This window comes from Dermochelys coriacea, chromosome 5 (assembly GCF_009764565.3).
Source record: "Dermochelys coriacea isolate rDerCor1 chromosome 5, rDerCor1.pri.v4, whole genome shotgun sequence".
In the NCBI taxonomy this organism is placed as follows: Eukaryota; Metazoa; Chordata; order Testudines; family Dermochelyidae; genus Dermochelys; species Dermochelys coriacea.
Window position 1 is genome coordinate 90,216,510 of NC_050072.1, and position 243,793 is coordinate 90,460,302.

The following is a 243,793-nucleotide window of genomic DNA, read 5'->3' on the forward strand; positions in this document are numbered from 1 at the left end:
CTCACTCCCTCATCACACAAACATATTAACATGTAAAAGCTTATGAAAAGAAATAAAATGTAATAAAGAATGAGGTCACTTGTTGACAGTCTCACTTGGAATTGAATATGCTTGAAGATCTTTTCCACCTCATTGAAGTTAATGGGAGTCAATTGGCCAATCCAAGTCATTTCCAGGGTTTCAGAGGGAGTCTTGCCTGAGTAAGAAATTTCAGGATCAGTCCGCACATTTACATGACAAATCATATTCCTAATGCTATTTTGAATTTACATATTCAGGATGCGTATTCTAAATAGCATATCTACATTGGCAGAGAAAATGAATTATCTAGAAAAGTGTTAGCAAAGAGTGCTTCCTTGTGGATTTTGTAGTAGTTGTGTTTGGTCTGATATTAGAAACAGATTCTGTCTTCATGTTTTATTAGGAACCCAGTCTACTGTCTAGATGTATGTCTCCTTGTAAATCAGTCAATTTTCGAAGGAACTATAGACCCTATGCCTCTTCCATCAAGATATCTTAGACCTTTTTTTTTTATTTAATATATTTTAAAACACTATGATCTCTTCATTGAGCTAGTAGTATGTTTTCCTTCCTCCTATCATCTTGAAATTTATTTTTAACCACGTTTTCATGCTTTATGAGTTAGAGTCCCTGAAATCAATATACAGAATAGTGTCTCCATGAGCACCTACTGCATTGTCGACATCATGTTTCAGCACATTCATGGACTAAGTATTAGGACTACAAGTGGAAACTTCCTGTCATATAAATATAGTTAATCTCTATTTTACACAGTGTAAAAACAAACAAAACCAACCAAACAAAAACAGTATGGTTTAAGCTTTTAAGTCTCATGAAAAACTATTTGGCTAGCTCCAGCTCTTTGTTGGAAGTTAATCATGAAGGCTGTTCTGTTTGATAAGCATGTTTTTGGTATTTGACTTCTAATTTATTTTATTCCAATGTACTAGATGTTGATGTCAAATACGATTTGTCTACTAAGTCACATAGCTGGATGACTGATCAATAATTTTATTTTAGCCTCTTGATGTGGCCTTTGTTTTGAGTGGTGGATGCTACGGACTGTCAAAAAAGTACATGCACTGGCAGGAGGAGTTGATTGTAGGTGGAACAATCAAGAATGGTACTGGAAAACTTGTCAGGTAAACACACACAGTTTTAAAGTAAATTCTTGAGCTTTACACTGTTAGGGTTTTTTTTAAAAAAACATAGTACAAAACCAATTGCCTCCTAAAATCAGTGAATTTGTGTTTTAGTTCCAGATTCAGGAAAATACCTTTAATAAGGACAGCATTTAAGCATGTGTTTAAATAGGCACTTAGATGCTGTCTTGAATCAGGATGACTCAGGCACATGTTCAGCTGCTTTCCTGAATTGGGACCTTAATATTTACTCGCATTTAAAAAATATTGAACAGTATGTGCAACTTGCACATGTTTTCAAAATAAAAAACTGACATTTTTATGGTGACATTTTTAGAGTTGCAAAACTGTCATACAAAAGAGAGAAGCAAACTGCATGCTAAGGTCACTGCTGCCTGCTTCTGACCAAACAGACATATTCATATTCCTCGGAGTGATGCTAAGTGTTGCAATGCCTAACTTTTAGGTACCTAAAAAATTCTACTCTGTATGGCAATATATCTTGAATAAACATTGTGATGGATGCAACAAAAACCTGGAATGTGGAATGTATCTCAAAAGAATTCTTGGGACCCCAGCACATCATATGAAGAAACAGGACTGTCCTTGGAAATAATGGACCATATGGTCATTTTACATATACGTAGAGTAACAGAAGTTTAAGATGCAGGTTATATATTAAAATTAAATTAAATGGATGTGTTTATGCTGAGACACAACACAAGTATCATTGAGAAGTTAAAAAATGTGTGCAGAATTTTATTAGAAATTTTTATAAAGATTTTGAAGTTTTTACTCTTGAGTATTAAGGGGCTTTTATTTTATTTTAATGAATTTAATAAATTCTGAAAAGGAGAACTGAAGTATAGTTTAAGAAGTAGCCAAAAATATACCTAAAGTGAAATGCATACTGTCTTTCCTTGGATGTCTGTGTGTGCTAGATACAATTATATAATGTTGAATGGAGACCAAAATTTGCTGATGAACAGTGATCACCCTTTCTGTAATTCTTGTTGCTTGTCAAGAGTTCAGTCTGGCATTTCTCCCCAAGGAAAGCAAAAACCCAAAACCCCTGGATGAAGAATTATTGACAACTTGCTACATTATTCCTCGCTATTCCTCCGCCCTCCCTAGTTCATATATTAGAAATTAGATAGTAAATTGACTATTAATTTAATTTTTTTCTTTGTCCAAAAACAGATTTGTAAGGTTACATCCTTTAGGCCTGAAACTGAAGTTCTATTGAAGTTCATGGCAAAGCTTCCATTGTCTTAAGTGGAATCAGAATCTGGCCCTAAATACTGTATATATCAATACATCTGTACCAGTAACTAAAAAGAATAATTACTCTGGTTCAATTTTAATGTGCCTTATAAAAGAAAAACATTCTTGCAAGTTGCTCTAAAGCTCTCATTCAAGACATTATGCAATGAAAATCACTTCCTGAAAATGTTTGTTTTATACCTTTTCCTCCTTTTCCCTCTCCCTGTTTCAGTGCTCAGGCTTTACAGACCATGTTTCAGTTAATGACTCCTAAGCAAATGTACGAACACTTCAAGGGGTATGAGTATGTTTCACACATCAACTGGAATGAAGACAAGGCAGCTGCAATTCTGGAAGCCTGGCAGAGGATGTATGTTGAGGTAAAATACAAAGTCACCTGGAAATCATGCTTTGAAATATTATATATTACAGTAGTCCAATAAGGAAGATGCTTAATGTGTGGGTGTGTCCTGATTCTAAAGTAATAATGTATTCACTGCAACAGGATATTTTAAAATACTGCTTTTCTTTCTTCTTTTTAATATAACAACTATTTGGCTGTTCACATATGAGTAGCACTAAGAAAAGATACTCTTTATTTTTTGTTCCTGTTATTTAGAACATTTTTCTGATTTGCTGAGACGGAAAATGAACTGAAGATGTTAGTGCTTGACTGAATTTAGAAGCACTTGGTCAGTGTGATTACTGGAGAAAGGTGTCTGGAAAACATTAGCTAGCCATAGAATCTGCTCACAGCTGCAGTCCCATTGGTGAAGTCATGTGACATTATCTGGCCTTTGTTTCCCAGGCATTGACCTCTGCCGAGCTGCTTGTGACCTCCCTAAAGTGGCCGTCCAATGAAGAAAGAGAAGAGTGCCCTTAAGAATTTGTTGTTTTGGATTAGAGGCAAAACTGATATAACAAGTCAATTGTAGAGTTAGAGAGAAAAGGAGGAGAGCAGAAAAGCCTTCTTAAATTTCAATATTGAAAATTTTTCTGAATGAAATGTGATTGCAACTGTCTTCCCAACAAAACACACATTCTAATTTGATCATCAGTAACTTGCAATGAATAAGTACCAAATGAATTAGTGATTTCAAGTAGGATCAACAAAATCTCCTCTTAAGGGTGTACATTTTAATGCTAATGATTAAGACAAAAGTTGGCTCCAATTTATAGAGCAGAATGCTCATAATGTATCCCCTTTGTTTAGTAATGCTTATTGTTAAATATCTGTTCACAGGTTGTTCATCAAAGTGTTGCACAAAACTCTACTCAGAAGGTGCTTTCCTTTACTACAACTACTCTGGATGACATCCTAAAATCATTTTCTGACGTCAGTGTTATCAGAGTTGCTAGCGGCTACTTATTAATGGTAAAATAAATGTGATCTTGTTTATTTAATTATTTCTGGTATTCTAACAGCTTTTAACATACATGTGCATTATTGGCTCCAGCCATGATATATACAATTTTCATAATGCCTAGGATGAAATTGTCAGTTTGCAATTTGTGCGTCTTTGACTTATGACTATCACCCGTTTATGTAACATCTCTAATGTGTGTACTCTTTTAAAAATGTATTTTGTATGCAAGCTTTTGGTTGGGGGGGAACATTAGAATATGACACATTCTAATGTTTTGCTTTTTCCCCCCCCTTCCCCCCTCAATTGTTCTGCTTTCAGCTTGCCTATGCCTGTTTAACCATGCTGCGGTGGGATTGTGCCAAGTCCCAGGGTGCCGTGGGGCTGGCAGGAGTCTTGTTGGTTGCACTCTCAGTGGCTGCAGGATTGGGCCTGTGCTCATTGATTGGAATTTCCTTTAATGCTGCCACCACTCAGGTATTAAGGAGCTATTTAGTCTGCTGTTAGATTACAAGTGCTCTGTTAATAAACAAACCCATCAGAATCAGTCTTTGAAAAAATTAAATAAAAATACTGAGCTAAGATTTTAGTTCTGTACTTGTGCCTGTTTCCTCCAGCAGCTCACATTTCATCTGTCCCACTGTGAGAAATTGCAAAAATAGTGCTCCTGATGGGTGTTAAAGAGAGAGGCCCCAATCCTGCAACTTATTTTATGCAGGCAGACCCCTGTTCACTGATTTCTTCAGGGGTGCAGAATAGGGGACCAGACATTTTGCTCACACATCTGAAAGTATCAGGTTGCCTAAGTTGTAACAAAATTACACTTGGGATCTAATCTGGTATTCCTTGTCTACCCAAATCTCTCATTGACTTCAGTGGGAGTTTTGCATGCATAAGGAATGCAGCATCAGTCCCTTGGCACTATTTCAGAAAGAACGTTACTAGCCTTACTTTATCCTTTAGTTTTTTGTTCCTGCCCATAGATTCCTGTTTAAAGTGTGCTGGGAAATATTGTTTAATTAGCCACTTAAAATCTGGCTACAAGATAGGTCATAAGTGCGATATAACAGCTTCCTTGGGTTTTTTTCCCCACAGGTTTTGCCTTTTCTTGCTCTTGGAGTTGGAGTAGATGATGTTTTCCTTTTGGCACATGCATTTAGTGAAACGGGGCAGAATAAGAGAATTCCATTTGAGGTAATGATAAAATGGGGAGTTGGGGCAAATAAAGGAAAAGCTTCAGAAACACAGAATGTGACTAGGTTTAATGGTCTTTTTTTAGGGGTGAGGGGAGAAAACTGCTTAGATTATTTTATCTTAGAAGTTTAATATTTAAATATTAAATGCAAGAGATAATTTAGGAAGCAATCCTACCTCTTCTGCACACCCATCACTCCAAGTAAATGTATGTTTTGGAGGTGAAAGGAATACAGGATTGTGACCTTCAAATGCCAAAATATTTTTGCATCAATTGTTTAAAGGGTTAAGGCACAAAGGAGCAAGAGGGAGTGTGTTTGAAACACAAACACCCATTTTAATTGTTACATAGGAAAAAAATTGAGGTGAGGTTTTTTTGGTTCGTTTTGAATTATGCATGTTCCACAATTCCTCTTTATTTATAAATTATTTATAAATGAGTGATAATTGAAAATACCATATAATCATTAACATATGAGCATTATGAAATCCCAAATTCTCTCATTTTTACAGCATTCTCCCTCCAAACCGGGGTTTTGTTTTCAGTTTGGAGTTTCGTATCTGTGTAAAAAAGCAACATGTATTTGCTTATTTTTTATTTTATACAAACTGTGTCTTCCACATGCTCTTTTGTCATCTGTCTTAGTACACAAGCACCACAGACTCCTTTACCTGTAGCCACCCTGTGCTTTTAAACCAACAGCAAACAACCCTGTAGGTTGGCAAACAATCCTTTCTCAATTTTTTTTTAACAAAATACGAAGCTTTGTGTGGTCCGGGTTTATTGCTACATGCTTCCCGAGACATGTAGATACATAGTTTAGCCAGGAGTTTAATGCATGCTTATTTTGTCTGAAAAATATTTAAAACAAAAAAGTGACTGAACTGATACAAACATAACCTTGTTAATAAAAGAAATATTTGCTAGCTGATCTCAGCATCACTTTTTCTTTGAATTTTGAAGCCATGCTAAGCCTTCTTTTCCCCCTAAAGAATTGTTAGTGCTTTATGTGGCACCTACTATATTGTCAGATATGTTAAGTTGGTGCTTTTATTTCAGTATGGGCTTGTTATAAATTGACATTGTCATCATGTTACATCCACAGTATGATCTCTCGCTGCTACCTCACAGCTCCATTTGCAGGCTCTAATCCTTAAACACCCAATGCTATATACTCTTTAATTCATTGGACTCTTAAGATATGTCATATGTTTTTCAGGATAGAACAGGTGAATGTTTGAAGCGAACAGGAGCAAGCGTCGCCCTTACATCTATCAGCAATGTTACTGCCTTCTTTATGGCTGCCTTAATTCCCATTCCTGCTTTACGGGCATTTTCACTCCAAGTAAGTTGATATCATGTTTTGCTGGCTTTTATGATTGTGCTTATATCATGGTAGGGCCAGGATAGTAACTCTCAGTGATAGTACCATGGTCAATACCTGGTACTTCTCCATTCCACTGCATTGACTTCTGGTCCCTAGTCTACCACTCATATAGAAGAAGGTGACACCACACATTCTTTCCACCCTTTTACTCTGCTCCTCCCAGTTATTGCACGTGCGTCCTGACCCTTTGGTGTCCTGCAGGAAAGTGAAAGAGCACCCTCACCCATCCATATGGTGTTCCAGCACAAAAGAGAAAAGTAGAAAACTAAGCAGGATTTAACACACACACACACTTCCACGGCTAAAAGCAGCAGGCTATACACTAGCCAACAAAACCAGATTGCTGACTGGGAGTATAATTCCTTGTGCAAGGACAGCAACAAGGAGCGTTGCTACCAATTAACTATTAACACAGCAGTAGGTACTTCCCTTATTCCCAATGTCTTTTTAATAGAGTATTGGAACAAGGCATATCGATAATTTCTAACTACTTTGAGAGAATGTGTGAATGTTATGAATGGAAGCGTGCTTTCTCTCTCTGTCTCTTCTGTTTATGTTTGTAATAAAATATTTTCAGAGAGATGAAATATTGAGAGATACTGAAGGAAGCTCCTCTTAAAAGCTAAAGGGCTCTTTGAAGAGAGCTCTGGGAAGTTCTCCTCTGACACTGCTATAACACATAGGCAATTTATAGCACGGTCTGACCTTAATACAGAGCAGAAAACTGTACTTTTTCAGTAGTCATTTTTCTTCTATTGTAGTCTGGCTCTCTAATCGTTTTTCATTCTGCTTGACCCTTGACCTACCCAGCGGAAGTGAGGGCTGCAATTTTTCTTAATACCTGTGGCAGTTATTGCAGTTTTCAGAGGCTCAGGCATGTCTGCATTAAGCTGTGAAACGATAAGCAGTTACTGATTACAGCTGCATGAAGACCACTGAACATTAATAATTTGTTTACTATTTTTCTTCTCAATGGGCATTTTGATAGTGAATAATAGAGAACATACAGGAAAACACAGGCATCATTGTTTTGCATTGTGTGTCTTCAAATGATATCTAAAATTAGGGATGCAAGTCTTTAGCAGTGATTCATTTGTTGTGGGTGGGGAGGGAGCAGGGCAGTAATACAGTTAATCCTGAAAGTCACTTTCATCTCTTATGGGGGATATTGACAAAGGAATTACTTAATATCTTATGGCAAAGGTCAACGGTTGTAGACTTTGTTCAGGATTCACACCTATTCGTATACACAATGATTAACATAGATTTCAGCACTCACTGTTAGAGCATATGCAATGTGTTAAAAGTAACCTTTTTCTTTTTAAACACTCTCTTGGAATGAAATAATTTATTATGATCTCTTCTACTCCATGGCCCAACTCCAAGGATCCAGCACCTAGTCCAACTAGTAGAAAGGGCTTTGGATATCTCCACTGGGAGTCCTTGGGAACTTGTGTTCCCCCTTCCTTAAATATACTACACAGTGGCTGCTGAATGTCTCCTTGGAGGCTACCTCAGCCCAATATATTGATCACAGGAAGAAGAATTGGAGGATCCACACAGAGAGAGATTCCGTGGCCCCAGTCACTCAACTCTTGTGTTTTGGGGGCCTTCACATATGTGGACTCCATGCTGTTAAGGGGCGCTCAAGCCCTGGGGAGTCTGCCTCAAATATACACCAATTCCACTGCCAGTGAGACATCCACAGAGAGAGCAGTTGTATTACTCCATGTGTGTATATATATATATATATGTATATATATAAAACTTTTTCTCTCTTCTGTTTGACAGATATATTATGTGACCTATAGTTTTGCTGTCAATTCAATCAGTAGTTCACAGTAGCAGGCACATGTTGTCAGATGTACCATGCTTTCAAAAAACAGATGTCTGATGCTCCAAATGAGGTTTTAGCACATCCAAGTGTGTCCAGTATGGTTTTCATGTTCAAATTAATCAGACTGATAAACATCAGAATTAAGGTCTCTTATAAAGTAGCAGTTATCTTAGAATCTTTCTGTAGGAACTTCTATTTAATCCTTCCAGTATCTAAAACAGTACTTAACTTGCCCAGTCTTTTCATGTATGTTGCTATAACCTCTCTCTGCTCATATGTAGTAGCAGATTTTATACATGTGACAGATGGAATAATGTGCAAAATATGCACTCTATGACCTGCACTGAGGATCTGCTGGTAACTAAACAATTTGTGAACACAAATGAAAAATACAAAAATGAAGCCTTTTCTTGTTAGAAATGGGGGCATCTATTACTTGTTCTGTATTGCTTCACCAGGTGTAATCAGAATCAGGTGATGCATTTAATCACAGCATTCAGAATCAGTCAGCCATGTAAGATTCTAGTGGGTGGTCTGTTTTTACATGTGGATTTCTTTATTTACAATTTTCTTCCTCCTTCTCCCTCTCATTCATGTTTGTTTAAATAAGAACTCCTTGCTGACTTTGACATTTTCCTAGCAGAGCTTAGAAAGCATTGAAATACAGCAGGTTTTTTTTTTCCATAGATGCTGATTTCTATTAATCTAGATAGCAAACTTTTAGCAGATGGGCTTAAAAAGAGGGTTGCTTTTGACCTTATTTCTTCATTATGATCTTCATTCACCTTCCTCAATACATTGCAAGATAGTTGTCAAAGCTTCCATGGCTTTTGAGGCCCAGAATCTGTAAAATAATCCAACTGCTGAGGGAGAATAAATGGTTTCCTGACTAGTACCTATAAATGGGAACACAACTTTCAGCCTAGCATATCAACACTTTCTTCTTTCTGAACTTCTGCTATGGGAGCTAATGTAGCTCATCCATACTTCTGAATTGTTCAGTTACTTTAAGAAATTCAAAGGCCTCAAAAGGAGGCTGCTGTCTCAAGAGTTCACTAATGTTTTTCTTTTAAATTCAAATTTTTTCTGTATCTTTTACAGATCTTACATAAGGTATTAGCCTTTATAGAATATAAAGAAATGAAAATCACCAATCTTAAAGTGAGCTTCTACAACATATTTGAGGGGGTTTGTTTTGCTTTACTGCTTTTACTATGTGATTTTTGTTTGCTTGTTTGTTTGTTACTTGTTGCTTTCATAAATCATTTAACTCAGGGGCATAGAATTTGAGATGCTGAATGCTTTATGAGCAACCCCCAACTCACATTGATTCACCTCCAAGAGGGCTGTCAAGATTGGGTCCTAAATTTGAAGATCTGTATAATATTCTTAAAATTAGTGTAGGCAATCAAAGAAATCTGTGAATTGTTTTGACCAAATCTGCTGTAAGAACATCTTCAAAAACAGCTCTTTATTTTATTTCTAAGTGGGGGAGGAGGTGGAAGAATATAAAAACTGAATCAAATTCTGCCCTAACTATGCAACCCTATTGAATTCATGGGACAAATACAACCCTGGCAGAAGAGGGCACAACTCCATGAAAATCAATAGAACTTAGCCCCCTTACACCAGGGCTGAATTTGGCCTTGTATATGTAGTGGGATTACTTGGATGTTCTAATAATCAAGCATAGAATTTAGCCCAATAAATTGTAGCAACAAAAATTTTCCTCAATGCAAGAATGATGAACTTTTTCCTAAATATTAAAGTAGGTTGCCATGTGTGGGAATTTTTTCATAATACACAACATACTATGTAGCTGAAAGAGATACCCATGCTTTATTGAGAGAGAGAATGTAAGTTGTTAAATACATTCATTATCTTACTCTGTGGAGTAATACTGAAAAGGCTTTCCCCCTCCTCTTTTCCAGCTCCTTAAACTTTCTCTGCTCCTGTCATGAGGATTTAAGGAGCAAAAGTAAAGCCGGGGTGGGAGGGGAGGGAGAGAATCCAAGTCATGTATGCTATCAGAAGGGAGTTGCAGATAGGCAGCAATAAGGTGGAAGTCTTTGCGAGAGGCCTCCTCGTCTGCTCATCACCTCTAGCTGTGCAGCACATCCACTCTCCTTGGGTGGTCTGCCAGGAATGGCAAAGACTAGCACATACACCTTGGGCAGGGCCCCAACCTACCAGCCTTGCTAGCTTCTCCCTCAGTGACTCCAGCACAGACTTCCATTCTCTTATTTCAGTTAACAGATGCAGCAGCAGCCACCAGATTTTAAAGCAGCAGATTACTAAAATGTTTAAGTTTGGTTCAGAGAAAGCAGCCAAATTCTTGGAGTGTGTTTGATGCTCACCCTTTAGAGAGCCCCTTTATCCCACATCCCCCAACGAGGCCTCACCTACTTCTCTCTCTAGGACTCTCTAATCCCAGAACTTTTGTTGAGTTTTCAAGAGGGAAGCATGAGGCTCTTCCCATTCCCAGCTCCTTCCGCTGGGTCTTGTGGCTGCTGGTTTCGGATTCCCTGTAGTCTGGGACTATATTCCCACACTACAGACTTAGAGTTAAGGTGCAGTTCCTATTGATATAATCACTACAAATCAAGGAAATTGTCAGTGAAGGCACAAGTTCGTTCACATGCCTCAATACCCAAACATCACTCAACCCAGACACCAAACCTCCATAACAAACAGTAGCACTGAGAGGAGCCTTTGAGGTCCTGATACATCGGCACATAGAAACTCTGCTCTTCCTCAATCTCCACTCCTCTCACTGCAGACCCCACCCACTAACCCTGATTCTCATCCTACTCAAGCCCCCTCCCCACAAGTCTCCTGCTCTTTCTGCTTCCCTGGTCCCCAGAGGCAGGGATATATGTTAGGAGCTGATCTGGGGATTCAGGGAGGTAGGCTGTATCAGTTCCGTTGGCTTCTCTTTGATGAGATGATGAGTTAAGATTGATAAGGAGAACAACTCTTGATGTATTTCATTTTAAACATTAAAAAGCTATCCTATACCTGAGATGTCATTCTGTCTGTGTGAGTGGGTGAGTAAGTCTGGAGTTTGTAAGGACTGAGATCCTTCAGCTAGAGGAGTCCATAAAACTATGAGACTGAAGGAAATTTCACAAAAGGATTGTTTTAAAAATGTTTTCTTTGGCAAAGTCAATATATCTGTGACCAAAATTGTGTTATGGAGAATTCAGTAGTCCTAGGAAGAGTAGTTATGTTTAATGTGGAGTCTAAATTTACCCACTAGAGTATGAAGTAGAATGCTTTAATCCTGTTTAAGTACAAATCCCAGTGCAATTTTAACTATAGAGCCCCAAGGGTTGTTGGTACCCACAAAGGAATCCAGTAAGGTAAGGGCTGTGTCTGGAAGGGTTGGGGAGGGTGGTGTCTATGAAGCTGTGGGGCCCAGTTAGAAGGTTTTGTGGATGCTGGAAAAATTAGGGACTGTATTGGGAAATTGGGAGCAAGGCTTGACTGATCTACCAAAATCTCAAAAAGTTTGGAGGAAGGTTGACAGAGGCTCTTACTTTAACTGAACTAATTACTCATGCTTTATAGATACTTCAAATATGATTGACTTAGCAGAATAATAATAATTTAAAAAAAAACTCTTGCAAAATAGGCTCAGAAATACCTCCCCTGCTAAAGCAGCAGCTTGTTTTCCTGACAGATTCAATCCATTCTAGAAAGGATCAAAAGGAAATCAATTAATTTTTCAGTTCTGGCTATGACCTTACATACCTTTGTGTGTGTGGGTATTTATAAATCATGGAATGGTCCTCGATCTTTTCCCTGAAAGATTCAAGTGTTGGTTAAATGCTAACTAGCCTTTTTAATGCTAAAGAAACTCTATCAATAGTAATATCTTCAGTCAGATCAGTGGTATGAAAATCTTCCTTTAATCAGGTTAATGATCTTAATATAAAAAGGAGTAGAAGCATAAACGGCTTTAAAGTACAGTATATTTACAATTTTAGAATTAATATAACCAGAAAATGTTTACACTAGTGGTTCTGTCATTCTCAGAAAGTTGTAATAATAAATTTGTGGTTTACAGCTTCCGAGTACTGTGCAAGCACTAACTAATCCTCATAAAACCATTGGGAGGTTTATTACTCTGATTTTGCAGAGGAGGCACAGAAAAAGTCAAAATTACCTTGTCCAAGGGTACATGATACAGGCTACATTTTCAAAACTGGATATTAATTTTGGATGCCACAGATTCTGGGTTACTAGTTTTGAGACACATGGAGTGTGATTTTCAGACTTGCTGAGCACCTGAAGCACCCATTGACTTCTTTTGGAGTATTAAGTCCTCACCCTTCTGAAAATCATCAGGCCAAATGTGTAGCAATTTGGGCACTCAAAACCCGAGAAATTCAATTAGTGACCGATTTTGAAAATTTGGGCCAAAATTGCATATAACTCAGAAGTTACATGGGGGGGAAGGCAGACAAGAACATGTCATCTGTTTATGCCATTTCCTTAGATTGAGCCACACACACTGAGCCACGGTAGAGTAACATGCTTCGTATATGTCGGTAACTTAGATCATACCCAAAGAGTTAAACGTAGTTTCTTGTTGATTTTTGTTTTTTTTTTCCCCCAAAATAATTTTGAACATTTTGCTCATTTGAGTTTGAAATTAGGTTTTGTTTTCTGGGTAAATTTCTTCTTTCTCTACACACTATTCTTCCATCCTCACCCCCAGACCTTCCATTATTCATGGTATGTTTTGTGGTCATTCATAATATTTAATATGTGTTTTAGAGAATGATTTTGGATGTGTATTTTAATTTACTCTTTACCCTCTAATCGGGCAAAGGAATCCCATTGTTCGTGTCACTTATTTCATGATTGTAGATTGTCAGCTCTGTGGGGCAGGGTCCAACTTTTTGTTCTCTGTTGGACAGCATCTAATACAGTTGGGTTCTGGTCCATGGCAGATCTCCTGAACACTACTACAGAACAAATAAACAACAATAATATGTGCTGCACCCTCTGTGTTTATATATAATGCATAGGGGAACAGTTGAGATTTGAATTTAATTTTCACTTTAAAGTTAATATTTAATATACTTGTTCCATTTTAAATAGTTATTTTAATAAAGTTGGCTCATTAATCAAACTCTATTAAACTTGAGTGGGGGAGTTCTATAAATAATCCTGAAATATTACTCTGGTTTTTATAGCTGGAATTTAGCTAATTGCATCAAATGTGTAGTACATTAATGAAAATGCTATATGTAGTAAAGTTTAAAGTTTCATTAAAGCTCATTAGAGCTTTTTCCATTATTGATTTAACACTATTCTGTAATGTTATAGTGGTAGCTAAATGACTTCATAATCTTCACATTGATAGCTACAGTTTTAACCCAGGGGTGGTTTTTTTTCCTTTCTGCATTATTAAAACTGCAATAATACAAATTCTCTCACAAAAATATAATGTATTGTATTTATTTTTTTCAGTTTTAAAAATATGTCCATCACCATGTCTTGGTGGATGTACAATGAGAACAATATAAAATTTAATATTATAGACTTTAATTAAATACAGTTGACTCACCGCAATGAAATAGGAATGTAAAAATACCTCTTTCAGCCCCCCAGGCTAAAGTCAGAATGTACTCATGAGCTGACATGACAAATAGATAGACATGTTGGAATTGAAAGGAGTTTGTAAGCTTTTTAAAGCCTGTGTCCTAAAAGCATGAAGCTTAGTGATGACATCTCTTTACCTCCGCTTGGTTTCTAGGCTGCTGTTGTTGTGGTATTCAACTTTGCCATGGTTCTGCTAATTTTTCCTGCTATTCTAAGCATGGACCTTTACCGTCGGGAGGACAGGAGATTGGATATATTCTGCTGCTTTACAAGGTGAGGCTGTCTGGGAGGGTTACTTTGTATCAAACAGTCTCCTTGTGATGAACACTTGGGGCTCTGACAGCAGCCCTTCTGTGTGAATAGTTCCCATTGCAGTGAGCAGGAGTTCTGCATGCTTCAGGACTGCAGGATCAGGCCCATAGTAGCATGTTGTCAGCATGGTTTTATTGCTAACAGGTGAAGCATGTTTGCTATCTTGGTTTTCTGCCTGAGTAGATGTAAAACAATAAACAGTGCTCTCTCTGTACCATATATACTGTACCAGACACACTCATTTTACTCTTTGGAGCATAACTTTCCAGAATTTTGTAGCGGACCCATGCTTTGAGAATATCCACAAGTGTTTAGTTCGTTGTTTTTATTATTTTTGTAGGATCCCAAAGAAGGGGGCGGGAGGAAGAAGAGTTAATTCAACTTTGGGTGTTTCTCTCAGGGACAGTCCAAAATGTGAGGGCCCCCATCACTTGTACTTTAAGTTATCGTCAGTTCTATATAATTATTACAGTTATACATGCAAACCTTTCAACATTACAGAAAAAAAATCTTCCAAAGTTTAGAATTGGGAAATGACTTAAGGGTACAGCTCTTTATAGGGCTGGGAGAGGTGCTAAGAGGGCCATGCCAGAGCAGCACAGATTTGGACAGAATTAGGCCTGGTCTACACATAAAACTTAGGTTTCAGAGTAGCAGCCGTGTTAGTCTGTATTCGCAAAAAGAAAAGGAGTACTTGTGGCACCTTAGAGACTAACAAATTTATTAGAGCATAAGCTTTCCTGTAGCTCACGAAAGCTTATGCTCTAATAAATTTGTTAGTCTCTAAGGTGCCACAAGTACTCCTTTTCTTTTTACATAAAACTTAGGGTGATGTAGCTATGGCGCTCGTGGGTCATGCTCGTGCCAAATCCATATCCCTGAGCACCACAGCTGAGCTGACCTAAAACACTGTGGTTGGCTTGGTAGGGTCAACGGAAGCATTCTTCCTAGCATCAACCTAGCTTCTGCCACTCAGGGAGGTGGAGTTACTACAGCAATGGAAGAATCCCTTCTATTGCTGCAGTGAGGGTTAACACTATGAGGTGACAGAGGCACAGCTGCAGCACCATAGTTATGCTGCTGTAACTCTCATAGTGTAAACAAGGCCTCAGTGATGGGGCTGTAGCATCAGCTCCACCATCCAGGAAATGGGTTCGGCATGAACTCTGTCCCCCTCCATACCCCCCGCACGCTTTGTGGCAAATGCTTATGAAGCAGAACCCATGGAAAGGCTAGAGTCGTTGTCAGGGGCGCTGGAACTGGTGGGTTCTTGCAGTACATCAGCACCCCTGGCTTGAAGTAATAATAGCAACTGAATGCACAACCTCCATCATTTTCAAGGTATACATTTTTGTTCAATGGCTTTCAGTGCCCCTGGTCACTGGGGGAGCTAGTCTGAAGCACTGACTACAGTTCCCCACCCGTTGCAGTTGGTTTGTGCACAGAGGAGAAGCATCCTCTCCCCTTTGCACACCCACTAAGGACCAGACACAATTTAACCTTTTTATAAAAGGGAGAACATGCTATGTCATCTCTAGCTTTGTTTTCAAGGTACAGGGAGTGGTTGAAGCAAGGGATTGTGAACCCAGAGCTTAGGTTCTATTCCTGGCTTTGCCATAGATTTAGTATGTGATGTTGGGGAAGTTTTCACTAACTTTGGGTCCTCCATTTTTGGGTTTGATTTTCAGAGATTCCAAGCATCCACAGTTGCTATTTACTATCCCATCTGAGTGGCACAAAACATAGATCAGAATCTGGGCCTATGCAATTTTGCTTTGTTTTGGCAGGCAGCATTCTGAAAATCTTTTTTGTAGCATTTATGTAACTTCAATGAAAAGTTTCTGATACTGTTGTTCTATTATCAATGCTTCATACTATGTTTATTTTCTCCCCACACTTAAAGAAAAAAAAAAGTTTGTCTTTGATTATGTGAGGTCCATCTTTGTCCTTGTAAACTAGATAGCTGCCATGTTTTGTATAGGATACTCTAAAACTGAGTGCTCGAAAAGAGTACTTCTGCAATTTTGTTTTATGTTGCCCTTCCATCCTGGAAGTTAATCTTCACTTATGCTTACTTCATTTTTTACAACATGCAGTCAGCATATGGCAGGTATTTTTAAACCGTCTCCAATGACAAGGCCCAAATGTTTAACAGCTGATTGATTTGAAATTATAACCTTGAATAGTTCTAAAAAGAGAACTCAGTTCATTGTGTATTTACGTTTTACTCTTCTGAATAGTTTAATCTTTACTATGGTTACAACAGCTGCAAACCCAAATCCATGTTGGTGTATGCAAATTGTGGAACTACATGCCTAGCTACCTGATTTGCATGTGTAATTAACTGGCTTGTGTGAACAAATGCTAGTTTCTTCACACAAACGTTGGTATCTTGTTTTTGTTTTATGTAGGCACAAGAGATACACATGTATTTATGTAGGCACCTTCTTTTCACCCATGTTTAGCAAAATGTTTCCTTAAAGTGCAAAACAAAACCATCAAAAAATTATATATAACTAAAGTATAAAAAACTATTAGTTGTACATGCATAAAGACTACCCTGTCTAGTCTAATTAAAATGAAAATGTATGTGAGTGTAAATGGATGTTTGTCTCTTTTCTTTCAGTCCATGTACTAGCAGAGTGATTCAGATTGAGCCTCAAGCATATGCAGAAAATGATAACACTCGCTACAGCCCTCCACCACCCTACAGCAGTCACAGTTTTGCACACGAAACTCAGATTACAATGCAATCTACAGTGCAGCTGCGCACAGAATATGACCCTCATACCCAGGTGTACTACACCACAGCAGAGCCTCGCTCAGAAATATCTGTCCAACCGGTCACAGTGACACAGGATAACCTCAGCTGCCAGAGCCCAGAAAGCACAAGCTCAACAAGGGATTTGCTTTCCCAGTTTTCAGACTCGAACATGCATTGTCTTGAGCCACCATGTACTAAATGGACACTCTCATCTTTTGCTGAAAAGCATTACGCTCCATTCCTGCTAAAACTAAAAGCCAAGGTAACCTGCAAAATGCACATCCATTTCACAAAAATACATATTCCTCCCTTGCCCAAGAGGAAAGGACTTTTGTACTTTGGAGAAATGCGAGTTACCTCATTAGAGCTTGGTAAATTACACTACCAACAGGAGAGATTCCTTTTAAAATATTTATTCTTAAATGAGCTCCAAAATCTTAGCGCTAATTTCAGACTTGAAGACTTTCAGTTTACTAATGTGTCGAGTGACAGTATTTTTATTGCAGAGATTTTGAGTAAAGGGTGACACTGGCATCTGTAATATAAGTTTGTAAACAGTGAAAATAAGTTAAAAGTAGATTTCTAACCTTTGTTCCCTTTAAAATGTATAGAACATGGTCCAACTCCCATTGACTATAGTAGGAATTAGAAGGGGTGCTTCATGTGTAGGGGTTAAAAGCATGATACTAAAAAAGTAAATTTCAAAGTAATTCCTCTAATGTGCCTTAAGCAGCGTGTTTTCTTTAGAAACGTAAGACTTACTGCATTTCCATTTTCTATTGCAGGTTGTGGTTATTTTCCTTTTCCTGGGTTTACTTGGTGTCAGTCTTTACGGTACTACCCGGGTGAGAGATGGACTGGATCTCACAGACATTGTACCACGGGAAACCCGAGAATATGACTTTATTGCTGCACAATTCAAGTACTTCTCCTTCTACAACATGTATATAGTGACACAGAAAGCAGACTACCCCAACATCCAGCACTTACTTTATGACCTTCACAAAAGTTTCAGCAATGTGACATATGTTTTGATGGAGGAAAATAAGCAGCTTCCCAAAATGTGGTTGCACTACTTTCGAGACTGGCTGCAAGGTAAGAAAATTGCTGAATGGCTAATAGAGGGGTTTGATATCTTTTTGTGCCTGTGTCTTTAACACAGACCTAACTTCAAGTACATGAGCCATCCTGTTGGCTTCAGTTGGGACTATTCACATGCTTAAAGTTAAGCATGTTACTTAAGTGCTTTGTTGGATCGGGGCCAAGTGCGTAATATTATTATACTAATTCATTCTGAAACCATTTATTCTTTGGTATTGAAAACAAACAGTAACATTTCAGAAAATTGAACATTTCTTAGTTATGGGTCATTAAATTCTGCCTTGAAATGCATCTCTCCCTCTCCCATCTTTATGTTGGAAGGACTTTTAGGAAGTATTAGTCAATTGAAAAACTGAAAAGATCTGAAAACTGAAAAATTGTGCTGACCTATGGAGACAGTCTAAATTTTCCCATAACTGTTTACAGACTCCTAATGTAGTCAGTAATTCCTAGGAAACATGTGCGTAAAATTGCCAGTATTTTTGTTTTTTGTTTTTTTTTTTCCTTCTGAGGATATGTTGGGCAGCATGATGAATATGTTAGGTGGCCTGCAGTCCAAAAATGATCAAGCTCCCTGTTGTATTTAATATATAGGGAGGCTGAGAGGAGCTTTAGTTTTGTTTTATTTTTTAAGTTTGGGATTCATTCATCAGTCTTCTGGTACATTCATTTATTGAAAGTTTTGCTTGGAATACTTTGCTCAGAAGCGCATTTAGTTGCAGGAGAAGAAACGGCAATAGTTTTTAAATTTGCTTTTCCAAATACACTTATTATATGCTGGTATTCAACTGAGATTTGTTTCTGCTACTCTGTTTTTACATAAAGCAATTTTCAGGTAACAACAGAAAGAAATACAGGCAGCTGTGGGGTGTTCCCTTTTTTGCATGTTTCGCAATGATACAGATATGCAGATAGTTTCCTGTATACAAAATAAAGAGATGTGGCATGAGTAGTTAGCTTGAGGGGAGGGTGTTTATTGTAGAAATTATTTCGGTGTCTTCAAGTTTGTGCTGATGCTCAGCATGCAATGCTAGTGGTAAGTTTGGAATGAGGGCATGATTGCTGCTGGCAGTGTTGTGTGGTAAACACTAGGTCTGAAGAACAGCTGTGTGTAGCTTGAAAGTTTGTCTCTTTCACCAAGAGGAGTTGGTCCAATAAAATATATTACCTAACCCAGCTTGTTTTTCAGTGACACAGTAAGGTAATCAGTCATCATACCCATTACAGGTACCTGATTCTTTCAGAGACAAATCTGTCTCTCCACATTTATTTACACCAGAACACCACACACTCCATATCCCAATGCTTAAAGATTCCACTATGTGCTTATTGTGAATCTGACATCTATATGACAAATGAATCTTACAGTAATCACAGCTGCATCCCACAGGGACTCAGAGTTTCTCGAAGACTGCACACCAGCACCAATAACTGCTCTGGTTCCATGTTCAAGAATGGTTTCATTTTGCTCCATTTTTTCACTCTGCTGCTGGGAGGATAATACTGAGCAAGGGATTTGGCCCAAGCCACACCTCCTTTTTGCAAAGCCACTACCTTTACAGCTCACCCCCAAACTGAGCAAGCCCTGCACACCACATTATCCACGCTTCCCTTGCTCCTTTGCAATCATATGGTAGCTTTTTATAGGCGGTGGATTTATGTGTAACTCACACACTTTTGAGATAATAGATGTAACTTGCATGACACATTTAACGAAAAAATAAAACAAAAAAAACACTAGGGTGGAATAAGCAGTTTCCCCAAACCTGTGATTTGACAAAAACCTCAACCATGATGAACTCTTGTTCTTTTTGGGTCATAAATGTGACTAATCACTTGACATTTAGAAAAAAGAAAAGGAGTACTTGTGGCACCTTAGAGACTAACAAATTTATTAGAGCATAAGCTTTCGTGAGCTACAGCTCACTTCATCGGATGCATGTAGCTCACGAAAGCTTATGCTCTAATAAATTTGTTAGTCTCTAAGGTGCCACAAGTACTCCTTTTCTTTTTGCGAATACAGACTAACACGGCTGCTACTCTGAAACTTGACATTTAGAAGGAAGAACTGTACAACTAATATAAAACAACTATATTGTGTAGATTAAAATAGAAGGAGAAAAACATTAAGGAGTGTAGGCAAAGGAGAGGAGATGTTTTAAGATTATGGAGTGTTGATGAAGGAGAAGGATCTAAGACCTATACTAGAGAAAGCTCTCACACTTGTAGTAATGCAATTATGTGAAGGAGCAGATAGTAATAATAATAGTAATAATAATAATACTTAATTCTTATATTGTGCTTGCTAAATCCAAGATTAAGTGAGTGGAATGGAAAGGAAGTAAAAAGAGAGCAAAGGCCAGTGAAAATGGCTGGAACAGGTCACTTTTAAACTGGATCCTGGAATGAATGGAGAGCTGGTGGAATTGTATGAGAATGAAGTGATTGGATGTTAGAGAACATGATATGATGATCTTTCTAATGGCAAACTAAGGTCATTTCATGTGCTTGAACTACAGCGATAATTCCCATTGATTTCACTAGGAAGTCAATGCACAGATTGCAGGCTGAATATGGCCCTCAGGCACCTAAATATTTGCATGGTGGATTTGGTAGGTAACAATAGTATGTGAACAGCAGCATTTTTTATCAAAGTATTATGCTTGGCGCTAGCCATACAAGACTCCCACTGATTTATTTTCAGTGGAGTTATATGGCTTCAGTCTTCCACAAAATCTTTTAAAATGTTGTCTTGCTCCTTGATTTTCAATAATGCAAGCATTTTCTCTTTTACCTGAAAATATCAAGGAAAGAATTAACATTTTAATAATTTCATTTAGAACTGGAAATGTGAACTTTGTGTATATAAGTAACTGGATGTAAATGAGGTAATTTATATTCCCCGATTGACTTATAATTACACTTGTTTTCCAAAGGGTAATCATACCCTGTGCTTCACAGTGCCTGCTGTTCACATGGGTCAGGAAGGAATACATTCCCTCATCCCCAACATCTCATGTACAGTATGGCAAAATTGGCCAGATGCACTCTGGAGGGAGGGGGTTCACCTTCCTTGTGTGAAACATCAAGCATAGGTCACTGCTTCATGTGACAAATTTTATGTTCCTATGTTCCTGCATATACCATTTTAAAAAATTCCTTCATTTGTATAGCTTTGCCAAAGAAAGGCACCACCATGTTGCTTTATCTTTCTGTTCCAAAAGATTTTGCTGATCACAATTATTTTTAAAACATACTTATTTTTTGGTTGTACTTGTAATGTGTAGCTTAAATGTTGGTGTGACCTGCTCATACTGAAGACATTTTCCTTTGAATTCACAACTTTTATTTATTTAAAAGTGTCGTGGTATTTTTGGTGGTCTGTAAATTGAAGCGATTTTGAAATCATTAAGAAGTTATACACACCTAAAGGGGATTGCTTAGATACTCTGACATCTCTAGATCTCAGCAATGTACCAGTTCAATAATAAGAAACTGGTGCTGGCACTTGTGCTTATTCCAGTAACAACATAAAGGGAAGAAGCCATCTAAGTCATAAAATATTCAAAATGGATTTGGAGTTTGTGGCAAAGATCCATTTTTTTTAAGTATAAAAGGAGGCAAAAAAGACTAGATTTTCACACAGGTTAGTTATGTAAAATCCATGCACAGTTGTATACTGAATTTGCAAGCACAAGTTGAGTAATTTTGAATGCATTTGGCTAATTCTGGTTATTTGTGTATCTAGTTGTCCCCTTTGTATGAAGCATATATTAGTCTGAAAACTCTGGTCCCAAACATTGTCTGTTTAGTATAGCATCTTGTGCTCACTTTACCAAGGAAAGTCATGTTTATCGTAACTTACGAGTCAGTCTTTTCTTCCGTGGTCTCTCCTCCTCTCCCATGTTCTTCTTGAATAGTTCTCCTTTAACTCCCAATGTGCTCTTTTACATTACTATTCTGATAACACAACTGGTGCTTATAACCATTTCACAGAAGGTTTTAATGGAAAATCCTGTGTTCAGGAAGGAGAGATTTGTATTTTTCCACTTCCTAAGTTATGTCTTGCCCACTCCGAGTGCCCAACAAGCAGAGCTTTCATATTGCGTGTTTTGGAGTCACTTAGATGATGTTAGAGTATTTGGTGTTAAATGTTCTGGGCAAGGGGCTGGAGTACGGTCTGAGCTGGGTTTAGAAGGTTTGCTTTATTACTTTGTTCTGAACCTGTTGGCTTTAGTGAGGGAAGGGGGGAGTATGATTATGCAGGTCTGCATGGGAGGCAACTTTCCAGGGGAGGGGTAAGCATCTGTAAAGGTGAATGAGCACTCAGGCCCTAAGGCTGTGTGTCATTTAGGTCATGTTTTCTCTTCCAACACTCTTATCTCTTTACAGCTGTAGCTAACCTATCAGTTCTGTAATGATGGTTTTGATTACAGCCTCTCAGGGCAGCTGTGAGGTGGGTCGGTGCTTTTTTTTTCCACCCTCTGCTTTTCCTTCCCTTCCCAGGACATGCGGTTTGTCATCTGTTCTCAAAGAGCCTCCTTGCACTGGACTGTGGCTTCCTGTTCTAAATCTGATCCAAATTTGTGCTGTGAGCTATTCCCCCACCCCACCCTGAAAGGGTGGCAAAGAGGAAAATAACAGTTGAGAGTGAATAGGTGTTGGCTGTGATCTTTACACATGCTGGCAGCAGATCCCACGACTTGTATTAGCTACACAAGTTGAACAGATGGAACAAATTGACAAAACCATGTTCACTCATGCTGTGCTCAAGAAGCAGCTGAGTTGTTGTTTGAAGTTGAAAGTTTGAGTGTGGTTTTATTTTCCCCCTTGCAGTGGAATTTCTGGTTTTATCATAGAACCTATTGCTTTAACGCTCTGCAGTAGCACAAGACAGTTAATGAAAGAGCTAATGTGCTTGGCCAGCCTCTCATGAAGGTGGAGGGCGAGGGAGCGGGGGCAGGAGCAGTATGGGGAATGTTTCTTTTTAGATAATGGATTAAATTCCTCCCTGATTTAACTCCATGGTAGTCAATGGAGTTTCTGTTTTGGCCCCATGCAGCATAGGGTGAAATTTCAGTAACGTGTGGGGGCAGGGGATTGCATAGCGTGGAGATACACATTTTAAAAAAAATTAGCATTGCACAACTGTAGTTTATTAATAAAGACCTCTGTGAATCCTCTTCTTTTGGTTTACAAACTGAGTGCTAGGACCTAACTCCTAGCCCTGTGAATGGAACAATGTTTAGCTATGTCACCAGGTGAAGGAATTGTGACTGGAAGTCATAATGCCTTCCCAGCTCCCCACTCACTCCTGGGGGCAGTGGGTTACTACAGCTCTTTTCTGTGTGCAGGTTACTTACCCACTCTCACGAGCTCAGCTTTGCTGGCCAGCTCCAAAAACCAAGGCTCCTCCTTCTTGCCACCCCCTTCACAGAGGGGGAGGGATCGTAGCAGACTCTACCTAGCTTGCACTCTGTGCATCTGCACTCCAGCCACAATGTGGGGAGAGTCCTAACACAGCCACGCAGTGAGCATGAGGCTGGGGTGGGTTTACATCATCCTGCAGCTTCATTAGGGAGGCTACAGGCTGGCCCAAAATAGGTATATATGTAAAAAGAGTAATTACTTTTGTTTCTCCCAACTGTAATTTGTTTAAAGAGTGGTTTCTTACTCTGCACGTTTAATCTTTCCACCCCTTTCCCAACTCACCGTAGGTCTTCAAGATGCATTTGACAGCGACTGGGAAACTGGGAAAATCACATACAACAATTACAAAAATGGATCTGATGATGCTGTTCTGGCCTACAAACTTCTGGTGCAAACAGGCAACCGCGATAAACCTATCGACATCAGTCAGGTACTGTCCCGTACGTCACTGTGACCATACCTGTTTATCTGGAAATGCACAAACTAGTGGGAGGTATAGAAGAAATGGGGATTACTTAGTTATTTTTTTCAGTATCTGTTGAGTTTACGAAGCCGATCCTGCAGTTCTCACACACACATGAGTAGCATCACTTGCTTCAGTGGGATTATTCATGGGAGTAATGCTGCAGGATTGAGCCTGCATTCTGTAATATTCAGAAGCAACCATCACAAATGCCTATCTTTATGAAATACTAGGTGGTGCATACTTAATATTTTTGAGTCCAGTTCTGCTCTTAAATGCATGAGCTCAGTTCCCATTGAACACAATAGGAGCTGCATCCTTGTATACGAAGGCAGGCTTGAGTTTTACATGTCCTGATTCTTCTCCAATTTTACATCAGTTTGAACGCCATTGACTTTGGTGTAAATCAGGTGCAACTCCACTCAAGTATGTGAAGAATCAGTAATATAAGGTCGTCCTCTGTCTATTTTATTTTTTTCACTGTGGAATAGAAATCTTAAAATGTAGATTCCCAACTACTCAATTTGCTCCCAACAATTTGAATGGAAAGGCACATTTTTAAGAGAGATTTTTTAGGAAGGGTGTTGGAGCCATCATATACTATAGTGAGGGCTGCCAGCCCTCCAGGATTGTCCTGGAGTCTCCAGGAATTAAAGAGTAATCTTTAATTAAAGATTATGTCATGTGATAAAATCTCCAAGAATACATCCAACCAAAATTGGCAACCCCAACTATACTACTCCTGCACTATCATGAGTTAAGGGTACATCGACATTTGAGCTGGGAAGTGGGATTACCCGCTCACATAGACATAGCCACGCTAGCTGTACTCAAGCCAGCATGCTAAAAATAGAAGATAGCATGGGCAGGGGCCTGGGCTAGTCGCCCAAGTATGTACCACTCTGACTCCCTGGGTACATACTTGGGTGGCTAGCCCAAGCTGCTGTCTGTACTACCTTGGATACACTGCTATTTTTAGTGCACTAGCTTGAGCAGAGATAGCATGAGTATGTCTAAGTGAGCTGGGAATTACACCTCGTTAAGCAACCTGAACTCAGAGCTATCCTTTTTATATAGTACATAATAGCATACAGTTATATTTGAAGATTTTTATTATGATCCCATTTGGAAGACAAAGCCTGGTGTTTTTGACTGTTTATATTAAAATTATACTTTTAAAAGGTGGTTCAGAAAAAAATGCAGTAGTAGCCTAGGTTCTCTTCTCTCAGAACTATAGCTGACTTTCTGTACTTTCAGGCAGAAAATAGTCACTCTAATGATCTTCCCGGCAGCTCTGTTTATTGTCTTCCTTTTTTTGTTGGCGTTAAAGGTGACAGATTTACGGAGTACATTGTTCAAAGTTACTATGGTGTATAAAACACAGTGCTTTACAGCAGCATGCTGTCAAGTCGAACAGGCGTTTGAGTTAGGAATTAAGCAAAAGAAGGGAGCTGAAGAGGAAACTTAAGTGAGATGTCCAAGTAGTTTTGTTTGGTAGTAGGTACCAGGTACATCATGGAACAAATGCGATTGGACCATAGCTTCTGATATAATTTCCTGTGCCTGGGAGGGAGAAAAGTGTGGTGCGCCCACAGGGGCTGGGAGCTGTACTGTGCAATTCCAAAGACAGCTTGAAGACATATAGTTGTTGCATATCCTGTGGATTAATTGAATCCAGATCTTTGGAATCCAGCTTTTTTTTTTTTTAAACTGCTGTCACTGTTGTTTTTCATTTCATTAAAAAGACCTGAAACTGGAGTCAGTCCAGAATTTAAAATAAACTAAACAAAACAAAACAAAAATCATAATGTTTTTCATCCAAGACATCCTCTGGCTGGGTAGTATTTGGCTACAAAACCCTGGAAATACACCACTGCTGTTTACCCCACAAAAACATTTGCCCACAATGACCCAAGCCGCACAGTGCACTCGTCTACTTTCTTGGCGCTTGGCATTTTCTGAATACATAGGTCATAGGAGGCAAGTGTTAGCAAAATTTATACAGATGTTGTTTTATTTTTATAGCTCTCCTCCATTTACTGGGTGGCATTTCCTTCAGTGTTAACAACAGAGGTTAACTGCACACAGACGTTTATAGGGACTCTTGCCAGATTTTTTTTTTCCCCCTCCTTTTAAATAAGTTTCTCCAACTTGGTCATTTTTCCCCCTTGGCTGTAGACAGTCTCTTAGAATTCAGATTTAATTGGTTCAGTCTATTCTGGAACCATCTGCTGATTTAATGTTTATAATAAATATTATATGCTTTTCACAAAACAAAACAAAACACTTTTCTAAAATTCAATACAGATATTTAGATATTTGCTCACTCTCAAACAATAGTCTGTTTAGTCACTTAATGTGAAGTCACACACACAAAAAATGAGTCTGTATGTGTGTTGCATATTCCAGTTTTTTTGTTTAAAGCTTTGCAGCAAGAGCTCTGAAAGCAAAACTCCTTTCTGAAAGACTTCTAATCTTTCCATTTTGCAGTTGACTAAACAGCGTCTGGTGGATGCAGATGGAATCATTAACCCAAATGCTTTCTACATCTACCTGACAGCCTGGGTTAGCAATGACCCCGTGGCCTACGCTGCCTCTCAAGCCAACATCCGGCCTCACCGTCCAGAATGGGTCCATGACAAAGCAGACTATATGCCAGAAACAAGGCTGAGAAGTAAGTAACGTTTAATCTTAATGTCTTATAGTTTATATAAGTGCCTCACCCCTTCCTTAAAGGCCCAGTAACTCTCTAGTTACTTGACACTGTACAGGTCTCAGAAGCATAAATAGAACAATATACTGTGTTACTTTAAAATCTCGGAAGATAGATGCAGTTGTGTAATATAGTATAATGTGGTACCACTGCAGGACTTTATCATGTTGAATAATTAGTTGTATAATAGTTTATATATAAGCTTTAAAACTTGCGTTAGACATTCCTTTTTAACACTGCTTGTTAATTTTGTATGCAAGGGAAACCTTCAAAGTGCATAACATTCTGCCTTTGCCATTCTAGAGTTTCATCATTGAAAACGATATCATGTTTATCCTAAATTTGTCATCCTAGCGTGAAAGAAATTTTTTGCAAGTTAGGTCATTCATATAAGTCACCCATACCTGTATTGTGCTAGAGCTGCATGGGTAGGGGAGAAGTCAGTGTAAGAGAGTGTCATCCTTCCTTTCCACCTGCCCCTATTCACCTTTTTACTTTATGAATGGTAATCCCGAGTTGATTTTCTTAGCTTTTACACTAGATTTATTGGGTGGATTGCTAGTTGGTTACTGAGGGGTAGAAGGGGAAGGAGAGGATTGATTCTCTTGGAAATGTGATTGGATAACAAGCAAGTTGTGCTTCACTGTATCCGAACCCTAGAGCTTTGTGGCAGTCAGCCAAGTCTTGTCTTAATGAAAATTTATAGTTGAGATTATAATAGGGCAAATCATGTTTAGCAAGTCAACTGAATGACCCTGCAGGGTCTGGAACACACAGCAGCAGTAACTAAATGCTTGTTGTGTGGAAGGCTTTTTTTTCTTTTGGTATTACAGTAGACTTAGCATTACATTCAAAAAGAAGCATGGAAAATTTAAGTTTGTCAGATCATTAAAGGATAAAATGTTATGTATTTCCTCAATAATCCACTACTGTTAGGGGTTTTTTACTTTTTTTTTTTTTTGAATGGATAGTGGCTTTTAAAATAAACAGCTGAAGTATTACAATATAGAAAGGCCTGATTCACCACTGCATAAATATAGTTTAGAAACAGTTTAATTCCACTGATTTTAGATAAATATATGTTGACTTCACAGGAGTTACACCAGCATAAAACTGGAGTAACACAGTTTTATTTGAAACTTTTTTTTTTCAAACAAAATATTCAAAATATAGGGAGAAGTGTTTGAGAAGGTTGCTCTTTTATTTATTTTACATTACATACAGTGTACTGTGGACAGACAATAAAATGATACATGCCACAGTAATTCATATATATAATATTAGATACCCATTTACATTAAATAATATCATCAAGCTGGTCTTGAGTATGATGTACAGTGCAATCATTGAATTACACTGCAAGGTGTGAAATATAGTCACCTGTTTTAAAGTTGCCACAGAAGTTCTGGAGTTTCAACAAAGTAATTAATTTGTGACTCAAATGTAATACTTTTCCATAGAAAACAAAGTGCTTTAATCATATTTATTTCTCTGCATATTGTTTTTTCTTCCTCTACAATCCATATTTAAACATTATCGTCTTTCTCCTAGTTCCAGCAGCTGAGCCCATTGAATATGCTCAGTTTCCTTTCTACCTCAATGGATTGCGTGAAACTGCTGACTTTGTGGAAGCTATTGAAAAAGTGAGAGCTATCTGTAACAACTACACCAGTCTTGGCGTCCCCAGCTACCCAAATGGATACCCATTTCTTTTTTGGGAACAGTACATTGGGCTTCGTCACTGGCTTCTCTTGTCTATTAGTGTGGTTCTGGCTTGCACATTTCTGGTGTGTGCCCTCTTTCTCCTGAACCCCTGGACAGCTGGGATCATTGTAAGTTTATTATAAGGGTCTTTGTTAAAAGCAAATTCCTTTCAGCCTAGCTCTTGCTGCAGTCAGAAAGGTTTTGTTTATGTCTGGGCCTCTGGTGGAGTATGTATATTGCATCATTCATGATATATTTATTCAATTTGAGGGGGTAGGGTTCATGGTAAAAGTATAACCCTTAATAACCTTAATCTTTTGACCACACTCTAGTAGCTTTAAAGCTTTCTTATAAACATAACTAAACGTTTGCCCCTGTTCAGATACTCATGAACGTTTTCCCCTGCTCAGATACTCATGAGAAATGAAGCACAGAGGAAAATTGGAATTTTTAAGTAGCTATTAAAAAATTCTACATTCCCCACACTCCCAAGTTTGTTTGTTTTTTTAAATGAAACAAAATTATTTTTCATGGCAGTTTCTTATTTCTACATCTTGCCTATAAACAGTAAATTGCTGTACTAACTTCTGGATGTGAATCTTAGAAGGATAAGAAGGATGTATGGCTAGGTGAACAGTTGTGCAATACACACTGAGAAAGGAGTGTAAGTATGTCTTTAAGGAGAAAGAACAGTAAAATTATAAATGATACAAAATACTCCTTCATGAATTCCTTGCAATAAACATTCATGTTAAATTGAAAGATGATGTTCCTGTGTTTAAATTCCATAAACTATTGTATAGCTTATAAAATGCCAGAAGTAGAAAAGCACAGAGCAGTCACTAGTTTTTGTACTGTACATTTGTGCAACAGGTATGTTAAAAGGTAAATGTTTAGTCTAGAATATTTTTCATAGCACTCAATCTAACAATTTATGTTATCATTCGGGATTCATTAGCTTATAAAATCATTTATTGTAGCACTTACATTTTTTCTTGGAAAAGGGGGTTTATTTTAAAGAGTCCGCCATCTCTTTTAAAAATGTGTATTTTTGGCTCCAGAAACTTCTAAGTCTACTGCACAGATTTCCCCCCACCTCTCTCCATTTTTTTTACAAGATAGATGAAAGAAAATAAAAGCTTTTCCTTAGATTTAACTCTTTGCTTTGTCCAGGCCAATCCCCCCAAGTTTCTTCAAAGCTAAGAGACACTCTGTAACCTGACACTCATCAGCTGATTATGGCCTTCACTTTCTTCCGAGCTTTAAACCTGCCCTTGAGTCATATTCACTTACTCCATGAATTCTGCAGAAAGAACCCAAACCAGCTGTTTAAAAGATGCTTTTCTACTTTTGCCTTCCTTTAATTTTTGAGAATATTGTTGGAGAAATGGGTTAAAAAGCAGAAAAGTTATATTCTGATAGATGGGAATAGGGAGGAATAATAAATTATGTTTTAGATAGTATTGACAAGAGGTAACCAATAGAAAATTAATGGTTGCTGTGCCCACTGGATCCTGGAGGAATAATTTAAACTGACTCTTTTCATGTAATTGCAATTGAATTCAATGAAATAAGGAAAAATAGCTTGCCTTTGGAAGGTGAGAGAAAGAGTGCTGTGAGGGTTGCATTTGCTATCCCCACATTGTTTTAAAAGTCCTTTCCTTCATTTATATAGAGCATAAGAAGTTACTAACAGCTGTTTGAAATCATTTAGGTGGTGGTGCTGGCTCTGATGACCGTGGAGCTGTTTGGCATGATGGGTCTAATTGGAATAAAGCTGAGTGCAGTGCCTGTGGTCATCCTGATTGCTTCTGTTGGCATAGGAGTGGAATTCACTGTTCATGTTGCTTTGGTATGTAAAATTAGACAGCATTTTTAAAGTATTTTGAAAATCTCTCCAAGATTTTTTAAAACGGGAGCCTGAAGTTAGGCTCCTAAATCCATAGTTAGGTATCCAAATGAGTGATCTGATTCTCAAAAGACAACCAAGCTCAAACACCGCACAAGGGTTAGTGTGCCAGTTAGATTGTTGCTTGATAGACCATAATTGATTTGAAAGAATAGTTACCATCTGTTAAGTCAGTGATGCATGAAATAAGATTGGATTCAACAATGCACTTTTAAGTGCTTTTAAATATGGCTTTACGAGTCTCCAGTTAATATGTGGTAGGTATTTCTATGATCCCTATCAATATGTGTACTCAGCAGAACTGTTAAGGTCTATTAAGACCTTCACACTCTAAGGTCTGGTCTACACTAGGGGCGGGGATCGATCTAAGATATGCAACTTCAGCTATGTGAACAACGTATCTGAAGTCGACATACGAAGATCTACTCACTGCGGTGTCTTCACTGCGCTGAGTTGACAGCTGACACTCACCCATTGACTCCGCCTGCACCTCTTACTCTGGTGGACGCAATAAATCAACCCCCATTGGTTCGATCGCTGCCCATCAACCTAGCCGGTAATGTAGACAAGCATTCCGATACTACCACTATCTTGGTCCTTTCTTTTGTCTCTAAGTGCTGCAGAGGACCTTATAACAGTACATAACTATGCACTCCCTGTTGAATACTTTGGAGGAGATTTTCGTAGGCTCAAATGGCAGTTAGATAAATATTCAATGGTAGTTGGGTGCTTGCCTTTGAAAACCTCCCATTAGGTGTCTTTCTTTCAGAACATATTAGTTGTTAGTAATGGTCCCAGTCCTGCAGTCCATAGGTAAGCAGAACTCCTACTAATTGACTGAAGAGTAATGCAGAAGAAACAGAGAGAGAGAGAGAGAGAGAAAATGTATAAACACAGTTGGAAACATTTTCAAATTGGGTTCCTAAATTTAGGCACATAAACTAGTGGCCTGATGTTCTGAAGTGCTAAGCAACTGCATTTCCTGTTTAAGTCAGTGAGAGCTGGCAACATTGAAATTCAGGCCATTTATTTAGTTATCTAAATATGGAATAAAGTGCCTAATTTTTGGTGTTCAAGTTTGAAAATTTTAGTTTGTTATGGAAATGTTGATATTTCTATTGTTAGAGTTGCATGTAGACTTCCATCGTAAGCCTTATTTTCTGAACACACACCCCTAACTTTTGATTAAACAACTTGTTTGCAAATTGAAATGCTGAAAATAGCATATGAGATTTTTTTTCTTAGAATTTGGAAAATACGGGATTTCAAAAGTTTATATGCTACTTAATCCAAAATTACACGTGATTTAAATTAATTCCCAGTGTCTGATGATCTCCCCCACCCTCATCCAACATGTTCTCAATAGTGGTTGGTTTTCACAACTCCCAATGTTACATACAGAGAGGGCTCTTCATACACTCAGCATGGGGTCAGTCCCATACATTTTTCAGGAGAAGATTATTTAAGAATCACTATCCATATGGAGTGAAACAATACTATAGAGAATAGAAAGGGATCAGCCTGGACAGGCCAATTTAATTATTGTAGGAAGGGTTATAACTATACATTAATATTTTTGTTTTTTTCAAAAGTACCATCAGAATCCAGTAGGCTCAAAGAATGAGAGGGGGAAGAGAAGTGGACTGGAGAGAATGGAGGTGGGGATTAGTTGTGATCCACGACTACAGAAGAGAACCTCGGGTTGAGGAGATGCGAACTGCTGAGGGGATTGCTGGGGGACTGAGAAGGCAGCAAGGATTAGAGGGAAATTTTGAGGATTAGAAACTCAGAAGCATGGTAGGAGTGCAGCAGGCTGAGGTGCACAATGGCAATGAACTGTGAGATGCCCTCAGTTTTAAGTGGCGAGGGGTGGAGGGAGTAGATTTAAGAGGGCCTTGTGGATGAGGGTTAATATGAGGAGAAAGGGACAGGCAGCTGGAAGCATATTTAGGCTTGTTGAGATAAAGCAGCCTGCTAAGGCTTGTGGTGGGATGGTGGGTGTTTCAGAGACCTGGTGCATGTTATAGGGAAACAAATCACAAATTTTAAATAAATAAATAAATAAGAATTGGAACACAAAATTATAAAACGCTTGGCTCTCAGTTCTAAGTGGAGAGAAAAAACAAACTAATTTATGTCACATTTTTACCTAAATAAAATCACATGTGGGTAAAGTTTCAGGCCACAGCAAACTTAAAGCCACTTTTTTCCCCACACTGACATTGGAAATAAAACCCTTCAAAAATGTGTTTTACAATGAAAGCACCTAATAGATGTTAAACTATAGCAGCACTGCTGGCCAATGCATTCATAGAACTAACCGAATATAAATAACCCCATCAGTGTTGTATAAACAAAATATGCAATGCTTATAGTGTTGATACAGGATTTAATTGTACTTGTTTAAGACAAATTCACAATCCACTTGTGGCTCAATTTTTCTCTGCCAATTGTGAGCTGTGACCTCATTTTTTTTAAAATTCCTCCAAATAAATTCTGCATCAACACTGCACTCATTGTATTATGAATCCTTTAAATACACACCTATCCATGTGCAGAGCATATATTTTGTTACTATGTTATGGGTCTGATCCCACAGCCCTGACTCATGTGAGTTATCCAGTACACATCAGCTCATATCCTGTGCTATATATGGAAATCCATTTGTTATCCATAGCTGAGCATGTATATATAAAATGTACTAATCCTGGATACCTTAGTTTTCCATGGTTCACTGTTATTCTTATAAATCTTGAGTACTGAAGTATGTTATATGCTGTGAGTTGCTTACTCTGGAGTCATGCGGAGGAGGATAGATTCTCTATAAATTACATCAGTGCTCAGATCACTATAGTGATGAGTGGCAGGATAAACCCCTGAAACAGATGTATAGTTGTTTGGTTTTGAAGTAGTAAAAATTGTAAATATATTTGCATAGGATGGAACGTAGCTATAAAGAATAAGAAGAGCATAGTCCTGTAGTGCTTGTTTATATGAGAAGACCCACTGAATACTTTGGGTCAAATCATGCTTATCTCATTCAGTTACGGGCTGATTGTGCATAAAGATCTGCTAGCATGGGGTCCTGTGCCCACATGGAGAAATCCACTGACATCAGTGGAGAATTCTGCTTTAAAAGTGTCAGAAAGATACAGCCTATTAATAGGATGCTGAACTCAGTGTGACTATGCATGTGAGTAAAGGTTGCAGGATCATGTCCAAGTCCGCAACAAATAATAATTCAAGTCATGTGGTCCCTGCTACCACAGAATTCTCATGATATCAATGGGAGTTTTGCCCAGGTAAGAACTGCAAGAGTAGTCTTATAATTTTTACAGGAGAAGTTCTTTCCAAATTAAATGAATCCTTTGTGGGTGGGAACAGGCAAACAGAGCAACAAATGAAAATCCTTATGAGGTGGGGCGGGGGTTGTTTCAGAAAATTATTGCTGTAGCCCTGACCCTGCAATCAATCCTCACTCCACTTCCATGACTTCAGTAGCAGCTGTATACAATGACTGCAGAATCAGACCTTGTCTTGAACTCTAGGCAGCCACAAAGATATTTTAATAAACTGTAAATTGGAGTATTAGCTGGGGCAAGGGGAGGAAACCTGCATGCTTTGCGAGAGGATGAGAGTTTTGAAAGACTGTGTACAAAGAAATGATCACATGGAGTTTATTTTTTATAGGCATTTTTAACCGCCATAGGAGACAAGAACCACAGGGCTGTCCTTGCATTGGAGCACATGTTTGCACCAGTGTTGGATGGAGCTGTATCTACTCTGCTTGGAGTGTTAATGCTTGCAGGGTCCGAGTTTGATTTTATTGTCAGGTAAAACATCTCTTGACTTTTTTTATTTTATTTTTTTTAATGTGTTGATGTTTGATGTTTGGTCATTTCAGTGTATCTGCTGTTTTACTACTGTGCATGCCTACATGATGGTCCTGCTTTACTTCTGCTTTATTAACTTCTTGTAACATGCTAGTTGCAATAATACTTCCTTTGCTGACATTGGATTAAGTTCCAGGAAAATTAGACTCCAGGCCTAAAATGAAACAAAAGGGGTCCTCTATTGCCTCGTTTGCTCAGTTCTGAAATAAGTTATCTCCAAATATCTAATATTGTCCACTGGTTAGCTGGATTTGACCTTTAACCCAGACTTTTCATATGTACAGCATTTTGTGTGGAAGGGATAGGAGGAACTATAAACATCCTGAAACCGACACTCTCTTCCCCTCCCCGTCCCCTGTTATCCCTGTATGAAGTTTGCAGCAGGTTTTAACTGACAAAAAAACTGAAGCCCTGTTTGGGATGTAGGAAACCATAAGCGTGAACACAGAAGTTTGTATTAAAATTTGTAAAGCAAAGCCTGAGGACCTGTTTACAGCTAAAGGCAGGCTGTTCCTTGTGGATTTAATTAAGAATGTGAATTTGTCAAGTATGAGAGGAGAGCAAGTTTTTCTGTTGAACGGAATTTGAGAAGTGCAATGAAATGGATCCTATTCTACTCCAAACAACCTGTGGGGCTCTACAAAATGGCTAATCTTAGGAGTAACACTGGTTCTTTGTGGCAGACTATTGCCCCCCTCCCCCCCCAAAAAAAAGCAGGACTGGGGTAGTGCTGGACCAAACATTCATGGTCTGATAGATGACTGGACAGTTCAGACTGAAGTGAGCTAGCTAAATAGATGTAAACTAAATCAGGTCATCTAACAAAAAAAAATGTCAAGGCTATGACTGAGAGACTAACTATTAAGTTTTAGCTATGTGCACGTGTGCGTGTATGTAAGAGAGAGAGATTTGGAGATGGCAGGGAAAGGAAGGTTATTTCCTTGCCTTACAAGAATTGCATGGATCATAGCTTCATGGTCTTCATAACTACACACTGTGTACCCTTAAATGCAACTTCCACCAAGTCTTCTGTGTGTCTCAGTTTTTGTTGCTGGTGAGGGAATGAGGCAGAACTATTCAGTTAGGGCCTGCTCCTATAACATGCTGAGCACTTTGCAGGATTGGGTTTTTCCTGCAGATTGAATGAAATTTACAGTAGCATGTTTGTTGTAATACTCTACATATTGCACACATAAGCAGATAGTGTGCACATTTTCATGACATAGTAAATGGCAGCATGTAGTCTTGTTTGATTCCAAATTTGGATTTGATATTTGTTTAACAAATAAAACAAGCCTTTCACATTTTAAACTTTTGTTGTTTAAATTTGTCTTTGCCCATCAGTTTCTGTTTCTCTAGCACAATCTGGCTTCAGTTCCCCTGTTTTTCTCTAAGACAGATGTAAAATAAACGAGCAAATCTGAAGCACTGTTACAGTGAGTGAAGAAGACTTCAAACTTCCGGAAAGGGATAGTTTAGCCCATCAATGTGTTTAGGAAGATTAAGTAAATTAACAGACATTGTATATGCTTAGTGGCCAGACTTGTAATCAGCCTGTTTATTCTAGTGTTAGATGGATGAGATGCAAATGTGTTTTAATGCCTGTTGTTGATACATGTCCCAGCATGAAGTTCTGGTAGTTTATATTAGTGAAGGAGATTGGTTCCTTGGTTTTGGTAATGCAGATCAAAAATTCCAAAATGTTTACAATAGCAGGATATTTGTAGTTTTACAGGAATCTAATATATTTGATCAGATGTGGAAACATAGGCAATAAAGTTTGTCGCCTGCTAAACAATGTAAGCAGCAGCGGCACTATTATTAGGAAACTTGCCCCCTACTTTTCGTCTTGCACCCTGACCATCCAAAAATTTGTCCAAGACTGAGCCCTTGAAATCATTAGTTGCAATGCAGCCTTGAGTTTAGTCTGAACTCCAGCTGTGCCGAATACCAACTAGTAAGGCTTCCCTTTTACTGACAGGTTTACCTTGGTATTCATGAAGGATCCCAGACCTTAGCCCTCAATGGTGGGAAAGGACAACCACTTGTGCACTTTCCTCGTCCTCCATAGTACTTCAGCCTTTATGTTTGAATTGGCTGACGCAAAACAAGAGTATTCAGAGATGCTAAATTGTTCAACAAAAGATTAGCCTGCAATGCAGCTCTGCCATTGTGGAGTGCTCTTACTCAGTACAATGCTGAAGCTTACTACAGAATGGGCAGCATTTTCTTGGCAGAAAGCTGGTTCCTGTGTTCTAAAAAGGTTGCAATTTGAGCTATTTGGTAAAACTGGAACTCACAGAATTCTAGGCGGAAAGTTGTGATTAATGAACAGCGAGGGAAAGCCTTACCTGATACACTAGAGATTTAATTAGAGATTCCACTGTTAGATGCAGAAGCATTTCACAGTGGATTAGCTGCTGGGTGAAGTGGGCTTCTTTTCCTTCTTGGCTAAATTGTTTAAATTCTACACCCTTCACTTCATTTGTTTGCTTCTGCTGGGTTTTCGCTAATGGGGGCCCCTTTTCATTGTATTTGTGCTTTCAATCCATTCAGCCATTCAGTTCACATTCCATATTTTTGTGTTTGTGTAACACATTTATAAATAACATTACATGCCACAAGATTTTGGTAAATTAACAAACTCATTTTTTTTCTTTCCTTTATCAACTAACACTTTGGGTTGTGGAATGTAGCTTCTCTAATCCAAAAGGTAACAAATAAATACAGTTATTAATTAAAAGTCATGATTTTGTACAATATTTTTAACGTTTCTGAGACTTGTATTAGCATATTTTTCTTTTTAAAAGTTACATTATTTTTGGGAATAGTATGCAATCTTCTGTATGTCTAATGGTATTCATGGCCCTTTTCTCCCTGTTTTAAACAATATTTCAGGTATTTCTTTGCTGTTTTGGCAATTTTAACTATTCTGGGAGTTCTAAATGGATTGGTGCTGCTTCCAGTTCTTCTTTCATTCTTTGGACCATATCCTGAGGTCAGTAGTTACATTTATGAGCAGAAGAAATGAATGTGTCCTTCTTTTCTTTCTTTCCTAGAAACCTATTATTCTCTTTGTAATTTTGATTTTTATTTAAGTTTCTTGCTCTTTTTATTTGTTTTATTTAAAAAAATATATTAAATATGGTTTCTTTTCTTAATTTGATATTCTTGATTAGTAATCAGAAGGTGTCTTGTATAATAATCAGTGGGTTGGAAGTTGTCTCTTTGATTTAGATACAAATGCATGATTTAATTAGCTTTATTTTTAAGCAGAATTTCATGTATTAACTATGCCCTAGGAGCAGGGATTTCCTCAACTTCTTCATTCTACAGGCCATTTTGTGAAAGAGCTCCTTTTGTAGACCTATGTTTCTTCCTAACACTCTGGCCCTCCATTGCTTCATTCTCAAAATATTTAACTCAGCAGACCACCAGGAAGGGCTCCACACACCAATGGTGGTCCACAGACCACAGCTGGAGAACTCTGGAGAACCACTGCCTTAGGCCACAAGTCTGCAAAAGGATCCTCCCTTATCCACAAGTACACTCTTGTGGTATCCTGTTGGCTTAAGTGAGATCCTGGTCCATGCGGTCGATTCCTTTGCAGGATCAGGGCCTTAAACTGTCCAGTGCAAATCCAGCAAGAGAGCATTCATAGCCTTCAAACTTCCACTTGATAGCTCATTGGGTATATCACAGTTACCCCTCTAAGGCATGATCATTGAGTTTTCTCTAGTGTTATTAAAAGAGAGTAACTTTATGGCTGTCTGTATAGTGTGTGTGGAGATACAGATATGGGGGAGTGTGTGTGTGTGTATGTATATATATATATGTGTAATATATATATATATATATATAAACTCTCACACACACACACACACACACACACACACAGGGCCGGTGTAACCAGTAGGTGAACTAGGCGGTCGCCTAGGGTGCCAAGTGGTCGGGGGCACAAAAGCGTGCTCCGGGGAGGCGATGGAGTGGAGGTGAAATGGGGCAGGGGGGCGCAGGAGGGCCACCTGCAGCAAGAAATGGAGGGGCAGCGCACAGGGGAACCGCTCCCCACCCCAGCTCACCTCTGCTCCGCCTCCTCCCCTGAACACCGCCCTGCTCTGCTTCTCTCCCTCCCAGGCTTGCAGCGCCAAACAGCTGATTGGCGCCACAAGCCTGGGAGGCGGGAGAAGTGGAGTAGCGGCAGCATGCTCAGGGAGGAGGCGGAGCAGGAGTGACCTAGGGCGGGGAGCTGCCGCACGGCCCCCCCAGGCTGAGGGGGCGGTGGGGAGTTGTCCCACGGCTCCCCTGCTGAGGTGGAGGGAGGGGGCGGCGGGGAGCTGTCGCACGGCTCCCCCGGCCAAGGGGAGGGTGACGGAGGCGGCGGCTGGGAGCAGCTGCAGGGGGGGCACCTCAGGGCGGAGGAGGGCGCAGGGAGCTGCTGTAGGGCTCCCGCGGGGGGGGGAGGCAGGCGCAAGGTGGAAATTTTGCCTAGGGCGCAAAACATCCTTGCACCGGCTCTGCACACACACACAGTACTTGCTATTATGTGTGTATACATCTGTCTATGTACAGACACAGAACCATATTTTCTAATAGATACACACTATACACAGCCATGGAATTACCCTTTTAATGACATACCAAGAAATATATGTAATATACACACTTACACATCCAGACATTGACAGGAATATATATAATTATGTTCACATCCACAGACAGCGATCGTGACTCTTTCTTTTTGGTATAGTACTGTGCATCATAACAGAGAATGTAGCAAATAAATAATAAAATGGTTTTGGTGACAAGAGTAGATGTAGTTTGATGAGGAACATTTTTGTGGAATGTTAGTAATTATAAGGGGTTTCAATTGTCATTATTAGGTTTCTCCAGCTAACGGACGGAACAGATTGCCTACTCCATCTCCTGAGCCTGCCCCTAGCATTGTGAGGTTTGCACTGCCACCTGGACACACAAATAATGGATCAGATTCATCTGATTCCGAGTACAGTTCTCAGACCACAGTGTCAGGAATCAGTGAGGAACTCCATCAGTACGAGGCCACTCAGAGCTCTGGTGCACCAGTCCACCAAGTAATAGTGGAAGCAACTGAGAATCCTGTCTTTGCCAGATCTACTGTAAGTAGCCCACATGTTGGTTTGGGAGACAAAAGGGAGGAAGTTACTTCGTTTTGGCTTTTTGGAAGAATTTGTTTCTTTCAGTTTGTATAGCAATGTTTATATTTCTGACTTCTTTTTTTTTTCCCATTGTACTTCTGGCTGCAACTGGCCCAAACTTAAGAGCACTTCCAGATAATGGGTGCTCAGGCTTTTTCACCCCTTCATTTAGGAAGGAAATTTAGATAAAATGGTGGTATCAAAGCACAGCGCATTTTCATCAGTAAATGGCTTTGCAGTATACTGGTTTGAGCTGGAAATGCAAGACTTGTAGGTCCTTTTGACAACTGCTCCAGATGACCTCTGTGAAAGAGAAGGGAAGGGACTCTGGAATTAATGTGTCTCCACCAAGAGCCATGTAAACCAGAGACACCCAGAGCCACATGGGCTATCTTCATACTATATTTCTCTTCCAGTAATGCATTTTAGAGGATAAGGGTTCCAGACCAGGGAAAGACCAGGGAAAGAGTGTCTCACGGTTTCTCCAAACCTTGGGTCTGCTGTGTGTCAGCACAGTGCCCAAGCCCTAAGCCACTGGGCCAGCATAACTTTCCTTTCAAAGATAAACTAAAAAGCTCCGTCTCCTACCCCCCAGGATGCTGCATGCTGAGCTGCAATGTGGATCTGTTTTTGTTCAGCAGAGGCCTAAAAATAGGTACAAGCAGAGCCACATTTGAAGTTGGTCACGGTTTATTGACTGATGTGGCCGCTGTGCTTCACGCTTTTTACAGAGATGCAGAAACCAGATTTCTGCAATCTATACAACTATCCCACTAACATCCTGTGTATGTACCCCAGCTGGAAGAGAGTCTTTGCCAAAGCCCAGCAATTTTGGTTATTGAACCACTTAAGTTGTAGTGCTGGCTATCTATCCCCTTTCAAAAGACTGAGCAGTATGTGGGAGGTATACATAATGCTTTCAATGACAGTTCTGTGTTTATCTGCAAAGTTATACTTCCCAGCGGCTTGTAACAATTTTGGGAGAGAACTGTCTTTGAAAAAGGCACAAATAAGACTCCAGAATGCTTCACTTCTAGAGTTAGTCCAGGACCGTACACTTCAGAGTTGTGAATTACCAGGGAAAATATTTCCATAGCATGTGTAACTTTTGTTTACTTTTGTTTGTTTTGTTTATGCTTTAGGGCATAGATTTAACCGCGTATCTCATTTCATTTCCAGGTGGTTCAGCCAGAGACAAGGTGTCATCAGCCAAGTCCAAAATTACAGTCTAAGCCAGAAGCCGGGTCCCAGCAGACATGGCATCATAACAGACAACCTAGACGAGAACTGAGGGAAGGAGTACGACCGCCCCCTTACAGGCCGCGCAGGGACGCTTTTGAAATTTCTACTGAAGGGCATTCTGGACCTAGCAATAGGGACCGCTCGGGCCATAGGGCTCGCTCTCATAACATTAGAAGCCCAGCATTCACTGCCATGGGTACTTCAGTGCCAGCATACTGCCAGCCTATCACTACTGTGACTGCCTCCGCTTCAGTTACTGTTGCTGTACACCCTGCTGTGCACAGCCATAGCTCTCATGGAGGAGGCTTTCCATCTTATGAAGGATACCATGAAACTGACCATGGAACATTTGAGGACCCCCATGTGCCTTTTAATGTACGTTGTGAGAGGAGAAACTCTAAAGTAGAAGTAATAGAACTGCAAGATGTTGAATGTGAAGAAAGGACAAATGGCAACAGCTCAGATTAAGGTACATTTCTGTCCTTCCCAGACAATGGTGTGGGGCAGGGGAAAGGAAAAAGACAAGAATTTCTAAGGTATCTTTCCTCCCAGCTGCTTTATCCTCTGGGCAACAATGACTGGGATTTCCCACCCATAAATATCGGTGCATTTTGCATTAAAAATTAGCTTGGGTGAAACAATAATACTTAGCCCTTGACCTCTTCAGAGTTCTGTACAAGTATTAAAGTAAATAATACTCTCCCAATTTTTCAGGTGGGGAAACTGAAGCAGAAAAATTGGATATATCCATGGTGCAATCAGGAAGTGTAATTGCAGTACATGCAAGCATACCTGAGCAGCTTTGATCAAATTAGCTTACTAAAAATAGCACTGTAGCCACAGTGTCAGAGGCAGCACCATGAGCTAGCCATCTAAGTACAGTCCCGCCCAGGATGCTGGTTAGGTACTCATGGGGGCTAGCCTGTGCCACTGCAGCTACACTGCTATTTCTTATGAGCTGGTTAGCTCAAAACTAGCTTGCTTATGCCAACACGCACTGCAATTCACCTCTCAGTTGCAGCATAGAATACCCGTTGTTTGACTTGTCCAAGGCCATGGAACAGGAGTCAGAACCTGGATTTCCTGGTACCCAGGTATGCTCAGATCATTCAAACAGGCTGCCTCCTAAAATCTCACACATAACAACATTTGTTGGGAAGGAGTAAAACCACCAGTTACTTACATTCAAAAGAAAGTGACCCTTGAATATAATGTAGTAAAAAGAATATAAACTACTTAGTCAAATCCTCTGGCGCATCAGAACTTCTGTGGTTCTGCTGCACAGTGCAAGGCAGACTGAAGGAAGTATTTGTACCCACAATCCTGCACAGTGCTGCTTTAAGTGGGCTTGGTCCAAGCTCTCATGAAGTAGAGTTCTGTGTATGTGGGCATGTCCAGTGGGTTCCTGAACAGGAACTGAACAAGTCGCCCTGTATGGGTGGAGTGGAGCTGCGGTAACCATCATTGAATTGCTCTGTGAATGCTCCTTAGGTTTGTCAGAGATAATTCCTGACCCATAAAATGAAAATGAAGGTAAACTCTTCCCCCTCCTCCATCCCCCAGTGGCTTTGAGGTGATAAAAAAAAGATGTAAAAATTAGAGGTGTGTGTTTCAGAAAACATTTTTGAAAGAAATGAATATGTTTCAATTCATTCAAAATTTTCTATAATTTTGTGTTATAATTTCTATAACACACCCTCCCCCCCCAAAATAGTTTCGGAGGAGGTCACTTTCTCACTGTTACTTTTTTCCCGTCTGAAAAAGTATGTGTGTTTTTGCCCACAGAAACAAAATGAAATTTTTTGAAAAGTTTCAAAGTGTTTCATCACCACACAAAAAACGTTGAGCAAAATGAAAATTTTCATTTTGGATTAAAAGACATTTTCCATCAAAAATTTCCAAAGGGAATATTTGACCAGTTCTAATTAAAATACTTCACACTTCTAAAGCTTCTATCCAAAGATTTCCAAAGTATTTTTATAGTTCTGTACGAATATATCCTCACAGCTCGCCTGGGACGATGGCAAGTAGTGGAATCCCAAGGAAGTGGATTCTGAGGCAAAGAGAAGGCCAGGTTCAAATTTTCCAAAAGTGGACACTAATTTGGATACCTCAGTTGGTGTCCAATTTGAGATGCCTAAGACCTCATTCTCCTGCAGCTTCCATTGACTTTAATTGGAGTCAGGTACGCAGAAATGGAGGCACTCAAAACTAGTGAACATTTAGAACATGACATCTGTGACAGAGATGGGAATAGATTCCTGATTTCCTAACTCTTGGTCCTGTACCTTAACCACAAGAATCATTGCATGCATTTTGGGTTGGTTTGGTTTGGTTTATTTATTTTTCTTAAGCTTTAAGTGAACAGTTGTGTTTTCTCCCTTTTGTAAAGGGTAACAACGGAAGCAAAGAAGAGGCCAAAGATGGGGAAACCTCCTCTTTCCAGAACTGCTTGAAGAGTACTGCTTGAAGTTATGGAAAAGGACATGCTGCATCAAGATAACAGTTCACTGTTACTGTAACCTATTGTATTATGTTGTTAAATATTTCTATAAATATTTAAAAGGTGTACACATATGTAATATACAAAGGAACAATGTAAAGTAGTATAATCTGGAGTTAACTCTTGTTAATAGAGTGGGACAATATTGTTTGTGTTCTGTACTTATTGTACATTGATCTCTGTGCCACAACTAAGATTAATCTAGTCTTAAATTTCAGCATATGTTGCTGCTGCTTAAATATTGTATAATTTACTTGTATAATTCTATGCAAATATTGCTTATGTAATAGGATTTTTTGTAAAGGTATGTGTTTAAAATATTTTAAAATTTGCATTTCACAACCCTGTGGTAGTATGAAATGTTACTGTTAACTTTCAAACACGCTATGCGTGATAATTTTTTTTTAAATGAGCAGATATGAAGAAAAGCACGTTAATCTTGGTGGTTTAATTAGGTTTAGCTATGTGCAGGTTTTATTTTGCTGTGTGCATGTGTCTGTATGTATGTTCCCAGTGTACGGTAATGTAGGTTTTTTACTGTATGGTAACCCTTAGTGGGCTCATTAACTGACTGATGCAGTCAGAGTCAGGATTTCCCTATTGTTAAGTGCTAGTGAAAAATGCCTCGGCACTTAACAGAATCTCCAGACTGCTATTGTCAAATGGATGATTAAAATATTAGAGAGGACAGGAGGTCAGGGCATATGGATTCTATTACTAAATCTTCCACTGACTTGCTGTGTGTGACTTTGGGTAAGTCACTTAACCTCCCCATGCCTCAGTTTCTGCATCTGTAAAATGGGTATAATAATACTTACCTACCTCCTAGGGGTGTTGTGAGGCTTAATTACTGTTTGGAAAGTGCTTTGATATCCTTTGTGAAAGGTGCCATGTAAGTGCAAAACATAATCATTTCCCTTAACTGCAAAGGATGTTGGATATTGAAAGTTGCTAAAATCCAGTTAGCATATGCCTTTGTATGTACTGATGCCATATTTTGATATCGATATTGTAAAATAGAGTGGTACTGGAATAATATGGTTGTTTATTACAGTAATGGCACAGTTCAAAGCAATCTGGCATCCCTCATCACTTTATTTATATGGCAGAAAGCAAGTTAATATAAAGTGACAAAAATTAGAACTTTTTTTATTATTATTTTCTTCATCTATTTTCACTTCTTATTTTACTGATCTGCTTGATCCAGGACCATAATGATTGACACCTAAGGCCTGGGGTGATTTTCCACCCACCCCGCTAAGGTGACTCTTACTGCAATAGTACTTGTAATTAAAATAGCTAATAGCTGAACTGGGAGCCCTTCATGAATCTAATTTAGCTTCTTTTCTTTTTTAAAGTTAAAATTGAATTTTTATTTATTTATATATATATAAAACAAATATTCAGTTTAGAAAAAACACAAGATCTGTGTTTCTAAATACAATTGGCCACTCCAGGCCAGGCATTGTTTGATTGGAATTTATACTTCTCCAGTAGCTGAAAGGCTCTTTTCCTGCAGGCCTTCCCAGCAAAGTGGAGGACTATGACTATCATGCACAAATTGTCATGCCTTTTTTTCTCCCTTGAAAACACTTTGACATGAGGCACTTGTTTACAGGTATCCAATGTGAACACTAAAAGAACAGCTGATGAGCCTGGCATTGTCCCATTGGTACATAAACTACTGTTTAGATGCACACTAAGGGTTAATCCCATAACTGCCTACTGGTCCAGCTCACTGTCTAACATGAAAACTCTTAATGACAAAAAGACAACAGGCCCCAATTTAGCACTAGCAGTGTAGTGACCTCAGATCATAAAAACTCTGCAACAAAACTGTATGATACTAATTGGAAGCCACCTTCAACTGCCAAGTGTACGTGTTACTGTGTCAGAGGTCACTATGGCTTCCCACTGATATTGCTCTAGTATCAGTCAGTCACTCCCCCACCCCTACTTTTTTTCTTTACAGATGGTGGGAGGGAGGGAGCAAGGAAGAGTTTTAATGTCTCATCTCTTCTCCCCCCAATTCCTTATTCTGTGTGTTTGTGTGTGGGTGAGCTGTCTGCTTTCTGCACAATGTAGACCTTTTCTCCTATAGTCACATTGGCAAAGGGAGAACTCAGTGGCTGGCAACTTTGTTTTATGGTTTGTTTTTTAACTTTTTTTAATCGTGGGTGATATTTATATTTTTGTATCATAAGAATGTTTTCTTACAGTATTTGTCATGCCAGTTTATAACAAACAAAATGCAGGGATTTTATTTCTATTGGAAACACTATTACAGCTATGTTTTTACTTTTAATGGAATTTTTATTTGTATAGAGTGCTTACTAATGTTAAATAGGAAAGAGTATATAACATTTACATTAAGGACTCATCGTAGGTTTTAGTGTAAGGAGTAAAAAGGACAAAAATATTCAAACTGGGTCTCATTGCCTGCCTATTTTGGCAGGAGTGGGTTTGTGTCATTTCAGTTACAAAGATAAAAGTATGCCATATAATTTATTTATATGAAAATTTATTTTTGTAGTGTACATAATAGTCATCAAGTCTTTTGACAGAAGTATATTTTTAAAGAGTTTATATGTAATGATGATACCATTATGTTTTGGAACATTGCTGAGACATGATTACAGTGCACACTTTTCATTTTAAAACCCATTGCGGAAAAAGAAAATGTTTAACAGTGTTGAGAAAGAAAGAGAGTGTGAATATTCATACAATTCTGAATTGTGTTTTAGTTACCATTTGTGACCTAGTGTGGTTCTCATTTTAAACCTGGAGTGGCAATTGTACAAACTCTCTAAATATTAATGTTCAAACACTGATAGAAATTCTAACATGAATAAAAAATATTATAACTTATTGATTACGTATTTGGTTGTTTGTAGAATGTTTTTTAAAGTATCCATAAGCTATGTAACAGAAAAGTAGCAATCATTCTTGGAAGTGTAAGCCATATGATTGATCCAATTTACTAGATTCTACAGTCAAAGGCTTCAGAATTAATGCACCAGTTCTTACTTTTTATTACCAGAGTTGGGCCTGAGCCAAACCTTAAAAACTGAATCCTGCTTCTGAATTTCAGATCTCTGTAACTGGCCAAACCAAACCCAAGATCTCGAATCTCCCAAACTTGGGGTTTGAAACTGGGATCCTCCAGTGTTCAAAATATTTGGAATCTTGTGTTCAGATTTGGCCCCTTCTGGAGGTAGATCCAAGCTGTAAACTCCAATCAAACTACAGATGCCAGGTTTTGGTTTGGCTTCCTGTCTGTTTACTCCTACCTCCCTTTGTATATGTAATATTAGGCAAAACTAGTCTATCACCTATGACACTGTGGATTATTAATTGCATATTTTTCAACCAGAACATGATTTTGCATAAACATTTAAAATATTGGAGTCAAATAATCTTCAACCCAGGTTATTTTTGCATAGGAAACTAGAAATTATATATTTGGCCTCTGTATATTTGGTTGTTTGCCAAGGTATAGGGAAAAGAGAGAGGACAGATTTTGTCCACTGCAGAATAGTCAAAGGAGTTTGATTCGTGAAACTGGACTTGCACAAGAGGTCAGGGTCTCTTCAACTTCCTGGCATCTGTGCCAGTACTAATAGTTTTACAGGAGCTTTGCCAATGCCTGCCTTCCAGAATGCTGCTTCCCAAATCACCCTATCTATTGTTTAGGAAGGGAAGAGTATTGTTACGCATTTAGGAAGGGAAGAGTATTGTTATGCATTGGAGAAAACTAGTATAGATGGTGACCAGGTCAGCATTCACTCACACCAGCAATCCCTGTGTGATTTGTAGCATGCAAAGATGCTATCTAATCAAAGTGCCACAGGGCCAACAATCCCCCAATTCCACTCCATATTTACAAGCTGCTTATAATACATCCACCGTTTGATTCTCCACTCACAGTAGTGGAAGACATGATCAGGGTCTTGGTTTATTCATATTCAGTCTTTCAGTTCCAAATACCTATTTTCCTTTTTTTATCCAAGGTGATATTTATAAACTGTCTGGAAGATGAATTGTAAATTATTAATTTGGTTATAATTTAAGGACTTGGATGGCAAACCCTTACTCACATGTACTGTCATTACTCACATAAATAGTTCCATTGCAGTCCATAAGACTAATTGTACGAGCAAGGAGTCAGAAAAGGTTTGCTTGGCTAGGCCTTATATGTATTCTAACCAGAGCTAGAAGAAATTTTGTGTTCAAATAGTTTTGTTCACTGAAAAATGCAGATTTAGGTTAACCAAAACTATTTGTTAATTCAGGTCAAATTTGGTGAATATTTTTGGCCAATGTTTTAACTTTTCATTTAAAAGAATACATTTTGTTTCAGAATTTTCCCAAATTTAATTTAAAATACATTTTAAAAAGTTGTTCTAAAAAAGATGTAAAACAGAAAAAATCATGGTGGGTTAAACAAAATATTTTTCTTCAACAAAAATAGAAATTATTTCATTAAGAAAAATAAAAAAAAGTTCATTTGCATTTGATCCAAAGTGAATTTTTTAAAAAATTTTCAGTTCAACCACTGAAACCAAAAAAATCAGTTATTCTTCCAGCCCTAATTACAACCCATAATATGGTCAATGGTAAGTAAAATCCTGACCAGTTGGTAATGCTAACAAGGCTTTTCCCGTCCCAGTAATTCATGAGAATCATTCAGTCCATCGAACTGGAAAAATATTAATATACTGACAGCCAGTCAGAATGGAGAATTTTTCTTTTAAAATCCCATTTTGCATTAAAAAAATAGCCATTTACCTTGTATTACTCTTCATGGTTATATTTCTTATAAATGGCACATTTTCTTACTTTGCGTCTTATTAACCTCAGGTAAAACTTTACTTAGATTTTTGTCAGAAATCAGCCATATTTATTCAAGGCTTAAGTAAATATGTGGCTGAATTTTTGTTGGCATAACGCATATATTTAACAGCTCCAGGAATGTTGCATGCTGCTAAACTGCAGCAGCATTGATATATAAACAGGTGTTTCATTTTTGGTAACTTACCTCCCTAATGAGAATCTGAGACACCAGCTGCTTATATCTGAAAATCACCTTTGCCATATTTTAATTACTTTTAAAAACTGACACAAGTAATGAGAACAATTACTAGTTCCTTAATCCATTTAATTATTCCTATCCTATTTGTTGCAGTCATGGTGGACCCCATTACTGGCCAAGGATGCATGCCAGGAAACAAGTAAGTGGCTTAAAAATACTTTCCCATTCTATCTTTACATCATCAATTTTAGCTAATAAAAATTAAAGAAGAGGGAGTGTGCACTCTCAGTTTCTTAAGCTAGAAAGCTGAAGGGATACTATCATGTTTGGACAGATCAAAGTGAAAATGCAGTCAACCTGTGCGGGCATAGCACAAGTTAAGGAAGCTTGCCCCTCACACTTTGGCTCTATTAACAGTTGAATTCAAATCAAGGCGCAATCTATAGTAACTGCTTTGGGGAAATCTCACATCATTTCACTACCACCACTGCAGCTTCATCAGTGGGAACATAAGTATAGACAGAGCACTGGCATTTTTATCATTGTACCAGCTAAACCTGCTCTGCTTAGATTTAGTTGATACATGCTAAAAATCCTTGGGCCCTAGGCACACTAGCACTTCCATCACTGTCTCCGCTGGTGCAGCTCTACTGGTCATAGTGAGACAGTAGTAGATTCCCCAGAAAGGCTAATGTAGACACGGCACATGCTAATTCAGAACTATTTTTTAAAGAAGGGTTTTGCTCAAAAGATGCTACTGACTCACTGGCTCATTCAGTCTGTTGCCTCTGTAGCAACACTGGCCCCAATCCTCCAAGGTATTTAGGCATCTAATTCCCATTATTATGTGCTTAAATTCCTTTGATGATCTGGCCCAGTGTCAACAAAGGAGGCTAACTGAAGGGCAATTACAATAGATAACAGACACCCTAACAGGTTCATGAAGAAAGTGCCGCCAGACACCAATGTGCAAATAAAGTCACTTTTTATTACTGCAACAAATAGCATTAAGAGACAGAGCTCAAGGCATAGGGTAAAAGCAAAATAAGATGACAAAATGTAGCACACAGACAATCACTCTTCACTTCAGCACCCAGCCTCTTGTGAGGAGACAGTTTCCCAGAATTCCATACTGCCTATTTCCCATGCTTTAGCAGTCAGCTTAGGAACTCATTTCCCAGGATACCCTTCAGCTGAGCCTCCACAACCCTGTATAAAGCAGCTTTTAAACCAGGCCAAAAGAAGGAATCTCCACAAGCAACAGGTGAGTAGATTTACCCATCAGGTAAAACAACATATTTAAATTGTGTTTTAAAACGTGGGTGTAAAGAAAAGGTTTTTAACTCAAGGAATTGTTCAAATGACCAATCCTGGCATTTTCCTCTCAAACTCTGGGTTTTAGAAGCACCAGACTTGTAAAGAAAAGGTATCTGGGTAGCCCTCTAAGAAAAGAGAAGACAAAAACAGGAAACCAAACGTTTATTACTCAATATGCATGAAGGAATAGAAAAATGGAGGTTGTTATAGTACTCTTTTTCAACCCAGGCATATGTTACCACTGGAAACCTCTTCCCCTTGTGTCATGAGTGTATGTTCTTAGCTTATTGTACAAAGGAATCGAAAAATTCTGGGGTGGGTTGGAAGCTAGGGTCTCATTGCCTGAATGAGCTTTGGATCAGGTCTCTAGTCTCCCACTTAGGAGGCTCCATTACCTCACAGATACTTGTACAGCAATTATTATTTACTGAGTACATCAATTAATTTTTCACGGGTCACCAAATATATGTCAGATGACAAACGACCTTTAGTTACCACCAAGCTGAGCTGGCTTCAATAATCGAGAGGTGAAATTATCCAATTATCCTTATCCAGTTACCAAGCCCCTAGGACATTCATAATTTTAAATACATAATTTACCTCTGTGAGCCAAACAGTTTGCTCTATCAAATAATGTGAGACATAGATTGCTTATTAGTTGTTAAGGCCTGAAGCTGAGCTCCTTATTTCAGTAGAACTAATGGTGTGAATAACAGTTAGCCAATGTGAATAAGGGCCTCACAATCTGACCCTAAATAATAAATAAATGGGATACAAAAATCCAGTCAGGCCCCCATTTCACGGAGGAAAGTGACAATGAATTAATGTCTGTTTCCTAGTAAAAGACATCATATTAATAGACACCTACATTTTAGTTTAGAATATTTGCTTCTGTGATAGTTTTTGAGACCTGCCTGTAAAATAATAGAAGATTCTAATTTAACAGAATAAACAACCAATATTTTATATTTAAATAACCAGATAAGCATAACATACTTACCTGGTCACACACGTTGAAGTGTTGTCTTTATGTTTAGTTATAAAGGTGGGAACTAAACGGTGGTAACAATTTTTATTTTGAATAAGTATTATAAAGCTTTCTGATCAGGCAAATAGCAAATTAATTTTTGTTCTGGTTAGGCTCTGTTAACCTGTGAAAGTCACATAGTAAAAACTGAAAAATTCTGGTGGTACAGAAATTGAGTGAACGAGTCAAATTTATCCTTTATATAATCCTAGTAAAGTCAGTGCAGTTATAGCTGGGATGAATCTAGCCATTTTATTGAATGAAGAGATTGTGCTAGAGACCTACTAAAAATTATTCAGACCTTTTGAAGTTTCAGGAATGGGAAACCAATTAAGAGTAATGGTTTCTGACTTTTTCTTTAAAAATAAGTAACTTTAACATTGTTCTATTTTGTCAATTTAATTTTTTCAAACTGTGTCTCCATACTATAGCCAAGCACTTCAGCGTAACTTGGGGAAAAATATGTGTGTAGAAGTGTGAGGGTATTTTTTTACATACACAAAAAAAAAACCACATTTGTCTGTGAAAATGTTAATCTGTTTTAGAAAACAAATTCCAACTTAATTTTAGCACACAGATTTAAGACAGCTTCTGAGAATGTTCTCTAGCATTAAGGTTTTAATGCTCCAAAGTATTCATTAGAGTCCATTGAAGCAGTAGTCCACAAACTAAGGAGGATTTACATGTTAGTTACTTATGGTTCCTTAGGAACTATTAAGGAATTTTTAAAAAAAAATTCTTTATTGAAATGAGCGTACCAGGAGTATCATCAAGATTCTTGCTTTATGTAATGGGACCTAGATTGTAAGGCTCTGATTTCTTGAAGTGTTGAAGCGCATGCCTAACTTTAAAAAAGTGAGTACTCCTATTGACTTCAGTAGGACTGCTCATATGAGTAAAGTTATTCACGTGCATGATTCAACCCATTGAGTATAATGAAACAGTCTTTTTTACACCATTGTGTCCAGCTAAAGATTTCAATTTTTTTCTCAGTAGTCTTATCCTGTAAACCTTATAAGTATTTCTAATCCTATAAACTAGTTTTTCATTGGTGATACTCTGGGAAACTTCTCAAACTCAGTCATGTACTACTGGGGGCCTTTCTGATTTCCATTGTCATGCAAGACATAAATCTGCAAAAAGAAAACCAATATGCCGAAATGTCTGCTTCTGAGAAGAAGCCACATCACCTTCAGGTGGGGTGTCCAAGAGAACCATTCTTGTATCCAATTGGGAATTTTCATTCTATGCCAACAATTCATAATTTGTTTAATATTTTCTCAGTATTATATAGTATCACATAATTTCACCACATGTGTATTAAAACAGAATTTTCTGTATTACATTTCCAACATTGGTCTATCTCTGTTTCCATTTCTTTGAAGTCTTATAAAGCCCACAATTCAAGAAAAATATTGTACTTTTATGACTCAGATCCTGCCATCTAGGCCTACACAGGAAAGGGACCCTCTGCATAGCTATCTCCCCTTTTCTGCACAGAAGTGAGACTCCGCTACCTCTTCAACATTGTTCTCCCCACATCTTTTTCCCAGCCACTGTGGAGACTTCTTCATGTGGTCTGGGCTCTGTGGAGATTGGGAGGACTGAGAGAAAGTGTAGCTGGGAGGGGATCAGGATGGATGTACATTGTCCCCACCATTGGCCATACAGAGATTAGTCAAAAAAAGAGAATTCATCTGTAGGATTATCTAAACCTTATTCTTCTATAGTGACTCTGGTCCTGAAGGCAGCTGCTGCCAAGAGACTTCCATGGCACCTATCTCCAATGGTGCTGTACTGACAAGGACACAATAGTCAGAACTACTGTAGAAACACAAGGCCTCCTGCACACCCCTGGAAATGCCAAGTCTCGGGAGTGTGCAGCAGGGCCGGCTCCAGGCACCAGCGAACCAAGCAGGTTCCTGGGGCGGCAAATGTAAAGGGGCAGCAGGACGTCGGGCTCTGGGGCAGCAATCCACCCTCGGCAGCAGCGGGAATTCGGCGGCCACTCTGCACCGGGACAGGACTCTTCTTCGGTCACCAGCAGCAATTCGGCAGCCGCACCATAACTCCGCCTCCATGTTCGGCGGGCAGGATTCCGCCACTCCATTCAGCCACAAGTTTTTTGTTGTGTGGGGTTTTTTTGGGTTTTGGTTTTGGTTTTGGTTTTGGTTTTTTTTGCTGCTTGAGGCGGCAAAAATGCTGGAGCTGGCCCTGGTGTGCAGCAAGGACCCTCTCGGGAGGGTTCCATGGGAGGGGATGATCTGGGCCTGTATACTTTATTACGTTTTGTGTTAATGCTCACAGATTCTCCCAATGTGATTGGAGTCCCTGAATATATTCCCCATACAATTTTGTGGTTCCAGTTTTGCATGAGTTATATTAATAATTATATTTCAAGCATAAACAACCATGTTAGTTAATCACATACATTTAACATAAAATGTTCTCTCCCGTTAAGTAACAGTGGTGAATTTAGATGTCCAGGACAGGAAATGATTTAGACCCCAATCCTACAAACACTTACACATATGCTTAACTTTACTGCTGTGAGTGGGACTATTCTCATTAGCAGAGTTAATCATATGTGTAAGTGTTTGCATAATGGGCAAACTTAGTGTTGTAAGTATTAATTAAAAAATGAATAAGAAAGAAAATCCAAGGCCTCTATCTGAACTGCATTGAGCTAAATTCAGTGCATTTTGGGAGAGGAGATAACAGAATATGCAGTACTATATATACATACTATATAGCACGTGTGTGGGCTCCTTGCTTGTGGAGGCAGCCATGCACCATTCCACCACAGAGATTGATATAATTTATGTTTGCCTGCAACAGCCCAATGCAATAGCCTAGAACAGCCAGAGGGCAGTGTACTCTGATCACTCATTCCTTCCACCATCATGCATATCTATGGAGTTGAGGGCAGGTAGGGACATTCATTGGAAGCCTTATGCATTATGGGAATTCCCATGGAGGCTGGTTCTGCCAACTTTATAGGCCATTTTTGTCAACAGGGCTGACATAAAGGGGCTATGGCATAACTGAGAATCTGGGTGTGAGTCTTGAGCTGCTAAAAAGATTTTAAATACTTTGATTCAAAAAGATCAGAGCTTACCTATCAAGTTAACATTGCTTGCCTTACATTTCTTGAATTCTGAATTGCCATTACAAAATGGTATTACAGGATTGTAGTGCAGGAGTTTTTAGGAAACCATTTTGGCAGGCCCCGAGCATTCTTATGTTTTACAAGTAGTTAGTGTCTCAGTAGGTGCAGGATACTCTGGTATCTTTGAAATCTAGACACCACTAGAAAGCAGCACAGGTTGTACAAACAATCCAGAGGTGGACTGGGGCCGCATGATCCATGTCATTCCCCGCTTACTTAGAGACTTCTCTATTGAACCATTGTTGTATGTTGTTCCCTAGAGGTGTCTGAAGTTTTCTAAATGGATATTTTTTTAAAACACCAGATTGACTTGTTTCAGAACTGAACTTTTTGTGAAAAATGTTTTATTTTTAAAAAATATTCTATTTTTTTCAGCAAAATACAAATTTAAAAATTGTCAGTTTTTGTTTTTTCAGTTTTTTTAATTTTTCACACTTAACTTCTCTATTCCCTTCTTCAGTGGAAAAATGGAAAAAAGGTAAAATGAGTAAAGGATGACAGAAGGAGCAAAGTATAAACCAAAACACTTAAAAATCTCAAAATAATTTACATAACTTTCAGAATAAAATTATTTGGAAAAAAAAATCTACCATTTTTCGACCAGCTGTACTGAAAACTATGAACTGAACCCAACATTGGCATCTGGACTTCACTTCACCTACTCCAGAAAGTTGTTGGTGGGCTGAAGATTTCCACCCACCCCTCTCCCTCCCCCTACACACACACACACACACACACATATATGCTTTTAAATAGGAGTCAGATTCACTGCAGAGTTTTAACAGCATCATCTTATTGTCCCTCCCCAAAATCCTGAAGCCAGACCTAAGTAAAGGAAGGATACACACTAGAAGCATCTGGGATATAGAGAGAATGGAATGAATAGATCCAGAATGGGTGAAGAGAGACTTGGAAAGATCAAAAAAGGGGTGATAGAGTGACAGTCTGCACCCCTATGTTCACCCCTTTTACAAGATTGATACATTTTGTACAAAGTATGCCTTGTGAGGTATCATTTGAAAACTCATAATTTGCTGATCATTATTATCCTAGTAAAATATGTGTGGCAATATTGTATATTGAAATTATAAAATTCTACTGTATGATATTACTAATACATGTTCCAAGTCTGGGGAGCAGTCACAAACCAGTTTCCCAGAGACAAAAGACTAGCTGATGCCTCAGCCAGAGTCGTCAAAATCAAATGGACATCACCTAGTTATGTGGCCATTCTTTGGCAGGAAAAATGGTGTGGGAGAAAAATCTACATCTTGATAAAGAAACAGCTTGGGGTTCTCATCCATACAGCCTTTCTATCTCCTGAACTTCAGCTGGAGATGATGCTCGAAGAAGAGAAAGAAGGAAGAGTAGATGCCCCAAATTTATCTCTTCCTTTCTCTCTACCCACTGCATCAACAACACCTGAAGAATAAGGAAGCAGCATTAGTGGAAATTAGTTGGGGAGGGATCCTGGCTGAAAGAAATTCAGCCAGTAAGAATGCTGAAACATGGTGAGAGAGACCTTTGCTTTGAATGCACTTAGTTAAGTTAGGCATTAGTTGTATTTTATTTTTATTTTCTTGTGACCAATTCTGACTCTTATGCCTCATTACTTGTAGTCACTTAAAACCTATCTTTCTGTAGTTAATAAACTTGTTTTACTGTTTTATCTAAATCAGTGTGTTTGGATTGAAGTGTTTGGTGAAATTCCATTTGGGATAACAGGATTTGTGCATATCATTTTCTGTTAATAAAATGACAAACTTTATATGAGCTTGTATTGTCCACGAGAGAGCTGGGCAGTACAAGACATACATTTCTGGGGAAAGTCTGAGACTGGGAGTTTGCTGTTGTTGCTCTGCAGTATAATTCATGAGTGGCTGGCTATAGCACTCGTACAATATAACTGGGAGTAACTTGCATGTTGTGTGAGAGCAGGCCAAGAGTGGTAGCTCTCACAGCAAAACAGTGTAAGAGGCATCACATGTTGGAGAACTGACAGGACATAGCTGTTCATTGGTCCAGATTGTAATGTCACAGAAGGAGACTAGAAAAGACCCCCCCCCCAAAAAAAAGTGGGAAAAGCCACCAGCAGGTGATTAGGTAGAAAGAGGCAAAGTGTAAGAGAAGGAGCAGGGAGAGAGTCGGGGAAAGAGTTGCAAAGCAAGGGAATCAAGAGCACGACAAAGAGTGGGAGATTTAGAAGGGAATATTGAAAAAGGAAAGTGAAGAGTGCGATCCAGCTCCCATTCAAGTCCATGGGAACTGGATCAGACCTTAAGTGCAGGTAAAACAGACACTGAAAAAGAGATGTAAAAGAGTTGTTGTAACTGTGTTGGTACAAGGATGTGAGACCCCCAACATGGGTGAGGTAATATCTTCTATTGGACCAACTTCTGTTGATGAGAAAGACAAGCTTTCGAGCTCCACCTGAAGAAGTGCTCTGTGGAGCTTGTCCCTTGGACAGAAGTTGGTCCAATAAAAAATATTACCTCACTCACCTGGGCTCTCTGAGGTAAAAAGTGACAGGCAGGTAAGCAGTAGAAAGAGGAGGAGGGAAGTAAAGCAGAAAGAGAAATAACAGAAAATGAGGAAGACAAATTAAAAAGAAAGTGTTTAATGCCAAAACATTACTGAAAATATTCATTTGAGTTTCTATATAAAATATCATTGGGCACATGATCCTGTAGGACAAAGAGGCTTGGAAGACTTGGCTGTGAATGGGTGGTGAGCATAAGAGCCCTGTGCTCCAATATATAGGGGAGGCGATAACCTGCTTTAGGGGATTTTTTTTATAATGTTGATACTGGCTTTTTGAATGTTTTTCTATGCAGTGTGTATGTACGGATGATGGGAAACGTGAGTGTGTAGAAGGAACTATGGTTGCAGTGTATGGAATTTGCTACTGGCAAGTTATTCTAGCACAGAATCCAAGATAAATACCAGGTAGGCTTATTTTTTTGCATACACTTTTTGTTCTAAAATGCAGGAAGGTGCACCTGGTGTTTCAGAATTTTCTTATGCCCCTCATTTAACATTTTGTTTCCTTGCCACTTTTGTTTGGCTAGCTGTAGACTTGGTGAAAGAAAACTAAGGAGAAGCACCTACAAAAAGATGGCATTGTTGCTGGCTTTGGGGCTGTCCTTTCACCACCTGTTGGGGAGAATCTGTTCCCCTGGACACTCCTAGGGGCTTCCACAGCCTATGGATCACTTCTCCTACGCCTCAGTTATTTAGATATTATTGCACTCTTGGGGAGAGTACCAGGCAAATTTGAAGAGGTTTGACTTATTTGAAAGAATATGGCATAGTTTTCATTTTCTGAGATCTATTTAATGCAAATGTAATGGGGGAGGAGTCTTTAGTCTGGGGGGACACATGTGAGGTGTCAGAATAATTCACTCATCTTTTCCTGGAATCACCCTTTCCTTTTTGATAGTGAGGACCAAGGATCTTCACCCCTGTCTGACCATTTGACTGTCTATTGTCTTACACTCATCAAAATCTCAAGCAACAACACACTATTAAGAGGAGTCACCATCCTAAAGAGTTTTCTTTCAAAATTCTCCAGATCTCATAAAGAGTTGCTGAGAGGAAGAGCAAGTATTAAAGGGACTGTACAGTAGTCACTACAAGGAGATTAGTTTTTAAATTTCATATTCCCAGTTGCAATTTTTATTATAAGTATAAGCTTAAACACAGGACTTTCTCATTGGCTGTCAGTAATATCATGCCCCTGCCAAGAATACCTAGTAAATGAAGAAATCTGTTTAATTTTAGAAGGTGCATTTTTGAAAATGCACATCTACCATCTACTAAAATGAAGCCTTCAGTCACCAAGTTATCATCTTCAAGGTTTCATTCTTGAAGCTTTAGAAAAACAAAAGTGGTCTTGCATACCTAGAAAACAAACAATCTGGGTAATAACCCAACCCTGTGGCAAAGAGGTTTGGAACTCTGCCTTCTCAAAAGCCTTTTGCGTCTTCTGTGTCTCAGCTTTTATCAAGTCGATCTGTTTTTTAACAGTTTTCTATTCCTTTGCTGCGAGAATGATTGGGCCTTAAGTATGCAACCCTGCCTCATTATTCCTCCCTCTATACTTGTGTGAGACTGAGTTTACTGGCTGCAAGACAAGGAAAGCCTTTGCACCCTGTTACACTTCATCTGCTCTTTAATACATTTAGCTGTTATTGTGGCGAGCCATTCGATATCACTTACAATTTGTCCATGCTTCAATACTTTGCTTCTTCTCCACTTTCTTAGAACGTGCCCAGGTTTCTATTCTATATATTATGGTTGGCAGTACAAAAAACTAATAATATTCAAGTTTCTAGGATTGAGCATGTTAGTGAACTAGACTTTCACCTCTGGAGGTCATGGTAAAACTTCTGTTTTGGTTACAAGCAAAATGGATTAGAATTCTGTGTAATCCATGAAATAGACCCTCCTTCGCTTTAAATTTTGCCTCAACATTTTTGGCTAAAAATTTCAACCATAGGAACTTAAAGTTATCAAAAATCCATATTTAGGCACCTAAGCAGGTGGCCTAATTTTCAAAAATGCTGAACATTTAGCTCCCATATTGGTTCTTTTTGTTCCATTGGATGCTGGCTCTTTTATTCCATCCTCATATGTAAGCAATAACTGTCAAAGCATATTCTTCACTGTAATTTGCTCCAAAGGAAGTGGGTTCTGGAAATAAATCCACAATGGTAAATCATGGGTTAAATGGGGTACTTGTTCAGCATTTTAACTATTACCCTATACTTATCACCCCCTGCTAGTTTTATTGAAGAACATAGATGAATGTATTGATACCCATAAGAAAGAAAAATAAATTGACCTTCCAACTACATATTACCAAAAGCTGGGTAGTAGTCCTTTGTGTATAATGCTGATATTTCAAGATTGTTCTTTATACCAACATTTTAAACTTGTAAAAATGTCTGTCTCTTGCAATGTGTGTGCTATTATTGTCTGTCCATCTTCTATGTTCAGAACTTGCATTGCTAAAACCAATGCCTGCCTTACATCATTGTTTGTTTCTCTATCCCAGTGGCCATCTGACTCTATCCAAAATGATTTCCTTGAAGAATACTGTATGGACACCTATTGTACTTATCAATCTTTAATGGTTTCAGACTACCCAATTGTAACAATAGAGTGCTACTTATGACAGTTCAGATATGATGTGTTTTACAATGCCATTAAAACAGGTTTCAGAGTAGCAGCCGTGTTAGTCTCTATTCACAAAAAAAGAAAAGGAGTACTTGTGGCACCTTAGAGACTAACAAATTTATTTGAGCATAAGCTTTCGTGAGCTACAGCTCACTTCATCGGATGCATCGGATGTAGCTCACGAAAGCTTATGCTCAAATAAATTTGTTAGTCTTTAAGGTGCCACAAGTACTCCTTTTCTACAATGCCATTAGTTTGCCTTTTCCAGTGTTCAGGCCTCACAAATGGCAGGACAAAATGACAGCTTAGTCTAGTTGTAAGTGTATTATTGTTGCCCCTTTTAACTAGGTGTTATCAGACTTTAGTGGCCTTTGCAGCAGGTCATTTTCCCATTGGAAGAAAAATTGGAGGGACTGAGTCAAGATATTTTCTAATGTAATTTGTTCATTTACAGAATGAACACAGTCCTCTTTCCATTAACAGAAATGGTCACAAATTGCATGGTAATTCTTTTTCGTAAACCTCAGCTAAGCCACTCCCTTGTCACCTAGAATCATCTCTCTCCTGGACTCTCCCACTTAACATACTCTTCCCTTATTCCAATTTGAAATCTTTCAGATTATTTGTTTTGCAAACATTTTGTTCCAATTAGAACATAGAGTAATTTTAAAATTACTTAATTCAAGCAGGAGGGAGTTTTCTCCCCTCCTGGTTAACTGGTAATGTAATGCAAGACTTAATTGTCTAGCCTTGCTTCATCCCAAGACTATCAATGCAAAACTATCAGAGACTATTGCAAACAATTAAACCACTCAGAGGTAAAGACAAGAAATGGTAGTTTAAAGTAAAACTGGTAAACTGTTGCTACATTGTTTTTTTGGGGGGTAGAGGATCTAGGATTTCTGTAAGTAGCCAGTGTCAGGCTGGATATCATAGAGGAACGATTCAAGGAGACTCTGGTGTACCTATTGTTAACCTGCAAGGGAGAGATAGGCTGGCATAGCCCAAAGCATGGGCTTTGAGTGATTGAGTGGCTGAAAAGTGGTGGTGCTAGGGAGCTAACACCCTCTTACCACAAGCAAGATTCCCTCACACCAAAGGCAAGGGGTAATAAGGTGACTCTCAGTCCTGGGTACTCCAAGAACCATCACAGGAGAAATCAGGCATGAAGGGAAATGAATTAAAGGCTAGGTCTGGGAAAGATCCTGAGGCTGAAATCGGCTGACTTGGAGCCTCATCCTGTAAAATGATGCATGTTTCCTATGATGTGCTGCATGCTCCCTATTCCCATTGACTTCAGGAGAAGCTGAGGGTGCACAGCACCTTCACCAAATTGGGCTCTAATATATCTACTGAATTGGTTGTTGTTATTCACAGTAGTACTGTGGTAGCACCTAGGAGCCCCATTCACACACCAGGATAGATGCACACCTTAATCTATAAAGTAAATTATCATGGTTGTGTGAAACCTACCAATTCCAATTCATTTGATTTCAAAAGTGACTCTGTTGGCTTGCTAGGATTCATGATCTCTGAGTTTCCACAGTGGTTGCACCTCTTTTGACATATGGAACCTGAAACCACTTCAGCATTTAATTGTGGGACTCTCAAACTCTTTGTAAGGGGATGTCTTTTGTGCAGAGTAATCTCAGGCTCTTATTCAGATGTTGATCCTAGCTCCCTTCCCATCCATACTCAAATCCTTTTACCCTAGTTTAGCACTACTTTAAGTCTGGGCTAACTGAGCAATAGACTCGGGTATCGCTTTCACTTGGACTGGTAACCCACCCACTTTGCAGTGAGAATGCAAACTAAACCACTTGAGCGCTGACAGTCCTCCTATGCCTTTCCACAATTTCCCCTGTGCACCCAGTCCTCCTTTGCTCCCACAATTCCCTGGGAAAGAATCAGAGTGGCTCAACCATAGCAGATGCCCCAGCAACACACAGGTGAGTAAGTGAGCACCTGTGAGGACACTAAGTCATGTATGGCTTTGAAGTGTGGCTGCTCACACCCAGGCTCAGCTAACCCTGGTGTTGATCACCCAGGCTAACTCTGCAGTGAAGACATACCAGGGCCGGATTAAGGCATAACATAACTAAAATACAGCTTAGGGCCTCGCACTATGGGGGGGCCTCTGAAGAAGAAGAAGAAAATGACTCCATTTCAAATTTTATCAAAATAGGTTGATAAATAAAGGAGATATGGGAAAAAAGATTTTTAAATATAGACATTTTCATTCAAATATGAAAAAATATACACATATGGCTACACAAATACCCTTACCATGCCCTAACCCCTCACTAATTGTTTGTTTATTATTGACAGGCGGGAGGCCAGGGCTGAGAAAAAAGATAATTTACTCATAGAAATATAATTTTACAAGTGCAGTCTGCTATCAGTTGCCTAAGGCAGTGTTTTGTTGGCCAGCTGCTACTGGTAAAATTCTGACTGTGCTTTGATAATTTATTTAAATAAATCTCACTTTTGATAAAATTTTGAAAAATGTGAGGTCAGAGATGGCAGTGTCGTGAAGCAATCCTGCCGTGCTCATATTTGTATGAAACTCATCCTAGGAGTGATGTCATGTACATTACCTTGGCTGGTAATAGCTGGAAGGCCGCCATATTTTGTTTACGGTCCAGCAGACTCAGTTGTATAGTGCCTTCACTCCTGTTTTTCTTAGTTTTCTTAAGTGTTAGTTTGGGGTTTTTTTGGCACCTTAGAAACTAACAAATTTATTTGAGCATAAGCGTTCGTGAGCTACAGCTCACTTCCTCGGATGCATTTGGTGAAAAATACAGAGGAGAGATTGATATACACACACACAGAAAACATGAAACAATGGGTTTTATCATACACACTATAAGGAGAGTGATCACTTAAGATGAGCCATCACCAGCAGCAAGGGGGGGGAAAGGAGGAAAACCTTTCATGGTGAGAAGCAAGGTAGGCTATTTCCAGCAGTTAACAAGAGCATCTGAGGAACAGTGGGGGATAGGGTGGGGGGGAGAAATAACATGGGGAAATAGTTTTAACTTTGTGTAATGACTCATCCATTCCCAGTCTCTATTCAAGCCTAAGTTAATTGTATACAGTTTGCAAATTAATTCCAATTCAGCAGTCTCTCGTTGGAGTCCGTTTCTGAAGTTTTTTTGTTAAAGAATAGCCACCCTCAGGTCTGTAATCGAGTGACCGGAGAGATTGAAATGTTCTCCAACTGGTTTTTGAATGTTATAATTCTTGACGTCTGATTTGTGTCCATTTATTCTTTTACGTAGAGACTGTCCAGTTTGACCAATGTACATGGCAGAGGGGCATTGCTGGCACATGATGGCATATATCACATTGGTAGATGCGCAGGTGAACGAGCCTCTGATAGTGTGGCGGATGTGATTGGGCCCTATGATGGTGTCCCCTGAATAGATATGTGGACAGAGTTGGCAAGGGGCTTTGTTGCAAGGATAGGTTCCTCGGTTAGTGGTTCTGTTGTGTGGTGTGTGGTTGCTGGTGAGTATTTGCTTCAGATAGGAGGGCTGTCTGTAAGCAAGGACTGGCCTGTCTCCCAAGATCTGTGAGAGTGATCTTCACTCCTTCAGGCTAGGTTGTAGATCCTTGATGATGCGTTGGAGAGGTTTTAGTTGGGGGCTGAAGGTGATGGCTAGTGGCGTTCTGTTATTTTCTTTGTTGGGCCTGTCCTGTAGTAGGTGACTTCTGGGTACTCTTCTGGCTCTGTCAATCTGTTTCTTCACTTCAGCAGGTGGGTATTGTAGTTGTAGGAATGCATGATAGAGATCTTGTAGGTGTTTGTCTCTGTCTGAGGGGTTGGAGCAAATGCGGTTATATCGTAGAGCTTGGCTGTAGACAATGGATCGTGTGGTATGATCTGGATGAAAGCTAGAGGCATGTAGATAGGAATAGCAGTCAGTAGGTTTCCGATATAGCGTGTTTATATGACCATCGCTTATTAGCACCGTAGTGTCCAGGAAGTGGATCTCTTGTGTGGACTGGTCCAGACTGAGGTTGATGGTGGGATGGAAATTGTTGAAATCATAGTGGAATTCCTCAAGGGCTTCTTTTCCATGGGTCCAGATGACGAAGATGTCATCAATGTAGCGCAAGTAGAGTAGGGGCATTAGGAGACGAGAGCTGAGGAAGCGTTGTTCTAAGTCAGCCATAAAAATGTTGGCATACTGTGGGGCCATGCGGGTACCCATTGCAGTGCTGCTGATTTGAAGGTATACATTGTCCCCAAATGTGAAATAGTTATGGGTGAGGACGAAGTCAAAGTTCAGCCACCAGGTTAGCCGTGACATTATCAGGGATACTGTTCCTGACGGCTTGTAGTCCATCTTTGTGTGGAATGTTGGTGTAGAGGGCTTCTACATCCATAGTGGCTAGGATGGTGTTTTTAGGAAGATCACCAATGGATTGTAGTTTCCTCAGGAAGTCAGTGGTGTCTTGAAGATAGCTGGGAGTGCTGGTAACGTAATCAGAGGGTAATGGCTTGTAGAAAGTGGTGTTGGAGAGCTGCCTAATAGCCTCTTGTTCATATTCCGACCTATTCATGATGACGACAGCACCTCCTTTGTCAGACTTTTTGATTATGATGTCAGAGTTGTTTCTGCTGCTTTTCCACAATTTCAGCTCGTGCACGTCGGCATGAAACAATGGGAAAAAGCAGCATCACTTCCCCCATAACCTCAGCCGTGCAGAACACAATGCCATCCACAGCCTCGGAAACAACTCTGACATCATAATCATAATTGTGTTCTGCACGGCTGAGGTTATGGGGGAAGTGATGCTGCTTTTTCGTCATCATGAATAGGTCGGAGTATGAACAAGAGGCTACTAGGCATCTCTCCAACACCACTTTCTACAAGCCATTACCCTCTGATCCCACTGAGAGTTACCAAAAGAAACAGCAGGATTGTCTGGCTATGTAGACTCCCTCGTCAGGCCCTACGTTACCAGCACTCCCAGCTATCTTCGAGACACCACTGACTTCCTGAGGAAACTACAGTCCATTGGTGATCTTCCTAGAAACACCATCCTAGCCACTATGGATGTAGAAGCCCTCTACACCAACATTCCACACAAAGATGGACTACAAGCCGTCAGGAACAGTATCCCTGATAATGTCACGGCTAACCCGGTGGCTGAACTTTGACTTTGTCCTCACCCATAACTATTTCACATTTGGGGACAATGTATACCTTCAAATCAGCGGCACTACAATGGGTACCCGCATGGCCCCACAGTATGCCAACATTTTTATGGCTGACTTAGAACAACGCTTCCTCAGCTCTCGTCTCCTAATGCCCCTACTCTACTTGCGCTACATTGATGACATCTTCGTCATCTGGACCCATGGAAAAGAAGCCCTTGAGGAATTCCACTATGATTTCAACAATTTCCATCCCACCATCAACCTCAGTCTGGACCAGTCCACACAAGAGATCCACTTCCTGGACACTACGGTGCTAATAAGCGATGGTCATATAAACACGCTATATCGGAAACCTACTGACTGCTATTCCTATCTACATGCCTCTAGCTTTCATCCAGATCATACCACACGATCCATTGTCTACAGCCAAGCTCTACGATATAACCGCATTTGCTCCAACCCCTCAGACAGAGACAAACACCTACAAGATCTCTATCATGCATTCCTACAACTACAATACCCACCTGCTGAAGTGAAGAAACAGATTGACAGAGCCAGAAGAGTACCCAGAAGTCACCTACTACAGGACAGGCCCAACAAAGAAAATAACAGAATGCCACTAGCCATCACCTTCAGCCCCCAACTAAAACCTCTCCAACGCATCATCAAGGATCTACAACCTAGCCTGAAGGAGTGAAGATCACTCTCACAGATCTTGGGAGACAGGCCAGTCCTTGCTTACAGACAGCCCCCCAATCTGAAGCAAATACTCACCAGCAACCACACACCACACAACAGAACCACTAACCCAGGAACCTATCCTTGCAACAAAGCCCGTTGCCAACTTTGTCCACACATCTATTCAGGGGACACCATCATAGGGCCCAATCACATCCGCCACACTATCAGAGGCTCGTTCACCTGCGCATCTACCAATGTGATATATGCCATCATGTGCCAGTAATGCCCCTCTGCCATGTACATTGGTCAAACTGGACAGTCTCTACGTAAAAGAATAAATGGATACAAATCAGACGTCAGGAATTATAACATTCAAAAACCAGTTGGAGAACATTTCAAGCTCTCCGGTCACTCGATTACAGATCTGAGGGTGGCTATTCTTCAACAAAAAAACTTCAAAAACAGACTCCAACGAGAGACTGCTGAATTGGAATTAATTTGCAAACTGTATACAATTAACTTAGTTTTAACTTTGTGTAATGACTCATCCATTCCCAGTCTCTATTCAAGCCTATTTCCCCATGTTATTTCTCCCCCCCACCCTATCCCCCACTGTTCCTCAGATGCTCTTGTTAACTGCTGGAAATAGCCTACCTTGCTTCTCACCATGAAAGGTTTTCCTCCTTTCCCCCCCCCTTGCTGCTGGTGATGGCTCATCTTAAGTGATCACTCTCCTTATAGTGTGTATGATAAAACCCATTGTTTCATGTTTTCTGTGTGTGTGTATATCACTCTCCTCTGTATTTTCCACCAAATGCATCCGAGGAAGTGAGCTGTAGCTCACGAACGCTTATGCTCAAATAAATTTGTTAGTCTCTAAGGTGCCACAAATACTCTTTTCTTTTTGCAAATACAGACTAACATGGCTGCTACTCTGAAACTTGTTTGTTTTTTTTCTTCTTTTGATCTGTATATATGTACAATTGTGTATTTTAGTGCTCACGCCACTTTCTGCTTCATGCACTATCCATGTTTCACATGATTGAGTTTGCAAGTGATCATCTGATGGACTTGGGTCAAGTGGATCTTGAGGACGATAAATTTGTGCTGGCTTCCCTCTGTCAGTTTTGGGAACCTTCACAGTAAATATCAGAGAGTGCTGACGAAAGGATAAATAGAGGGTTTTGAAAGAAGTGAAGGAAGATATACATATATATCGAAAGGAATTCTCTCTCTCTCTCTCTCTCTCTCTCTCTCTCTCTCTCTCTCTTTCATGCAAAAAGCTTGTCACTCTGTGTGTCCGACATGTTTACTCAAGATTAATTAGTGGTCGTGGGGGAGACAGAGGATAGAGAAGTGAATGCGAAGAGAGATCTCTGCCTAGAAAATGCTGCAAGAAAAGCTATCTGCCCTAAGCATTCTGTGCATCTAAAGTGACAAACTCTGTAGCTTATCATTTGAAGACATCATCAATGACTTTGCTCTCCAAAAATTACAAAGAAAATGTTTTAAACTTCAGTGTTAAAATTAATGTTATGTGCAAACAGACATACTGTTGGCTGTACTGCTTCCATTAAGTAAGCTGGTCTGTGTAACTAACTGCTTTTGTGTTGCTGTAGATATAAAATTTTCATATCTATTAATTAAGAAATCAGATGAAAACACATTAATTTGAAACTATTTTATAATGCAAATAGGCATATTGCAAGACATGTTTTAGTTTATTATTCTATTTTTATAACTTTGCCTTTGTATATATGCAAATATAAAGCTTTCATGATTATATATTCAATGTCCTTTCTGTGAAAATAATTAATTTTTTTATGGTATTGGGCCTCTTACACTTGACATAGTTTAGGGCCTCAGAACGTCATAATCCGTCTGAGACCTACCCATGTGGTGTTAGAGTCTCCATGTAGCAAGGTACTTTTTTTACCTTAATACAGTTCTTGGAATTTGGCAGCACACTCAGGTCATGGAAGAAGTGCCTAGGTTAGTTCTCTAGTGCCTTCTATAGCCAACTTGGGAGCAGTGCTGACAAGATGTGGAGGGAGTGACATCCAGCTATCCTCAGCAGGAAAGAACAGTCAGCGCACAACATGATTAATATGGAGAAAATGTTTCAGTACTTGGCAGACCCCCAAGGGAAACACAATAATTTTCTACATTTTCTTCAAGATTGGCCACAGTCAGATAGGACTGTTTGAAACCTGGAGATATTTTATGATTTTGCCAATACATCATACTCTATTTTTCAATGTAGCCTAAGGTGTTTATAATGGCATCCCCCTGAAATTATCCATTTGGTTACAAAGCAATATGCTGCATGCTAGACAATCAGGTACTGCTAAGATAGCTTTATCACTGCAATTTTGGACAGTGGTTTTATTAATTGTCTTGTTGAGAGACTTGAACCAGTTGTTGCTCAGAAAAATTGGAATCCTTTAAAGTAAATAGTTTTGTCTTGGCATCCTTTCACTCTAACTGCTGCAACTTGTCCTGTTAATGTTCTACGGGTGGATGTTTTACCTTGAAAGATCTTAGAGAAGAATATAATTGGGTCCCATATACTTGGTCTTTTATACTAAAAGCACTGAATTACTGTATTAAAAAACACTGTGTTTAAAGCCAATAACTCACACTGCCACAGGCAGCACTTGGAACCAATGGAGCCTAAAAACTGACAGGGTATCCTTATTTGTCAAGGGGACTATAGCGGGGCAATGACTCAGTGGCATGGCACCTCCTGCTGGTTGTCCTGAGAATTAGCTCTTCCAGCCCAGAGCACCTTCTGCAGGCCAATATCCCTCCTGGACCCCGGTACCCCTTACCTCAGGGTATGCCCTCTGCAGTACCCCCCCCAGTCTCTGGATCACCCCTCCCCAGGGAACACCCAACTCTCTATCCCCACCTTGCCTCAGTGACTACTGCCAGTCATTATCCAGCCCCCTTTCCCTGGGGCAGACTGCAGTCTGTAACAGCCACTTATCACTGGCAAGGGGGTAGAATCTGCTGCCTTTGCCTATCCCTGGGCAGCCCAGTATCTTTCTGGGCCTTTGCCAAGGCCTGCAGCCTGGGGGGTTTGCCAGGCTGGAGCTCCCCAGCACTGTTCCACTTCAGGTACTTTGCTCCCAGGCAGCTAACCCTTCCCCCTCCAGAGGTAGAGTGAGACTCCTCAGTTTCTGGCTCACAGTCCTCTTATAAGGGCCAGCTGGGCCCTAACTGAGCTGGCCACAGCTGTGGCTGCTTCCCCACAGCTTCCCCCAGCTGTTCTCACTCCATTTCCCAGTTGCAGCCCTCTGCAGGGCTGCTTTTAACCCCCTTTCTGCAGGAATGGGGCAGTTCCCCCACTACAGGGAGAGGTCAGTCTGCTTGGGCTACCCTGCTGGTTAGAGCTTTCTTCCTTTTTGGGCTGCTGCTGGCTCAAGTTCCCTCTTTGGACTGCTATTGCTGCTGCTGCTGCTGCTGCTGAGTGAGGGGGGGGTATTGTTGACCTGCTTTCCCCCCCCCCCCCGCCAGAGGGCGAAGCCAGGACCTCACCACCACCGTCTATGGGTCCCGCCTGGCTGATTACAGCTTGCTGCTGCTGCGTTGGAACTGCTGCTGCTGACGAGGAAGAGAAGGACTCCTGCAGAGGGACATTGTGGAGGGGTTTTATTCAAAAACTGAGTGATTTTTGATGTCTCTGCTCCTGGGGTGGTGGTGACTTTTATTGCTGCTTTGGGGAGCAAGGGGGAGAGGTGTGGAGCCCTTGTCCATCTGCTTCCCCCACTGCCGCCACCCCCTCCAGCACTCCACATACCAACTGGACCTCCTCTTTGCCCCTTGATGTGGCTGATTATTTTCCCCCCTTTCACCACCTGGGACTGTTTGCAGCAGTGAGCGGCAATAGACTGAGTTACACAAGCACAAGTGGGCCCATATGTCTCCTTACCTTGGACTTTCCCTCCCCCCAGCTGCATTTGGCTGGTCAGGCCCTCTCCCTGCTGTGCTCCCCAGCCCCCCTGTGTTTGGTATGCCCCCCTTGCTCCCGGAGCCTGCCCTGCCCACCACTTGCTTTGACCTTCTGGAGTTTCCCTTTTTGTTTGCTTGCCCCACCCTAGTCCTTCAGTGTTTATCTGCCTTGCCCCAAACTTTGTGATTTGGTTTGGTTGCCTGTCCTGCCCTTAGACCTGAAGCTTCCTCCTGTGCTTTGCCTGGCCCCCTTTCTCCCTTGTCCTCCTTTGCCCCCTACAAGCTCAGCCCCTCTTACCAGAGCGCCCATGCCCCCTCTGTAACCACTTGTGCACCCTTTCAGTTGCGCCCTCCACCACTGTTCACAGAGTCCCCAATGACTTTGTAGTTCCTTCCCCTCCCAGTGCAGCCAGAGGAGCCATATCCCTACCCAGTACCTGTGCCCCCTTTTTGCCCCTACATCCCCCACTGCTAACGTCCTCCTCCCCGCCTGCAGCCTAGTGGGGAGGAGTCATCACTTTCCCCCCCACACACACACCCACCCGGGGCGCCCTCCTTCCCTGCATCCAGCTTATCAGGGAGGAGTGGTTAGCCCCTTTCCCCCCCAATCCTCCTCTCCCTCCCACTAGACCCTGCACATTGCTTAGCGGGGAGGAGCGGCTGACCATCATGCCCCTACCCCCGTATTAGGGCTTCCTTCTGCTTCTCACCATCATGGAGGAGGACCCTGTTCCTGCCCCAACTCCTGCCCCTGCTGACCCTGTGGTCCCCCCTTCGCCACCGTCCCTGCCGACCCTTGCGGCTGAACTTTTGGCCACCATTGGTCCAGACTCTGCTGCTGCCATGAGTCCCTTTCCACCAGTAAAAAAAGCCAGGGGAATGAAAAGGGCAAAGGCCCCATCTGGAAAACAAAATGTCCCGCCGATGGTGCCACTCCCACTGCCGTGTCCCCAACACCTGCCCCACCCCCTCTTTCCCCGGCCGTTCCCTACACCAGCTCTGGGGGTGCTCCATCCCTAGCCCCTAAAGCGTACGCCCAGGAGGCCATCACCCCCCCATGCACCACCATGCCATCTGCCCCGACTGCCACCTTTGGTACCATCCCTGGCGCCCGGGGTCCCTTCCCCTCACTGACCAGAGGCACGGCATCCACTGCCTCCTGGTGCCTGCCTTGCCCAACGTTGAAACGTACATGCAGATGCTGGTGACGGTGGTGGGGCCCACAGCCGTCGTGGCGGCCTCCAAGATGTATGGTAAAGTTGTGTTATTCCTGGTGTCAGAGGCTGCCCCTCAGGAGGCGGTAGAGAAGGGTCTGGTGGGGGGGGGGCGTGTTCATCCCCTAGAACCCTGGAGGACTTGGGCGTACGGGTGGTATTGACCTTCATCCCGCCCTTCCTGCCCAACGCTGCCCTGTTGCCTGCCCTCTCCACGCTGGGGAAGCCCATTTCCATCATCAGTCCTCTCCTGCTGGGCTGCAAGGACCCTGCCCTCTGCCACATTCTGTCCTTCCGCTGGCAGGTGCAGACGCAAGTGCCGCCAGTTATGTGTGGCGGGGTGGCACTTGAGGGGTCCTTCCTTGTGGTCTATCAGGGGGCCCATTACCAGGCCCATTATTCAACGGGAGAGGCCCGGTGTTTCCTCTGCCGGGCCACGGGGCATGTCCGGAGGGACTGCCCTGTGGCCCGGCACAGAGAGATGCCCAGGATCCCCAAGACCCGTGGAGGAGAGGGTGGCAAGACCCTTGCCAGCTGAGCTAGAGGGCCCATGCTAGGGGGAGGTTTCCCTTCCCTCCGCTGTCCCGCCTTTGCCGCCCCGTGCTCCAGCACCCTTTCCCCTGGCCCTGCCCCTGCTGACCAGCCCTCCACCACCACCTCGGAGGGCTGGGTGCTCGTCCGGGGGAAATGCAGCGTCCACAAATCACGGGCTTGATCCCTCCCCTCTGATGAGGAGGCCCCCCGAAAGATGCTGTGGGGGGCTGATGTGTTGTTGCTGCATCTTCCACCGCACCCCCGGAAGGAGCCCAGCAGGAGGCACTAGCCATGGGAGCCATGGTAGTGGACGGAACCGCCACTGCCCCCCTTGTTGAGTCCCCCCCAAGGAGGCCTCTGTGGAAGTTCCCACAGCCCCTATACCACCTGTGCCCCCTGCCGCCGTCGATACCAGGACAACTGTTGCCCATGACTGGCAGGGAGGTCACTGGGGCCGAGGGCACTGAACTCACCTCAATATTTGATGAGATTGAGGCCCTGGCTCTGACCCCGGTCACCCAGGGGGAGGACGACTTCTACCAGCAAGCCTCAATCTGGGCAGCAGCTTACTCCCACCACCCCCTCGTCCCCCCTGCCCCTCACCCCCAACTTTTGTCCTCGCTCTGGTCCTTGGGGTGCTCCTGGCCCTTCCTTTCTACCCGGCTGCAGATGACACCTTGTCCGAGGCCACTGAGCCCCTCGGGGAGACAGCTGAGGCTGAGCAGCCAGACCTGTGGGCACGTCCTTCACCACCCAGACAGAGCGGTTGGCCTCCCATTCGGAGGGGGCCCCACTGTAGATTCCATCGTGCCTGGCGCTATGGTTGCAGGTAACGTGCTTGTCGTGACGCCTATGCCCGGCAACGGGGAAGGCCCCACTTTTGCCCCTGACCCTTTGGTCCACAACCCCTGCTGAGAGAAGCTGCACCCCGGCAGCTTGGCAGCCGGGGATCATGATGCTACCCCGTCCCCATTCCTGTCCCTGTTCCTGCCCTGGGTCAAGTTCCTGCCCCCTCTCCCATCCCAGCTCCCATATCAGTCCCTGCCCCTGCCCCTGCTACTGCTCCTTATCCTGACCCAGTCTCTACTGCTGCCCCGATCCTGTTTTTTCCCCCTCTCCTGTCCCAGGCTCAGCCCCTGCTCCTGCTCCCGCCCCTTCTCCTGCCCTAGTTAATGCTCCTGCCCCCACCCCTGATTCTGATCCCAGCCCTGCTCCTGTCCCCTCAGCATCGCCTGCCCCTCTCCCCTCCACCTCCCATGCTATTGCTACCCCCGAGGTTATCTCATTTCCATTGCCCACGGACAACCCTCAGGGGGCAGTTTTCGTGTCCCCTCTTCCCAATGCTATGGGGGCTGCACTTTCCCTCCACCCACTCCTCCCGCGCTGGGGCTCGGCCCCTTGTTTGCCCATCTCCGCGGTCTGCGAGGACTTCTCAGGGACTCCACCAGAGGATGGCAGTGGATTGGCTTCCACGTCCCCCTCTGCGCTGAGGGATGAGCTGTGCCACTTCCTGAAGGACACCCGTGGCTCACAGGGCAAGGTGCAGCTCACCCTCCAGTGCTGGGGGGACTTCCATCACGTCCTCTGGGCTGTGAGGGTCCTTTTGCAGGACAGGAGAGGGACCGGGAGGCAGGACATCATGGCCTACTGGAGGGTCTGCAAATTCCACGACGCCCTGTTGACCTTTGGGGTTGAACATGGGTTGTTGCAGGGCCTGCTGGAGGCTGTTGATCAGCCTGCCTGTGAGGATTCGCCCCAGACTTCCCTATGAAAGACACCTCTTTACCACATTAAACACACAGGGCTGTAGGGTGGGTTTCTGCAGAAGCTAGGTGCTCTCCTTCCTTTGGGAGTGGGGGTACTCTGTGGTCTTCCTGCAGGAGACTCACATGGCTCCAGCCTTCGAGGCTAGCGGGTGGCTGGAGTGGGAGGACGGGGTTTATTTTAGCCACCTCAGCGGCCACTCAGCTGGGGTGGCCACCCTGTTCTCCCCTGAGCTACAGCCCGAGGTGCTGGGGGATCGCCGAGGTCGTGCCGGGCTGCCTGCTGCACGTCCGGGTCTGTGTGGAGGGGCTGACATTAAACCTGGTCAACATTTCGCCCCAAACACAGGCCCGGAATAAGTGCATTTCTATCAGCAGGTGTCAGCTTTCCTCGGCACTCTGGATCCTCACGAGTGCCTGGTCCTGGGCGGGAACTTCAACACCTCCCTCGAAGACCGGGACCACTCGGGAGTCGAGACATCCCAGGCAGCTGCGGGCATCCTCAGGGAGATTGTGGACCATCACTCCCGTCTGGCACGACCACCACCCGGATGATGATACCACCTTCACCTATGTCTGGGAGGAGGACGATCGGTTACGCCACTCCCGGTTGGACCGCATTTATTTCTCACATTTCCATCTGGCACGGGCCCATGCCTCCAGCATCCGGCCGGCCCCATTCTCGGATCACCACTTGGTGATCGTGATGGCCTCTCTGAGTTCGGAGAGGCCGGGGCCGGCTTATTGGCATTTTAACAACAGCTTGCTGGAGGACGCGGGCTTCATGGCATCCTTCCGGGAGTTCTGGCTGGCCTGGCAGGGGCAGCGGCATGCCATTACCTTGGCAAGGCAGTGGTGGGATGTGGGGAAAATGTGCTCACAGCTCTTCCGCCACGACTACTCCTGAGGCACCAGCCGGTGGAGAGATGCAGTGATAGGGCAGTTGGAGCAGGAGGTCTTAGAGTGAGAGAGGCATCTGGCCTCCAGCCCCAAGGATCCACCCCTCTATGCAGCGTACCAGGAGAAGCGGGAGGAGCTCCAGGCCCTGGAGGACCCTCGGGTCTGGGGTGCCTTCGTTTCATCCCTCATCCGTCTCCTTCGGGAGATGGATCATGGCTCCCACTTCTTCTACGCCCTGGAGAAAAAGAGGGGGGCCAAAAAGCATGTCACCTGCCTCCTGGGGGAGGACAGCACCCCCCTCACAAATCCAGAGGAGATGCGTGGAAGGGCCAGGGTCTTCTATGCCAGCCTTTTCTCCCCAGATCCAACCGATGCCGAAGCCTGCAGGGTGCTCTGGACCGAACTCCCGATGGTCAGCGCAGGAGATTGAAACCAGCTGGAGCTGCCTCTCTCTCTGGCCGAGCTCCCGGAAGCCCTCCATCTCATGCCCACCAACAAATCCCCGGGCATGGACGAGCTGACCCTGGAGTTCTACCATGTGTTCTGGGACATCCTCGGCCCAGACCTCATCATTGTCTGGGGCCAAGTCCTTGCAAAGCGGGGTCCTCCCTCTCTTGTCCAGGCGAGCCGTGCTCACCTTATTGCCAAAGAAGGAGGACCTCTATGACCTACAGAATTGGCGTCCTGTCTTGCTCCTCAGCACGGACTATAAGTTCATAGCGAAGACCATCTCACTGCAGCTGGGGTCCATGCTGGCAGACGTGGTCCATCCCAACCAGACCTACACTGTCCCAGGCCAGACCATATTCAATAGCTTGTATTTGGTCCGGGACCTCTTGGAGTTGGGGCATAGGGATGGTCTGTCGTTCACCCTCCTGTCCCTGGACCAGGAGAAGGCATTGGACAGGATCGACCACTGGTATCTCCTGGGCACGCTTTGGGCCCCAGTTCGTGGGCTTTCTCCAGGAGCTGTACACCGACACGGAGAGCCTGGTCAGGCTCAACTGGACCCTGACTGAGCCAGTCAGCTTCAGGCAGGGAATACGTCGGGATGCCCCCTCTTGGGCCAGCTGTACGCTCTGCTGATCGAGCCCTTCCTCTGTCTCCTCTGCTGCAGGTTGACAGGGTTGGTGCTTCGGAAGCCGGAGCTGCGGCTGGTCCTGTTGGCGTACACTGATGACATGCTCCTCGCAGTCCAGGACACAGGCAACCTGATGCAGGTGGAGGCCGGCCAGGCCGTTAACTCAGCAGCCTCCTTCGCCTGGGTCAACTGATTCAAGAGCTCTGGCCTGGTGGTCGGGGACGGGTGGCAGGCGAGCTCCCTCCCACCCGCGCTTCAAGCCATCCGGTGGAGCGTGGGTCCACTGTTCTATCTTGGCGTTTATCTATCCACCACGCATCCTTCTCTGCCAGAGAACTGGCAGGATTTGGAGGTTAGGGTGGGCGAGTGGCTGCGGAGATAGACAGGACTGTTCCGGTGTCTCTCCCTGCAAGGGAGGGCACTGGTGCTGAATCAGCTAGTCCTGTCCATGCTCTAACACCGACACAACACCCTGAGCCTGGCCCCAGGGATCCTGGCCAGGCTCCAGAGGATGGCCCTGGAGTTCTTCTGGCCGGGGCTGCACTGGGTCTCTGCAGGGGTTTTGACCTTTGCAGCCAGGTACGTTTTCTGCCTCCAGGCCCTGCAGAGACTCTTTTACAGTGCAGGTAGCCGGCGTGGAGCATGTTGGCGCACTCTTTCCTCTGCTGCCTCCACCTCCAAGGGCTCCGATATGACCGGCAGCTCTTCTTTCTCCATCTGAGGGGCCTTCTGCCGGTCTTCTACCAGAACCTCCTCTGGACCTGGAAGCTCTTTTCAGTGACCAGGTCCTTTGTGGCCACTGAGGGGGCTGATCTCCTCGCGGAGCCCCTGCTAAACAACCCCAATCTACGTATGCAGGTGGCGGAGTCTCCCTCAGTGTGCCGGAGGTTGGTCCTGGCAGAAACTACCAGGGTCGGAGACCTCCTGGACTATGACAGCAGGGACTGGGTGGATCCTCATGTGCTCAGTTGGTGCATGGGGCTCTCCACCCTTCCGACCCCCCCCGCCCCGCACATACTCCAGGAGGGGGAGGCTGACTTGTCACCCGTTTTTCTTTTCTTGTCTTGTCTGTACTGGGGGCCCAAAACTGGATTCAATACTCCAGATGCCTCACCAGTGCCGAATAGAGGGAAATAATCATTTCCCTTGTTCCGCTGGCAATGCTCTTACTAATGCAGCCCAATATGCCGTTACTCTTCTTGGTAACAAGGGCATACTGTTGATTCATATCCAGCTTCTCATCCACTGTAATCCCCAGGTCCTTTTCTGTAGAACTGCTGCTTAGCCAGTCAGTCCCCAGTGAGCTGTAGCTCACGAAAGCTTATGCTCAAATAACTTTGTTAGTCTCTAAGGTGCCACAAGTACTCCTTTTCTTTTTGCGAATACAGACTAACACGTCTGCTACTCTGAAACCAAAAATTATACAGATATGAATATAACTTTAAAACAAGATGAAAACTGTCAGTATATACAAAGGTAAGGCAAGCAGAATAGTTATGTGAACATGTTTTGGAGAAGGATAAGGAGAAAAGTATAAGGATTTTTCACATAAGAAGACGTGTTGACCAAAATATTTGGATTATCCCCTGCTCTTTAAGGATGAAATTCACCCCAGAGAGGAGGGCTTATGCAAGATCCTATGTACCTATTTAAGGTCCCACATAAATTCTGTGTTAAGAACTTGAAGTGATATGTAGGACCTTGGGCAGGGCCTCTGCATATCCTAAGAAGAAAACAGATGTCATAGCTGGAGCGTGGTTCTGATCAAGCAAGACAGCCAATTTTAAAAATACCTCAATTTACAGATGGTTATGGTAAAAAAAACTATGTTGATAGTTCTCTTCATCATAGCGAAGACTAGTCAGGATGAGTTCTGAAGACCAGTCAGTTCTGTCATCAGGTGATCACCTGAGCTGTGAAATTCAATTGTGGAAAAAAGTTTAATTAAATAAAATCTGAATTTTTAAAAAGTGGTATTACTTTGGGGGCTGTGTTCTTACCATTACTAGCTGACCAACATCAAAAGTTTCAGATGAGCAGTCTACATTTTGATCTGGAAATCAGCTGGGAATTTTGCAAGATAATTATTATTATTATTTAATACTATATTGCAGCAGTCTTTGGAGGCCTTATCCAAGTCAGGGCTCCATTCTGCTAGGCACTATAAAATAATATAGTATATGACAGTCAAAGATAAAACTTTCTTGTGGGTTTTGCAGAACTTCCTTGATTTCAGCAGTAACAGAAATACGACAAGGACAATCTTTTTTGCAATATGTTGGTGCCATTCTAATTTTGGCTGGAACCAAAATATTGCAAAAATGAAAAGATATGTGTTGATGTTTTGAAAGTTAACCAACCTTTTGTAAATCTCAGCTTCATATTTATTTGGGAGTTTGGGTTGAACATTTGAATCAGTTTTTAGTTTATCTGAACCAGTTCCCATCCCTACTTATGATACTGACTGAGATTATCATGAGGAGAAACACTTCTGCTGACTGAAAGTAGTGTAACCTATTCAGTTCCACCAAAATCCATTCCAAATGGATTTTTGTGAGTTCTGCTTCCATTGCCCAGCTGTAGCCCCTAAAAGACATTTTACGTTTAATTATTAACTGTTTTTATAGGCTTTTCTAACTTATTATAACCTATATAAATCTTGCCCAAGTTAAATTTCCATTTGGCTAACTGACTAGCTGATGTACTGTGAAAGATCATGCCTTTGGGTATACATAATAAATAATGAGGAGGATTTGAAGTACTTTCTGATGCACATACATACAGGGCTAAATTCTCAATTGCATTCTCAATCTGCTGAACGAAGCTCAAAGGGGAGCTCAGCTGGTTGCAACTCCTTGATTCTGGGGCCAGTTTTAACCTTTGTCATGAAGGAAGCTGGATCTTCATGAGAGAACCTGGTCCATAAAGATTTATCTTCTTTCAGGGAAATTTCTCTGCAGCATTGTTTTGTTTGGTAGAAGGCAGAAGACATCCTGTATCTGCCAAAAAGTCTGAAATTATGATCAGGTATGTTGGTTAGAGAAACATAAGAGTGATTTGCTTCCATTTTTCACAATACATTTAACTAAAACTATATAAGGAATGGAATGTTGAGAGGTGACTCCAGCAATTGAACTGGCTAATACTAAAAGAGTGTAAATTCTCCTGTGCATACCAAATGAAAATACACCCTCAAGAAAAAAAAATGTGCCTACATTTGTTATAAGGGTAATAATGACCTTGGCACAAGGCATTTCCTAAGAATTTTTAATGACAATGGAGTTAATGGCCTTTAGCTGGAGCTTGTCCCTTAAACTCCTCTCAGACAGTCATTAATCCCCAAGAAATGCTCTGCCCCTTGATTCTTATTGATTAACTTAAAGATAAAGTAGAATGTAACTAGCCCTTTGCATAGTAAATATGATTATTGTTAATTTTGTAAAGTGCCTTTCCTCCTAAAGGATCCCAAAGAGATTTACACAGTACTGGTCCTATTCCAAAAGAGCAAGAAAAGTTGTGTTTTGCTCAGGTGAACGTGGGCTATAACACAGCAGGCTGGGCTCAAAGAAGGAGCCCTCATGCCCAGCAGGACTGGGACATGCATTGGCTGTCCCACTACCAGCTACTGGTTGTTGCTGGTTATAAGGAGTAGAGCACATAACCAACCACCCTCTTCTGACACTGGGTTTTACCCACGAGGATCCAAATTTGTGGAGACCTAATGACTGTTTGTGGGAGACCTGTCAAGTCTCTGCAGAGACAGGCAGCTGAGTGCAACAGCAGAGGTTTTGTGCAACTTTGTTTCCACTGTGTAGCTGAAGTAGATCCATATAAACAGAAGTATATGTCCATATAAGTGGCCTCAGAATATAGTCCTACATAGATAAAACACCACTGCAAGATAACTACCCTTGGAATGAGACTTATGCACAGCACACTGCAGAATACTGAGGGAAGGGATTCATATTACCTAGGAGCAAGTGTTTGCTTTGCTCTCTTATAACATGACAAGGTCTTACATTTAAAGTCTCATCTGAAACGTCCCTCAGAAACATTAAACTCAGGTTACTAACACCAAAAGGATGAAGATCTGAACTGACCCTGCCAGTGTTAAACCAGTGTTTTCAGGGAGCCTCTGGCCTTCTCCACTCCCTTTGTCTTGCTTGTGTGGCACAAAGGAAGTTCAAACCTGCCATAATTTGCAGCTCAGTCCTACAAGATGCTGAATAGTCTAGCAAAGCACCTAAACATGTGTTTATCTTCATGATAGGAATAATCCCATTGAAGTCAATTGGATTACTCAAATGCTTAAAGTGAACCACATGTTTTGTTTGTTGCTGGATCAGGGCTTCACTGTTCAGCACCTTGCAGGATTGAACTCCTTCAGTCTGATTCTGCACCAATTGATGTCAGTTTTAAAACTCTCAATTATTTAAATTGTGCAGGATCATGCATTTTATGCTCAGACCACTAAATTCTGAAGCTATACCATGATCTTCAGCATATTTTGGTTAAGAAGTTTTTATTATTACAATGAATGAATGAGAAGCTATGTGGAAAGAGCACAGTAAAGATTTATGAAATTTCAGTGTACAGTATGTGTAATTCCTGCAATATGACCATTTTCTAGCTTCAAATATATTTAATAATTATAGTGATACTAACAATTAAATTTTAGATCACATGTTAAATACACCAGATGGCCTACAAACATTTTCTACAAAACAGAGATTACAAACATTTTAAAATCTTACATAGCTGAGGCTGTATCACCAAAAAGAAACCAAAAAAAAAAACAACTGTTGGTCCTTGTAGAAATTACACACAATTTTTGTAGCAGTTTCTTTTTAAGAATTTTCTCTAACTAGAGATAGCAAAGCTTACTAGACCAATTGAATTACAAGGTCTCTGAACAAGAAATAATAGGTTTTACTATGATTTTAAGTGGTGTGCTGCTAAAGCTAGCTAAATGACATTTTAAAATCTCTTTTCAGTGATGGCAGATTTTGTTAAAAGAACAGGCCTCTTGTATTTTCCCCTGGCAGTTTCTTAATTAGGTTCTTTATTACATCACAAACACTAATCATAACATTACCCAGTTACAGATCAGACTTAATGTGTCTTTCACATCTACATTAATGTACTGGCAGAGCTAAGAGCACCATTTATTAGAATTCCATTTATAATTTCTTTCTATGGCACAGAACATCCATTATCAAACAGCATGCCTTGCAACCCATGAATCCTGGAGATGTCAATGTTATTGCAATGCCAGTTCTGACAGTGAAGACCCCCAAACCTTTCAGAATATTTACTTTACCCTTATAATAGCATGAGAAAAATTCCAGATGGGGTCAAGTTCTTAGTTCTTCCAGCCATCTGTTCTTAGCCACAGCTTGGCTATTGCTCATGTGCCATGCAATGGATTTTCTGATTAAAAGTAATGTTGCATCCTATACTTGGCCTACATTTGTGTTGAATACTGAATTATGAGTAAACATTAAAGAACTTAATTAATTACATGTATTATATAGTCATTGGCAACATTTTGAACACTACTGTATGTAACACCAGAAATCACATTTAAAGCATTTCACCACTATATCTTATGTGTTTTCAGTAAATGTACTTAATGTCTGAAAAAATCATTCAAAAGCACTTCTTCCCAAAATAACACTAGGCAAATGCGTTTCTCATCATAATATTTTGCACCTATCTATTGTGGCTTTAATATAAGGCTCTCAAAGTTAAAATACAAAAGTAGGTAAGTATTACGATTATTTCAGTTTTACACATGTGGGAACCAAGGAACAGGAAAGCTAAGTAACTTGCTCAAGGTTACACAGTAAGTTAATGATAGAATCAGGAATAGAAATTAGGTCTCAACTCCAAGTCCCCTGCTTTATTCACTAGGGCCCCAATCCACAAAGGTACTTAAGTGCCTATTTTAGGCTCCAATATGATCCACAAAATTCCCCCTAAATGGTATAAGCACCTGAACTTAGTCAGCAGTTAAGGGCTTGTCTACACTTGCAAGTTTTGTCACCAAAAACTGGCTTTTGGCAATAAAATAGCGATAGCATACACTCTGCAAGGTCACTTTTTCTGGAAAAAAAACCCTAGTTTTGGAGACAAAAAAACTTCCACCCCTGCAAGAGACTTTTGTCTTTTACCGTCCCTTTATTGTTGACAAACAGCCAGTGTAGACACCACAGGGTTTGTTGTTTTTTTTTCAATTTTATTGGCCTCCAGAAAGTATCCCACAATTCCCATGCTACCACTCTGGTCAGTGGTTTGAACTCCGCTGCTCTGCAGCCAACCCACCAGTCCCACTTGCAAGCCCCGGGACTTTTAAATCTCATTTTATGCTTGCTGGCTTCCCAGAGGAACTTCCCAGGTGGCTTCCCAGGTCAGCATGGCTGGCTATCACACCAAATGCACTCTCGCTTGGGCCACCGCTGAGTTGTTGGATCTGATCAGTATATGGGGGGAAGAGTCTGTTCAGTCGCAGCTGCGAGTGACCCATAGGAATCGGGACACATATGGGCAAATTTCTCGAGGCTTGTGCGAAAAGGGCTATGATCAGGACACACAGCAGTGCAGAGCGAAGATAAAGGAGCTTAGGCAGGGGTACCATAAGGCGAACCATTGGTCCAGTGGTGCACCTAAGACCTCCTGCTTCTATAAGGAGCTGAATGCTATCCTCGGTGGTGACCCCACCTCTGTCGCCCGATTGCCCCGTGGATACTTTGCATGCAGCTGAAAGAGGGGATAACCAGGAGGCTGAGATTGTGAATGAAGAAGTCGAGCTAGAAGAGGATGTGGTGCTTCCAGCAGGGTTGCCCGGTGGAGAAGGCAGCCAGGAACTTTTCTCCACTCCAGAAGTGCTCAGCAGGGAGCAGGAAGCAGATGAGACTCCGGGTAAGTTGCTGTGGTTTGTGTAGGGAATTGAAAAATGGGAGGCAGGTAGTGTTTTCTGTGAGCTGGACACTGCCCTGGGTAGTTAATCTGCATGGCCAAGCAGGGTGTCAATGGACATTGAGACCTACAGGGAATCCTCCAGAGAGAGGCTCTGGAAAGTTTCCAAGAAGTACTTGTTAATCCTCTACCAAAGATTCCAAGGGATTGCAGCCTTGTTAGTTCCCCCATTGTAGGAAATTATACCATGCCATTTAGCAATCACTAGAGCTAGGACCAAAGTGGCACATACAAGTGTGGGATAATTTTAGAATGAGTTCCTTGCAAAGCTGCTCTGCAAGCCGTGATCTTTTTGTCCAAAAGCATAATCGCCTTCCCCCTACTCCCGAAACTCACCATGACTGAGGTGCTCGCAGAGCTCTGTGCCTGCCTAGAGTCTCACAGAGAAAGTGATCTCTACAAGCAAAATGCACTTTTTACTAAAATGTTTCAATCGTTTGCTGGAATGTAACAATCCCTCTTCTGTTCGGCACAGATCTTGAAGAACATCATGCACTCCCGCAGACTGGCTGTGGCAGATAAGAAAAAAACCTAGGTGCAGCAAGGAAGACATGTTTCATGAGTTCTACAGCATAATGAGACACAGACCAGGGAACGGAAAAAGTGCTGGGAAGCCGAAAGGCAGGACCGAAAAGAGTGTGCTGCTTTTACTAGGCAAGAGACGGAGTGGATGATAAAAGTGATGGAGGATCAGACAGAGATGCTCAAGTCATTGATACAGCTGCAGACTGAGCAGATCCGAGTTTAAGTGCCCCTGCAGCAGATGCACAAGTCTTTGCCAACCCCACCCCCCTCTATGTCCACACATTCCTTTTCACTTCACAGCACACCTGAGTTTCCCCATCACTCCACCCCCTCTCACAGCTGGAACAATGATAGTTGGAGCTACACACAGTTGTGAGGTTTTATCCTTTTTAACAATGAATAAAGGTGAAGGTATTTAATGGTAGAGCATTTTTATTCTGTGTTCTACAAAAGCATATAGCAAACAATTCATTCTCAGGAACAGGCTTCTAAAGCATTGTGTTGCACAGATCTTGTCCCCAAAAATTGTATGTGGATGCAACAGGGAAGCAACTCCAAAGCAGACGTGTTACTGCCTCTCATTTTCAAAGTGGTTCCAGAAAGCCTCTCTAATGTTAATAGCAGCCCTCTGAGCTCCTCTGACAGCCCTAGCATTGGGTTGTTCAAACTGTGCAGCAAAGTGCTCTGCCTCAGTGCTCCATACCTGAGCAACCATTTCACCCTTAGATTCACACAGGTTATGCAAAGTGCAGCACATAGCTGTGACCACGCAAATATTATCCTTGGTAAGATCTCGTCTGACATTTAAACACCTCCAATGAGCTTTCAAATGGCCAAAGACACATTCAACTACCATGTGACACCTGCTCAGCCTGTTGTTAAAATGCTCCTTGCTGCTGTCCAGGTGCCCTGTGTAAGGTTTCATGAGCCAGGTCTGTAAGGAGTAAGCCGGGTCTCCCATGGTTACTATGGGCATTTCCACATCCCCCACTGTGAACTTGTGGTCTGGAAAGAAAGTCCTCTCCTGCAGCTTTCTGTACAGGCCACTGTTCCTGAAGATGTGTGTGTCATGCACCTTTCCAGACCAGCCTGCACTGATGTCCGGTGATCCACAAGCGCCTGCAACACCATGGAGAAGTATCCCTTCCTATTGATGTATTCAGAGGCAAGGTGGTCTGGCACCAAAATTGGAATGTGTGTGCCAGCAATCGCCCTGCCACAGTTAGGGAAACCCAGCTCTGCAAAGCCATCCCCTATTTCATGCACATTTCCCAGTGCAGGTCCTATGCAGCAGGATGCGATTTATTGCCCTGCACACTTACAGTAATACAGCCCCAACAGTGGACTTTCCTATGGCAAACTGATTTGCAGCTGGCCGGTAGCAGTCTGGATTTGCCAGATTCCACACAGCGACTGACACACACTTCTCTGCTGGAAGGGCAGCTCTCAATCCGGTGTCCCTGAACTGCAGGTTGGGGGACAGCTCAGCACATAGCTCCATTAAGGTTGCTTTGTGCATCCTAAAATTCTGTACCCACTAGTCATCATCCCAAACCTGCATGACAATGCAATCCCACCAATCAGTGCTTGTTTCCCTAGCCCAAAAGTGATGGTCTACCGTATGCAGCTGTTCTGTGAGTGCACAAAGCATTGATAAGTTGCTGCCATCCATATCACACTCGGGTGCCTATGATTCATACTTTGCAAGTAACTCTGCGAGTAACTGTGCTGCCATGCGCGATGTCCTTATGACAACAAACAGTGCATAGGAGAGAAGTGCGGGATCCATCCTCTCTCACTGCAGATGCTGGCGCGCACTACAAAATAATGCCAGTTGGAAAAATGGCACAAAAGGAAGCCAGAAACCTTTGGAGCGATGGGACACAAAACGGTGCATGACAGTACATTTTGCACATCCCAGGATGCGCTGCACTCCATTTCCGCATTCCCATAACACCTAGCAATGGATGGTGTCACCAGGCACTGTGGAATACATACCCACAGTCCATTGCTCTCGCTGTCAACAAAGGTGCCCCAAATGTGGACACGATCTGTCAACAGAGGGAGCAAATATAGACATGCTTTGGCTACTTTGCTTTTGTCAATTTTTCCTTGGCGACATTAGTTTCATTGAAAAAACCTGCAAATATAGACAAGCCCTAAATTTTCAGGGTAAAAGTTTCTTAGGTGCCTATGTTCCTGCCTCTAAGCATGTGCACGACTGCCTTTATCTATGCATCCAGATGCCTCTCTCCTGCCCTGCCCCAAGGTGATCCACAAACTGGGGGAGACAGGTAGATGAACACCTATTTTGTGTGAGGAGCCTAATCCAGTAGGGTTACTTATGCTGCCTGTCAGATCAGGTCCCATTCATCGCCCAGCTGTCAGAGAAGAAAGTGCCCACCACTTAACTTTTAGTCCTGTGGTTAGAGCACTTGCCTGGGATGTAGGAGACAAGATTCATTTCCCTCTGCTCTGCCTGAAGGGGAGAAAAGGATTTAAGCAGGGCTCCCTGCCTCTTAGGGGGCTGCTCTAATCACTGATTTAAGAGAGATTCTGATGTTGGGGCTCCCTCAGTTTCTCCTGTTGAAGCTGTTCACTGTGGATAAATAATTAAAGAGCGATTGGGGCAGGGGAATTGGACTTGGGGTCTCCCAGATGGGTGCCTTAACCACCAGGCTAGAGAGTTGTTCGCACTCTCTCTGGGCTAATGACTATTTATGTATTTATCCACAGTGGAACAGTCATTGGACCAGAGAGCACATGAGCAAGAATGACTATAGCCTGGTGGTTAGGGCACTCACCTGTGAGGTTGGAGACCCAGGGTCCAGTTCTTTTGCTCCACTCACTCTTTAATTATTTAATCCAGTGTGGAGCAGCTTCAACAGCAGAGACTGAAGGAATCCAACATCGGAATATCCTAGAGCCCAATGATCAGAGCAACCTCCTGAGAGCAGGAGAGCCCTGTTCAAATCCTTTCTCCCATCTGGCAGAGGGGGGAATTGCACCTGGGTCTCCTACATCCCAGGTATGTGCTCTAATGACTGGGCTAAAAGGTGTAAATTGGGCACCTACCTTGCAGGCCACTTTGTGTGGAGGAATGCAGGTGCCTAACTCATTTCCCCCAAGAGACTACTTAGGCACCTAAGGTGCCTGACTCTAGGAGCCAGGTTACTGTTTGTGGTTTGCTAAACAGAGACAGGCACTATCTTTGTGAGAAGGGCGAGGCTCAGTCCATACCCCTCTCATCAGCATCTCCCATTGGCTAGCTTTTTAGGTGGCTTCTCACCTACTGTGCTGGCTTTTGTGGATCACATTCTAAGACATCTATCTCTCCACATTTATTGTATAAGGAACCAATTCAGGCTATGTGGAATGAAGTGCTCTTCCTTATTTTTCTAGGCACTTAAAAGTTAGGTACTACTGCTCAGTATTGCAGTGCCTAAGTTCCTTTGAGAATCTGGGTCCAGATCACCTTGCCTCTAATAAAAGATCCTACCATCTCAAAGATTGTTTAGTTCTGTAGATGTATAATGCATTGTGATTAATTTCATTCATTCATTGAAGAACAATAAAATCTATGGAGGACTAAAACTGCTGCTAAGCCTTAGCAGCATACTAACTTTACTTGCTGATTGGATCAGACTGAATGCTTCTCATATTCAGAGGTACCCACAATTTTGCTTACCCATTTAACAAATTTGTAACATTTGATCATTTGAGGTGAGAACCTGTTCACAGCAGAGTTTTGATATACAGTAAACCAGAGAATAAACAATGTTTCTAAATGATGGCATTCAGGTTTCAAAATAATAGTAAAGTTTGTTTACTCTGACTTGCATAAGCTACATTTTAGCAACAAAGACACGATCATTAGTCCATGATCAAGTCAGTTTATCTGTGTGCAGCAGCCATTAATAACTGACACTTAAGAGGAAGTGAAGGAGTATAATATACCAATCTTATTGTGCATTCTGTTCATGGCTGGAGAATATTACATTATGTATTATATGTAAATGTAGTAATACCATCTATATATAGTGCATCTTTCTAATAGCTTGCACTTAAATCTTGCCTTTTATCCCAAGGGGCTTTATAAACTATGTTAAGTCTAGTTTATAAAGCCCTTTGGAATAAAAGGTACTATGTAGATGTAAGTGGTTATTAGTTGTGAATCAAATACACTTTAAATATGGATTTTAAGGTGATCCAAAGAAAATATTCAGTAGAGGTAGCAAGAATTTTAGGAAACTAGAGAACACTATTTTAATGAGAGAAAGATAGGAAAACAAATTGAAATTTTGTCTGGGATGTCATAAGGGACTAAATCTGAAGATAGACAAGGTTAAAAAAAGGTTAATACCAATAAAGGAAGAAGGATTGCTAAAACAACTGAGAAGAGATTTATGAAAGAGTACATTCCAGAGATTTGCAACTATGGATATTGCAGGCAAAAGAGTGTGGATGACAAACTGTTTCTTTAAACAGCGAAGGCACTGGAATATTGGGGTAGTATTTCCTTTTGGAGGTCAAAGAAACACTATATTGCACTGTTCAATAAACTAAGTGAAGGAATGGAAAATAAAAAGGAGACAAAAAAATGGAGATAGGTTTATGGCTAATGTAGAAAAGTGTGTGTACGGGGAAAATGGTTACTCACTAACAGCACCTCTTGTTCTCTACAAGTATTGCCTCAAAACACCACATTCCAGGGGCTGCAGGCCATGTAATCACAAAACCTTTTTGAGAAATAGCTGGCAGTTGGCAGTTAGGTGGCACATGCAAGAAGTGATAAAACTGGGAAATGCTTTTGTTTAGGTTCTTATAGATTCATAGATTCATAGATACTAAGGTCAGAAGGGACCATTCTGATCATCTAGTCCAACCTCCTGCACAGCGCAGGCCACAGAATGTCACCCACCCACTCCTATGAAAAACCTCACCCATGTCTGAGCTATTGAAGTCCTCAAATCATGGTTCAAAACTTCAAGGAGCAGAGAAGCCTCCCTCCAGTCAACCATGCCCCATGCTACAGAGGAAGGCAAAAAAACCTCCAGGGCCTCTCCAATCTGCCCTGGAGGAAAATTCCTTCCCGACCCCAAATATGGCAATCAGCTAAACCCTGAGCACATGGGCAAGATTCACCAGCCAGATACCCAGGAAAGAATTTTCTATAGTAAATCAGATCCCATCCATCTAATATCCCATCTCAGGGGATTTGGCCTATTTACCCTGAATATTTAAAGATCAATTACTTACCAAAATCCCATTATCCCATCATACCATCTCCTCCATAAACTTATCGAGTAGAATCTTAAAACCAGATAGATCTTTTGCCCCCACTGCTTCCCTTGGAAGGTTATTCCAAAACTTCACTCCTCTGATGGTTAAAAACCTTCGTCTGATTTCAAGTCTAAACTTCCTGGTGGCCAGTTTATACCCATTTGTTCTTGTGTCCACATTGGTGCTGAGCTTAAATAATTCCTCTCCCTCTCCTATATTTATCCCTCTGATACATTTATAGAGAGCAATCATATCTCCCCTCAACCTTCTTTTAGTTAGGCTACACAAGCCAAGCTCCTTAAGTCTCCTTTCATAAGACAAGTTTTCCATTCCTCGGATCATCCTAGTAGCCCTTCTCTGTACCTGCTCCAGTTTGAATTCATCCTTTTTAAACATGGGAGACCAGAACTGCACACAGTATTCTAGGTGAGGTCTCACCAGTGCCTTGTATAATGGTACTAAAACCTCCTTATCCCTACTGGAAATGCCTCTCCTGATGCATCCCAAAACCGCATTAGCTTTTTTCACAGCCATATCACATTGGCAGCTCATAGTCATCCTATGATCAACCAATACTCCAAGGTCCTTCTCCTTTTCCGTTACTTCTAATTGATGCATCCCCAACTTATAACTAAAATTCTTGTTATTAATCCCTAAATGCATAACCTTACACTTCTCACTATTAAATTTCATCTTATTACTTATTACTCCAGTTTACAAGGTCATCCAGATCCTCCTGTATAATATCCCGATCCTTCTCCGAATTGGCAATACCTCCCAGCTTTGTATCATCTGCAAACTTTATTAGCACAGTCCCACTTTTTGTGCCAAGGTCAGTAATAAAAAGATTAAATAAGATTGGTCCCAAAACCGATCCCTGAGGAACTCCACTGGTAACCTCCCTCCAACCTGACAGTTCGCCTTTCAGTAGGACCCGTTGCAGTCTCCCCTTTAACCAATTCCTTATCCACCTTTTGATGTTCATATTGATCCCCATCTTCTCCAATTTAACTAATAATTCCCCATGTGGCACGGTATCAAATGCCTTACTGAAATCTAGGTAAATTAGATCCACTGCATTTCCTTTATCTAAAAAATCTGTTACTTTTTCAAAAAAGGAGATTAGGTTGGTTTGGCACGATCTACCTTTTGTAAAACCATGTTGTATTTTGTCCCATTTACCATTGACTTCAATGTCCTTAACTAATTTCTCCTTCAAGATTTTTTCCAGGACCTTGCATACTACAGATGTCAAACTAACTGGCCTGTAGTTACCCGGATCACTTTTTTTTCCTTTCTTAAAAATAGGAACTATATTAGCAATTCTCCAATCATTCGGTACTATTCCTGAGTTTACAGATTCATTAAAAATTCTTGCTAATGGGCTTGCAATTACAGGTGCCAATTCCTTTAATATTCTTGGATGAAGATTATCTGGGCCCCCCGATTTAGTCCCATTAAGCTGTTTCAGTTTCGCTTCTACCTCTGATATGGTAATATCTACCTCTATATCCTCCTTCCCATTTGTCATGCTACCATTATCCCCAAGATCCTCTTTAGCCTTATTAAAGACTGAGGCAAAGTATTTGTTTAGATATTGGGCCATGCCTAGATTATCTTTAACCTCCGCTCCATCCTCAGTGTTAAGCGGCCCCACTTCTTCCTTCTTAGTTTTCTTCTTATTTATATGGCTATAGAACCTTTTACTATTGGTTTTAAATCCCTTTGCAAGGTCCAACTCTACTCGACTTTTAGCCTCTCTCACTTTATCCCTACATCTTCTGACCTCAATTAGGTAGCTTTCCTTGCTGATCCCTCCCATCTTCCACTCCCTGTATGCTTTCTGCTTCTTCATAATCACCTCTCTAAGATGCTTGCTCATCCAGCTTGGTCTACAACTCCTTCCTATGAATTTTTTCCCCTTTCTTGGGATACAGGCTTCCGATAGCTTCTGCAGTTTTGATTTAAAGTAATCCCAGGCCTCCTCTACCTTTAGATCCATAAGTTCTTCAGTCCAATCCACTTCCCTAACTAATTTCCTTAATTTTTGAAAGTCAGCCCTTTTGAAATCAAAAACCCTAGTTGCAGATTTATTTTTGTTAATCCTTCCATTTAGTTTGAACTGAATTAGCTCATGATCACTTGAGCCAAGATTGTCCCCTACAACCATTTCTTCTATGAGGTCCTCGCTACTCACCAAAATTAAATCTAAAATGACATCCCCTCTAGTCAGTTCAGCAACTACTTGATGAAGGAATCTATCAGCTATCGCATCTAGGAAAATCTGAGCCCTATTATTATTACTAGCACTGGTCCTCCAGTCTATATCTGGGAAGTTAAAGTCTCCCATGATCACGCAGTTTCCATTAGTATTTACTTGATTAAATACATTAAAAAGGGCTCTATCCATATCCAAATTAGATCCCGGAGGCCTATAGCACACCCCAAGCACTATCGTAGGAGAGGCTTTACTAGTTTTCTTCCCCAATGTAATTTTTGCCCAGACGGACTCTGTCTTATCCATTGCATCGCTTCTTATTTCTTTACAGTCTACCTCATCATTGATATACAATGCTACTCCACCCCCTTTACCTTTGTTTCTGTCTTTCCTAAACAGCACATACCCTTCAATACCCGTAGTCCAGTCATGACTACTATTCCACCATGTTTCTGTTATCCCTATAATATCTGGTTTCACTTCCTGCACCAGTAGCTCTAGTTCCTCCATTTTGTTACCTAGACTCCTCGCATTGGTGTACAAACATCTTAATTTTTGCTGTTTGGACTCGCTCACATTTTGTACCCTATTAGGCACAGTCATTCTACAGCCAGTATAACCTATTAGACTAGTATCCACACCGCCCTCGCTCCTTATATACATTCTCCTACCCACGGCTGTATCCTTTCTTACTTCATCTTCTTCCCTCTCAATGCTAAAATCCGGCGTGGAGATTTTCTGGACATCTCCCATCCATCTCCCCCCAATTCCTAGTTTAAAGCTCTCTTTATCAGTTGTGCCAGCCTCAATCCTAGAAGTCTATTTCCTTCCCTACTCAGATGAAGTCCATCCTGAGAGAACTGACCTCTGTCCGTGAAGGCCTCCCAGTGGCCATATATCCCAAAGCCCTCCTTATAGCACCACTGCCTAAGCCATCTGTTGAGTCATAATCTTGTCAGACCTTTGTTGCCCTTCTCTAGGAACAGGAAGGATCCCGCTAAAGATCACCTGAGCCTCAATTTCCTTAAGTGTCTTCCCCAGCCTAGCATAGTCTCCCTTGATACTTTCCAGCGAGAATCTGGCTGTATCATTTGTTCCCACATGAAGGATAATTAGGGGATTCTTTCCCGCTCCCTTGAGGATCCTTTTCAACCTCAGGTCTACATCCCGTATCTTAGCACCCGGAAGACAACACACCCTTCTATTCTCAGGATCAGCTCTAGTTACAGGCCTGTCTATTCTTCTCAATAAAGAGTCCCCGATCACATAGACCTGCCTTTTCCTGGTGACAGTGCTATTCTCCAGTCTCTCCCCTGTTCCCTCTGACTGCAAGTTCTTTCCATTCCTATTTTCCCTTACAATCTTCTTCAACCCATCCTGTATCCTCCTGGGGCTCATATTTGGTGTAGTCTCCCTTGACTCTTCCCCTTTTTCTATAGGACTAGCCTCTCTTCTCTTCTTCCTTACCCTTCCACCTTCAACAAGTACCTGCTGAGCCCCTTCTTCATTTTCCAATTCTGCAAACCTGTTCCTAAACTCTATTTCTCCTTCACTAGCCCGTCTTTTTCTCTGCCTGGTTCTTTGAGTCACATGCTTCCACTGATCAATTTCCTCACCCAGTCTCCCCTCACAATTCCCCAGCCCTGCTTCCATCTGTGAGTCTGAGCTTTTCCCTTCAGATATCATATCATTCCCCTCATATCTTTGCTCCATCATCTGCTCAAACCCCTTCCTAAACTCAATGAGACTTTCCACCTGCATCTCCAAACCTCGGATCTTTTCCTCCATCAGCTCTATCAGACGGCATTTCATGCAGAAAAAACTCTTACTGGGTCCCCCCTCCAGGATCATGTACATACCACAGTTTCCACATCCAGTCATCCTTAATGTGTCTTCCACTACAGGAGTCACTCCCACAGCTGCCTCCGTATCTGTCATTGCCTTCCCACCTAAGTCCTGTTAATCTGGGAAACACAAGTCACACCAAAAAGACCACTCCCCCCAGCAAAAGCAAACCCCAAACAAGCACCACAATCCAAACTCCCCGTTCGAACTCCCACTCAAACTCCCCTGTTTACAGCTCTGTTTGCTAGCTCCTGTGCCGCTGCAGCTGTCTATGCCGCTGCACAACTGGCTGGCTGGCTGGCTACCTTTATAGGACCTCTAGTTAGAAGCCCCACCCCCTAATCAGGGCACTGCTCCTCTCCCAGCACAAAGTCCCTACAAGCCTCTACACACACACACACACACACACACACAAAACCAAGTACAAATACCTTCTCCTCCAACAGAACTCCCACTCAAACTCCCCTGTTTAGAGCTCTGTTTGCTAGCTCCTGTGCCGCTGCACATTATATCATGCCCTGCATCATAGTAACTGCGTTTCTTGCCTAGACACTCCATACTGAATACTAGTTTAGATATTTTTGGTAACAGTTTTTCTCCTTACTATCTCTGAACAGAGAAGTATACCTGGGGCTAAGAGGGAAGGTCTAATAGATCTGTGCTTATGCAGATCTTATGGACCAAAGCCCTCCCTCCTCTCATGTATGGAGTATGTTAGAGAAGTACCCCTATTCGAGATTGGAAAAGTAGCTGGAGGGGGACTGGGGTGCAGCTTACAGCCTGCCGACAGATTGTGGGTGAATTTTATGTCCTTTCTTCCCTGAAGGATTTACTGTAAAGGCTTTATGCAGGAAGGGGTAAACCCCCAGAGGTCGATATCGAAATTATTAGAATTCATCAAAAGGTTTGAACACTTGTCTGGATATAAGATTAATGGAAGAAGTCTGACAAATTCCAATTAACTTAATACACATTAGTAGGTCTTGCTAAGTCACAAGTGCCATAAAAATCAGTATGCTGAGAGTATGGCGCTTAACATATGGGAATCCAAGCATTGTGTAAATATCTTGGTCTGTTCTTTTTTCTAATGTATAGTACTTTTGGCACCTAGAATTCTTTATGTTGGCATCTAGAATTTGTTTGGTTTGATACAAGAAAAAAGACTGAAAATGTTTAAATTATATTGTAATAAGTCTAAGTGCGAGCAGACAAGTCCTTGAGAATCAATGGCCTGGAGGGACAAGAAGTTGGAGGACTCCACAACAGCTGGGAGGAGCTGAAGGACAGTCACCACTTGGCTGCCGTGTGTGTGTGTGTATGGCCTCTGTGAAAGGAAGGACTGTGCTGCTCTGGGTACAGATGTGACAGTGCATGAGCCTAGGAAAAAGGTCTTGTGTGGACACTACTAGCCTGGGATTCTTGGGAGCACTTTGGATTTAAACTCACGGGTGTCCTGAGGGCAGTTGAAAGCCAAGGAGCCAAGGACCGGTAACCACACCAGGCTGAACAGCCACCTCACCAGGCTGGTGCATCTCAGCTTTATCTTCTGTTAGGATAAGAGGCCCCAGGCTAGGGAGGGGTAAAGATTTTGGACATTTCCAGAAGCTGGGGAAAGGATCGTGCTATTGTTTCGCTGCTGGAATTGAATTTCCTTAAATTTCCCAGTCCCTTTTAGGCCCGTTGATCTGCACCCATTTCCTTACCTAATATTCTTTTATATAAATGATTGGAACACACGTCTGGGTTTTTGTCAGGAGTTTCTGGACCCACATAAGCAAAGGGGGAAAACACCCAACCCAGAGAGGAATACATGCAGACATGCTACTTTAGGTCATGCCCTCACCGTACTGGACACAGGTGCTGGTAGGACGGGACATTGGCACAATATAATAAGATCCCAGGATTGTTCTTCTGTGTGACACTCTGAAGCCTAAATGCCTGTTGAGTCAGTGTGAAGCAATGGAAACAGCTACAAGCATGGCTGAGAGCTCTCTTTATTCCGAATATCATGAGGTTCAATCATCATTGGAATTCACAGTTTCTTACTGTCCAATTTTTAAGTTCTCAGCCATACTGATTTACACTCATGCAACAGCAAGGCATCTACGCATACCATGTTAAGAGTCCTAGACCACTGTGATATCAGGGATAACTCAACCTGCCCTTCATTCCTCACTCTTACTCTATAGCTAATTTGCATGCAACAATTTACTTTTTTTCAAACAAAATTATTACACTTTGGCAATTATGTACACTTTCAATACAATTATTTCAATATGGCAGATTATATATATAAGAGAAACTCATCTACTTTATATCTCTTACCATTCCCCCCCCCCGCACCCCTCCCCAGTTCTCCATGTTGTCCTCCATTGGATAGCCATTGTACTTTGCTGCATGTCTAGTGCTCTAGGAAGCAATATGGAAGGATTTTGCTTTCTCATCTGTCTGTTCAGCAGCATCACTCTGGGATGTTTGTCAGTTAGCTGATTTAAAGCAGTATGAAGAGATAATAAAATTTTATTTTTTAAATTATTTCATACCATCAAAAGGAAAACTTTCGTAACTTTTTCAAAATGTCTTGGAGTGATGGAGTAAGGGATTACAAGAAAAGGATGTTGCAAACGGTAAAAATTTGTATGCGCTATCAGTCACATTTTGGTTCCAAACAACCAGTAATGCCCCAATAAAAAAAAATAAACTTACATAGTTATCCTAAGATGTATTGAAGGATCCTGAGGAATGTATTGAAATTTTAATTCAGACTAACAATATTTGCACTTAGAAATCAAGATTTCAAAGCGAAAATGGGTGTTTGCATTAGGACTTTCAGTGTCAAGCGTGGTAGCTAACATAGGAGAATTATAACAAGGAGTCTGGTGGCACCTTAAAGACTAACCGATTTATTAGGGCACATGCCACCAGACTCCTTGTTGCTTTTGTGGATACAGAGTAACACAGCTACCCCCTGATAGTAGAATTATGTCATTTGTCTTTAAGCAACAGTATTATTGTATTTTAATTATGTTAATCATTTCATTTTTGTAATCAAAAATAATAACTTAGAATGCTTTTATTCTTTTATTCAAATCATGATTTAGGTCATGAGTGAATATTAGTTTTGTAATTACATTCTAGTTCCTAGCAGACAGTTGTCTACATCACAAAACCACTGAAAATTGGTTCAGACATGATTTTATTCCCTTTTATATGCAGATTTATTACTTTGATTCCTGCTTCCAACAATTTAAATCCATTTCCTTTTTTATTGTTTTGAATGATGTTAAAGACTTTCAGGTTATTAAATGTATAAATATACATTGTAGTTTTATGTGTGTAACAATGAAGAATATATTAATATATATGAAACTGATATTCCGATTCAAATATCTCACATTGCTAGAAGCTGTCAGTGAGAGAGCATGTTAAGGCAAAGAGATTAACTTTCTGTACTTTATGCCCTTTTATACAATTCATAGAATCTTTTCACAGAGGAGCAAAAGTGAATGTCATACAGAGTCAGTTTTCTGCACATGCTGACATTGATCAAGTATTCGACCATCCCACAACAGCAACAGGGAGTTAAGGAACGTTTTTATGTCTTTTTGATTTCCTCAGTATCCTGGGTGTGATTGACTTCACTCATGTTTTCTCTGTGGCACCTGCTGAGAATGGTGAGAGGTACAGGAACAGGAAGTATTTTCACAGTATGATTACACAAGGGAGTTTGTGATAGTAGAAATATAATCAGTATTTAAACTGAATATTTTGGCTCCTCTCACAATCAATATACAGTAAATTGAAAAGATAAGCAAGCAGCCAAATAATGAAGACTGAACACGCATTTGGCTAGTTGGTAAGGATGTGATATAAAAGTAAATCACTTGTTTAATAAAGGTAAACATATGTGTTATAAAGGACTGCAAAACATTTGGGACACAGTTTGAATAAAGGCTAAGAGGACTATTGAAATCTATTGTAATGAACACCAAATACCTCTGGAATAATGCAGACCAAATTCTTCAGAACCCCACAGAAGCCCCTCTGTCAGAGACTTGCAGTTACTTCATCCGATGAAGTGAGCTGTAGCTCACGAAAGCTTATGCTCAAATAAATTTGTTAGTCTCTAAGGTGCCTCAAGTACTCCTTTTCTTTTTGTGGATACAGATTAACTCGGCTGCTACTCTGAAACCTGAGCTCAGTGGGAGGAGGAATGACCACTGTCCCTTGAACCATAAAAAATAACTGCACAAAACTTACCTTACAGAGTGAGTCCCCCTGCCCTAATATACAATCAGACATACCCCCGAGAGGGGGTGTTCAGTAGCAGAGAGGGGAGGCATTGGCTTTATGTTTCCTTTAGGCCTTCTTTTAGTTCCGTGATAGGGATGGGAGGGTACCAAATCATGCCCTCTCAGTGAGGGCCTCAAGGAAACTGAGAGTTAAAACTCACTGAAAGTCAGATCCCTTTTTGGTGTAAATCAGTATAGTTCCACTGATTTCAATGTAGCTAAACCAATTTATATCAGTTGAAAATCTGGCCATGTGTTTCCAGTCCCATGAGGTTTTCCCACACAGAGGATGACTTTGCCATATATACTTTTACTCCAAAAATAAAATACTCAAATACTTATAAATCTAGTAAAAGTGTTCGGGAGAGTGTATAAAGGAGATTTAGAATCTTAAAAACTGATGTCCAAATGTCTGAATAACACAGGAGATGGCCTATAGTTCAAATACTGAAATGTCTACAAGTTGTTTGCAGTAATAGTCACATAGCATAAAATGACTATCAAAATACTTACTTCTGTGTTACAAGAAAAATTTCAAGCAGGTAGACAATAAGAAATAGGGGAAAAAGGGAAGCAGGAAATAGAAATCACTAGAGAAGATATTGGAAGAATATAGTCCTAAACTAATTCCTCAAGATACCTTGTTTAAATTACCATAACACATTATTTTTACAACTTAATAAATAATTGTGCAAAGAGACATTGTCAATTTAAAAATAAGCTCCCTTATGCTAGTGGCATAAAGGGGCCCTAAAAGCCTCTTATCCAGCCAGGAAAGGATTCCTCTCGTGCAGGCATTGTGGAAGACAGTTGTAAGTCTTCCCACACAGAGACCCTCGCAAGGCCTGGCATAGGAGGCATGCCAGGGGTGGAAGGTGCAGGTTAGAGCTTGGGGGGAAGAGCACTAGAGATTCCAGGCAGTGCTGCAGCCCAGAGGAACTAGCCCGCTCTCCCCCCCCCACCTTTGTTTGTGAGTTTTCTGCTGCACCTATTAGACATGAAACACAGAATGTCTTCCCATATGATGTAAACAAATTCCTTTACCTACGTTACTACCACCACCTTGGATTATTAAAGGTGAAAGAATGTTAAAAATCTAATTTACTTGTCTCCATGCTCTTTATTTTTGCATATCTCTCAGCATAGGTAATGAAAAGCTATACATTTAATTTCACTTGTACTCATAGTATTTTTCATTTTCTGTCCCTTAGGGCTGAAATGTTTGGGTTTTAAATACTGCAGAGCAATGTTTATTTGTTGAAAAACAACAATTGATGTGGTTTCATTGAAGTCAATGGAGCTACACTGATTACACTGAGCTGAGGATCTAGCATCCAATGTCTAGCTGTATAAAAATGACATTCCAGTCCATGGTATATTCAGAAAAATACCCAACATACCCCAACAAGTTCAGTCTTGAACAGACAGTAATAGCTGGTTTATTTTTCTATGTTTGGCTTGAGTCACTGCTATAACTTTGTCGGACAAAGTGCTTTCTCCTATCTGCACACACACACACACGTACACACACTAATCTTCATAGTCCAGCAGCTCTGTTGTTTAGACAAAAAGTTTAGTTTTTTCCTCTTGGCTACGGAGTACACTGAAGTGTCCCTAGTTTCCCTGGATGGTTAGGCAGGACTATAACAGCCTGAAACTTGAAAATAAACTAAAAGTGCAGAAATATGATTCTCAGCAGCAGCATCAAGATTTTGAGAAACAGATTGTCTGTGAACTTTCCTATTTCGAGACACTCAGACAAATTAAGAGAATTTGTGCAGAGAGAAAAATTCACCCCCTCTGCTGAGAGGGATTTTTGTTTTATTTTGTTAGGAAATACAGAAATAAAGTATAGGTGATTTAGAAAAGTGAAATAACACACAAACCACAGAAAAATAGTGAATGCTTCACAAGAGTCAGGGGTTCGGATATTAAGCAGCTGTGATGCTTGGAAGGAAAGAAGTTGTAGAACTGATCCCATTTGAAGGTATTAATGCAAGATAGAAGAAATACATTATACAAAGTGGAAGATTTTCAAAGGTATAAATGGCAGTTAGAAATGCCATATTTATGCCTTTGTAAATTTTCACCAAATGGTGTATAAATATCAGTCAACCAATGTACTGGTCAATATATATGCATCATTGTCCTCTGTGGATGGAATCAGACCTTCTCAAGTGTTTGTGATTATATTGCCTTGTAGCAACTGTCCTAACAAACCACAGATCTATACCACATGATCTCTCTTGGAGAGTCTTCTTTAGTTAATGTGACAGAGGTCTGTTGCGTGTTTTCATTTTGTTTTTTAAGCCCAAGGTCTTGGCTCTTTAATGCTGCATGTTTTATTTAGCTAGTGATTTTAACGTGTATGAATTATACCATATATGCATTGATAAATTGTATTTGCCATGCACCTGTGAGTGCCTCACCTGCACTTTGGCCCATTAATCTAACTCCCGCTGTATTTATTCTAACATTCCAAACCTCTGAGCAGCTTCAAACAGCTGTGATTTTTTTTCAAAACCTGTCAAAGAGATGTTTCCTTCTTTCCCCCCACTAGGGAGTTTTCCCCACCAAATTACGCTGGTCCAAGGACTAAGATGGGAGCATTTAGTCCTGCACCAAAGAAAATTGTAATGTCTGGTATAGCTCATAAACTTGCAGGGCTAGACATGGGAGCTTTTAAACCACTGGAAAGGGAAGATTCCCAGGTTTTCAGTACTTGCCCCTAGATCTGGAAAATCCTATCCTGAGATAGCAGAGCTTACAGTCATGGCATTCTTATGTATAGGAATGTTATTTTAGATAATTTTTAGAAGATTCTAAGATTTATTGGTTATATTTTCTCTTTGAGACCTGGACAGCTGGACTATGTGTAAATAAGGTGCCTGATGTTACAGGCACAGGGATATGAAAAACAATACCAATAATATTCTTAAAACACATTTTTTTCTGTAAAATAGTGGCAAACTACATAGAGAGTACATGATAATATGGTATAAAAGTTTTGTTGGCATTCACTTAAGATGGCATACATAATTCATTCATAAACACTATCATTTGTAATGTGGCCACCCCAAATGAGTGTTAATAAAACTAAATCATACTATCAGGTAACCTCTCTCTATATTTCTCCATCCACTAGAATGGCACATTTTATATACACAGATACACTCTAGTGAGTCTATTTCACATTTGCCATTATTATTTTTTTCTGATCATTTTCCCTTCAATACTGTCTTATTTTTTACCTATTTCAAATGTAATCATTCCCATGACTGTTCTCATATGGGATTTTCTTCTCCCCGCACTCTCTTGTGTATTTTTAACAACTTCTACCATGTTGTAATGATCTTTAGTTATGTGTCTGTGCATGGATGAGAGCCAAAATAAAAATACTGGCATACTGTACATGAAGAAGAATAATTATTATATTGATAATGTAATTGATAGGTTAATTAATAAAGGCAGCTTTTTGCTACATACTACAGAAACATAGGATATAAGTTCAGATCAGACCAATGATGTATCAAGGTCAAAATGGAAAAATGTTATGGTATCTTATTCAAAGTCCCTCCATCATACCAGAATAGCTGGATGCATCTGCTAAATTGATCATCAGTGAAAGAGTTAATAAATGTTGACATCTAAGTAAGAATTAACACAATTGGTGATAGAAAATAAATATAAATTCTCATGTGTTTTTATTTGACAAGAAAGGGAAGGAGTGAAATAGTTAAAGACATAAGTTATGAATTGGAGTCGCAGTGTGAATGTGGGCATTATACCCAAAGCTCAGTGTTGTATTTTCCAGATGTGCTGGATGTGTGGGAAACATCCCAGCCAGTTTGTATTCGTGAGTTAAGAAAGTAATCCTGTTTGAAAAGCAATTTGCCACTACCCAAAAAAGCCAATGAAAATGTCAAAATCCAACACTTTTAAATTCATCTGGCAATAGTGATTTGATAAAAAATATAAAAACTGTGTAAGAAATATTAACAGGTGGAGATATTAGTATAAGCAGTAGTTAAACTCTGAGGGGAGAAAGAGGTAAGTAATATTTTTATTATTAACTGCAAGTGATATTCTTACAGTTACAGACTGTAAAATAAAGCCATCTTAAACACCTGACACAAATAAGCGTTAAAAAATTCAGGGCCTACGACAATGCCCATTGAAGTCATTTGGAATTTTTCCACTGACTTCAAGGGACTTTTGGATCAGACATATTTACTGCCACTTCTCTGTTAAGGAGAAAGGAGGGACACAGTGATATAGTCAGTACTGATTGTTTCACATTGGGAGATGGGGGAAGGAACATTTTAGAGAGAGAGAGGGAAAAACAGGTGCAAAGTTGTCCAAAAATTCTTGCCTGGGGTTGGGCTAGGAACAAGGATGTGAGTGGAGAGCTAGATGAGTTTGAGCAGGTGTGTGTAAGTAGATGAATGTATGAAGCGGTTTAGAGCAGATGGGAAGACAGAATAGGATGTGAATGAGACATAACAGGAGATGAGTTAAGAGGAAGGCAGAGGGGAGAAGGATGGGATGAAGAAGAGCTTGAGCATGAATTGAATGATTGTGAGGGAGACTGAATGAGAAGAAAAAGAAGAAGAATTAAGAGGAAATAGTGAATGAGGATAACTAGACTGAAATCAGGAGCGTAAATGAAACAGTGAAAAAAGAAAAGGAGTACTTGTGGCACCTTAGAGACTAACAAATTTATTTGAGCATAAGCTTTCGTGAGCTACAGCTCACTTCATCGGATGCATTTGGTGGAAAATACAGTGGGGAGATTTATTTACACACACAGAGAACATGAAACAATGGGTTTTATCATACACACTGTAAGGAGAGTGATCACTTAAGATGAGCCATCACCAACAGCAGGGAGGAAAAGGAGGAAAACCTTTCATGGTGACAAGCAAGGTAGGCTATTTCCAGCAGTTAAATCTGCTTGTAAATCTCCCCTCTGTATTTTCCACCAAAAGCATCCGATGAAGTGAGCTGTAGCTCACGAAAGCTTATGCTCAAATAAATTTGTTAGTCTCTAAGGTGCCACAAGTACTCCTTTTCTTTTTGCGAATACAGACTAACACGGCTGCTACTCTGAAACCTGTAAGGAGAGTGATCACTTAAGATGCGCTATTACCAGCAGGAAGGGGGGGGGGAGAAAACCTTTTGTGGTAATAATCAAGGCCATTTCCAGCAGATGACAAGAACATCTGAGGAACAGTGGGGGGCAGAAGGGGGAAATAACATGGGGAATTAGTTTTACTTTGTGTAATGACCCATCCACTCCCAGTCTCTATTCAAGCCTAAGTTAATTGTATCTAGTTTGCAAATTAATTCCAATTCAGCAGTCTCTCGTTGGAGTCTGTTTTTGAAGTTTTTTTGTTGAAGAATAGCCACCCTCAGGTCTGTAATCGAGTGATCGGAGAGACTGAAGTGTTCTCCGACTGGTTTTTGAATATTATAATTCTTGATGTCTGATTTGTGTCCATTTATTCTTTTACGTAGAGACTGTCCAGTTTGACCAATGTACATGGCAGAGGGGCATTGCTGGCACATGATGGCATATATCACATTGGTAGATGTGCAGGTGAACGAGCCTCTGATAGTGTGGCTGACGTGATTAAGCAAGGAATGGCCTGTCTCCCAAGATCTGTGAGAGTGATGGGTCGTTCTTCAGGATAGGTTGTAGATCCTTGATGATGCGTTGGAGAGGTTTTAGTTGGGGGCTGAAGGTGATGGCTAGTGGCGTTCTGTTATTTTCTTTGTTGGGCCTGTCCTGTAGTAGGTGACTTCTGGGTACTCTTCTGGCTCTGTCAGTCTGTTTCTTCACTTCAGCAGGTGGGGATTGTAGTTGTAAGAATGCTTGATAAACAGACTCCAACGAGAGACTGCTGAATTTGAATTAATTTTCTAACTGGATACAATTAACTTAGGCTTGAATAGGGACTGGGAGTGGATGGGTCATTACACAAAGTAAAACTATTTCCCCATATTATTCACCTCCCCAACCCCCACTGTTCTTCAGACGTTCTTGTCAACTGCTGGAAATGGCCCACCTTGATTATCACCACAAAAGGTTTTCTTCCTTCCCCACCCCCCCCCTTCCTGCTGCTCATCTTAAGTGATCACTCTCCTTACAGTGTGTATGATAAAACCCATTGTTTCATGTTCTCTGTGTGTGTATATAAATCTCCCCATTGTATTTTCCACTGAATGCATCCGATGAAGTGAGCTGTAGCTCACGAAAGCTTATGCTCAAATAAATTTGTTAGTCTCTAAGGTGCCACAAGTACTCCTTTTCTTTTTGCGAATACAGACTAGCACGGCTGCTACTCTGAAACCTGAAAAAAGTGAGTTTATGAATTGCATAGGAAAGGATAAATGGGCTGAACTCCTAAGTACTAAACTTGTGTAGGGAGTCAGAGATTTCAGTGGGATTACTTGAGGATCAAAATAACACTCAGAGCAACAAAAGTGGCAGAATCTGGCCCTTTCATAATTAATGCACTCAACAGCAAGTTTGACCTAATACATGTACAAAATTAGCAGGGACAGCTGACATTCCTAGCACATATTCTCTTATTGGAGTACCAATATAACATTTCAGTTTTCAGAGGAAAAAGGTACCTCTTATTTTACACAAATAGAAACTCACAAAATTAAAGTAAGAACCCATAATTTTTGCATTTCTAGGTGGCTTAGGTGGGAAGGAAAAAGGTCAATTGGCATTTAAAGTTAGGTTGACCCAACCACCATTGAAAAGACAAGAAAGTAGGAGGAAAAATTAAGCTGAGGATTTTCTCCATGTAGTAATGAGAAACTAGAAAAACTGCTGGTGGTATGATAGGGTCACCTGTTTCCTAGGAAGTGAACTAAAACTACCGAGAATTGTCCAGTGGTTAAGGCACTAGCCTAACCTAGAAGTCTGCTACAGATTTCCTGTGTGACCTTAAGTAAGTTACTTAGCTGCTCTGTGCCTCAGTTCCTGATCTGTAAAATGGGGATAACATTTCTCTACCTCACAGCAGTATTGTGAGGAAAAATGTATTAAAGATTGTGAATCTCTTTGGGATCTACTGATGAAAAGTGCTAAAGAAGAGCTAGATATTATTTTACACAGGCTACTGAATAACCATCAGCACATCAATCACAACCTTTACTAACAGTCTAGGCCAATTAAAGATGAGTTTCCTTTACTGACAGTCATATGAACTAGACCAAGGGTTTTCAAACCCCTCAGGGGGTCACAAGGTTATTACATGGGGGGTTGTGAGAGGTCAGCCTCCACCCCAAACCCTGCTGTGCATCCAGCATTTATAATGATGTTAAATATATAAAAAAGTATTTTTAATTTATAAGGAGGGTTGCACTCAGAGGCTAGCTATGTGAAAGGGGTCACCAGTACAAAAGTATGAGAACCACTTAACTAGCTTGTTTTCTCATTTTTATATTTAGAGTCAAATCTTGCTTTACTTATCTGTGTAATTCTGTTAAAATGAGGGAAACTATTTCACCGAGTATGATCTGGCTCTTTATGGGAATGCTTTCATAAGTGTGGCCATGCACACAGCAGTGCAATGTTTTTTAAATGTATAAATAACATAACCACAGTTTTGACTGCTTAATTTCTATGGGGTAGAAGTGATTGAGTGTGACCTGTTATAAATCCACCCGGTTCGGGTTGAAGTTGCTGTACTTGTTTCTGGAATACCCTATTCCTAAGAGCATCAAGTTAAGCACAACTATTAAAAAGAGATGGTAAAATAGTGTCACAGATATGACCCGAAACGTAGCGACCTGAAGCATGCTAGGGGGATGCAAACAGACCAGAGAGCTGACAAACTCTGGTCAAGTATTGTGCGGAGCTCATGGGTGGGGGAGTAGGTGTGTGAGTGTGAGACAGTTGGGGGGAAGCGGTAACTCTAAAATAATAAAAGGAGTACTTGTGGCACCTTAGAGATTAACAAATTTATTTGAGCATAAGCTTTCGTGAGAGCTACAGCTCACTTCATCGGATGCATTCAATGCTCACTAAAGCTTATGCTCAAAGTTGTTAGTCTCTAAGGTGCCACAAATCCTCCTTTTCTTTCTAAAATAGTAGTGATGTGTTGCCTAAGTATAGCACGTTTCTTCCCATCCAGCTAGTTCTGCTCAGCTCCTTCCCGCCTACGCTCCCCGTGCTCGCTACTCGCCCCCCAGGCCCCGCGTGCCGGCCCCTCTCCATCCCTCTTCCTCACCGCCCCAGGGGGTCTGACCCCACCGCAGCCCTTCCCTAGAGCCGCACCCCATGCGCGCACGCGCGTTTGGAGCAGCTGGCCGGGGGGGGGGGAGGGGAAGGCGTCGTAACGTCACCCCAGCGCAGGCGTCCCAGGAGGCGCGAAATTTCCAAACCCGCGGCGCGGCGCGAGCCCGGGGGCCACGGGGTAAGCGGAGGGGGGCGGGGCTTGGGGAGGGCCCGGGGTCATTTCCCATTATCGGGGCAGAGGGGGGCCGCGTCCCCCAGTCGCCGGGGGAGAGGCCGAAATTGGCCCCCAGCGCCGGGCGGCGAGGTCAGAGGCTGCTCTGCGGCCGCCGGGTGGGCGGTGCGGTGCGGCGCCGCGCCGCGCCCGGGCCTTCCGCTTCGGGCGGGCGCCTTCCGCGGTGGCTCCGGTCCGGGGCGCTGCGAGGCCCTGCTGCTGCCGCCGCCGCCGCCGCCGGGGTCGGGACCCTGCGCTCGCACCCGCACCTCGCTCCGGGCAGCGCCCAGGCCTGAGGGCGCCGGCACGCAGAGGTGAGAACCGGCTGTTCTTCCGCTGATCCCGGCTTGGGCCCTTTGCGCGGGTGAGAAGCGTTTCCCCTGTAGGGTGACCAGATGTCCCGATTTTGGGGTCTTTTTCTTATATAAGCTTCTGTTTCCCTCCCCCCCCCCACACTCCCATCCCGATTTTTTCACATTTGCTGTCTGGTCACCCTATTCCCCTGGGCGTGTGGCAGCCCCGAGCAGGGGCAGGGTCTCTGCAGCAGCAAGCCGGGCACCTGGGGCTGCTTCTCCCTAGCTTGAAACTAACTGGGTTAACAATGATGTTAACAATAATAACGGATGATGCCTGTTTAAATTGTACACAGCAGCTTGCTGACGCCCTAACACTCAATGGGAATCGCATCTCTAAACCCCTTTCAGCTCTTGGAAAGCCGGGGGTGGGTTTAACTTTGCCAGGATTTACTCAGTTCCTAATAATATTTTGCATTTCTTGGGCATCTTCCACTTGACCACAACAAAGCTCTTTACAAACATCGCTAAATTAAACTTCACACTTTGCCTCTAAGGTAGGGAAGACATTGTAGAATAAATTAATTCCTGTTACTACTAAAGACAGTATAGCAATATCAGGGCTGTATTTGGTTCTGTATTTGTAACGTTTTGCATAAGGTGTATGGAAAGGGTTTACACTGTGACTCTTCTCATAGTACTTTGCCATAAATTCATATTCATTAATGTACATTGCTTGCCATACAGCATTGCTAGCTTCTCCTTGCTACATTGCTGTTGTGTTTCTTCCTTGTTCTGCAGCTGAGAGAAGATAGTTAAGTCAGCTTGCCCTGGTTATTTTTGAACTTTTTTGAGAGAGCCAACAAGATTGTTAATTACTGTCAAACATGGGGTGACTTTTGTGATTCTGACATGTATATACTAGGAACTGCAAGGAGACAATGTATGTAAATATTCATTTCACATAGGTCACAACCATCAGAAAACAACTGGTCTGTTTCTGTCAGTTACTAACAAAGTCTGGATTTGAATTCACAATACAGTGATGAAAGTCCCTGTATCTGTTACCAGTGGCCCTAACCATCCAGTCTCAGGTTAGGATGTCAAGTGGGAATCATCAAGTCACTTTACAGTTTATAGCAAATGGCTTTAGGCCTCATGCCAACAGCATACAATTTTAGCATACAAATACACATCCAAAAGATCTACTGAGAGGAGAGCAAATAACTTGCAACTTTGTTATACCTGGTCTAGAACAATCTGAACCCAGCTTTTGCATGGTGTAAGCCAACATTTTGAGACTTCTGTGCTCTAGGACAGAAACTGTCAATGTGCATCTTTTGCCACAGTGTATCTAGTCTTTTTTTCAAACAAATTATTTATATTACTGTTGTGCCTAGGAACCCTAGTCATGGATCAGGACCCCACTGAGTTAGGCGCTGTACAAACAGAACAACCACAAATGCTGCCTGCTCCAAGGAGTTTACAACCTGAAGTATAAGACAAAAGACAGGCAGAGGAGTATAAGGAAATGATATAGTACAGTGGTTCTCAAACTCTTTTACTGGTGACCCCTTTCACAGAGCAAGCCTCTGAGTGCGACCCTCCCTTGTAAATTAAAAACACATTTTTATATATTTAATGCCATTATAAATGCTGGAGGCAAAGCGGGGTTTTGGGTGGAGGCTGACAGCTCATGACCCCCCCCACGTAATAGCCTCGTGATCCCCTGAGTCCTGACCACCAGTTTGAGAACCCCGATATATTTGTATTTGTAGATATATAGTATTTGTCAGCATAATAGGCAGTGGTCATAACAAACCAGCAGCCTAACTGTTATCAAACATATTGCAGGCATCATGACAAAGGAGAGTTTTGAAGAGGGATTTGAAAATGGATAATGAGGTAGCTTTGCAGATGTTTATGGGGAAAACCTCCCAATCATGAGGGATAGCATGGGAGAAAGCAGAAAAAAAACTAAATAAGTGGACTAACATCATGAGCTGAGGGGAGGTGAGTGCTGGCAGCTCAATAGCAAATGAGAGATGATTGGTAATGTGGGGATTGACTGTGAAGGGCATTGAAAGTGAATACAAGCAGTTTATTGCGTCAAACATAGAGAAGTGGGAGCTAATGGAGGGATACAAGTGGAGGGAAAAGAAATTTCAGGAGAAGCAGCCAAGTTTGTCTGAGGTTTTTATTCACAATTGTAGATGGAATTTCAAAAATCCACCTTCCAGAAAACTTGAAAAATAGGTAGCAAGCAAACATAATGCCATTCCCTCTCTTCTTTACTGATGATGATTCAGACCTTCTGTATTGTTCCATCCACTTCAAAAATGCCTGAATTATTTTTTTTGAAGCTTTCCTACCTGTGACTGTTAGAAAATTGATCCCCTATAAAACAATGTCTTATGTACTTTTTAACATTTTGCTTTTCTTATGTTAGGGTTGCCACCTTCCTATCTTTGTGGGATGACACTGTTTGTGCCACAACATTATGGTGACAGGTCCTATTTCAGATAAATTTGGGACACTTTAAAAATAGTGACAGGCCCAGGAAAATCATTGTCTTGTAAATTTTGGGATAGACAACAAGCTCTCTTCTCTGCTCCTGTCTTTCATCTTATATTTTTGGTTATTTTTTTTTCTTCCTTCCTGCTGTCTCATCTCTCTCCATCCATCTTTACATAATGTATGGGCTGATATTTGTTCACCATTGCCATCTTTTGGATAGAAATAGATCTCTTAAATTCTTGCCCTCTAGTGGTTCTTTTGTAAAGTGGATATAAACCCTAATACTATCTACCCCCAATGGAGATTTTCCTAGTGACAGTCTTGTGATTTTGGAAAAGGAAACCTTGATTTCTATTTCCCATGTTGCACATATGTTTTATGTCTGTATGTACATGGCCACTGATTGTTACACACTATTTTTCTTTGTGTTTCATCTCTGTTCCTTCTGTTCTTTTTCATTATTCTCATGTCGTCTTTGTTTTTATCTTATTCTATAATATCTTTCCTTTTCCCTGAGTGTGTTTTTAGTATTTCCGTACAATTGTCGAGCTGTTACGTTTATGGCTGAGTATTCATTTTAGAAGATGGCATGTCTGATTTGTAGCTCTAGCAATAGTTTTTCTTATACTGAATCATCCATTAAATTTGTTTTGTGGTCCCAGGCTCTTGAAAATGATTACACATACGTCAACATTCCCCTTAGATACATTTGTTGTATAATACTAGTCCAAAAACAAGGCCTTTAATCTTAGAAAACTTGTAGTTGTGTGGATATCAAACAAATTTCTGTTGATCAGTACAACCTATTTTGGACCAACCCGTTTTAATAAACGTGTAAAAGAATGCCAGTCTGTAAGGACCTTATTACAGATGTAATAAATCGAGTAAAATCTTGGATTAAACAGTTTATATTTTACTGAAGAGGGTATTCCCAGACCTGTTTTTCACGATAAAACCTTTCCAGTACATGTTAGCATAAGTGACTGTCATTAATATTAACGCTGGTATAATTAAGACAGTGATGATGTGTAGTTAAAATCTACATTTTCATTCACTCATAGCTTTGGAATAAAAATGCCTGAAAATTGGCATGTTTGATTTTAACCTGGTAGAAAATCTTCCCCGTTTACCCCCCACCCATCCTTTCCCCTCAAAAATTGGTTAATCTGCTTTTGAGTTATAGGAATGCAAAACAGGTTTGACTCTTTGGTCCTCATTAAAGACAGATTCATTGCCAAATTTCATTCCTGCAATCACATTTGTGTACATTACAGAATTTTAAAATATTAATAAGATGTTCTTTTATAGGAAATTTAACTTAATTTTATTAATGAAGAGAATGATGCTCATAGATATTCTAAAATCAGCAATCTGTAGATGATCTCTACTTTGAGTTGAACATTCTGTCCCTAATACTGAAATAATTATATAGCACATTTTATCTTCAGAGTGTTTTATAAGCAACTCTTCAGAGGACTGTTTAATATAGAAGGTGGGAATATCATTTGTATTTTGTATTTGTGCTGAAGTAGTACTGCAGGTGAATGGAAAAGAAAGAGAGGTTTTTCATTATTGGGCTTCAGTGATCCCCAGGAATACAAATAGAGTAGCAGTATAGAGAGTATATAAATATACTAAGGAATAGCTGTGGAAAGAGAGAACTCTCTATTAATTCAACATTGCTTAAGATTTAAACCTTCTGATGTCAGGGATTTCTGAGTTAAGGCTCCTCTGATAAACTTAAAGCATGGTTCTACATTGAAAAGTGGCATTGTAAAAATGTATAATGCCAAGATTCCAACTCTCCCTAATTTTCCATAATCCTATGTCATTTTGTGCACATTGTGGCTGAGAAAAGTACGAAGTTCCTGCCCATCACTGTAGATGAACTTCTTACTGACATCTAATATTTTTTGACCAGAGCATGGAGCTCATCATGTGTCAGAAGCTGTGTGATGTATAGATCTATAAGATAATAAAACATGTAAGCACATGCTATCTGTTGCTTGGTCTGTGTCTGACTCAGCTCATCCAGCAGTGGGAACTACTCACTATGTTCTTCTGGACTGAAGCAGCAAAATTGGAAGCTTATTCTTGGGGCACCAGGTGCAAAATTACGACTGTCAGTCTACATTGTCTTCCTTTGCAGCAAAATAAAAACCAACACAGATGCTGATTTTTGTGCTGATGTGACAAGCCACAAAACCAGACCATAAGCGACAACCTAGTGAAAGATGGGCCATGCAGAGCTGAAATCAGCTATATTAGCAACAATCAAAAATTGAACCTGGAGTAGTAACGACCCACAGCCAGTTATCAAAGTCGAAACTGGGCATTGCAGCAAAACAAAGATTATCTAAAAAGCATTGTGACTGCAAGCATACAGATTAGGTTGCTGACGCCAAGCATGACAGAGCAACTGAACTGACATCGGATGCCATCCCTGTGCCAAAAACAAGCTGCAGAACTGGGCGTTGAAAGTTGTGATCGTAAAAGACACTTGATGATTTCTTCACAAGTGAAACATTACTGCCTGTTCTTAGACCATACAATCATGATCTTTGACAAACTGAACACTGCAAAAAGAGGAGTTGCTGATTCTCACACTCAGATGTCACTTATTCAGTCTTCTGAAAGAACTTCTTGTCATATTCGTCAAGTCCTCAGTAACGATATAAGCAAAGTGCCTGACAACAGTACAACTTCACTTCTAATGAGAAAGATGATAAAGATATTTTGATTGGATCCAAGGGACACAACTCAGAGTGGAAGCAATCCTCTCTGTGCTTCAGAAAACAAAGCGAGGCTGATGAATAGAGACTTGAAGCTGTTCTTCTGTTCACTTTGTTGGTACTATTAGAGGCATGCACATACGTAGTGAGGAAACTGCCACTGCTTGATTCTGTGCTACTACGTGCGGAAATAGCTGAAATTGCACGCAGGATGATGGCTACGTATTACGATATTGGGTTCTTCATGCAGTGATTTCCGTATCTGCTGAAAGATTATTCACAGCAAGACACACTACAGGAGCGGTTTGCTTGGTGTCAGATCAATGACATGTCATCTGTTCCAGTGTGCACCAGTTGTGAGGAACAACGGCATACCATGTCACAGATAATGGAAGCCTATGGCAAAAGAGCATACAATGCTCTGGCTCAGGTAATGAAAGTGATCCCTGTAATTCTTCAAAGCAACTCTGACATAGAATTTTGTATTCTGCATGGGGAAACAAACTGAGTTCAGAACAAATCTTGGTGATAAAGGTTTGGAATCACTGACGATCACTAAAGTGGACTCACTTAGTCAACTCTGCCACTTGAGAAATCTGGCAAAGTATTCATGTGAAAGACCAAGCAAGGAAACCTGCTTGCAAAGCAGTGAGGATGCGGCCAATATCGTGATCAGACCTGGTCTGGCTACTGACGTTACTAAATAAAAGGTTCTCAGTTTGTACCACTGTTATTACTATAATGTTCAAAGAAGTGCATCTAAAATGTACTGCAAGCATTTAAAGCACTATCCCAGGCCTCCCCGTATTTGTGTTTGGCATCGCACCTTTGAGAGTTGCCACTAGTCCAAGCAACCTCCCTAATTTCCCCCCTAATTTTTTTCATAAATATCCCTAAAAGTCTCAGAGCAAGGTCGGTATCTCTGATAATGCTCTTCCATTTTCAGCATGTCTCATTGGTTTTCATATCAAATTTGTTCCATTTTCAAGAAACAAGATTTTTTTCCAACTGCCAGCCTCACAAACTCTTTGTTGGCTTTGGCAGTTAAACTGTGTTCTTTCCGTCTTGTGCATCAGCACCAGTAATATGTTTTCTGTAGGTAAAATTATGCCCTCAGCTACACCTGTACAACCACTTTAGTCATAAGTAGATTGCACAGTTGCATGGGTGTATCTGAATTTGGCTTTCAGAGTCATTATTAATGATGGTGATCCATAATATGGAAAGAACGATGTTACAAGGCTTATTCCTTTACCCATTTACTTCCCTGGTCCTTCTCTCATGAACAGAGAGCAATAATACCTGAAGTCCAGAGTTGCAAACAATTCGATGTTTATTGGGGTGAACTTCCAGCAGCAAGATTCCAGTTTCCTTCCTTAGTGTCCCCCTTCCCAGCTCTGACACCACAGAACCTTACCTGTGTCCCTGTTCCCATTCCCCCCCTTAGCAAAACATGATTCCAATTTCCCCACCCCCATTCCCTGTTCCCATTCCCCCCCTTACTTCCTGATTGACTGAAGACTATATAGTAAAACTTGTTCTGCTTAGCCATACCTTAACCAATCATTTTACTAAAATGTAACTAAGCATTCCTAATCTATTGTAACATGATTATTTAACCAATTATATCCCACCACCTTAATTGGTTTACACCCAGCAAAATTAATTGTACAGCAGACAGAAACAATCACAGAACCAGAGAGAGATTATACAGACAAACAATAGGGAAATGGGGACTACAGGGATAGAACAACGAAGAAATGAGGATTTCACATCCCCGCTATTGATAAGTGAGTTCTTGCCAGACAGGATGCTATCAAACTAAGTTTCCTTTTACATCTTCTAGGCACTTCCCTTTCTCTGGAGGCGATAGGCATTATTAGGACAGGATTGTATTCCTAAAAGCCCAATAGCACCTTATTTCAATGTGACTAGTTTGGAATGTAAGGATGTGACCGTTCGCTTCCCAGCTTAAGGCTGCCTCTGCTGCTTAGCAAAAGGCCTTAGTTTAAGAACAGGGCATCAGACTGTCACAGTAAGAGAAGGCCCCTTACACTGGCAGACAGTGATTTTGATTTTCTTTTATACCTCTATAACTAGCTAAATGATCAGAATATACCTAAATTCTTAGAGTATAGGCCTTTACAGACAGGCCTGAATATCTATATCCTAACAAACCCAGACTGACTGTCAGAGCTCAGAGTTTGTGGGCTCTCAGTTAGGGGAAAAAAATCTTTTGACTTGCAAATATAGCAAATTTGGTATGACATCATTGAGACACAATGAACATGGAGCTCTGCAATGCCATTTTTAGTTACTAACAGTACAAGTTCACAATATGTGTTACGTAGCGTCTAGGGATGGTCAAGGACCGGGATCCCATTGTGCTAGGTGTGGTACACCTACAAAAGAAAAGGATGGTCCCTGCCCCAAAGAGCTTCCTAAGTATTATGGTTTGTTTCATGAACACAAATGATTGGGGAATGTAAAGTAACAATAATCATCCTTTGCATTTCTATGGTGGTTTCTATCTGTAGATGTCGAAGCATTTTACAGACATTAATAAATTGAGCTTCATAAGATCCTTGTGAGATTAATATGTATTGTCCCAATTTTATAGATAGGATAAAAATCAGGCACAGGAAGATTGTGATTGGTCCAGCATCACACAGGAGGTCTGTGTCAGTGCTGGGAATCAGACTCAGGTCTTCTGACTCCCAGATCTGTATTTTAACTGCAAAACTATCATTCTTCCCTACTTCAAGAGCTACTAGACAGGTTTATTTTTCCAAATCTAGATTAACTATGTGACTGTACTGAAATATTCAAAACACTGTGATAAATTTATCATGTTATATAGCTAAATTGACATATGAGACACCCCAGTTTTCTTGGAGCAAGAGACATACCACTAGCAAATACTTCACATACTATATATCAAAAGTTCTCATCTGTCATCAACTGACGTAAATTCATGAGGAATTCCCTTCCATTAGAATGAGAGCTACAGTAACTCCTAGCTCAACGTTGTAGTTGTTCCTGAAAATTCTGCTGTAAGTGATTTTAAGTGAATCCAATTTCCCCATAGAATTAATGTAAATGTTATCTAAATTTAATTAATTTAATTAATTAAATAAATATTATATTAAATTAAAGTAATTACATAATATAATAAACAAATATAATACTTTATTATAATAATAAATTATATTAAATTATTTAACTTATAAATGGAATTAATTTAAATCTTATCTAAATTTAATTGCAATAATCTATGTAAATTTTAATAGTATAGTAAATTTAATTGTATAGTCTGTGTAACTAGCTGGAATCTTTCTCTGTAAAGGTATTCTTTTAAGAAACCCAATGAAAACGTATCTTGTCTAATTCAAAAGAATTAATGGACAGTTACAAGTTCCTAGGGAATGGTATTAAATTTTGTAAATAAACACATGGTGTTCTAAACTTAAAACAAAAAGTTGCTCTAGATGCCATATAATCTTTTTATTCTGCAGCAGAAATAACCTTTGTTGCTGGTGGATTTAGTGTTCTAAATGAACCTTTACTAAGAAGATCTTATTCTGTGTATGTGTAGATGGAGGGAAAAATACCTGAGACTCCTTTGCAAGATGCTCTTACAGCAGTATGCTGCTAGTGGAGCATGATTTCATTTGACAATATGCTTCACATTATATATTAATTACATTAATTCATTCCAGTTTTTCACCATAGTCTGAAGTAGCCAGTAGAGACATTGGTACAAGCATACCCCTTTTTCACCTAGATTCGTTGTGACTGACTTTTTGGGCTCTTTCTGGAATTTCTGTAAAAGGTTTTATCTCTTCCCCGGTCTACTGTATTATCATTTTCTATGTTGCTGAAAGTCTAGAATTCAGCATGTTGTCCTTCACCATTGTAAGTAGTCTCCTGTATCAAGCCTGAGTTACCTAAGTTGAGTGACACATTCTTCCCTGAGCAAGTCCTTGGGAGGCTTTGCGGCTTAGTGGATAGACTGGGACTCAGGAGACCAGGGTTTTATTCCTAGCTCTGCCGCTGGTCTCCTGGATGACCTTGGGCAAGTCTCTATGCCTCAGCCTCCTCACATGCATGGTGATACCTACCTCCTTTGTAAAGCACTTTGAGATCTACTAATGAAAAACATGATATAAGAGCCTGATATTGTTAAAAGTATCTGAATTTGCACAAAAAACCCTAAAATTTTGATTCCACAGCCTTTTCAGAGTGGAGCTTATCTCCAGAAAGAAGGAAATGACTTAATATAAGCCAGAAGGCCATAGGTGCTGTACTGGGATGAGTATACATTTAATTATCAGTAGACAGCTTCTTATCTCGTATTCACATACTTGTGCTGAAAAGTCTGGGCCATGATTTTCCTCTTTCTTACATTAGTTTTAAATCAGGATTAATCCAGCTGAGGTCAGTGGCATTACATGGGTATAAAAATAGCACAAATGACAAGAAAAGGCCAAGTGTTTCTAACTTTTTAGAGGATAGGGACTATATCCTTTCACTTTTAGATTAAATTCACTGTGTGTAACAGAGCATTGTTTTGATTATGAAACCGGTGCTCAAGTTGATGCATTGCTGTTGAACTTGCTGGGTGGAGGTCAAATTCATTGCTGGAGAACCTTCTCCTTATCCAAGTTATGGGAGAGGATGTTCTTGTACTCATTTAAAGTGATCCTTTGCCACCAATTTTAACATATTCAAGTATAAATGGGACTTGTTGATTTGGTACAAATGCAAAGGAAGGCATGTCCTTTTAATTTTTCTTGCCTGCAGTGCAGGTCATGTATTATTGTTCTGATCTCAGGGACAATATTGTCATACTACTGGTTGTGCATATTTTTCACCAACTTTTCCACCGCCTTTTTGGTGGAAGGAGTTGTGGGAAATTTTAATTCTCAAGGACAGAAGAAACAACCTCAGATTGATTTGGCCCCTTGATGAGTTGAAGAATATATGTTTTTGTGGAGTTTACCTTCCAGGGTGGATAGAAATAGATGAATTAAAAAAAAATCAGATTCTTTTAACTTAAATAGGGTTTTTTGATTTTATTTGTTATAAATGTTTTTAGAAATAAACATGTTTAAAATGACATCTGAATTGAATACATAATATGCTAAGGCCTAAATTTATTATAATCTCTTAAAACATTTAAATAAAAAAAAAGCTGAATCCATGAGCCTCTATCAAAAATCTTGACTTAAAGGCTGCTTTTCTATATAGAGAGAGATTTTTTTCCCCAGTTCTAACTTCTGAGGTCAAGCTTTATAAATATGCCAAAATAGGTCCTGTATTGTATTAAGGGCTTGTTTTGTTTAATAAAAATAAATTGTATATACTGTTTTGTGTGTTTAATTAAATTCCAGCTACCATCCAATGCAGCTTGATACAAATCATGCACAAAAAGTTAATTATCTAGTAAATGTATCATTCACCATTTTCTAACATACCAAAAATATACAATAAATATAAATCTAAGAATATTAAGCTATATAATTGCTTAAATAAATGTATATAGTTATAGCGTACCCTAAGATGTACCAAATCTAATGTAAAGGCTCTATTTACTTGTAAATCAACATGTTTTAATGTTTATATCAACCAATGAAAATGCACTTTTTTTAAACAAAATTCCTGAGTACAAATGGAAAAGTTGATTAAAATCAATTTAAATCAAGACTTTCCACATGCTGGTTTAAATAACTCTATTTAAATCAGTCGATCCAGATTTAATATCCAAAGGTAGAAATTCAGTCAATATCATATCTTTTAGAGAAAGGAAAATTTACCTGTTACTCTGGTTCTCTGAAGAATCTAGTTTCGTACTTGCCCATCTTTTCAGAATAAGGCTAAGCTTTATTTGTCATTTATATTTCAGTATAATTTATGCTTATAAATTAAGGAGTTTCTTGCTCTCTGTTAATCAGAGACTTGAAAGGGAACGTTTTGGAAGGCACTGATGCACCAGTGGTTAATTGGTGCACAAAACACCCCTACTTGTGGTTTAAAGGGTTGAAACTCAGGCAGGATCTCTTTCTTTCTCTTTTTTTCCAATCTCGTGGTGGAAGCTTGAGACCCAGTCCAGTCAAATTACACCTCCAGAGAAACCAAATTACAGGTAAGTAATTTCCCCTTACACTAATCAAGTGGTTTGCCAAAAAAAACCCTTCCAAAACTCCCCTCAAACTCTGACATTTATCTAGGTTCAAATTGTTCCCTCTGAAGAGCTATCTGTCCCATGAGAGGGAATGAGGAGAAAAAAGGTTTGGTTTTCTGCTCTTTGGTTTGTTTAAAACAAACAAACAAAAAAAACCCAAAAACCAGTCTCTGTACAGTCTTATTCTGTCTGGGGTCAACATACTCATCAAACATCCTTTATTAGATGTTTTGGGCATTATTCCTGGCAACAGTGTCTACCTTACTACTTGTGCTTTTTCTTCAGTGAGATGGTAAAAAGCTTTACCTTTGTTTGTTTTTCTCATCTGTTATCCCCCATGGTCAGCTCTGTATACAGACTCAATTCTTGCTATAATTCTTTTGCAAAGTTTTTTGTCTGGAAATCCAGTATTTCCAGTAGTTTTGAGTCCTCTATGCTGCCTATTTGCTCTGGTTCTAGGTGTTGTTTCGCTTGCCTGTTAATCACGCTCTCTTCCTTGCTGTAGGTCTCACTAGACCAGTAGTTCTCAACCTTTTTACCATTGTGGGCTGCATTCAATTCATTCAGCCTATTTACTATTTTGGGCTGCATTCAATACTACCTGTATGGCCCTGAGGATGTCACAGCTGTGTGCTGATTGGGCTGCAAGCGGTCCACTGGTCGCAGGTTGACAACTGCTGCACTAGACTAACTGCTGTGAATGTATACCAGGTGCTGGATAATAATATAAAAGTACTCCATGCTTGTAAAACCAAACTAGTTCCTTATTAAGTGAACTATTTACAGAGTTTCTGCAACTGCATTCCAGTCATGTGCAGATTGACTGACTTTCCTGATGCCTCCTCTAAACTCTTCCCTCCTGCAAATTATGCTCATTCATCCAAGTTCCATTCAGGTTGCTACATAGTCTAAATGATTCTCCCTGGAAAGAAAACAAAGTGGGCTTGATATCTTTCATCACGTATATTGGACATGGTCCTTGGGATCAGACACTCTGACAGTTCACATCCCATTTATTTTAGTGATACAATGGGAATATTTATGGAAATCTGAGATTATTCAGAATCATCAGAAAAGTTGATTTATAATCCTGACTGCTGCCAAAGGCTATAGAAATGAGTATAGATTATATGGCAAATTGAAGAAGTCCATGAAGTACAGCAGGAGAAAATACCTCTTTGCTAGTGGTAGTTAGAGCGGGTTCTGGGTCAGCGAGTTTTGTTGCCTCAGAATTAACTGCAGGTCTCTAAACCAGCTGTGTCTAGAGTGAGACTTTGAACTTGAGCCAAGCTCTCTCAAATTGGGAGCAAAAAGGCTACCAATAACTTTGTTCAGCTGGGTTACTGGACATTGACCAGAGGGGGTATCCTGTGGTGATAAGCAAGAATTTCAGGAACAGCTTTGTCCCTTCCCCAGATAGCAACCCATGTAAATGCCACAACATAAATGAAATCATCCATCATCTACATCAGGTGGAACAGGGAGTGAGTTGGAGTGCAGCAATTTCTAGCCTCAGAGAATCGTGGACAAGTGGAGCAGGGCCCAGCCTAAAACATTTAAATAAGTTCCTAGTGGAGGCTTGTCTTCAAAACATTCCCATTTTATCATCCTCAGACAGTTCTTATGTTTTGCAGATGGGTGGCAGCCTTTTTTCCCCCTCCAACTTTAATCATTACCATTTGAACTTACATATGTTCCCAGGCTCTCTCTAGGACCATGGTAGCAATAATACTGGTTTTAGGGAAGAAGGCAATTCATTTATCTTTTCCTGGACAATTTTTCTCATCAGGGTTCTTTACAGATATAAAACTGAAGCAAATATACAGTGAAAATAATGGTTCCTGGAATATCTTGTATTCAAGACACAGGCACACAATACCAGGGAAGTCAATCATAAGCCTGGGCTGAGAATGAGTACAAGGTCTCATATTAGAAGAATGTTAAGCGAAGGTGAAGATTGCCATAATAGAAAAAAGGGGAGTCACCAAAAAAAAAAAGAATCGGATACTTATTGTAGCCTTATTGTATTGGGAATTCTGATCTCATAAACAAGCATGTTTCAGTGATTCAGAATTCTTATGATACGAAGCCCTAATTCTGGGTATCCCCTTTCCATCTTGTCTTATCTCATCCATTGGCAGATATCTGGACCCAGTTGTATAATAACCATTCCCATATTGATGAATGAAGAGAAACATATTTTTAAGGGATTTGCCTGATTCAATTAAGGGGATGGGTACCAGAAAGAGACACAGATGGAACACACTGATTGAGTGAGGTCTCAGAGTACTACTCCTTCCATAGTAGCAGACCTATTCTGTTTGTGACAATCTGTGTCTGTCTGTGTTTTTTGTAGTTATTATGAAAACCCTATCAGCACTATCCCAGAGAGAAATTCTCTTGTCCTAGGTCTAATAAAGTTTCTGATCTCTACATGCACTGTCTGCCAAGGGAGAGATGAACATTAAACCTTACATGGCAGAAGATGTATTAGATGAGTAGCTCCTGTACCTGGTATATCTCACTAAACATAAGGCAATTTGTTGGGCTGGTAATCAACTTCTTTGCATTTGGAAACAGTAAATAAAGTGCCTCTGTATCAGGACCTGGGATGGGAGGTGGTGAATGACCTTGTGCAAAGCTGGGTAGGGTCCCTACTATAAGTCTTCCCATCTTTTCCGCTGCTCCCCAGGGAAATACAAAAGACAGGAATGAGAGAGTTGCAGTAATACTGTTTATGCTGCTATGGTTCTCAAACTTGATTAACTTATCATTGGAAATTCTGAGGTCTCTGCCTCACAGAGGAGGTCTGCTATTGCAAGACAAGTCCTCCATTGGGACCAGACAAGTTAAAATGAATATTTGGAAGAAGCGATTATTCTTGTGTACCCCCAAAAAGAAATCAAATAAAACTTATTCTGCTGGATGATAAAAAGCCCATAGTTTAATTACCATGTTTAATCAGTGAAACATAGCCTTGAATGATCATAGCCCAGGAGAGCTTTATTGTGTCCAAGCAAAAAAGGTCAAGTCTCTAGTATGTTCTCAACATGTTCAAGAAAAGGAAGCTTTGTACAGATCCCAACATTAAATGCTTCCTTCCAGCTCCACAAGGTCATAGAGTATATCCGTGGAACTTCAGTTTGCATTACCCAGATTGAAATTCCTGCAGGAGATGTCCCTATACTTCTTGTCCATTAAAATAGGCCTCCCAGTGGTTACTAACCCTGATCAGATGAGGATTTTTTTGTTTTGAAGCTGAGGGCTTTCTCTAACACCCAGTACTGTGCTTCTAATTCAGACAGGTAGTTCTCACAACTTTCATAGCATTCATTCAGCAATCGTCTCAAGTTGCAGTGGGGGGAGGTTTAGGTTGGATATTCGGAAAAACTTTTTCACTAGGAGGGTGGTGAAGCACTGGAATGCTTTACCTAGGGAGGTGGTGGAATCTCCTTCCTTTGAGGTTTTTGAGGTCAGGCTTGACAAAGTCCTGGCTGGGACGATTTAGTTGGGGATTGGTCCGGTTTTGAGTGGGGGGGTTGGACTAGATGACCTCCTGAGGTCCCTTCCAACTCTGATATTCTATGGTTCCCTAAATAAACTCAAGAAATACTCTTCCTTTGGTTAAGCATCAAAGAGTAGGTCTACACTTATGGTGGTGTGTAGAGTACAGATGTAAATAACAGTGATATAAATAACAGTGTAAAGACAGGGAGGCACTGCTTAGATGAGAAGAGTACAGACACACCAGAACCCTAGGGTGTATATACCTTACGCATCTCTCTACACCCCCAAGCAGTGCCTTCCATGCTGACACGACTATTTTTAGCAGTGTAGTGTCCCACTGTCAGAGCTTTTCCTTTCTGCAGTGGAAGATTCCAGTAGCAGGAAAAGGCTCTGGCAGGAGGGAGGCAGTGGTGAAAGGCTCCAGCAGCTGGAGCCTTTCACCGTAGCCTCCCTTTTGCCAGAGCCTTTCACTGCCATGTGTCGCTACACACTGCAATGTGGACACAGCCTACCTTTTTCTGTAGCATGTAGCTCATGGACCCTAAATATCACCGCAAGTGTAGACAAGACGAAAGTCCGGTCTTTAGAAGCACTGTCAATCTCAGGGAAGAGTAATCATGTCTCCCGTATTCAGATCTGTTAGATAGCCATTAGTTCACCAAGTTCCATATATTGGTCATCCAGTCTCAGCCAATGCCAATTCCTTTATTTGGCAAAAGTCTTCTAAGCGCCTTCGTGCCCAGGGGAAGTTGGAGGAGATATTTATATAAGATCTACCTCAGGTTGGATGTCCATAATTAAAGAATGATCCTGGAGGCACATTGCTATGAACATTCCATTGTAATGGATCTGTAAATCTTAGCACGAAGAAGAATAGGAAAATTTACTCATGCTTTATCTGAAAATTTTCTTTCCTTAAGTAATAATATCCACAGATCTGGCCCACCCTGGAGACAAATGGATCATCCAGAATAGCGATGGAAACTGACATCCCAGGATATGGGTTTTGTTATCATTAAGTGGAATTTACCATTCTCTGCATTAGAAGAAATTGTGTTTTTCCTCAAAGTATATTTAAAACAATTTCTACTTTTAAGAAAGTAGATTTGAATTTTCCTGGCTGTGGAAGTTATCACAACTGAAGAAAATTCAGAAGCTGGGGCATTCCCCTGCTGCCAGTGACTTACAGGTCTAATTCTGTCTCTATGCTGCAAGCAGGCTGACATTGTAATAGATCTGTGAACTTATTACTTGAAGAAAGGAAATTTTCAGATAAACATGGATAAATTTTCCTATGCTTTTACTTAACTCCAGAGTTCATTTCCCTGGTATATACTTGTGGTCTGTTTCCATATACAGATTTTCTTTCAGAGACTCCTGCTTTTTGTCTCTAATTAATCACTTTGGTAAGCCCCATCATACTACTTAAACTTAATTCTCATTTTTTGAGGTTTACTAAAATTACTCTCTTTCCCTGAACTCGATTTTTTCTGAAACTATTTCTCTGAAGAACTTTATATGCTGTGCCATTGCTTTATTACTCTTTTTTCTTTCTACCATTGACATGATTGTTGACTCTCTCCATCCATCACTCTCTTCTACCCTTCAATCTTTTGCCTCTCTCTCCCATTTCAAAATCCACCCTGCCGATCCTCAGCCCTGGCTTATCCCCAACATCTGCTTCCTTTGCTCAACTCTCACACTGTGGAGTGATTTTGATGGAAATCCTGTGAACAGTCTGACTTCTCCACTACATATTTGTTCTCTATTTCAGTTCTGCCATCTTCCTAGCTAATTGTATCTCAATCCCCTCTGCTTTTTTGCTACCTTTGGCCCTCAAACCCTCTGCTCCTCCTACCTCCACTTCTCTCTCTCACTGATTTCTTCCAAGAGAAAATTTACAAAATATGACATAACCTTCACCCTTCCCTCAGTGTGCCTTCTCCTTTACTCCTACAAATCTTGCATCCGTCACAGATGCAGAAGTTTATTTGCTTTCCTCCACTTGTCGCAATGACCTCATCCCATCTCCTGATCTCCCTTTTGCCCACTTGCAATTCCCACCCCCCTATTCTTCTCCATAACTGCTCTATTTCTTCTGGCTCTTTCCCCTTCACAATATAAGCATTCTCTAGTCTTTCTAATCTTGGGGGGGAAAAACCCAGCCAGTTACCACCCTATCTTTCTTCTTCCTTTCATCTCTAAACTCATTGAATGCACTGTCTACAAGTGCTATCTGGAGTCCCTCCTCCAATGCCAACCTAAACCCTCTCTCTAATCCAGCTTCCTTCCCTTGCGTTCCGCTCTTGCCAAAATGTCTAATTACCTCTTCCTAGCTAAAACTCAGGACCAGTACTTCATTCTCATCCTTCTTGACCTGTCAGCCGCCTTCAACACATTTAACCATGTTCTTCTTGAAATCTTGTCTTCTGTGACTGTTCTCTCTTGGTTCTCCTCTTACCTCTCTAATCACACGTTCAGTGTCCTTTGGAGGATGCTGTTATTCCTCCAGCTTTCTGTTGGGGTCCCACAGGGTTCTGTCCTTGGTTCCCTGTTTTTTTCCCCTCTGCACCTTGTATCTTGCCAACCTCATCTGCAAACACAAATTCAACTACCCTCTACATGTGATGACTCTCAGATCTACTTCTCTATTCCAGCACCTATCCCCTTTTGTTCAAACTAAAATGTGGGCCTGTTTCTCTGACATCTCCTTATGGATATCTAGCTTGTGGCTCAAGCTAAACATGGCTAAAACAGAGGTATTAATCTTTTCCCCCAAACCTTTCCCGCTAATTCTTTCTCCATTATCGTGGACAACACCATCAACTTATCTGTCACTCAGGCCTGTAACTTGGGCATCACCTTTGACTCAACCGTTGTCCATGTCCTCACACCCAGGCTACATCTCAGCCTCTAAAAATGGTCTTTCTTATCCACCCACACAGTTAAAACTCTTTTCTCTAAGCTACTTGGTATGCTAAGCACAAGGTGGGATATTAGTTGATGTCTGCTACAGACTACCAAAACACACTAGGAAAAAGGGTAACCAACTCTTTATGCACCTATCTTTTAATGTGTAGGGATAAAAAAGCTGTATGCTGATGGGGGACTTCAGTTGGAGTGACATATGCTGGATGTGTTGTGCTGCTAGTTTTAATAAATCCTTGGAATTTCAAAAGGCTATAGATGACAATTTCCTAACTCAGAAAGTGTTGCATCCACCATGGGGGAATTCTGTATTAGACCTCATCTTGACAGATAAAGAGAAACTGATCACATAGCTAAAAATTAATCGTAGCACAGGTACAAGTGATCAAGATTGGGTTATATTTATAATGTGCAATCAGAATAAACTCCAGACCAGTGATATGTATACTTGGTGCTTTAAAAGGGCCAATTTCACAAGGCTGAAAACAGTTTATAAATCAAATCAGCTGGAAGAAAGAAATTAATCAGAAAAATGTGACTGATAATGAGGAATTGTTTAAGAACACTTTATGAGCTGCCCAAAAGGCACATTTGAAGAAGAAAATGGAAGAAAGGAGAAATTAACAGTAATGAATATAAATCAAAAGCTAGGAACTGTAAAAATTTGATTAAGAAAAGCAAAGGAACACAAGGAGAAATTTATGGCGAGCAGAGTTAAGGACAATAAGGAATTATTAAAGTATATTAGGGAAAAAAAGTCTTAACAATGGTATTGGTCCATTAGTAGATGGAAATGGTAGAATTATCAATAATATGCAGAAAAAGCAATAAACGTTCAATAAATATTTTTTATGTATTTGGGGAAAAACAGATGATGTAATCATATCATACGGTAACATTCTTTCCATTCACTATTACTTCAGAAGGATATTAAACAGCAGACACTAATGTTAGACACATTTAAGTTAGCAAGTCTGATAACTTGCATCCTGGAGTTTTAAAAGAGCTGGCTGAGGATCTCACTGGACTGTTAATGTTGATTTTCAGTAAGTCCTGGAACACTGGGGATGACCAGAAAACTGGAAGAAAGCTAATGTTCTTCTACAAATGGTGTCCCTGTGGGTGCTCCACTCTAGCTTTTAGTGCGTGCTTGTGCCGGAGATCGGAGATTTTTCGCAGCAGTACTTGGTCGGGGGAAGGGCGTGTGCAGGAGCTGTCTCGTGCAGCCATTGGAGCTCTTCTAGCCTTTTGTCCCTTCAGTTCCTTCTCATTCGTCCTCAGTTGCAGATTGACCTCTGTGGCAGTGCTAGCCTTGATACTTTCTGAAAGAAAGAAAAACGTTACATAGTATCTTATTATTAGTCTATTCATAGTTACGTAGTTTAGTTAGTTCCTCTTAAAGGATTTTTTTCTTAAAATAAAAAATAGAAAATAAATTCTTTATTTAGTTCTCAGTTTAGGAATAGTTCTACGGTTTACCACTCCATTTAACTTCCCGCCCTCATCTATCCAGCAGGTGCGGGGAGAGACTTAACTGTAGTCATTCCAGGCTCAACAGGATTTAAAAAGTGTGACTTATGCCGTGAACTGATGCCGGTCTCTGATGGCCACGCATCCTGCATGCTCTATCTGGGAGAAACTCGTATCTCCCAGAAATGCATACACTTCTGCAATTTGAAGTCAAGAGCAAGATGTGATGGGGATCTCTGTTTGAAAATGCTTATGATGGAGAAATCCCTACAACCTCCGCAAGAGACGTCCTCCGGGGAGTCTCATAAAGCAAGATCACTAAGCAGTGATAAGGCTCTGACTTCCAGAATTGTCAGGAAGCGAGCCTTGACCGCTTGAACAAGGGACACTCACAAAAAGAGAGCTTCCCCGGTGAGGTCTTTACCCTCAGTGCTCAACTCTTCTAGAGAGAGAGCACTTATGAGGCACTGGGCTCCTCTGACACCATACCTCAGCGGACCTCTGCTGAGCCTCAACGCATGGCACTGGAGTCGAGATGTCAAGCCTCCTCCATGGCATCGACAACCCCGGTGCTGAGCGTGACACAGGCATCAGCACCACAATCAATGCTACTGGCACTGACTCGCAACTCAATGCTGGCTAACAAGCTGAACCCAGCACCGGTCAGCGCTCCAAGGGCAGCAACAAGGCGGTACCAGCGCAACTCCTAGACCACAGTGACATAGAGATTTCCTCTGCACTGCAGTCACCACTGCTCGGCACTGAACACTCCCCGAGCTACATAACACCGTACTGTCCTTCCTCTCCTGCACTGATCCCCATGCATAGCGACGAGAAAGGAGACGTGCAGGACAACCGCTTCTCCTCCCAACATTCATCACCATCACAGATGAGACCTACAGGGGAGGCTACAAAGCCTAAGCCTCATTCCTCCAAGCATTCTCAGCTCTGGTATGCACAACACTGGCCTTACCCATTACCACCTTACCCCATGCAATGGCCACAATGGGTCCTTGGGCCACATACTAGAACCCATATTCTGTTTAGAGTTGCCAACTTTTCTCTACTAGCAAATTACGACTACTCTAATTATAGTAAAATACAAGAACTCATGGAGGACCTCCCTGAGCACAAACATCCTCAACTCACCACCCTTATTAATGAGGGTCAGGTAATAGCCTGCACAGCGCTGTAAGCCTCAATGGATGTAGCGGACACATCTGCCTGAACAACTGCAACAGCTGTGGTTATGAGAGGAGCATCATGGCTGCAAGCTTCAGGGATTCTGAAAGATCTGTAGCTAAACATGGAGGACCTTCCCTTTGATAGGGATAAATTATTCTCGTGCTTCATACCATGAAAGACTCCTGAGCGACGCTACACTGGCTAGGGATACACCCACCGCCTAATAAATGCCCACGGTTTATACGATACCAGAGGTCATGAGACACCTCATTTAACTGTCTTCAACCATGGTACTTCATTCAGAACAGAACCAAACATGCTCAGAGGCGATGTGCTCTGCAGAACCAGGCCTCGTCTAACCTCCCATCTACATCAAAGCCACAATTTTGAAGTATTGGTTGAGGGTATGCATGACCTCCCACACCTCTAGTGCCAACGGATACCCCATCCCACTCTTTTGGTCACCGTCTACACCCATTTTACCATGCCTGGGCTGCTATAACAACAGACCAATTGGAGTATGGGTATTGGAGATCATAAAATCTGGCTACACCATCCCTTTCACAAACATCCCCTCTCCTGTCTCTCCTCAGGGACCCCTCTCATGAGCACCTCCTGCAACAGGAAGTAGACCACCTCCTACTGCTGGGTGCTGTAGAACCAGTACCACACCAATACCGAGGGAAGGGTTTTTATTCCAAATATTTCCTGAGAGAGAAGAAAGGAGGGGGATGGACACCAATCTTAGATCTCCGAAAACTCAACAGGTTCATACACAACCACAGGTTCAAAATGGTTACTCTGGCCACAATAATCCCAGCGCTAGACAGGGGGGCTGGTTTGCAGCCCTCGACCTCCAAGATTACAATACATCCCGCCCACAGATTATTCCTGCGGTTCACAGTAGGACCCAACCATTTCCAGTACAGGGTTCTTCCTTTCGGCCTATCCTTGTTCCCCAAGTATTCTCAAAAACACTTGCGGTAGTAGCAGCACATTTACGAAGCAAAGGAGTCATAATCTTCCCCTATTTAGACGATTGCCTACTCAAGGAAGTACAAGACAAGAAACGGCATACATGATGAAGACCACAATAGACTTGTTTCACTAGCTAGACATTTTACAGAGAAACGGAAAGAAGTCCACCCTATGACCAACTCAGTGCTTAGAGTTTATCAGAGCCTACCTAGACTCCATACAAGCCAAGGCAATATTACCAAACCACAGATTCACTACATTGGTCAATCTTATTTCCACAGTGACCATCAGCCCACAAACTTCAGCGAGGACATGCCTTCAGATTCTGGGACATATGGCAGCTGTGATTTTCATAGTAAAGTATGCCAGACTCCATATGCGCTGTCTACATTACTGGTTGAGCACGGTCTATGCACCCAGCAAACACACTCTCAACAGAAGAGTGACACTACCACCAAGGGTCATCCTCTCACTACAGTGGTGGACACAACTAGGGAATATATGCTCAGGGATTCCTTTTCAACAAGAACCCCCATCAGTGACTATCACAACAGGCGCTTCCCTAATAGACTGGGGTGCCCACTTAGGTCACCATACTATACAAGGCAAATGGTTCACGACGGAAACCCAACTACACATCAGTCTCCTGGAACTCTGCATGGTACACAATGCATGCCACCATTTCTTCCCACTTATACGGAAGAACTCAATCTGTATTCTCACCAACAATACGGCATGGATGTTTCACACCAAGGGGGTGCCCGGTCTCACTCGCTATGGGTAGAAGCCATCAACTTATGGAATTTGTGCATCTGGAACAATATAAACATCACAGCATCATACCTACCGGGATGCCAAAACACTACAGCCGGCACTTCTCAGAGGAACACGAGTGGGAAATCTACGACAGTGTTGTCAGCACGATACCCCGAAAATGGGGTCATGCAGTAATCGACCTGTTAGCCTCCAGTGACTAATCACAGATGTCCACTCTTTTACTTCAGAGCAGGCCTGGCACTGGGATCATTAGGGGATGCCCTCCTCATCCCATGGAACACGTCACTCGTACACCTTCCTGCTGATCCCACTGGTCATCTGCAAGAAATGTCTCGACAGAGCATACATCATTCTCATTGCCCCCACATGGCCCAGACAGATTTAGTTTCCATACCTGTCACGCCTAGCAGTCGGTGCCCCACAACTGCTACCCTTATGAATGGACCTCCTGTCCCAGAACAAGGGCTTAACGCTCCATCTGAAAGCGAGGCTCCTATGTGGTTCCAAGATGGAGAACTGAACTGCTCGGAGAAAGTAAAACCGATATTACTGAATAGCCATCGCCTCACCACTAGGAATACTTACCGCCACGAGTGGAGAAGTTCTCCCTTTGGTGTCAGCAAAAACAGCTGGACGTGACAAAGGCACCTCTATCTATGATCCTAGACTATCTACTAAAACGGAAGGAAATGGGGTTAGCCATAAGTTCTATCAAAGTACACCTGGCTGCCCTCACAAGCAGATAGAAGGGGCTTCAATATTTGCTCATCTGATTACATGATTCTTTTTCACAGGTATACAGAACATGTACCCAGAAGTATGTCAACCTGCGCCACCATGGGATCTCAATCATGTGCTCAAATGTCTCACAAGACCACCCTTTGAACCTCTAGCAACCTGCTCTCTCCTGCATATGTCAATGAAGGTCGTGTTCCTGGTGGCAACATCTGCAAGATGTGTCAGCGAAATAGGGGCATTAATGTCTGAACCACCATACACGGTATTTACCAAAGACAAAATCATGTTACATCCTCACCCAAAATGGCTACACATTTTCATATTAACCAAACCATACACTTACCTGCCTTCTATCTCAAGCCACATAAGGGTTCTTGAGAAGCAACGTTACACATACCAGATGTCAGATGGGCTGTAGCCTTTTACTTGGACACACTAAACCCTTTTGCAAGTCACCAAGACTATTCATCTCTACAACAGAGCGCTCCAAAGGCTCGTCAATATTGACCTAGAGGCTCTCCAGATAGGTCTCCACCTGTATCCAAACTTGCTACCACCTACATAACAAAGTACCCCTACGGGCATCAGATCCCACTCAACACGAGCCATGGAGACATTGATTGCATTCTTGAACAACGTCCCCTTAATAGACATTTGTAGAGCTGCAACCTGAACATCAGAGCACACTTTCGCAAAGCATTATGCTATCACCCAAGGCCTTATCTCCAATTCTATCGTTGGCCTCACAGTGCTCTCATCAAACACTTTTATATAACTCTGAAGCGCTGCCACCCCTGGTGGGGCACTGTTCTACAAGCACGTAGAGTGGACTACCCACAGGGGCACCACTTGAAGAGGAAAAAGTTACTCACCTTGTGCAGTAACGATGGTTCTTTGAGATGTTTCCCTGTGTGTGCTCCACTACCCACCCTCCTCTCCTCTACTTCAGATTTAACACAGCTGAGCTATGCGGTAGAGAAGGAACAGAAGGGATGGTCGGGGGTGTGCATTACAAGAGGCGCCAACGGCTGCACAAGTTAGCTCCTGCACGCACCCTTCCCCGACCGAGTACTGCTGTAAAAAATCTCCGATCTCCGGCGCAGGGACGAGCCGACATCTAGAGTGGAGCACTCACAGGGACACACATCTTGAAAAACCATTGTTACTGCACAAGGTGAGTAACTTCTTCTTGTGCTATATTTGGAAAGGATAAACAGGATGACCTGGATATGTGAGGCATGTCAGTCTGACATTAATCCTAAGCAAAATAATGGAGTGACTGATTCAGGACTCAATTAATAGAGAATTAAAGGAGGATAATAAAATTAATGCCAATCAGCATGGGTTTATAGGAAAATAGAGCCTGGCAAACTAACTTTATATATATATATATTTTTGATGAGATTACAAGTTTGGTTGATAAAGGTAATAGTGTTGATGGAATATACTTAGTCTTCTAAAAGGCATTTGACTTGGTACCATATACAGTTTTGATTAAAAAACTAGAATTATATAAAATTAAGGTGGCACATATTAAATGGATTAATAACTGGCTAATGGATCTCAAAATATAGTTGTAAATGGGGAATCCTCACTGAATGTGTGTGTGTTTCTAGTGGAGTTCTGCAGTGGTTGGTTCTTGGCCCTGTGGTATTTAACATTTTTGTCAATGACCTGGAAGGAAACATAAAATCATCACTGATAAAGTTTGTAGATGACACAAAAAGTGGGGTAGTGGTAATTAATGAAGAGGACTAGTCACTAATACAGAGCAGTCTGAATTGCTTGGTAAATTGGGTGCAAGCAAACAATATGTGTTTTAATATGGGTAAATGTAGGAACAAAGAATGCTGGCCATACTTACAGGTTGGGGGACCCTATTCTGGTAAGTAGTGACTCTGAAAAAGATTTGGGGGTCATGATGGATAATTAGCTGAATATGTGCTCCTAGAGCAATACGTGGTCAAAGGGCTAATGCAATACTCACATACATAAACGGGAATCTCAAGAATAGAAAGTTTATTTTGCCTCTGTATTTGGCATTGATGCAACTGCTGATGGAATACTGACAGTGTCCAGTTCTGGTGTCCACAATTCAAGAAGAATGTAGCTAAATTGGAGAGGGTTCAGAGGAGAGCCATGAAAATGAGTAAAGGATACAGTCTAAGAGATCAATCTGTTTAGCTAACAAAGAGAAAGCTAAGGGGTAACTTTATTACAATCTATAACTACCTACATGGGGGGCAATATTTGATAAATGTGCTCTTCAGTCTGGAAAAGAAAAGTATTGCGTGATCCAATGGCTGGAAGTTGGAGCTTGACAAATTCAGATTGGATAAACGCATACATTTTTAACAGTGAGGATAATTAACCACTGGAACAATTTACAACGGGTAATGGTGAAATCTCTCACTGCCAATTTTTAAATCAAGGTTGCTCTAGGAATTATTTTGCGGAAGTTTTATGACCTATGTTATACAGAAGTCTACTCTAGATGATCATAATGTTCCTTTTTGGCCTTCAAATCTGTAATTCTAGGTTCTACCATAATACAAATAATAAATAATTTAAGCAGTGGAATTAAGAATGCTTGAAATATTATTCTTAATTAATGATATATTATCCTATCCTAAAAACCTGAAAGAAAAATTCTCATAATGAGAGGAAAAATCTATTTGCAGGAAAAATGTAAAGCAATCAAGGAGATATAGGATATTTGAGAAACAATATAATGAGTAGACAATGTGTATTTTGTGCTAATCATTTTTTTTATTCTGGCGTTAGCTAAAAATCATTTGTCATCTGTAAGACATTAAGTTTGTGGCCTGATCTTCTTATTAAAATTCACTGTCTCTTTGGGTTTTCGGGGTCGTATAGTTTCTCGCTATTTTAAATTAATGTGATTTATTATGGCTGTTAAATCATCCTCAGATGGACTGTGGTACAAGGGGACAATAATGTGACATTGTGCAATTATAAAATGACTTTATAATATGAAACCTCATACTGTGGTGCTTAGCAATCCTTTAATACCCATCAGAGTTGTAACAAAACATAGATAAAAATTACCGTTTTCCAGATTTTGAAGATATGCTGTTCTTTGGAACAGGGCCTGTCTTTATATGTTCAGCTAACACAATGGAGGCTTGATCCTATTTGAGGTCTCTGGACACTACTCTAATATAAATAATATAATTGGCTTTCCTTCCCCCAATAAGTGGGTGGTGTTTGAGAAAGGTTGGGGTAATGAAAAGTGAATAAAGTGTTCTTTTGGAGTTTAGAGCTACCCATCACCACTGTAGGAGAAGCAGGCTCTGAGAGAGGTTACATTAAAGTTTTTGTTGGATTTTAGACAATGTGGTTTCACCTAATTTATTTGTAAACCCCTGATGCTACAATATGAAATAATGTTGAATTTAAATAGTATCTGAGCTTCTCCTATATATATATATATATATATATATATATATATATATATATATATATATATAAAAGCATCAACTTTTTAAAGGAACTGCTCTTCAGAAAAGAATAACAATTTGAAGTTGTTGCTGTATGGTACCTTGGGGCTCATTTTCAGTAATGTTTTGGTGAGTAGTGACCACTTTATCAGCAGCTGGTGAAAGACAGATCTGAAGATAGTGGGAACTATACAGGTACTTTAATAGAAATAAGTATGATAGAAATCCTGGTTAGATATTTTAAAAAAAAGAAAAAGAAAGAAAAGGAGTACTTGTGGCACCTTAGAGACTAACAAAGTTATTTGAACATAAGCTTTCGTGAGCTACAGCTCACTGCATCCGATGAAGTGAACTGTAGCTCAGGAAAGCTTATGCTCAAATAAATTTGTTAGTCTCTAAGGTGCCACAAGTCCTCCTTTTTCTTTTTGCGGATACAGACTAACACGGCTGCTACTCTGAAACCTGGTTAGATACTGCATACCTATTTTAGCTGATAGATCTAGTAAACAGGTTATCAAGTATCAGATGGGTAACCGTGTTAGTCTGGATCTTTTAAAATCGGCAGAATCCTATGGCACCTTATAGACTAACAGACGTATTGGAGCATAAGCTTTCGTGGGTGATTACCCAGCATCCGACGAAGTGGGTACTCACCCACGAAAGCTTATGCTCCAATACGTCTGTTAGTCTATAAGGTGCCACAGGACTCTTTGCTGCTTAAACAGGTTATGTCATCCTTCAGTAGTACAGAGTCTGCATTTCAGTCATTTGGAACTGCGGGGAGGCATTTGTAGGCTCAACAGTCCCTGTTACTTAGATGGTTCCCTGCCAATGTATATGTTTTCCTTGGGAAACATGGATCTATACCCACTGCAGGGGAATAATATTTATACAGTGTGTGTTAAGGTTTTTTTTTGTTTAGGCTTGGGGAAAAGAGATGGTTACAGCAAACAGAATTCATTCCAGTTCTAAGAAAACTAGTTTGATATCTTCTTGGAGATCTTGATATTCTTCAGTTCCCAGGACAAGTTAATTTTGTGTTCATGTACTTTTCCAGTCATGAATTCAGACTTTGATATTGTAGTCTGTACCTGTATGTTTTGATTATGGTATGTGACAACTGTATTCTAGCAGTAAGTTTGTTAGCACTTAAAGTGGAACATTCTGGTATACGTGTGGAGTTGTGCCTGAGAATCTAGTAACAAAAGTTACTGACTAAATATGTTACATTTCAGACACTAATCCAGATAACTCACTCAACAGAATAAAGCTAATCCATTCCTTGTTAAAAATGCTGCCCGCAGTCTCTGAAGGATGTAACAAATACCCCATGCCTAAGCTCCGCAGGGCTCCTCGCAGCCTGAAAGTGAAGAACAACGGGAGTTCGACTGGGTGGTTCTGAGGCAGGAGGAGCAAGGATTTATTTTCCCTTCCAGAAGGCAGAGGTAGTAACTTGAGGTGAATCATACTAAATGAGAACTTCTCGGTTTTCTAAATTCTGGATCTGCATCAAATGTAATAGAAAGACAGGATCGGGTTTCGAGTGTGGCAAATCTTTTAACTGAAGAAATTCCATTGGCTCTGAAAATAAACTGGGGAACAAACCTGTTCTGCGGGGATAGACCAAATTACCTGAGAGGAGTTTCCATTCTGTAATTTTGTTAGCACTCTTTTTCATTTTGACAGTCTTTATATTTGGTTATTTTTTATTTTATTTTTATTTTTAATTACAAGACCAGTGGTTACTTAGGGTATTTTTGTTAATCAGTTTGGGCACCACATGGAAGACTTTGAATTTAAAGTGATATATCAGGTCAGTATTCTATGTGTGTACTTTGTATTTTTGTATTTGTTATTTTTTCAGTTCTATAGTATATCTCCTCATGATGACTAAATCAAGGTGTATGCTCAGGATAATTCAGGAAAAGTGCCCTTTGCAGGGTTAAATTCCATAGTTTAAAAGGTACACAAAAATGTTGTTGTTTGACTGGGAAAGTTTTCGGCCTCTGAAGAAAGCAAACATTGAGGTATATCCTAGAAGGCAGGATGCCCAGGACAGAATAGGTACAAATGAGAATTTGCAGCTCACACGTATTCTTTGGTAACAATTTGGAAGTCAAGACCGTGATTCAGCAAAACATATAAACACATGCTTGAAGGTTAAGCATCTTTTTGAACAGGAATGGATTTAAGCACTTGTTTAGGTTCTTTGCTAAAAATGATGTCCAGGTGCTCATGCGTACAATGACTACAGTAAGTACACCCCTCTGAAATAGGTCATCTCACTATGATCTGTATAGCAATTTACTGCAGGGACTTTTCCTAGGCCAGCAATACAATCTGTTCAGATTTGGTGAAGAGTATCTGAGAAGGAAAGAGAAAATTCACTCTCTGTTCTGGGACTAGGGTAGAAGTTTGCTACGCAGCACCAGCCTCTCTCCTGTGGCTCCCAGTCCAATCTATGTACTGTATTCAAGTCCTGCATTTCTTCCTTCATCATCTCTCTGTGTAAGCCTATATGCTATTGATACAAAGACCCTCTTTGCAATATTCAGGTAGTGCAGAGGATTCTCCTGAACCGCCACTCTGGTAGCAAGTCTCATTTTAAGCAGTGTGGAGGGCCTTATGTAGGCCTTCTTCACTGGGATGAATTTCACCCACTGAAATACTATAAATAGGCTTAATTTACCCCCCTGAAAATCATACATCCAAATGTAACTAATTGTTATAGTGCTTATTACCACAGAGGCATTATGAAATCTCATTACCGATTTTTTTTTAATACTTATTGGCTAATAAGACAGGACAGTGGTGGATTAATAGGAGTTTGATACTGCACAGTTCCATAAGTGTTCAACTGACAGCAACAACAAAAAATGTAAGTGAGGGGTTTAGTAACTAATGAAAAAAATTGTGGGCTTTGTTTACATTTCCTTTGATCACTTTTTAAAACAAACATGCTTTCAACACTAGCTATCCAACTGGTCTATCTTACTTAATAAAATGTTTTCTTATTGGGTAGGATCCAAAGTCCTGTAATAGTCTAAACAATACTGTGGTCCATTGTTTGTTTATTTATTACTGTTTAAAACTGGTGGCGAATATTTTTTTAATCTGGCCTAGGTTAATTTTGTGCCAAATTAGTAAGTATCTCATGGCTGTAATTTAGCCTGTGTGAAAAGAGATCATGGTGGTCTGTGTGAGGCAGTTGTGACTTGTAGGTGTACTGCAACAGACTGAACTTTGTCTTGGCCCACATGACAAGGTCAGAGTTACAAAAGGTTGTGACCCCTGTCGCAAACTAGGGGTCAGTATCCACTGACTCCAGTTGCTTCTATTATTGTCTGAGTTCAGCTCCCAGTGAACAAGAGTACATATCATGAAATTGCCACCACATTTGGCACTAATTGACAGCCGCTTAGCAGTCTTTACAGAAAGGACAATGATTGGGGATGGATATGGGCACTGAATACTCTCAGCCCTAGATATCTTCCCTTCAGGGCAACTTTTCACATTGTGGAAAGTCTGCTGTAACACTGTCCATATTGTTGTATGTATCTTATGGAGGAACTCATTCTCCACTGGTCACTCTCTACGCTTTTTCATGAGCACTAGATTCACTGAGATCTTTGTTTAAAGTTTTCATTTTAATTAGAGAATATTATTTTCAAATGAAAAACATAATGAACAAGAATTTATTTAAATTTTTCCTTCTGGTTTTCTAAGCCCTTTTTTTATTGGGGTGGAGGATTAGGGAATTTGGTAGAATTTTAGATGGGAGGACTTTTTATATTCTTGCAGTGTGTTTTTTTTTAAAGTTCTCTTGAATTTCTCATTTCTGCCTACCAACTTTTAAAGTTTTGCCCTTATCTAGTATGCTCACCACCTCCCATTACTCACTGTCAATGGAACTAAACCACAGACTGCTCTCAGAAAGATCACCACCATATCTTCTTAACCTTTGTAGATAAAAGTGAGGCTTCCACCAACAAAATGGACGATCTCTCCTATTGTTTCTAATGGGGCTGCAGCCAGACTGCTGTATGAGTGCCAAATGGAGGCAGGAGAATGTGGGGGTGCAGTGAATGACACTGGTCATGGTCGGGAAAGAGAACACGAAAAAAGGAGTGAGCTAGGTAACTAAAGAACTGAAGTAATGTTGGAAGGCCCAGGGACAGACTGAGGGGGAGGCAGTAGAGGAGGAGAATGAGATAGGTAGCGGACTGATGAGAATATGAGGGGGAAGTAAATTAGGGGGGTAGATGGGAGACAGACGGCTAGAGGAGCAGGTAGGGAGTACGTGAATAAGACATCAGCCTATCCTGTCTAGATAGGGAGAGGGTTAGAGATGGGTAGGACAGCAACTCCCCGCAACTCAAGGGTTAGGAGAGGGTGAGATAAGTGTCATCTGAGCAGTGAATAAAGACGGTTTGTGTGTGTGTGTGTGTGTGGGGGGGGGGTGTTGAATTCTGATCCTGAGATGATCACAGATGCAAAAGGTGAAGACAAATCAGAAAGCAGGTAAAAAATGTGATTAAAAATCATGATTTTAAGTCTATTTAATTTTTGAAGTATTTTATTTTGGTTTTAGTTCATGATTTTTGAATGCTTGGAGTTAGTCATACTGCTCTGGCCTTAGGCCAGATATTTCTGGGTGAAATATTGCATTCCAAGTATATAGTGTGTCGTGCAGTTTTAATTAAAACAGGTTTATAAATAAGAAGTAAGAATAATTTTTATTTTCTGTGTTTAATAAGAAATAAAAGGGGAAAAGACAGAAAATAGAGGATTAAATTCATTAGACAACTTTTAAGGAAATAACTTTTCTTGTCCAAAAAGCTAAAGGATACTAATAGATGTATAATTTTCAAACATTTCTTCACTTTTGATAACAAGCTATTTTCAAACTTTAATACTAATTTGAAAACTGGATATACTTTAGATTTCTCATTGTATGAAATAAATCCTAAATAAACTTTGTTGTGAGAATATACGTTATATCTTCTTGTAAAAATAAGATACTAGATGTGATGGGTAGTGAAGTTTCACAAACAATACATTGCACACAGCAAAGATGCATTTGTGTACACATAACCCCCACATGTTGTTTTACTACTCTTCTAATGAAATATTGGTGATGACAAATTCAGATAGTAAAAATCTGAGCCCCAGATGGGTGATATATTTTAAAGTACTGATTACTATTCCATCACTGCTACTTTGACATAAAGGGGTCATTATTTTACCCTCTTATAACTATAGGAGCACTTTACTGCCTTTTGGAGCATCTACAGACTGAAAAAAAGATTCTTAATTTCCTCCCACTCCACAGATGAGATGTTAGCAAACTTTTTCCCCATTGTATGTTTAGATATGTCTGATTATAGTTCTAATCTTTTTTAGGGGGACGGGATGGCCCAAGATACTGCTGTCCCTAAATTGAGCTTTCAGTATTGGTTGGATAAGGCTGTTGAGTGGGGTCAAACCACCACTTTGGAATCCCAGCAAGATGTCTGCCTTCACTTGCCTAAATTACAGGAGTTTCTACAGCAGATTTATGAATCCTTGAAACATATGGTAAGTAATTTAACAGGAAGAATGAACTGTTTTGAAGACTGCCTCAAACAATCTGAACCCCACGTTTCGACAAAACCAGAAAGTGAATGGTAGCAGAGCGGCTTGTGGTATTGACCTAATGTATTGCTGGATCAGAGAGGCAAATTGGGGAAACAGCCACAGGTAATGCAAACAGGAATGTGTTTCCTGTGTCCCTGATTTATTGTGAAAGGAGCTTTTTCTTCTTGATTGGTTATGTTGTCACATGAGATTTCCTAGCCAATCGAGTAGACTCTTTTAAAAACTCTTTAAAATAAACACAAATTTGATTCTTGTTGTCAGGTCATAAATTGGATTATTTAAAGGCCTTTACATGCAAAATTGTAACTGATCCCTTAAATCCTAAGGACATGTTGACATGCTAAACCTAGTGCTGTGGCATATATAGTGATTTCCAGCACTACGGTCAGATCACTGGCAAATGTTACTAACTATTCTGGTTAGTGATTTGAGTATTATATTTAATCTTTTTTTTTTTTTTTTTTTTTTTTTTTTTTTGGTCAGGTAAACTTTCGGTGGTTTTTTTTGGTAACTTTTGTGTGCATTGATTCATCATAGCAGTTTTCAATAATACAGTATCAAGTTGTGAGGTTAAAATGCTCTTCACCTCATGTAAAGATTAACAAAAAAGAAAAGTATTAACTTTTTTCTGAAGTTAAAGTGCAGTTTTCAAAATGATTTGAGTGTTGAGAATTTTTTGTCTATATGTATATTTTAAGAATAGATATATTTTTATATAAGAATAAAAATAAAATCTGTTTTTTTTAATGTTGCTACTTCGGTGAGGTTTGGCCTCAAATGGACCTTCTATATATGGCCCCAGAAAGTCTAGGAGCAGCCCCAATCTGAGACAAATCAGTGGAATTTATTGCAGCAGCAGGAGATGGGTTATTGTTTCTGCTACTTGCACATTATCTCAGCACACTACCCTTTTTAAAGCCTTCATTTATTAGACAGTAAAGCTACAAATACTGAAAAAAAAGGCTGATTGCATAAGGGTCTATATAAACCCCACTATCTACTACTTTTTATAGTGAAACTGTTTTCTATTTGGTTAAATGTTCCTTTTTTTTTTTTTTTTTTTTTTTGGTAGGTTCAGTGTCTGTTAAATTTTATGTTGTGACTGCCTCGTTATGATGTAATTTGCCATGCAGTAAGCAGGAGTAGTAATATGTAGATACTTATCTTTATGCCATAACTTCTATTAGTTTCTTCACAAACTCCATGGCATAATGTAAGAAAACTGTAGGGATCAACAGACTACTTTAATTGTATTTTGCTACCTGGAAATTTGTGTTATTTACACATATTATAGCCTTTCCTGACTACTCCACATAAGAAAAATGAAGTTAATTTTCTAACATAATTAAACATTACCCTAAGGGAAATATAGTTGAGGTTTAGCTGACCTGGATGAGGTATGATGTGGCCTGAAAGCTTTGCTTTTATTAAATATCTGAAGGACTTCTGCTCTCCAGTGTGTACCTTTAGCAAAACAATTAATAATGTAATTTACAGTTTTCTAGGTAATTAATGATGATCAGGTATTTTTGGTGTTTAGTTCATTATGTTTTTGTTTACAGAATTCCACTACTGCAATTCAGAGGTTCCCTTTAATTGGTCAATTACTAGGAAGACTTTGTTGGAATCCCTTTGTTGTAGGATATGGTAAGAACTTGAAACTAGCGTTTTGCAAGAGTTTCTAGCATTTTCCTTTCAAATTGTATTTTTTTAAATTTCTGGCCACATACTTTGGTAGTTCATAAAAATATGATGATGCAGATAATTTGTTTTGAATTATGTTATTGATCAGAAACTATAGTAATTGTTCCATAATCTTATGTCTGTTCTAAAATCCATCCACTCCCTCTTCCCTTGAATAAGTAAGAGGTTCTTCAAGACATCTGCAAAGTAAGGGGTCTGTCTCAGTGATCACCTGCCTCTTCTTTTTTTTTTTTTTTTTTTTTTTTTCTCAGAACCTTTCCCAAAGTGCTTGAATGAATCCTTCCTGGCTGTAAAATTTTATCAGGAGGCTCTCACCTCTCCTCGCAGCAGTTTATTTAAAAATCCTTTTTAGGGATTTCTGGAAGCCTAACTCTCAGACTTCTTCCACTATTCCCAGAGACTTGTTTGGGGAAATTGTAAAATCTCTTCTTAGTAAAAGAATCTCTATGTTGTTGGCACTGTCTTTCTCCTCCTTAAAAGGGTGAATTGAAAGCTGACAGGTGTGGAGGAGCATGTAGTTTGGACAGAGACATCCGTTAGGGGATGATCTATTAATGGAGTTTCTCTATATCCTAGTAAGGAGAAGAGGATGGAAGATGATAAAATATGGGTAGAGGTCTCTGGGCGGCTAGAGTAGGCACTGCTCAGTAGTCCCCGGCAGCTTGTGCCATGGGCCCCCGTCCAGCAGCGCCCTCCGCCTGCCTTCTCTCCCCTCCGCCCCATGATTTAGTTAGGGGTATTTATAGTATAAGTCATAGGCGGGTCATGGGCTGTGAATTTTTGTTTATTGCCTCTGATCTGTCTGTGACTTTTACTAAAAATACCCATGACTAAATCATAGGATTTCAACTATCCCCATATTGACTTGGTACATGTCACCTGAGGACAGGATGCAGAGATAAAGTTTCTTGACACCTTAAATGACTGCTTGTTGGAGCAGCTAGTCCCGAAACCCACAAGAGGAGAGAGAATTCTTGATTTAGTCCTAAATGGGGCACAAGATCTGGTCCAAGATGTGAATATAGCTGAACAACTTGGTAATAGTGACCATAACATAATAAAATTTGACATTCCTCTAGGGGGGAAAACACCAAAGCAGCCCATCATGGTAGCATTTAATTTCAGAGAAGGGAACTACACAAACATGAAGAAGTCAGTTAAACAGAAATTAAAAGGTACAGTTCCCAAAAGTTAAATCCCTTCAAGCTGCATGGAAACTTTTTAAAGACACCGTAACAAGTTCCTCAATTTAAATGGATACCCCAAATTAAAAAACATAGTAAGAGGACCAAAAAAGTGCCACCATGGCAAAACAACAAAGTAAAAGAAGCAGTTAGAGGCAAAAATCCTCCTTTAAAAAGTGGAAGTTAAATCCTATTGAGAAAAATAGAGAGGAGCATAAACTCTAGAAACTAGTCATTTGAAACCACAGATATGTAAGTAGATGCAATTAGGTTTCTCTTTTATTTCTTTATGGCTTGTGAATCTCTGTGCTAACCCCAGGTGCTCTTGTTTTGCTTGTAATCTTTAAGCTGAACCTCAAGAAAGCAATTCTTGTTTCTTAATTTTTTTATTTGCTCTCTTTAAATCTAGCAATAGCCTGAGTTTTTAGATTTTTTCTTTTTTTTTAAATAAAGTTTACCTTTTTTAAGAATAGGATTGGCGTTTGTGTCTTAAGAGGTTTGTACACATGGTGTAATTAGCTGATGGCAACGGCTGATTTCCTTTTTCTTTCTCAGCTCTTCCCCTGAGGGCTTGAGGGAACCCCTAGGAAGGAATTCCCAAGTGCGCCTTCCTGGGTTCTCAGAGGGGTTTTCACACTTGGATGGTGGCAGCATCTACCCATTCAAGGTCAGAGAAAAGCTGTAACCTTGGAAGTTTTATACAAGCCTGAAGTGGTCAGTATTAATTTTTAGAATCCTTGCGGGCCCCCCACCTTCTGCACTTGAAGTACTAGAGTGGGGAATCAGCCTTGACGATTATGACAAGACCACCTTACACATCCTTTCAGAGGAACAGGTTGGTGAATGAGACCTTTTCCTAAGTTCATCTCCAAAGTGATATAAGAATTCCACCTGAATCATCTGTCACCTTACCACTTTTGTTCCTGAAGCATCACTCTTCTCTGAGAGAAAAGACGTCTCGTATTTGGATGTTTCCAGGACCTTGCTTTACTACCTCAACAGGACTAAGCCATTCATGCTCTCTTCCCCTGCATCTCTGTAGTCGTATCAGCTTGTCAGAAGGTCAAGCCATCTTGTTTGAGAGACTTTCACACAGTGGGTCACATAGTGTATATTCATTGGCTGTCAGCTGGCTGGTGAGTCTCTCCCACTGAGAGGGTACAGGCAACATCTTCTGCCTCCTTCAGAATGTACCAGTCTCTGAGATCTTCAAGAAAGTCATGAGAAGCAATCCACTCACTTTTGTTAAGCATTATGCCTTTGATATGGTAGCCAGGTTGGATGCCAGATTCAGAATAACTGCCACAATCACTGTTTGACTGACACTGCTGAAAATCCTCATTCCTGCTGATCATAGAGGATGCTACTTACCAGTCATCTAGCGCGGGATCCACACTGACATATTCTCAAAGAAAGAATAGTTACCTACGCTATAGTAACTGTGGTTCTTTGAGATGTAGTCAGTGTGAATTCCACAACCTGTTTTCTGTTTCTCCTTTTGGAGTCTTCAGCAACACAGGTTTTGAATTGCAAGGGAACTGAGGGAGGGTTGCAGCCATCATGTCCTCAGATGGGAGCACAAGGAGGCACAGAGCACATATCTGGCCCGAATGGACACTACTAGTCAAAAAAGGCCAGTCTCATATGCATGAGATGCCACATCCATCAGCTGATCTACGCTGACTATAACATCTTGAAGAACTACAGTTACTGTAGGATAAGTAACTGTTCTTTATAGTCTGTGAGTCCCTGATTAAACAGTTATAATACAATGTAATCTTTTGCCCCATCACTTCTGCTTTTTCTTCTCCCTCTCCCTAAATAAAGTTTTGATTGTGTGAATTATGTAATTCCATATTTTTTATTAAGAACTTCTGTATGGCATACTGTAAATGTGTGTGCATAAACAAGGATAAGACAGAGACAGGATTGAAAATAGTTGAACTAAATTCTTTTTTTTGTAGGATGTATGGATTTGAGTTCTTTTGTGTGTATAAAGCATCTTTACTGCTTATTACTTAAATATTTTTGGTTTTGCATTAGCAATGTAGCAATTTTGAGATAATTTTAATCACATGTATTATAACAATAGTGTTTTTAATAATATTTAAAATTTTTGACTCCCAAAAGAATAGGACTGTAATAGGGTTAGTTGCAAAAAGAAATAATTATTTGTTTAATTTCTCTCCTAAATAATTTCATACTGGGAATTTTTTAAATTGAAATAGTACTTTTGAAGATGATAAAATTGATAACATGCAAAATATGCAAATAGCTGAAAGCTAATTGTCTCTATTAAGTGAACATTGAAAGCACAAACCAGAACCAGGACATTTAGAACTTCTAGTGAATGGTACACAAGATGCCTCTTTTACATTGATCTTAAACAAACTAGGAAATTATGTAGGCTCATAAAAATGTAGATTAAAAAGATCCCAATGCATATAACAACAAAACGGTAGTTAGTTAAATGTGTGTGTTTGATAACCATTTCTGTGCAGAGATGTTAGTCAGTGGGAGGCCAGTGATGGCCTACAGGCTTGTTGGACGTTTATTGAAGAATACTGGTTTAAATCACTAGTAACATCTTTGATCACCTGGTGAAAATACAGAAGTTCCTTAATGGAGCTTGTATTTCTTGTCTGCAGGCTTTGCCAACAAAGTACTTCTAAATTATACTGTTTATTACATCCTGGATGACAAGTATATTGAGAACAGCAAAAGTCATTATAGAGAATCATTTTAGTGTTATAATTTCTTCTCCCACCATTCCTAAAACCCTTTGAGTAATACTGTTTTATATTATTATTAAGAATAATAGCACTTAGTAAGCTAATGTTGTATCAGAACTTCTCTACTGTTAAACCCAGTTTTTGTAGGTTTACACTATAACAGTAAAATTTTACTCTGGGCTGGAATTTGAGATATAAGCTTAGCCTTTGCTAAAGAGCAATATGTAAAACATTTTTTTAAATAAATAATTATACTCCTGTTCAGAACTAAATTTTGAGAAAGAGTCTGAGTAAACTGGCTATGCAGGCACACAGACTTGCTCAAAAGACATTAGAATCAGAATCCTCATCTCCAACTTTCTAATCGTCTGTGTTTACATGGGCAGGGTATAGTGTATGGTGGAGTACCGGACATGCCCTGTTGTTGCTCACATACATGAGTTATGTGTTGATTAGAACTGTGTAGTGCATGGACCTACTGGCTACATCCATTCATTTCCTTTGATCCATTCACCAATCTACCCTTCTGTGGTCCTGAAGAGAAAGCCACAATCGAGCTTGGTTGTGCAGTGTTTAGGTGTTTGCGGAGTCTTCCTATGCGCCATATGACCTGGCTCCACTGTGCAGCAGAACTGTTACATTGCCACAGCATGTGGTGTCTAATACATCCATCTACAGGGCCCCATGTTATGAATGATTTTACAAATCCTTAATTGAAATTTGCAGGGATAAAGTTCATTTACTGGTGTGTGTGTGTGTATATGTATATGTATATGTGTGTGTGTGTGTGTGTGTGTGTGTGTGTGTATATATATATATATATATATATATATATAGGTAAGCTTATGATAAAATAGTAATAAATCTTGACTAACAATGGCTTGTTGTTATGGCTAATGATATTAAAGAAAAATACAAAGATATTTAAACACTTACTGCACATTAACTGTAATACTATTTTAAAAGTCACTATGCTATGCATGATTTTAAAGATGATCTGAATACTGTATAGGCTTGAATATTTTTAATATCTGTGTAGTTCATTGTGTTCTATGCTTTTACATGTTTTTTTTTTTTTAAATTACTATTGAAGAAAATGAACACACAAGAACTACATGTGAATAACATTAAGGTTGTGATGTGAATCTGTTAGAATAGATGCCTTTAAAGTTAAGATTGACATTTGGGCCTTCTGTTTGATATTTTAACAAGGATAGATTGCTGTGTATACATTTTTGTCTATATTTTTACTTTATTTTTTTAATGTATCCTTATTTGCTTTTGTTTCTTCAGATGAGAGCCAGAAAACTCTAATGTGGTGCTTATGTTGTCTATACAGCAATGAACCACAGAACCCTGTGGAATTGAAGGCTAACAGCTGGATACTGGTAAGCGAATGAATCCTCCCCTTGACTTTGAATTAAATTGATTATTTAAAGGTGCTACATCTATAGCATAGAGGCTGTGTGTAATTTCAGAAACTGCTCCAAAGACAACCTACGTACATTGTGTGTTGAAATATGTTCCACTCTAATTATAACATAATCTGTGCTAGCCTATCATTTTGAATGTTAAAAAGATGCGCTGCTCAAATGAGGGTAGTTTTAATGGCCTTTATTCAGTGGAGCCTTAAATCTAGAGACTGCAATTCAGGAACAAAGACCAGAAATCAGAAAGGAAGAAAGTGCTATAAAAGAGAACCTTTCAATTAGGGTAGAATAAAATAATTTGGAGACATGCCATTGTTTTGAAAACAATTTATATTTGCTCTGTAATTTAGGTCTTTTTTGTTGCTTTGTTTTTGTTTAATCTCTCTTGCCTATGGAGAAGCTAATTGTATCCAAATTTTCTTTAGAGACAGTTAGTGAAAGAAAATACTTGTGTGCAGATTTATATTTAATGAGCTGTAAGAAATAATGAATCCTTAAACCACTTTAATGCCTCATTCAGGGTTAATGTAGGCACATCTGTTGTTCACATTTTATGCACTTACTTCCTGAGCCAAAAAAGCACAATCTTAAGCATGAGTGCTTAAAATTAGGCATGTGCTTAAGTGATTTGCTAAATTGGGGACTTAAAACACCTCCAGTTAGATGAGTGTAGTTTCATTGGACTAACTTTCACCCAAAACAAGAGATGATAAAAATATTGATGGAATGGCTAGGAGTCTCAAATATGCAGGCCTTCAGTATAATAAGTAATTGAGCTGATATCTATTAGCTGAAATCTTTGCTAATGTTGCAGAATTTTTGAGGTTTATCAAAGAAGTTCATTTGTTGGCTGTATATTTCAGTTCATATGTATCCATCTCTAGACACTACAGTAAAACATTATTAATCTTAAAAAAATAAGGGCCTGATACTGCAAACATGTATGCAGGCTTCCTATATCGGTAAGGTCACTCGTATGCATAAATATTTGCTGGAATGGAGCTGAAATCATTAACTCCTTAGTAATTCAGGGTTAACCAAAATTACCCTCCTTGGTTCTCTAACCTCTTCTTATCCCACTCCTTTCTTGAGAGATTGAAAAAAAAAACTGATAGGCCTCAGAACTTGTCCTGAAGGTCAATATGCTTGGGATTCACTGTGCTGTAGAGTTACTGTGGTTTTAGTTAAAGATGCACAGCAAAGGGCTTATTTTTTTAAATGTGCTTATGTTTTTCTTTGCATCTTGATGTGAATGTAAATTTTTTTTAATATGTGGACTGGGGTGGAAAGCTGGCTTTATTTGTAAAATTTACCTTAAATATTAATTTACCTTAATATTAAGGTAAATATCATATTAAGTCTCGTCTTTCCTGATTTTGCTGGAGGAACTCTTGGTGAGTGTTTCGTGTCTTTAACAAAGAGATCCTTTTTCCCAAGTGCTAATTAGATATTCCAGTTAAAGAGCTGTTGACAAAAGAAACAAAAAACTCCCAAAATATTTAAAAACTGTCTGTAAAAATCCTCTCTTCTTATTTTACCTTTCACTCTCTTGACTCTTGGGATGTTGTCATTTCACAAGTTCATCAGTCATTACAGAGTCTTTCCTGGTTACATGAAACCTGAGTTTCTAATGTAAAAAACAAACAGTAATTAATTTTTTTTTTCAAGCCTTCTTTGTACACCTTAAAACCCAAAAAGGTCACCAGTCTATTCTGCAGGCCATCTTCAATAAATATTCACTTTTGCCTGAAGTTAATAGACAATCTACAAAATAGATGGAGGAATAAAACAACTTGATTAGCTACCTGTGGATAGTACTGTAGATTGATTCCTCAAATGGAAATCAGATGCAGTTACCTTACTAAGAAATTGTATTACTACAGAGCAGTTTCTCTTTTAAAACAATGAAAAGAGAAAAAAAGTGGCTAAAGAAAGAAAGAAACTGTATTTTAACTACACAAACTAATATGCATAGAAATGACAATGTATCAATGCCAGTGTGTATTTTTCTGCTGTTTTGGTTGCCTGTGCAAAATATATTTTATTTTTTTGTGACCAAAAGAAGCAAATCTATTCTCTGTGTGTAAATGGATTGTGATGGGGGAAAAAAATCAATGTGTATTCATTCTGTATCCTCTTTACTCTCACAGTTTCTAAGGGCTAAGTCTTTACCTAGACAGCACAACAAAATGATACAGAAATTCTGTCGACTTTATAGCTAGAAGATTAATTGTGATCTATTATTTGGTCCTATTTATTTATATTCACTGTGCCATTTGTGTTTGTAGTTTTTTACAGACAATTAAAAATGAACTTTCTCTGGTCTGGGAGGTTTGCAGTCTATGCTCCTGATCCAAGGCCCACTGTAGCACATGGGACTTTTCCATTGACTTTAGCGGGCTTCAGATCAGATCCTAAATTAGACATAACATAGCAAGGGTTGATCACAAAAAGGTAATGAAGTGGGTGTGGGATGATGGAAGGCATGAATTTGAGTGGTGGTGAGATATTCTAATTGTTACATATTCATCTTGTAAGTTAATTAATATATATATAAAAATTTAAAATTTAGCGTCTTAGAATTTGGGAATCGTGAGAGGAAAATAAATGGAAATAAATTACTTTGAGGATGGGATTAGTGAGTAAGCTTGCATAGTGCACAGGCTCAGACAAAAATTTGAGATTAAAAGATGCTTTACAAGTCTTACTACAGATGCTTGAAAGGATACGGTCAAAGTATTTTCCCCAATAATTAAATTCTCTTTCTTTCACTGTTTCTTTACTGTGGACCTTGCTTTCACCTTAAAATGTTCGAAAATGTTTTTCCTAAAGGTACCTATTTAAGGTAAATTGTTTTATTCCACCAGTGTCCTTTGTAGATGGTATCATAATTTCAATCAACGTGATGTAATTAGGACCATATAACTCCCCATTTGGAAACTTGAACCAGAAGTTAGTTAGCTTTTGCCATTTTCACACACTATTGCATGTGAAAACCATTTTGTCACTGTAGGACTGTGGCATATTTTTATTTTTTAAATTCTTTTTTATTAAAACTTTTTTTAAATAAAGAATTCTGAAGCAGTTGGGTTTTTTGAACATGTGAATCCTCATATAGTGCACTAGAAGTTGTTTCCTACAGCAGTGGTAATTTGGCCACATTGAGACTATATACTAATAGGATACAGAACTATATGAACATACATACAGTATGTAAAAAAAGACTGAAATATATTTGCTATGGGAACTATAATTTTGAACTTTGATTTCTTGTGTTTTTGAATTTTATAAAATAATATTGCCTGAATGTGTTTTTTTTTTTCTGCTTGTTTTTTTTTTTTGTGCTGAGTAGCAAAAAGTGTAAATTGCTTCTTGGAAAATATATAATATCAGTAAAATGTCAAAACCAAATGGTATCTATGCTGAAATTTTTAGTGACTCAAATAAGAAGCTTGAAACCACTACCCTTTTAATTTTAGGCACTCACCAGCACAGACTGACTTCTTTGAAAGTGTATCAAAGCATGCTGATAAAGATGAGGGAATGGATAATTTTACCTATTGTGACAGGGTCGGGTCAGATGGCTACAGAAGAGTAATAGAAGGCAGATATATTAACCCCAGGCTAAGTAGGTCCCTTTTCCCTGGGTAAGGTAACAGGGAAGGTTCCAGAACAATCAGTAACCTTCTGGAGACAATTAAGACAGATAGGCTGATTAGAACATCTGCAGCCAATCAAGAAGCTGCTAGAATCAATTAAGGCAGTCTAATCAGGCACCTGGGTTTTAAAAAGGAGCTCACTTCAGTTTGTGGTGTGTGTGTGAAGAGCTGGGAGCAAGAGGTACTAGGAGCTGAGAGTGAGAACGCGGACTGTTGGCGGAGTACAAGCATTATCAGACACCAGGAGGAAGGTCCTATGGTGAGAATAAAGAAGGTGTTGGGAGGAGGCCATGGGGAAGTAGCCGAGGGAGTTGTAGTTGTCGCACAGCTGTTCCAGGAGATAGCTGCATTCCACAGGGCCCTGATTTGGAACTTGGAGTAGAGGGTGGGCCCAGGTTCCCCCCAAACCTCCCAGTTCTTGGTCAGGCACAGGAGTCGTCGACCTGGACTGTGGGTTCAGAAAAACGGCCAAGCTGAGGGCTGCCGTGAAGCCCCAAGGCGAGCAAATCCACCAATAAGCGCAAGACCCACCAAGGTAGAGGAGGAACTTTGTCACACTATATATATATCTTGTTCTGTTTTCTGTGTGATACGTTATGAGTGGGTTTCAGAGTAGCAGCCGTGTTAGTCTGTATTCGCAAAAAGAAAAGGAGTACTTGTGGCACCTTAAATTTGTTAGTCTCTAAGGTGCCACAAGTACTCCTTTTCTTATTATGAGTGGAAGAGCTGAGAGCCTTGGTGACTGCCCAGCTGGGAGAGGGGAGCCAGGACCCGGGTGCAGCCCGGCTCAGAGCACGGAGTCTGGTGGGTGCAACCCAGCTGGGTGCTTCGGGGCAGCTGGCTTCCAGCTGGAACTCCCCACTCACCCAGCTTTCTTGTCAATTTCATGGGTCTAGCATGGAGCTATGAAATTGACAAGAATGACAACCAACAGCCGATGTAAGTAACCCATAATGTCCACATGGACGTTGCGCCATCCTAATTACACTGACATAAGCCCCATGCCTCTTGTGGAGGTGGAGTTATTATGTCAGTGTTGTATGGGAGCAAGGCTGTAGTGTGTACACTGATGTAATTAGGCTGACATAAGCTGTCTTATGTTGACCTAATGCTGTAGTGTAGACCAAGCCATAGATATAGAACATTATATTGCTGAACTTTTTTAAGCTGAATTGCACGTTGCCTTTAAATATGACTAATATCTGCTTAGTCATCTAAAATAATAGTTGAGTGCCTCCAGTGATCTGCAAACTGTTACTGGTGGTTACATGATGGTGGTTATCTTCTTTATTTCTAGCTGCTAGATTGCATTAAATAAACCCTAAAAATACATCAAATTCTTTCTCAATGTTACGTTTCTATATACACATTTGCCATAATTGTTATAGGGATGTTGTGTTGTTCTGACAGGGAGACGAGGAGATCTGTACATCACAACTAAGAGGGGAGGTATTTATAAGACAGTCTCTAAGATGCAGTCCGTACTATGAATAAGTTTGAGAACCCCTGATCTTACAGACTTTTGCTTAATTGTATCTGTCTTTGTTTGTAAGTCATCTTACAAAATGACAGTTTTGTACTTAACTAAAGACATAGTTTATGTTGCAGTATTTTAGAATCATGTACAGTTTAAAAATTTTGAGAGGTTTTTAATGGCCTTAACAGAGTTGTAGCATGGGAATCCAGGGTCCTTTATTTATTCACTAGCCAGATGTAGTGAAGAAGCCAGAGTATGTGCTTCCAGAGACTTCACACTCATGAAATCAACCATGACTTGGTGAAACCCCTCTCTAAGAAGGAAAAGGATTTAGTTTTCACATTAGCTGACATCTGGCCTGCTCTGAGGAGAGTTTTTTGAGCCATGCAGTATGTGTGGTTATGTTGTAATATGGGCTGCTGTCCAGTATGGCTGAAGCAGAATCACCAGGCTCCTTTCAGTCATGCTGCAGGTTAGTTTTGAACTTGCATTTCAGAAACAAAAGACCAGTTCTGTAATACTCTTACATATTGTTAATCTCCAGGCAGTCTTTTATTTCCCATTGAGGTTTATAAATTAATTTATAAATGTAAAACCAGACTTTTTATTATATTCATAAGGATTAGTAGCATATTATCAATGTTTGTTGTATTATTTAGTAAAGCTGTGTGCATGTATTAAGAATTAAGAATTTATTGTGTTGATCGTTTTGGGAGACAACTAGGTAATGTAGCTCACAAATCATATCAATCTTTCCAGTTTTTTTTCTTTGTGCAGGTTACCTTCTCTTGATGCTTTGCTTCCTTATGATTATTATCATGGACACAGTGTGATACAGTAAACATAAGTATATTCTCTGCTCCTTGAAGTCTTTAAACCACGATTTGAGGACTTCAGTAGCTCAGACGTAGGTGAGAGGTTTTTCGTAGGAGTGGATGGGTGAGATTCTGTGGCCTGCGTTGTGCAGGAGGTTGGATTAGATAATCATAATGGTCCCTTCTGACCTTAGTATCTATGAACAATAAGATTTAATTTTAATGACCTTCTATATGCTGGGCTTCCTATTATGGAAATGTGCAGTTCTTTTGAACACCTGCACACAAAGGCCACATTCTGTTAACTGCCTTGTAAGTGTAGTATCTTGCATAACAATATTTCTTTAAAGGTGTTGCATCAATAAAAAGATTTAAGTAATATTTTTGTAGCAATTTACTAATAGTGATTTTCAACATTTTTTCACTTGCGGATCCCTAAAAAATTTCAATTGGAGGTGCAGATCCATTTGGAAATCTTAGACATAGTCTGTGGACCCTCAGGGGTCCACAAACCACAGGTTGAAAACCAATGGATTAATACATTCTGACCTGTTTATGGCTACAATATATTTGTTGTTCCAAAGAGCCCAGAAACATTTTCTTACCTTTGTTATCCCACATTAGTTTTTAAATGAGGATTATGTGAGTTGCCAATTTTGAGACTCGTATTTCAATTTTAAAATTGTGATTTAGGTAATTTTGTTTGTGTCCAAGGAATTTTAGAGTTCCCAAACAAATCTATGGAATATCTAAAATCCTATGAAAAAATGTGAATTTGAGCGGTAAATCTGCTGTCTAACTCAAACATGTACAATTCTGTCAGTTTGGGGGGTTGATACTGCAATGGGTAGTGTACAGATGAACCCTTTACCTGTGGATAAGTTTGGCTTCTATGTATTGAAGTTATTAGGGCTCCTTTTTGCGTGCAAGCATCTGCTGATTGCAAGATTAAGGGTTTAGAATGTAGTCTCTGTTGGAAAGGGACTCTCTCTTTCCCTTGTACTGCAGAGAACACTATCAGCACTCAAAATATGTTTGAATGCCAATTTGGACTGTAAACCTGATAACTTCACATAATGGGAACAGCACCACTATTTTGTCAGATAGTACCATGTTTGCAGCAAAATAGCAGTTTTTGCCTATGGGGACTTGCTTAATTTTTTAAGAAACTAGCAAAAAACATTGAGGTGATTTTGGAAAATGTTTTGAGAGTTCAATAAACAAAATAAGCATGTTTTACCACTAATTTTGTTGGCAATGAGAATTTTTTTGCCCTACTTTTCATTAGAAAAAATGTTTTTCACTTTTCATTAGAAAATGTTTGAGAACCACAGGTCTAAGCCTTTTTAATCCTAAACATTTAAAACCGAATCTTGAAGATTTTCTCCTAACCTGTCTCTCTCTCCTAACCCCAGTAATAGCCCATTTTGACTCACTAGAGTGAGTATAAAGAACATTTTAAACCACCAGAATGAAAAATCTGTTTTCCTTCCAGGAAAGAAAGATAGATACCTGGGTTCTATATACTTTAGTAACCCCAAAGTTATGTTTGTTTGTTTGTTTGTTTATGATGGAGTTCTGTCTATTGTATCTATGAATTGCATTAGAGTGTTTTGGAGCAGGTTCCCACTACTCAAATAGGCCAAATCAAGAAATTTACTGCCAATTAAGCACAGGATGTTTGAGATTTTTAGTGATGTTCTCCGGATGACCTGGGTTTTTTTTATGATCATCTTGACTTTTTCATTAAACTACAATTGTAATTGAGTTGACTCAGTTAATGAAACACTGACCTTTCACCCTGGATAACACACCCAAGCCAAAGTCTTAAGTGAAATGAGTTTTAAGGCCTTTGCTTTTGTGCAGTGGACAAATAGCATTCTATATAATGCTAGAGAACTTGCTTACAGTAATTAAGTATGAATGCTATTTTTATCGCAACAAGGATGTCTTTGGCTAAACCACTCTGAAGATGCATTAACTCACACATTGGAAAAGATAATTTCTGAATGATGGACCAAAAAAAGAGCCTCAGCTATGTATTTCTGCATAGCAACTGCACCTTCATTGAGAGGTTCAGTTGCCTTGATTTTTGTGGGGGGGACTTTTTTTTCTTTGATTCCTACATTGTTTGTGAATTGGCATTTTGAACTGTCCAGCTCTGCCTTACCAGTCTTCTGTATATTTGTCATTCTCAAGAGGTGTTTGTTCCAGTCAAATCTGTTTTGATTAGACATAGACAGCGGTATGCAGAGATACGAAGATGCACAATTTTTTAGCAAACTGAGAGTGCAGCAAAATTAAAATTTCTAGAATTTTAGGCTTAGGCCACTAGACTAGTCCGCTTTGCTTGATTTGTGAGGAAATTCTGCAATCCAAGAGGTTTGGTTCCTAAAATTTTCCAATTTGTTTAGATGAGACTTTACAAATGAGTGTGTACCATGTACCATAAACATTAATATACTGTGAAAGTAGTAGAAGAGAAAATTAGAGGAGAGGACAGAGAATGAAAATGATAGGAACCCTAGCTGGGAAATTATTAGAAAATAGCAGCTAAATAGGAAAGAAGAGGTATAAAGAAAATGACGTAATGGGTGAAACACAATGTCGTGTCCACCTGTTCAAAATTATCCTTGGATTATACACTTTTTGGTGCAAGGATAATTTTTTTTATTGTTTTTGTACAGTGACAGCACAAGGGGGCTGGGACTGTTAGGCCCCTACTGTAATACAAATAAATAATAAAAGAGCAGAGTGCTACTTGGGAGAAATATAGGGCATTTCCCATGTGTATGTGTTGTCCAAAATAGTGCCGCTGGGAAATGAAAATAGAAAGAATAAACTGCTTAGTATTTATTATATTTCCCCATTTGTTTTTCAGTTTCTATGTGGAAAAAGTTTATTTTGAGAGGAGAGGGATTAATATTCTATTTTTCTCATAACACAGTACATCTCTACCCTACATCTCTTGTCTCTATCAATACTCCTGCTTGTACTTTTACCTGCCAGTCCTTGCTTACAGACAGCCCCCCTACCTGAAGCAAATACTCACCAGCAACCACACAACAGAACCACTAACCCAGGAACCTATCCTTGCAACAAAGCCCGTTGCCAACTTTGTCCACACATCTATTCAGGGGACACCATCATAGGGCCTAATCACATCAGCCACACTATCAGAGGCTCGTTCACCTGCGCATCTACCAATGTGATATATGCCATCATGTGCCAGCAATGCCCCTCTGCCATGTACATTGGTCAAACTGGACAGTCTCTACGTAAAAGAATGAATGGACACAAATCAGACATCAAGAATTATAACATTCAAAAACCAGTCGGAGAACACTTCAGTCTCTCCGATCACTCGATTACAGACCTGAGAGTGGCTATCCTTCAACAAAAAAATACAGACTAACACAGCTGCTACTCTGAAACCTGTCTCTTTTTTAACTAATTACATGTACATGTGTGTGAGTACATGTGCGCACACACACACGTAACTTTTATATAGCATTCTTGTAGCAAGAATAATTTGGTTATTGTCAGGGATCAGATCGGTGGTAGTAAAGTAGCAAGCTGTCACCCAAGTTCCACCAATAGTCCCAGAGTAGTTGGGTGTTTTTGTTGTTAAGATGATTAGCAGAGTGTGTCAGGTTGCCTTTAATCTGTCAAAACTTCTTGTTTGATATAGAATTCAGAGGGAATAATAAGGAAAAAAATAAGTATAGTCTCTTTTTAAAAAAAGACCAAGCTGGATCAGCCTGACTCCTCCAGCCTAACTGGACAACAAGAAGTGAAAGTGGACTGAAAAACAGCTATTGTGGCTAGACCTTCAAAAGGCATGTTTAAGTTATGAAAGATGTGCAGAAAAACTGAAACCTACACATTTTGTACAGTGCCGACTCCCCTAACCGGCCTTCCATACAGTTTTGGAAACCTGATGTGGCGTTCAGGCCAAAAAGTTTGCCCGCCCCTTGTCTAGTTCAATATCCTGTTTCTGACAGTGGCTAGTACCAGATGCTGCAGAGGAAGGTGCAAGAAACCATAGAGTGGACAATTACAGAATAACTGGTCTTTGGGGGTAGTTTCTTCCTTATTCCTGTCATTTTGCGGTTTGCTAAAGCCTTGAAGCATGAGGATTTATCACTGCTTAAAATGTTTTTAGCTATGTAATGTAGCTGAATGTTCTCAATATCCATATACGTATGTAATCCAATGATCAATTCTGCCTCAGCTCTAGGCTCCAATGATATTTTGCAGAGACATTTTGGGGCGGGGGAAGTCTGTTCTTGAGCGATGTCTAATTTGATGACAAGCTAGTTACCTTAAAAAAACCTGAGAAGTGTAACGCTGCTGTGACTTAAGAAATGAAGAAGGATGTAATCAGTGTTGAAGGGGAGAGGCTGACTGATAGGTTACCCAGGGAAAAGGGTTAGAGGGGAAAAAAGGACAAGTTGACCCGTGAGGATGTGTTTTTCATAAATGTAAAATATTGCTTCCTTACTGTAGTGACACATTGTACCCACCTAGGTTAATTTTTCAAAGCATAATAATAATTAGTGGTGATTTGTGGTTTGCCATTGAAGTTTATGGCTTTGTGGTATGTATGAATGAGGGTAGGTGAATGTGTATGTTGTGATGTGACTGAGTTGTTGGGGTTGAATAAGGAGTAGGTGATGTGATGAGGGGCTGTGTTGGTTTGAGGTTATTGGGTGGGTGGTTGGTTGTGTTGATTTGTGTGTAGATTTGTGTTGAGTTGTATCTGGGAGGGTTGAACTGGAGGTCTGTATTGATTTGTGCAGGTGGTGAATGAGGGGTGCATGCTGCTGTGAGGAGCTGTGTGTGTTTTGGGGTTGTGTGCATGTGGTTGTGGAGTTGTGTGGGTGGCTGTGTTGATTTGTTTTGGTGTGGGTGTTGTGTTGAATTGTATGAGTGGCAAATCAACCTTTGAAGATCTGTGGCAGTTGGACCAAATAATCCACCATCTGTGCAGTCTCCCTCATATTACTGACCATTAGAGCCAATAAATAGTTGATTGCAAATTAGCTGTAAAGTTGCGTTACTTCTGTTATCAAATTGGTCTAGTACTCTTGGCATAGATAAGAGTTTTACTGTTTTGTTATATATAGATAATAATACTCAGCTCTTACCGCGCTTTTCATAAGTAGATCTCAAAGCATTTTACAAAGTAAGATTATGTATGTTATGTGGACATTTTGTTTTAACCTAATCTTCTCTTTCTACTTAATAAGGAAATTGACCAAGAGTGGCTGGAGTAGGTGTTTGTAGCACAGTGAAAGCATCCGTGGTGTTGACATTTAAATTGACTGACTTAGATTTCAGAGTTAACACCCCATTGAAAAAAATGCGAGCAGTCTACTCCTCTGAGACATGGTTTCAGTCTACAGGATTGGCCTAATATCACTGATCTGGATTATGTTTGAAGCGTGTTTTTTTTTTTTTTTAAAGAGTTGAAAGCTAAATTTATTTTAATTGAAAACATAAATTCTGAAGAATCTGTAGGAGGCCTAGACATAGGAGGCCTGAGCAGAAACTTCAAAAGGCTCAACCTGAAGAGGACTAGAGAAGGCCTAAGAAAGTGTTGAGTGTTCCCACATCTGCTTTGGCTGTGCCTTCCAGAGGGGGCAAATGGACAGCACTGCACTGAGAAGAGGAGGGCTGTCTACAGAGTCTGGCACTGTGAAACAGATAAAACTAAGCCTGGAAGGATAAAATTGATAGAATTATTGTGAAACTCTGCAGCCCAGGGGAGAAACTCTGTGCTTTGGAGGGCTAAAAGATCAGTTTGTTGATGATACTATTAATAGTAATTTATAAAGCTATTAAATATGGGTCAGTTTGTGAGTGCATAAACCCGTCAAGTACAGGCTCATGGATGAAGTCTGAAATAAAACCAGGGCCAGTCCCAGTCACAGCTTCATAAACCAGTAGGGCTAATTTAAACTAAATCTGCCACTTTATAGGCAGCTAATGCAAAGAATACACAGCAGACAGATTATGATCATGATCGCTCAATTGCAATTAGCAATCATGCTGCTGCATTCTGTAAATGGGTTATCAGGGAGGCTGATCACCATCGGTAGACGGAATTACAATATCGAGCCTGGAGGTCATGAGGGCATGCGTTGCTGTGGTCAGAAGATAAGGGTGCAGTCTATCAAAATTGCCTAGCTAAAAACCCATTTCCAGACCATGTCCAGATATAGTTCTCCTTGAATAGGGCATGGTCAAAAGTGATGCCAAGATTTTTAACCTGACTCACATTTTTGGAACTAATCCTCTCAGTTACAGGAGGCATGAGGGTTATCTGTTATGTTTTTATAAACCAACCATGAGAAGGGGAATGTTATTTAAAGCAGAAGGAGTGTGTGTATTCATTGGAGAGTCAGAGGGTAAACTGTGGTCTGGATGACTGAAAGCCAGTATGAGGTCACTAAAAAGAAAAGGAGTACTTGTGGCACCTTAGAGACTAACAAATTCTCTTTGCAGACTCCCTTTGCAGTCTTAATTCAATTCCTTAGTCATCTGCAGATGTTGCTGCTGTTTGATTCAACCCTTCAGCTGGCTGTTTTGGCCCCACAGCCTTATCAGTCCTGGGGAAGAGAAACCTGGAAGAAGACAAAGCATATTTACATTAGAGAGACAAGTTGAGTGTGGCAATATCTTTTATTGGACCAACTTCTGTTGGTGAAAGACACTGTTGGTGCAGTAAAAGATATTACCTCGCTCAGCTTGTCTCTGTAATATCCTGGAACCAACACGGCTACAACTACACTGCAAAAGTTCTGTTTTATAGGTTTTGGAAGACATGTTCTTAGAAGAGATTTTTGTGTGTGTGTTCATCATATATGAAACCTTTGTGTATGTGTATATATCTGTGTCTGTAATTGGTGGTGATGATAGTGGGTGGTTGATGTTGATAGTTGGGAGATGATCTGCCTAGATAATGTGGGTCAATAGGAAGTTTAATAGACAGACTATTAGAATCTCCTCGTATGACATTTAAAAATCCTATGATTTAGCATGTTAATTCAGGGCCAAATTCTGCATTCCTTATGTAGATATAACTACTGTGGATATCAGCAAGAGTGTTATCTGAATAGTTATTGCAGGAGTAGGCTCTCAGAATTTTATTTTTATGTAATAATTACAGTATGTAGGTGTTACTGTAGGGATCATCCAAAATGTGTGTTATGTTGGATTAAGAATTCATATCTTTGGCATGAATTTTAGAGTAATGCGAAAGAAGATATTTAGTGCATAAATTACACCGGGTTATAAGGGTTATTCATCAATCTGTTTTATTAAGCTAGTAAACCTAAAGCAACCATATGGGGACACATGGGCCCCATGGACATTGGGTCCAGAAAAAAAGATTAAATTCACAATAAATTATTTATAGATAGGATAACATTAATATATTGATATATATATGGATAACATGTTGGTTAAAAGGCTTGTGAATTGCTAGAGGTCATACTAAGAAATTAGTTCTTTTCCCCCTCTTATCTGGACAGTTTTTAAAAAGAGTGAGATTATGAGCTAAACTGAAATATTTGAGTCTAAATCATAAACACACTTTACCTGTTACATTATTTGAATAGTTAAAAAAAAAAGTCACAGAATATTGGATTTGTATTTTAATGCACATAAATAATTTGAAACAATTATTACTTTTGCTTCCTCCCTTTAAGGAGGTAAAATGCATTACGTAAAATTTTGACTACAAGGTAAACTGATTCATAATAATTGTAGATTTAATTTATACCTAGAATATGCTCTGTGTTATTTCTTATCTTTGTAACATTTTGCCACAGGTAAAATACAACATAATTAGAAGGGGATGTACATTGGGGGTGTGGGGGGGGGGAAGAGGAGATACAGGGGAGAATGATTTCGCCCTCCTTCCTCCCCCCCCTTGCCCAAGCAACAGTTGAAGAGGGAGGCTTGTGTTCTAGGGGGCATGTTTCCAGAAGAGAAATGGAAAATGTTAAGTCTCCTGGAGGCCAATGTAGTTCAAAGTTTGTTAATCGCTTTCTGAGACTCGCTTTTGTGGTTTTAGGGATTTTATGGCTTTTTTGGTATGGATGGAAAAGAGGAGTCATCATTTCTTCTCTAACCTATGCAAATAATCTTCAGGAACTATGATCACTGTAAAATGGTACAGTATATGGTGGTATTTCTCTGCAAGATTAAAGACTGGTGGCAACTGAAGTATGTGTGTCTATCTTTGTTGGTTTGTTTATATTTTTGCTATTCATTTTTGTGTGGTTTTTCTTCCACTTCAGTTTCTTTTTAGTGACAGGAGGTTGGAGCAACCATGTATGGGGTTTCCCTGCACTCCAACCCAGGTGTATAATAAAGAAAGCCAAAGACATTTCCTCAGGAAGTGGGCTGATCTGGGTGGAAGTGAGTGGGCTTTCACCCATTTCTTAATTTTTAGCCTGCACCTCATCCCTGATATGTCCCATTTCCTTCTCTCTCTTCAGGCAGTTTCACACGCTCCGTGGGGGTATACCACATCATCTCTGCAGCCAGCAGAGATAATATGCCTTTTTTAAAAGCAGCATCATTTATGCAGCCAGCTTTTGGCAGAATTGCAGAAGAGGCAATGATTGCCTAATTATTGCACAGATGAAGAGTGCCATCTCTTTAATCACTCCCACATCTGATCTATGCATATAGTTCAGTGTTGTACTACTAAATGGCATTGTACTGCCTACTGGGTTGGGTTAAAGCACCAAACTACGTCATTGCATTGCCTGGCTTTATTGCTTCAGGCAAAGATCTAGGTCTGAAGTTAAGTTTTTAGTAGAAAATCTTCTTATTTTTGTCCTCAGAGCAAATATTTTTATTTTTTTGAAGCTATTACTAATGTTACAATATTTGTTCAGATCTTTGGGATCATCTATGTGTGTCATAACTTAAAGTGATGATGTAGTCTTTTAGTGTTCTCTAGGTAAATGTTTTTAATTCACAATTCATGTAGTTTCAGCAATTTAAAGACCTAAGGTAATGACTGAACTCGTATAAAAGGGAGGGGAGTGAAGAGTGTTAAATTAGGCTGTTACTTATGATAAGAAGGTTAAAGCAAATATTTGGACGGTAGATCTATTTTCGGTTTTTTTGTTGGCTATTCTGTATTTCAAAAACATTTTCTTGAGTTTAAAAGAGCAATATTTAAAGTATCCACTTTTCTAGCCATTTGTGCACATTAAAAATAACTTGCTATTCATGTTTAGTGGTTTTTCTTGTTGGACGATGTAGGAGAACTTGCCACAACACATGTAACAGATTATAAGAAGACTGCAAATATAATAATTACAGCATGACCAGACTGCGTTGGCAGATACTAGAATATAGAAAATTCTTTAATCATAGTGCTTCCCATAATGTGGGTGGTCACAGTCTGCAGACATTTCAGTCAATGCATTCCCCATGCAACAGTGATTGTAAAACAGAACTGAAGTAAACAGCATTCCACAGGCTTTTCAGGGTTTTATTTTGAGAAAGTAGAGCTTTTCTGCTGGGTTGCTTTTTTCCCCTCTCTTTATTTGGGCTGCTTGCTTTTGTCAATCATAACCCCACAAGACAAGCTTTTGTGCTCTCTTTGACAAAACTGGTTCTCTGTAGTAAACAAAGCATATAGTATACTTTACAGATTTTTCAAAATGTGTGCTCTTTCCTTTAAAAAGATGCATATGGTTTAAAAACTATTAATATGTTGTTTGGGTGGTTGTGTTTTTTTTTTATCAGTAGGAACCAGTATCTGGTAGTAAATTGTAGTATGTGTAATTTAATCTTTAATTTTTCTTTAATCCTTATCTTTTTTTCCTTGTTTTTTGCCCTCCCAATTTGTTTTCTTTGATTTGCATAGTTCTACTGTTTCTCTTAAAAAAAAAAAAAAAAAAAAAAAAAAAAAAAAAAAAAAAAGTTTTACTACCACTCTTAATCATTAGCAAAGTGTGACCATGGTTGCTGGAGGGGCCGCACTGAGAATGCTCATTTAGGGCAAACTGCAAAGAATAGGGCAGACGATCCCCCAAATTGTTGGTTTATTCTAATAATTACATTCACCAAGCCAGTAACAAAATAGCTTCTGTAATACCTTATTGGTTATCAAGAAGCTAAAATACAATTCCCCTTAAGCAATCCATCTAGAACAGTGCTTCTCAAAGTGGTGGTCCGCGGACTGGTGCCAGTCCACGAACCATCAGCTGCCAGTCTGAGCGCACATTGGAAAAAAAATTGACGGTCCCCCAGATCAGATAGCTTGAGAAGCACTGATCTAGAAGATAATAAGGTGATAAGTAACAGGCAGCATGTATTTGTCAAGAACAAATCGTGTCAAACCAACCTGATAGCTTTCTTTGAGTAACAAGCCTTGTGTATAGGGGGGAAGCCATAGACATGGTATATCTTGACTGCAGTAGAGCTTTTAGAGTAGCAGCCGTGTTAGTCTATATTCGCAAAAAGAAAAGGAGTACTTGTGGCACCTTAGAGACTAACAAATTTATTAGAGCATAAGCTTTCGTGAGCTACAGCTCATGCATCCGATGAAGTGAGCTGTAGCTCACGAAAGCTTATGCTCTAATAAATTTGTTAGTCTCTAAGGTGCCACAAGTACTCCTTTTCTTTTAGTAGAGCTTTTGATACTGTCTCGCATGACCTTGTAAACAAACTTAGATGATGCAATCTAGATGGAGCTACTATACGGTGGGTGCAAAACTGGTTGGAAAACCATTTTCAGAGAGTAATCATCAGTGGTTCACAGTCATGCTGGAAGGACATAACGAGTAGGTCCGGTTCTGTTCAGTATCTTCATCAATGATTTAGATAATGGCAAGAGAGTACACTTATAAAGTTTGTGGACGATACCAAGCTGGGAGTGGTTTCAAATGCTTTGGAGGATAGGATTGAAATTAAAATGATCTGGACAAACTGGAGAAATGGTCTGAAGTAAATAGGATGAAATTCAATAAGGACAAATGCAAAGTACACCATTTAGGAAGGAACAATTGCACACATCCAAAACCAGATAATACTTAATCTTGCCATGAGTGGACTAGATGACCTCTCAAGGTCCCTTCCAATCCTTTGATTCTATAATGACAGGAGAAAAGGGAATATAATATATGTTTTCTTGGAAAAAAAAAATTCTTTACTTTTTGATTGGATAATTGATGGTTAAAAGTGAGACCATCTTCAAATCTTGATGAAAACAGAAAACAAAAGACTTAAGAGAGATGCATACACATTTAAGATCAGATATCACTAATGATATCAGGGTTGTATACTGCAGTAAGTATAGACCTGATGCAGTTTACTCCCTCTCCAGACAATGGGGAGACAGAGAAGGAACCAACCCCTGCTGCTTCAGAGGCAGTGACATGTTCCTTATTCTTTGGAGACTGAGGCTATGTCTACACTAGCTCCCATTGGCATAGAGCGACTACTCAGGAGACCTTACAGTGGTGCAGCTGCAGCGGTACAGCTGTGCCACTGTATGGTCTCTAGTGTAGATATAGCATGATCTAGTTCTAAATTGATAGTATGGTACAGTCATTAACACATGGAGACTCTTTAGTGGTATATGTGAAACAAGTTGGTGGTCTCGGTAACCAATTCCTGGTGGCTGGGTGTCCACGTCATTAAACATTTGTCACAGTTGATACTAATTGGAAACATGGTTGGGCGTCTCAGTAAAGAGGCCAAAAAAAAATTAAATAGGCATGGAGATTGACCTATACTCTAATCCCTAGAGATGGTCCTGCAGGGTGGAAACATTTATACAAGGCAGTATAAGGAATATGCTGCTATCTGTGATGTGCCTGTTCCATGCGTAAAGGACTTTGTTATCCAGGGCTGTCAATATTGTTCATTTTAGGAAAATTAAGAAATATCTGACATTTTTCTGATCATATTTGAACTTTGCAAACATGAAATTTATTAATATAGACATTTTAGCCTGACTGAGGTATGTATTTCAACAGAGACACTGTATATTATACTATGAAGGGTTTTTCTACTACAGTTTAATTTTCTACCTGCCTCACATTACTATACTTAAATCTCTGGGAAAACTGTTATTATATAGTATATGGTTTAAGTTTTAGGTTTGTATATGATTTGTATTAATACTGGAATTCACAGTGGGAGCTGAGATTATTTTCCTCTATAATTTTCTTTTAAAATGTAAATATTTGTATATGCAAGTGTGATCACAAGACTATATTTAGCACATATCTACCACGCGTCAGCAGAAAAATCCATCAGAGTTAGAGTATGTCATCAAAATGTATTGGTAAAATAGAACAGATAAGAACAAGTAAGAGCATATGAAACCAGGGGTTTTCAAACTGCATTACACCGTGGCTTCCTTCACGAACCCAGGAGTGGGGACCAAAGCCTGAGCCTGCCCAAGTCCCACCGCCCCGGGTGGGGTGGGGGGCAAAGCTAAAGCCCGAGCCCCACTGCCCCAGGTGGTGAGGCTAAAGCCCAAGCTTAAGGGCTTCAGCCCCGGGCTGGGGGCTTGTAACCTGAGCCCTGCTACCCAGGGCTGAAGCCAAAGCTTCATCTAGGGTGGTGGGGCTCGGGCTTCGGTCCCGGGCCCCAGCCAGTCTCACACCAGCTTTGGGGACCCCATTAAAACGAGGTCACGACCCACAGTTTGAGAACCACTGTGTGAAGAAGATGAAGTAAGAAAGGATACAGCCATGGGTAGGAGAATGTATATAAGGAGCGAGGGCGGTGTGGATACTAGTCTAATAGGTTATACTGGCTGTAGAATGACTGTGCCTAATAGGGTACAAAATGTGAGCGAGTCCAAACAGCAAAAATTAAGATGTTTGTACACCAATGCGAGGAGCCTAGGTAACAAAATGGAGGAACTAGAGCTACTGGTGCAGGAAGTGAAACCAGATATTATAGGGATAACAGAAACATGGTGGAATAGTAGTCATGACTGGACTACAGGTATTGAAGGGTATGTGCTGTTTAGGAAAGACAGAAACAAAGGTAAAGGGGGTGGAGTAGCATTGTATATCAATGATGAGGTAGACTGTAAAGAAATAAGAAGCGATGCAATGGATAAGACAGAGTCCGTCTGGGCAAAAATTACATTGGGGAAGAAAACTAGTAAAGCCTCTCCTACGATAGTGCTTGGGGTGTGCTATAGGCCTCCGGGATCTAATTTGGATATGGATAGAGCCCTTTTTAATGTCTTTAATCAAGTAAATACTAATGGAAACTGCGTGATCATGGGAGACTTTAACTTCCCAGATATAGACTGGAGGACCAGTGCTAGTAATAATAATAGGGCTCAGATTTTCCTAGATGCGATAGCTGATAGATTCCTTCATCAAGTAGTTGCTGAACTGACTAGAGGGGATGCCATTTTAGATTTAATTTTGGTGAGTAGCGAGGACCTCATAGAAGAAATGGTTGTAGGGGACAATCTTGGCTCAAGTGATCATGAGCTAATTCAGTTCAAACTAAATGGAAGGATTAACAAAAATAAATCTGCAACTAGGGTTTTTGATTTCAAAAGGGCTGACTTTCAAAAATTAAGGAAATTAGTTAGGGAAGTGGATTGGACTGAAGAACTTATGGATCTAAAGGTAGAGGAGGCCTGGGATTACTTTAAATCAAAACTGCAGAAGCTATCAGAAGCCTGTATCCCAAGAAAGGGGAAAAAATTCATAGGAAGGAGTTGTAGACCAAGCTGGATGAGCAAGCATCTTAGAGAGGTGATTATGAAGAAGCAGAAAGCATACAGGGAGTGGAAGATGGGAGGGATCAGCAAGGAAAGCTACCTAATTGAGGTCAGAAGATGTAGGGATAAAGTGAGAGAGGCTAAAAGTCGAGTAGAGTTGGACCTTGCAAAGGGATTTAAAACCAATAGTAAAAGGTTCTATAGCCATATAAATAAGAAGAAAACTAAGAAGGAAGAAGTGGGGCCGCTTAACACTGAGGATGGAGCGGAGGTTAAAGATAATCTAGGCATGGCCCAATATCTAAACAAATACTTTGCCTCAGTCTTTAATAAGGCTAAAGAGGATCTTGGGGATAATGGTAGCATGACAAATGGGAAGGAGGATATAGAGGTAGATATTACCATATCAGAGGTAGAAGCGAAACTGAAACAGCTTAATGGGACTAAATCGGGGGGCCCAGATAATCTTCATCCAAGAATATTAAAGGAATTGGCACCTGAAATTGGAAGCCCATTAGCAATAATTTTTAATGCATCTGTAAACTCAGGAATAGTACCGAATGATTGGAGAATTGCTAATATAGTTCCTATTTTTAAGAAAGGAAAAAAAAGTGATCCGGGTAACTACAGGCCAGTTAGTTTGACATCTGTAGTATGCAAGGTCCTGGAAAAAATCTTGAAGGAGAAATTAGTTAAGGACATTGAAGTCAATGGTAAATGGGACAAAATACAACATGGTTTTACAAAAGGTAGATCGTGCCAAACCAACCTAATCTCCTTTTTTGAAAAAGTAACAGATTTTTTAGATAAAGGAAATGCAGTGGATCTAATTTACCTAGATTTCAGTAAGGCATTTGATACCGTGCTACATGGGGAATTATTAGTTAAATTGGAGAAGATGGGGATCAATATGAACATCAAAAGGTGGATAAGGAATTGGTTAAAGGGGAGACTGCAACGGGTCCTACTGAAAGGCGAACTGTCAGGTTGGAGGGAGGTTACCAGTGGAGTTCCTCAGGGATCGGTTTTGGGACCAATCTTATTTAATCTTTTTGTTACTGACCTTGGCACAAAAAGTGGGAGTGTGCTAATAAAGTTTGCAGATGATACAAAGCTGGGAGGTATTGCCAATTCGGAGAAGGATCGGGATATTATACAGGAGGATCTGGATGACCTTGTAAACTGGAGTAATAAGTAATAAGATGAAATTTAATAGTGAGAAGTGTAAGGTTATGCATTTAGGGATTAATAACAAGAATTTTAGTTATAAGTTGGGGACGCATCAATTAGAAGTAACGGAAGAGGAGAAGGACCTTGGAGTATTGGTTGATCATAGGATGACTATGAGCTGCCAATGTGATATGGCTGTGAAAAAAGCTAATGCGGTTTTGGGATGCATCAGGAGAGGCATTTCCAGTAGGGATAAGGAGGTTTTAGTACCGTTATACAAGGCACTGGTGAGACCTCACCTAGAATACTGTGTGCAGTTCTGGTCTCCCATGTTTAAAAAGGATGAATTCAAACTGGAGCAGGTACAGAGAAGGGCTACTAGGATGATCCGAGGAATGGAAAACTTGTCTTATGAAAGGAGACTTAAGGAGCTTGGCTTGTTTAGCCTAACTAAAAGAAGGTTGAGGGGAGATATGATTGCTCTCTATAAATATATCAGAGGGATAAATATAGGAGAGGGAGAGGAATTATTTAAGCTCAGCACCAATGTGGACACAAGAACAAATGGGTATAAACTGGCCACCAGGAAGTTTAGACTTGAAATCAGATGAAGGTTTTTAACCGTCAGAGGAGTGAAGTTTTGGAATAACCTTCCAAGGGAAGCAGTGGGGGCAAAAGATCTATCTGGTTTTAAGATTCTACTCGATAAGTTTATGGAGGAGATGGTATGATGGGATAATGGGATTTTGGTAAGTAATTGATCTTTAAATATTCAGGGTAAATAGGCCAAATCCCCTGAGATGGGATATTAGATGGATGGGATCTGATTTACTATAGAAAATTCTTTCCTGGGTATCTGGCTGGTGAATCTTGCCCATGTGCTCAGGGTTTAGCTGATTGCCATATTTGGGGTCGGGAAGGAATTTTCCTCCAGGGCAGATTGGAGAGGCCCTGGAGGTTTTTTTTGCCTTCCTCTGTAGCATGGGGCATGGTTGACTGGAGGGAGGCTTCTCTGCTCCTTGAAGTTTTGAACCATGATTTAAGGACTTCAATAGCTCAGACATGGGTGAGGTTTTTCATAGGAGTGGGTGGGTGACATTCTGTGGCCTGCGCTGTGCAGGAGGTCGGACTAGATGATCAGAATGGTCCCTTCTGACCTTAGTATCTATGAATCTATGAAGCCATCTATATAATTAGTAGTTATAGCAAGAACAGTAATACTGTTGAAGAAAAGGTTGAATAGATATAAACCTTAAATTTTTGGAGCTTAGTAATTCAACCCTTTAAAATTGCAAGTGGCTGAAATGTGGGCTGCCTATTTGTGTTCATAGGTGGTATTTGTTTAAGTAGTAAAATATCTCAATTTACTTTTTAGTTATAGAAATGCATAATTTATTACAATATACTTGTAAAGAACTATGCAGGATGTTTAATGTGGAATGCTGTGTTAGAGGACTTTCTGTGCTGTGGTACACAGGTAGGCATGGTTAGGCCAAGTTAGGTAATCAAAGACATAAGTTTTTTTGTTTTTTTTTTCCCCCCCATCCTTTTTCTGTGTTTGGATGTCATTTTTAGTTTGTAGAGTTGTTGTTGTTAAATAAGATCTATATATTAGTATCAAAGTATAGACGTTTGAATTAGCACATACCCGGCTCATATTTTGTATAGTCTACTTTAACTTTACTATAAAGTTCTATAGGCTTCAGCATCTTGTAGATTAAAAAATGGGATCCATATGTTTTCATAGATATAGTCTCTCTACTGATGACTGGGGACAGATTGAAATGATGAAAGAAGAGATTCTGGAACAGACTGATAAATTAAAGAGCAACAACGCACCTGGACAGAGATGTTAAGAGTTTTGATGGAATTTAAGAGTGAAGTGGGGCAGAGCTGCTAACCAAAATATGTAATCTTTTTAAAAATGGCTAAGAAAATCATTGAAGGCATTAAAAGGCATATGAGGCAAGATGGAAACGATTGTGTCTTGTTTAGTTTAGCAAGGAAACTGAACTTATAACAGGATATGAGGTTTTTTTACACAACGTGTAATTAACTTGTGGAACTCATTGCCACAAAATATCACTCAGACCATAAATTTAGAAGATTTTTTTTTTAAAAAGGATTACTCTGGGTAAAGTGTCTTATTTTGAGATAGGTTCCCCAATTCTAAAGGAGGAAATCTCAGTCCCATCCAGTTGTTGCCTGGTCTTCTCTATTGCTGTTGTGAATCAGGTTCTCAGGCTGCTCCCTAACCCTCTCTATACAGCTGAGAATTAGCATGTTATTAGGAGACCTTATTATTTACAATAGGAATGTGTTCTACTTTGTATTCTGTAACTTTAAAAATATATATTGTAAATGGGTTTTATTAGATATTATGAACTTATTTGAAAAAGATGTGTTCTTTTTCAGACAGGTAACCACGCTAAAATAATAGTATAAATGCTTCCTTGTGTTATGGATCAAAATAAACAGTGGGTATGTATCCTCAGGGTCTAATCTAAAACTAAGGATTCTACTTTCCTGGGAGATCACTTGAGCTTGGACAGCAAGTATCACAATTTGCTAGCAACTGATATTTCTCAAAGCAGTTTAGTTGTGCCAGGTGGTTCTAGTAAAGAATAATGATTTGTTAATGACAAACAGGGAAAAAGCGGTCTTCATGTAAAGAAACACTGTTGGTTTTAGGTATTTTTGTTTAACTGAATACATTTTGTGAGCCATTGCTTCATATGAGTTTTGTGCTTTTTTACTAAATAGTTCCATGAATATTTTTTTCCTCTTTTCAACATTCCTAGCAATTTGATACTCATGAAGGCGAAAGATAAATGAATCAGTGCTGTGTTGTATCTTATAACCATTACTTTTGAAACACTGAACTGTAAATCTGAATAAGGCTAATGAAACATAGTTCCGAAGAAAAAATGTTTTGACTATATGCCTTGTGCAGTGTTACGTCTTGGCTTTGGACATAGCACTCTCTTGCACTGTGTGCATTTAGTATTAATGTAATTAGAATGTTCCTGTTTAAATGGGAAACAGCAGAGAAAGTGCACTTAAAAATTCTTCAGTTGAATACCAAACTGATCATTTGATGTTCTGTAAGGATTTTAACTGTTTAGGAACAGTCTGCCTATCAGCAGCACAAAAGGATGTACCTGTGCTAAATGTCATTTGAAAGAAGCATTATTTGTCATTTTCAAGAAATTATTGAGCTCTGAAATTAGAAATCTAGTGATCCCTGATTTGTATGGTCTGTCTAAACTTGGAATTTTCCATCCTGGTTTTTCCTATAATTTTTAATGGATTAAAAGATTTCTGCTATAGGTAGTAGTCAGCTTGTATCTTGGTTTTTAAAAGTTGGGGAAAAAAGGTCATTCTAAATCTCTAGGTTATTTAAGTGAAAAACTAAAGTTTTATTGTTGATTCTGCTAAAGCTATTACATTTCCTTTTGTAAGTTAGTGCAAATGTATGTTTTATTTCACTAACAGAAGTCTCACCTTTTTAACACAAAGAGTTTAACACAAGATGTTCTTGGTGGGTGTTTTTTAAAGTTGGAGTGGAAGAAAAGACTTGAAATTGCCTTTCCTGTTTGAGGCCAAGTGTAGATTTCAAGGCTTGCCAGCCCCACAGTTCAATAGCTTATTTCTTACCATTTCCAAGGGTTTTGTTAGTGACTTGCAGATGGAACTTCAGGCTTTGGAACTCATCCATTGAAAAGTTGTGTGGTCTTAGCCACAGTAGTAATAAAGCATGTTTTTCCTATGCTAGTTTCACAGAAGTTAACTGAGCTGGAATTGGTCAAAGAATAACAATGCAGCTTTTCCCCTCATTTTTTTTCTCCTTTTTACTGTATATTATTTGAAAATTGGGATCAGGTTAATTTTGTATTTAAAAAATTATAGTAAATATTTTGCTTCCATTTAAGAAAGAAAGGCAAAATGCAAATCTAATCTTTTTTTTAATAAGTTGTACATATCAGGAGTATGAATTTAGTCCCTAATTGTGCATTAATTTCTAAAGTAAAAACATCTAATTCTGCATGTCTGCTCTTGTATGGTTATGTTTTTCTAGTTAGTGTTTGTATTATGTTCTTTCATATACTTTACTAGTATCACTGTTTTAAAACAATGTATTATGATTGCCTGAAGCAAAACTAAGAGGACTGTGGGGTTTAATATATACTTTGGGCCCAGTCTAGCAAAGCACTTAAGCACATACTTATCTTTAAGCATGTGAGTACTTCCACAGTAAACATTGGCCAAGGATAAGCCGAGTTATATGCTTAAAATTAAGCGTGTGATGAAGTGTCATAGTGCTCAGCACTTTGCAGGACCAAGCCCTTTGTGCTTGGTGGAAATGCATGAAAACAACCAATTAAGTCAGTTTTTCTGTTAGCGAGCAGCTAAGGTTTGTACAGAACTTTCCATGTATTATTAGGAAAACAAATGCCACAGATTGATATCTAAATGAATTTTGTGTAAGAATAATATAGTTCCTGGGATTACTCTGATCACACAATTATCCTAATCCATTTTAGCAAATCTGTATCTATCTATATTCTGTATTTTAGCCAATGGAACTCCAAGTTGCTCGCATTCTCAAAAGCCAACTGTCTGATTTGTGTAGTCTGTTTAGCAGAATAATTTATTTACAGTCAACTTGCCTTACATGCATATCGGTGGAAATTTGGAAATGGGCAGGTTTCAGGTTGCCATTCCAAGTAAATGAGAAGAAAAGCAGGAAACTTTAATAAATCCTCAGTGCATATTTGGGGCCTGCAATTTTACTTAATGCATTGGATATAGAATTTTAGATAATACAAACCATCCTGTTAATTTGAAGAATGTGCATACAGAAAAGGGGAGGAAGCAAACATTTCTTGTGAAACCATTTCTAGGAAGACCACCACCCACTAATGCCAGGACCCTATTACACTGATCAAGCAAATCACTGAACCATGTGCTGTTGAGCTTGCTTTAGTAGGACTACTCACATGCTTAAATTTAAGCACATGCATCAATGATTTGTTGGACCAGAATCTATGGGTTGTTGTTGCAAATGACTTGAGTCAAGGTGAAACTAGAGTTCAGTTTGAAACGTTAAATTTACATTTCATGTTCACTGGTCAATCAGTGAAGTACAAGTGCACATAGTACAAAATTTGTCTAAAATATTAAATCTGTAAATTCTACTTTGTTTAAAACAATTTGCTCAAAGTTTTAAAGCAGACATTGTAGCTCAGTTGTGTGTTTCTGTGATAGCAAGTAGTTAAAGAAATTCCTTACAGACAGTTTAAAACGTACATTCAAAAGTAAACCCATGTATTTTTGGGAAGTTCTGTGGCCTGTGCTATACAGGAGGTCAGACTAGATCAGTGGTTCTCAAACTTTTGTATTGGTGACCCCTTTCACACAGCAAGCCTCTGAGTGTGTCCCTGCCTTATAAATCAAAACCACTTTTTATATTTAACACTATTATAAATGCTGGAGGTGAAGTGGGGTTTGGGGTGGAGGCTGACAGCTCGTGACCCCCCATGTAATAACCTCACAACTCCCGGAGGGGTCCTGACCCCCAGGTTGAGAACCCCCTGGACTAAATGATCACAGTGGTCTCTTCAGGATGTGGAATCTATGAATGTATGTATTCATAACTCAGCTCTCAACGTGGGTATATACTGATATAATTTCTACATAGCTAATTTAAACACTGGGATCTGATCAAATACTAGAAAAAACAAAATTGTACAGACCAAAACTGTATTCTGAAAAACTCCATTATGTTTAAATGTGTACATTGTTCAATTCAACCTTTTCTTCTGTCTTTCAGTTTTGGTTTGTAGAAAACCAATTTTATATTTTTTCCTGGAACTAATGAGTGAGCAAGCAAGAGGTCTCAAACAAAATTAAAAATTGGAGATTGTTATAATTGGATCAGAGTGTGGAAATTCTGTGAATTGTGTTATGTCAGCATTCTACTAATGGAATAGGCTACATAAACTGTGTGTTGAGACATTCCATGAATGAGCAGGCTTCTGTCTCATTTACAGACTTAACCACTGCAGTTCTTGATTTCTGAATGTTTATTTCATAGTTTAAAAAAAACAAATTCTAAAAATGCCAGCCTAGTTTGCATTTGGTGGTTAATTTCATTTAGATGGCATGGGACATAAAACTTCAAACCTGCAAGCAAGATTTTTTTTTAAAAGGAAGAACAGCAGAAAAGTAGCTGTAGTAATTTCTTTTGGATTAACATGTTGAAGGGGAAAAAAGAATGGGAGTGTATTTAAAAATATATCAGAAAATTGTGCATTTGATTTCCCTTCTAAGTAAATTGGTACAATTAATTAGGAAATGGCCTGGGATCCAGTTCTACTTCTGACACTGCCTTGCTGAATGTAACATGGTGGCATGCCTCTTAACGGCTAGCTGCATGGGGCCAGCCAACCCTAATTACTTAAGGGAGACGCCTTATCGGGGATCACCTCAATCCTCTAATAAAGGGTAGAAGGAAGTTGTGTGGGGGGTTGGTTGGGGGAATGCTCAGGAAAAGAAAGAAGAAGCTGTAGGAAGGGAGAGTCTCCTGCATGGCCCTAAGAAAGGGAGACTCCAGCTGAAAAGCCTGGGAGCTGTGGCTAGGGAAAAGGCCAGGCCTTGTGTCTTCTGTAGCTGCTAAGCAAGGAAAAAAAAAAACTCTCAGGGAGAAGGGGCTATTTCCATCTTAGGGCTGAGGTGGAAGACTTGTTTTATTTGTGAACTTCATTTGAGTAAAATCAGATCTGGAGAAGGGCTGTTAACATTGGAGTTATGAAAGGGTGAGTTCAATTTATTTAAGCTGCCCCTTGAAAGGAGAAACTGAGGCAAGAAAGGCCACCTGCAGAGCAACCTGAGGCCAATAGGGGCTGCCAGGGAAGGAGCCATTCAGTGATATGCCACTTGTAACAAAGTCATGTGCTCTGTAATTGTCAGCTAACCTCCATGAATGATATTTAAAAACTTCATCTTCAAAAATAAAGGCATCTACTTAGAGCTGGCCAAAAGTTGGGTTTTCCAGTTTGAGAATTTTTGAAAAATTTGGTATTCTAATGTGGAACTGAGTCCATGTGGTAGGACAGTCTGAGGCATGGACCCCAGACCCACAGCAATCTGCCATAGACCCTAAAAGCCTTTTCTGAGAAATTTTTTTTTAAACTTTCCACACTAAATTGTTTCATATGAATGTTTCTTCTGACCACCTCTAAACCTACTGTCACATCCATGGGGTTGCTACAATAATCAGAGTAATGACAACCATAAAGTCCTAGTTGGCTACATATTTGTTAAACTAATCCCAAGGCTCTCTCCCACCTGCTTTCCAAATGTACTATCCCAATTAAGTTTAAATATTCTTATGGTCTCTAAAATCTAAAAGCAACCTTTAAAGTCATTGTGCTGCAGATTTTACAAAAAAATCAGTGTTTTTTCTGGTTTCTTAATTTTCCCCCCAAAGCTACTTTTGATATTTTATAAGACCTAGTGCAGGTTCTACATACAGAGTTACTGGTGTAAAATGCTTACTAGAGCTTATTACCTGGTCATATAATGAAAAAAATATTTTTTAATGGTCATATTTGGCTTAGGAGAAATTATACCTTGAATTCAACTCATTTTACTTGACTTAAGCAGAATATTTACTGTAACAAAGGGAAGAAAAATCAACTTAAACTGGATGGATACATGGGTATTGAAGTACAGTATATTTGCATGTAATGCTAAAAGATTGAACACTTCATTGCTGAAATCTGTAGAAGCTAATAAATGAATTGCTATCTGCATAATAATGAACAGCCTGTCTGAACTAAGGGCCAAATTGTGCCCTGGCGTGTGCATTCCAGGCTTCCACTGAAGCCTACATCCCACGGAGGAATTTGGCTCTTAGGAAATATGGTGTAACCTATGAATTCCAGTGTCAAGGCTGATTCCCCACTCTGGCACTTCGAGTGGGGAAGGTGGGGACCTGCAAAAGATTAAGAATTAATACTTGCCACTCCAGGCTTGTATTAAACTCCTAAAGTTACAGCTTTTCTTTGACCTTGGCTTGGTAAATGCTGCCACCATCCAAACGCAAACCCCTTGTTTGGGTCCCAGTAAGGTGCACTTGGGAATTCCTTCCTGTGGGGTACCTTCAAGCCCTTTCACTCCTCTCTCCCCCCCCCCCCCCCAGGAACAGCCGAGAAAGAAAAAGGAAATTAGCTGTTGCCACCAGCTAAGTTAACATGTGCACAAACTTCTTAGGACACCAATAATCCAATCCTGTTCTTTAAAAAGGTAAATTTTATTAAAAACAAAGAATACACATCTGGAATTTAGGCTTTTGCTAGATTTTAAAACAGCAATTCCAAAAATTAAGCACCCAAAATTGCTTGTAACGTTTAAGATGAACCCCCAAGAAAGCTAACAAAGCCATCTGAGGTTAGCAGAGGAGTCCACAAGCCTTAGACAATAAAAAGTAATCCTAATTGCATCTTTCTAGACCTTTCCTAATTTACTTACATATTTGGATAGTTCTAGGTATGATGATTTCCATACCTGGCAAAAAAGCTTTACAACTTAGTCATAGCCCTGACTTTGCTCTGTTCCCCTCTCTTCGGAGGGGAACACAGAACACAAAGGGAAAGCTGCTTCTCCCCCCCCCCCCCCCCCCCATTTTAAAAAATTCTAGTCTTCCCATGGGCTCTTTTGGTCAGGTGCCCACTCCTTTAACACTTTACAGGTAAAGCAAGCAGCCACCAAGAGGGAATTTATAGCTAACTGACTGGGTGTCCATAAAAGGGAGCTTCTCCCCTTCATTTATTTATTTACCCCTCCTCCCAAAAATGACAGACTGTGCTGGCCAGCCTGGTTAAGGTTGGGTCCACACGAGCTGGGACTTCTTCCCTGAGGTTTAGGAAGCAGAGTTAAAAATGCACCTTTAATGTTACTAAAAATTACAAGAAGAATTAAACAATACTTTACATTAAGGACTACGAGTTAGAATGCAGGGACATTTTTACCTGGCTGATTTTGGGAAACCTTCCCAGGAGAGTGCATCAGTCATTTTGTTAGAGGCTCCTGAAATGTGTTGTATTTCAAAATCAAAGTCTTGAAGAGCTAAACTCCACCAAAGAAGTTTAGTTTCTTTGACTGACTGAAACCACTTCAGTGCAGCATGATCAGTCTGCAGGTGAAAACGCCATCCCCAGATGTATGGGCATAGCTTCTCCAGAGCATATACAACTGAGACTGACCAATGGCTTTCCCTCTCAGAAAGTGTTTTTTTCTGAGAAACATGACAGGATAGGATTGTTGTTCTGGTCCTTCCTGACTTAAAACTGCTCCCACACCATGCTTTGACACATCTGTGGTTACAATGAACGGTTGGTTGAAGTCTGGGGCCCTTAGTACGGGGTCAGATGCAAGGGCTGCCTTAAGCTGGTTAAAGGCCAACATTTCAGTCCACTGAACTGCATTTGGCTGTTTTTTTCCTGGTTAGGTCTGTCAGTGGGGCGGAAATTTGGCTGTAGTGTGGTGCAAATAGTCAGCAATACCCGGCCAAGTCCAAGAAGTATTGGACCTGCTTCTTTGACCTAGGGACAGGCCAATTTTGGATAGCATTTACCTTAGCCTATAGGGATTGATAGTATCTTGACCCACGTGGTGTCAAAGGTACGTTACCCTGTTTAGGCCTATTTGACACTTTTTGGCCTTAACGGTTAATCCTGCCTGCTTTATGTGCTGGAAGACAGCTTGGAGGCGTTCTGCTCATGAATCTGAGATTATAGCCACATCAAGGTACATGACTGCAAATTCCCCGAATCCAGCCAGAAGGTTATCTACCAGTCTCTGGAAGGTGGCAGGTGCATTTTGCAGTCCAAAATTCATACAACCCTACATGGGTGATGAAGGCTGATCTTTCCTTGGCTGGTCATCTAGCAGCACTTGCCAGTACCCCTTAGATACCCCTTTCATTTATCACAGCCTGTATAGCACATTGACACATGTCTTAATGACTTTGCAAAGGAACAATTTTTTTTTTTTTAAACTAAAGATGGAGTAGAACGGTACTCCATAATCTGGCGGTTATTTTGGGGTTAGTCTTCTAAGACAGGGATGATGCTACTGATCTCATTGGTAAAGCTCTTCGAGATATACAAATTAAAAGGTCTGTACAAGTGTTGGGTATTACAATATTAATTTTGCACAGTGGGGATGAGGAAGAGCCTATAAACTAGGCTCTACTCAATGGACTGTTAAGATACCTTTGACATCCATTACTGGATTTGGAAATATTCTTGCTCATCAATGCTACCCCTGGTGGATTAGGAAAAAATCTTAGATCGTAAACTCCTTGGAGCAATGACCTTGTCTATCTCTCTTTTAAAAGCTACTAGCACAATAGGGCTCTAATCTGAATTGTGGCCACTGACTATTGCCATAACAAATATTTAATAATAATAAATAAACCATTGCTCAATGCAGCTGCAACACAGTTGAGTTGAATACCCTGGATGGTAGAGGAGCAGAAATAGGTCTTCTGCCATTATCCAATGAGTATTGTAGTAACCTTATGCAATAGCAGAGTTTTCCTTCTCTTGCTCTCTGCATTAGTTGAGTAGGGTTCAGAGTGTCTTCTGCTGTCTCTCACCTCTCTGGGCAGACAAAGTATGATTTTACTCCAGAAGTCCCTCCTGTGGCAAGAGCCAGGAGCATCTCTGTTCTGAGCCCAGTAGGGAATAAGCATACTGGCTTAGGATAGTCTTCTTCCAGAACCAATTACAATGTTCCCCAGACTACCTGCTTTTTCCTCTTCATTGTACTCTTTAACCCGATACTAAGGCCATCATTCGCTATTTGAGGAACTTCACAGGGACCTACCAAATCCAGCCCATTAGAGAACAGAGATGGTAAATGCAATGTAATGCATGTTAGATGGAACAATTTGAACTGGTAATACATGTTGATTGAACTTAATTATAAACTGAGGAAAAGGACCCGAGTGTCATTGTGGGCGGTTCATAGTGCACGACAATCACAAAGCAAATGTTAGATATTAGGAGTAAAGAATACTGGAAATACTATATTGCTACATAAACCAATGTCATGCTCTCACTTTGACTCTTCACTTTTTTGTTCACCCCATATTGAAAACAGTATAATAGAAATAGGTCTAGAGAGGGAAATAAAAGTTAGAAGAGATGTAGAAAAGTGTGTCCAAGAAGAGATTTTTGTAGATTCACGGTCTTACCTTAGTGCTTGACTCTCAGCTAAACAATCCCAGAAAAGTTAAGGCGGCTTTAGCTCATCTACAAGGCCTCCTAGTTTGTATGTAACGATGACAGAAATCCTGTGAAGGTAATGGTGCACAGCAACCATTGTGTGTAGTGACAGACTGGTTCCTCTGGCTCCATGCTTGGACAAGGAGTCTTCAGTTCTGTCATCTCCCTGAATCTTTCAACTTGCATTCAGACCAGCAATCCATCCCCTTATCTCCTTGCAGCTGCTGAACCTTCCTAGTTTCCAGGTACTGTCTGATAGTATTCCAAGATTTAATTTAAACATATTAAATTACTAATTATTCTGGTAATTGCTTATGGGGAAAGTTAGAAGAAAATGTGAAGGTGAATAAAATTTCTATTTTGATTATATTTGGAAGCTTGTGCACCAGGAAAGTTCCCTTTGTGGTCTTTCCTGCTTTAACATTTTAAAAAAATTATATTAATTGCTTTTGTCAAACTGCTGTATAAAAACAATTGCTACAATATTTTCCTTTCATTTTCAGTTTAGAGCAGTTGCCGCTAGATGGCAGTAGAACAGCTATTCTTTTGCTGAATGTTCTAAAATAAATCGAGGCATTACCATAAATCTTCAACAGTGTAAAATCCTGTATAAAAGAATACAAAATTATACAAGAGTTTGGAATGCACATCTCTTTATTGTCTTTAGACTTTATTGCATTTCTGTTGCTTGTTTATTATCTCTTGTATACGGTACATCGAACTGGGCATATTTTTAATTCCAGGACCAGTGAACCAGTTAGATATCCAACAAAGCATATATAAATATTTGGATTGGAGTTCTGAAAGCAGGAATTAACAAACTGCTTCATTCTTTAGTTTTAGATGAGGTTCCCTGTTCAAAAAAAATGTATAGATCAAGGTCTCAGTACCACTGAGGTTGCAGGACTTTGGTCTCAATTTGCCTTCCAAATACATATTTTGAAGAAGTGTCTTCAAGTGCCTTCTTATTCAGTGTCTGCTCATCCTAATTTGTTCAGTCACAATAACCTAGCTTTCATACACATTTCCATATGATTAATCATGTTGAATTTGTATGTTGTTTAGGTAGCTATAACATGTAAGGTCCTGATTCAATGTGCATCTGAAATGAACCACTGAGGTGGAATATGGCAACTGTCTAGTAATACATTCCATTAGAATAAAACAGTTGACAATTGGAAATTAAGAACTATATTCAACTGAAATGATGTAATTTTTTTGATAAGCAAAATACTAATGTAGTTTTGATAGCACTTTTCAATAAGCAGAGCTGTTCATCCTGAGGGATGTTCAAGTGGGTGATACCTTCGTTTGTCCAAAAGCCAGCATATCTCGCAGTGCAGTTCCTTACTAACATGCTGGGATATTGGTTTGGTACCAACTCAGAAGGAAGAGTGCCACCTACAGAATCATCAGTGGCGCTTCCTGCAATCATTGTTCCAAGCTTTTATAAAAATTCATTCGATTTTAACTTAGAGCAAATAGAACAACTATTTTATTTTTTTAATATGTTTTAATTGTTTTGAAATTTGGTGTAAAGAATTTAGTAGTGAAAGTATTAAGTAAATGTCAACATTAAACCATAAATGCTGCCATTAACTCCCTAGTGAGGCAGCTAAAAAAAGGGCCAGATTCTCAAGTCCAAAATACTCTAAGCATAATTGAGGGAGTGGCGTGAAACTTTAGTGTAAAATTCCCTTTGCCACCATACTGACTGATGTTGCTCTATATATTTCTTTCCTTGTGCACAGTGGTAGTGGTCTGAGGGGTACTTGAAGTTACACCAGCCTAGAATGGCATCCGGGGGCCTAAAAGCTAGCTCAGGATCTGTGTAGTATGGGGCCATCCTGGCCAGGCCCTTTTCTTGCTACACTAGCAGTAAGAAGAGCATGTGACATCTGAATCCTTGTTTTCGCTGTCAGCCACAGCAGCATCACCCCAACTCTAGAATGCTCTTCAGCTGAGCAACTTTTACTGACTTGTGACCAAAGTATGCTGGTGGTGTGGTTCAAAGTAGCCACAATCCATCTGAGGATCTGGCCCAAAATCTAGGTACAACATCAACGATATCAGACACTAAAATTGTTTTATTCTATTGTTTCTCCCTCACTACTGATTTCATCAAGAGCTTGCTGTGCCATCTCCTTTCTTCTGAGTGGGGAGCTAACGAAGTTGATACTGGTACCTTTATTTCTGCTCTTGGCTACACGTCTGCAGATTACTATTCTAAACTGGTTAAAAATGTGAGTATTTTGTGTAATGGAGGTTTTATTAGTAATAAATCACCAGTTTGTAAGAGTGTATATGAAAATGTCATTGCTATAAGAAACATGAACTGAATGACTTATCTTTTTGTACCTTGGTTGCTCTTACAGCCTTTTAAGGAAGATAGATAAAATGGGATATGGACAAAAAAGGGAGGCTTATACCAAAGTGTATAGGTTTTTTAAAAAAAAAAAACCTCCTGATCCATGTGTCACTGAAATTACTATTCGCTAACATACGTTTTGTAACGTTATGAAATTTAGGGAAAATATTTTGTGGCATTTGTTTGCCAGAAATGCAATTATGTTTTCTTTTTGACTGTGCACACTGTATTTACAATGCTTGTTGAATCCTATATTTTGGGGAAATTAGTGATTTTTCATTTTACTGTAAAATCTTAGGAATTATATTTTATAAAAAGGTTTACTACTTATTTTGGAATGTTTACCTATTGTAATGCTTTAAAAGTTAGTTCTCTTAACTCTTGGGATGCAAATCTGTAATAGTTCACTTATTTGCTTGCTAAATGTGTAATGGGAATGATATGATGGGCATTTAACAACTTTAGTACCTGTAATTGTCTTGAACACTTTGATTTGGAACTGAAGGGGGGGAATGGAGTCTACAGAAAAGGCTACTTACCACCATTGAAAGGTCTCTCACTGAAAAATACAACTGATGTCATCCTATTTGCAGGGTGTGTGTGCATTTCTCTATAACGAAAAATGTTTTTAATGTCATTGATTTTGTTTAACAGATAGTCTTATCATTAGTGACAGAACTCAAAGGAAATCAGTTTAATGGACTTAATACTCAAGGGAGGTAGGTGTTATCTAAACTTCATTTCAGTAAGTCTTAGTATGGATCATTGAAGTTGTGTTTTTGAAAAATTAACCTTAAATATATTTAGAATCATGGCAATATTTAGAATTACCATAAAACTTCAGTAATGGACAAGCTAGTTAAGTGGAACATCACAGAAAACATTTAACTTGCCAGATAATCGCAGCCTTGGGCTATAGGGTAGCATGTCTGCAGTGCTCTTACACGCCCCTCTTAGCCAATTATGTATTTCTATTCCTTGTTCATATCAAGGAACAGTGCAGGTATTATTGTATGGTTGTTATGTAACATCAGAAGGGCAGATGTCACCACTAGTGCACAATTGCAAGAGTCCAAATTTGTAGTCCTTACTCACACAGTAGTACCATTGAGATTACCCATGTGAGTAACTACTACTCAACTCAAGTAGACTTGCTGTTTAAAAACATAGAATTGGGTGATAGAAGTTCTGTTTGAGGTGACTGAGCAGCAGTCTTTTTGGTAAAAAAAAAAGAATTATATTTGCTTAATTCTTGATTTCCTCACCACTTTGGATGTGTCCATTCCTCCTTACTATACCTGGTACTGTGGACTTTTTGAAAAGACTATAACCTTTTAATAAAAATTTTAAAATATTTTCAGAATACACCAACAGAACCTTTGATTATATCTGAATCAAAGTGTCAGTAAAAATGAAAGCAAAAATAAAGTAGAGGGTACCTACCATATGTATTCAATTAAAGTGTAGTTGTTACTTGAAAAGCCTTTGTGAAAATGGCTCCATTTTACTCATAGGTGCTCACTTCAATAACAATAGATTTTTATTACTTGTGCTAATACTACAAGGTTTATATGGCGGTGGGAGAGAGAGAGAGCAGGATTATATTCCTTCTTGTGCACTGTCAGCAGAATAGTTAAGGATCTGATTGTCCAGTCCTAGATAAACCTGCAATAGGAGGCCAGGAGACAGGAGGGGAGTTGGTCATCTGCACAGAAACCTGGAGTCTTTGCATTAGCTCTGGGACAACCTACCCACACCCTTGGCTTTCCTGCCAAGGGCTAGACCGTGGACTCCCTTGTCTGATTCTCCCCCATGTATCTCTCTCAACACACACTCTAAGGTTCGGGGAGGGATGTCCAACAGTATGTCTACACTGTATTTAGACTCATGTGGCTGGCCTGTGCCAGCTGATTCAGGATCATGGGGCTCTGGTTTAGGGGCAGTTTAATTGAGGTGTAGATGTACAGGATCAGGTGCAGCTCTGGGACCCTTCCACCTCACAGGGTCCTAGAGCCCAGGCTGCAGCCCGAGCCTGAATGTCTATACCTTTTTCTATATTCATTTTTAAATTGGAGATATTAAGTCAGATATTTAGAAAACTTTGAAAATATATCATGTAGCATTTCCCCACTGTAGAAATCAGAAGGACTGTCAACAAATCACAATATGTTCATTTCTTATTGCTGAGTAGGACACAGTAAATAACTGTAGTTTTCATGAATATCTTCTTCAATGAGGCTGTTAGAAATTATATTGATTTTATCTATCAGTACCCCTTTTTCAGGAGACTTCTGAGAGATGTCTCTCATCAAAAGAAGGGCCACATTTTCAAAATATAGCTTGTTAAATTTTACCTCTGAAGTTCATATGCATGGGTAACATGACAGGCTTGGGACTCACCACTGCAGCTCCTCCTGCTGTTCGGTTAGGGAATTAGCTTAGTTCATGCAGAGCACCCTCTGCCAGTGGTGTCCCATCCATCTCTCTCGCTCAGTTGATGTCTCGATCCGCGTTGCTCCCAGCTTGCAGCATCCTCTTCAGGATACTGCCCTCCAGCAGTACCCTCAAGTCTACACTCACCCCTTCTGGGTGCGGGGGGGGGGTTAATCAGGAGTCTTTGCACCAGCCTCAGTGGCCTGCCACAATCCCCCTATTATGTCAGGGGCAGATTGCAGCCCAACTCAGCCACTGCTCCATGACCCGGTGCGGCACAAGGGGTGGGGGGAAGGGGAGTGGGGACCCAGGCCCATCCACTACTCCGGATCCCAACCCAAGGACCCTCTAACGGCAGCCTCCCTGCCCTCCTTCTCTCCCCTTGCTTTCAGTCTTCCCTGGGTCACTTCCCTTCTGATACCATTGCACCCTCTAGGCCCTTCTACTCAGGCCCAGCAGGAGCTCTCCTCTGCTTCCCCGAGCCTGCCCAGCACCACACTGTCCTAGGTGCTGGTCTCCTGCTCAAGAGACAGACTGACCACTCCCTTCCTGGGCAGCCTTTATATAGGGCTGATCCTGGCCCTAATTGGCTGCCTAAAGCTCCTGATTGGCTCCGAGCAGGCGCTTCCCTATTGGCTGCCAGACTGCGCAGCTGCACTGCTCTGCCCTGGTCCACTCTTTCATGGGGGTGGGGCAGCCATCCCGCCACAGGTAATAACAAGTAATTTTGTACATAAATTGGGAAATACCTACTGTTGCATATGTAATTGCTTATTTTGGCTGCCCAGTTAACACCCTCATCCATATGTGAAGAAGTCAATCTTTTTAAAATTTGGCTTTAAATATTAAATTATCCTCCACCTTAGTACTATTTAGATTACACCATCATTAATCTTTTACAAAAGTGCAATCTTGTTAGGCAGGTTCAATTGCTATGCTATGCTATACATAGCTATTACTATGCTATACTAATACTATGCTATACATCCCTTCAGTTGTAGATCTTTAAGACAAATCCTCATATTTTATGCCTGTGCACTTGAAGGTAGCAGGATTTATACTGTGGTGTGCACTGTAGTAATTCCTGCTGGAATGAGAAAAGCCAAGGAAACCATAGAGATCTCAAAGCTAGCTTGGTTGTCTCCTGTGAGAACTTAAGATACCCATGTGGGAGCTGTAAAACTGTAATCTTCCTCTGAGGGACTGCTTTATCAAACCGGGAAAGGCAAAATATTCATTGCTAGCAAGGCATATGTAGTTATTGAACACCTGCCAGCACTTTAGAATTGTTTGAGGTCCCTACTTCAGTATGTTTACCGTAGTCCTCAGTGCCAACATACAGAAATTCTGATTGTTTTGAAGTATTCCATTTGAGAATACTTCAGCATTTGCTACAATAAATAATTGTTTTCTTAACTTTAGAAGTTAAGACTTTTGAGTGTTTTCTTTTCCTAAAATAAGAAACCTTTTTTATTTCTCCAGAGTTTCAGATGATCATGTAAATGTAGTGTCCCTTTTCTGCGTCCCTCTTATCACTTTGCCTGATGTAACTCCTCTACTGGAAGCGCTCCTTACCTATCATGGAGGTGGATCACAAGAGGTTCTCAGCTCAGAGTTTTTAGAAGCTGTGAATGAGACATTTTTAAAGTAAGTAACATAGAATATACAGATTATGCCTCCTCACCAAAAAGAATATTAACTCTATTCAGTTGGAATTACTATTTGGTGAATTTGTATGTTGGATGCATTGAATGTCTACTGTATTGTAACAGGTTTCAGAGTAGCAGCCGTGTTAGTCTGTATTCGCAAAAAGAAAAGGAGTACTTGTGGCACCTTAGAGACCAACAAATTTATTAGAGCATAAGCTTTCGTGAGCTGTAGCTCACGAAAGCTTATGCTCTAATAAATTTGTTGGTCTCTAAGGTGCCACAAGTACTCCTTTTCTTTTTGTATTGTAACAGAATATTTTCTTTTTACCTGAATAGCAGACCTAAAGTTGGAACGAAAACAAGGATTCTAGATTACTGATGTGCTGTTTCAATTTTACTTTCCCTCTGATGTGTTAGACAGTGTTACTGTAATTGTTCTTTGGATTTTGCCTTTCACTGAGATTTTGTACCTCTGCCATAAATATACTAACTTCTGCTATTAGAGATCCAGATTTAATTTTGTGTCCTTGCATACCAAAAAATATCGGTTATATTCTTGTCTTTGTGTTGCCTGACAGTTTGTTCTCATATTTCTGTTGAGAACTTGGTTCTCCACGTTTTCAAGTCTTCTATCTCCCAGCAGATTATTTTTAACTAGGCACTTGAATACAGTTAACGATATGTAGATTTGCTTATAACTCTGCCTTCAAGGTGGTCCAGTGCTTGGATGAGATTAGCTCATAGATTAAAACTGGAGAGAGTCCAGCGGAGGGCAACGAAAATGATTAGGGGGCTGGGGCACATGATTTACAAGGAGAGGCTGAGGGAAATGGGGTTATTTATTATTTAGTCTGCAGAAGAGAAGAATGAGGGGGGGATTTGATAGCAGCCTTCAACTACCTGAAGGGGGGTTCCAAAGAGGATGGAGCTGGGCTGTTCTCAGTGGTGGCAGATGAGAGAACAAGAAGCAATGATCTCAAGTTGCAGTCAGGGAGGTCTAGGCTGGATATTAGGAAACACTGTTTCACTAGGAGGGTGGTGAAGCACTAGAATGGGTTACCTAGGGAGGTGGTGGAATCTCCATCCTTAGAGGTTTGACAAAGCCTTGGCTGGGATGATTTAGTTGGTGTTGGTTCTGCTTTGAGCAGGGGATTGGACTAGATGACCTCCTGACATCTCTTCCAACCCTAATATTCTATGATAGACCAGCACAAACCTCACCAACTTCAATTGGCATCCTTCTTCAATCTCACCTTCTCTAATACAAATATATTGTAATGAGTACGTATTTTAAATAATCTACCAAAGTAAGTAAGCAAAGAAATAAACAGAAACACCCTAACAAAAATTTCACACTTCTCTCCCTGGACCAGGGGTGACGGACTCTTCCTAAAAGTGTGTGTGTGGGGGAAGGGGCACAAGGCCCAGCCCCGGTCCTCCTCTTCCCTTCCCGACCCCCCCCCCCCAGGGCCCTGCATTCTGGCCAAAGCAGAAGCTGGAGCCAGGCTTTCACCTTCCCAGGGTGGGGGGACCTAAGAGCAGCCCCTGATCTGTAGCCCCTCCCTCCAGGCTCCCCATCCACTTTCAAAAGTGAGAGGGCCTTGGCCCCTGTTCGGCACTCCTGTGTGACTGATATTAGTCATGTCATTCAGTGAAGTCCTTGAAGGCACTGAGATACTTTGGTGATGAAGATGACAGAACCTGTATAGAATGGAATAGCATCTCTGAGACCTAGTGATTTAACTTTTGAGTTTGGGCTTTCACAGTGACCACATATGGCCTTGAATACTTCACCCACTTCATTAAACCACATAGTTGGGATGAAATCCCTGGGCCTTATTTCTAAAGATTTTAATATAACTTGTATTTGATCACCTTTTGCATAGACCACTGAGGAAGAGTATACTCATACCTAGAACACTTGAATCTTCACACCCCAAATGTTCCTCTGATCATCACAGTGTCTTGCAGGGGCAACTGCTGCTCATCACAACCCTGTCTTATAGCTCTTTCTCCTTTCAGCATCTCAAGAGACCAGATACCTTGGATCATTCCGCTGATAAAAATTTTTGAGTGGAGAGAGGGCTGTCTTTGTGACCCCAAATAAGAGTCCTTATAATTTATATATTAAAACAACATATATGCGATGTATGGTCATATGGTAGGTGAATCTTCTAAGAGTGTGGACTGGGCAGTAGCTTAAGCAGGAGGGTCATTCAGTGAAACAGAGATTCAGTCAACTAAAATATGAAGTTCTAGTCATAAGAATGATTACAATATCCTTCACCTAGGATTTCTGGAGTGAAAAGGGTGTTTCCTTCACAATGCACTGAAGTCTTTGCTGGTGTCCATCTCATAAATTTGAAACTTTTTGCTCACCTGTCCTCATACTGTGTGTCTGTATTAAACTGAGTCCATATTCTAAGGTTGAGATAGTTGGGCACGATCTGCCATAACAGTCAGTAGAAGAAAATGTGGCTGTTACTCTAGATACCATGTTTTCTGAACTAATCCTCAGGCTGATGATTTTTTTGTTTTTTTTAAAGCCAACAAAACAAAAAAAATCCCCCTCCCTCTGAAATTCCTGCTTCTGGCAGCTATATAGCTTTAAAAAGACATTTTTGGAAACTATGAATTCTTCATATATTTAAATGATCCTCTGGGAACCTTTTCTCCCCCATTCATCCACCTTTCTCTCATCTCCTCAAAGTCCCTAAGCTGGCCCAAAAATAATTTTAGCTAAGGAGGGCTGGATGCTAGTTCCTCTGGGGCCCATCAGCATTATGTCTGCGATGTTCAGATGAGATCGCTGAAGAAGACCAAAAGTCAGTCTTTCCCCCAGGGGCTCTAGTAACAGCAAAATAAAACATTGCATTGGTAGTTAATATTGGGGCAGCAATTTTTAATTTATCGTTGTACATGTGCTACTAGATAAATACTCCAACAGAAACTAATGAAGGCTTTTAGTTTTTGTGAAACTTTATCTGAAAATCCAAAAGGAATGGGTGGTCTTTGACTTGTTTGTTTCCTGTGGCTTCAGATCAGCACTTTCCACAAGTAGTAGTAAAAATTCTGGAAGCTTTCCTAGGACAACTGCCCTAGGATAGACTGTCCAAACTGAGTCAATATCACTTGAGTAAACAGGCAATAAATCATTAGAAATATTTTTGTCGCTCCTTAATGTAAGTCTGAACATTTTCTGTGGTGATAGAGGGTTTTCCTGTGGTCACAGAGGATTTTTCTGAATCGAATACTCTGACCTGTGTTTAACCTTTTCCAGTGCTTGTTTATCACAACAAGCTAAAGGAATACAGTTTGTATTGTTGTTGGCCACTTTATTCATTGAGTGCCTCTGAAAGTACTTGTGAGGGTATTTCTATGCATAGATGTGGTGAGCTCTTGGTCTTCTATTGAGGTTTTTGTAACCTTCAGAGGGACTTAGTTACATTTTTCTACTTCAGTCATCTTTCATTATTTACCTCCCTATTCGTCACGTCTGTCTGTCTCCCCTTTACAGCCTCTGGCCTCAAGTTATGAGCTGTACTTGGCTTCTTTTTGGATATCCAAGAAGACTGCTCCTTTAATTAGTTATTAGTAAATGCTAGAAAAGCAACTAGTAACTACCAGAGAGCCCAATGGTGTCTGTGAAGCATGCCCAAGTTCCTCTGGCACAAGGACAGAGAGGACAGTTTGCTCCCAGTATAAGAAATATTTTCCTGCCTATGAGTTAGTTTCTCTGTGTAGACTTTGCATTTATCCTTTTTCAAAAATACAAAAGAAGTGTCCATTTTTCACTTTCACTTCACTTGTCATTTTCTGATTTAAAATTAGAAAGAGAGCTTGAAATAATACATATCAAACCACAAAAACCAATATAAAATTAATGTTAATCTAATCTGACACTCTTCTTAATTCACCCTGCTGAGCCAAGATGTTATAGTACAGTGCATATAATATATACACATTAATTTAATAGTTAAACAGTATTTTGAAAATGTAAAGTACTGCACATGTGTTAAATATTATTTTTGCTGTTTTTCTCTATCTGGAGACATAAAATCTTCTGTGAAGCAGCTATGTAGGCAACAGGTGTGAACAGAAAATATACAAGTTTTCAACCACTATCAGAATCCTGCATTCCCCTCCTATTCATCAAGGTCTGCAAGTGCTTGAAACCTGTTCTTTAACTGTGGAACGAAGACTTTCTGTATTTCAAGGGACTTCAGCTTGTCAATATCATAACGTCTATGTCCCTTGTTTGGTGGACCCACACTTCTCAGTTTTAGCTTGATGGAGGCTGTCACAAGGTGGTGGTCGCTACCAACATTGGCACCCCTTCTCACTTTCACATCTGTCAGTGAGCGTCGCCATTTGCCATTGATCATAATATAGTCAATCTGGTTCTTATCTCTGTCATTTGGAGAACACCATGTCAGCTTGTGAATTTCCCGATGTTCAAATAAGGTTCTGCCAATGACAAGGTCATTCATATTACAGAAATCAACAAGCCTTTCTCCATTTTCATTCATCGTGCCACACCCATGTCTTCCCATTGCTCTGTCGTTAGTTGTGTTGTCCTTACTGACCTTGGCATTCAGGTCTCCCATGACAATAGTTAGGTTGTGGTGTGGTACTCTCTCACACTACAGTCGGAGTTAAAGGTAGAATTTGTCCTTTACTTCTTCATCACTGTCATTTGTCAGGGCAGAGCACTGAATCAGGGTGATATTATTATATTTCCCTTTCAGTCTGGCTCTCATAAGTCTGCTGCTGCTGGATTTCCATTCAAGCAGGGATTGCTCCACTCCCTTCTTCAAAAGGATCCCTTCTTCAAAAGGATGGCAACTCCCTCATGGTGTTGTCCATCATCCCATCCAGAAAACAGCAAAGTTTCTCCCGAGGCTGTTGTTAGTCTTCCTGGTCCCATCCATCTGCTCTCTTTGACACCCCTAGGTTGTGTAAGCTGTAGTGTCTCATCTCTGCTGTGACCTGAGCTAGCTTCCCTGTTTCATACATTGTCCATACATTCCAAAAACACTTTGTTTTTGTCTTGGCGTTGAGCACTTCGGTCTTCATGCTAGTGGCTTCCTTTTGGCTTTCATCACTGGCAGTCATATGGGTCATTGACTCCTGAAGGCCATCACACACAGTAATGGTTGATTTCTCTGTCGCTGTTTGCATAACATATTTTGTTTTTTATGGGACAGGGTTGTTAGCCCTGTGCCTAATCCCCAACCTGAAGGACCTGGGTGTATGTTTTGTCTGTCCCCTCCCTCACAGACCAGTCAAGCCTGATAGAACCTATCAGGAGCAAAAAGCCCCCACCAACACAGACTCTGGGGATCGTTGGAGCACAAAAGCTGTCCCACCATGATAAGGCATGGACACCAGAGGACGGATCCTAACCTTAGTTCTGTTTAATTCTGCAGAATTGGGTGTTACATTAAGATATGTAATTTTTGTTGTATTTTTAAAAATTTTAATCTGAAACTAACCTAATGCCAGTTTTATAATAGCTGTAAACCTATTCCAGTGTGTGTTGTGGTGGGATGTTTCCTCTTCTTGGGTGGTTGCTGTGCTCTGCTTTTTGCCTCATGCATAGTATACCCACGATATGGTGTTGTCCCATTGCAAACCTATGCTTTCTTGGTATCTTATTTTCTAATTATATAATAACGTATTTTAGCTGAATTATAGTAGAAAGCAAGTCTTTTCATGAGCTGACAGAGCCTGGATTTGTTGACTTGCAAGATATGCTGTGAGGTTCACTTAACTGAACTTCTATAAATCAGTTGATGGGCAATTACCATTAGACAGTATAAATTCTCAACTTTTCTATTAAGGCTGTAGTCACATTTTAAGAAGCAGCATGAATAGAGGACTAAAGAGCCAGTTGCGGCTTAGTTCTAATTCCTGCACTCCTACTTACTTGCTGTTTGGCTTTGGGAGAAATCACTTTAAAATCTTAGAGTATGTCTACAAAATTAGGTCGGAAAAGGTAGCCTGGGTGGGGTGGGAGAGGAGGGAAGGACAAGGCCACATTGTTTATTGTAGTCACATGAACAATCAAACTGTTTGAATGACAGCCTTCTGTTGCTTGGGCCATCCTCTGGAGTGGAGTGGCTGGCTGCCTGGAGCCTTCCCCCCCTGCGTTCTTGGGCGTCTGGGTGAGGCAGATATGGAACTTGGGGAGGAGCGCATGCGGTTATATAATGGATGCAGCGGGGGTCTGTGCTCTTGTTGGCTTTCCTGCAGCCCCAACAGACGCTTCATCATGTCTGTTTGCTCCCCCATTAGCCTCAGCATCGCGTCCTGCCTCCACTCTTCATGCTCACTTAATTCTTTCCTGGCCTCTGCCACTGCACGCCTCCATACAATAAGCTGTGCCCTATCAGTGCAGGGGGATTGCATGAGCTCGGCAAACATGTCCTCGCGAGTGCGTTTTTTTCGCTTTCTAATCTGCAATAACCTCAGGGACAGAGATAATAGGGGGAGCGTAGAAACATTTGCACCTGGGGGGAAATAAAAAGGGAGAGTAAAATTTAAGATGATACATTTCTGAGAACAAAAGGGAGACTCTCACAGTGAATCAAGCAATTCACAGCAGACAGCACATGTGCTTTAGGTACAACATCGTATTTTGCCTTTTATATTGAGCGCCTGCCGGTATGGTGACACATCACAAATGGCTGGGCAACAGAATTCGGTTTCCAGGCAGCCATGGTAAGCCTTTTATTACGCGGGATTGGCTTCTTACGCCTTCATAACATGTGGGAATGGTTTCAAACTGCAGCGCCATCCTTTCCCATAGCAAACAATGCCAGTTGGGTTTCACATTTAAAAGGAGGGACTGCGGTTTTCGGCTGGATGTGCAGCACACACCTCACCCTACCCCTCCACGTGGCTAATCTCTGGGATGATGCCTTCTCCCCTTCCCCCGCTGCGTGGCTATTCTCTGGGATGATTCCTTCGCTCCTCCCCCGCCACCCCGCCGCGTGGCTGTTCTCTAGGATGATCCCTTTTAGCCAAGCGCAAACAGCCCAGCATGAATGGAGTCCTTTTACTGTTCCCTTAAAAAAAATTCCCCTATTTCAACCAGGTGACGATGAATGATATCACTCTACTGAGGCTAACATAGAAAGATATAGACCGAATGTTGCTTGAAAGCGACCAAAACCCAGGACCATTCGCTGCCATGCTTTTGTGCTGCAATGATTCCAGAATACTTGCTACTGGCTTGGCGTGGTAAAGTGTCCTACTGTGGAGAATGAAATAAGGCAGCCCTCCCCAGAAACCCTCTGCAAAGGCTTTCAGGGTAGCTCCAGGAGAGCTTCAAGGAGATGTCCTGCTCCATCCCCAGACATGTGAAGAGACTTTTCCAGTAGCTGTATTGGCCGTGAATGCATCCCAATTCTTCAGGGCAAATCAAACATTAAACACTATATTGCTTTTAAACCCTGTACTATAGTTACAAATGTGCGCTCACCAAGGTGCCTTCTCCGGCTTCAGGATTGGGGATCCCGCCTTGAGAGGGTATTGGCTGCAGGGTGATGAAAAGTTCCTGGCTGCCGGGGAGAATGGATTCACCGCTTGCCTGTTGCGCATTCTCTTCCTCCTCCTCGTCCACAAAATCCTCTTCCCTGTTGTAAAAAAGAAAAGGAGTACTTGTGGCACCTTAGAGACTAACAAATTTATATGAGCATAAGCTTTCGTGAGCTACAGCTCACTTCATCGGATGCATTCAGTGGAAAATACAATGGGGAGATTTATATATACACACAGAGAACATGAAACAATGGGTTTTATCATACACACTGTAAGGAGAGTGATCACTTAAGATGAGCTATTACCAGCAGGAGGGAGGGGGGGAAGGAGGAAAACTTTTTGTGGTGATAATCAAGGTGGGCCATTTCCAGCAGTTAACAAGAACGTCAGAGGAACAGTGGGGGGTGGGGTGCGGGGAGAAATAACATGGGGAAATAGTTTACTTTATGTAATGACCCATCTACTCCCAGTCTCTATTCAAGCCTAAGTTAATTGTATCCAGTTTGCAAATTAATTCCAATTCAGCAGTCTCTCGTTGGAGTCTGTTTTTGAAGCTTTTTTGTTGAAGGATAGCCACCCTCAGGTCTGTAATTGAGTGACCGGAGAGATTGAAGTGTTCTCTGACTGGTTTTTGAATGTTATAATTCTTGACGTCTGATTTGTGTCCATTCATTCTTTTACGTAGAGACTGTCCAGTTTGACCAATGTACATGGCAGAGGGGCATTGCTGGCACATGATGGCATATATCACATTGGTAGATGCGCAGGTGAACGAGCCTCTGATAGTGTGGCGGATGTGATTAGGCCCTATGATGATGTCCCCTGAATAGATATGTGGACAGAGTTGGCAACGGGCTTTGTTGCAAGGATAGGTTCCTGGGTTAGTGGTTCTGTTCTGTGGTGTGTGGTTGCTGGTGAGTATTTGCTTCAGATTGGGGGGCTGTCTGTAAGCAAGGACTGGTCTGTCTCCCAAGATCTGAGAGAGTGATGGCTCGTCCTTCAGGATAGGTTGTAGATCCTTGATGATGCGTTGGAGAGGTTTTAGTTGGGGGCTGAAGGTGATGGCTAGTGGCGTTCTGTTATTTTCTTTGTTGGGCCTGTCCTGTAGTAGGTGACTTCTGGGTACTCTTCTGGCTCTGTCAATCTGTTTCTTCACTTCAGCAGGTGGGTATTGTAGTTGTGAGAATTAATGATAGAGATCTTGCAGGTGTTTGTCTCTATCTGAGGGGTTGGAGCAAATGCGGTTATATTGTAGAGCTTGGCTGTAGACAATGGATCGTGTGGTGTGATCTGGATGAAAGCTAGAGGCATGTAGGTAGGAATAGCGGTCAGTAGGTTTCCGATATAGGGTGGTGTTTATGTGACCATGAGACTCCCCCCCTTGCAGGTGTCCATGGGCAGTGGTCGGATAGATTGGAGTTCGGCCTGCGCAGATGCTTCTCCCCCTATAGCAATTAGATCCAATGTTTCCCTTTTGGTCCATGCTGGAGCTTTTTTGCGATTCTGGGGGGACTGCATGGTCACCTGTGCTGCTGAGTGCTGCTGAGTTCGACACACTGAACAAACAAGAAATGAAATTCAAAAAGTTCCTGGGGCTTTTCCTGTGTATCTGGCTAGTGCATCGGAGTTGAAAGTGCTGTCCAGAGGCCAGTCACAATGGAGCACTCGGGGATAGTGTCCCGGAGGCCAGTGCCATCAATTTGTGTCCGCTCTACCCCAAATTCGACCCAGCAAGGTCGATTTTATCGCTACTCCCCTCATCGGGGAGGAGTACAGAATTCGATTTCAAGAGTATTTTAGGTCGACGGAACAGGGTTGGTTGTGTGGACGCAGTCATTTTTAAATCGACCTAACACAGCTAAATTCGATTTAACCCCGTGGTGTAGACCAGGGCTAAGTATCTCAGTTTTCCCATCTGTAAAAGATGGGTAATAATTAGAAATGCACTTTCTCCTAAAATTGTATAAGTATGTATATGTGGATTGATAATTTTGCATTGATATGCAATTTTTAAAATATTTATTCACTTCATGGCTCAGTTTGTAGAAAACAATATTTTCCCATTAACTCAGGAAGAAGATTGTCCTCTCTGAATCAGCTGTCCTAAGCTTGTGGCTTCGTCATCTGCCTAGCCTTGAAAAAGCAACACTGCATCTTTTTGAAAGGTTGATTTCCACTCAAACAAGTTCACTGGGAGAGGTAGTGTGTATCATAAAAGATTCATTACTGGTATGTACCACAATTAATACATTACATCTTTTCTGCTGAGGGATCACCAAATACTTCTCTCATATACAGCATCATCAAAATCCAGCCACCTCTATGCGGGAGAGTAGCTTAATAACAGTAGTGAAAAGAGGAGAAATTTTTGTGCAGAACACCATGGCAAATCCCTACTCTAATAAAATATGTTAAAATTAAAAACTTCACAGAACACGATGCTTTGGCATCAAAAGCTTCATCCATTGATCATAAGAAGATAAACAGAAACGGGCCCTGATGGTCAGAGGTGCTGAGTACCCACTTCTCCCTTTGGAATTATAGAAAAATTTCCCTTCTGGGGACAGATTCACACCTGTCTGGATTTGTATCTAGGGCTCCATGTAGTTAAAGTATTTAAAAGGCAATGTTTAAATTGCTAAACTATGTCCTTATGGATTAATGCATTGTGGGAATATTCGTTTACTTGTTTTTTCATGAAAAATCATGAGCAAAAAGTTATTAATTTAAAACATTTGTTATCCTATAATCAGTTTAGATGGTTTTAGAAATATTCTATTATATAGTGCACCAATTCTATCCAATGTATTTAGAAATTTATAGTGATTTGGCACCTGGTTAATTGACATGATTAAAGGTTTCCATTAACAAAGAAATAGTAATAGAATCCCTTTCTGAAAGCAATGCATTTCAGGATGTGTAGGTATGTCATACGCACATATCTTGTATTATGAAAGTGAACCTTAGGCACGGATACTCTGAAATGTGGCATATATGATACTATAATCACACACCTGGAGGTGTGCTCTCATGTGTCTCTTAACATTTTAAAATTCTTCTCTCTTCTTCGAATATTTTTACATGTCCATTGCACTGTAGGTGTGTGTGCGCCCCCACACACAGTTGTTGATCTTTTTCCCTCAGTGGTACTCCTTGGGGCAGCTTGAGCATACTCTACCCTTGCCCGCCACTGCTTGCAGGTACAAAAGGGGCAGTGACCACCCTCAGTTGCTTCTTACTCCCAGTGATTGTTGTTGGAGTGCTTTCAGACTTGCTATAACAAGTTCTTCCCTTGCTCCTTGTATATAGCCAATTTTTTCTTAGAAGTTAGTAGTTAGGTAAAATCTAGTATAGATAGTGTTAATATTAAGCTTCAGTTTTTACAGGTTTTTTTTTTAACCAAATTCAAATTTTGGTACCGGTTCTGGTATCAGAACCATGCCTTGCTTTCTGGGGTTTAAGTCCTGCCTGTCATTGACCCACACCCCAGCTGTCTAAAATGCTTGGGGGAGTCCCACATTACTGACGTGTCACATCTGTAAGAGATTCACGCCTGGCTCTAATAAGGATAGAGCAGCCAGGTTCAAGTGTCTCCTAATGGCCCACCATTGGAGCCATTGCTTTTGAAATGGACTCTGAGTACTGCATTTTGATATGGAGTGCTCCACTGGAGATGTCTACAGCACCTCACTCTCCATCTCTGGTGCCAAAAAAACAGAGACTGGCCCTCGAGAGACTTATTACCCTATTTGGCAAGATCGTCTGTACTGAAGTCAGCTAGAGGCAAGGACTCTGGGAAAGACTCTGAAGAGTGCTCCCTAGAGGATTCCTCATCTAAGATCGTCAACCCTAGAACCTGTGTCATGTCTCTCGAGTCACCCCTGATGTACCCATAGAAAGACATCAGGGTCAGGAATCAAGGCAAGCACCAATGACACCAGAGGCTTATGCAGCCATGAGAGAACTGCTTAACCTCTTGGTGTCTCTGGTTGTGCAGGAAGGTTTCCAACCAGTACCAATGCCTGTGGTTCCTATTCTGTCTCTTCAGGAGCGTACAGTACCATTACCTTCTATGCTTTTGGTACATCAGAAGCTGGTGCAATCAAGAGACAAGCCAATTATGGTATCCTTGTACTGCCATCCCTGAGCTCTGGCTACCTATCTCTGGTTCCAATGGGGCTCTGCTCCCCTGTTATCAGAGGACTGAGAGTTGTCTTCCTCAGACTCAGAGGTGCAGTCTTTTGTGTCCCAATGTAGGCAGGGCACATATCCTCTGCCAGAGACTTGGGAGCCATGTGTCTTGCAGCAGTCTCAGCAGTGTCATTCTCTTAAGGAGCAATGGCCTGGACAAGGATGGGTCCTTTTCTGAACACCATGGGGTGTCCCTCCTCCTGCTAGAGCTTCCTCTTACTTGCCTTAGTCGGTTTCCTCGAGGGCGCACAAGAGTATTGGGCTCACAGGCAACATTCTTCGAGGACTGGGACCGGGCCTGGTACTGAGTAGCTAGAAGTTGCTTGGGCAGTTCTCCCACTGCAAGACACAGAGCAGGCGCTACCTCTTCTTCCCCACCAGATGAGGCTATGGAGGTGGTAAGCAACTCAGCAGCACCAGAGGATTACATGGTTCACCAAAGTCTACTGAGAATGGTGGTCTCTGTTATGGACATTCAGGCTGAAGAGGTCTATGAGAAATCTCACAAGTTGATGGACATTCTGGCTTTGGCAGCACCTTTCAGAGTGGCTCTAGTGACTAATAAGCCATTCTGGAGCTGGGTAATGCACTCTGGCAGTCCCTCTCTGCCCATTTTGCTGTGGGAAGAAGGGAAATTCTGCATCCCCTCTAATGGGTTTGAACATCCGTATTCTCATCCTCTCCTGGGCTCCTTAGTAGTGGCGGCGGCTAATGAGCGGAAGATGCATGGCACCAGGTGTTGACACCTAAAGGAAAAAAGTCAAAGGCTGGACTCGTTTGCCTGTAAACTTTATTCAACGAGAAGTCTGAAACTCAGAATTGAAAACCAACAGGTGCTCTGAAGTCACTATGATACTCTCTGGGAGAACATGATGAAATTTAAGGACAGGTTACTGGATGACTGCAAGCAGGAATTCAGTATGATGGTAGAGGAGGGCAAGCTGGTGACCAGAACAGCTCTACAGGACAGCTTGGATGTGGCAGGTTCAGCAACTCGCACCATGGCATCTAGTATAACTATAAGAAAGTATTGATGGCTGCAGTCTTCCAGTCTTCTTGCATAGGTTCAGCAGACCATCCAAGATCTCCCATTCCAAAGTCCTTCCCTATTTTCAGACAAGACAAATGATAGACTTCATAGCCTAAAAGAGCGCAGGGCAATGCTAAAATTGCCTGGAATCTATACTCTGGCAATGAAAAGAAAGAAGTATTGCCCTCAGCAATCCTATAGACATTAGGGCTTTGTTCTGTGATCCTCAGAGAGTCTCCCTGAAAACATGGGGATCCCTGAACCCACCAAAAAAGAAAGGCAGAGGTTAAAAGGAGGTGACCACCATCACCCTGTTCTGCATCAGCAGGTTCATCTCATCCAGCCACTTCGTCCAAACAGGCATTTGATGGGTTGATAAGGATAGTTTACCAGTTCCCACAATTCCGTCTGTTTCTACCCTTTTGTTTTCCAGTTGCTTATTTCGCTTCCTAAGTGCTTGATCTCACATAACATCAAATAAGTGGTTCTTAAGCATGGTGGATCTGGGATGTTGTTTCTTAGTTTTATTTCTGTCTTCCTTCCATGTCTCATCAGGAACCAAGTCTCTAAGGTGCCACAAGTACTCCTTTTCTCATGAAACTGTCCTTCAGCAGGAAGTCAAATCCCTCCTTGAAGCAGAAGCCACAGAGGAAGTTCTTTTGTGCTTCAGGGGAAGAGCTTCTATTCCCTCTACTTTCTTATTCCCAAAGTGAAAGATTGTCTCAGGCCTATTTTATATATAGGAGAATTAAACAGATTCCTGAAGAAGATAAAATTCCATTTGATCACCTTAGCTTCCATGATTCCGTCCCTGAAACAAGAGGACTGATATGGTGCCCTCGACTTAACAAATGCTTACTTCCATGTGGCAATAGCCACAACCACTGGAAATTTCTCAGCTTCGTGGCGAATGGAACCCATTACCAATTCACAGTGGTTCCATTCAGCCTGTCAGCTGCTCCTCGTGTTTTCGCAAAGTGCATGGCCATGGTGGTAGGGTATCTTTGAAAATCAGGGGTCCATCTGTTTCCAGATCTGGAAAACTGGCTGGTGAGAGGCAAGTGCAAAGCTCAAGTACTGTTCTGTCCATCAGCCTGTCTGCATTCAACACATCGGGCTTCTAGTTCATTGAGACAAATCTATCCTGAAACCCTACAAATAATAGAATTTATTGGAGCAGTCTTAGACTCTATGAAGGCCAAGGCTTTTCTGCTAAAATCAAGCTTTGAAACACTGCGGGGGTTAGTTCTGGAGCTAAAAGCAAATCCTCTCACCACAGTTCACAGATGCCTCAGATTCCTGGGGCACACAGCAATATGTACCTATGTAGTGCAGCACACCTCACTACACCTCAGGAAGTTGCAAGGCTGGATGCCTTCAGCGTATGTCCTGAGTAGCTCAAGTACTGGTGTTAGTTTTGTTCTCTCTGGACCGGTGAATACACTCTCTGAAAGTTTCAGTGAAGATCTGAGACAGAGTATAGGCCCCCATGTATGAGGAAGGGAGCAGAGAGGCTTTGGTGGATGGGCTAGCCCCATCTATCCAGTCCTGTCAATCATGCATGATTGGGAGGAGGGCTTTAAATGGGAAGAAACTGCAGTAAGCATTGGGAAAGGAGCAAGATTACCCTAAGCACCAGACTGCAGAAGCAATGCCTGACGTTGCAAAGGGAACTCCTAGGCGAGAGACTTTCATCCCGACCCTGAGGAAAGTACAGCCGAACCTCTGTGGTAAGACACACAGGCTGAGCCTGCCCTAGAAATCCAGACAAAGCGATTTCCTCAAACCTATTATCTTGGGACTGGATTGTTGGCAGCATTGTAGATAGCCTTCCCCATCCCTTCTTTCTGGAACCTCGGGGAGTCTCCCTGAAAGCGTGGGGAGTTTGTGACTTCCATTTTGATCCCCCAGCCAGAGAGACTTAAGGAGCCCTACAAAGGGTAGAACCCCCCCCTTGGGAATAGTAGGAAAGTGGGGCTGGTGTTGCTATCACCAGAGTTGATAACTGGGTGTGGTCAGGTTTCCCCACCCCCTGAGGGAGAGAGGAACCACCAAAGACTCTGTTACAGGGTTTTCTTCGTTCCCCTACAACCAGTGCTCACTTTAATCACAGATGCATCATACCTGGTTGTGGGGTGCACATGGGTCCCTGTAGACTCAATGAAGAACTGAAGAGACTCTCATAAATGTCAGAGAGTTGTGAGCTGCCCATCTAGTCTGTTCAGCCTTCCTTCTGCATATCAAGGGGAAAAAATCTGCTAGTAATAACAGACAGTACAGTAACTATATTTTATGGAAACATGTAGGGAGGGATGCATTTGACACAGCTGTGCTAGAAGGTGATTCACCTGTGGGACTTTTGCATAGCCAATTTGGTTCACTTACCTTCCAGGAGTGCAGAATTCGTTGGCAGATCAGCTGAGCAGATTCTTCCCTGATCACCATCAGTGTTCACTGTCTCCAGACATGGCCAGATTCATGTACCAGCTGTGAGGGACTCCCCAGGTGGACCTATTTGCAGCAATGGCCAACGGAAAATGCCATCAGTTATAGCACCATAAGTAACGTAAGTATACTCATACTTATAGCACCAGCATGGCCTCAGCAACACTGGTACTCAACCCTGCCAGCCTTGTCAGTCAGACCTCCATTATCTTTCCCGTTGGATCTATGCATGATTACCCAGGGCCATCGGCATCTGCTTCACCCCAACCTACACGCGCTCCATTTGACAGAGTGGATGCTTCATGGTTAACACCATTGGAAAGGGCTTGTTCTAAGAACATACAGAAAGTACTTCTGAATAGTATAAAGCTTCAAGACCGGGGTACTTATCTGGCTAATAGAAATGTTTTTCCATCTGGTTTCCTCCAAATAAGCTCTTATCAGTCATGTATTGGATGGTCTTTTACACGTAAAACATCAAGGTCTATCAGTTAGCTCTATCAGAGTATCTCTGGCAGCTATCTCAGCTTTCCACCCCTTGGTAGACAATAGATCTCTTTTTTTTCCAACCCTATCACCATCAGATTTCTAAAGGGTTTGGACAGATTATACTTTTAGGTGAAAGATCCTATTCCTCATGGGATGTGATTTTGGTGTTGGCAAAATTAATGGGGCCACTTTTGAACCTCTTACAACTTGCTCCCTTTCTCTACCTCTCTATAAATGTGGACTTTTTAATTGTGATTACCTTTATGAGGAAAGTGGGTGAGTTGAGAATTCTGGTACCAGAGCCTCCCTATACAGTTTTCCATAAGGATAATGTTTACCTCCACCCTCACCCAAAGTTCCTAACAAAGGTGGTCTCTAATTTTAACATTAACCAGGCAATTTGTTTGCTGACTTTCTTTCTGAAACTTCACACTCATAGAGATGAGTAGAAACTTCATTCATTAGATGTTAGAAGAGCTTTAGCTTTCTAGCTGGACCCCATGAAGTCCTATAGTTCCTCAACGCCGTTGTTTGTCGCGGTTGTGGATAGAATGAAAGGACACCCAGTTTCCATTGAGAGGTTTTCACCCTGGATTTCTTTGTGCATTTGTTTGTGTTGCCAATTGGCTAATGTGATGCCACCAGCTAGAGTATTGGCCCATTTCACTAGAGCATATGCCGAATCAGTAGCTTTCCAAGCGCAACTACCTATTCTGGACAACTTGGTCATCAGTGCATGTGTTAACTTCTCATTATGCTGTAGTCAAGCAGTCCAGAAGCCATGTCACTGTTGAACGTGGTGTTCTCTAATCTGTTCCTGTAGACTCTGAGCCCACATCCAGTAGAATGGACATGTGCAATCAAAGAAGAAGAAACTGCCCACCTGTCTCTAACAGCTGTTCTTTGAGACGTGTTGCACATGTCATTCCATGACCCACTCTTTCCCCTCTCTATCAAAATCTGTCCCAGTAAGAGGAAGTGAGGTGGATTGGGGTGGCTCTGCCCTCTTATGCCTGCACATAGTGGCATGCAATGGCAGAGGGCACTCAAGCTGCCCTGATGGGTACTGCTGAGGGGAAAAAGATCTTTGACAACTGTGCATGGGACACCCCCACACACCTACAGGGGAATGGACATGTGCAACCCATCTCGAAGAACAATTACAGAAAGGTAGGTAACTGTTTCTTATTCATTGCCTCTGCAGATCCCCATTGTAGGTGTTGTGTACCATGCTGACAAGCTACATAACTGCTAGCATTGACTCTGCTTATGCATCAATCAGGGATCTGAACATTTCAGAACTCAAAATTATAGAAGGTTCTGTGCCTGTATACATTCTCAGCTCTCTCTTTTCCACCTGTAAAGTGGTCAGAGGAGTATCTCTCCCCCATAATCTATATAATACAACTGTCTTATCCATCTATCCATCCCTCTATATTTCTAAAGCCATCATTCACCATAATATATAGGTGCTAGCTTACAGAAAACATTGGTTCAGTATAGAAAAAGTAAAATCTCTGTTTTAATCTTGGGTATATTATTTATTTATTTAATATTTACATTACATTCACACCCTGAGCCCCCCAGTAGGATTGGGACCGTATTGTGATGGGCACATTCCTATTGTACATACTTGAAAATTCATCCCCTGCCCCCAAAAATTTGCACTCTGAGAAGACAAATGACACACAGAGATGAAGAAGATTAGGACATTCTGTGTAAAGGAGTAGTGTGGATGAAGGCACAAAGATGAGAATTTGATAAATAGGCAGATAAGCCTTGCTTTGTTGGTAGGAGGCAATGCATTAAAAGACCAGAGTATGCAAGAGGGATATGAGGGTACAGTTGAGAGGGTGATGACAGGAAGCTTGATCTTCTTGCAGTGAAGCATGATAACAGGAGCTGGTAGGGAGGGTGGATGATGTGGTCCGAGCAAAGGTCAGTCAGTCTAATAATTCCCTTATTACATGCTATTTTAAAGGGTATTTAGATTACAGTAGTAGAAACGTTGGATCTACCAATGTGATGAATATATCCCATCTAAAATATATTTAGAACATTTATTTAGAGGTACGTGCGTATGTGTTTTTGTTTGTTTGATTATGACATTTCCAGGATGTGACCTCTATGTGCCTTTACGGTTTACGGCAATTACAATACAAAATGATGAGCCAAAAATTACTGATTGATTTAGTCTCTTTTTCCTATTGGCAATAAAAACAATATAGAACAAAAAAGCAACCAGAAGAAAATTGGTTATGTGGCTAAATTAGGTAAGGTGAATAAGCTGCTTCAGAACTGCATCATCTGAGTCATTTATCACAATGAATTATCTCAGCATAGTGTCATAACTGTAGGTAAATATCTTAGGGCCAGTCTACACTACAGCGCTACATCTGCACAGCTGTAGCACATCTGGTGAAGACGCACTATGCTGACGGAAGAGCCCTCTCCCATCGGCATAATTACTCCACCTCAGCGAGAAGCGGAAGCTATGTCTGCAGGAGAGCATCTCCTGCTGACCTAGCGCCAGTGTGGACAGTGTGAAACTTGTGTTGCTCATGGCGGGGGCCTTTTTCACACCCCTGAGCGAGTACTCCTTTTCTTTAAGCAGTAGTGTAAACCTGCCCTTAGAGATCTGCAGGGCCCAGATAGAAGACTGCTATGCTTTAGTATGAAAGAAACTTGATATCCAATACTGTTATATTTGGATTCCAACTGTAATTAGAGTGTGATGGTCTAGTAACTTGTATTTTATATGGTGTGCGGTTAATTATGTTTATATCTCTTGGAAGAAACTGGAATTAGTATTGGAAATTCTGTAGTTCCTAGGAAGCAATAAAAACAAAAGAGCAGCGTTATACACATTGCATATAGTGAAATAATCTACATGAATATTCTTTGGCATCTCAGGAATTGGGAGGTCATTTTTGAGGGTTCAAGTGTACATACATGCATAATATATGTGTGTATGTATATATGTAATATCTATGTGGTGTGTTAAACTTTCAGGGTTTTTGTACAGTCCTCACTACATGCACATATAGGACCAATAGTAATGTCTGTGCAGATTTTAGTTAGTACTTTTGGAAGCAGACGTAGTTGTGCTCCTTTGAAAGGTAGGGCACAAGAAGATCTTAACCTTTGGCTTTAGGTTCTGACCCTTAAAACTTACGTTGTTCTTGACATTGTAAGCCATTCTGTAAGTATGCCGTTCTTCTGGCATCATCAGCTTTCCAAAGTCTGGCCCAGAATCAAAACTATGTTATGCTTTCCAGCTGAAATTCAGGTTGTGGACCCTCAAATGCTATTGTTTTTGATTCAGCACTGCAGAGTGAAAAGTTCCACTTATTAGGTGGGGATGGTGACACACTGTTGTGCTGCCATACTAAGATTTGGGGTTGTACCCTGGTTCCTATGCCCCTACATTGCCCTCCTGCTTTGACTGATCCACCCAGTTATATTCTGGCTGGATCCAGAGTCATCTTTCACAGCTAGACCTTCCAGTGAAAGAGGCAGAGAACAGGGAGAAAGATGGGGGAGATGTAAGAGAGAAATTGGGAGAGGCAAGACAATTTTTGTTTTAAATTGAATTTCCTTGCAGAGTATCCTAGCTAAGTAAAGTTCAACAGATGCAATTGATTTCCTTAACAGTGTATTTTATAAAAGAATCCATCCTCAAAAGGATATATCCTTGAGTTGAAACACTGGGAATAGTTTTCAGAGTAGCAGCCGTGTTAGTCTGTATCCGCAAAAAGAAAAGAAGTACTTGTGGCCCCTTAGAGACTAACAAATTTATTTGAGCATAAGCTTTCATGAGCTACAGCTCACTTCATCGGATGCATGCAGTGGAAAATACAGTGGGGAGATTTATATACACAGAGAAAATGAAACAATGGGTGTTACCATACACACTATAACGAGAGTGATCAGGTAAGGTGAGCTATTACCAGCGGGGGGGAGGGGGGAAACCTTTTGTAGTTGTAATCAAGGTGGGCCATTTCCAGCAGTTGACAAGAACGTCTGAGGAACAGTGTGTGTGTGTGTGTGGGGGGGGGGGAATAAACATGGGGAAATGGTTTTACTTTGTGTAATGACCCATCCACTCCCAGTCTTTATTCAAGCCTAAGTTAATTGTATCCAGTTTGCAAATTAATTCCAATTCAGCAGTCTCTCATTGGAGTCTCTTCTTTAAGTTTTTTTTGTTGAAGAATTGTCACTTTTAGGTCTGTAATCAAGTGACCAAAGAGATTGAAGAGTTCTCCGACTGGTTTTTGAATGTTACAATTCTTGACGTCTGATTTGTGTCCATTTTCATATTAACCAAACCATATACTTACCTGCCTTCTATCCCAAGCCACATAATGACTCCCGAGAAGCAACGTTGCACATGCTAGATGTCAGATGGGCTGTAGCCTTTTACTTGGGCACAACTAAACCATTTCGTAAGTCACCATATTTGTCTCTACAGCAGAGTGCTCCAAGGGCTCTACAATATTGACTCAGAGACTCTACCTGTATTCAAACTTGCTACCACCTGCAACACAAAGAACCCCCCGTAGGCATCAGATCTCACTCAACGCAAGCCATGGCAACATCGACTGCATCCTTGAACAATGTCCCCTTAATAGATATTTGTAGAGCTGTAATCAGGACATCGGAGCACACTTTGCACAGCATTATGCTACCACCCAAGACCTTGTCTCAGACAGCTGCAGCGGCACAGGAGCTAGCAAACAGAGCTGTAAACAGGGGAGTTTGAGTGGGAGTTCTGTTGGAGGAGAAGGTATTTGTACTTGGTTTTGTATTTGTGTGTGTGTGTGTGTGTGTGTGTGTGTGTGTGTAGAGGCTTGTAGGGACTTTGTGCTGGGAGAGGAGCTGTGCCCTGATTAGGGGGTGGGGCTTCTAACTAGAGGTCCTATAAAGGTAGCCAGCCAGCCAGCCAGTCAGGCAGCGGCACAGACAGCTGCAGCGGCACAGGAGCTAGCAAACAGAGCTGTAAACAGGGGAGTTTGAGTGGGAGTTTGAACGGGGAGTTTGGATTGTGGTGCTTGTTTGGGGTTTGCTTTTGCTGGGGGGGGGTGGTCTTTTTGGTGTGACTTGTGTTTCCCAGATTAACAGGACTTAGGTGGGAAGGCAATGACAGATACGGAGGCAGCTGTGGGAGTGACTCCTGTAGTGGAAGACACATTAAGGATGACTGGATGTGGAAACTGTGGTATGTACATGATCCTGGAGGGGGGACCCAGTAAGAGTTTTTTCTGCATGAAATGCCGTCTGATAGAGCTGATGGAGGAAAAGATCCGAGGTTTGGAGATGCAGGTGGAAAGTCTCATTGAGTTTAGGAAGGGGTTTGAGCAGATGATGGAGCAAAGATATGAGGGGAATGATATGATATCTGAAGGGAAAAGCTCAGACTCACAGATGGAAGCAGGGCTGGGGAATTGTGAGGGGAGACTGGGTGAGGAAATTGATCAGTGGAAGCATATGGCTAAGAAAACCAGGCAGAGGAAAAGACGGGCTAGTGAAGGAGAAATAGAGCTTAGGAACAGGTTTGCAGAGTTGGAAAATGAAGAAGGGGCTCAGCAGGTACTTGTTGAAGGTGGAAGGGTAAGGAAGAAGAGAAGAGAGGCTAGTCCTATAGGAAAAGGGAAAGAGTCAAGGGAGACTACACCAAATATGAGCCCCAGGAGAATACAGGATGGGTTGAAGAGGATTATAAGGGAAAATAGTAATGGAAAGAACTTGCAGCCAGAGGGAACAGGGGAGAGACTGGAGAATAGCACTGTCACCAGGAAAAGGCAGGTCTATGTGATAGGGGACTCTTTATTGAGAAGAATAGACAGGCCTGTAACTAGAGCTGTTCCAGAGAATAGAAGGGTGTGCTGTCTTCTGGGTGCTAAGATACGGGATGTAGACCTGAGGTTGAAAAGGATCCTAAAGGGAGCGGGAAAGAATCCCCTAATTATCCTTCATGTGGGAACAAATGATACGGCTAGATTCTTGCTGGAAAGTATAAAGGGAGACTATGCTAGGCTGGGGAAGACGCTTAAGGAAATTGAGGCTCAGGTGATCTTTAGTGGGATCCTTTCTGTTCCTAGAGAAGGGCAACAAAGGTCTGACAAGATTATGACTGTCAACAGATGGCTTAGGCAGTGGTGCTATCAGGAGGGCTTTGGGATGTATGGCCACTGGGAGGCATTCACGGACAGAGGACAGTTCTCTCAGGATGGACTTCATCTGAGTAGGGAAGGAAATAGACTTCTAGGATCAAGGCTGTCACAACTGATAAAGAGAGCTTTAAACTAGGAATTAGGGGAAGATGGTTGGGAGATGTCCAGGTAATCTCCACGCCAGATTTTAACATTGAGAGGGAAGAAGACGAAGTAAGAAAGGATACAGTCGTGGGTAGGAGAATGTATATAAGGAGCAAGGGCGGTGTGGATACTAGTCTAATAGGTTATACTGGCTATAGAATGACTGTGCCTAATAGGGTACAAAATGTGAGCGAGGCCAAACAGCAAAAATTAAGATGTTTGTACACCAATGCGAGAAGCCTAGGTAACAAAATGGAGGAACTAGAGCTACTCGTGCAGGAAGTGAAAGCAGATATTCTAGGGATAATAGAAACATGGTGGAATAGTAGTCATGACTGGACTACAGGTATTGAAGGGTATGTGCTGTTTAGGAAAGACAAACAAAGGTAAAGGTGGTGGAGTAGCATTGTATATCAATGATGAGGTAGAATGTAAAGAAATAAAAAGCGATGCAATGGATAAGACAGAGTCTGTCTGGGCAAAAATTACACTGGGGTAGATGACTAGTAAAGCCTCTCCTACGATAGTGCTTGGGGTGTGCTATAGACCTCCGGGATCTAATTTGGATATGGATAGAGCCCTTTTTAATGTAAATACTAATGGAAACTGTGTGATCATGGGAGACTTTAACTTCCCAGATATAGACTGGAGGACCAGTGCTAGTAATAATAATAGGGCTCAGATTTTCCTAGATGCGATAGCTGATGGATTCCTTCATCAAGTAGTTGCTGAACCAACTAGAAGGGATGCAATTTTAGTTTTAATTTTGGTGAGTAGTGAGGATCTCATAGAAGAAATGGTTGTAGGGGACAATCTTGGCTCAAGTGATCATGAGCTAATTCAGTTCAAACTAAACGGAAGGATTAACAAAAATAAATATGCAACTAGAGTTTTTGATTTCAAAAGGGCTGACTTTCAAAAATTAAGGAAATTAGTTAGGGAAGTGGATTGGACTGAAGAACTTATGGATCTAAAGGTAGAGGAGGCCTGAGATTACTTTAAATCAAAGCTGCAAAAGCTATCAGAAGCCTGTATCCCAAGAAAGGGGGAAAAATTCATAGGAAGGAGTTGTAGACCAAGCTGGATGAGCAAGCATCTCAGAGAGGTGATTAAGAAGCAGCAGAAAGCATACAGGGAGTGGAAGATGGGAGGGATCAGCAAGGAAAGCTATCTAATTGAGGTCAGAACATGTAGGGATAAAGTGAGACGGGCTAAAAGTCGAGTAGAGTTGGACCTTGCAAAGGGAATTAAAACCAATAGTAAAAGGTTCTATAGCCATATAAATAAGAAGAAAACTAAGAAAGAAGAAGTGGGGCCGCTAAACACTGAGGATGGAGTGGAGGTTAAAGATAATCTAGGCATGGCCCAATATCTAAACAAATACTTTGCCTCAGTCTTTAATAAGGCTAAAGAGGATCTTAGGGATAATGGTAGCATGACAAATGGGAATGAGGATATGGAGGTAGAGATTACCATATCTGAGGTAGAAGCGAAACTGAAACAGCTTAATGGGACTAAATCGGGGGGCCCAGATAATCTTCATCCAAGAATATTAAAGGAATTGGCACCTGAAATTGCAAGCCCATTAGAAAGGATTTTTAATGAATCTGTAAACTCAGGAGTAGTACTGAATGATTGGAGAATTGCTAATATAGTTCCTATTTTTAAGAAAGGAAAAAAAAGTGATCCGGGTAACTACAGGCCAGTTAGTTTGACATCTGTAGTATGCAAGGTCCTGGAAAAAATTTTGAAGGAGAAATTAGTTAAGGACATTGAAGTCAATGGTAAATGGGACAAAATACAACATGGTTTTACAAAAGGTAGATCGTGCCAAACCAACCTAATCTCCTTTTTTGAAAAAGTAACAGATTTTTTTAGATAAAGGAAATGCAGTGGATCTAATTTACCTAGATTTCAGTATGGCATTTGATACCGTACCACATGGGGAATTATTAGTTAAATTGGAGAAGATGGGGATCAATATGAACATCAAAAGGTGGATAAGGAATTGGTTAAAGGGGAGACTGCAACGGGTCCTACTGAAAGGCAAACTGTCAGGTTGGAGGGAGGTTACCAGTGGAGTTCCTCAGGGATCGGTTTTGGGACCAATCTTATTTAATCTTTTTATTACTGACCTTGGCACAAAAATTGGGAGTGTGCTAATAAAGTTTGTAGATGTTACAAAGCTGGGAGGTATTGCCAATTCAGAGAAGGATCGGGATCTTATACAGGAGGATCTGGATGACCTTGTAAACTGGAGTAGTAGTAATAGGATGAAATTTAATAGTGAGAAGTGTAAGGTTATGCATTTAGGGATTAATAACAAGAATTTTAGTTATAAGTTGGGGACGCATCAATTAGAAGTAACGGAAGAGGAGAAGGACCTTGGAGTATTGGTTGATCATAGGATGACTATGAGCTGCCAATGTGATATGGCTGTGAAAAAAGCTAATGCGGTTTTGGGATGCATCAGGAGAGGCATTTCCAGTAGGGATAAGGAGGTTTTAGTACCATTATACAAGGCACTGGTGAGACCTCACCTGGAATACTGTGTGCAGTTCTGGTCTCCCATGTTTAAAAAGGATGAATTCAAACTGGAGCAGGTACAGAGAAGGGCTACTAGGATGATCCGAGGAATGGAAAACTTGTCTTATGAAAGGAGACTTAAGGAGCTTGGCTTGTTTAGCCTAACTAAAAGAAGGTTGAGGGGAGATATGATTGCTCTCTATAAATATATCAGAGGGATAAATACAGGAGAGGGAGAGGAATTATTTAAGCTCAGCACCAATGTGGACACAAGAACAAATGGGTATAAACTGGCCACCAGGAAGTTTAGATTTGAAATCAGACGAAGGTTTCTAACCATCAGAGGAGTGAAGTTTTGGAATAGCCTTCCAAGGGAAGCAGTGGGGGCAAAAGATCTATCTGGTTTTAAGATTCTACTCGATAAGTTTATGGAGGAGATGGTATGATGGGATAATGGGATTTTGGTAAGTAATTAATCTTTAAATATTGAGGGTAAATAGGACTAATCCCCTGAGATGGGATATTAGATGGATGGGATCTGAGTTACCCAGGAAAGAATTTTCTGTAATATCTGTCTGGTGAATCTTGCCCATATGCTCAGGGTTTAGCTGATTGCCATATTTGGGTCGGGAAGGAATTTTCCTCCAGGGCAGATTGGAGAGGCCCTGGAGGTTTTTCGCCTTCCTCTGTAGCATGGGGCATGGTTGACTTGAGGGAGGCTTCTCTACTCCTTGAAGTCTTTAAACCATGATTTAAGGACTTCAATAGCTCAGACATAGGTGAGGTTTTTTGTAGGAGTGGGTGGGTGAGATTCTGTGGCCTGCGCTGTGCAGGAGGTTGGGCTAGATGATCAGAATGGTTCCTTCTGACATTAGTATCTATGAATCTATGTCTCAGACTCTATCGTTGGCCTTACAGTGCTCTCATCACATACTTATACATAACTCCGAACCCCTACCACCCCTGGAGGGGTACTTCTCTACAAGCATCTAGAGTGGACTACCCACAGGGACACCATTCGAAGAAGAAGTTACTCACCTTGTGCAGTAACAATGGTTCTTCGAGATGTGTCCCCCCCGTGGGTGCTCCACTACCCACCCTCCTCCCCTCTACGTCGGAGTTCACACAGCCGAGCTCTGCAGTAGAGAAGGAACGGAGGGGACAGTCGGGGGAGTGCACGCTACAGGAGGTGCCAACAGCTGCGTGAGAATACTCCTGTGCGTGCCCTTTCCCTGACCAAGTACTGCTGTGAGAAATCTCCAGCGCAGGGACGCACCGATACCTAGAGTGGAGCACCCACAGGGACACACATCTCGAAGAACCATCATTACTGCACAAGGTGAGTAACTTCTTCTTTTTCTTCGAGTTCTGGTCCCTGTGTGTATTCCACTGTGGGTACACATGCTCTCCATGTGCCCGGAGCCGGAGGATTTTGAAAGCAGTGTTGGCTGCTCTGCACATGTGTCCTGGCTCACCTTGCGTCTCTGACCAAGGAAATAAAGGACAGGGTGTACTGACTTCCTCTCTAGTTCCTTCTCACTGCTGCTTGGTCTGGATTGGAACCCCCCAATGTCCAAAGCTTAAACTTACACGCCTTTTGCAAGACTCCATCTTAGTTGCCTACAAGCATGGCTTCAAACTGTGTACTTGCCAAATTGGCAGTCCATGAGCTCTCCTTTCTGGGTGTCTGCGTAAATGCTGAAAAAATCTGTTCCCTCTATTACCACTCCTGCTGCGAGTTTTGCATGAGATTCAGTAGGATAGAGCACAAGTTATTCTCATTGTTCCCAAATGGCTCAGACGGTTTTGGTTCCCTAACCTCCTACACATGTCCCAGTCTCCTGGCTCAAGGGAACAGCAATATCAGGCATCTCAAACTATGGCTGCTTCAACTTGGAGTCTGTTTTTTCGATGGGCATCATCCTTACAACAATTGTGTAAAGCTGAACAGAACATCCTTTCTAATAGTAGTAAGGATTCCAGTAGGAAATATTACCTAGCTAAGTGGAAACATTTCTCTGACTGGGCACATCAAAGACCTATTTCTCCAGAAGACACAGATACTCCTTTCATTCTGGACATTATTCTTATCTTGAAGACAGCAGGTTTGTCCAATGGTTTCTAACAGGCCCACTTGACAGCAATCAGTGCATATCATTTGTCTTCACAGGGCTACTCGATGTTTGCCCACCCTCTGACTAGCAGATTCTAGAAAGGCCTGATCAGAACCTATCTACCTACTCCTCAATGGGACTTGAACCTTGTTCTCTCAGTACTCACTAAGACTCCTTTTGAACCATTAGCTTCTTGGCCTATATGAATACTGTTTATCAGTCAACCACAGTGGAATATACACAAGGACCACAACTCAAGAAAAAGAGAAAGCTACTTATCTTACAGTAAGAAGAGGTTCTTTGAGATGTATGGTCCCTATCTGTATTCCACTATCTTCTCTCCTTTCCCTCTTATTTGGGTCTTCTCCGATTCTTGATGGAGAAGGAACTGGAGAGACGATCAGTTTGTCCCGCCCTTTATCTCCTCAGTTGGAGGGACGAGGTGAGCCAGGGTGCATGTGTGGACCAATGGACATTGCTTTCCAAATTCTCCAGCTCCAGGCAGATGGAGCACATATGTGTCCACAGTGGAATACAGATGGGGACCACACTTCTCAAAGAACCTCCAGTCAGGTAAGATAAATAACTTTCTTTGCAAGTAGCCAATATTGGCTCATTGTTTCCTTATACTCCCTCATCTGTCTGTATGCATCTACTGTCTCATGTCTTATCCTTAGATTGGAAAGCTCCTGGAGGTAAGGACCATCTTTTTGTTCTCTGTTTGTACAATGCCTAGCACAATGAGGTCTTGATCCATTACTATGATTCCTAGAGACTATGATGATGCAAATAATAAATAACAATAAGCCATGGGCTCTGGTAATGATTGTGCTATTTCACTGCACCTTGCCACTGAGTTGGATGGAAAAGTTCTGTTCCTTTCACAAAGCACATGTAGTTGGGCTTTGCTCCAAGAATAGGATTTGGTCCTCCAGTATCCAGTGGCAATGTAAGCACTGTTGAAGCCACAAGCAAGTAAATGGCTTATTTGCTTATACAGTCACTTTTCTACCACTGTACTACTATAGGCAAAGCACTAGCAACAGCTATAGCTGAGGCCCTGTGAGCTCTGTATCAAATTTGACCTAAATTCTGCAGCAAGGGACCCAAGGCCTATAGAACTCAAGTACAGAAAGCTGGAAATTATGTCAATTTCAAATTAAAATATGGATGTTTGTATTGAATTAAATATGAAAACTAATGATACAACAGTACACTATTCCTTGGGTTACTTAATTAAAAAAATGATAAAAGATTGTATTTAACTCTAATTATATCTATGGGATAGAACGTGAAAGTATCAGAAAGTGAAAATTTCATAAGCAAATGTACAAATGATGTTATTTTAAAAGATATACATGCTTTAGCTGAAAAAAATAAAACAAAACAAAGATGGTTACCCTAAAAAACTAAAAGGTATCAATATATTTTGTAAAGTACCTTAAAATAACAATATTTTCCTGTAAAAATCACATCCACCTAACTCATCCACCTAGTTTTCTTCCAAGTACTGGATGTTTGGAGACTTCAGCCTTGCAACAAGCCAGATGCTGTTTTTCACACATGCCTAAAGAGCCGGCTGTGAATACTCTTGAACACTAGGTGGCATACGTTCAATATGACAACAAAACTACTGCTGTCTGACAGAAAAAATGAGTGTTAAAACATGAAAATGAGGTGCCCCCTAATATTTCCAGTATGGTAAAGACAGCTGTGAGAAACAAGGAGCTGGCCTTTTTAGAGCTTTCCTTGACAGTTTATACTAATGGTTATAATTATTATCTTTTAAGGTTTATGTGTCTGGTAAACTCTCCATTTACCTATAAGCTGTTTAAAAAAAACAAAACAAAACAAAACTTTTTTTTTTTAAGGGGCTAGATGCTTTTCAGCTTGAACTAGATGCACAATATTTTAATTTAAACTGGTGCTTCAGACACTTTGGGTAAGGGCCATGGCAGTAAATACCACGTGGAAACACTATTCCATCCCTGGATCCTGAAGTCTATAAAAAGCATTTTATAAGATACTTTTTTAAAAAAAATTGAATTATTCTTCAGGACTTGCTTTCTTACCAAATCTTTAGGTGTTTTCTTTATCAAAAAATTATGTCTGTCACTCTTTTTTGTTTTGTAAAAATTAAAATAAGGGTTTATGCAAGTGTTTATTTTGTTGTCACTGTTATGAGTGCTGTAGAAGTCTAAATCTTATAAGTGAAAAATATGGGTTTATTTTGAAGCTTACATTTACTAATATACCATCTCATTTAATAACTGCCATAAAATGTGATGGTCTTATGTGTGCTGTTATATCATGGCACAGAGGCTGAAAAAGTCACTAATTTAAAACATATTTTTGGTCTCTAAGATGCAGTAAACGTTTTTAGCTCACATTAGAAATGCCAAGATACATAGAAGGGTATGGGATTATGAAAAAATGTCAGACCAAAGTGTATACTGTAGTTGCTGAACCATAGAGAAAAGAAGGCAAATTAATTTCTTGTCATTAGTTTTGTTGTTGTAACCAGAACATCAGATTGCATCCAACAGGGATAGTATACAGAGAAAAGGGAAAAAAGGTTTTCTCATCTACTCCTTTCTCTTGGCTGCAGGAATTACATGCATAAAACCCCCTTTTCACCTGTCTGCCGCCATTAATATTTTCTAGATACTTGTCATACACAGTTCTAGATCCCAGATCTGTACATTTATGACCTGTCTAGTCTGCCTAGTTTAACTGTCAATCTCACGTCTTCCTTGTTGTTTTTAAGGAGTCTAATCCTGGGATGCTGAGCCCTTTATAGGGTTTGGTCCAAGATCTCTAGTTTAGTAATTGCAGCATAGTAGTGTCCACTGGCAATGCTGTACATTGTACTATGAAAGCTAACTGGGTATGAGTTGCATCTTAATTAGTGTCTAATTTTCTTCCATTTTTTTTTTGATAGCCACAAGCAGCATGCCACCCTGCCATCTTCAAAATTGTTGATGAAATTTTCAAGTAAGTTTTTTGGTAACTTTTACAGTAAGGATTTTAAATGTTCAACTTTTAGACAGAATGTTGATATAAGGGTATATTGATTATAAACAAAGAGGACTGTGAGTTCGGAATTTGGGGCCTAACTGTGTCACTGTTTAGATATGTGATCTCTGATAAACTCTGTACCTTAGTTTACTGTTCTGTAAAATGTGCATAATACCTGTGTCATGTAGTATTGTGAAACCTAATGAATGTAGTGCACCTTGAGATCCTCATATAAAAGGCATTATGGCCTAGATCCACAAAGGTGACTCAGGCATGCTGATGAGAGAGGTGTATCCAAAGCCCTGCACCTTTCACAGAGTTAGGAACCTAAACCCAGGCTTCTATCTCTGCTTGCACTCCACAGTCGGGAACTCCTCTCCTAGAATCAGGTGGCTTATGTGGCTAATCTGTTTTTTGCAAGAATGAGTTAGGTCCTGCCTCACTCCACACAAAATGGTGTGGGGAAGAGAAGAAGGAGGTAATGGTGGTGGTGCAGTTCAGTCAGCAGTTATAGCACTCATCCACGATGTGGGAGACTCAGGTTCAATTTCCCCCTCTGCCTGATTCTGAAAATGGATTTGAACAGCAGTCTCTCAGTTCTCAGGAGAGTGCCCATACTACTGGGACGGGATATTCTGATATGGGTCTCCCTCAGTCTCCTGCTGAAGCTGTTCCACTATGTATAAACAGAGGCATTTTGTCAGAAAGAGAAAATGAGAGAATGACTCTCTAGCCTGGTGGTTGGGGCACCCACCTGAGAGGTAGGAGACTCAGGGTCAGTCTCCCGTCTCCCTGCTCCAGTGACTCTTTTTTATAACTATTTAGACATAGTGGAACAGCTTCAACAGGAGAGACTGAGGGAGCCCCACATAAAAATATCCCATAGTCTGTGGTTAGAGCACTCTCGTGAGAGTTGGGAGACCCCTGTTCAGATCCTTTCTCAGAACCAGGCAGAAGGGGGAATTGAACCAGGGTCTCCCACATCCTTGGTGAGTGCTCTAACAACTGGACTAAAAGTTATAAGGTGGGCAGTGGCAGCACCACTACCTGCTGCTGCCACATTTTGAATGGGGCATGATCCGGTTAGGGGTGGTCTGAGTACGCCTACCGGAGAGGGCCTTGGAAGTGAGACAAGCATTTTTCTATCTGTCTTCCCCTGATTTGTGGTTCACAGTAGAGCATGGATGGGAAATAGGTGTCCAGATGCCTAGAATGAGGCAGCAGTGCACTTGTCCAGAAGCACAAATTTAGGAGCCTAGGGAATATCTATAATGGAAATTTAGGTGCTGAGTGAGTTTAGGCTCCTACAATGTTGGGCGGCAGCCACGTGGGCCTTTTGTGGATTGCAGTGATGCCTTAAACTGGGATTTAGGTGCTTTAGCATCTAAATCCCTTTGTGGATCTGGGCCCAAGAACTATTGTTGATACAACTGACTAGAGTTTACTTCGGCCCTCAAAACTGAATTTGTTTTATATTTCAAGACAAACTAGTGGTTGAAAGACAGTATGTTAAAAATGTAAATACTCAATAATTATTGTACTGTTGGTAGTGTAAAGACTTGAGGATTAACTAAAATATTTGCCCCTGTTGATAAGACATCACACAAGTCTGCTGGCTATCTTCAACTATGACACTGAATTTGATCTTTGTATTAGTAAGGTATTGAACAGCCAGTAGATAAGGAATGTGAGTTTTTTCAGTACATTAAAAATAACCTGAAGCATTATACACAATTTGCCACATGGGGGCTTCCAATTCTTTGTAGTGAGTTTTCAGTGTTTTCTTCTTTTCTTTACTTGACTATCACTTGTACTCATTTATTTATATCATTCCTTTAAAAAGACACAGTCTGTTTCACACTAATGAAGTAGCAGTTTTAAATATGTGATAGTATATTTAGTGTAAACCAGACACTTATGAGCCACAGCTCATCAAATGTTCTCCTTCATAAGGAAAAGCAGCTTTTAGGGATATATCTGTTTCCTGGGAATTGCATTAGATTGGATTTATAGCTCAGATGTGAGGTGTTCATTGGCGTAGGATTTGCTTTTCTCAATCACAGAATCTTAAAGTTGACCTGTCCTCTGGAAGGGCGAAAGTTTATTTCACAATTATTTAAATGTCGAGGGATCTCCTTGGTAGTTATAGAACATCTCTGATGGATGAGTTCCCTGATTAAGATGCCCGTGAGATGCTATTTCATATACATTTGGGAATCACTTAGTTTTCAGTGATTTGATGTCTCAGAATAATAGTAAATTGTAATCAAGGACCTGTGGGTTCTGCGGTATATACTGGACCTAAATTCTGCAACAAGGGTCAAATTTCTGTGGCATAAAACTTCGCAGCAAATGTAAATTCCTTTTTACAGTATGCAATATCTGTCTGACAACATCTGTCATCAGATGTCACCAGTGTGGTGCTCTGCTCTATCCAATGTTGATAACAGTCAGCTGCGTGCATGTGTGTTCTCCCTGTGTGCAGGAGTGGCTCTTTTAAAGTAGCGCAATTCTCCCTTATAATGTTTGGCAGCTGCCTGCTTTGTCCACCACTTACAGAAAGAGCAGCCCATTGGAGCTAGCTGATGGGGGCTTGGAACCAGGGTGGGCGGGCAGCCCCCCTATCAGCTCCCCTAAGTTCCCTGTGTGGCAGCTGCCCAGCAAGCTGTCAATTGCTGGGCAGTTCAGGTGTCTCTCCCCACACTGCCGTGTGCTGCTCCAGTCCTCTGCCTTGGTGCTGCTCCCGTGAACCTCCTGCTTGCTGTGCGGGGATGGGGGGGAGGAAGGAGGACGGAGGGGTGCTAATGTCAGTGTGTCCCCCGCTCCTGCCCCCCATCTCCACAGAACAGTGGGGGGACATGACAGGGCTCAGGACAGAGGGAGCTTGCTGTCAGCAGCTGCTGTCACAACTTGCTGATCTAATTAAAAAGGCAATGTACTTAGAGTGGGGTCAGTCAACTTAAAGGGGCAATGCTTATCTCTCTCTCTCGCACACGCACTGTGTGTGTGTGTGTGTGTCTGTCTGTCTCTCTGCCATTCTGTCTCCCCTCCCTCCATTCGTGCTGCCTTGTAGAGTGTAAGGCTACATTAGCAATAGTGTGTTAACCCTTGAGGGCTCAGCAGAGTGCTAGTTCATCATTTAGCAGTAAGGCATTCCCTGGGAAATAGACCACCCTGTGAGTCCACCACCTCAACCAAGTTTCACAATCATCTTTGCTGTGTACAGTATTAAATTGTTTTTTTAAAACTTATATTGTGTATATGTATAAAATATAGTCTTTCATCTGGCAAAAAAAAAAATTCATTGGAACCTAACGCCCCCTTTACATTAATTCTTATGGGGAAATTGGATTTGCTTAACATCATTTTGTTTAAAGTAGCATTTTTCAGGAACATAACTATAACGATAAGTGAGGAGTTACTGTATATGTTTTAAAATAATGTAAAAATGTGAGGGCTCTGGGGTGGACTGGTGATGAGGGGCTTGGGGTGTGGGAGGGGCTCAGGCAGAGGGTTGGGTGCAGGAGTCAGGGCTGTGGGGTGGGCTGGGTCTGAGGGGTGCAGCGGTGTGGGAGGAGACTCAGGGCTAGGGCAGAGGCTTGGGGTGAGGGCTCTGGGCTGGTGATTAGGACTTTGAGGTGCAAGCAGGCTAGAGAGGAGGACTCCCCCTAGCCCTCTCCCCACTGGCAGCAGCAAGCTCCAGGGGAGGGGCTCCCCTCTTCTCCCTTGCACCACACTCACCTCATACCACTGTCAGTGTGCATGCTCCTAGAGCCCCTCTCAGGTCCAGGAAGCCCTCCCCTGTGATGGCTGCAGGGGCGGAAGCTGCCATCACACATGTCTCCTCTCCTGCTGCTGCCCCTCACTGTAGCCTCACTGGGGATGGGGCTGCCCTTTGTGCAGTGTGGAGAAGGAGCAGTGACTGCGGGCAGGGTGGCCCCCTGTGCTGATGGAGGGTTCTGCTGGAAAAGTGAAGGGTCTGAGGCGAAAGGGCAGGGGCAGGGTCAGCCTGCCCTTGCACTAGTGGGAGGGGGGCATTAGGACCTTGCGGGAGCAGTTGATGCCGGGAGCCAGCAGAGCTGAGGCAGCGTGCAGCTGTAGGGACATTCCGGGGCCAGGAGAGGCATGTGGGAGCCGGGGGACACTCAGGGGAGGTGCGCGGGGGCAGCAGGTGGGGATGGGGGAGAGACCTAGTCCCGCACATTGGCGGAGCCGGGCCCCCAGGCTCTGAATATTGGTGGAGCCCGGGCACTAAGGACCCATACAACTTGCCACCCCTGCCTGTGTGCTGTCCCAGTGCTGCGCAGATAGCTTGCACAGCAGATCTTGAGCAAACCACCCAATGACCACAGACTCCGTTAAGGTACGAAGGCACCCAGCCAGGTTTATTGCCAAATGAAACAGTCTCTAGCTCCACAGATCAGATGTCTACAGTTCTGCTAGTGCATATGTGCTCCCTGACAATGGACCGGCTTAGTCAGTGGTGGGATTTACCACTGCCCCCAGGCCAGACAAAGACACCTGCTTGGAGTGCATTCTCATACACAAGTACAAACAAGTTACACATCACTCTGATGTACGAGGTACAACCCCTCTACATATTAGGGTGCCGCCTCTCACCTGGTACATGTTGTTTCGAACAAAACAACTTTATCCATCATATCCTTTTGACCCTGTCTTTGGGATGCGTCAGCATCTGTGTGGAATGTACTAGTATCAGAATGTTCTTGGTACCATCCTTGCACATGTTTATATCTCTAGTGTCCAGTACCTTTTAGGTATGTGTGGTTTTTGCAACATCAGCCCTCTCCTTGCCAGACTATGTGCAGGGCCTACCTCTTGCTCACAGCTTAACTTTGCTTTATGTTAACAAAGTCTTGACCATTACTTTAGTTCCGGCATTATGCCTCATACCGGGCCTCTGATACAAGGGTTTATGTTTCAGGGCCTCATCTTACTACGGGGGTCTGGGGGTGGAGGTGGGGAATAGGAAACCCTTAAAGAAAGTTTAAATATACATTCTCTTGTGATTTTGTTTGTGAATATGCTGTCAAACCAGTGGGATTGTCTAGAATTTATTTTGAACTATGGAACTCCTTACCAGAGGATGTTGTGAAGGCCAAGATTATAACAGGGTTCAAAAAAGAACTAGATAAATTCATGGAGGATAGGTCCATCAATGGCTATTAGCCAGGATGGGCAGGGATGGTGTCTCTAGCCTCTGTTTGCCAGAAGCTGGGAATGCGTGATGGGGATGGATTACTTGATGATTACTTGCTCTGTTCATTCCCTCTGGGGCACATGGCATTGCTCTCTACACCAACATTCCACACAAAGATGGACTACAAGCAATCAGGAACAGTATCCCCGATAATATCACAGCAAACCTGGTGGCTGAACTTTGTCCTCACCCACAACTATTTCACATTTGGTGAAACAATGTATACCTTCAAGTCAGCGGCACTGCTGTGGGTACCCGCATGGCCCCACAGCATGCCAACATTTTTATGGCTGACTTAGAACAACGCTTCCTCAGCTCTCGTCCCCTAACGTCCCTACTCTACTTGCGCTACATTGATGACATCTTCATCATCTGGACCCATGGAAAAGAAGCCCTTGAGGAATTCCACCATGATTTCAACAATTTTCATCCCACCATCAACTTCGGCCTGGACCAGTCCACGCAAGAGATCCACTTCCTGGACACTATGGTGCTAATAAGCAATGGTCACATAAACACCACCCTATACCAGAACCTACTGACCACTATACTTACCTACATGCCTCCAGCTTTCATCCAGACCACACCACACAATCCATTGTCTACAGCCAAACTCTAAGATACAACCACATTTGCTCCAACCCCTCAGACAGAGACAAACACCTACAAGATCTCTATCAAGCATTCTTACAACTACAATACCCACCTGCTGAAGTGAAGAAACAGATGGACAGAACCAGAAGAGTACCCAGAAATCACCTACTAAGGACTGGCCCAACAAAGAAATAACAGAATGCCACTAGCCATCACCTTCAGCCCCCAACTAAAACCTCTTCAGCGAATCATAAAGGATCTCCTAATTCAGAAACATGGGTGAGTGCTACACCCGAATCCTCAGGTGCTGCGTACGAGAGGATGGTTCATCAGTGATTAAATGAATACTGTTCATTCTGGACTGCCATTGTTCTCCTTAATAGCAGAAAACCTTCCACAAGAGTGACTTACCTTAGTAACTGGAAATGCTTCTTCATATGGACCTTACATGATGTGTCACTTTGATTCAAACAATTCTGGACTAGCTCTTACATCTTAAGGAGTTAGGTCAAGCCCTCAGCTCCATTAGAGTACATCTGGCTGCTATTTCAGTATATCACTTGTGAATCAAGAGTAGAACTGTTTTTACTAATTCTATCATGACTAGATAGTTTGTTCCCACTGATTCAGGGTCCATTGCCACCTTGGGATTTAAATTTAGTGTTGTCTGCTCTTATGGGATCTCCATTTCACCCTTTAGCTTCCTGCTTACTTTTGCACCTCTCAATCAAGGTGGCTTTCATAGTGCCTGTCACCTCCTTTAGGAGAGTGGGAGGGTTATGTGCACTGTTTTCTACCAAAACAAGGTCCAACTTAGGCCTCACTCTAAGTTTCTGTGTGAGACTGATTTTCACCTGAATCAGTCAATACACTTAATGGTTTCCTTAATTGTTTCCTTCCAAACATCCCATGCTCACAAAGATGAATGAAGGCTGCACACTCTGGATGAACATAGGGCTTTGGCTTTTTGCCTGGTGAAGAAAATGCCTTTCTGGGTTCTTCTCAGCTATTTGTTTCCTATGTGGAACAAATGCGAGGTCAACCTGATGCAGCACAGCGACTGTCAAAAGGGATTACCAGCTGCATCACTATGTGGCATTCTTCCAAGGAGTGTCCCTGTGGGTGCTTCCCTTTAGGTGTCTTGGCGCCCTGCACTTCTAATCGGAAATTTGGAGTAGCAGTGCCCCCGTTGGCTGCTCACGTGCGGCAGCCATCTCACATCGCTCCAAGTGGTTATCCCATGTGCGCAGCCAACCATCTCCCAGTTCCTTCTCTACCGCCTTTGGCTTTGGTCAGAACAACAGCAGCGCCCTCATGGCTTTAGCTATTTCTATTATTTCAGTTCTTTCCCAGCTAGTATCTCTCTCCCTTAATTTCTTCTTTAATTTTCTTTTACCATATTTAAAAAAACCCTTTTTTTCCTACTCCTCCCCTTTCCCGTGCCTCAGGCGGGTAACTCCCAATGACAGAAGAGGCACAAGAACAGATTATTCCCATTCTTCCTTTCCACGTAGCCTCAGAAATGCCGGGGTCTTCAGGCTTCAAACACTGTCTTATTTGCAGACTCTCTATACTGGTCTCCGATGGCCATACACAGTGTGTCTATTGCCTGGGGGAGACACACGTATCTCAAAAGTGTCCCCACTGCAAAAAACTGACAGCTAGGACAAGGAAGGCTAGGGATCTCCTGTTGAAATTCCTGATGATGGAGAAATCCCTCAGACCAGCCTCTGACCCAGAGTCCAGGATACCTCCCGGCCAGTGGTCACCAACAGCAGCCTCAGACATGGGATCCTCCTCTAAAAAGGCTACTAAGGACTGTTCCTAAAAAAAAAAAAAAAAAGCCACAAAAAAGAGGTCTCACTCTTTACTGCAGTGAGATTCCCCTCAGAAAAAGCGATCTCTGACCGCAGAGTCTGCCCTGATACCAATGGCACCAACATGTCCCAAGGAGCTAAAGACCCGATTCTGTCTAGCTCTCATGGAGGTGCACGTACCAAAGCTCCTAGCTCGGCACCGGTGGAGCCGAAGAAAACCCAGACAATGGCACAACCTGCCGCACTGATACAAAGCAGCAAGCCTGCAGCACCAGCAGCCCTTCCTTCCTCTGAGTTCCAGTCAGTCTACCTCTGTCCTCGATACTGTACCTCCTGGTACCGCAACAATTGATCAGACAGGCAAGCCTCCTGATTACTTCAATTGCGGGGATTCCACTTTTTGGCACCAACAGCACCCCAGCCAGACTGGGACCAAGCTTGGCTATTACCCCTGCAGGCTTAGTCCCTCCTCTTTCCAGCAATGAGGAGGAGGAAGTGGAGGCAAGGATGTACACCCCTTGCCATTCCTCACCCAAACCTGGACCCTTGTGCACCAAACATCTCTGGATGGAAGAGGCTGGCAGGCTCCACAATGGGTGCCACCCTCCCTGCTCTCCCATCACACTGACATACTGGGACCCATGGACATTATACATCAGGCCCCCCAATCCACCCAGGTCCAGAACAACGCAATCACCTTCACCACCTGCCCAAGCTCCCTCAGAAATGTTGGAGGAGGAAGTAGAAGAACTTGAGGATGTGCCTGAGGGCGATACCATCACATCTACCCATATCTCTTTTTCGTCACAGATGGAACTATAATGCCGCCACCCCCCACATCTAGAGAAGACTTTAAATCCTTTCAAGATCTGTTTAAATGGGTAGCTCACTCCCTTGACATATCATGACAGGGTTACCAGAGAGAGAGCATAAACCGATAGATATACTCCAGGCTTCTCCATTAGCCAAGGTTGCACTACCCATTAATGCATCCATTATGGACCCGGCAAAAATTGTCTGGCACTAGCCACAGCTCTATCTTCTTGTAAGAGATCCGACAAGAAGTAGTATGTACTGGCTAAGGGGGCTGAGCTTTTTTTTCAAACTCATTGGTGGTAGAAGTGGTTAATCAAAGAGGGAAGCAACATCGGTCAAGAACTACCCCTTACAATAAAGACTGGAAAAGACTAGACCTACTCGTCGGCTACCCTCCAATTCTGCATAGCCAACTACTCGGCCTTACTAGCCAAATACACACACATGTTTTCTCACATGGCAACCTTTATTGAACATCTTCCAGAAGACAAAAAGGAGCACTACAAGGCCAACATTTCAGAAGGTTCCCTCATTGCCAGAGCGGCCCTGCATGCTTCTCTTGATTCTGTTGACATGGTGGCATGATCCATCGCTGTAGGGCTTTCTGCCTCCATCTTTCCAGATTTCCCAGGGAAGTTCAAGCAGCTGTAGAGGACATACCTTTTGAAGGCCAAAAATTGTTAGCAGCGAGCACAGATGTCTCCTTGCATACCTTAAAGGATTCCCAGGCAACGTTAAAGACACTTGGAATCTAAGTCCCTGCAAACAAAAAAGAAACAAGGCAGATTCTATAATGAGTGATTCCGGACTTCCCCATACACCCAACCTCAAAGACACTACAACCAGTGCTGCAAACAGAGACAGACGAGATGCTGACAACCTTGCACCAACATGGCCCAGACAAATATGGTTTCCATGAGTTTGTGTTTTGGATTATTTTATCCCAGACATATTAGCTTTTGTTTTTCCAAGTTGAAACTTACTTAATTGTTTTCGGCCCAGGTATCTAACCTCTGGAAGTTCCTTTGTAATGTTTCTCTGTTTTTGCTGGTGATCACATCTACTTCCAATTTAGTATCATCTCTGAATTTTAGCAATATAATATATACTCCTCTTTCAGATCATTAATGAAAATGTTAAATAAGACACTAACGCTGATTTTCGTGGTATCCCACTAGACCTCTTACCCTGAACTTGCTACGCTGTTCCCAGGAGAAATGGAGAATCTGCTTTTTCTATCATTACATGCTTTTCAAAGAGGGGAATGGAAAGCAGCTTTCTCTGCCCTTAGCTTTAGCTGCCTTTACACGGCCTGCTAGACTTGCTCAGGGTTACACGTTATGTCCTGTGGAATGACAACTTAAGCGTTTCACCCTGCCCGACAGATGAGATTTTTGTTATTTCACAACTGAAATCATTGCGGAGTGCACAAGGCTCTGATTGTGCCACTGCTGTACGAACTGCAGCTGTACAATATGATTTTGGTACAACATTCATTTGCTGAATTGGAATTAATTTGCAAACTGGATACAATTAACTAATTTAGGCTTGAATAAAGACTGGGAGTGGATGGGTCATTACACAAAATAAAACTATTTCCCCATGTTTATTACCCCCCTTCCTCCCCCCCCCCACTGTTCCTCAGACCTTCTTGTCAACTGCTGGAAATGGCCCACCTTGATTATCACTACAAAAGGTCTCCCCCATCCCCCCGCTCTCCTGCTGGTGGTAATAGTTCACCTTACCTGATCACTCTCGTATTTATGTGTATGGTAACACCCATTATTTCATGTTCTCTGTGTATATAAATCTCCCCATTGTATTTTCCACTGAATGCATCCAATGAAGTGAGCTGTAGCTCATGAAAGCTTATGCTCAAATAAATTTGTTAGTCTCTAAGGTGCCACAAGTCCTCCTTATCTCTGTTTATGTTGCTGTTTACTTTTCTAAATCACTAAACTGTAACTGTATTACCTAATTATAAAGTTCCATCTCTTTGTGTGGTCTTTTCAATTTTTTAAATCTTTTCATTGCCTAATCTAAATATGAATTGGGTTGAACTTTCTTCTTGGAACCTACAGTGAGAGAGCAACTGTGAACAATGTACAATTTTAGGCTATTCTTGTGGATTCTACTTGTTGAATCTTAGGCCATGTCTACATGGGAACATTAGGGAAAGTTAAGGCAAGTTGACCAAATGTATGAGGTCAATACTAATAAATTAGAGCATGTTAAAGTACCTTCCTCCTCACTCATGCAGATGATCAAATTTAGGAGTAAAGTGCATTTATTTAGCTGTAATTTGAGAGATTAAGTTACAGCAAATGGAGGCCGCTTACTCCTGAACAAGAGCATCCATGTAGGGGTTTAATATGCTTTAATGTAGGCATGTTGACATCACAACTTCAGTTTATTCGACTTAACTTTTCTGAGTTTCCCCTTGTAAACAAGCCCTGGAACAGCTTATGGGCTCTGATCCAGCTAAGCACTTAAGCATGTGCTAAATTTAAAGTATGTGAGTAATTCAACTGAAGCTTAAAGTTAAGTTTGTGCTTAAGTGCTTTGCAGAATTGGAGTTTTAAAAAGCCATTTTTTTTTGCCAGCCTGCTTTTTAATGTTGCCCTTTTTTCCCTGCCCTACAATTTGTTGCAGATGCAAACCCTATCATGTAGACACCTAAATACATAGCTGCCCCATTTAGACCTCTAAATGCATGGGTCGCAGCTGCAAAAAAAAAAAAAAAAAAAAGTCTGGATCTGTCCTTCTTTAAAAATAAAGCTCAAAGTGTGAAATATTTGTCAAAGGACAATGTTGTGTTTGTCACAAAAGGGGTGGGGGTGTGGGTGTGTGTGCGTGCGTGTGTGTGTGTGTGTGTGTTCTTTAAAAAATGTTAAAGTGAAGTTAGTTTCTTCAGTTTTCATGCTGGCATTATAGCCTGATGAGTTAAGACACAACTCAAGGCTACAATATAGAAAGATTGCTCGCGCTCTCTCTCTCAGTTAAAAGCTGTGTGATTAACAGACTAATAATCTGACATGTCGTAATTTAACTTTTCAATGCTCAGGAATGCACTACTGGAAACTGGTGGAACTCCAGAAGTAATGACCATAATACAGCTGTTTACACAGTGTTTTGTTCAAGCTCACCAGAAGGATAACAAGCAGGTTAGTCAAGCTCTATTTTTTTAAATAACTTTTTAATGAGAGGCTATCAGATTTAGCATGAAAAGAACAATTTTAAATTTTAGAATGCTGATGGAATAAAATGAGCCAAATAATGGTCTCACATCGCTGCTATAGATGAATGCCAAGACATAATTGAGGCCCTTTAACTGGCATCAGACATAGAGGTGCAAAACTAATATGCCTTTTGCAAAACAGGAGTAATTTATTTGTTGTTATGCTGTAGCATTTCACCAACATAAGTTATCATCCCCATATATTCAGTGCTTAATTTGTAATGAAAGAGGTGTCAGGGCTGAAGGAATTAAGTGCCAGGGCTCAAGCAATTATTTTACATTCATAACTGATGCAGCAAGCCCAGAGGTGCCAGGGCTATGAACTGTTAAGCCTAGAGGTGCCAGGGCTCAGCCCTGGCAAGCCCTGGCACAAATTAAGCACGGTATATATTATATTGTTATCCTGGCCCTGCGGCATTTGCCTGCATGCTGAATTTCAGCATGATGCTCAATCTTGTACTGAAAGAGTGAGGGAAACCATAGGCAAGTATTTCTTTTGCAGCAGCAGGGATCCTACTGAGCACTGTGCTGAATGTAATAAGAAAAAAAACAAAGAAAAATACATACGATACAAAATAGTCAGGTTTGATCATCCAGGAGTTCAGATGAGGCTTAAAATTTCCCCACTCAGGATCTTATTCTCCTCTCATGGTAATTTTACAGCACTCTTACTCAATTGACTGCAGTGAAATTACTTGTGTTTTTCACAAATTTAACTGAGAGGAGAATCAGCCCCTCAGAGTTTAAAATCCAAAAACAGGGGACTTGAAAATTGTAATTATATTTATAGGTCACAAGCTTTCTTTAGGTTCCTAGACTGTACAAAAATTTCTCACTCTAATCGTTTCATTAATTTGTCCAGTGCAGTTTGACATGGCAGGAGCACTGGGTTGGGAAGCTATTCTACTATTGAATATATTTAACCTCTAAACAAACTCCAGAGAATTTCTACTTTCTTTGATTTCCACATCTTTTTGAGAGATAGTGGTTAGTTAAGGGTGGGTCTTGGAATCTGTGATATACTTGCCTCTAATTAGCATTGTGATTAAATCTGACTTCTAGCTTCAGGTAGTATGAATTAGGATGAAACTGCAGCTGTTTTATTTAATACGAATAAATGCCACACACATTAATTTTATTCCATCCTGGTTGCATGTTAGCAGTACATTGTGCAGCCCCAGAGAGGCAGGGGTGGTGGGTTGGAGATCATAAGCAGAAATTCCGCACTCTTCAACTTGCTGGGGGGCTAAATTTGTTGTGCTGGCTCTGCATTTGTTTTATGGTGAAAGTCCTTCACTTGATGACATCATGTCATGGATTATTGCCCACTTTTTTATGTGAAGTTGGCTTTAAGTATGAAATAAATCTTTATGCAATTTATGTGTGCATATTCATACTGCTATAATTAAGGTGGTGCTTATGAGCATTTCCGTTAAATCTTTTTTTTCCCCCAAGAGTTTATAAATCAACTGTAAAAAATTTGCTACAATTTAGCATACAAGGTCTCAGACTAGGATAATAAATTTGGTTTAAATTAATTTGATTGTATTGTTTTTGCTTTCTGAATAATATTATTATTGCAGACATTGCAACTTCACACAGTATCTTTGAGAACTATTGTATTAAATTTATGAATGGTTTATAAATTCATGGGGACAGGTTACCACAGCTCCTCCAGGAACTAAAAGCAGGGGGGCATGATTAAGGCAAGTTGCTGAAACTGTAAACAACCTCAGAGAGGTACCACCTCCCCCGGGAGGTTAGGAGTGACCTCCGGTAGACCTTTAGTAAGACTGTAGGAACTGGGGGGGGGGGGGGGGGGGGTTGTATATTTTCTTTGTAATGTTTCTCCCCTAGGAATAAATGTACTTGTTTAGAAAGATCTGTGTGGTAACTGTTGCCAATACACTGTTTATAGCTCTCGGAGAGAAAGCAAGTCACAGATGCTGGCCATTAGGCAGGCTAGCTTGCTGGAGTTATCAAAGTGTATGGCAGGTGGCTGTGCAGCCTTGAAACCCCTGGTCAGAAGGGAGTAGTACAAGGGTCCCTACCCAGAGACAGGTGACAGCTGGAGAACTGAGACCTGACTGGGTGCTCCTGAAGTGGACCATGGGAATGGGGAGGGTGCAAATATAGTTAAGTTACCCTGAAACTGTAACAATTATTACATGCATTTATAAGGTACCCATCTCTACGTCTGCATGTACTTAATGGGATATAAATTGCTCCATTAACATTTCAAATAAGAGGAACACTAAAGACTGAGAATGAAGAAGGATCTGGCTGGTTGCTTGAGACCCCAGGAATTTATAGTTCAGCTAATTGAAAAAAAGGCTAGGCAAACAGATGTATCTTGCGAATCTTTCTAAGAACCAGGTTGTGTCCACAGAGGTGTGCAGGGTAGTAAAGAGTTTACAGAAAACCCTGTACTCCCCCCAGTCTAATGGCTGGCCACAATCACAGTCCCTTCTAATATCCTTATAGATCACTTAGAATGGGTGAGGAAGGGCATGGCATAGCTGGGGAGTGTAGAGGAGTGCTGTTTAGGGGAGATAGCATTGCACATGTTTCCCTTGTGTTATTGGGAGCTTATTGTAGATAATCAGAGGGACTCGGTGTACCCCATGTTTGTAAATCAGGCCACTTTGTAGACGCCTAAATGAGGACTTAGGAACCTATTGTTAGGCACCCTTTGTTGAAAGGCTTGGCCCTGAGGTCACTGGAGAGATGAACCCATGTGTTATGTTCAAATAAAGCTGTTTAGAAGTTTCTAACAATGTTCAGATCAGACTTAGGGCTGTCTGGGCGACATTAGTTTTGGACATTTAAACTTCAAACCTGTGTTTTTGGAGAAAGCAAAACTTTTTTCTTGTTGTCTGTCTCCTCCTCCTCCTCCGGCCGTGCGCTTCCCCCCCCCCCCCCCCTTCCCACCAGTAAGTGAGTGTTTCAACAGTAACATTAAGTTAACAACCATTTTTCACCTGGGAATGTTCATTAAATGTATGTCTGATTTTTTTAATCATTAATTGAACAAATATCTTTTTGTATAAAAACTAAACTTTGACTTACAATTGTACTTTTATGTCAACTAATAGATCCAGACACGTCTAAACTTATTTTTCCCTAATGTTGCCTTATTTAGCTATTTTGATGCCTTGTATAAAGAGTGATGTCGAAATTGCTTATAACAAATTGGTTTTCCTGCATTCAGGTTCTAGGAAGGCAAACATCTTTATTTTGCTTAAACTCTTTTTATGCTGAAAACCAGCTTTGATTTAAAAAATGAAATCAATGTTGCAGGTCAAGTTAATTCAAAATGTAGATTGTCTTGTCTACTAAGCATGCCCAGTGCTGCATTTTCTTGGGGGTTTTGATGTGCATATTAATTGACTGCCTGTATGCTTTAGTATTTTAATTAAGAATTAATTCCTGTAACTTCATTTGACCAATATAGATCTTTGGAATTTTGCCAGTCTTATCATACCAATGATATGCAGAGAGTCATACTTTTCTTTTTTCAGAGTAGCAGCCGTATTAGTCTGTATTCGCAAAAAGAAATGGAGTACTTGTGGCACTTTAGAGACTAACAAATTTATTAGAGCATAAGCTTTCGTGAGCTACAGCTCACTTCATCAGATGCATTTGGTGGAAAAAACAGAGGAGAGATTTATATACACACACACAGAGAACATGAAACAATGGGTTTATCATACACACTGTAAGGAGAGTGATCACTTAAGATAAGCCATCACCAGCAGCAGGGGGGGGAAAGGAGGAAAACCTTTCATGGTGACAAGCAAGGTAGGCTAATTCCAGCAGTTAACAAGAATATCAGAGGAACAATACTTTTCTTTGTCCTTCATTTTCCTTTAAATTGCTGTTTACAAAAAAAAAGAGGTGGGTAGAGACAAAAAAGAAAAACACATTAAAGTGAAGGGAAAGAACATCATTACATGTATTTATAAAATTCACATCACCATGGTATCTGAGTATACATGACAAAATCCAAGTGAAATGAGCATGGTAGGCTAAGCACAGTCCTCATTGGATAGAGTTTGGAATTACAGACCTGTCATAAACAATGAGGAGTCTGGTGGCTTAAAGACTAACAGATTTATTTGGGCATAAGCTTTTGTGGGTAAAAGAAACAGTGGGTAAAAAAACCTCCTTGTTTTTGTGAATATAGTCTAACACAGCTACCCTCTGATACTTAGATCTGTCATGTAATTTGGCATAATATGCTGTCTCTGTTCAAGAGCTGGTGTTGAGACTGAATAGTCCCTTCTCCTAGAGAATGCAGTACCTCCAGGCTAGAGTTAAGGTACCTAGTGGGATAACTCACTGCGTTGTCCTAAGTATACCCAACAGGTGCTTGTAAAATAAAATAGTTTGGGTTCCACTGCTGCTAGTCCCTTAATTTTCACAAATAATAACAAAATATTTGTTTACTTTTTGAATTATGCATCTGTTGGAATTAAATTACATTTGTCAGTTACTCTTTCTGGTTCCTATACATGAGAACAAAATTGCTTTTTGTGTTCACAAACACTGTATAGGAACATTTAGAATTAAACTTCCACCATCCCCAAAAGCCTGTTTTCACTGAGGTAAAATAATTCCAGTAACATAAATAACTAGATTTTGTAAGCCTCCTTCCCTCTCTTTTCTATTTCCCTCCTTCATACAATATCTTAAATGTTAGGTCTAAAACTAATTAAACGTTCTTTATGCCAGACAGCACCGTTATTTTATGTGGTTATTACATTAGGTGAACCTATAATATCTTTAGGTTTTATGTTCTCGGAAGCTGACCACAAAGCTCTCTTAAAATATTGACTTTTTGTTTTAGCATAAATTTCCCCTGAAGGCCTACTTTGCTCATCATCATCAGCATCTTGTAATAGCCTTACTCAAACATCCTTTTGGTAAGTTCTTCCTTAAATTGTTTTGCAGCATTAACAGAATCTGTATTTTCATTTATTTTTCTGCACAATAGATAACCTCAAAAATAATGCACAAGGGTTACCTTAATTCTGAGTGCTTGACTTTGCCACTTTTGTAATGCTGTTTTAACATAGGTTTTTGTGTAACTTTTATATACAATGGCGTAGATTTAAGCAAAATTAAAACCAAAACCAAATAAGAGTAATAGAAGAAAGGCAAATTATTTTCAATATAATAAAACCATGCTAGGAATTAAAAAACAGTTATCAAGCACTGGAAAGGTATTCAATGTTCATATCTTGTAAGCCCAATAATGATCATTGTGAAAACGCCTATAAGACGTGTTAATGCATTGTGTTGCCTTTCTCTTCTCTAAAATCTGGAAATCTGATTTCAGTTAAGTCACAAATGAAAATAAGTTTGGTCTCCCTGGTCTCTCATTTATGCATATCAGAAAACGAATGTTTCATGTAAAGCAGTTCTGCATGATTGGCAACTTCTGCTAAGGACAGGGGCAGTTGACTGGGATAACAGAGAGATACTAGATTAGTATTGATGAGAAACTATATGTGTGTGTGTGTGTGTGTGTGTGTGTGTATGCACGCATGCGCGTACACACTTGTGCCTAATTTAATGAATAGCCTGAACTTTAGTCCTGTATTTTGCAACTGAACTTTTGTCCTAAGAAAATAAAGTAATTTATTATAGATATGGTTGAAAACTATGGGAAAGTTTAAAAATGAGAAGCAATTACTGAAGACTGAATCATGTGTCTAGCAAGTTCTAGTTCTAGTTTGATACCATACCAAATATTGTTCTGTTTTAGGCTGTTTCATTAGGTACACTTTTCTTCTTGTTTTCCAGATTTGCCAGCTACGCTCTGGTCTCAGCACCTGAAATACATTACTGACATGCTTAAAACAATAATAGAAGATAAAAGCATTAGGTAAATAAAAATACTTAAACTATCCCTCATCATTTCCTCCTGTTCTTCTATTACTTTGTGAAAAGTCAAGTGGTTCATAATCTTGATTGATTAATGCTTAGTTCTCTTTAGCTGCCATTTTCTTATTAGTTCCCAAATTCAACCTCTGTTTAAGGATAGGAAAATAGGATATCCTAGGATATAAGGAGGCCTGCTAAACTATTAACCTGATTTTCAGAGGTCTCAAGTGCCCACAGTTCAAGTCAATGAGCACGTCAGAAAATCAGGCCTTATAGTTATGTCCTGTGATAGGGTCTACTTACTGCTAGGGGTACCTCCTTCTAGCCACTCTGGGGATTAGATCCTTCCAGATCTGAGGTCCCCTTCTGCTGCATGCTGCACACTCGTTGCCGCTCTCCCTCTCGGAAACTCAGGATGCTCCTTCTTCCTGACTTGGCCCTCCAGCCAGGTCCCTATGTGTGTTTCCTTAGGTTAGTGGCTGGTCCCAACCACTACTAATAAGGTTCTTCCATTTGGCTTATCAGCAGCACCCAGGCTATTTACAAAGAAGTTTGCAATAGTAGCAGCAGAGACCTGTTGCAATGGCTCCATTGTCATCCATATCTAGATGACTGACTCCTGACAGGAAGGTCCTGTCTAGAATTTTTGACATTGACATCATTGCTGCTCCATCGCCTAATGGTCCTGGGAATTGGTATAAACATGGAATAGTCTACCCTAAATCTGACACAAACTATAGAATTCATAGGAGCGACTATAGACTAGGTCAGGGCAAGTGCTGTGTGGTGAATGTGCCAAGAAGACAGTATGTACACAATAGTGATTATTCTCCCTTGATGTGGTTGAAAGACTGCAAGCGTATATTCATGGAAGTGCCCCTCTTCCTCCCCATACCTGAGAAGAAGCTAGTTACGGATGCCTCCCAACTGGACTGGGGAACCCACATGGATGACTCGCAACACAAGGCACCTGGATCCCTCGAGAGACCAGAATGCAAATAAATCTCCTGGAGCTGAGAGCTGTCTGGGAAGCCTGCAAGTGTTCACACCACTCATGATTCCGACACATCCTAGTAATGTCCAACAACATATTAACCATGCTCTATATTAACTAACAGAGAGCTAAATCTCTCCTTCTGTGCATGGAGACAGTTACTTTATGGAACTCGTGTATCTAACACCACTGTGATCCTAAGACCTCCTCAGTGCCAACTGGTAAAAAGGGTTCACTGTTCTGTAACAGCAACTCCTATTAAGCCTGAAACTTACTACACCTAATACTCTGCTTTCATGGTTTTATCCATAAATAGTGTCTTGTAAGGTATCAAATGAAAACTGGTGACACATAAGCATTGTGAGATGTGTGTATGGATGATATTTAAGAATTTGTGTAGAAAGTTGTATGTATGTATTGAAAAATATATTTCAGAATCTGCATCTCGGGCAGGGTTGACTATCAAGTTTTTCCTAGAAAAAGGAATGTTGGTTTCCCTGTCTACCTAGGTTCATTTATAAATGAAGCATTGTAAGTCAATACAATGGAAACTGAGGAGAATAATTCTGACTCTGGGAATAAAGACAATGAACTCTGGGAAATAAAAGGAAAAGCAAAAGGACATTTTGTTATCTGTTTTACTGAGAAACCTCCTGGGCAGGGGGTGTGGGGAGGAATGATTCATGAGTGTTGTGGATCCTGGTTTGACTGAAAACCAGCACGCTTTGCAGAAAAAGATCAGCTGAGAGACTGTTTTAGACAAATGTTTGTAGTCTGTTAAAAGTAAGTCTTGGTCTAGTAGAAGCCTTTTATACTTTTGTTTTATTTGTAACCTGTTATCCTTGCTCAGTATCTCTTAAATCTCTACATTTGTTCATAAACATTTATTATAAATAGATTACAGGGTTGGGTTGTTGTTATATTGGAGCTGATATTCAGTTGACTCAAACAAGTTGGTGTATATGTACTATTTCTGGTAATTATTATGTGTGTCCGGTGACAGAGGCTGGAGGCTACACGGGGGATGCTTTTGAGGAGTTCTGAGGTACACCTAATGTTTTACCTAAAAAGCAAAGTAGCAGCAGGTAGAGCCCAGAGGAGAGTGCTAAAGGGTTGGTAGTGTCAGGGAGCTGTCACCCACCTACCACAACAAAGACTCCCTCTCACTGAGACAAGGGGGTAACACAGTTGACTTACAGTCCTGGCACCTCAAGAAAGTGTCAAAGCCATATTACTGTGTCAGCAGTATAGCCCTCAGCTTTTCACAGTTCATGGATGGACAACATCAGCAGGCCCTTTAGCACTGACCACAAGTGGGAACTGCACAATTCCTTACTGAACTGCATCTTCACCTAATGGGGAAGCCCTGCTGGGAACTTTTTTGCATCCCACAAGAACATGAATAGCCAGCAAAACTGAAATGTATTTTGATTCTTTTGCAGATCTTACGCTGACCTCTTTGAGAACTGGTTTTTGTTTGTTCATTTTGGAGAATGGGCTGATATCGCTGTAGAGCAGTTGTGGAATTCTGAAGATGAATCCTCAGATACTTTTCTGTGGTTGCTGGCATTTTACTACAATCCACACAACAATAAAGAGAAGAGGACTCAAATTGTGGTGGGTGGTGTAGCCATGGATGAGAGTATTTAGCCAATTGTATATCTGAAAATTGAGGCATTTATGTGGTAAAGTGGCTGGAGTTTGCAGGGTCCTCCTGGAATTGTAAAATTCTGCAGTAGAGAGGATTCAAGATAATTTTTGTGTCTCTTTCAACTGTGAACATTTAGAAACTGGGTTTGTCAAGTGTACTGAAGGCCAGAATGCCTTTATTTACTTTTTTTCTGAAAAATATGACAGCATCAAATCAGCTTGATTGGTACACCTGTAACTGCTCCTTTTGAATCTGTGTGTGGCAGGATTTCAGAGCTCCTGTGACATAGTCTTGTAAGACCGCCACGCTTTAAAAGTGAGAGAACTAATAATAACAGTGCAGCATTCTTCATTCACATTCAGCAGCAGTGAATCTGAATTAACATTATCTATCTAATTTGATTTCTGTTGCACCTGTCATCATAGAATCTAGGCAGTGATCTGATGATGTAATTCAGTCTTTCTTATATTAACTTGTGTCATGGCTACTTAGTTTTGTTTTAAACACTAAAGGTCTGGTTCTCTATTCCACTCAGCATAGGAACAGAGGGGAGAAGGACAAAGGTGGGCCTTATGCTAGCTTTGCACTTCCCTATTCTGGACCCAGCATGGGACCTATTGAATGCCCTGAGTAAGTTAAAGCAGCCTAAGAACTGCACTAATTTACCCTTAGCTACCTATGACTATAGGGACTATTGCAGCAGGCAGGAATCATTGGGAGTACAGCCGCATTCTGACCACACACCCTATCCTTACATATGGACGGTGTGGGCATTTGTGGTACAGAGCTGTTATCCCAGTTCTACCCAATCCAGAGAATCCTCCTTTGTCACAGATATTACCCAGTGTTTAAATTTTGCGTCATATGGCCCCGAAGAGGAAGTAGCACAATGCACAGTCAGGTCTTGAGCAGATAGTCTTTTCTTGGTGTTAGTTAAAACCTCAAGTTATCACACACAAATAAAGTTCTCTCTGTTTCTGAAAAGGATCTTGGACATTTTGTTTGTGGGATATCAGAAGACACTATTTAATAACTGGTTAAATATACTTGGGAAAATAGCGTTTATTTTACTTTGAATAATATAAGAAGGTGTGCTCAAGTGTCACAGTTAGGATAATTGATACTTCCATTCTAAATGTTTGTTTTTAAAGGTTTATACTTCAGCATAAAAAAATCCCTTATGAATGGGAGGAAGGTGCTAACTTTTTTAATAATCAAACTTGGCATACTTCTGTAGAAAAAGATAATGGCTTCTCTGTAAATCGCAATGAAAGCAATACTGAATTAGGATGCAAGTCCTTTGGATATGGATATTGCACCTGATCTCAATGGAAGACCTTGTCTCTTTCCAAACTTTACAAACTTTTTCATGCATTTCTCTTGAAAATACCAGTCTGATGATAGAAAAAAATCACTTTGTTTGAGACAAATTAGTTTAACCCATTTGTTAGTTTTCTTTTGTGGCAGGGAGTGGTGGGGAAAGGACAGTACTCCATATGCATAGAGGGATCCCTTTGTCTATTGTTTCCTTCCCCCTTTCTTAGTGCTTCTTGCTATTGTTCCAGTTTCATTAAAGTCCTGATCTCTCCTCAAAAGTGCACTTTAGAATTGTAGTTTCTTCATCACCTTGTTCCTAACTTGCCACTGCTCAGTCAAAATATCTCCTCCTCCCTCACCCCCTGCCACCCTCTTTTCTCTAGTCCTAGGACAGGGGAATGAGAACACAGGAAAAAAAGAATATGAAGACTGATAGGTACAGGAGCATTTAATCATTTCAGCAGAGAGGAGGAAGAAGAGGACTTTGTGGCACCTGGTTATGGGAAAGAGAGACTGAAACACTGCAACCAGATACACATTAACAGATGCAGCACTAGATGGAAGCTGAAATCATAACATCTGCTTTGAATATCATGGAGTAGTGGGGCATGATTTAAAATCCAAAATATTTTTACCGTTAAAGAGGGTTAGATATATTATAGCCACTCTTCCTTATTGATTCAGCTCAGTTGAATGGGGGGAATCAGTGCAGGTGTAGTGAAATGGGAAGGAGTAAGATTCAGGTGCCCTTGTTTGGAGGCAATCCAATCTCAATGGAACAATAACATTTCATTATGTCTCAAACTTTTATTGTGTTTGTTTATTTTATTTTAGTGCCATGTAGCATCCCTAGTGTAACCTGGGACAAACTTCAATGAGAAATTACCTTTCCAGTAAAACAAACTCTTTCAAGCTAGCATATATAGAAATGTTAATGTGAAAAAATCAGTCAGTGCTAGGAAACAAATAGCTAAAACTAAAATGAACTCAGGAACACTTGTGGGGCTGGTGCCCCACTCCCCTGAGTCCTAGGTAGTATGTTTCGCTTTTGTCCTTATGTTTCCTGTTTTTTATGTAACGAACAGTATTATTACAATGAAATATGTTTTTAATAGCTGCTTATGAATAACTAACAACTTCTATTATGTAGACACCAAAATCGTCATTCTCTGTTTTGACAGTACATTTATTTTGGCTGCTCCAAGAGACAAACGAAATAAACATGTTACAAGTAATACAGGAAGAAGCCAAAACCCGTTGTTCTTATCAGAGCGTTTTATCAGTTGAGGTCAGATTGCATGGGGGTTTAATTGATTTGTAGCTGCAATATTGAAGTGAGTCTTCAAGGAGCCTTCTGTTCTTTTTCCCACAATGTAAAAATCTGACTGCATTCTACTGAGCGATTTTCTCCATTTCCTTTCATGACAAAAAAGGTCAAAACTTGGCTCAATGCCTTGGCTGCTTAGTTTGCAAGACCAAAGAAAGTAAAGAATTTTCCATTTTGTCCATTTATGTTTGTATGAACCAGCTTAATCAAAATGAGCCTCCCCTTCCTTCCCTGTTCTCTACAGTGCCCCTTAAACTCAAGCTCTTGACATATTTTTACGATTTATTCCAAGGATTCAGATGTCTGTTAGTGAACAAATCTCAAAAAAAACAATAACCAAAAAAACCCCATAAACACTATATTTTTATTCTTCTCTGATCCTTTGTCTTTTGAAATTGTTCCCTACAGGTAGAAGCTCGAGCAGTGTATGATCGTCTGATGATGCTCTTCAGCTGTACAACCCTCTCCATCACAGATCTGCAGGCTGCAGCTAGCACTAAAACAGATAAAAGGCAACCTTGCACCAAACACCTTGTCAGGCATCTTCTTCTTAGTTTTTTGCTCTTTTCTTCTGGTGGACACAAGATTGCCCAAGAGTTTATTTCGCATGTAAGTGTTTCTGTGTTTTTCAACAAGCTTTTTTTTTTTTTGTATTATTCACATGTTGAAAATTTCTCCTTCTTACGAAAAAGCTGATCACAAAGAATTAAAGAAAATCATGCTAACCTAAATAAGTACAGCTAAAATATCCTCTTCCTTGAAAGTGCTTCCACAGGGTCCCATTGGAGAAGTCATTGCCTATAGAGCCACAGAAATGGGGGGAAAAAACCTTTTGTAGTGATAATCAAGGTGGGCCATTTCCAGCAGTTGAACGTCTGAGGAGCAGTAGGGGCAAGGGGCAGGAAATAAACATGGGGAAATAGTTTTATTTTGTGTAATGACACATCCACTCCCAGTCTTTATTCAAGCCTAAGTTAATTGTATCCAGTTTGCAAATTAATTCCAATTCAGCAGTCTCTCATTGGAGTTGGTTTTTGAAGTTTTTTGTTGAAGAGGTTGATGGTGGGATGGAAATTGTTGAAATCATGGTGGAATTCTCAAGGGCCAGTTGGAGAACACTTCAATCTCTTTGGTCACTCGATTACAGACCTAAAAGTGGCAATTCTTCAAGAAAAAAACTTCAAAAACAGATTCCAACGAGAGACTGCGGGAAATGGCCCACCTTGATTATCACTACAAAGGATTTTCCCGCCCACTCTCCTGCTGGTAATAGCTCATTTTACCTGATCACTCTCGTTACAGTGTGTATGGTAACACCCATTGTTTCATGTTCTCTGTGTATATAAAATCTCCCCACTGTATTTTCCACTGCATGCATCTAATGAAGTGAGCTGTAGTTCACAAAAGCTTATGCTCAAATTTGTTAGTCTCTAAGGTGCCACAAATACCCTTTCTTTTTGTGGATACGGACTAACATGACTGCTACTCTGAAACCAGTTGATATAGTGTACTTGACTTTCAGAAAGCCTTTGACTAGGTCCCACACCAAACACTCTTAAGCAAAGTAAACAGTTCTGGTATAAGAGGGAAGGGTCCCCTCATGGTTCAGTAAGTTAAAAGATAGGAAACAAAGTAGGAATAAATGGTCAGTTTTCATAGCAGAGAGAGGTAAATAGTTGGGTCCCCCAAAGGCCTATACTGGGACTTGTGGTGTTCAACATATTCATAAATGACCTTAAAAAGGGAGTGAAAGTGAGGTGCCAAAATTTCCATATGATCAAAATTACTCAAGACAGTTAAGTCCAAAACTGACTGTGAAGAGTTACAAAGGGATCTCATAAAACTGGGTAAGTGGGCAACAAAATGGCAGATGAAATTCAATGTGGATAAATACAAAGTAATGCACATTGGAAAACATAATCTCAACTATACATACAAAATGATGGGGTCTAAATAAGCTGTTGTCACTCAAGAAAGAGATTTGGAGTCATCGTGGATAGTTCTCTGAAAAATATCTACTCAATTTTCAGTGGCAGTCAAAAAACTAACAGAATGTTAGGAGCCATTAGGAAAAAGATAGAAAATAGAAAATATCATAATGCCACTATATACATCTATCGTACATCCACACCTTGAATGCTGCATGTGGTTCTGGTTGCCCCATCTCAAAAAAGATATATTAGACTTGGCAAAAGTACAGAGAAAGGCAACAAAAATTATTAGGGGTCTGAAACAGCTTCCATATGAGGAGAGATTATAAAGACTAGACTGTTCACCTTAGAAAAGAGATGACTAAGTATGGATATGATAGAGGTCTATAAAATCATGAATGATGTGGAGAAAGCGAATAAGGAAGTGTTAAGGAAGTTCACATGACACAAGAACCAGAGGTCACCCAATGAAATTATTAGACGGCAAGTTTAAAACAAACATAAGTACTTCTTCACACAATACACAGTCAACCCGTGGAACTCATGTTGTGAAGGCCAAAAGTATAACTGCATTCAAAAAAGAATTAGATAAATTCAAGGAGGATAGGTCCATCAATGGCAATTAGAAAAGATGCTCTGGGTGCCCTTAACCCTCTGACTGCCAGAATCTGGGACTGGATGGCAGAAAATGGATTACTTGAAAATTGCCTGTTCTGTTCATTCCCTCTGAAATATCTGGCACTGGCCACTGTTGGAGTCTGGATTAGGTGCACCATTGGTCTGATCCAGTAATGACCCTTCTTTTGTTCTTAGAAATTTGCAGGACACTACATGGTGATCTGTCCACATGTTCTCCCAAGACTATTTCTTAGTTGAGACTTGCATATTGGATGCTTGCTTTGGTAGAGCTATCCTGCAATCCTCGTTTAAATAGGACTCTTACCATCCACCTCCAAGCCAGGGGGTACTAGTCACCAGTAGTGGGATCCATGTGGAGAAATAATTGAAGAAGAAAGAACAGTTCCCTGTTACAGAGATAAGACAGATACTGTAGCATCATTTTGAATTGGAATATTTCACTTTTGGGCATTAATTTTTTTGACAAAAATATCAGTATGTTCTTTGGAAAACATCTTAAATTATCTTATCTTAAATTAACTGTGGTTCATTGAGATGTATTGTCCACATGACTCCCATGACGTACTTTCCTTCCCCATTTGTATGGAGTCTTATTGCTCTGGAATTAGAATCATAGAATCATAGAATATCAGGGTTGGAAGGGACCCCAGAAGGTCATCTAGTCCAACCCCCTGCTCAAAGCAGGACCAAGTCCCAGTTAAATCATCCCAGCCAGGGCTTTGTCAAGCCTGACCTTAAAAACCTCTAAGGAAGGAGATTCTACCACCTCCCTAGGTAACGCATTCCAGTGTTTCACCACCCTCTTAGTGAAAAAGTTTTTCCTAATATCCAATCTAAACCTCCCCCATTGCAACTTGAGACCATTACTCCTCGTTCTGTCATCTGCTACCATTGAGAACAGTCTAGAGCCATCCTCTTTGAAACCCCCTTTCAGGTAGTTGAAAGCAGCTATCAAATCCCCCCTCATTCTTCTCTTCTGCAGACTAAACAATCCCAGCTCCCTCAGCCTCTCCTCATAAGTCATGTGCTCTAGACCCCTAATCATTTTTGTTGCCCTTCGCTGTACTCTTTCCAATTTATCCACATCCTTCCTGTAGTGTGGGGCCCAAAACTGGACACAGTACTCCAGATGAGGCCTCACCAGTGTCGAATAGAGGGGAACGATCACGTCCCTCGATCTGCTCGCTATGCCCCTACTTATACATCCCAAAATGCCATTGGCCTTCTTGGCAACAAGGGCACACTGCTGACTCATATCCAGCTTCTCGTCCACTGTCACCCCTAGGTCCTTTTCCGCAGAACTGCTGCCGAGCCATTCGGTCCCTAGTCTGTAGCGGTGCATTGGATTCTTCCATCCTAAGTGCAGGACCCTGCATTTATCCTTATTGAACCTCATTAGATTTCTTTTGGCCCAATCCTCCAATTTGTCTAGGTCCTTCTGTATCCTATCCCTCCCCTCCAGCGTATCTACCACTCCTCCCAGTTTAGTATCATCCGCAAATTTGCTGAGAGTGCAATCCACACCATCCTCCAGATCATTTATGAAGATATTGAACAAAACGGGCCCCAGGACCGACCCCTGGGGCACTCCACTTGACACCGGCTGCCAACTAGACATGGAGCCATTGATCACTACCCGTTGAGCCCGACAATCTAGCCAGCTTTCTACCCACCTTATAGTGCATTCATCCAGCCCATACTTCCTTAACTTGCTGACAAGAATGCTGTGGGAGACCGTGTCAAAAGCTTTGCTAAAGTCAAGAAACAATACATCCACTGCTTTCCCTTCATCCACAGAACCAGTAATCTCATCATAAAAGGCGATTAGATTAGTCAGGCATGACCTTCCCTTGGTGAATCCATGCTGACTGTTCCTGATCACTTTCCTCTCCTCTAAGTGCTTCAGGATTGATTCTTTGAGGACCTGCTCCATGATTTTTCCAGGGACTGAGGTGAGGCTGACCGGCCTGTAGTTCCCAGGATTCTCTTTTGGCAAAGGAACTGAGAGATAGTTGGACCCACTCTGCCCTTTATGCCCTTGGAAGGAGGAGGCATATGAGAACATCCAGGGCATGAGCATGGCCTCAGTGGATACTGGTGGTCAAAATAATCTGATCGTTGCACACGTGGAGAATGTGTGCACCAGCACTAGGATCCATTCTGAAATCTGCGTTTATATAATCCTACACTTGCAGAAGAATGGACAAGATGACCTAATTTAATTAGTCCTTCCCATTATTAACTAATCTCTTTCTAAGTTAGTGTGGAACACAGCTATAATAGTCCATATTTAAATACTCCAACTCTTAAGTCCTGTGATTAAATAATACTCATTTCAGCAAGGAGTGATGGACACAGTTCTCTGTGGAGCCCAGTGGTAGGCTAAAAGTTTTGCTACATAGTAATATAAGGTTATCCTTGTATTGGGGACTGAATACACCTTGACGGCATCTTGAGTCCATTTTAACCCAGCAACAAGGGACTTATCTTCAGTTCTGAATTTTGATTCTTGTATTGTACAGCCGATAGACTACCAAGAAAACCCAGTATTCTTTAATTTTTTTTTGTCCGTTACGTAGTGTTGTTTGCTGGGAACTGTTAAATAATTGTCTTGTCTCACCCCAGAAGTGACTGCATTTCACTGATGGATGAACCAATTTGCAGACATAATATATACCGTGAAGTTCTTTGGGATCCTTTTAAGATTAATTGTGCTTCATAAATGTTAGATTATTATTATATTGTTATTTAGCTACTACATTTGTAACATATATTTATAGGTCATCTTGTACAATAAGAAGTCAAACCCTCTGATACAAGCAGGCCAGGACTTCACATCATTGTTTTGCTTTAGCACTTTGTCTGGAAATCCTTCCTCTCAGTGGAAAAAGTACTGTACTCCATTTATCTTTTACAAGGCCTGTAACACATGAGAAAATTCATTTTACAGTGAGTGGAACTGGAACATTATTGTTGTTGATTATGCCTTTTAGCTGCTGTTAGTTGGAATAAACAAATATAACATTACTTTCTTTAAGGACTTCTAGGATATGTTAGAAATCTTGGGTGTATTATAGAAAATGACTGTTGATTATTCATTAACATAAAAATGATGTATTTTAAAGTTGTTTGGAAGCATACATAACTTTTCATTTGGGTCTATTTTCCAAGTCTTATGTGCTTTCTTCCCTTTATAGACCAGTGAAACCCTTTAACAGGCTGCAGCACCTTATTGTGCTATAACAACCCTTTATTGAAAGACTGAAGACAAGATCTTTGGTCCTGTTGAACCAGTAGCACAAAAAGAATTTAAAGTTGCCTAAGTTGCAACAGCTTAGAATTCCCCTAGTGCAAGGGAGTCCTGAGGTAGCATAGGAGGCTATGCCAGCCACTCCTACATTTCCCCCTCCTGGAATAGGGGGCTTTCCAGGATGGGCTGAGGATATATGACAGGCAGGAGTTGGAACCAGAGTGGGATGCAGAGTGTGGAGCAGCCCTCAGGGATCAGCAGCTGGAGAGGTGGAATAAAACTCCTCCCTGGTGCACTACGTGCTGTTCTGTTACACTTTGAGATTTAGTCCCTGGGCTTTATTTCCTTCCTTCCTTTCTTCTTTCCTTTCTCAGCGGGGAATTTATTTTCATGCTTTATGGAATTTAGTTGCTTTTCAGATGACACCAATGACTAAATGGGGGAGGGTTGAAGAAGAAAACATGTAGCACATAGTACACAGCTATAAATTATTGCACTTGGAGTAATATATCTAAATTAAATGATTTCTTCTCTTCCTCCATTCTGTTTTTCTTTCAGGTGATTCTGGCAAGCAATACAACCAGTGAAGTTTTTGGCCTTCTTATACATACTGCCTACAGATTTAACCAACTTGGATTAAAAAACCAAAGGGCTGTGAAGCTGGTGAATGAACTTCTTCAAGAACTAAGATTTACAGATTAGTTTTGTATTGTTGTCCAGATCAACCCAGTGACTAGACCAGCTGATCAGATCTTTTCTGTGGTAAAGCGTGAAAGGGAACTCAGTTATTTTTATTTATATTCCTCTTTCCCCATGTATGAAAATAGATAATGTTTGGAAATGTCATTCTGTTAGAATATAGCAGTAATCTTTAAAGATGGTTGCAAATGTTGTTCGTAATGTTTTATTTTACCAGGGACCTGTGTCATCTAAACACTGTTTATTCACAGCCTCATTGTTGCCCACATTATGTCCTAGTTGTGGCCTAGATTTTCTGTAAATTCTTAGTCCAGGAAATGCAGCAGTTAGAGGTGGAAACAAAAGATATAATAATAGGAAGAGGCCTTTCCTTCTGTAAAATAATTACTGATAAATCAAAACTACTGTTTGAATGTTACAAGGAAGAGATAAAATTCAGAAAAATTGTTATTTACTAGTCAGTTATTTCTAGCTGTTTGGGAGTAATTTAATAATTTGATCCTGGAATTCTGCTTTGGTGAATCTAAGCCTGATCACAAACAAGTGATCATTAATGGTTCCTTCTGAATATGTGCTTCCATGAAATACAGTTCCATGAAATTGAAAGACAAATCAACTCCTTAAATTCTTATAAGTGATTTTACAAAATGAAACTCATCTCAGATTTAGTATATGGCATTCATCAGAAAGTGTATTCTTCAAGGTAATGTCCTCTATAGTTTGTACCACAGTACTTTTAGCAATGTCAAGAATACCGCAGAGAGGATTTGGTGCAGATTGTAAATGGATCTCGCTTTAATGCTGGAGATTCTCTACATCAGGAAGAGATTTTTTACCCTGTATTATTCAAAGGAGGACAAGCACAATATAGGAAAGTTTTTTCAGATTTAAAGGGAAAATTTTCAGAGGACCACATAATGGGTGTACCTGTAAATCCCCACATTTCTGTATACAGACAGATACATAATGAAGTAAAGTACACAAATTGCTATTTGCCTTTAATGACAGGGGTATAAGGAGGGATTGTAGCCCATCCACTGTGCCATCTTCTGAAAATGATCCAAAAGTTTGTAATTATTTACTATTACTAAAAAGTTTGTAACTATTTATTTATAACTACCATTATCTGGAAGAAAAAAAAATGTGGGTAGCATCTCGTGAAGGAGGGTGCTACTATATTCAGTCCTTTGTTGTCATATGTTGTCTAGTTTCAAGATCTGTACTTTATGTGCAGTGTGTGTTTATATTTGTGTGTGTGTGTGTGTGTGTGTGTGTGTGTGTGTGTGTGTGTTTGTGTGTGCATGTGCTGCAGTTAACCTGATTATCACAGTTTTGTGAGTATCATGTTTCTTCCATAGCAGAACTGTTCACCTAATATCCTGTTGCTCTAGATGGAGTAGGGAGGTTTGCTGAAATACAGTTTAGGAATTTCTTACATTAATACCTATTATAAATCATAAAAGAGTTACAGAGGTTACAAAGGGTATGTAAGACTAGAAAATAAGCCTGCCTATATTAGATTGACCTGCAGCCACTGCAGTAATTACTGTGGTGGTGCATGTCCACGCTACCCTTCTTGGGCCGGTGGTGCACATCCTCATCAGGAGCACTTCCACTGACGTAAGAGGGACAGTGTGGGGAGCTGAAAGCCCAGTCTCTCAGCTTCACTGGCAGCTCCTCAGGTCCCCAACAAGCTGTCATCCCCTTCTGCTCCCCATTCCCCACCAGGAGCAGGGGGGAAGCCACCCGACGCTTTTCACTTCACTGAGAGTTGGGGGGAAGCCGCTCGGGGCGTCTCGCCTCCCCATTTCCCACCAGGAGTCGGCGGGAAGCCGCCCAGGGCTTCTAAGCTCTGGAGAGCAGGGTCCAGCTGCCCTGGCTTCTCAACCCTGCTCCCTAAAAGGTGCCAGGCTGCCTGGCTCCCAGTGGCGGAGCAGGAGGCTCCCGGCTGGGAGTGAGGTCCAACAACTCTGCACTCCAAGGGAATGGGGCCGCAGCTGGGCTCTAGCTGCCCGGCTTTCTTGTCAATTTCACGGCTTCTGTCATGTGTCATCCTAACTACACTAACATAAACCTTACGCCTCTCTCATCGACCTAGCTGTATCGTGTAGACCAGCCTCTCTTGTCGACCTAACTGTATAGTGTAGACCAGAGGTGGGCAAACTACGGCCCACGGGCTACATCCGCCCTGCTGGATCCTGCTGCCTGGCCCCTGAGCTCCTGGCCCGGGAGGCTAGTCCCTGGCCCCTCCCCTGCTGTTCCCCCTCCTGCACAGCCTCAGTGCGCTGCACTGCCGGCGCAATGCTCTGGGTGGCTGGGCAGCGAAGTTGCAGAGCTGAGGCCTGACCCGGTGCTCTGGGCGGCATGGCTGTAGCGCTGCCAGCCACCAGTGTTCCAGGCAGCACGGTAAGGGGGATGGGGGGTTGGACAGAGGGTAGGGGAATTTGGAGTGTGGTCAGGGTCAGGGGTGTGGATAGAGGTCGGGGAGGTCAGAGGGTGGGGAACAGGGGGTTGGATGGGGCAGGGGTTCCAGTCAGGAATGGGGGGGGCTTGGATGGGGCAGGCAGGGGTGGAAGGTCTGGGGATAATCGGGACGGGGGGGTTGGATGGGGCAGGAGTCCCAGGGGGGCGAGAAGCGGTGGAGGTCGGATAGGAGGCGGGGGCCAGGTCACACCTGGATGTTTGGGGGGAGATCGCCTCCTCTAACCGGCCCTCCATACAATTTTGGAAACCCGATGTGGCCCTCAGGCCAAAAAGTTTGCTCGCCCTTGGTATAGACCATCCCCTCGTCTTCTAATCCATTTATTAAAGTGTTCATGGTATTTATTTCAGAGCAGATGCAGCAATAGTAAAGATTTAGCAAAGAGTTTATTTGGTTCAAGAGCACTTTTTAAATAAAAAAGAAAAATCAATAGTGAACTGTTGGCTGTTGCATCTTTTCACTTATTGGTAGCAAGGTATACACGTAAGAAAAACAGGCATTCTAGTTTTCATCTTCCTAGGTATTGCTTCC

General features: G+C 40.8%; 2 protein-coding genes and 1 long non-coding RNA gene across 20 annotated transcripts in view; all 3 read left to right on the plus strand.

Moving 5' to 3' along the window:
- PTCH1 (patched 1) overlaps positions 1 to 45,912 on the plus strand; it is an 86,648-nt gene extending 40,736 nt beyond the window's left edge. For 2 of the 5 annotated variants that reach the window (XM_038403122.2, XM_038403119.2), the window contains exons 7-24: positions 1,042 to 1,163; positions 2,659 to 2,806; positions 3,670 to 3,801; positions 4,112 to 4,267; positions 4,886 to 4,984; positions 6,205 to 6,330; positions 13,977 to 14,095; positions 16,761 to 17,160; positions 17,684 to 17,993; positions 23,717 to 23,859; positions 26,383 to 26,566; positions 28,157 to 28,437; positions 30,024 to 30,161; positions 33,909 to 34,051; positions 37,010 to 37,109; positions 38,995 to 39,249; positions 40,468 to 40,999; positions 42,923 to 45,912. In XM_038403122.2, coding sequence (XP_038259050.1) covers positions 1,042 to 1,163; positions 2,659 to 2,806; positions 3,670 to 3,801; positions 4,112 to 4,267; positions 4,886 to 4,984; positions 6,205 to 6,330; positions 13,977 to 14,095; positions 16,761 to 17,160; positions 17,684 to 17,993; positions 23,717 to 23,859; positions 26,383 to 26,566; positions 28,157 to 28,437; positions 30,024 to 30,161; positions 33,909 to 34,051; positions 37,010 to 37,109; positions 38,995 to 39,249; positions 40,468 to 40,998 — 3,387 coding nt within the window. In that variant the 3' untranslated portion in view covers position 40,999; positions 42,923 to 45,912. Of the gene's footprint in view, positions 1 to 1,041; positions 1,164 to 2,658; positions 2,807 to 3,669; positions 3,802 to 4,111; positions 4,268 to 4,885; positions 4,985 to 6,204; positions 6,331 to 13,976; positions 14,096 to 16,760; positions 17,161 to 17,683; positions 17,994 to 23,716; positions 23,860 to 26,382; positions 26,567 to 28,156; positions 28,438 to 30,023; positions 30,162 to 33,908; positions 34,052 to 37,009; positions 37,110 to 38,994; positions 39,250 to 40,467; positions 41,000 to 41,244; positions 41,625 to 42,922 lie in introns of all 5 variants that reach the window. The other 3 variants (XR_005293134.2, XM_038403120.2, XM_038403121.2) reach the window with 3 other exon arrangements.
- Positions 45,913 to 49,232: 3,320 nt separating this feature from the next.
- LOC122460322 lies at positions 49,233 to 58,757 on the plus strand. Its single transcript, XR_006281569.1, has 3 exons — positions 49,233 to 49,329; positions 56,413 to 56,524; positions 57,018 to 58,757. It is a non-coding gene; the product is annotated as an uncharacterized LOC122460322 (long non-coding RNA).
- A 44,740-nt stretch (positions 58,758 to 103,497) lies between these two features.
- On the plus strand, positions 103,498 to 241,230 carry FANCC (FA complementation group C). Of its 14 annotated transcripts, none has more exons than XM_038403913.2 (18): positions 103,498 to 103,629; positions 135,836 to 136,009; positions 137,632 to 137,716; positions 142,983 to 143,077; positions 177,399 to 177,515; positions 178,295 to 178,359; positions 181,556 to 181,720; positions 191,340 to 191,496; positions 208,809 to 208,952; positions 209,057 to 209,074; positions 211,321 to 211,373; positions 222,910 to 223,009; positions 227,933 to 228,008; positions 228,892 to 228,973; positions 231,409 to 231,583; positions 234,670 to 234,870; positions 239,612 to 239,780; positions 240,640 to 240,773. In XM_038403913.2, exons 2-17 carry the CDS (start codon positions 135,845 to 135,847, stop codon positions 239,762 to 239,764), a joined length of 1,851 nt encoding a protein of 616 aa, XP_038259841.1. In that variant the 5' UTR covers positions 103,498 to 103,629; positions 135,836 to 135,844; the 3' UTR covers positions 239,765 to 239,780; positions 240,640 to 240,773. The 14 variants fall into 14 exon arrangements, with proteins under 14 accessions (XP_038259841.1, XP_038259846.1, XP_038259840.1 ...); XM_038403912.2 differs by lacking the exon at positions 103,498 to 103,629 and adding an exon at positions 103,790 to 103,976; XM_038403915.2 differs by lacking the exon at positions 103,498 to 103,629 and adding an exon at positions 104,006 to 104,026.
- The last annotated feature ends 2,563 nt before the right edge of the window (positions 241,231 to 243,793 follow it).

What these genes read in the sequence shown, in the direction of transcription:
- FANCC (XM_038403913.2), top strand. Translation starts at nt 135,845, where the DNA reads ATGGCCCAAGATACTGCTGTCCCTAAATTGAGCTTTCAGTATTGGTTG. An exon ending in CTTACTCAAACATCCTTTTG is followed by an intron (nt 228,009 to 228,891) that starts GTAAGTTCTTCC and finishes CTTGTTTTCCAG; the next exon opens with ATTTGCCAGCTACGCTCTGG. An exon ending in ATAGAAGATAAAAGCATTAG is followed by an intron (nt 228,974 to 231,408) that starts GTAAATAAAAAT and finishes ATTCTTTTGCAG; the next exon opens with ATCTTACGCTGACCTCTTTG.